This window comes from Scatophagus argus, chromosome 3 (assembly GCF_020382885.2).
Source record: "Scatophagus argus isolate fScaArg1 chromosome 3, fScaArg1.pri, whole genome shotgun sequence".
NCBI lineage: Eukaryota > Metazoa > Chordata > Actinopteri > Scatophagidae > Scatophagus > Scatophagus argus.
The window spans coordinates 17,283,399-17,523,126 of record NC_058495.1 but is presented as its reverse complement, the minus strand read 5'-3'; the positions used below and the strand labels follow the sequence as shown (position 1 = coordinate 17,523,126).

At 40.8% G+C, this 239,728-nt stretch overlaps 9 protein-coding genes, 1 long non-coding RNA gene and 1 other non-coding gene across 27 annotated transcripts; 6 read left to right on the top strand and 5 right to left on the bottom strand.

Annotated features, from left to right (window-relative positions):
• The first annotated feature begins 31,231 nt into the window (after nt 1-31,231).
• On the top strand, nt 31,232-58,889 carry LOC124056657. Of its 4 annotated transcripts, none has more exons than XM_046384318.1 (24): nt 31,232-31,570; nt 41,835-42,032; nt 42,722-44,285; nt 45,290-45,472; nt 45,809-45,932; nt 46,845-46,938; nt 47,632-47,718; nt 47,830-47,946; nt 49,094-49,192; nt 49,276-49,424; nt 50,889-51,027; nt 51,171-51,293; nt 51,495-51,692; nt 51,834-52,789; nt 53,021-53,270; nt 53,699-53,788; nt 54,945-55,169; nt 55,735-55,905; nt 56,296-56,473; nt 56,672-56,788; nt 56,918-57,169; nt 57,500-57,528; nt 58,010-58,061; nt 58,152-58,889. In XM_046384318.1, exons 1-23 carry the CDS (start codon nt 31,568-31,570, stop codon nt 58,046-58,048), a joined length of 5,385 nt encoding a protein of 1,794 aa, XP_046240274.1. In that variant the 5' UTR covers nt 31,232-31,567; the 3' UTR covers nt 58,049-58,061; nt 58,152-58,889. The 4 variants fall into 4 exon arrangements, with proteins under 4 accessions (XP_046240274.1, XP_046240272.1, XP_046240271.1 ...); XM_046384316.1 differs by having other exon boundaries at nt 58,010-58,068; XM_046384315.1 differs by having other exon boundaries at nt 31,233-31,570; nt 57,500-57,747.
• Nucleotides 58,890-62,551: 3,662 nt separating this feature from the next.
• Nucleotides 62,552-73,329, top strand: tgm2b (transglutaminase 2b). Its single transcript, XM_046384313.1, has 13 exons — nt 62,552-62,709; nt 65,724-65,903; nt 67,087-67,305; nt 67,911-68,029; nt 68,428-68,556; nt 68,689-68,866; nt 69,037-69,169; nt 69,377-69,480; nt 69,831-70,070; nt 70,366-70,641; nt 70,722-70,882; nt 71,473-71,609; nt 72,913-73,329. Exons 1-13 carry the CDS (start codon nt 62,700-62,702, stop codon nt 73,061-73,063), a joined length of 2,037 nt encoding a protein of 678 aa, XP_046240269.1. The 5' UTR covers nt 62,552-62,699; the 3' UTR covers nt 73,064-73,329.
• A 1,263-nt stretch (nt 73,330-74,592) lies between these two features.
• Nucleotides 74,593-92,900, bottom strand: vstm2l (V-set and transmembrane domain containing 2 like). Of its 2 annotated transcripts, none has more exons than XM_046384311.1 (4): nt 92,060-92,900; nt 77,410-77,579; nt 75,880-75,924; nt 74,593-75,663 (listed from the first exon to the last, which is right to left on the bottom strand). In XM_046384311.1, exons 1-4 carry the CDS (start codon nt 92,172-92,174, stop codon nt 75,355-75,357), a joined length of 639 nt encoding a protein of 212 aa, XP_046240267.1. In that variant the 5' UTR covers nt 92,175-92,900; the 3' UTR covers nt 74,593-75,354. The 2 variants fall into 2 exon arrangements, with proteins under 2 accessions (XP_046240267.1, XP_046240268.1); XM_046384312.1 differs by lacking the exon at nt 92,060-92,900 and adding an exon at nt 79,605-79,696.
• A 19,743-nt stretch (nt 92,901-112,643) lies between these two features.
• On the bottom strand, nt 112,644-117,652 carry LOC124057189. Its single transcript, XR_006843070.1, has 3 exons — nt 117,263-117,652; nt 113,059-113,358; nt 112,644-112,876 (listed from the first exon to the last, which is right to left on the bottom strand). It is a non-coding gene; the product is annotated as an uncharacterized LOC124057189 (long non-coding RNA).
• A 5,275-nt stretch (nt 117,653-122,927) lies between these two features.
• Nucleotides 122,928-126,978, bottom strand: LOC124056654 (keratin, type II cytoskeletal 8-like). Its single transcript, XM_046384310.1, has 9 exons — nt 126,538-126,978; nt 125,105-125,313; nt 124,937-124,997; nt 124,733-124,828; nt 124,437-124,601; nt 124,198-124,323; nt 123,876-124,096; nt 123,727-123,782; nt 122,928-123,608 (listed from the first exon to the last, which is right to left on the bottom strand). Exons 1-9 carry the CDS (start codon nt 126,883-126,885, stop codon nt 123,451-123,453), a joined length of 1,440 nt encoding a protein of 479 aa, XP_046240266.1. The 5' UTR covers nt 126,886-126,978; the 3' UTR covers nt 122,928-123,450.
• Nucleotides 126,979-143,543: 16,565 nt separating this feature from the next.
• On the bottom strand, nt 143,544-149,889 carry LOC124056653 (keratin, type II cytoskeletal 8-like). The gene is made up of 9 exons (XM_046384309.1): nt 149,356-149,889; nt 147,572-147,780; nt 146,609-146,669; nt 146,376-146,471; nt 146,086-146,250; nt 145,701-145,826; nt 145,282-145,502; nt 145,149-145,189; nt 143,544-144,420 (listed from the first exon to the last, which is right to left on the bottom strand). Exons 1-9 carry the CDS (start codon nt 149,803-149,805, stop codon nt 144,122-144,124), a joined length of 1,668 nt encoding a protein of 555 aa, XP_046240265.1. The 5' UTR covers nt 149,806-149,889; the 3' UTR covers nt 143,544-144,121.
• A 6,178-nt stretch (nt 149,890-156,067) lies between these two features.
• On the top strand, nt 156,068-159,900 carry LOC124056652 (keratin, type I cytoskeletal 18-like). Of its 2 annotated transcripts, none has more exons than XR_006842991.1 (7): nt 156,068-156,606; nt 158,002-158,084; nt 158,272-158,428; nt 158,545-158,709; nt 158,805-158,930; nt 159,183-159,469; nt 159,611-159,900. XR_006842991.1 is itself a non-coding variant. In XM_046384307.1 (7 exons), exons 1-7 carry the CDS (start codon nt 156,160-156,162, stop codon nt 159,645-159,647), a joined length of 1,236 nt encoding a protein of 411 aa, XP_046240263.1. In that variant the 5' UTR covers nt 156,068-156,159; the 3' UTR covers nt 159,648-159,900. The 2 variants fall into 2 exon arrangements, 1 of the variants encoding a protein (XP_046240263.1); XM_046384307.1 differs by having other exon boundaries at nt 159,183-159,403.
• A 1,080-nt stretch (nt 159,901-160,980) lies between these two features.
• eif4ba (eukaryotic translation initiation factor 4Ba) lies at nt 160,981-171,398 on the top strand. 4 transcript variants are annotated; one of them, XM_046384303.1, is made up of 15 exons: nt 160,981-161,127; nt 163,660-163,800; nt 164,994-165,199; nt 165,930-166,046; nt 166,147-166,201; nt 166,295-166,441; nt 166,776-166,904; nt 167,002-167,166; nt 167,369-167,624; nt 167,756-167,844; nt 168,013-168,274; nt 168,415-168,452; nt 169,458-169,587; nt 170,024-170,096; nt 170,378-171,398. In XM_046384303.1, the coding sequence occupies exons 1-15, from the start codon at nt 161,115-161,117 to the stop codon at nt 170,453-170,455; spliced, it is 1,899 nt and encodes a 632-aa protein (XP_046240259.1). In that variant the 5' UTR covers nt 160,981-161,114; the 3' UTR covers nt 170,456-171,398. The 4 variants fall into 4 exon arrangements, with proteins under 4 accessions (XP_046240259.1, XP_046240260.1, XP_046240261.1 ...); XM_046384304.1 differs by lacking the exon at nt 170,024-170,096; XM_046384305.1 differs by lacking the exon at nt 169,458-169,587 and having other exon boundaries at nt 170,378-170,812.
• Nucleotides 171,399-173,762: 2,364 nt separating this feature from the next.
• LOC124056650 (tensin-2-like) lies at nt 173,763-202,636 on the top strand. 3 transcript variants are annotated; one of them, XM_046384300.1, is made up of 27 exons: nt 173,763-174,906; nt 183,254-183,359; nt 183,525-183,562; nt 192,359-192,388; nt 192,491-192,540; nt 192,684-192,867; nt 192,947-192,997; nt 193,173-193,295; nt 193,400-193,464; nt 193,583-193,666; nt 193,761-193,873; nt 194,044-194,104; nt 194,353-194,428; nt 194,875-195,004; nt 195,634-195,699; nt 195,808-195,924; nt 196,022-197,422; nt 197,537-197,687; nt 197,795-198,657; nt 198,772-198,903; nt 199,416-199,508; nt 199,696-199,773; nt 199,977-200,054; nt 200,263-200,431; nt 200,635-200,703; nt 200,977-201,006; nt 201,191-202,636. In XM_046384300.1, the coding sequence occupies exons 1-27, from the start codon at nt 174,784-174,786 to the stop codon at nt 201,333-201,335; spliced, it is 4,626 nt and encodes a 1,541-aa protein (XP_046240256.1). In that variant the 5' UTR covers nt 173,763-174,783; the 3' UTR covers nt 201,336-202,636. The 3 variants fall into 3 exon arrangements, with proteins under 3 accessions (XP_046240256.1, XP_046240257.1, XP_046240258.1); XM_046384301.1 differs by lacking the exon at nt 200,977-201,006; XM_046384302.1 differs by lacking the exons at nt 173,763-174,906; nt 183,254-183,359; nt 183,525-183,562 and adding an exon at nt 185,701-185,750.
• A 1,952-nt stretch (nt 202,637-204,588) lies between these two features.
• Nucleotides 204,589-204,660, bottom strand: trnaq-uug. Its single transcript has one exon. It is a non-coding gene; the product is annotated as a tRNA-Gln (tRNA).
• A 6,066-nt stretch (nt 204,661-210,726) lies between these two features.
• Nucleotides 210,727-239,514, top strand: LOC124056647 (vitamin D3 receptor B). 7 transcript variants are annotated; one of them, XM_046384293.1, is made up of 11 exons: nt 210,727-211,242; nt 211,530-211,609; nt 214,787-214,873; nt 223,678-223,825; nt 224,887-225,017; nt 226,257-226,453; nt 227,160-227,259; nt 228,011-228,191; nt 230,799-230,950; nt 232,761-232,877; nt 233,538-239,514. In XM_046384293.1, the coding sequence occupies exons 4-11, from the start codon at nt 223,680-223,682 to the stop codon at nt 233,789-233,791; spliced, it is 1,278 nt and encodes a 425-aa protein (XP_046240249.1). In that variant the 5' UTR covers nt 210,727-211,242; nt 211,530-211,609; nt 214,787-214,873; nt 223,678-223,679; the 3' UTR covers nt 233,792-239,514. The 7 variants fall into 7 exon arrangements, with proteins under 7 accessions (XP_046240249.1, XP_046240252.1, XP_046240248.1 ...); XM_046384297.1 differs by having other exon boundaries at nt 210,734-210,837; XM_046384298.1 differs by having other exon boundaries at nt 210,734-210,841.
• Nucleotides 239,515-239,728: the final 214 nt, after the last annotated feature.

Sequence of the window (239,728 nt, the reverse complement as noted above, 5' to 3'; positions counted from 1 at the left end):
GACTCAGGCTTTCTGTTATGATGGGGTTTTCTTTGTGTCTCAAGCTGAAGCTGCAATAACCCCGATGACATCATCAGGGTTATTTTCTTCTTTGAAAGACATTTTGCAGATTTCTCACAATCTGAGTAGTACTCTGTATAATCAGTGGAGTACCCCTTTAATTTTGCTCAGAGTTGCATTTTCATCCATGAATCTGTACAAAAAAAAAATACATACAAGTAACAATAATGCAACTTGTTTCAAAATTTGATTCAGACTTGATTTCCTAGTTATCGCTAAGACTCACTGAGCAGACATGAGAATAAACCAATGACGCCCTGTAACTGCAGGAAGCATGCATTCAAAAATACTGCAACATGAGTTATAGTTAAGCAGGTGAAACAAACATGTGTAAATATTCAGTCTTTTTCTTTCTCTCTTTCTTTAGTTTACTTACAACATCATAAGTACATTGCTTTAGCATATTTCCTGTGAAGCCAGCAAGTCATCTATGGAGAGAAATGAACTGGGAGACAGAATAAGAAAAACTCTGTATGTATTCAGTTTTCTGCAAGATGTGTTGATGTATTGATTGTTGTCTCAAGTTAAAAGGGAAGTAGGCAATCGTAAATGAATGCAAAACAACACCGTGGATCATCCCATCTGTTCTAATCAGGCTGCTATTTCTGCACAGGAAACGTAATTCATTTTGTCACCCTCTGCTTTAGCGCTGTGAGTCTCTATGTCATCCCAATACAGCACAGACTAAGGTGAACTGAAAGCGAGGAAAAGACAGAGAGATATGAAATGGATTCAGGACCACGGACAGCTCACTGTGTAGCCTAACTAGGCCAAATACTTTGCTCTTGTTCTCGCTGCCACCTCTTTTATCACGTCAGTCAATCTAAATTCAGCTTGGAACAGACTAAAGATATGCTGTGATTAGTGTCACTGGACTACAAACATTATTACATCCACAAACAACCAGGATGGAACACACACACACACACAGGAAACGTACACCGCCGTCTGTGGACTCAAACAGACAGGAAGCCACGTGAAATGCGGTGAGATATCAGACGAGATTTAGTCAAGCTCATGCAGCAGGAGGAAAACAGGGTTGTTGTTTTAATATAGGCCTGCTTTCCATTCAGAAGTCTTATTAGCCCCGCAAATCCAAAATTTCTGTAGCTGAAGCATGATCAGTGCTTTGAGTTTTAATTTGTTGGCAACAGTTTTAATTGATCTTAGACTTAATAATCTCAACTTAACTCTGCAGTAAAATAATCATTAGTGGGTTAGATGGCTGCTAGTGCAACAGCACTATGTGGCTCTGTTCCAAAGAATCTCTCTCTCTCTCAATCAATACATTTCTGCAGCCAACAGTAACCACTTTTCTCCAAAGCAGGGCGAGTTTTTGCTCACTGATCAATCTTCCATTAGGCCTCACTACAAGCACTCCGAGGCAATTTTTTATTTTATTTTTTTTAAACTGAACTGGTAATGAAGTGACTCCTCAGCCACTGTTCACTTGACACTTTGTCCAGGAGAGAGATTGAGGACTGACACCCTTAGAGTAAGGTGCAAGAAATGACTAGATTTCTGACTTAGAATTTCACATCCATTTTTCTCTGGCATCACTGCTGTGTTATGTAGTGGATAAGTAGCCCAAAGGCACCAAGGAAGAAAGCCTGATTGTAAAAAAGCTCTCAAGATCAAGACTTGAACCCACAATGCGTGGCAGGCACATCGGCGTGTATTCTGCTCGTGTCTGCTGCGACATGAACCTCGCAGATAAGCTCGACTCGTGTGTGTTTGAAGCGAAGCGGCTGCTCGCTGCTCTCTCCCTCTCTGAGCATGTCTTTCAGCGGCATCTGTGCTCTGTGAGAAGGGAATATGAGGGAGGATTACCAGCTTAATTAGAAAAGGAGGTGAGTTGTGTGTGTGTGTGTGTGTGTGTGAGAGAGGGCATGAGGTGCACAGCACACATAAGAGAGAGAGAGAGAGAGAGTGTAATCACAAGCAATCAGACACCCTAATAGGCATCTATTTAAGCTTTCCCACAGCATTTGCTTTACAACATGGTGATTAATTGTGTCGTCTATTACTGTATATAACCACATATATCAAAAAAACACTCGCTTACATGCGAGATAATTTAACGTAATTGCTACGGGGGTCTAGAATACATTTATATGACGCATTGGTGCTAGAGTTGAATATGTATTTGTTTGCAGCCCATTCATGGATTGAAATGAAGGGCAGAAAATGACTGTGGCAGAGCAGTAAGTCATGTGATGGCCCAGCTGATAAACAGATGGTCTCTCTCTCTCTCTCTCTCTCTCTCTCTCACACACACACACACACACACACACACAAAGCTGTTAAATGCTCCTGCTTCCTCTTAGGAGAAGAAGATAAAGTTTCACACAATTAGGAAAAAAAAAAACAGATTACCGATTAAGACTAAACGACAGAATTAGTGGCAGCATTTTCCAGAAAGGAAGGGACCTTTCACTCGGTTCCATGAACACTGGTGTGACTGTGGTCTTGACTAATTAAGGAAATAGTCCTGTTTGTGCGTAATGTCTGCACCTGCTCATCAACATCCTTGACAACATTGATTAACTGCACGCTGTGTAAGAGTAGGCTTGGCAGCTCATTAACCATAGAAACAAAAGTTGAAGGGCATGTTGTTAGAGCCACACTAAAGAGCTTTGTGTCACTGGATGCTGAGAACAAAAAAAAACACATTTCTTCAGGAGTTTTATTTACACTACACCTTTTCTTAACACGTTAGATTTCTGATCTTGTGTTGGACACCATAAGATAAAGAAAAAAGATGGGGAACAGGAAAGACAGAAAGACAAAATTAATTCCTGGAGTTTCTAGCAAATAAAAAAAAATGTTAAATGTTAATTTTTATGTTGTTGATCATCAATCCTAAAATTACTTTCTTAATATAAATAGATGAAAAACAGGTGACCAACTACATATACATAAGTAGATTCAATACAACACATTTTCTTCAGATTTCTTGCTTTGTCCTTCTGGGCAAATGTCATGCACCTTCAGGCTTATGAGTGACTACTAATTTGAATTCAGTAGCGCAGCTATTGATAAATACATTATTTTCTCTGGAATGCAATCAGTTTAATTCAACAAAGGCTTGCATATCGGGGGGGCTCTCCAAGGAATGCAAACAACATAAACAATGCTCCATTTCTAAATTTACCCTCGCGGCCTGCACTCTGATAATGTTATGGCCAACCGCTTTCGAGCGGCTATCCCTGCCAAACACCTGTCTTCCTGTCAGATCACTCATTTTAATGCAGACGCTGCTTTAGAAAAGTCAACAGAAAGACAGAGCTTCCAATTTACAAGTCAAACACGTGTGCTCGCGCTTGCCTACGCACGCACACACACACACACACACAGACGCACACACACACACACACACAGACGCACACACACGCACACACACGCTCCTGTCCACCTTTGCTAAGTGTCAGCTGCAAGCCTTTTCTGCAATGGGTTAATGGATTTCAAATGTAGAGGTCCCCGAGTGCATGTAATCAACACACTCAGGCCAAGGTATCTGATGGGAATAAAAACACCTTTGACTTGTTTTCGTTCTGAGGGAAGGCGTCGATCCCATAAAAGTAATGGATGGCTATTTATTATAAATGCATGTACGATATACACATAATTTCCTTTCAGTGCAGTGCGTATGTCTTGAACTGTTGCTGTGTGCTTTTTCGTTGATCTACTGTAAAACAACCAGTTCAATTGCGCCATTTTTATTCCATAATGACTCCTCACGGAGTCCTGTCTTTCCTGCAAAGCACACAGAAGACATCTAAAGCACCCTCATGCTAAACTCCAAAAAATTATCACTTTTGCTGAGTATTTCTCAGTGCATATAATAAACATTCACAATTTCACACTGTGATTAAGGCACACATCACACTGTACATGTGTGGACATGTGTGAGTTCAGCAAGTAGGATTTCAGTGCTATATATTGCCCTGTCAACACCTCTACAATGTGATATAAACGAGCTCTAAAAAAAAATTCTCTCTGCTCATTTGATTTATTATCACCTCAGGTGCTGCACTTTGCAAAGATGGTAAATCCATACGTGGTAGTGGGAGACAGAAAATGCCCAGGATTGTGTAATATATATTCCTTGTGTGTGTGTGTGTTTGGTCCATGTCTTGTGCCAACTTAAAACACCACAAAAAGAATTGTAAGTCATATCTGTGATTCGTATTGCATGTTCACATCACTCCACTTGTGGCCTCCATCATAAAGAAGCTGCTGGACATCTTGAGACTGAAAATTGGCTGTAACCACAACAGTATGTTTATTTACACTTTTGTAACTCTTGATTTAGAGCGTTCAGTGACGTAAGATAAAAGCCATTATCATTATAAATGCTATGTTATTTTATGCGACTCCTTGTATTTCTCATTATTATTTCACTTTGCCTATGTTACAAAATGTTTTATTTTCTCCAATTTGTACAGCATTTATACAGCATTAAAGCAACATTCGTTCCACTAGTGTCTCTGTGAGGCTGTACAGTCCTTTGAGCTAAATACTAACATCAGCATGCAAAGATGCCATATGCTGTGGCAGGTAATGTTTATCTTGTTAGTCCCAGTTTATGATATCAGCATGCTAACATTCACTGATTAGCACAAAAAGTACCCATTATAGCCCCATATCACACCTGAATTCAATAAAAAAATAATTGCGTCCCAATACTTTTGTCTACATAGTGTAAATTACAGCTGAGGCTGATGGGAATGTAATGATTTAACCAAATTACTGCACAAATTAAAAATTTCACCCAATGTTGGCGCCAGAGGGAACCCACTGACAGACAGAACAGCCGTCAGCCCGACAACGCCATCCTTAGAGCCACGCTGCTGGCATGACTATAAACATTTTTCTGAAGAGCGCAAGTCTCTTCCTGGCATCCTGAAAAACTGATTTCTGCACAGTTTCCTGCACATAAAAATGTATGCTGTAAGTGTGATTAATGACTAAATAAGAACAAGTGAAACCAGCACAGTGAGCATTCAACAGAAATCTGTTTGCAGTCGTTTAGGTGATGCGTACTTTGCCTTTGAAGCTATTTGACCTTCTGCATCAGCAATCAGAGCTGCTCAAACTGAAATGTTCAAATCCAGTTCATCACACATAGGGCATTTTCAACAGCAAAACGTACAAAATACAATACGCTAGAGACACTCAACGTTGATCATACACATAATTATAGACTTTCTGTTTCTTTTCAAAGTTCAGGGTTTGACAGGAGGTCACAGCAGGACTGTGCAGACCTTGATTCTGGTCTCAGCCAGGCCTCTTTCCATGACTCTGGGCCCTGGAGTGAATGCCGACAAATGAGACTTGAAGCCAGTGACGGGAACACAGCCGAGTTTATGGGCCACTGGGAGAAGCCAACGGCTGATGATAATGTCCGGTGGAGTTTACTGCTTCAGACAAAACTATGCCTCAGCTTTTAGCAATCAGAACTGCATTACAGTGCGGGAATTTTATCTTTGTGCAATCACCTGTGGGAATCATGACAGTACTTTAAAATAAACTCCATAGGATTTGCTATCAGTAAAGGTGGTAATAGAATAGATTGTTAAAATGAATTGTGATTTGTATTCTTTATCCCTTACAGATTAATAATTTAGTGATTTAATCTCTCTGCTGCTATAGAGCAGCTACAGTAAGCCATTTTATTTCTGGAGCAAAACAAACAACAGATCAGTTGATATATATCTTTTTTTAAATAAATTGAATCATGTATTAAACCAAGTCTACTTCAGCCAGCACATACATGAAAATTCAACACTACCTTTAATGTAGCCTATTTTGCTTGTGCTGAGACGTCACTTTTAACTCCATGTTCGATGTTTTACAGCCACACGTTGCACAATTCATCTTCCAGCAATATCTGTACATCTGTAAATTACTTTCCGCACAACGGCAAATCAGCAAATTTCCTATTCCTTTTGAAATGAAACCAAAGACGTGTTGTGATTACAGAGACCATCCAGTTCTGAGCACAAAACTAATATCTCATTTTGAAAACCCTTTTACTTTGACCTGCTGCTCAGATATACCGCCAAGCATGTACTGCACTGCCGAGTGGGTCCTACCTGCACAATCAGCTAACTCACTGACCTTTGCCTCAGTCACACCATAATAAGACGGCGCTGACACAACAGCACAGATAATTGATCTGTGTTGGACTCCAGAGGTCACACCAATTATTTCCTGTGTGAAAGCCGAGCAAAGGAAGACCAACTACATCCAGGTCGACCGTGAGATGAGGAGATGAGCTGCAGCATCGTTCTGTTTTTTGTTTTTTTGTTTCTCTGTTTTCCCTTTTCACTAATTCGACCATGTCACCTGATGGAAGGTCAGGAAACATGCTGCCTTTCACTCTGACCAAAACTGGTTTGTTTCTCCTTCCAAGCTTGTGTCTCTCTATTCTCATCGGCAGCCTCATAATATTGACGTCTGCTCAGTCACATGACCTGTGACTCAAGCACAGGCAGACACCAACATGTGCACTGGTTCGAAACATCACTGAGAATAAAAGTTTAAGAAACTTAATAAAACATGTTCTAAGTACAAAGATGTTAAGGAAACTGATCACTAGTAAAATTTCTGGTAAAAGGGGGATTTAGCGGGCATTTCGCGCAATGCTTAAAGTATAGAGACAAGAACATAATCCAAGAAGTCCAGGTGGAGTTCTTGGATTATCAGATGCAGACTTCAGATGGTTTATAATAATCAGAGACAGGATTTTACCCAAGTTACCGCTGACAAGAACTACTTCATCTTCTGGTGTGTCGATCGAAAGGTGAACAGCAGGAATACCACATTCAGATTATGATACATAATCTGAATGTGTGCCTGCATATGTTTGACTGGTCGGTGCCTTGTTGGTTGTAGTTGTGCCAAGGTAAATCTTGAGCCTGGTTCTGTCTTTTTTATTTTTTGATTGTTTTGTAGGCCCCATCACTGTGTATAACACAGTTACTGTACTATGAAGTGTAGAATTAAAGCATGACAGGGACTGAGTTGTTTTTGCTGATGTGTATTGAAAGGTTGTGGAAGCAATAGGAACGTAGCTAGCGAGGATGATGAGGACAGAGTGAAGACTTGCAAAAGCAGCTGTCCTTTTTTTTGATTGGTTGGTATCCATTAAAAATATTTACCCTCTAATACACTCAAACATTCATACTTATACACACATGCACAAACACTTCCAAAGCCTTACCATATTCCATTTTGGGCTAACTCTTCAACTGCTTCTATTTAAAAACCAGAGCCTCGAGACAGCTGCCAATGAAACACAGCCACAGATGGTTCCTTAATGCTAGCATGGACATTTAGAGATGAGGGGAAAAATAATGAAATCAGCCAAATGGGAGCAGAAGAAGCTTTACGCCTAAAGGTAGAGACCAAGGGATTAGCATGACTGGCTAAAGTGCAAAGCTAACAAAACCGTAATGCTTTTTTTGACACCTATGAAGAAAACTGACCAGAAATTTCTCTTCAGCATTGCAAAATGAGCTGTGTGGTTTTTGACCAGATCATATTACGCAGTATCAAAGTATCCAGTGTCAAACTGGGGGTCTCCCTGTCATGCATTTATGCTTTGTAATACAAATTCCGCCTGATCTGACATAGAACATAAAACAAAACATAGTGAAAATTATTTTCATTTGCAGTTTGCAGCTTGATTTAGAAAAATATCAAATTGTCCCAAGCACAAACTAATAAGAGATCTTCAGGCCTAATTTTTAAATAAATGCACATTATAACACAGAATACCCATATACCACTGGCTTTGGGTGCAAAATGGAGGAAATCCATATGAATATGGGACTGCCAGTCATGATTTTGTTTCAGCACCAGCTGCTAGTTCATTCTCTGAACTGCCTGTTAGATATTATAAATACATAGGCTACTATGCATCTGTTCTGCTTCAATGCAATTATACATTATTCAGGCCTACAAGGTATTTGAAACACTTGATGCATTCCTGCAAAGTGTTTCTGTTCCTTTGTGGAAATAATACATAAAACGCAACTGAAGCAGCAACACACTGAATGTTGCCAGGAAGGGAACAGAACATGAAGGTGAAGATGATTTTTAACTAACTAACTAACTCTGCACTGTAATGGTTTAGCTCGCTTATATAACTTCTATCACACAGTATCTGTTGTTCCTTACCATTATGGCAATTTTGATTCAAGTAATTCTCAGTATGTCAACACTAATAGTACTAACAGTACCAGTATTGGTAGAATAAAATGGCATGATTAACAAACTGAAGGTGAATGTGCTACTTGAGTATCTAATGAATGTTCAGCAACAGAGCTACATGTGCACCTGTGTTTGACACTGATGTCGCACATGACCGTGCGCGTGTTAATGGGCTTGAACATATGCTATGTTCAGTGAGTCTTAATCACCCACACCCCAACTGGTACAACGTGACGGCATTATATTGACTTACTGGCCTCTGCTGGCTGTAGTTCAGGTGGCTGTTAATCGTAGGGTCGGTGTCTCAGGCTACAGCTCCTCCTGTCCACATGTTAAATTAGCCTAAGTTAAATGTAAAATGAAAATATAAGATGTTCTCATAACCGGCATGTACCAGTTAAATCTAATGCTTTTCACATCTCAACCATAACGACCACATCTCTAGCCTTTAACTGTATACAGTATTTAACCTTAATGTGGCAACAGAACTGCATCAGTCATGTACCACACTTGCTGTAAAACATTTGGCTCTGGCTGCGATTAGAATTACCACATATAAAGTTGTTTTTCTTGAGAAAAATCACAAATTTACAATAACATATGGGAGAACTGTGAAGTAGCATAAGGAGTTCCTGGAAGATAAAGGCAACACAAGAACTTAAGCTTTAGACAAATAACAAACATTCAGAAGTTGTCCTGTAATTAGAGATATTAAGCCTGGTGGGATTGTTTTGTTTGAGCCTGTGTGTTCAGCAACTTGAGTTTTAAACACACTTCTTGCAAAACACATCAGGGTTGGATTCGTTTCAGAAATTGGTGCTATTCATGTTTGTGCCAATCTGATGTCCTTTAATGTTGTGTAAAGAGAATCTGAGAGTCTGTGATAAGTGTTTGTTTGTATATACTGAATGTGAGTGTGTACGCATGTGTTTACTGTATATACGTTTATGTGGCTCCCCATTTCTTTATCTTTCCATCTCTCCTCAGGCATCCTTTCCTCTGTTTTTACAGGATGTTAAAAACTGTCTTATCCCTAAGGGATTCCCAACTGTGCATCTAACGAGAGAAAAAGATCAAAAACCAATAGTGGGAGATAACAGCATTAACAGTAAGAATCAAAACTCCAAACACGCAGTTACTTCTGCTGCTTTATGCCCTAACAGCTGTTATATTTAAAATGTTAAAACTTATATAAAATCTGTATGCGTCTCTGGTTGTGCCACAATCTGAAAACAATGAAAACTAAATATTAAGCTTAAATTTTGTTATGATATTTATTTACTTTAGTTAATTTACTTTGTAGTGTGCTGCATAAACAGCTGAAGCCATGACTGCAATATTTCATCTTTCACTTCTTGTTTATGTGTATGTGTGTGTGTGTGTGTGTGGGGGGGGGGGGGGTCCATCAACAAAGGGCATGCTGGCTGGTTACTTTTAAAGCAGTGTTTAATTACTGACAGTTCAGGATGTCATTATACTGTCTCTAATGGTGTGATGGTTATTTTGTGAAATGTTTATATATAGTATGTCATATTTTATTGACATTTCCACTAATTTTGTTGGCTTTCCACACACATAGTCAACAGCAGGCATCAGGCATTTGGACTTTTTAATACCAGGAGAAGCACAGGTGAAAAGCACAACTCTTAAAACCGTGTAAGTCAAGTGCTGGACATACAGAAGATGACTGAATAAGAGTAGGAGCTTATAACATCACTATCAATAATTATATATGTATGCAATATGCAATTCAGCAGAGACGGATATTGTTTTCTGTCATTAATGAACCTGTGTCATTCATTACACAAAACACACACATCTGTCTCCTCTGTGACCTTCACTGCCATGTTAACCCAAGTGGCATTCACAGACAATTTTCTCCTTTAAAGCTGAAAACTTTGTCCCTCACTATGTTGTGCCTAATCAGGCTTTTTAAATCTTAGCATTTGCAAGAGGACAGGTCAATTTTACTTGCATCTAAGAATATCTTGAGCTGATTATCTGCGTTGGATTATTCGTAAATGAGCGTGTGTGCATGGCTGGTGATTCGGAATAAGTACCGCACTGAGACTTAAATAACTAAATAAGTATTGCACTTAGATAATGAAAGGTGAGGTGAAAAAGCTATTTGCACAGTAGGGAAAAATAACTCCTCTTCACAGTGTCTTCAGATGTAGGTAGCTGGTGTCACTGTTGGTGAAGATCATTTCCGACAATTAGCGCTTGATCATCTCTGGTAGTTTCTAATTAAGAGGCCCAGATATTGATGACTTGGTGTCTTTATTTAGCCCCCTGCTACCCAGGGATTCAATTATTCATGTCATTCTGTCTGTTTTTCTTGTCATTAGGTAATCCTCAGTTTCTCATTTTAAAATGACATATGGTGATTATATACTCAAGTGAAAGACACCACATCATCAGTCTCTGTCATCCTGGGATTTGATCAGAGTGAAATGACTTTCATTTTGCAGTGGGTTTAGTCTGACAAAATGATTTCCTCTCCCACTTGTCTGAATATGACCAAGACACAATACCCATCTAACTATATGGATATCCATTAGAAATGTGGCTTTGCTTCAGCAGTAACCACTTAACACTGCTCAACAATGTCACAGTTCATTTGAGAAGCCAAGTGTTCATAAACCTGAAAGTTAATATTCCTCTTTAGAGGATAAGTTTTTCCATTTTATTTTTATTTGAATTAGCATATACTACATGCAGAAGTGCCAACCCAAGCTATGTTTCGGGGTTATGACCTCTTGAAATAAAGCTATATCTACCCAATCACAGTTTGAGTGACAAGAAAGCAAACGGGTTTATGTTTTTCTTTCTAACATTATTTCATTTGAAGGAATTTTACAGGCTGAAACAGGTAGACATATTGAGTATTTTATCAAAAAGCCAAAAATTTGGGAAAAAGTAAAGAAAAAAAAAATGTATCACAATTTTATGTAAAAGAAAATGCAGACCTGGGCTATGTCACAACTCTGTCCCCATTCAAAAGTAAACTGCCCCGTCTCATGTGTGTTTTAGTATTTTTCCTTTTTTTGCTATTGTTGCATTTTCTTGCATTTATAAGTCTTTCATGCACATTACTTGTTGTGCCCTATACATAAAACTGCTTTGCCTTGCCTTTTCCCCATCCTCTCCATTCGTCTCCTGCTCTACCCTCCACCTGTCTGGAGAAAGATTAAATAAAAGATGAAAAAGGGAGCAGACTTTTCATAGAAGTAAAATCTCAGGGCAGCATTCATCCCTCCACACAGCTGCCTGTCTCTGCATGAGATCATTCAACACTGCTCTGTTTCTGTTGCAGAGATGTGATGTCAAACACACATGAGACGTGCTATACTAACACATTCACACATTGGAGGATATTGGCATAATGAAAGTAGTTGCATCTGTTGAGAAGACCTAACAAAAATGTACATCCTGGCTCCCACATATGAATCTTGGCAGTTATGTTGTGGTGTTCTTTGGTGGGCGTCGACAGCAGTGCGTCTCCACAGTGCTGTGCAGCTATGCACTGCCCCAGTTTGCCATCGTGCAACGTCATCCTCTTTTTGATGAGTGTAAATGGAAATCAGATATATTCAGTTTTTATTCAGGCACACAGCAAGACAAGTTGAATACCCCCACATCAAGACACCCCCAACACACACACACACACACACACATTTTTAACAACTTTTTGAGCTCTGCAGGCACACACCCACACTTTTACAGTATTTGCAGACTTCACAATAAAAATGATGTCTGAACACCCCCATACTCTCCCTCTCCCTATCTCTCTCTCTCTCTCTCTCTCTCACACACACACACACACACACACACACAGTCTTCAACAATCTCTGCATGCCAGTGTTTCCACCCAGCGGCCACCCACCCACTCAGACCTTGTGATCCACTAGAGGTTGCTGTTGCTGACATATTACACACCTTTGCAGTGTCCTAGATTTCACTTGCATTTAGTAGCATCCTCTCTGTCATCTACTCAGCACCTGCGTTTTCTTTTAGTCTGTTTAATTTTAATGACCCTCTTTCCTCCTTTGCATTTTCATGAGTATGATATTCCCCTAAAAATATTCAACTTTTAAGCAAAGCATCCTTTTCTCTATACAGCAGGAGCAAAAACCACAATGACTGGCAGGCACATTGCAGTGCCTGAAAATAAGTGCGTGCTTCCATTTAAAATATTATTTTTGGGAAATGGTTATGAAGACAGGCAGGGTCAGCCAGGGTTGCGTGAGAGTGCGTGTGTGGGAAGACAGAGTATTGTGTATGATGTGCGAGAGTGTGAATTCAAGTGTTTGTATTTGTTTGCATTTTAGAGGCTTAGGATCAACTGTTTCAACTTGCACTGAGAGAACTTTACTGCAACTGAGTACTGTAGTTTGCTCAGTTCATATAACAAATGCCAAATCAGCTTATTTAATTTACATATACTCACCCAGCAGTTTCATTGCAGAAGATAGCTGCTTTAGAAAATTAAATAATGTATTGATCCTATATTGATCTGATCCTTAAAATGCATAATTAAGATCTCTAACTTGCAGAGTGATCAAAAATCAGTTTTTACTATTCATATTCTTTCTTTTTATGGTTTTTGGACTCTGTATGATTTTATAGCCTGTTTTAGCAAATCTGTGATTTTGGGTTATATAAGCAAAACTGTCTTGCCATGACAAAGAACAAACTATTCAGTGTCAAGTCATTTTGGAAGAAAATAGCACATAAAACCTTAGTGCTTGCCTCTTAAACAGGCATATTTGTGATGCTGGAAGAAAAGATTTTCAGGGCAGTGGCACTGGAAGATGACTGCTGAAATAAACAAAATAAAAGTAATCGTTGAGAACCTTCTCTCTTCTGGAAGATTCAATTAATGCTTTTAATTGTACAAACAAATGTGTTTCTGATTTGGTCTGTTCCATGTGGGCTTTATCCAATTGTTGAAGACTTGGTAAGTTATCGACAGCGTCAAAGCAAGCTTGTTGTCACTTAGATAATTTGTATTTGTACGTGTTTGGCATCGGGAGATCAGTGAGCCCGCTGTGCTGATTGATTACCCGTGTCTACATATGCTGCACCACATATTGTCCTCAACAGTGGCACAATGCACAGCAGGAGTGTCTCCATTGATTGGCCCTGTGGTGAGGCTTTTAATAACATCTGAGATGGGGGTGAATTTAAACTTCATGTAAACATGTCTCGTGGGATGCTGTTCGAATGTTGAGACTGGCAGAAAGGTTCACATTGAGGACTGTTCTTTTTAACCATGAGCAATTATGTTTTACCATAATGCATGAAAGGGTACCATAATGTAAAATGTTAGCATGGTTTTACTGTACACAATCCTGCAAAGTAGGCCTAGCATTCATTTTTCATTTATGCAAAACATTAAACTATTTCTACCTCAAACAGCACGCCTGATTGAACATATGCCCCTGTGTTAACAAGAGGAAATGAGTCTTTTTTTTTTCCAAAAGTACACATCTTTGAAGCCAGTTAGCCTAAGGATGAGTGGTATTCCTACAGAGGTGTGTAGTCATGGCCCAACCATAAGCACACACCCTCATCAATAAGATCTGAAAGGCAACACAATGAAAGGCAGAATTCATATTTCACTTTGGTTTCAAACCTGCAGCTCCCACAGCAGATCAGAGCCCAAATCATTAAGGTTTCTGTTTGTGTTTTGAATCAGCACGCTTAGTTTCGGCGCTGCGTAGTCGCTGCTTTCATTAGTGGTTTTGCTGGAAATATCTGAATGCCTGGAGCAAGTTCTTCCATATCTGGGAGCAAAAGGTAACAAGAGTAAATTTAGCAGGAAACTCGCGATTGTAAGATTAACTGCGAAAACAACCAACTGCCTGACACTACATTTTACACTGTGAAACCTGCTATCATTAAACTGCGAGCAATGCAGTCATGAAAAACACAGCAACTAATTTATGTGTGTGCAGAGCTCCCAGAAAATACTTTGTTGTAATTCTCAGTCCAATTACAAAAAAAAAGTATCTCATTAGGAGATATTGCTGCTGTTGTGTCTACCTTACACATGGAAATGACAATAAAGAACCTCGAGAAACAATACTGCAGCATGCATACCTTTCACTTTTCGTGTTTTGTCTGTTCGCCTGTCTTATTTTCAGTTATTTCTTGACCTCAGTGTCCAAAGTTTCACAAATATAGAATTTTGTTTCCTCACCATAACAAGCAAGTAACCTCTCATCCATTCTGACTGTCTTTACTGTCTAGTTAGAACTAGAAGATCTTTTTCTATATCACTGTCCAATGGCATCACCAAAGCCTGCAGGGTAAAAGGACATCAGGTCTGGGCTTTGTCTTTGAATCCCCATCAATAATTAAAGATCTCGAGAGTGTGGGTTGATGCTCACACTTAAACTGGCTCACATCTCTGCATGAACAACACAGCAGGGAGCTGAAGATAACATCTTCTCTATAGGAGGAAACACAGACATGCTGAGAAAGTCTTATGAGGTCTTGAAGTACACGGTACACTGAATGCAGTAAACAGTGTAGTATGAAAAAGCACCAAGTGCTTCCATATTTCTCAGTGTCTAAACATACCGTCAATCTCTGAAACCAAAATCGATGAATATTACAGTATATATACGTATATAAGTATTTTTTTTTTTTACCACAAGAAACTCAATTAAAGTCTCATGGTGTCTATGGAGAAAAAAAAACTGAAGATGTCTTATTCAACATGACAAAACAATAAATATGATTCATAACTGTAGTATTAATATTATTTATGGTATTCTAATATAAATCAAATATTCAAACATGTCATGTTTCTGAGATTTTAATTCATGAGAGATATTAAGTCAAAGTCTTAGCATAATCATTTAAAGTTATTACATTTTCATGAGTATCTCAAAATTTTGATGTAATAAATTAAAGAGTTAGGATTATAATCCCTAAATTAAGAGATGTTGAGAGGACTGTGGGCAGCCTGGGACAAGTTTTGCTTTTATGTCATTTTTATTTATTTATTTATTTTTAAACTAACTTTTCATCCATTTTCTTTGTTTTCCAGCTGGCTCTCATAATGAACCCAGATAATAATTTGTGGAATGAATCCTTTCAATGAATCTGTCAGTACAGTTACTGACATCTGTCAGCTAATATAATTTAAACACATCCATGTTTCCTGACAGAGGAAACTTTGTTACGTTACTTACTAAGTGTGGAGAGATGGATTATGTCCCCCAGTGCTTTCTTGCCACAAAGTGGTGCATATACACAAGAACATGAAAAACTGTTAGATTAGATCTGAAGATAGAGAAACATTTCTATCAGAACTGCCTGTCAGACTTTAAGGATGTAACATCCTTAGGTTTTTGTGGGGTAGCAAATTAAGCAGATTTGAGTTACGGTGAAGACAGAATACTGCTAACAGCGAGAGTTGAAATAATTCTCCTTGGGTTTTTGGGAAATCAAAACAATCAACATCACTCTTGGAAGTGTTGTGCAGCAGTTGACAAAAATGAGATTAATGATGCATGTTGAGGCAAAGTGTCAAAGTATCAGACCTCACTTTGGTTGAAAATGACTCAAACTGCACGTCTGATTTGATGTCAGAGGCAGGTTGTGCTCTGCCAGTTGGTGACATTTTTGTTAATGGGGGTTATCAAACCATGTGAGTATAGAGGTATATAGGAAGCCTGCTTTCTGACAAACGTTGCAGAACACATACTATAATCCATGCGGCGGTTCTGCCGCCTTAACAAGACAGACTCGTAACTCCTGGGGCTGTTTGACCCAAATTCAGAGCTCAATTTTGTGTGACGGGTGGAAGGCAGGCACACTGGGCACAGTGAGAACAGGGTCGGGCTGTGCATGAGATAGTACACAGCTATATTTATTCAAAAGAGGTTACCTCCAGCAACCTCTATCACCAGCTGAGCTCTTATGAAGGCCAGGGTGTTCTCTGTGGAGTCTTCAACAAGGGCAGAGTTACTTTGTAAAGCTTGATGTAATGTAATGTAATGTTGTTGTTGTTTTTTTTTTAATTTCATGAATGCAGAGGAGAGTGAATGATAATGCTGGCTAAGCCCATCCTCACTTATGGTATCTGCATCTGCAACATGAATATTCACTGCATTTGTAATTGTTGTATGAACTTTAGAAACTCTTGTGATAGCAAATGTGCAGCAGGTTCACTTTACAGACAGACGTGCAGAAAAACAGACACAATGAATGAAAGAAAAAGCTTGCTGCAGCATGATCACAGGTTCTCACCAAAACAGGCTCATGCATAGTCTCCACCTCAGATAAACTCCTGCCCTCCCTTCTTTCTTTTGCTCCACCCTTCCTCCTAGACTACACCTGTTGAAGGGGGATACGGCATGTTGTTACAGCTTGCTCTCCATTCCTGGGCTTAAAAAACATGAGCCGATTTCACACAGCACAAGAATGATTCTCCTGTAGTGGACGTAAAGAAAGCAAGCGACGTTACAAGGTACGTTAACTTTTATTTTATTTGTTTTTCCTCTGTTTTCATTAGTGTGCGGGTCAGCAAGCTTTTATGAGGTCGCTGCAGTGCTTAGCTGTCAGTTCAGCGAGGAGCTGAGAGTGACGGGCAATTTGTGGTGTCTTCCAAAGTTAAGATCAGCAGGGATAAACTTTGGCCTCCAGGTGTGTGAGGGAATACTGAGGGAGAGTATGAAACATTTCACCTCAGGGCTCATCTGAACCAATGAAGCTCACACTTTCCTGTGCTACAGGTTTAGTGTTATGTTTGATACGTATATCACTAGTTGGGTGTCATTGGGGTCGCGATACATTTGCAGTTTTGCTGTCAGGAAACATATGAACTGTTTCCACAGTTATTTAGCATTTATAAAGTGCCTTTGAAGACATGCTGTCCCATCAGTTAAATTTAGCTCAAGTGACATTACAAACTTATTTCATTCTTGCTGTCTACATGAACTCAAACTACAGCTTCCCAACTGGACAAAATATGAAATACCTTGTTGTACCGAATTTTATTTTATTATTGTACTGCAGTTTTAGTTGGCATTCAGCGAAGGTGAGAGTTGGCTGTTGAAACTAATTGAGATAAACTTTCTAACTGACAAGTGGTTACCAAAGTGCTAAATACAGCTGGTTTTCTGGCTGCAGGTAAAGCTAGCTATGTGAGAGAAATGCCCTTTCCAAGGCTTTGAAACTTGTCTCAGGTCAGCTGTCTGTGCGCAGGTTTCAGATCATTTCACAATCATGTGGAGGAATATTGTAACAAATTATTGAGGGTGTGGGTCTGGATCTTTAAAAGTCTACACAAAGTTTCACATCTCCTCAGAAAAATGGATAACTGAATATGTTATTTAATGCTTCGAAATATTGTGTCCGAAATAATGGGGGAGAAAGGTGATACGAGCTATCATATTAGAGGCCTTGCAGTAACATAGGACACAGAGCCGTTTCTGTTTTTAGACAAAAGGCAGTGGGACAAAGTAGGTTGTCATGTTTTTAAAAGCCATAGGAGGTCACATGTCCTACCTGTAGGCCTGTCAGCCTACACAAAGACAGTCGTTTCAGTGGTTTTACTGCCCAGGAGTCTGTCTTCTGTCAAAAAAATCATACTTGATGGCCACAGACGTTAATGTATGTATTGCTTTAGACTTGTGGGTGTCGAGTCATTGAGACTTAAGGTCATGACCTCTGAACAGTGTCCTGCAGCCTGTCTCAGGTTCAGCTGTCTCCGTCGTGCTTGAAGACACTGAGTCTTTATTTTAGTACTTCTCTAATGAGCCGAAATGTCATTACGCTTTTACACATAACATAACATAACCCATGGCAGGGTGTATTCCGCCTTACTTTCGAGACTATTGATATATTAATGCCTTGTTTTCTGTTATTAGCTGTGGTTGTTGCTTTTATTTCCAGTAGATGCACAGTCACATTTCCCACATAAAAGCTTTTAATGATTCCTAGAGCGGAAAGCCTCACAGTCCTCAGCAAACACTGCAGACAGGTGTGTCAGTAAACCATACAAAAATGAGAAACACACATACACACACACACACACACACTTCAATTAAAACTTACCTGCAGCAATGACAAAAAAAAGAATCTTCTGGAAGCGAGAAATAAAGCATTAGGCCTCTTGACATTTTGAGACTATTGAACTTTTAGTAATTACGTTCAAAATGTGTTATGTTCTTTCTGCTTCAGTCCTCCAGCTCTTCAGCAAGCGGAGGTTGTATCTTGTGTGGCCCTTTAAGAACACAACTTTTTTGTGTGTTTGTTTAAACACGCTCTTAAAGACTAGACTCTTTGCTGCAAGTGGCATTGTCAGGTTGCTGAAACAGCTGCACACTTGAGTAACTACACACACACACACACACACACACGCACACAATGTAACAATGGGCTGACTTTTGTCCACATTTCCACTGACAGATCCTGTGTCTCTGGCCTGGCTGGGGCCGCACGGGGACCCCACAGGCCGGTGGAGGGTTGTTGTTGTTGTTGTCACAATTTTATGCTGTATCATACTTAGCAGTGAAAAGTAAGCATTTGGACAGAAACCGGAAGACTAAACTTCATGAATTCATCTATTAGAAGTCACCTAACCTTGCTTTAACACTTATTTCCATAGAAATGTGAATAAAACAATATTCAGAAATCAGAGGGGCTGAGAGGGTGGAAGAAAGTGACAAATAAAAGAAACACACTAGCCAAAAACATTGCCAATAAATTTTTAGCATATTGGTGAATTTCTAGCCTATAAATAATGCTAATACAAAGCCAAATTGCATTCATTTAGTAAAGCGCAGCATCTGAACAGTGATACAGAATGTGGTCTGTGTAGACTAGAGCCAAATATGTCATCACACACACACACACACAGAGGAACACAACACTATTACAATTTGCAGCTGATTAACAAATGCAATGAAAAACAGATGACAAATAATCACTTTACTCCATACCTACAACACCAGACACCAACAGACACAAGAGGAAATGCACATAGGCCAACATGTGGCTTATATAGCCTGACCCCGTTTAGGAAATTGACTGGGAAAGAGTCAAGCCTGGGGCTGTGTTCACAAACACTACACCATACTATTCACCTACATTAGGGGAGCATTTCCCACCACAAATACATCATTGTACTGGTTCAAGCTGGGTGATGATTGGCCTTTTTCCCTTGTTGGTCATTTCCTGGTGGTGGCCCTGCCTCCCAGCTGACACTGGCCATCACACAACAGGCTAAAAATCTGAACTTTGTCGACTCCATCTACAGTGCTGCCTTGTTTCTTTTTCTTTAGATTGCATTATAAGAATAGCTAATATTATCACTAGAATAAATTCACTTGAAAAAGAAAAGGCACTACAAAACTTATAAAGTCTGTTCAAAAATCCATTCAACTACCATAATTTCTGTTTTATTTCAACTTGGGTCATATTTTGCACCTTTGGCCATCATTTCTGCCTGTTACAGCAACACCACCCTGCACAGCAGAGTAATTGTTGCGATCGCATTCTGGATACACTGCAGTGCATCTAAAAGAAAGGAATAAGTTGACGTAAAACCAACCAAAACTTTAAGCTAGATTTCTTTTAACCACTTTGAATGTGAAACTGGAAGTGAAGAACCTGCAGTGTTGGGAATAATGCTTCATTGCACAGAAAAACCTCTGAGTGTTCACAGCTACAGTAAATAACACATGTTTAAGTTGAAACAAGAGAAGAGTTTGCTGGCAGCAAGGTAATAATTTATACAGGCCAATATCAACGGACGTTAAATCTGTAGAGCAACACCTTGTGTTCAGACTTTTGATTCGGATTTAAGGAAAAAGTGTCCCCCTGAGAAACCTCAGTAACAGAAACAGAGGAAGAATCCCTCTCTGAGGACAGACAGACATGCAACAACAGCTGTGTGTACAAAATAGACCAAAACAGTAAGATCACAATGGGAGTAGAAGTGAGTTTGTTTAACCTGAGTGATTAACTTACTGCCTTTGTTTCTGGTCCTCTTGTAACTTTAAAGCACTGTGGGTCCTGCTTTCAGCAATTATCTTGACTAGCATTATTGGTGCCCAACACAGGCCAACTGTCTCATGGTGCTGACGACAGAGGCAGCCTCACAGGCCTGATATGACAGCTATGATAGTCACTGTGTCCACCATCTTACTTTAGCCTCCTAACATTTACTGATCAGCTCAAAATACAAAGCACAGCTGAGGAGAGAATTCAATTAGTTTTGCGGGTATTTGGTCATAAACTAAAGTATCTGAGGAATTACATTTTTGAACTGATGATGGCATTAGATGAAAAGTCAGCTTTGTCAGTCAGTCAGTCTTGATGTAAACAGTAAGGTACAGAAGGATTTTTGAGTTATAGACTGTAATGCTGTCACTCCCCACAAGCAGACACGTTAGATACAAAGCTGTGAAATCTGTGTGGCCATTTCCTAACAAAGTAGCTGAGTAATATGTATGATGATATGGATTCATTTTAACTAAACAATATACCCAATAAGCAGCAGCAGAAGCAGGCAACTAATTCACATATATTTAAATCACAAAAGCTTAATGTAGTGTTTACCAAGAAATAAATATCAGCGTAACCCATAAAACAGACACTCAGTTTGTTGCAAATGCAGTCACATGAATTGGAATAGAAAATCAAGTCCATAGCTTATGAGTTATGCTTCTCTGAATATGAAGTTTGAGAAAAAAAAATGCTAGACCTTTTGAATGACAGAAGCTGTGAAAACACGCACGCTTACATTTCTAAAATCATCATACAATAAACATTTGCAGCTGGCATAGCTGAAACAACGGCAACAATAAGTGCCAAACCAGCCCAGGCCTCGATTCAAGGCCTCCAAGACTCAAACTCTTATCAACAATATGTATCAGCATTAAAGCATCACAATGTACATGCAAAACATCAAAGGAAAAAGAAGTTCAGCCATTTAAAGAAATGATTGGAACAGCCAATGTCAATGCGAATGTTACAAGAGCAGCATCATGAGAGCATATCGATGCTACAACACAAACTGAACGTAGACATCAGCTCAGGCTTAACATATCAGCAAAAACAAGAAGTAAGTACTTAGCTTGATGAAGTGAAGCAGCGATGTCCAGTCTCTTGGTGACACTTTGCTGAAGAATCTCTGTGTTCCCAAACACATCACCATCAAACCCTTCAAGGTTCAGGCTTGGAGGGTTGGTTTGAGGCCTATGCCTCATCTGACCAGCAGTTAACCAACAGGCTAAATCTATCCAGGGCACAGTATAAATATCTATACTCCATTAAGCCATAACTAAAGCAACAGTACTGGCCTAGAGTGTTGTGTTTCTCAAAACTGCATACAGGTATCAGTAGCAGGAGGTTAAGGTAGCCAGGAAGGAGCTGTATACAGCACCAGCACAGCAGTGGGCAGAGCCTCAGTTTAATTAGGCCGCCTTGAAACAAAAGGTGCGTTTGATATATGCACCAGTCAGTTTTGTACTGTAGCTAACAATTATCTGCCTGAACTAGCTTGCATATTACGCTAACTCGCAGGTTTCCTTCCACTTGTGTTTTGCCTTGTTATGCTTTTGTAACCTTAAATTTATGCACTGTCTACACCCATATTAGAATATTATAGACCAACCATTAACTAAGATTTATGAAAACACACTGTAATCATTTTTTAAGCCATGCTAATAGTGTGGTTCCATAAGGATACTAGTTGTTATCCTCAATACGATAACAACTAGTTGATGGATTGCCAGGAACTTTTCTACGGGTATACTATGTCCCCAGAGAATGAAGCCTAATGACAGTAACCATCTCTTTACTTTCCCCTAGCTTCTGAAATTTTGAGAGATCTCAACAACTAGTCCTAGTGGATGGACTCTAGATATATTCACTTTAGTGCCTCCCTAACTTTTATGCAATGGGCAAACTGATTCCAATACCCTGGCTCATGACTATAAATGCCTGTGAAACTAGTGACACCTTGTGACTCTGGTGTACTGTTTGTTTTGTGCTCATTAGCAAATGTTAGCATGCTAACACACCATAGCTGTGACCATGAACTAAACAGCTAAGCATGTAAACTAAGCAGCAATATTGTCATTGTGGGCATGTTAGCATGCTGATTTTAGTTATCTTTTGATGTACTGACATCATAATATATCATAATTTGTTAAGGAACATCTCTCATCATCCTACTGAAAGCTATGCTAGTCCTTCAATTAACGGCTAATGTGTGTCACGAATGTATTTATTAATAAAGCTCTAAAACAGACAGAAAATTATTAAATAAAAGATACATTTAGAAGCAAAAAATGTAAAGCCCCTTCCTTGTTGTATTCTCATAAATCAGATGTCCTTACAAAAGAAAAATTTCATACATTCCCCCTTTTCTTGCTGCATTCCCTTTCTACTAATTTTTGTACAGTCCCTTAAGATTGGCTTTAATTCCCCGATCTCTGTCACAGAGCCGGTTATGTGGACTGTCTGTCCACCACTGTGTGGCCTGATTCTATACTTAGCTGCTGTACCCACAGCCTCAATCAAAGCAGGGCAAACAGGAATGACTCTGACATCGAGAAACCGAATGCAATTGTTGTAAACAGTTTTATATAATCAGACAAAACAGGAAAAGTATCAAAGAAGAAAAGAGGAAGGAAAAAACGTGCTTGTCTAACTCAGGGAAATGATTGGGAGGTGATTTGGGACCTCTGATTTGGGATTAGTATCCTTCAAACAGCTCTTTTCTGACACAAGCAAACCTCCGTTTCACCTGAAGCAACATTACCTGTGTGCAACAGTCTGACTCAGCGATATGTTTGGGTCTCCCTTTTTCTTCACACTCATATTTTGGTACCTGTTGTAAAGTGAAAACCATGGATATCTAAGTCTTTATGGTGAGAATATGCTCATACACACCATTGTTTGGAGTGAATTTCTGCCTTTTTACTGAGTTGATGAATAATATAACACACTGAGTTCCACCTTTGTCCTGTCTCACTGGAGAAGTTGGAGTAAATCCAGATTTAACTCCAGGCACCATCTCATCAAATCAGGAAAATCTTTCTTTAAAGACAGATGTGGAAACCTTAAAGTACATATTTGTGTGCACAATCTCTGTGTCACAGTTTTGCCAGCCACACGTCTCCTGGTGTTGTGAAAATAACACCTTACAAGGAAGCAGGTGAGGGTTATAATGCTCCTAACGATGAGTCTGCATGCCATGTGGATCAATTTAATATCTGCCTTTCACCCTACAGCAGGGAGGAAGCACTTATCATACAGTCCTTGTTTGGTTCAGGCCTGTTTCAGTGGATCATCTTGTCCTTTTTTGGAGAAGCTGTGCTTGAACTACTTTTTCTCATTTCAGATGCTTTGAAGTCACAGGATGATATGTGCAGGCTAAACAGAGCATATATTACAGCTCACCCTGTCTGTGGTCTTGATGAGAGGCAGAGACCTCTGAGCTTCTCAAATTACAGTCGCAAAGGTGACACCTAGTGGTCTAACACCGACACTGCAAACTCAGAGAGCATAAGAAGGCCAAATAAGGAAAGGAAGCAGGCTGTACAGATATATAGATAAACATTTTCACCACATTCTGTATTTTAAGCGTAGTTTTAATGGCTGTAAGGGAAATTTTAGCATTTTTAAGGATTGTACTAAAATTATTAGGATGGTGAAGGGGACTATATCCCTGACTGTATCACAAAAAATAAGCCGTCCCAGGAGTTATTACAATTTTCTTTGAGCCTTTACCTTAATTTGAAAAAGACAGCAACACACTCTCCACAACATGTCTAAATACATTTAATATAACAGTGTTAGTCCTTTAATTTAACAAGTGACATATGTCTCCCATGTAATAATTAATAAAACTCTAAAACGGAGACAGAAAGTGATTAATGAAATCTGCATCCATCCATTCATTTTGTATACCTCTTATCCGTCAGGGTCGCGGTGGGACTGGAGCCTATCCCAGCTGACTGCAGGCAAGAGTCAGGGTTCACCCTGGACTGGTCGCCAGTCAATCATAGGGCTGAGACACAAAGACAGACAACCATACACTCTCACACTCACATCTAGGGGCAATGTAGAGTAGCCAATTAACCGAATTTGCATGTTTTTGGGATTGTGGGAGGAAGCCGGAGTACCCGGAGAAAACCCACACAGGCACAGGGAGAACATGCAAACTCCACACAGAAGGGCCCAGACGGGATGAAATCTATATTTAGAAGAAAAATGTAAAAGCCCTTCTTTATTGCACTCTGAGACTTTCAGTCAAAAGAAAAATTTCACTCCCCTTTTCTTATCACCTCCCCCCTAACAATTTCTGTACAGTCCCTCAACACTGGCTTTAATTCCCTGATCTCTATCACAGAGCCGGTCCTGTGGACTGTCTGTCCACCACTGTGTGGCCTGGTTCTATGGTTAGCTGCTGCACCCACAGCCTCAATCAAAGCAGGGCAAACAGGAATGACTCTGACACCGAGAAACCGAATGCAACAGCTGTAAACAATTTTACATAAGCAAACATGTCTTGACAAGGCGGGAAAAGTATAAAAGAAGATGAAAGGAAGGAAAAATGTGCTCTGAAAAATAGAAAAATATGTGATATGGAGTGAATGGGGCAGATATAATAAAAAAGAGACTGAAAAGTTTTTCTTGCTCAGTGTCTCAGTAAAGGATTACCAATTTTGCTCAGTTCAAGTTCCAGGTATCTAGTGATAAATCAGACTGATTAGCTCCACTCAAAGGCAGCCACCTCCCAGCAGCTGCTTGTGGAGTGCTTACAGTAAAACAGTGAGTTCAGCTGGGAGAAGAATTTAGCAGAGTGTGAGAAAAAAATGCATGGAGAGTGGAAGGAGGACTTCATGCAAGAAGACAAGAGACATTAGGGTAAATGGAGAAAGAAAAGGAAATAGCTGACACAGAAGAGCATCAGCGTAAGAGGATATAAAGCAGTTCGAGATGGTCAGAGACAAATGATCCCAGGAGACAGTTGATGAGACAGATACTGGGAAAGAAGGGGGAAAAGAAGGGTGGAGATAGTTGACAGATCACTATTACAAAGACTTGTGGAGACTCAGTGGTATTTTAATAAAGCTCACACATTACTGCCTCACTGTCTCAGGCTTTCTAAACAAAATTAGCAGTCCTGTTTACTCACATGACAAACTCTGTGAATCACAATAAATCTGTTGTCAGTATTGAGCACTATGCAATACACTTCATACACTTCTTGCTGTTTTCTGTCTTTGTTTTTTCCCTATTCCCTATCTCTATTCCCTATTTCAGTATATGTCTGTGTGGTGGCACTTGAATGGTCGTGTGTTAGAAGGGAGGATAGCATGAAGACATATCCTCCAAACAGTTCTCACACAAGCACACCTGTTGTCCCCCGTTTCACCTGAAACAACATTGCCTGTGTCTGCGCAACAGCCTATCTCTGACTCAGCAGTGTGTTTGGGTCTCCCTGTTTCCCATGGCCCTGCAGCAGGCCTTGTTTTTATATACCACTCTCCCAAAACACCATTGTGGCGACAGCTTTGCTTACACAAGCGAGCAGAGTTGACAGTTAACCATTAAATACTGTCTTGATGCAGTCCACACAGGTGTCCTAATGACTACTTCAGTCCAGCGACTTCCCAAAAAAAGCTACTCTGTACTGTTAAGAAACACGTGTGAGCTTTCTTGGATTATTGCAGTACATTGAGTGTTGTGGTAATTTTAGTTCACAGTTTCTCAAAATGGGACCAATGGCGCCCCCCCCCCCCCCCCCCCCCCGAAAACATGTAGTGTGGCCTCTAAACATGACATGAAATGCATACGTTAAATTTTTGTTATGTCCATTTCTCCACTTCTGTCCTTTCACTTACAGTAGCCAACGTTTAACACACTCCTCGGCTCAAAGCCCCATTGTGAGACCCATCATGGATCCCACAACAAGTCCTGTAAGGCCCTCAATCAGACAAGACAATTAGTGATCAATACTCTGGGAACCTTCGATTCAATTCAATTCAGTTTATTTATATAGCGCCAATTCACAACAAAAGTTATCACATGACACTTTCCAGTTAGAGCAGGTCTAGACCAAACTCTTTAACTGTGATCTGTTCATTTTTCATCAATCTGATGTAGCAGTTTTGCTTTCTTAGTTGTCTTGTGTGTAATGAGCATAACATCCTCGTGAAGCCACTACTGTGGACCTAATTTTTTTATTCTTAATCTATTTGGAATCACTTGTTAAAAAGGGAAAACTAACTTTTGAGCCAAAGTCTCAAACTTCACACGCTTGTGCCTCAGCCTGCAGGCGTTTTGTTTTATTTTTTTTTTCTCTGGCTTGTCTGCTGTTGTGAATTTAACACCTGCTTGCTACAAGCATCCAGCAGTGGCCTGCTGAGGTTAATGCCCCTCAACGCCGTGGCTCCCAGGAAAACACATCAGGACAGAGTGGGACCAACCAAAACATGCTCAACATAACTGCTCAGTGGGTCTACTGTGCAGCATGAGAGTTTCACATATGATAATAATCAATATTAACACTAAAATCTTTTTTTTCTGTTGACCAAGAGCTTGCACATGCTCCACAGAGATGGAAAAGTCTTTGATTTGACTTTACAAAACTGTGTCTGGAGCAACAATTACCACTGAGAAGCTCAATGTGCAGTCCTCTGTTCCTAAACTGAAGTGAGATCACCAAACCACTAAATGCTTGAAGTACAATTAAAGAGCTGAATGTCAGTGTGTTGCTGTCTTCAGCTCTGGCAAAGATGTTTCCAGTTTGGGAAGTTTTTAATGTATCTCCTGCATTAGCTGAACGGCATTCACTGATAAAGTGTATTGTTTTCCAAAATAGAATGAGGTGGATTTTCTGTAAACAGGATTGTGCGATATAAGAACATGAGGACAGCATCATCTGGTGTGTGTGCAATCCACAACCAAAAGAATATCTGAGCTGCTGCACTACGAGCATCAGCAGAGGGTCATAATGAATTTTGTTATGGGGATCACACATCCCTTTGGCAGGACAGTTTGCTAATTTCTCTTACCATTATTGTCTAAATTACACCAGCTGTAGCTTCTGTTCAAATACCTGTACTGAGTCTCTTTATGTTATCTTTTAACAGTTAAGACTTTAAAGTCTGCTGTCTTTTTGCAAGAAGAAAAATATCTTTGAAAAAACGAGAGCTGGTTATACAGACAAAAGGACGTATTTGTATCCCAGGGAGACGTCGTATTAAAATGCAGTGTCTCATTAGAAAATCTCGGTGGGAGCAAAGCTGTTAAAGTGGGACAGATGGAAAGCAATTTAAAGTGGTGCAGGCATTTCTGTCTGGTCTTTTATTAGCCATAAAAATAGAGCGTGTTATGTAGAACCCAATAGTCTGATGGATTTACAACTACAAGAGGAACGAACATTTGGGAACACTTAATGTCATGGTGGATCACTTGATGGCACCTGAATGAACAATGAAAGATAAGCACACATGCGCTCACATGCACTGAATCTCACTGACCCTCCTGGAATGTCCTTGGATGTACATCTTTTCTTGTCTTCACAAGACCTTTATTTTCTCTATAGTACCACACAGAGTGACAAGCTATTCAAAACAAGCTTTAAATCCTCTCAAAAGACACAGAAATACCTCACACTTAAACCCATCTGCGGTGTAGACAGATATCGACTGACAAGAAGCTTGGTCTTCTGTGCCTTCTGTTTGTTTAAAGAACAACCAAATGTCTAAATCACAAGTCTCGGGCCCCTAATCTCGACAAGCCGGGGTCAGACAGGAAATGATGTCACAGTCGCAGCAACAGATTTCCAGACGTTGATAAGGTCGCCCTCCCTGGGAAAGCGAAACAAGGGAGGGACAGATAACCCCTTTGTCTTCTCTTTCCTCCTTTCATCTCTTCCCATCAAGACAAGAGCAATTACAGAGTAAAGCTATTCAGACGTTTGTCACTGAGGCAGTACACTTCATAATCATGTCACTGAGACAGGCTGAAGGGAGTTGGGTGTCATCCAAGGGCAGGCTAACCTCAATGAATTATCAATGCTGAGAATGTTCTCCTCCACTTGTGTTAAATAAAAACAACATGTGACACATAAAAGTTAATGAATATGGGCTTGGAGAGCAAATGGAGTCAGGTAAGTGATCCAAGAAGTGATGCAGGGGGTAGATTGCCAAGAGGCGAGTTAGCGTTTCCCCATCGTTTAATGACGATATTAGCGTGTACACTCACTTTGAGTCATGCTTTATGAACTGTCAAGGCTGTAGGCTGCCGTGTCTGAGTGAACACCGAGGTTGTGCAGTTGAGTGTTGGCTTGAAGTAAATCACTGAAGGGGTCCTGCTCATTCACCTCAAGGGTCTCCCACTCACCAGAAAGGAATTAGACAAGGAGGGAGGGAGAGCACGTCTTGCTGTGTTTGCACGCAGGTGTGTGTGAATATGTGTGTTTATGTCTATGCATAAAAAAATTGCAGTACATATGCGTGTTTGCATGGTTGGCTTATTGGTTTAATGAACCCGTGAGGGTGTGTGCACCAAACTTCCTGGCTGTAGCAGTATGTGCGGAAACTCTCCCTCTCCATCTGTGTACATTTTTTCGTTGAGTTATGTCTGGGTCTGTCTGTGTGTACCTATGTGTGTTTATGTCTGAAAGCACCATATCAAATCTCCACATTCACTGAGTCACAGAGAACAGATCAACCCCCTCCACCGTCTCTCTGTTGGTTTAGATGGACATCTCATCTGGTTTTCATGAAGGGGGGGATCAAAACTGAGTGTCAGCCCGCTGTGGCCCACTTTCATCATCCACTCTCATATGCCGTCACTTTTCTGCCGGGAAGACAGCCTGGACTGCTCTGGACCTTGACAATGAGCAAAACAAACAAAAGTAGTTTGCCTTTCTCTTGCCTCTCAGTCAGTGCACGCTATACTATATAGACATAAGTATTGGGATGGTGCTGTTTTTCATGGGTTGGCTCGGCCTCTTACTTTCAGTGGAGGGAAATCTTAAGGCTTCAGCATACCAAGACATTTTGGACAATGCTATGCTTCCAACTTTGTGGCAAACAGTTTGGGGAAGGTCTTGACAGTGCATTTGAGAAGTTGTGAAGGGAGGAATAAGCAATCATGGGACTGAAGCACTTATATTACACCAGATTTCACAGCACTAATGGCAGATGTTAACAATGAGGATGAAATGTCTCATAATAATATAAAATACTTAGCCGTGGCCTAGAGGTTGGAGAAGCGGCTTGTGATTGGAGGGTCACCGGTTTGATTCCCCCACCGGATGGGCAGGAAAGATTTGGGTGTAGTGGAGTGATTAATACAAAAAATGCTCCTCCCCCTCCATTAGCTGGCTGATGTGTCCTTGAGCAAGGCACTTAACCCCTCCAATTTGCTCCCCGGGCGCTTGATGCTGCCCACTGCTCCTGTGTGTGTTTCACTGCATGTAATTTGCTGGGTGTTGCATGTGTGTGTTCAACTAAGGATGGGTCAAATGCAGAAGACGAATTCAGGGTGTGTATGTAAAATATATATATACTGTCAATAAAGCTGATTCTTCTTCTTCTTCTGTCTAGATGCAGTCAAACATTGCTTTACATAGAGGAACTATTGACTGTCTTAATACATTTCTGTTTCCTCTTCATGCCATTTTTGTTGTGATATGTTGTTGAGATATTCTTGTGGAATATTAAAGACGTGATTTGGTCCTTTGTTGAGAAACTACGAAAGTAAGAAAGAAAGAATAATTTGCAAAGAGGAGAATGAAACAGAAAGGAGAAACAGGGAATGGTGTACCACACTTTCACAAAGGTTACCTACATAGTTTTGTGGTTTCGGGTGAAAGACAAATTAGCATGGTTTTCTTTCTGTGAAAGAAAAACATGTGAGGAATGCTCAGAGAGACGGCAGTTTCTGCAGAGTGGGAAACCACAGCTACCAAGAGAGTCAGAGAAAAAGAGGCTGAGGCTTATGTTTTGTACTTCCAACCGCGGTTTCACCTGACCAACAAAGAGAAACTTTTGATTAAAAGTGATATATTCTGCCTACTCCCCTCTGGAATGGATGGACATATTCATGGACTCTCATGTAGTTTCTGGAATTTGAACAGGCAAGCAGATCGACGTTGAGGCCAACTGCGAGCTGCTTGTCTAAACCACCTCACTCGCACTCATTCTCTGGCCTTCAGCTGACAGAAATAAATGATCACCTCCCAATCTTTTTCCTCAAAGAGTGTCTCAGTGATGAATCTCGCCTCTTACAGCAGCAGGTCTTAGGTTTCACCCTCTATACTTTTTCTAACAACACATGTAAAATGTAGTCCAGAGGGTGTAACCCTACATTCCTCAGGCCTAATGTGTAGGTACAGCAGTATTCTTCACAGGCCTGCTGTTTGGCCCAGACCTCCGCAGGGAAGCCCCCTCTGCTGTCTCTCCCTTTGATATGAGTCAAAGACTGGGCAGTCTGCCGGAAGACAATTGCTGAAGAAAGGAAATGAGAAAGCCCAGTGCAGACAGTGGAAGTCTACAAGGGATAAGAGAGAGAGAGGAGAAAGACTGACTCTAAAAGCTTCCAGTGATTAAAATAGAAAGAAAGGGGCCACAAACGAGGGGCTGGATATCTGCAGCTCTCTAGTGTGTGTGTGTGTGTGTGTGCACATCTGTGTGCATGTGTGACAAAGTAGGATGTGATAACATACAAATTCTCACATTACATACAGTTACGCACACATTCAGAGCGTGTCTCCGTGCTTTTGTCCATCCATTTGTGGCATATTGTGTCTGTGGGTGTGCTTGGGTGTGTGGTAGAGCCTGTGTGTGTCTGAGAGAGAGCAAAGAAACTCTGAAAAGCCTCGAGGGGGATTTCCTGTGAAAGGGAAAGCTTTCTCTCCTCCCCCTCTCAGACGCTCTCCTTCCCTCTTTCTCTCTCTCTCTCTCTTTCTCACCCCAAACACTCAGAGTTGCCAGAGATGTGAAGGAGAAATGAAAGAGGAGCTCGAGGATCAACAGGCAGCTTGACAATTTGTTGCTTTCTGTGCTGCACTAACAGGCCTGTGGAAAGCCTATGAAGAATGGGAAGGGACTTCGGTTACTTTTCGATCAAGAGAACTCGCTGTCATGTGGATGTACTTCAGTCGACTTCTGTTGTTGATGCACTAAACATGGCAAGTCCCTCAGCAGAGAGCTCGGGGAGGCTGCGTGGAGGGGATTATCAGGACCAAAAATGAGAAACCTTTCTGTCTTTTAGAGGAGAAACTCCTGCAAAGATGGTAACGTTTAAGTTTTACTCCCGTGTCCTATTGTGTGTTATTATGTTCTGGTTTAGGAGTTTAGGAGTTTAGTGCTCCACTGACCCAGTGACTGTGATCGTGAGTTTTTTGGTTTGGACAAGTGACTTAGTTTCTCTCTGTGGCTTTGCCAGTCCTGTGTGACTGCCTGATCTGCTGGAAGCCTAATTTATACATTTTAATGTTTTTTTTTTTTGTTTGTTTGTTTTAGTTTATTTTCTTTCTTTGTTCTCTTTTTATGAAACTTTGTCTTTGTGACACACAAAGGCTCCACAAAGCTGATGTCACTGGACTCTTTAAAGCTTTTTGTTATCCTGAGCACAGTCGGTGGGACTGTTTCACATCAACAGCCCACAGCATCTCAAGCTTTTTGAGAGTGTGCACACCGACAAAGAGAGAGATGCACACTGTCTTTTGTTTTCTATCTTTAAGTCCTTTGACGAGGACTTAAAGAAGACTTAATTGATGCACACATACTTCAGTGAGTGGAGTGTTTTGATGCAGAAAATGTTTGACTACTTTGTTTGCGCACATGAGGGAATTCTCCAGGTTGGCACTTTAAAAAGTTCAAACCGCGGGGGTTTTTACAACTAATCCTGCTCTTAAGAGAAACTAATTAATGACAGTGAGGGAGCCACAAGATGGGAACATGATAGACTCTGACGATGGGTTTGTGGGAGGATGTGGCTTCTTTGAACTTTTGTTTACTGGCTGTTGCTGCAAGGGAAATTGTCAAATAAATCGAGATAAAGGGTACGGTGGCTTAAAGATCATGCTGTAATGATGAATATTTGGGTTGTACTTTGGCCTGAATCATTTTTGGTAAAGTGAAATATATTAAGTTTCCACAGTATTCAGGTTTCTGTTTATTCACCCTTCTTCTTTTTATGAAAAGCAGTTGGAGCAGTAACATCTGTCCAAGAGTGCCAGATAAATTTACGGAGAACAGGAAGTCAGGACATTTAAGGGAGACCAGATATGGCTGCTAATCACGGCAACCACTGTACTTTGTCCTCCCACATCTGCTGCAGCACTGTTTTGACCAACCTTTACAGCCGCAACAGTTTGCTTCACTTACTGCGCTACTGACGTTGTTTTCTGTGACCACCTTCCAACTTACAGTCATGAGTCTGCAGAGTCTAAGTTATCAGATTAGTGCACTGGACATGACCCAGAGTGTCTATCTAGTCTACACACTCAGCAATAATAGAAAAACCCAGAGGCTTGCTGGTGTGCATCGTATTTGCCTCGAGTTACTGTGTGACGAGGATAACCAGGAGTCATTCATTCACCACAAAGGTCAAACCCTTTCTTCTTAAGACCTTACGGCAGCATGTGTTTTGTTCATTCATTGTACAGTAAGTATGGTGGTCTTGGGCAGTGCAGACTTTATTTGTAGTTTTAGTCTGTTGCAGTATTCAGATTCTATTCAAAGTTAATGCAAATCATCGAAGCGTGTGTGAGAGTCTCTCCTGGGTGTTGGATGCGCTCTCGTCTTGTCAAAACATGTTTAGTTTGAGCGTAGCACGTTTTTCTGATTCACCCATAATGGTAAAAAAAAAAAGGTCAATTGCCATTAGCAAAGTTTATTTTTTTGTTAGTTTATTTTTTTAAGTGATTGGTGGCAGATTTAGCTTCAACAAAGCAAAACATGTTTACTAGATTTTGTTTTGATTAATTTATAGCAAGTACACTGATCCTCTTCAGGCATTATTAATGTGTTTTGGGGGGCTACTTTTGGAGCAGTACACAGACACAGCAGCATGGCAGACACATCATCGGCATTCATTTTGTGTCTTGTTTGTGTCCACCTAATGAATGTAAATCTGACAGTCATTCTCCTTTTTTGTTCTGCTTTGCTCTCCACCAAATACTGGTGAAAATATCAAGCTCTTCAGCTGCTAAATGTCCATTAGCTATTTGCCAATTTTCTTTTTTGCTAAAAAACTTCCCCTTAGTTACATCTGGAAATGATGTGATGAGACTGAACAAAAACGGTAAAGTTATGGACTGTAAAACCAAAACAATGAGCTAAAACGCTCGGCGAGAGTTGAGGGGAACTGCACAGTCTTGTGTTAATTCTTCTTGGCTTCGACCATCTTTCCCATAAATGTAGTGATTGTAGTCACAGTCACATAAAAATCTTGATTAGTCTCTTAAAAACTGACAGCAACAGTCACGGACTCTCACAGAAGATCACACACCAGCTCCATTTCATCTGTCAGCCTTTCAGGCCGCTCAGATATGCTCTTAAGTCACAGTGTATTCAGTATGCATGCAAATACCCTAATCTCTCAATCACACACAAACACTGTGTGCGTGTGAGCATCCTGACTTTGATTGGCTGACAGCATTCAGATTGGCCAGGCTTTAAAGGGTCACAGCTATATGCCTGTTACAGGCATGGGAGGGAACCATCACCTGTGCTCCCATAGGCAGACAAATAATACTTCCTGCCCACCGCTTCACTTGCTGTGATTTTGCCAAATTTCTACGGTTTCAAACAGGGAACAGCTAGGCAATAAACTGATGTGATTTGAAGAGAAAATGTAGATAATTGCAGACATCTGTCGTGTGGAGTGAACAAGCTGAATTATTTCTATTTAGCTTCAGTCAGCGAGTCAAGGCCCTCAGAGCTGTCATGGAGCTGCGAGTCATATTTTCAGTGTGTTTATTATCTCGGTATCACAAAACTGGGTCAAACTCAACAGACGCTGTGCAGTGTATTTTCAAAACAAAGCCATTGCCAAGTGTTTGGTGGTGGGGGTACGTCTGTGTAGCTATAGGCTGTCTTTGAGTCAGTTTTCAGCATGCACTGTTTCTAGAAATACAGTTACTGCAGGGTTGTCATTTCCCTCACAGACTGTGTGTTTGACAGTTGTGTTACAATCAATTCAGTGATTGTGATGTCTTAGCATCTTGTCAGAAGGACTCAAATGAATGTTTTCACATGGTTGGATTCAAAACCAATCAAACCTGTCGGGCACAGCATGAGGCAGCATCTCAAAGGATAAAGCCTTGACTTGTTATTTTTCTGAGCTTGGTCTGACAATAGGCTGAAAAACTCACTAGTAACTTTCCATCATTTTTCTATGTCCTGCATTTTTCCAAATGTGGGCGCCATGAAGACGAAGCTCCAGCTCTGGTCATGCTTACAATTTGGACGTAAAGAGAACTTTGCGAAGCTCAGGAATGACCAGCAGCAGATGTCAGTGTTTAGTACACTCATTATAAACACACTCACATCAAATGGATTTCACATGTATTTCGAAAGACTTCCTTAAATTGTGTCATTAATCTTTTCCATTTTCTTGGCCATTCTAACATGGAAGGCATTATGGTACACTGCAGCCTCTGAAAACAAATCAATTTTACTCGTGAAAGTTTGCCAGAATCCATGCTTTGAGGGAGCTGAGATCCAGGAGGTTTCTTATTTGTCATGTTAATGGGAGCGGTTCATTGTGAGTCAGTCATGGAGAAATTCCAGCCGAAAAAAAATGTCAACGTGAGCTTTTTAGATCACTGAATTCTTCACGTCGGTTATTGTCGTTGATATTGAGGCCTTTTATTATTTTTTGAGGAAGCCTTACAGGTTTGTGATATTCTGTGTTTTAAAGACACTTCTGTGCCCAATGCAAACCTCCGCAGACTTCCTTTCCGATTACATCATTAGGCACTGGGCAACTGTCTGATCCTGTGGTATTAGGTAAGAAATATACTGGCCTGGCATGACCGGAAACGAAATAATCAGTTCTTTTGTTGAGTACATCCAAAACAGTAGTATCCTGCTTTGGGATTGTGAATGGAAGCATTGTTTCACGGTGCTGTATTTTGAAATGTCACATTTCATAACATGAAGTGTTCAGCTGTGAGTCAGAGTTTTTGATTTCCAAAGAGATTCATGGCTGGTTTTCACTGTTCATTACTTCAGGGTAGATTAATGGGTCGCTTGTGAAATCAAATCTGTGCTCACCCTCATGCAGTACCACAGAAACTTGGATCTTGTGCAATATGAATGAAAACAAAAGGTCAAACCAGAAGCCTGACACACTCTTTATAAGGCCTCCCCGCTTTACAAACATATCTTTAGTTGTTATAAACTGCAAAATGAATGAATCAGTAAAAGGAACCCTGCCAGATTAAACGTTTGCTTCACACACCATGTTTACCCCTGACAGCAGTGACTCTAAGGAAAGATGTAGGAGTTTTTGTCTCACAGGAGCCTTTTTATTGGTTAAAAGGATTTAAAGATGGCTTAACTGAATGGAGAGGCCCTCTCCTGTGTTAAACAAGAGTGGATCATACACAAAGACAGCACTGTCTCACTGCCAAAGAGGAGATAAAAAATGTTTGAGCTGAAAATAGTGGAGAGAGGAAGGGAATAACTGAGAGATAGTGGAGATGCTTTTGATTATGATGTGTTTGCTTTTAATATGACTAAGACTGTGATGTTGATTATGACTGTGTTCACTCCAAGACTCAACATCTTCCCGTTGTTGTTTTTTGTCTGAAACCAGTAATAGTGTATATGTGCTGTGAATATATTCATTGTGACTTTTTAAAACCACAATGAACGAAAGAGAAAGATGAAATCAGTTTATGGCATTTGTTGTATCAACCTCTGTGTCGACATTGTGATTGGATGTTGTTGGCTGACTTGATGGTGTGTCATCTGAGACTCTTGGACGTATTTGCCTGTCCATACATGCAGACTTCAGACAGTCTTCACAATTTACCGGCAGGTCTTCACCTTAACTGTCACTTCTGCTTATGTTTTGGTTTTAGCCTGGAGGTGGAGGACAGTCCATTATTATTACAAGAATGTCAAGAAGATGTCAACAAATCCTTTCAGCGTGTCTCATCAGGAGCTGTGTCCATTTGCTGCTTGAAGTTAATCTCCTTTACAATCACATTCTGGCCAGCTTACCTGCTCTGATCGTTTGAGCCTTTGTAGCTGGTGACACAGATACACATTGTGCATTACACACCTCGACAGGTAGTTTATACTGTGGCTCAAATCAGGCTCCTGACTTTCTTTGGCCAAAGCCCAAGGCAAAATGTAGAAACCTGTAATTATCTGCTTAATGCTCAACACTGCATAAACTCCCAGGGGGCCTGAATGGTGAACAAGACAAAGAAAGAGTGAGGCTTTACAACAAATGCCTGTTGTTGTCCACACTAGCATGCCAATTCAGGTCAAACAATGACCTCTGTTGGAGACTGGAGCTCTTTCTAAATCACAGGCTGCACTGGCCAGAAGTGGGCAGTGAGGGAATCCCCTTGTGCTGAATGAGTAGAGGAGGCGGCAGAGGAATGTGGTCATCAACTGGACATCCATCAAAAACACACGGCTTCTGCAGGCCCAGATCAGGTTCTCAGCTTGATCGAATCCTCCTCTCTGGCTGACAGTGGGAGCTGAACATCTTGGAAAAATAAAATAAAGTAGCAGCTCTGTGTCAGCAAGACTGCATCTGTCAACATCAGGAAAGGAGAGCGAGATTCTGTACACTGATATACAGAAAAAGATTGTGCTGAAATGATGTACTGAAGTGTCTAGATGCTGAACAAAATGCTGTTAACCTTGAGGTTTTGTAATAGGAGGAGCTGTTAAAAATACAAAAGAAATACAAAAGAAACCTTCAGTCTCTCTGCACCGCAGAGAGACTGAAGATTTGATGGGAAATTTGAAATGTTGCAGTCTCCTGGCATTCACTGACAACTCAGAGGAACATTTAGCCACATGACGCTGGCTCATGTGAACAGATGACATCTAGAAACATGCTTCAACTAAGAAGGTATGACATGGCGCATTACTAAGCGCCTGCTGGCAATTAATTTTAATTCACAGGGGTTATGAAACTGTTTTCACAGACAACTTGAAACTTTCATATTTTCTGAAACTCAACAACTATGATATTAATATTCTGATTATCATAAATATCTTAGGTCTCTTGCACCTGTAACCTGTTTACTATTTCCACCATATCTTGAGCCAGCGTTCACTAAAGAGATGCTAAAACTTTGACTTTAGTTAAAGGAAAAAGACAGTCAAAAATTCACACTCAAACCCTCAGATGTTTTCCTGGCATTTATAGAGTGTTGATAATGCTTTTTCATGTTTGTTGCAACCTTTTCAACTCTACTCAGTATCAAAATCAGCCCTCTGTTACTACTGTGAGCTGGGAGAGGATGAAGTTAGCAAGTTTTCCATTTGTGTTTTTAATGTTCCGGTTGCAGATGCTGATTTTCATATTTGGGCTGTCACATGCAAACTGTGTACTGTGTGAATCCAGCACTTTTTCAGACCCAGCATTATTTGCTGACTGAATTGTACAAGTGTTAACCAACATAACAAGTTAATCTATAGCCATAAACCAAAAGAACTGTTGCCACTGTTTTAGACTTATGATAGTGACCACGATTGTGATTAAAATGACTGTTTTTGAACACAAAAGCAATCTACAGTGGATATATCAGGACACTTTCTCTCAGAAGAATTCATTCAAAGCCTCTCACAGTTCAGGCCTGTTTGGCATGTTGTCTGGCACTTTGTCAGGTGTAATGAAACACAGAGCTCAAAACACCAGCAGCCACCCTCCCTATCCTCAGTTCATTTGGCTGACTGGCCTGTCTGAACCAGGTCCAACTGAGCTATGCTTAGTAAAGTCTCAAGTGGGTCTGAATATCACAAGCCAAACCACCCACAGAGAGGAGTTCCAGTCAGGGGGAAATGTCTCATGCTTTTAACCTTCTTTTTTTTTTAAGAAGTTTATCCGGGCATAAGCTTTTGTCATCTTAGACAGAATATTAACAAAGAGAGATTTTAATCTCAAAAGATTTTGAAATAATAGCACGATTAAATGTAATCTCTGTTTGAATTGCAGTGAAGGATTTATTTAAAGTCAGGCTTCAGAAAGAGTGGGATGATCAATGAAGCCTGAAAGTCTTAATCAAACTACAATCTTTTGAACAAAACTTACATATAGGTAAATTGAATGTCTCAGCCCTGTAGAGTAACTTCACACAGCTGTGTTGTATTATATGTGACCTCAGGTTTATCTTTGAGAAATACAGTAGAACCCAGAGGTGAATGGCTGCAGTCAGTCTAAAACAGCTGTGATGCATTACCACTCAAGAGTCAACCCTTGAAGGTATTCTGGTCTCAATTTCCTGATCTATTGTGACAGATGTGCACAATCAGAAGAAGGAGGCATTCTTTTCCAATGAGGACATCCAATGTCTACAAGAGATACAAAGACTCAGCATAAGTGCTCAAATATTGATACTGATTTACATCCAACATCCCACACTGAGTTGATTAACTTGAAGGCTTATTTAAGATATTTCAGACTTGTATCATGGCACACAGTACCAGAGTTTTAGCTGACTGTAAAAGACTCAGCTGAGATGAACAAATTTGAATGATTTACTGAAGTATTCAGTGAATGATGAAACAACTTTATGAACTTTATTCCCAAAGTTTCATGTTTGTCCAAGGTGCTCACATAAGCATCCATTAACCAAATGGTCAGCACAGTCCTATGCTGAGCAGTATGAGGTCTTTGAAGCTGCTGCACTTATGTTTACCCTGGACCTGGTCTCTGGTCAGAGTAAATGAGGAGGGGGCTAAAAACAGACTCTTTTGTGTGAGGCTGGGAGTTTAACACAGCAGGGTACAGTGAACTGATTGCATGAATACAACACCTGCTGTGGGTGGCGGTGAAGACCTCTCCAGATCCAAAATGAGTACTTGTTTTTAAACTGTCAGCTCAACATGAATATTATTCCTTTTCTTGTCATTGTGAATGACAGAACAAAACTGTACATTTTTCAAAGTCAAAGTCAAAGTCAAAGTGTCTATTGTCATATGCACAGTAACACGTTTCCCTGTACAATAAAATTCTTCCTTTGCGGCCCAACACTGATAAATAGAAATAAAAATAATATAGTAAAAAGCAAAAAAGATGTAAATAAGTAAGTAGTAAAGTATAAAAATATAAAAACCTCTAACTAGCTGCCAGTAAACTATGTACATAGATAGACTGTGCAGCGGTAACATCGGCTGTATGTGCAGTATAAAGCAATGAGCATAATCAATAACTGTACCTTACACCCCCATTATACTCAGATGCTTTTTTAAATTGTGCACAAACATTCATACATAATGTCGTGATTATTTAATTTATATGATTTCCCAAACAAACAAACAAAAAGCAAACACCAAGCATCATTTTACTGTAACTCTTATATTGCAGTCAGATCAAAAGTACAGGATTTTCAGTGCATTAAAATGTTTGGCTGATTTTTTAATCTACGTTGACAGTCCTCACATCTCAAAACATCACCACCTCAACTTCATGAAGTTCACCAAAAATGCCTTGAGGACGGTCTTTTTTCATCTGAAACGTTCCCTTGTGTTTAACTGGACCTGACACATGGCACAGCTTGTGCTAGTAGCTTCAGTGTTGACATCTGCACATGTAGTGAACATTAACATCAGGTGTGCCTCCTCACACAGAAAGGTGTCATTTTACATGGCTGCGTGTGTACGTTTGATGGGATTGTTCATTTCTTTGTCTGCTTTGCTTCATCTTGTCACTTTGAATAAGATCAGATGCCTGCCAGCTACAAATCCACCAGTTTAAACGGAGCACATCCTGGCCAGACATGAAACAAGTTGCACATACTCACGCAGGATAGACTTAATCATCTCCAGATAAAGTTAGAAGTTTTCATTAGGCTCCCCCACAATCCCCCTCTTGATCCCCTAAACATGACAGTTTTTAATTTACCTCAAAGCCCAACGCTAAGATTGCTTGCTATGTTTAGGGTTTGGTGAATTTGATCTTTTGCTTGCAGGTTTTATTTGTTAGAAATGATATTATCTTTCATGGTGCAGGTAGATCTAGTAATAATTGACTTTTTCTTTTTGTTCCAGACTCTAAAAAATGATCTTTGAGGCACTTCAAACAAGCACAGTGGGGGGTAAAAGGCAGGCTGTTATTATGCATTTGGGGAGCTTTGTTCTCAACTTATCTTACCCATGTGGACTTTCTTTAAATAAATTAGTGTTACAATACATATGACCCAAACCTGCACAGTTCAGGTCAATGTAAAAGCCAGGGTTGACTATTGTTGAAACACGAGCACATTGTCTGTTATCCAAAACTGGCATTAGCCTGAAAGGTGCTCAGATTGATTGATCATCGATTGTTATTGGGCTGTATTTGTTCTAAATAGATTAACTGGTGGTCTCTATGAAGGCCTATCAGAGGAGCCAATCAGTTCACAGTATGCCACAGCAAGGCTTGAATGATGTCCCATCGTCCTGCAGTCAGGTACAACAGAAAATGCATTAGCGTTTGCGTTTGTATGCTGCTTGCTATCACCAGAAGCCCTGATGGTGGCAGCCTTAATTAATTTTTTCCCCCATTCCTTCTACTATAGCTCAGTCTTTCCATTCACAGTAATGCTGACAGTTTGGTTAACCTTTTCATAATAACATTCATATTTCCTGTCAAATCAAAATGAATGTTGCTAGAAATTACAGAGGCCAGTCAAGGCCATTCAATAAATATTCAAAGATTCAACACAATTAAATAACTGCATTACCAGAAATTTCAGTTCAAAGACAGCTGCTTAATTATATGAGACCGGTGAAAGATTTATTCTGACTAAAGTAATCACTTGAATGTTCATATGCCTTGGATCAAAGGTCAATACAGTTCTTATTTCCAAAGAATGTGCAAATCACAGCAGTCCTCGCCTGGGTCCAGACATTCACATCCACCCACTCCACAGTTTACTGAGTTTGTGTAACAAGTTGACAATTCTGTCTAACTTCAGGCAACACAACTCCTTTCTTATGTACTGTCACTGATGTTCAGTTAAGCCTTCTGACATGATTGCTGCTGCAACCATTTGCTGTGTTTTTTAAATTGATCTCTGCCATACAGGTTTTAGGGTTTAGTTGAGTTCCTGTGATTTAAACAAAGGAGCATTTGATAAAATAACGTCTCAAAGAATGCTACTTGACACAAGAATCACAAACAAGGCTTAAAAACAAAATTGATTTCTTTCTTAGACAGGGGCAGCTTGCAGTTAGGTAAACCATCATCTGTAGTTCATCATCTTTTTTGATATTTTGTTGTTGTTAGTATTTTTGAGATGTCTTACAGAATACACTCAGGGTAACGCTATTACACAAGCCTTACACCACTGACCTCTGTCTCTTCTTGTCTTCCAGAACCCAGAATCCCTGGACTCGTCCATACAGAGCGCCCTCTCAGCCCTCTTCCCGCCTTTCGAGGCTACAGCACCCATCGTCCTCAGCCAGCTGTTTCGCACCATTGAGGAACGTTATCACGGTGATGCATTGCAGTGCCTGCTGGACTTCCTCATTCCCTCCAAACACCTACTGGAGAGTGTCCAACAGGCAGCATGTGTGAGTATCAATACATTGCATATACTTCACACACTTTCTCCTTCGCTCTCTGATAATATGTCGCATGTGCACACAGCTTTTCACTTCAACATAAGTTGTGGTAGTGCAAACAGCAGTTCAGTTAACTTTACTGTATGTCGAGATTTATTGTATTGTGTTACTGACTTAGGCTTTACTCTTTGATGGAGCTCTCAAAGGCTCTAAGCAGCAGTGACATCCAGCTTTGAGAATCACTTAACACAATAAACTCATTATTTATGGCACAGAATTTAAAGATGGCGTTAATTCGATATGCACAGACAGACCTTTACTTACATTTTCATTCAATCAAGCTCAAGCTGAATGCCACAGAGAAGCACAGTGACTCAATGGGAACGTTACACTTCCTTTTTGCAATGTAAATCCACAAATTATGGGGCCGTGGTTATCCCTCAAATAGAAGACAAATAATAATAGTACAAGTGACAAAATATATTAATATCATTTTTTTCATATCATTTTTGATGTATTTGTAACATTGTTGAGACTTGGAATGTCCCATTGACATTGTTCTCACATTTTCGGGAAACTGACTCTGTCCTTCGTCCTTTTATTTAGAGTTTGGTGAGCAGTTGTCATTGTGTGCCATAGATAATGTGAGGTAAAATTTAGACAGAATTAAACTGAAACAAAGCTACTTTCTTTTCTAGGCTGGATACTCTGATGTGGTTTTCCGCTGTGAGGGCTGGCCTCTTTGTCTCCATGACAAAACCGTCATCCAGTTAGCACCTGTGAACCCTTTGCTGCTGCGTCCCGGAGACTTCTATCTACAGGTGGAACCTTTTGGAGACCAAGCAGCCCGCATTGTCCTGAAAAGTCTTCTGGAGGAGGGCTGTCGAGAAGTGGAGGAGACCCCAGTCCCTGAGACTTCCTATCCCTGCATCTTCACTGAAGAATGGCTGCAGGACATCAATGAGGGACGCCATGGAACTGCTCTGTCACATTGCTTGCTTTGCACAGATCAAGGAGTAATCAAGTTGCCCTGGTCTCAAATTGCCATCCCAGAGTTTTTAGACAAGCCCAAAATCATGCCTACCTATCGGGAAGCTCCTCCTGAACCAAAACAGATTTCAGTACCCTCCCTTTATAACTCCTCCACGCTCCCTGTGGAAGCCATTTTCCTTCCTGCAAAAGACAGGCTATCGGCATCTTTGAGACCTGCAGACTGTTCTTCCAGACTTGTCAAAATGGAACATGAAACACGAACTCCCAAATCATGTCCAAAGCCTTTAGTCAAACCTGTGGGATGGGTTTCTCCTAATACCTGGGACAGTCGAGAGGCATCTCGAGAGATTGAGGGTGATTATGTTGACCTGGTAGATATTGCCAAAGGGAAGGAGTTTGTGGATAAACAGAAAGGCAGCCATCCAGAACCACCCGGTTCAGTTTTGTTCAAACCTGTCAGACCACCTCCACCTGTGCCGCTTGGGAATAATTTTCCATGTGGACGCACTCCTCAATATGCAGAGGACCCTTTTATGTTGGGGCATGAGCCCACTGATCAAGACTTGAAGTGTAGGTACAGAGACTCATACGTGGCAGCACTGAGAAACCCAGTCACTTTTGAGAGGGGGAGTGTAGACCTCTTGGCTGCCTTGGAGGAGGTTGGCCTTTGTGAGGAGGGAGAGTTAAGATCCAAGGGTACATTTGAAGCTCAAGGAGATGAACTTGGAAACTTTTGTAACCACTGTAATAAACCCTTGATAGGTAATGAGCTCTGCCAATACAGACAGTGCTGTCAACTAACAACAGAAATCTTTGCATCTCACCTCAAAAACAATCCTGCAGGTTTTGAATCAGAGAACCTTATGAAAGACCCACCCATGGTCTTGAAATCAACCCCTGGTTTGAGCCATAGTCACAGAGTTCAGATGAAACTTTTTTCCCACCAATCAGGACCTAATGCTTGTGTATCTCCAGGATCAAAATTGCTGTTGGATAACTTTGATGGTGACATTAAACTACATCAGAAAATGGAGGCTGTGAAGCCTCCAGAAAAACACAAAATTAAGGTTAGGTCTCTGTCCACCGTGTCAGAGGCTCCTAAAGGGAGTCCACTTCTTTATAAACTTAACAACAGGAGCCACAGTGATATCTGCCCTGAAACAGTCACCAATGTTATTCAGTGTAAGAAAAGTGAGGTGTTGGATCAGAGTCCGGCCAGGGTGGGTCAAGTGACGCAGAAGCTGGAAAGACGAAAGTCCCCTAAAAAAGGTAAGCATATCAAGCAAGTTAAGGTTTAGTATTTAAACTGCTTGTTTTGACACAGTCTTTCTTTCACTTCTCCTTTACACCCACCCACACACAAGGTTTGTACATTGTTATTTCTGCACACAAGGCCATTTATTATGATCTGTTGTTCAATGCTCAAAAGGACACTGAACATTCACGCAAAGCAGACTGATTGAAACTCGACTTTGACCTTGCATGCTGAGGGAATGCGCTCCACTGAGGGTCACAGATCATTAGTGCTCTTAGAAAGAAGGCTCAGTGGTCAAAGATCAGGCTTGAGTATGATCTTCCCACTGCTGTCTGGGTTTTTCGGCAGCACGGCTATATTGATGTTATTCCCATTACACTGGGAGTGAGCGGAAATAGCATGCTGCACCCCGGTCAAAGGGAGGGCTTGAACCCCCTGGATAAAAACAAAGAGCACAGAATTTCTCTAATGTAGAGAGACAGCATAACACGCAAGAAGGAGGTTTCTGTGTTCCCTGCAGCCGCTGCCGTGTGCTCCCTCATGTCGTCAGAGGGGCACGGTGAAATCTTGAGTAGAGACATGCTTGTCATGGACTATTAAAGTAGCAAAGAGAGAGAGCACAGGCAAGGCTTTGTTGGATCTAAGGAAAGGCCAATTAAGATGTCTGAAATCAAAGCCAGGCTTAGTAAGCCAGGCCACCGCAGTGTTTTGTTACAGAGACCATGTCCAGTGTTTAAAGGCTGACTGGACACAGCTGTGCAGCTGCATCCATGTTGATAGAAGACTATTGAGAGTTCTGGATGAAGAACTGAATAATGCAAGTATAAAAGGGCAAAGGTTGCTTGACAGAGGATAAATCTGGTGAAAGCTGGTGGTTTACAGTAAATGTCAGCGCTGTCTTAGAAGAATCCCACACACACACACTAACTTTTTCTTGCAATGATCCAGTCATCTTTTGATTTATTTGGTTTACTCTCCTTTTTTCAAAACATCTATGTTTATATTTGCTGCCATGCAGACCCACAGTCGAGTAGGAGTGAAACTCCCCACGCCACAGATGGACCGGTCTCCAAACTCCATAACTCAAAGACGGAAAAGCTTTCTTCTGCAAATCCTGACACTCAGCAGTGTCCACAAACTGAAAAATCAAGTTTCAGAAGCATCAGTGACCTGCTTGAACTGGGCATTATTTGTTTGCCAGGTACTTGATATATAAAATGTAAATTTCTCAAAATCCTGTTATATTGTACTGTTGTGGCAGTTTTCATTTTACTCATATGTGACCTCAGCAGCACTCATGTCATATCAAAGTGTGAAAGACCAGATGTTAAAATCTAATTGAGCAAATTACGTGTCTTGGATGAAAGTCAAAAGCTCCTCATGATCAGATGACTGGCAATCCTCACAATACTGTAAACAAAGCTATGCCAAACTGCTAAACTTCCAGTGTTATTGTCCAGGTGTCAGAGTGGCGTGATTAACTTTGCACCTTTGACAAAAACAATTATACATCACTAACTTTGTCTCTCTCACTCAGGCAGCAGGGACAGGACAGGCAGGGCTGTGGTGGAGGTCCATGTTGACAGAAAAGAGTGGGCATCCCCTCTCGTGTCAGCCCAGAGTCTCTGTGATCTGCTGCTCTACTTACACTCCATACCAAGGTACTGGAAACAATACCTACAAGGTATCTCAGCATCAAAAAAGAGAGGCCTTCAGTAGTCTGAGTCATATGTGGAGGAAAGTTTGACCTCTCTTTAGTTGGCCAGCAGATGGAAGCTGTTGTTCCTTTTAGCTTATTGTGCACCTCCTCTGTGTGTAGGTATGTAATAAGATGTCTGACCACAAGAGGGAGGCAGATGTCTGTTTGAAATGTTTCCTGTGTCCAGGCCAGGCACGATGATGTTTGATGTATGCTTTTACATCCAGGCGAAATGATCCCATACAGATTGTCCCTTTCTCTGGTTCACAACTAGTAAATTAAAATAAAAATTTATACTATGCCCAATCACAACATTTCGATCTGAATAATTCCATCTAATAGGTAGTATTTTAAGATCAAAAGGCAGTAACACTGACCTGTTCTGACCCTCAGCCCAATGTGTCTATACACACCCCTTGGAGATCTGCTAGCAAACACTTTAACAGTGTTATTTGTTTACACTGAGTTTAATGACTCCATTAAACCCCCTTGAAGTTCAAAAAACCGATTCTACCAGATTGCTTGGCCTTCCTCCGTCCCCAGTAAAGAGCCATACCACAACAGTCTCTAGCCAGGCTGACTGCCAACTGTCTGGTATGCAGAGGCTTGCTAGAATTAGCAGCCATGTCTGATGTAGGCTCACACAACAGTAACCCAAGAAGAGACCATTAAGAGGAGTGTGTGAAGCAAAGTGTGGAACAGGATGTGTGAGTGTGTGGATGACAGAAAGAGACGTAACGATAGATGTGGATTTGAGAAGCGGAATAAATAAATAAGCCTAAAAGCCTTTGAAAGATTCATTTATCAGATAAAGACCACTGTGAGAGTGAACACGCTCGGATGGGCCCTAACACAATTCAACGCTTTTTGACAGGAAAGAAATTCGAGAGCTGGGAATGACTTTGGTCATCAATGCCAGGAAGAAGCCTCCTTTGTTTCACCTCTACAAAGCTCTGCTGATGGCCCAGGTTAAACCAACAAACCAGCATTCACACGCCAGAATCAACAATACTAAACACACACACATCCTTGATTCACGATGCCAAAAGTAGTCATGGTGTGTCTAAAAATGTTATGAGACAAGTCCACTTCAAGTTTCTGCAATTTTCTGATTTGTCAGTAGTAATGAAATGCAGAGACCTGACACACTCCAGTACACACTGTAGGCGTATTGTGCTTAAGGTGGTAATACTTGAGATCGGTCTCGATAGTGATCTCAGGGCCACTTTTTAAAGGTCTTAGTCTCAGCTCTGAATCTACTATATTTTTACTTTGCCTTGTCTCAGACAAATAGGACTCTGGTTTTTATTTCAAGACTGGTCAAGACCATAACTGAGGGAATATCATGAAATTTCCTCTGCAATCTTAGCTATACATATTTGCAATGTATATACTGTAAGTTATGTTTCAGCACATTACTTACAGTTGCATGCCAGCTATTCGTCAGCTGTAGGTGCACAAGCTGACATACAGTGTATACAGTGTATGTAGGGAACGCAGTGTTAATTTTATGAGACACTTAAGGTGTCTTGCCAATTGAGAGGAAAGGGTAGTCATAGAGTACACTTCATCATTTATCTCAGAGCAAGAGGGCAACTTCTGTTGAACTGAAATACAAGGCAGTCTGGCTTGATTTATTGTCTCTAACTTACTGACTGCAGGAGCAAGCTCTCCACGCTGTCCACAGTATTGTGATGCTGGTGGATAAAGACACTTGTCCTAAGCCTGAAAAACAGCCAGGACTACAGGTCAGAAATGAAAACAACTTCTTCCTTTGATCACTTTCCTTTCAGACGGATTCGACAGGAGAGATAAGCTTTTACTCCATGCCTGACCTTGTCTTTGTCTTTGTCTATAAGATGGACGTGGTGACTTCCATGAAAGCCCTAAACAAGACAGTCGAGGCTTCCCAGCTGACCTCTGATCTGGGAGGGACCTTCATTTACAGCCACAGCGACTGGCTGCAGTTCCATCAGGTTGTGATTATTCAGTCTGTGTTTACAGAACCGCTTCAGCTGTGCTATCACATCATATTACAAAATTACTGCGGGGTTTCCCATGAATTCAGAGGAGATGGTTGTTAAACCAAAGTCCACCCACTGTTGATAAATCTTTTTTCACATCAAACACTCATCAAGTCTATAATTATTTGCAGCAACATTTGGTTTGGTGGGTCAAATGGAAAGTCCTGTCTGAAAGATGAACTAGATTACTCATTATAGGGTGTATTGGAGATATTTTGCACTGGTCTTGCAACACTGATCAGCACAACCCTCACTGTCTGAGGTCCACTATCAGACGCTGAGTGAGTGTCTTTAAGGCATAAAAATCTATAAAAATATATTACAGCATAATTTAATGGGGAAATGATGACATGCATTTTAAGACTGCAATTAACACCTGCATTAAAGTCAATGTCCACTCTAATTTTTCCATAATAGACTGGGCATTCTTTATCTAGAGAATTTACCAGTTAAATTCAGTATAATTCTAAAAACAAAACAATACAAAACAATTTTCACACTACAATATAAGATAAAGCTATCATACATAAATGACATGTTTTCTGACTTTTTTCCAATCATCTTTGTGTTTTGTTGGTGAATTTTCATCAATTACATTTTATTTCCCTGAAATCAAAACAAACTCAGAAGTAAAGTTTCTTATTTAGTTAACTGATCCACCATTCAAATATACAACCTGGAATGAAAATAACTAGTACATGAACGTTCATTTTAAGGGGAGAAAATCCAGCAAAAAGGGTGTGAGGAGGAAACTGATGTAGAACCTGGGAAGTCCTGAGGAAGGGCTTCATGCAGTAGTTATGAGGCTTGTTCTAATAATGTGAAGTGTCTTAGCAGCAGTCAGGTCCAAGACCCCATCATGCAGTATCTCTGCGGTCTTTCCCTTCAATAGCTAGCAGTACACTGAGGACAGGCTCCATGTTTGTGAGGCCCAGCTAATAAGCACACCTGAGGTTATCTACAGGATGCTGCTGCCTGTTTTGCTCTATGTAGGCAGCTATATGGAGCACCTGTTCAAATCAAATCAGCACTCTTGGATTCATTATGATGCATCATATTGTGTTCACTTCCACTGAATCTTAAATTTACTTCATTTCAGAGACTGGCTTCTTTCATGACTGACCTGCAAGGGGCAGACAGCTTGTTGCAGAAGGCAATCAAGAAAGTGGATGATAACAAAAAGATAGACACTGCCCAGGTAGAACATGCATGTTCATAGTGCTTTGTCACAGGTCACACACTTTGCTTATTTTTAATTACTATTATGTTTGGCTGCTGCAGGAAGTGCAGCAATGTATTGAGGAACAGAGAGCCTCTATGAAAGATGTGCTAGAAGATGCTCGACTGGTTACTCTGCAAAGAGAAGGTGGGGCCGTACTGGCCAGAATGAAGAGAGAGGACTTTAGATTTCCACAGTCTGAGGACTACAGGTATCACATATTTAAGCGTGTTCACCTTCTTGTCCTAAACCACACAATTTGCCATGAGACATACACCACGGCAACATCATTCAGTGTTTCAATCTCATGTGTTGCATCTACACTTTGCGCTGCACAAGCCTGCACTGTCCTGAACAGATCTAATTAGGAATCATACAACACCTGCACCACAGGACTATGGGTGTACACAGGGCTTTAAGATTCTACATACAAAATATATGATCACTTTATAAAAATGTGGACGCCTCATAAACAAGCAAAAACAAAGCTCCACCTCAAACAGCTACAACAATAAAATGCTGCTCACTCTTGACTGCTTCAGCGTTAAAAAATAATAATAATATACAATAATATAATATTGTCACTGCCACGTTTTCTAAAAGTACTTTGTGCAATGCCAGACCATCATTTGTGTTTTTACACTGTGGTATTGCTCCTTTCACTTGAGTAGACAATACTCAACTCTTTCATTTCTATATGGTTGAGGTTGGTAAACCACAGTGAACAGGACTCAAATGTGTGAGTCAGAGAGCAGGACTAGAGGAAAGCTTCACTGTTTTTAATGCTACAAAAAAGATTTGGTACACAGGTGGCAAGCAAATCCAAAAGGCACAAACAGAAATCCAAAAATCCAGGAAAGCAATCAACACAAGAAACATGGCTGAAACGCTAGACCCAAGGGTACTAAGACAAACTGTTACGGAGAAGAAACAAAGCACGCATTAAATACACTAGAGGCACAGGTGGAACCAATTAGGGTGGAGCAGACAATCAGAACTGGTGGGAAAGGCACACAAAGGCAGGAAGCGAGAGGGTCTGGAATGAAGATGAGGTGAGCAACAAAATAAAACAGGAAACGCAGAACATGTCGTGAACATGGAAACATAACTAGAGTTGACAGGGTGTGTCATGAATAAAACAGATGGATCTGTTTCACAGCCGTGTTTTACCATAAGTCATAGTTAAAGCAGTTACAGGTTCAACAGATGCACAGCTGCTAGATAATTTTAATCTTAAATTAATATTTCAATCCAAAGTCAACAGCAACTGATACATTCAGTGACCATATGGTTTTGTTAAGAAAAAAATAATATTGAATGAGTTATATATGTATGTATGTATGCATGTCTAAATATTTACAGACATTTACATATGATTATAATATACACACATTTCTAAGATATTTTACTGTAATTAAGTGCAGTAGGGAAGCAGTATTTTATCAAAACAACAAGCATTTGAAGGGTATGTGTAGACTTATGATGCACTCCATGTCACAGCCATAATTAACGTATTGCTTACAAAAACTTAAATGATAAATTAATTTAATTTTCTGAGATTATTCTAATAATAATAGTCAAACAACAGGGCATTTATACTTGTTGACAAATACCTTACAAAACTGGGTAAGATTTGTCTTAGAGTTTGTTCATGTTTGTTTCACCATCCTTGCAGAGATGCTCTGGAGTCAGTAACAGGTCTGTATAACCAGGTGGAGGAGAAGCTCCACACTCTGGTGATGAGATCAAATGAGTCACTGCAGCACCTGGAGTTCCTCTTCAGGCTCAGAGAGATGGAGGCCAAAATAAGCACGGTACTAGCAGCTTTTTCAATCAGTTCACATCTGCATCGTGTGCTGATATATTCATAAAAATGGTGTTGTAGACAAGGAGATGAAAGATGGACTTGGTTGATTTCCATTAATGTGACTGTATAATTCTATGTTGCGTCTTGCAGGCTCAGAAGTGGTTCAATGGAGAAGGAGAGCAGAGGCTGAAGGACTCTTACACAACAGATGATACCCTGGAGTGCACTGAAAAGGCCTCGCAGTACTTTGATCTGTTTCTCACTGAGTCTAAGGTATTGCAGCAACATAACAAAATGGGGTTGAGAATGAGAAAATTTACCCAAATTTGGCTGTCTGTGTTTCGCTTCACATACCAACCTTTATTTTCTCAAAGCTGAAAATATTTAAATGATTGCACTGTTAACGGTAAATAGTAGATAAGGGACGTGCTTACAGGACGGGAAGTCCACTTGACAGCTTATCATTTATCTCAGGAGAAACAGCAGTACGCCCTGACCCTTGTGGCGGAGGCAGAGGGAATTGTTGGCACGTGTGATTCCAGTCCTGCAACAGATATTTTTCGGGCTCTGGTCAGCACTTTCAAATCCAATGTGGATGATTTTATGTTGCGGGCAGAACAGAGGTTCAAAGAACTGGACACGCTGGTGCATGTGCACCGCTTCTGTGAGCAGGTTTGTGTTTTGTTATTTCTTGAAGTTTTTCTTCACCCATCTGACATTTTTCTTTAGATATTTCTCATTGATGTGTGTTAACCTTTAAATCTAAACTGTTTTGTTTTTTTTTTAAATTCACTTTTCTTTCTGTTCCTCCAGGCATCTGCCCTGGCCAAAGAATGCAGTCAGTTTTTGGTGAAGGTAGAGCAGGGGTGTTACTCAGCTTCGACCCTGAGCACACTCCAAATGTATGAAGAAAGACTAGGTGGCGAATTCTCCACCCTAAACTTCCAGGCTCTGAAAACTAAGGCCTGTGCTGTCGGATCAGGGGCCTCAGGGGTGATGAGAGTTTGGAATGCAACTTTGGTCCAGTGCCAAAAAGTCAAGCAGCTTCTTGTGGAGATGCAGAAGAAGAAAAAAGGAGTAGATAAGAACCAGATCCAACAGGCCACAGCTGCAAATCCTCAAGGGGAAGATGGAGGAATGGTGAAGAAGGAGAAAAGGGGTGAAGAGGGGGAAGGTGAATGCTCCATGACCCAGCAGCTAAGTGAAAATACCACTGCCCTGTTCTTCACCCACCATTTAGATCCTGACCTGAAAGGGGACAAGAAAGGAGAATCTCAAACACAGACATTACCTGAAGCACCAGTTAAAAATGAGAAAATAACTTCAGCTTTGCCACAAAATGGCGACTGTCATCCAGAAAGCAAATGGAGGCCAAGAGAGCACCACAGTGAGGCAGATCTGAGGGGCGCAAACTCAGATGAAAGGGTCAATGATGATTTTCCATTGCACAAACCTTTGGGTCGCTCCTTAAGCGAGGGCTCATGTGTGAGTTCCCATTTGACGAGCATCTCACCCTTTTTACCTTTGAATATACGAAACAAACACTGTCAGAGCAGGACACAGCCACTGGAACAAAATCTGCATCACGTCCAAAATCTGCCCATTTCCCATAACGAGAGTGTACGGTCAGGAAACCTGAGCTGTGAGTCAAGAAGTGACGGTAATGAAGAAGAGGGAGAAGGATGCACAGCCTCCACCCAGAGTCCTCGAGATCCAGTGAGCCCAGAGACATTACTCACACCAACAGAAAACAACGGCAGCAATGTTTTGTAAGTAACACCCCTCAGCAGTAATATAAAGTTAAGTGAGATGCTGCCCAGGACACTGCAAAGGACATATATTCATGAATGGCACAGTTGTTCACCAGTTAAACAATACTGTCATACTCATAAATAATGACTGAGTGTGACACCCCACCCCCCCAACCGCGCCCCCAGCTCACCTTGATTTAGTTATGAGCTTTAATAATGTCAGTTTCTCATTTCCTATTTGTGGAACAGGAAACTGCAAAGGATCATGGAGGAGCTACTGTCCACAGAGAGGGAATACGTGAAGGCTCTGGGTTACGTTCGCGAGCACTACTTCCCCGAGCTCGAGAGGGCCGATGTCCCTCAAGACCTCAGAGGCCAGAGGGGGAGCATCTTCGGTAACTTGGAAAAACTCCACGACTTCCACCAACATCATTTCCTGAATGAGTTGGAGAGCTGCATGAATGAACCCTTCAGAGTGGGACGCTGTTTCCTAAGACATGTAGGTGCCAAGTGTATTACTGGTAGTAAACAAAAGTTGTGAATATAAATCAGTTTGCTCTGCAAATGTGATGCACTTTATTAAACCTGAGTGTTTGTTGTTTCCATGACACAACCACCTTTTGGCAGATATGAGTCTGTGTGACGTCAGGCAGTGGTCCATGGTTTCTTGTTTATATCCAAAACCGCAATAATTCAGTCTAATCGACTGCAAAAAAGGGCCTTTCCAGATGTGCATTGTCACTGTAGTGCACTGTCAGTTTCCAAGGAATGGCCGTCTTATTTTAGATTTAGTCAGAAATAGGAAGCTCAAACAGCTGGGACCTGTCATGGCACACTGCAATGTGCAGTGTAGTCTGACTCATGCATTTTTTAATTGTGGTGATAATGGTTTTGACATGTGGTCTTCATTTATTTCTTTTATTTTAGAGAGAGAGCTTTGCTTTGTATGCCCTTTACAGCAAGAACAAACCACAGTCTGATACTCTTCTCATCAATCATGGACAGGCTTTCTTCAAGGTGAGAACCACTGCTGGCTTCCATTTGCTCTTCATTCTCTCTCTTCCCAATACCACACCATGAATTGTGTTAAACAAGAAAAGGAAGATGGTGTATTTTAACAGGATCGGAGTATAAAGCTACCACTAGTATAGTCATGGCAAATTCGGGTTCTGACTTGAGTCCCTCTGGATCGCTCAACATTCTGATCCGAGTTACCTGAGTCATGCGAGTCACTTGAATCAGTATCACCAAGAACTTACAGGTAAAACCCAACTACAAAGTCTTCTTGGGTCATGCAAGTCCGAGTCCACGCAATTAAGGGTGAGGGCAACATCCTCATCCCTATAAAACACAACAAAGGGTGCTTCACTTCCAACTAAAGATTGGAGAGCATAATATTATGTGACGCCAAAAAATATTAGCTACATTACAGCTATGTGGTGTCATGTCTTTGGGATAAATAAAGTTAATAACTAAATAATAAATAAACGTTATGTCAACCCATATAAATTCAAACTTTAAATTGTCCTTAGAACCTACCGTACTCCGTTCGTTCTAAGTAGTTGTTAGCAAGAAACTGCAATATGGGCTTTATTTAGGAAGAGTGATGTTTTGAACCTCGACATGCTAACATGCTCACAGTGACAATGATGATGATGTTCTACAAGTAATGTTTACCATGGTTCCTATCTTAGTTTCATGTGTTAATATGTTAACATTTGCTAATTAGTGCTTAAGAGAAAGAACAGCTAAAGCTAAAAGTTGTTAGTTTGGCAGATATTTCATCATGAACAAAAGTATTGGACAAATTAAAATTTTGACCTGATGATGTAGAGGTCGGCAATCATTATTGCAATTTGTCCTGCGGGAAACATGCACCAAATTTAATGGAAATAAAGGTTGACAACATGGCAATTAAAAAAAAAAATGGTCCAAAGTGTTGTGTGACTAATTGACAGACATACATTGCTGTCCCTAAAGTCTCGCTGTCAGTGTGGCTAATAATAAGGTTTAGTCAATCCACTATCAAATTATATTTCATTCTAAATAAATGTTGGACATCTCGAAACACCATTGTAGTCCTAGCTTTAACTTCATCCTGGTAGCTTTAGAACTACATTTCCAGCGCTGCCGTACCTCGCTGACTGCTCTGTTTCATTTCCTTGCACTCCAGCAAAAGCAGCTGAAGCTGGGAGATAAGATGGACCTGTGGTCGTATCTGCTGAAGCCTGTGCAACGCATCAGTAAGTACAGCCTACTGCTGCAGGACATGTTGAGGGAATGTGGTCCGGGACAAGCCAGAGAGATGGTTGAGGTCAAGACTGCCTTGGAGGTCATCCATTTCCAGCTCCGCCACGGCAACAACCTGCTGGCCATGGACGCCATCCACCACTGTGACGTGAGACATCAGCACAATTTTCTTTTAACACACTTGTCATTTTATAAACTGCAAGATTATTAGCAAGGAGGATTTCATGTTTTTTCAATTTATTTAGTACATAAACCACTATTTATAGTAAGTGCCTCTCATCTAGCACTGCGCAATACGACTGGAATGTCACCTGCAGCTGGGGTAACAGAGTAGGGAAACAGGCACAGGCAAGACTTTGGCATCCTTTCTTAGTGTAGCAAGGGTGAAAAGGAGGTTGGTTAATCATGATTAATCTTGGATGGGGTGGGTTGAGGGTGAAAAGAGTACAGAGAATGAATAAGAGTCTTATCCTTTTTTCCATGGAACGTAAAGGGGGGACGTTGTGTGTGGGATGATGATCAGTACTATTATCAATCAAGCAGCGAAGGAGGAAATTCAAAGGAATTTTCTGAACTGTTTTTCCAAGAAAAATCTGTGTACTCAATCATGTTTTTGTTTTTTGCTTTTTTTTAGTGTCTTTGGTGTATTATTGGTGACTACTGTGCACTTCTATGACTTACCAGCCAGTGACTTCTCCTTTCATGTACTGCAGGTTAATCTGAAGGAGCAGGGCCAGCTGATACGCCAGGATGAGTTCTTAGTAACATTCAGGAAGAAAAAGTGTTTCCGTCACATTTTCCTCTTTCAAGAACTCATACTCTTTAGCAAGACCAGGAAGACAGATGTAGGTAACGACACCTACATCTACAAACAGTCATTCAAGGTATTGCGCATGCTTCAACACTTTTGCCTTTCAATACATTTACTCATCAAAAACTTTTCCATTATTTGCCACAACTTAAACTTGCCTAATCACTTAGAGGAGGACTACTTTTGACAATAATTTTTTACAATATTAATGTCTAATCTTTGACACACACATTAGGTATTAATACAGTAACAATACTTACTTTGAGGAAAACAAAAATATTATAGTATCTGAACATAAAACCCATCAACAACATGGATAAATTTTGAATTGCAAGCTTACCATTACTACAGCTAGCACAGTTATGATTGGAGTCTTATTACTTCATTTGTTATTTCATTAATTTGTTAAGCTGCTTGTAATATTTCAAACTGCCATCTTCTGTTTGTCTTTGTTTAAATTTAGACGTCAGACATTGGCCTGACCCAAAACAGCGGTGACAGTGGCTTGTGTTTTGAGATCTGGTTCAGGAAGAGGAAAACTCAGGACACGTACACACTTCAGGCAGTTAGTCGCGAGGTGAAGGATGGCTGGACCAAGGACCTGGAGCGGATCCTGTGGGAGCAGGCAGTACACAACAGAGGTACCAACGAATACACACATAAACATACAAAGCTTTGATTACAGACTGTTTACATGTTGTATCCTCAAACAACAGTATGGCTGATTTTAAGCAGATGTGATCACAGAGTAGAGAGCGAAACTTTTTCACACATGTTCTTCAATGTCATTTCTTAAATTCGATATATTTTTAAGCCAATGATTTCACATGTGTTTTTAGAGGTCCGTATGCAGGAGAGAGTGTTCATGGGTATTGGAAACAAACCTTTCATGGACATCCAGCCCAGTGATGCAGCTATCAGTGACAGAGCCGTCAACTGTGTACTGATAGGAAGAGGTAAGGTTTATTCACTGGTGCTTTCATTTTAGCATGTTCAAAATTTTAATATTGATATGATAATGTTCACTTAATCTTTGGATTATCACATGCTTTCTCATCGAATTTACTCTCACCTGGTCTCTGCAGAAAACAAGATGCTCTCAATGATGGGATCACGTGGTTTGCAGGATGGCCTTAATGGGGGGCGGCCAAAATCTGTCAGTTCAAGGAGCAGTTCATCTTCCTCTTCTTCCTCTGGAAGGGGGTCCCTGTCCCCTGTGGGATACCTGTGTGGGTCAAAGAGGACGGTGGTTTCGGGAGGCCTTGGATACGTGTCAGCTCCTGGAGCTCTGGAGGAGGACGACCTGGACCATGAGAGTGGGAGTCATAACCTGTTGTGTGAGTTTATGACCAGAATGTTGATTTCAATGTATTGCACATAGTCAGTGTTTGATTTACGACCTCTGAAACTCTTCCCTGACTCTGCTGAATTACACATTTATGATTTTGTAAAAGACTAAAGATCATAATTTAGAAATCAGAGCTCTGGATTAATTATTTTTTAAAGGAGTCCATGTACATGTATGTGGAGATGTTGGTTGCTAATATACTGTTTGAACATTTAAGAAATTTCTTCTACCACTTAGTCACAGGGTTTGTTTGATTGATCAGTTGGATCATCCATCCATCATCCATTGTGCATATGATCAAGTCTTCTCTTTGTTCCAGTGGACAGCTCTGAGTCGTCAGGAGAGAGCGTAAGTGGCTTCAGCAGCTCCAGTCACAGCTTCCACTCTGCTATTGGAGGAGAGACGGAGGACACATCTTCAATCTGTGCCTCCACAATCACCGTTAAGGAGGCAGCGGCTGCTCATGGAGCTGCATTCTCTACGGTCTTCCACAAACCAAATGCTCTGGCAGGATCCCCAGTAAAAACCCAACCACCAGTTGCACCCAAGCCCAAACCACAATTCCAGGTCAAAGATCTGTCCTGTGGCAAAATGCTGCACAAAGCTCATAACCAGTATTATTATTAACCCAAGTTATTGTTCATGTGGTTAAAACATTAGAAATGCATTAGAAAAGTAACGAATGCAACCTAAAAGTAAATTTCTTGCAGATTCATTCATCACTCACACAACAAACAGTCTCTTCCCTCCATATATTGAACTGTTTGGTTGTTTGTTGTGCATGTCTCCATTGTGATAAATATTAAATCATGTTTTATGTACCTCTCAGGTTCAGAACACCAGTGTTGGAAAATCCACTGAGGTTTGACCTGTGACACACGGTCCACGGTGAGTATAATTTTGAAACAGAATTTAAAAAATTGTGTCACTGAGGAAAGAAAAAGTTTAAAGATTTGATTTTCCCTCTACAGATGTGAAGACAACCCAAGAAAAGACGAGAGTCGTCTGTTGGTGTCAGCGTTGAAGATGAAACCTTTAGACATCCTTTTATGATAGCTGTAGCTGTAATCTATTGCCACTCTGCAAATAGGACTTTTTAATCTCACCGTTAAAACAACAGGACAGAAAATGTCTGCAAATGTACTGCATTTTGAAGTTAAACAGTGATATATTTTGATACCCACACCTGACATGACTTTGCATAGTGTGCTAGTTTCGTAGCTCAGAGGAGCAAGGACTCGTGATGCTCTTTGAATCTGTGCTGACCTGTTACTAAACATTAAGGAATGTGGCTGAATAATTAGGGTGAAAATAAATGTGCAGACTTTTATAAGCACACCTTGTACTGATCCCAGGGAATTTAATAAAAACCTTATGAAGCTCTGTGAAGATTCGTAAAAGCAAGATTAACACCACAGTGCCATTTTGTGTCCTAAATACGTTGCCTTTTGTACTGCTTTATCAAACGTAATTATGAAACATATGTGTCTTACTCATTTCCTCTGAAAATAAAACTCTCCCTTTTTTTAACCAACAGTTTTTGTATAAACTAATATACTTGTGGTATGAAGATATTGATCTATGTAACACTTGTATGGCTTTCCATTTGAAATATTTGCTTGATGATAAATGTGTTATGTCGACTTTATTTGTGATTTTTTTTATTGCCAGCACAACAGTTTTTGAAATAAACTTAACTGACATGCTTACGGTCAGGTTGAAACTCATGTTCTCAAATTGATGGCAGTTCCATTACCAGCACAAATCTCAGATGGGGCCTTAATATAGCTGAAACACTGCTGTATGGGACAGCTGTATTATAGATGTAATATATGCAGATGATGTAGGTGTATTTCCCTGATTTAATGAAAGCAAAGAGCCATCAGTACATCACCCATTTGAAAAAATATATACATACAGACAGTCACTTTATTCAATATGATGACATTCTAAAAAGTGCAGTGAAGAAATCAAACTTCGTACCCACCAAGCTGCATTAAACTGCGTCACAGACAGTTTATGTAACTGCTAACAACAGTACTTCCACTGAAAGAAAATTAGAAAATCTTATGCTGATCTGCTCTTAACAGGTGCCTTCTACGTCAAAGACCAGGGTTTTTGCAATATGAGAAAAGTCTCACTTCCCTTTATCCATTCTATACAATTGTATTTGTGCTTGAACCCAGCTGTGTTTTGAAATCAATGACCAATTTGATCCAGTGAAAGTTGAGGTCAGCTTTATGTTAAAACCAGAAAATGGATTTTTTTTTTTGTTGCTGTTTTTTTTTTTTTACACAAAGCCATTAGTTCAAGATATTTCTTTCGTATGTTAAGTCCCTGCTTTGTGTGACATCAGCTGCTTTTGCCAGACACAAAAGCAAAAACTTCCCAATACACTGCCTATTTGTTATAATTCATCAGTCATCTGCTGCCACTTTATCTTTAGAAAGAGGATTTTACAATAAATATTCCTGTGGTTCTCTGTTTTTTCTGTCATTTCAATTCTGAAACAATCTGACTTCCCGTTTTTCACACACACACACACACACACCAACACACACACACCAACACACACACAGAGTCAAGTTCCCATCACTTTTGTGAACATTGCATAGACTTAAGGCATCAATTTCCTGGAGGATTAACCATCGCCTAACCATAACAATAATCATTACTTGCCTAATACTAACCCTAACCTCAACCTAACGTTAAAGCAAGTCTTCACCCTAATACTTAAAGATTTATATTGCGGGGACTTGCATTTTCAAGGCAAGTCCTCACAATGTGACTGTGTAAACAAATTTTTGTCCTCACAACTACAGGAATAAGCGTATATATACACACACACACACACACATTTGGTGTTATTTAATCTGGAAGTGAGTGCAGGTGATGGATGCCATAGTCTGCCCTAAAGCAGCCAAGCCCGCGTTGGCAAAGGTTCTCAGTCATTTCCACTGTGCTGGTTTGGACAGATCTCTGTTAATCACTGAATTCACTCTCCTGATGTAATGCCCGAACTCTGGAGCCAAGACTTGTGTCTGCAGTTAACACTAGTCTGCCCAGAGTGCTTCAAACCATATGACTGGCTTCACCTTTTACATATAGTTATCAAAGTAATTATTGCCTATTATTTCGTAATTACTACTTGTTGCCAGATTTTATCCTGGAGATAGGCAAGTGTATACTTACACTGAGTGCTGTAGCAGCCATTTCACTTCAGCGGTGACTTAAAGAGTTATTTATACAATTTGTCTTTCTGTAAGATGGGCGCATACCTCCCTTTTTACTTCATCCACTACACATTTTCTTTGGGATGCCTCTGCTCTGATGTAGCCTAAAATGGTGCTTGCAGTTTACGCAAGGAATGAACAAATTGCAGTAACTTGTCGTGATGTTCCATGGCAGCTGATATGATTTATTAAGACTGGTATTAGTGTAGAATTTTTCATTTTCAAATGCCATGAAAAGACCAAAACCAACAATGTAATCACACTCTTGCTTTTCCACTTTTCCAACAAGCAGGAAGTCAGAGGGTGGTATTCTCTTAGTCACAACGCAATCCTGAGAGAAGGAGTGGTTGTGGGTTTCCACACTTCACTGGGAGGGTCTTTCTGTCTGTGTTTACCTCTTGGTAAATCCACACAGAAGGCCCTGTGAAACAAAATGATCTTACCATAAATGACTGCGAGTGGCCTGAACTCCAAGTTTGTTTTTTATCCCAAAGTCCACAGAATTAGTTTTGATGACCTAATAGTAAATCTTTACACATTTTTTTTGCTGAAATCACAGAGAAGACATAAAATGATACTGAATGCCAGTCTGTTGAAAATATAAAAAACCACATTCATTGCTGCAAAATGGAAAAATCTAGACTCTAGTTAACCAGTTCTTGGATTAATTCACCACAAGTCTGCCGTGAAAAAGTTATTTGTTGTTGTACCTTGTAAATTCAATTAAATATCCTGTATCAGCTATAGTTTTCTGAGTTCCACTTCATTGAGACTGTGCGGCATTTGCAGTGCTCCATAAACATATACATTATCCACCAATTAAATTTGAAAAATAACAAAGAATCGAAAACAGACCCTGTTGTTCTACACGTTTAAATAAGTATACTGAAATACTCTTTAAATGTTACATAGGACTACACACATCAAGAATTCTGTAACCAACATACTGACGAGTAATAATCTTTTCTAAGGGTACACTCACATTAGAATTTTTCATTTTCAAATGCCATGAAAAGACCAAAACCAACGATGTAATCACACTCAGCGCCAAGCACATTCATCCTCAGTGAGGGTGTGAAGCTTTAAAAACGGGTCGGAAATATAGATTTTTGCTGTTCATGTGAGACTCATGGTTGTTCAAAACATTGCAAATCTGTGGTGCTGAGGAAAAAGCTGCAGATTTTGAATATACAGAAAATATTTATTAGGATATTCACTTTTGGTTTTTGATTGTCTTTGAATTTATCTGCAAGAGAGAGCGAATAAAGAATATTAACACCCTTATCATTTGTGTTGAATAACCTTCCTGAACCCCAGATATGGTCTAATATAACAGTATAACAGTTGCCAATAAATTGTATGTATGTCTGCGAGGTGTCTAAGTGACAAACACTTAGCTATCTGCTGTGGAAATAAAATGGGACTGGACTGAAATGAATGATAAATGACTGACTGACATAATGATTTTATTCCAGACATTCTGTGGCATTCGCTCATGGAGACATGAGATGAGAATATAATCAGATTCTTGGCTTTGGGTGATACAGAAAAGTATATTACATTTCCAATGACCTGAACTTGTCAAATCTACTTTTAAATTTTATTATACTTGACACAATACGGTGTTTGTAAAAATTGCAACTTAGCTTCTGCTGTCTCTAACATGTAATTAACATATAAATAACATATTAACGCACATCATTGACAACTCAGGTGACAGTGTGCAGTTTTTTTCATTAAACTTTCAAATTTGATATAATTTACAAATTAAAAATCGATTTGTGTTGAGTTGAATGACCATTTTCATTCATTCTCCATTCACGTACATGCTGACCAGTAACCTGCTTATAGTTTCCATCATCTCTGAAACCACATTAGCTCCAGTGGTGTTGTTTAATCTTGTCTTATTATTAATAGTTTTGCAGAAATTATTCCTCACTCTGAAGCCTAATGGTCTGCTGCCACCGCACCAAAGGCCAAAAAGTTCAGAGGGTTAATTTTATTCACAAGAAGTACTCTGACGTAAAGCTCGTCATGAATCACTGGTGAACACACGCAACGCGGTAACGTGTGTGCGCTCGCGTGCGCGTGTGAGGACACGCGGAAAGGGCTGCGTTCCTCCAGGGGAGGGTCGCGTCACGCCCACCATCAGTCCGGCAAGACCAGCACGAGGAGGACTACAAATAAAACCGAGATAACCGAGGACTGACACATTACTCTCCTCTGACCTGCAGATTCACTGAGCACACCGTTCATTCAAAGAACACAGCAGCAGCAGCAACAGTCATGGCTCAAGGTAAGTTATGAGCTGCCTACTTTTATTTTTAAAAAGCCATAAACTGCCTGTGATATTGAAATATATGTGTCTTACGTTAAATAGGATAGTTGGGAGATGGGCAATATGCTTAAAAATGCAGAAATGTTTACTCATATTAACACAGTCTGTATTTATTTGTCCACCAAGCACTTTTACTCTGATGTTTTCCTCCCACTGTTTCCTGTGTTTGTGTCAATGGAACTTTAAATCTAACTGAGTGAGGAGTTCATGATCAGGAAGGGCAAATATCTTACTAAGTTGAGGACATTGCGGTCACTATGCATATTGTAGACATGATGTCTGAGAGTAATAAAGGTGACAAAAGCTGAGTTAGACACCACAGTCTGCGCTTAATAGCAGGTTTCACTGCTGCAGGATAAACTCTGTCAAATTCATCAGAGATATGAAGACCTATGCATCAAAAAAACCCTTGTGTTTGAGTAGATGATTGTTGTCCTGGTACATAACACATAATCGCAGCTGAGAGCAGCTGGAGCCTCCCCCAGTTAACTTATGTTATCTTAATGGGCACACACACCACCCAACAAACAGTTTGCTTAAAGCCCTTGGACAGACATTCAAAACTTCCCAAACAGTCAAACCTCTGGGCTTGCTCTGAATCACCTGAAGGTTGAAATTGTGATAGACCTGTGTGGCAAAATGTGTAGCATACCAACAATATCTTTAGGAGGGCTGTTGGACATTTTATGGTAGAGAAGGCTTGCGGTTATTTAACTGAGAGAAACAGAAAACCTGCAAACTGGACCAGACTATTGTGAAGTCATAACATAAATGTATTTCACATTGATGTATTTATTCTTCACAGTTAGTAAGCTATATGGGGGCAGCTATATCCTACAAACAAATACAGATATAAGATAAGATAAGATGAGAACTTTATTGATCCTGCAGGAAATTGTTGTGCCAGGGTTGCAATACAAAGAAGCATGCAAAACTAGCAAGCAAACTAGCAAATATGGACAAAAACTTAAACTACTGCTAAACTTGCATGTAGAATAAACAGCATGGGGATGGCATTCACAAAGCATTTACTTGTAATTGAAATTGTGGGAAGTCAGGATGGGTGTTACCTGCAACACTGAAAACTCCTTTCACTTCTAACAGGAGTTTGCTTATTTATTTTTCCAGGATTAAACCGGTGTTTATTGTACCAAGGTACAGTATGACCAAGGTGACGGCAGCTCGATTTTGTTTTAATTTCCTAATAAAGCTCGTGCTGGCCCCAGTGCTGCTTACTGAGACGGTCTCTCTGTGGAGTGGATCATGACTGGTAAAGTGGGAGTAGAGGGTGTGCATTTACAGTATGTGAAGATTAGTGAGGAAGGCAGTCTCAACACTGTGGAATCTCTGCCCATGTTTTGCGTATTAAGAGCACTGTGTTGCTGCAAGTTACGTAACTCTAAAAATTATTGTGCCAGATACAGTAAATTGCCTTACCTGAAATGACACATGCTGTTGCTCTGCAGTTTGGGAGCAAATCAAAATGAATTTCCTTTTATATCCATTACATAGCCACAAAAAGGACCCCAGATTGCTGCAGGATGACGTCGGTCTCCCATTGCACCATTCACATGCTGTTTCTGAAGGTTTTGGCTCACATAAGCTCAGGGTCTGTTTAATCCTACTCTCTTGCCTTGAAGTGCGACTACAGTAAAATTTGTCTCTCTTCAAAAGGAAAAAGTGATAAAAAAAAAAAACCCATACATTTCTAGGACCCAAGCGAGATATTTCATCCCCCAGATGGTTCCTCAATAAACTGCGTAAAGGCATTTGAGCTCTAATGCAGTGATGAGATTCATCTGATATTTGCACGGATCAAATGTGGGAGAATGCACAAAGCAAAGGCTTCATAGTTTTCTGTGTAAGCTCTCCAGCAATGCAGAAAAGGTATTGTTGCCATCTTTAAGTCATTTCCTCAATTAGCTACACTAACATGTTTTCAGTTAAGAACCAAACTGAGGTCAAGATCAGTAAAACATCAGAGAAATGCAGAGGAATGATCCCCCACGGACTTCATGTAAAACAGCAGGAAGTCTTTGCAGCTTAGTCTTTGTTTGCTCAAGTCTAGGCCAGCCTTGACACCACTTCCACACATACGGAGAGAGGTCAACCTCCTGACATGTCATGGAGCAGCACAGCCAGCAGTGAGGCAGCAGGAGGACTGTGGAGGCATTATTTAAGGAGACCCAAACTTTTCCAACAAGCAGGAAGTCAGAGGGTGGTATTCTTTTAGTCACAACGCAATCCTGAGAGAAGGGGTGGTTGTGGGTTTCCACACTTCACTGGGAGGCTCTTTCGGTCTGTGTTTACCTCTTGGTAAATCCACACAGAAGGCCCTGTGAAACAAAATGATCTTACCTTAAATGACTGCGAGTGGCCTGAACTCCCAAATCCCAAAGTCCACAGAATTAGTTTTGATGACCTAATAGTAAATCTTTACACATTTTTTTTGCTGAAATCACACAGAAGACATAAAATGAAAATATAAAAACTCATTGCTGCAAAATGGAAAAATCCAGACTCTAGTTAACCAGTTCTTGGATTAATTCACCACAAGTCTGCAGTGAAAAAGTTAATTGTTGTTGTACCTTGTAAATTCAATTAAATATCCTGTATCAGCTATAGTTTTCTGAGTTCCACTTCATTGAGACTGTGCGGCATTTGCAGTGCTCCATAAACATATACATTATCCACCTATTAAATTTGAAAAATAATAAAGAACCGAAAACAGACCCTGTTGTTCTACACGTTTAGATGAGTATACTGAAATACTCTTTAAATGTTACATAGGACTGCACGCATCAAGAATTCGGTAACCAAGATACTGACGAGTAATAATCTTTTCTAAGGGTACGGTCACATTAAAAGGAGAGCAGTTTAAATACTCGGTCCTTATAAGATGATGCTTTTTCTGCATCTCTGATGTGCTTTTAAAGTTTCTCTGTTTCTTAAATGCCCTGGCTTCTTTTAAGCTCTGGACATCGATCGCTGGAACCTGGAGTGTGAATTCAACAACACCGACCATCGAACTGATCTCAACGGTGTGGATCGTCTGATCGTGAGGAGGGGCCAAACCTTCACCATCAGCCTGTACCTTCCCTCTGGAAGCTACCAACCAGGAGTCAGCTCTCTTGACTGCATTGCAGAAACAGGTGCTACTCATTATTTACCTTGTTATTATTATTTTTTTTACATTATTCTCTCAGAACAAACTGATTTGTTTAACTAGTGCTAAATAACTCTGCGATTTTTCCATGAGTGTTCTTTTGTGTAGATTTAGCTTGTATAAAGTCATTCACACTGCATCAAAACATTCTAAAATGTAAATGAGGAAAACTTTCACAAGATGAAAAAAAAAGTGTCATAATGAACAGAGCATGAATGAAAAACACTGTGGTTGCGTCCTCTCATTCAGGAAATTAGGGCTATGCTGAATCCCACTGTGTGTTTCTGCTGACATTTTTCTGGGTTTTACCTATTGTGATTTCACAGATGAGAGGGGCAAGTAGCGGTCACACTGGTGGAAAGGAAAAGGAAGTCATTTTCCTCTGTTAGTCAGTGATGGCTTTTACCAGGAGCTCACTTACAGTAGCTGTAAGATGTTCTGTTAGTTAATATTATTGTTGTTAACTCCAGCTCCTCCTTTTTTGGCTCTGTCGCTGTTAAGGGCAGCAGCTGTTATTTTTGGGAGCTCTGCATACTGTACTGTCATACATTTGCCTTCTGAATACACAAGAAAAACAATGAAAACTCTGTCTCCTCTTCTCAGTTCATTTTTAGATAAACTTCTCATGATATTACAGCTGTTTCTTGCCGTCCTTTTTGAACAGGAAGTGTTTCTTGCCAACAGGAAAGCATCTGTATAACCCTTGATAACACTGACAACTGTTGACATTTATGCATAGTTGGATATATAATAGGGAGTTGGACCCTTAATTCCACCCAATGAGAAGGAAGTGATACAAAAAAAAACTGCACTTGGATTTGTTGGCTGTAGTGGGTGGAAGATGTGACAGAATTTACTCTTTGGCCCAAAGTGAAGACAAATGATTTTTATGTAACATACCAGAATCCAAGCTTGGGTCCCTCAGGGAAACTTGGTTCCCAATCAGGTTTGGTCATAATAGGGTGCTATTACACAGTTATGTTCTCCATGCATGAGATGGGATTCCAGAGATGTTTGAACTAAATTTAGGCAGGGTTGGGAAAGCAATGAAAATGTACCCTGTGAGTTTTAAGGCCCTGGACATAAGATCACTAAGATCACTAAGATCTCCTGGCTGTTTCCCACATGTTGTCAGTCTCCAGGCTCTAAACATATGCTGTTACATGCAGGTCCTCAACCCTCTGAGCAGTATGGCACCAGGGCCTACTTCGGTCTGTCAGCCAACATCGACACCTCTTGCTGGAGCGCAGCTGTCACCAGCCCCCCGGGGGACATGGTGTCCTTGTCCATCTGCTCCGCCCCTGACGCACCTATAGGCCGCTACACGCTAACCCTGGGGCAATCAGGGCGGATTGAGTTTATCCTGCTCTTTAACCCATGGTGCCCAGGTGGGTAAACACACCACACATCATGCTGTCATGTAGTGTATTTTTAGTAGCCATCCTAGACTACAAAGTGCCTCGATAACCATGTGTCATTCTACAGTGGGTTTCAGACACGAGCTATTCAGAATCAAAGGCAGTTCTATTTAAGTTATTATTGTGAGCTATTTTCAGCAGCTGAGAGTTGAGAAGATTAATAGTACTCTCATATCTGTGTGATAGATATAAGACTACAGCAAGCAGCTAGTTTAGCTTAGCATATAAAACAGCTAGCGTGTTACATTTGGACAGAGCCAGCTGACTATCTGCGTCCAGTCTTTAGCTTAATATTGAACAGAGAGACATGAGAGTGGTATTAATCTTCTTAGTTAATTCTTTGTGAATAAGCCCATAAGCACATTTCCTAAAATCATAAACTGGTTGAGTTCAGTGGAGGGTTCAAATTCTATTGGACAAACTCCATCACCTGCAAAGTGATGTGTGATTTTTTTATTTTATTTTATTTTATTTTTTTTTCAGTTTCCATGCAATCACAACAGTACTAGTCAGGGCCCACTTAAGATATATATTATTACACTCATTGTATTCTTTGTGATGTATCTTGGCAACAGGAGATGCAGTATACATGGACAATGAGCAGAGTTTGGTGGAGTACGTCTTGTCTCAGGATGGCATCATCTTTCGAGGCAGCTACAAATATCCCATACCAACTGCCTGGAACTTTGGCCAGGTACCAACACTAACACTGACACTGTTAGTCTCATCTAATAACATAAACACATCCAACAAACTGAGTATTGTGCCAGAGAGGAGATCGTCAGACTTCTGATCACAGGATGATGTCTACTTATCAAGTTATTCATGGTGTGTTACATCTGCAAACATGCAGCAATTTCTGAAATGAATGCTGAAATTATTTATATTTGACAGTGGACAGTCGGGGTCTGATAAAGGGAGAAAACTGATTTTGTTTCCAGCCTTTTCTTTGAAATCTGATACAGTTTGAGTTAGCCTGGCATTAGCAGTTCATTACTCATGAAGCATGGCCGACTTGCACATCTAAATTACTTTGTGTTTGGTCGTGTTCTTGTTGAACTAATGAGCGGTAATACTATTTTTTCTGGACAGTTTGAAAGTGGAATCCTGGATGTCTGTCTGAAGATTTTGGACATGAATCCTAAATGTCTGAAAAATCCTGGCAAAGACTGCTCAGGGAGACGAAATCCCATCTATGTCTCCAGAGTGCTTAGTGCCATGGTAAGCCATATTCTTTTCCATCCCCTTTTTGGTCAAAAAAGAAATACTTTTATTTGCATACATATGTTTAAGTGTTTGAGATATAAAGAGAAGCTTGAACTTATAAAAAGACTTAAACCTCTTTCCTGTTAGGTGAATTGTAATGATGACAAAGGGGTGTTGCTGGGAAAATGGACAGATGGCTTTGAGGGAGGCGTAAGCCCCATGTTCTGGAGGGGCAGCGTGGAGATTCTTCGCAACTGGGATACACAAGCCTGTCAGCCTGTTCGCTATGGACAGTGCTGGGTGTTTGCTGCTGTGGCCTGTTCAGGTAAGATAGGACAAAGTGGAGCTTGCCTGCCTATCACTGAAAAACACACTTTATTTGTCTTAAGCAGGCACAACATAGCACCATATATGTAAACACACGGTTTTGATATACATTTTGCTCCTCCTCCTAGTATCACAGTACTCATGCAAGTTGTTTTTATACGCTGTTAGTTTCCAGAGCCCTTGGCATCCCCTGCCGAGTCGTCACCAACTACCTGTCAGCCCACGACAGCAACGCCAACCTGGTGATTGAACGCTACATCAACGAAAATGGAGACCCCATTCAATCCAGAGAAATGATCTGGTAATGCTTTTTGCATGTAACAGGGTTGTGTGGTATCAACATAGTCAAAATGCTGTATCATTATACAGAGCATTCTGAAGAAAAACAGACATGTTAACTTACAATACAAGGAAAGATAATGTCAGAACTAATGCAGATTTTTGGAATCTGAAAGCAAGAAACTCTGACTGAAACACTCAGTGTTGAATGTGTGTATTGTATCTGAAGGAATTACCACTGCTGGGTGGAGAGTTGGATGACCAGGCCTGACCTTAAATCTGGTTTTAATGGCTGGCAGGCCAGTGACCCTACACCTCAGGAGAAGAGTGAAGGTAAACACGCTTTATCAAAAAAACCCACAAGGCCACTTTTGATCCAGGCAAATCCTCACTTCTCACATCATCAAAAAGAACGATCAAAAGAAAAAAAAAGATTGATCATTTAAGCCATCTTTCAAGCACAACTGGCATGCATCTACAGTTTGCATTGCAAGAATCTGCTGTCATTTTGTCCTTTATGGCAAAATTAGTCTTATGGCATTTTCTGGACATTTCATAGACTAAATAATTAATTGTAAAAATAATCTGCAGAGTAATCAATAATAATAATAAAAAAATACTTGGCCTTGGCCTCACTAAGGTGGCTCTGTCATATTTGTTGTGCCATTGTCCTCTTTCCGTAGGGGTGTACTGCTGTGGCCCAGTCCCCGTTAGGGCCATCAAGGAGGGAGAGCTCACGTTCAAGTATGACGCCCCGTTTGTCTTTGCTGAGGTCAACGCTGATGTCGACACCTACATCAAGAAAAAAGATGGCAGCACATCTAAAGTCACTTCTGCTGCGGTGGTGGGTCAGAAGATCAGCACAAAGAGTGTTGGCAGTGACACCAGAGAGGACATCACTCATCTCTACAAGTACCCTGAAGGTAGAGTGCACTGCTGGATGTACAGTGCAGACAAACATAGCTTAACATCCCTGGAGTTGGTCCTTGAATAGGGTGTGTTATTACAATACACCATTAAACACAACCTTAACCAGTGAATTCACACATCAAGGCCACTTGCTGTTTAAGACCTTATGTTCTTCATCAGCTGACCCCAAGTCAACTCCTAAGTTCCTTTGTCATGTTAAACATGTAGAGCTACTCTGGAAGGAAAAACCTGAAGTTGTCTGATACTTCTGTTATTCATGGTGTGATTTTCTTGCTTCCACATTGCCAGGCTCAGTAGAAGAGCGAGAGACTTTCAACAAGGCGAACCATCAAAACAAACTGCTCCAGCAGCAGCAGAATGAAGGCCTGCATCTCTCTATCAAGGTCACGTCAGACATGAGGAAGGGCTGCGACTTCGACGTGTTTGCGGTGGTTACTAACAACACGCAAAGCGAGAAGAAGTGCCGCCTGGTGTTTGGATCCTGTGCCGTGTCCTACAATGGCTTTCTGGGAGGAAACTGTGGTTTTAAAGATCTACTCAATGTTGAGCTCTCTCCAGGAGCAGGTGAGGCATGTGGAGTTTACATGTGAATGCTTTATACACTTACCCTGTGAGTATTTTATATATTCTACATGTTCTTCTAGAGAGGAGAGTCCCACTGAGGCTGAACTACTCTAAGTACGGTGGCCTGCTCACTGATGACAACTTAATCCGCCTGGCAGCCCTTTTGTGGGACTACGCCACCAGAGAGCCAATGCTAGTAGTGAGAAACATTGTGCTGGAGAATCCTGAAATCAAAGTCAGAGTGAGTAGAATCACCTGTGACAAGAGATATAAACTAATAGACAGCAGTGTGTAAAAGGGCTACTGTCAGCACCATGGAAGACAAAAAATGACATGTGCAATGTCCAATTAAATGCAAATTCAAAGTCAAAACAACAATGACAATGATTTAGAAATGCCAACATAAAAATTACACCAGGTGAACACAAAATCCACGTAAAGTGATGAGCTGGCGTTATTCGATTCTAATTGATCTTGTCCACGATCTACTTTTCAGACAAATTATTGACATTGCAATATTTAATGGCCTCTTTCTTATGCAGATGAGCAGTTTGCGCAAAGAAGTTGTTATCTTTCACGCAGTGTTATGTTTTAACGGTACAATTTCAAATCTGGTTCTAGTCCACTAGGCATTCCAAAACTGAAATTAAAAAAACAAAAATCACAATTGGATAGTGAGTCTTGATTAAAAAACATGATATTGTTTTCTATCCAGGTCACCCATCCCTAGTTAAAGGACTACAGATTATATAAGAAAAAAGCTTGGCCCAAACAAAACTCTATTGCAAACACTGAGTGTGACTAACCCTAAATGGCATCTGTGCTTTGCAGATCCTGGGTGAACCAAAGGAGAATCGGAAGATGGCTGCAGAGATTACCCTGCAAAACCCCCTGCCACGGCAGCTGGACAATTGCTGCTTCACCATCGAGGGGGCCAACCTGACTGGGGGACGCTTCATCTCTGAGAGGTCGTATGAGTGCCTACAAATTATCATTCTTTAGTCACATGTAGAGCTCCAGCTCTACAGAAACTCACAACTTACGCGTTCTTTGATCTCTGTGATGGCAAACGTGCGTGCAGACTTAGTCTAAGTCAGTGGTTCCCAAACGTTTTCTGCATGGTTGTCTCCAAGTGGCGTTTCAAACTGTCAGAAGCTCGTACTTTCAGATACACAGCACACTGTGGTCTGCTGGGGGCAATATATGCCTCGTCATATTTTCTTGTCTTTGCCTTGGAAACTGTGCTTTGACTCGGTGAAGACACAAACTTGTCCATGTTATGCTATCAGTGCTCAAGCATGCCTCATTCGTTTGCCTTGCTGTGTCCCCCCTCAATAGCTCCATGGCCCCCCATCCTAATAGACACGCCCCCCCAGTTTGGGAACCACTGGTCTAAATTAACTGAAGATGGTACCTACTAAACAGTGATCACATCCAAGACCTCCAAAGCGCTTTCAAGCATTCCCAGCTGGACTCCCTGAGGACATAATAGAAAACAGTTCACTGTAACACCCCTGATGACTTAATAAACAATGGTGGAGCACAGTGACTTTGAAAGAGCAATGGGGGAATGCCAACGTTCACCTCGTTGCACTAGTTGTGTAACTTCAACACTCAGCTATTCAGTTTGTCGTGCATCATCTCAGTTGATGGCCTGCCTCTGTGCTCCAACCAAGGGTCATAGATTTTGTGTAATGGAAATGTCTCTTCTCCAATCGCCTTCCAAACTCTGAGATATGTGTTATATTGTTTTATGATTTGCAGTGTCTTGGTCCTGCGTCCAGATGTGTGGCTGGATGTGCTTAGTGTTTAGTCAGGACAGGAGCCTGCTGGTTAAGAAAAATTACAGCACTGGGATTTAGAGGAGCAGACACAAGATTTAGACAGAAAGAAAGGCCAGTGAGATGGCTTGTTATTGCTCAAAGTAGGATTTATTTGTAGACTTTGTACTCTTTCAGCGAGTGAACTAAAGAGTATCCACTCAGTTACGGTATATAATTGCAGCTTTGGATATCTGACAGCTCAAATTTTGCATGATGCTATTTCATGGTCAGTGCTTTTCTTTGGCCTTGAAACCAGAGCGCTTTGGAGGCTCCAGATGAAAGCATACTTCTTCTTCTAACTTTTAGTCTTTTACTTTCAACTTTTTTTGCAGCTCCTTCTGTATCGTCTCCATAAATAGTCAGAAACGTAGTGAATGCTGTGTCAGTAGTAATTGATAATCCAAGTATTTATGCTTTCAGATATAACATGTAAATATTTATCCCACAGGCTGGGCTCCTCGGTGGGTCCTGGGGAAGATGCCAAGGTGAAAATCTACTTCACTCCCACCCGTTCTGGGCTGAGAAAGCTGGTGGTCGACTTCGACAGTGACAAGTTGTGTCACGTCAAAGGATACAAAAACGTCATCATTGGAAAATAAAATCTTTCAACCTGTGCAGTCCAATCAACAGCAGTATTGTTACCCTTTTTTTAAGAGCTACCCTGCCATGTAAAGATTGGCAGATGCAACTTCTTTTGCACACTTTTTAATACATACGCTTTTCTCTTCAGATACTTTATAGGCTGACTGTACATTCCTGATCTTTTCTGCAGAGATACTTAACTGTGACCCGACAAGGCCATGTACTCATCATGGTTAATAAGATCTGTGCATGCAAAACTTAAATAAACTGATCATGAACTATTTCTTGTTTCAATCTGAGTGATGATTAGTGTTTTAAGTACTACGTACTGTTTTTATGCTTTTTCACTGAACTGCAATTAAAAAAAGTTTTTAGACACGTCTTATTATTTTGTGATGATGTTTTAACGAGTCAGACAGCCTTTGATCTTGTTGATCAAAATGTGTTCGACGGAGAGCATGAATGCAATGTCTCATTCGCAGTTGACAAGAAAAACTTTCTTTCGCACATTCCGACTATCTGGCCTGATGTGATGCAAGCTGCAGTGCTACTCTGTGCAGTATTATTGACAAAATAGCCTGAAGCTAATCACTTTTTATTTAAATATATTTCTACCAACAACACAGGCTCGCATGTGGGCATAACAACTGTGCATGAGCATGATTTGTTGTCCCGCAGTTAGAGGAAGTGCTGCTCTCTCCTGGCTGCAAACTGTAAAGCAAGGCTGGAGAGCTTCTGTGTAAGGCGTCATTTGTGCTGCACAGAATCAGGCAGCAACTGTCACAACTGTCTAATGTTGGGTATGTATAGAGACTGACAAAGCCGAAACACTCAGCCTATCTACAAAATGTGTCAGTTTAAACACCATAAATTTGTGGATTTTGACACACAGTTAAAATTAAGTAGTAGATAATTCAAGTATTCATCACTTAAGTAAAAATGTCACACTTTAAAAATACTGTTAAAAGTAATGCATGTATTCAAGAATAATCAGGAAAATTAATGTATTAAAAATTGATGCTGTGAGTGTTAAACTATTATACATCATACATACATATTATTACTGATGCATTAATATAAAAGCATGATTTCCCTGTTGTAGTTTGAATCGCCCAGTGTTCAATAATGTTTAGTTTAGTCAGTAGTCAAAACTGCATAATTATACAAATGAAAATTATAATTATAAAAATGAAATAAAAAAATTAAAAATAATAAATGCAGCAAAAAAGTGTATCTCGCATCAAAAATGTCTTAAACGATTTTCAAAACAGTTGGCTATTTATATGTCATTCACTTAATTGCTTCAGTTATACTTGCTTGGCCTTTACATGTATGTAAATTCACTGCAACGTTGACTTAATAAAGTTGAGGGTTCACGGGAAGAGTGACTGAGAAACAAAAGACCAAAGACATTTCAAATGAATGTATTTAATATAACGTACCAAACAGCAGCACTGAGAACAAACACAGCTGAGAGGAAAACGTGACTGAAATGACAAACTCCTTAAAGGTTATATTGTGGCTGAGAAAATGACGACAAAAGTTTGGAGTGATAAGTATACCGTAGTTGTGTATTGAGTCATTTGATTAAGTAGCACAGATTAAACTTAAATGATAGCAGTAAAAGTCTAGTGTGAATATACACAAGAATTTCTATATTATCTTTATGTGATAAATTCATACATTTTTTATTCTGACAAATGCTGCTGTGGTGGAGAAAGCTACAATACAGATAGCATTTAAACAAAGATTTCATGAAGGAAACAACGCAATTTGAAAAGTCTTCAGATGAATGAAAAAGGCTTTTTTTTACTCATTAGAAAGCATTTACATCGAAATACTGCAGTTTTTGGTATATCTTATGGTAAAAGACAGTAGAGTTGGCACATTGCAGAGGAAATGTTCTGTTCTGTGTCTGTATCAGTGAATTATTATTTATGATATCCATCCTGACACTCCACTGCCGTGTACGGTTACTCTGTGAGAAAAAGTTCTGGGTGCTCGGCTACTGTAAGAGTCCTGCTCAGATAAAATAACAAAAAAACAGCCTTAATGTCACATTAACGCAAACGTACACAAACAAAGCAACAAAGAGAACACAACTGTATGTAGTGTCAATAAAATCGTGCCCTTTCTTTGCATTCAATAGCATCCAAACAGCAATAACAATGATAGACAAACAAACCGGGAAACACAGGGGGTCCGGTTATGTCTGACGCCTCTACTCTGTGGTGACGTGCGTGTGGATGACGTCCATCTTTCGAGAAAAGTCGTGAACATGCAGACAGACAGACAGACTCTGCCCACTCTACAGTACACAGCTCTCATTACAGTCAGTGCTGCTGCCAGCTGACCTCCTCTTCAGATCCCGTCCCTCTGCTTGGTGATGGGGGTGCGGATGGTCGCCCTGTGACAGATACCCCGGGTCCTGCAGCTTCACGTCATCCGACCGCTGACTCCTCTCAGGCTCTACCTGGAGGTAGGCGCGAACACGGTGGTGCTGCGCCACGGTGCCGCTGAAGTCAATGACACGACACTCGTACGTGCCCTCGTCTGACGGCTTGACGCTGGAGAGGCGGAGCTTGTGGGAGATGTTGCTGCCGGCCACTTTTACAACCTGATGGCAACAAAAGGTGATGCAGTCTAATTTAAAGCCATATGTTAAACATGACATAGATGAAAACATATTTTATATTATTCAAAACTAGGAATGGAACGAAAGCTTGCAAAAGCCTCAACGTCTCTCATGTTCATCCTAACAAAAATCATCTTGTGTTCTTTGATACCGTCTTTGCTTTGTGCCAGTTGACAGGTGATGCAAGATCAAACTCACACTAATTTTGGTGGCATCTTTGGATGTTTCCTCCAGGGGTACAACCTGCACAGAAATATGGATGATGCATTAGTGACAGATGGCTGATTGAGGTTTCTAAAAACATCTCATGCTAAAAATATAATTGATGCACAACAGCAAAGCATTACAGTTTGATGTTTTCTGCAGTGCTCTTTTACAAACACGCAGCCTCCCAAGATTGCTGATAGGCTGTATGTATTTTCTCTAGTAGTTGAGCTTTATGTATGTTTGTGTGCATGTAGGAACACACAACAGAACTGAGCATGCAAGCCTCTGAGCCAGAGAGAGTGTGTGTGTGTGTGTGTGCATATGTGTGTGTGTGTGTGTGTGTGCAGAGGAGTAGAGGTATTCTTTTGGGCATTGGTATGAATTATGCATGGAGCAGGCAGAGATTTTGAAAATCTATTTCTTTCTCAGTGCCAATTATAGTGTCTAGAGGCACAACAGGGGAGCCTGAGTTCCCCCACGATGGGAGACAGTCAACCTGTTCCCCCAGTGCAGGCAAATGCTAATCAGCAATTATCCTTTCGTTTCCATGCCAGAGGGTTTCTGCCATGGCTAATATTGCATTTCTGATATACAGTAAGCTTTAGGTTCAGTCCGAACAGCTCTGCCCAAATAAACTGAACTGCAAAAATGGAAAAAGGGAAACTGAAAATGGACTTCACGATTCTACTTCACAGATTAATAAAACACAAAAAGCAAGCTTTAACCTTGAAGAAACAACATGAGTTTCTGAGTAAAATAAAAGGCCTCACAGATATTCAGGCTGCCTTCTTTCAAAGGAAAGGAAGGAAAGTGACATATCTTGTCATTGGAGGGAACTCACTCCAACGAAATTTGTTCTCTGCATTTAACCCACCCAAGTGACGTGCACACACACAGCAAACCCGGGGCAGTGGGCGACCGCGTGCAGCGCCCGGGGAGCAGTGGGGGTTAGGTACCTTGCTCAAGGGTACCTCAGCCATGGACACCGGGACGGGGAATCGAACCAGCGATCCACCGGTTACGGGTCCGACACCCTAACCGCTGATTCTTGCACTAAACATAAGCATTTCAATGATGCAGGGAATTAATTCCATATCAATATGTACCGTCCTTTTTACTGGAAACCACACAATACCTTCTCTGGTGAAAACAAATGTGGGCAATGAATGAGTTGGTTATTCACATAGAAAACATCTGAAACACGCACTCAGTGAAAATCAATTAAAAATGTCGTATATAAAAATACTTGAAACTGTGTAAATCTGATGTACAGATGCTGTCTATTACCGATGTTTTTTCCCTCATGTTTGGTCTATATGTTAATGGAAATCTTGCTATATTTGTGATGTATGATATGACAAATCCCAGAGGGATGAGCCAAACGACAATCATGCTTTCCAACAAAAATCAGCTCACTATCATCTCATTATGCACTCAGTCATCATACAGTGGCTTAAAGTAACTGTTTGTTGTATGACGTGTCCTCACAACCCCATTAGATCCCTTTCTCCTGTGGCTTACACTATTAGTGATCTGCCCAGGTTTCTCTTGCCAGTCTCTGTGGTCCTTGATGTACCACCACTGGATCTCCAGGGAGTAGGAGGGAGAGCCCGCCCCACGGAAGGAACAAGCCATCTCCACGTCCTCACCGCTCCGTGTCGTGATGTCGTGTGGCACCTCTGTAAAGAGAGCTAGAGAGAAATAAAAAGACAAATAACAGAAAAAGTTTATCTCCAAAATGACAGAAACACAAATCTTTAAGATGTCTGTTTCTCAGTGACATTTCACTTCAGCCAAGAGAAAAAACTGCGTGACAAAAGGATGCAAGATGTTGGTAGCCGTGTGAATATAGCACTGAAGACTAATGTTATTTAATTGACTTGGGATAGTAAGTGATCATTATTGGGTATTGTTCTTTCTTTACATGCTGTAGCAGCATAGCACTTTCACAATTTCACCTACATTTTTTCTCTGTATGAAGACAAGGTTAAAGGAAGCCGAATATAAACAGAACCAAAAGAGTGTCATGAATGTATGTATGTATGTATGTATGTTTTATAATCCTTCTATGGATGATAGAGCAGCCCGAGCTGGACATCGTACTGATATACTAATCTGGACGTGTTACATAAGATCAACCGCCTACGCACAGAACATAATTTTCTCTGGATTGGCTTCCAGTAACGGTCAGTAATTCAACAGAACAGCACATTCTCCACATATCATCTGACTCAGCATGCAGTATGTGTGTGTGAGGGGGACAAAACGAAGACATCAACTGGCCCAAATGCATCTTTATACACACATTCAGCTTTCTTATTTAACCCACTCGCACTGACAGATACAATACAGAAACAAAGATGGTGACTGTGAAGCATATGTATCTGGTTGTTAATGGATAAGACAATGATTAACTTCAGGGAAAACTTGCAGGTTTATTTTTTAGAAACCTTTAATTCCCTTCTACTGACTACTACAGCAAAGTAATTTAGTTGTTCCTTTCAAAACAATATGAGTGACTTCGTTTTAAATTATTAAATCTGAAGGGATCTTTTCTGCCTCCCAAGCACTTAACTGCATTCTTACAGCCAATAGAAATGACCATAACACTCTATAAAGGGCTGTTAACAGCCTAAATCCAGACAACAATTACAAATTGCCACAAGTTCAGCAGAACACTGAGATGCAGATGCAGGAGAAGGCAGACACAACAAAGAGCTAAAATAGTTGAGAATCAACAAAAATAAAACCACAGTAGAAGATAGAGCAAATGACTAAACAAAGAACTGAACTCAAACGGGACTGAAATACAATCTAAGCTAACGAGGGAATGTGGTGCAGGTGGAGAGAAGGGTGGAGACACACAGGTGAGGGGAATGAGGTGAGAAAAACAAGAAGACCACACCCACAAAAAAGAGAGTGAAGGAAGAGAGAAATCATGAGAGCACACATGGCTAATCAGTTCCTAAATGATCCGCTATTTGCACCATTCTTATATACCATTATACATTCACAATGAAGTAAGACAAAACTAATCAACAGGAACAAATATAAGAGAACAGTGAAAAGTTCCATGTAGAGCACATCACCTTATGATAAGTGTGTGTGATAAGAGAATAAGCTGTCCGTTGTGCCTTTAAGTAATATTCTACCTCACAGAAATCCTGCGAAAGACAGTCTGAGCATCTTTAGGTCAGGTGAGAAGGGGGAAGTCATTTGCTGGATGTGTAATTGACATTCACGCAGCCTTGTGCTAAGCTGATGCAGTGATGAACAGGAAGATGTCAGAAAAAAAGGCTGATAATAGAGGAACGGCGGAGAGGGCTTCGGTGTCGTTCCACTGACTGGACCCCCAGGAGTCGTGCCCTTGATGCACCGCTGCCTGCGGCCAGGCAGTGGCCTCATTTGTCAAGAGGAGACGCATTGTAGGGATGGAGCCGGACAGGGGCCAAGAAAGGTCGGGGGAAGAGCACAGAGCGGAAAAGAGAGAGAAAAGAGGCAAATGGGCAGAAGGTGAACTGAGGTGAGTGTGTTGAGAAGAAAGAGATGAGAAAGATAGATGAAGAAGTGAGAGGAAACCACACACACATCCACACACACAGCACTAAGAAGGAAATTTGGCACCTTTAGAAGGGATTGCTAGTAAAGCGATGACATATAGAGCAGAGTGTAGACAGAGCAGCTTGCACAAGCGCACAGAGCATTTTTCTGAGTACCTGCAGACAGTAAAACAGGAGTCCACACCCCACAGCCTGTATGTTTAGAGCCAGTGAATCTGTCCCGCCTGCTGCATAACAATACCTTTCTGCTGCAATGAAACAACAATTTTTCATATACAAACAACACATCAACAGCACGTTCATACTTTTTAGCCTTTATTTTCAATTAACCTACCTTGAAAGATTTCATATCAATATTTGTCAGTGAAAAAGAGAGAAAAAGCTTTGCGTACATCATTTACTTCAGTTGCTGCAGCTCTGTTCACACGCCAAAGTTACTCAGGACAAAGACAGACTACAAATAAACACATTTTCACATTTAAAAAAGCTACTGACTCATCTACTGAGCGCCACACCGGCATTCACATCCTTGTGCATGTGTTTAGTTCTTCAGCCGAGGGAGAAACAAGCCGGCTTTCAAACCGAAAACAGAATCTCTCAGTATGTTGGAACTAAATCCTCAGAGTGTGTCCGTCGTTATGTAAGGTGTTAAATTGTTGAGCATGTGTTTTGTCATGGCAACATGAAGGTCCGTTATGTATGAGCAGCCAGCACTACAAAACAACACACTCTCACCAATTCACAATAGCTCTAAATCCTTGTGAGACAGAAAAATAACAGACGAGATGAGGTTACGTCACAGACAAACCCACCCTACCTTTCCGCTTCACCTGTTCCCTCTCCATCTTCCAGTACGGATCTTAATTATGATGCTGGCAGACAGAGGCAGAGAACAGACTTTCTTACTGGTTTCTGAGCAGCTCTCACTCAGGACAGAATGTACAAAAATCTCAGACCTGCAAGCTACAGGTGGTTCATCAGAGATGAGCTGTCCAACACATGGCTTGATATGAGATATAATATATAAACACACACAACCTAATGCAGTGGTATGTATACAACAAAAATACAAAAACACGCTGCTGTGAGATCAAAGTCTGAAGGGGATCATTAGAAAAGTCACTTACAGGTATGCTAACAAATTGCACGTAAGGCAGCAACAGAGTATTAGAAAAAACTATCAGAAAATGGCAAGTTTTTAGCGTTGTAGTTCATCCTTCAGAAGTCCAACAGCAGTGGGGATGCATGAGAATACATCAGTTTGACTGTCATTGACACAAAATCAACTTTCAGTTTCTGCCTTTTAAAGACATTTGGAGAGGAAAATTAAATGCATTTCAGCTGAAAGACCACCGTGCATAGAGAAAGCTCCTCATATCCATGTTTCCTTCTTTTGCTGATAAAATATATAGTGCTGAAAATGACTTACTGTATATTATTATTTCACTGAACAGAGTTTAGTTATGTGGATGCTCAAAACAGCAGAGGCATTTTTCAAGAACATCTTAGTAAGATTTCTTTGATTCTTTAATTGTCGTGTGAAATAAATTGCCAACGCCTGAAACAAGGAAGTTAGACATTTTACAGATAAAACACATAGTTTTCTTTTTGTTTCTCATTAGACAGATGGGAAAACAGAAAAAACAGGACAGACAGAAAACAATAAATCAGATTTTTCATTTGTGGAAAGCAAAAGGAGATGTGAACTGCTTCTGCACAGACAAACAAGCATTACTTCAATTCCACTGTAGACTGTAATTACAACTGGCATAATGATTCATGTTCGTCTGATGTCTTTCAGGAAAATCTTTCTGGATCACTTAGCAACCCAATCTTAAAAGCAGCCTTTTGTCCAGTGGCTTTATAAATAGCAAAAATATTCTGATGAGTATTCTGATGAGTTATTTAACTCTAATACTCATTAGAATATTATCCAGAAATTAAACCATAAGGTAACCAGACCTGTAAACTTTGATAAACATGCCAGAGCAGCTTTTTTAAAAGTGTACACACTGTATGCTGCCATTCTTAAGCACACAAAGACTAAAAATCGAAAGAAACATCCTGAGCAAGGTTGCGGTAAAACGTGGATTTGATGCATCTGTATCTTGAGATATGTTTCTGAGAAAAGGCATTTTCAGTTTTCACGGTTTCATACCAAGGATTCTTCTTTTTGTACTGATTTTATGCTTGAAAAAGCACTTTGGAAGAGTATTTCAAAAGCAGTTGAATAAGTTTTTTTTTTTTTTTTAAATCACCTCTAATATAGACATTTTCTTATTATTTGCAGTTTTTCTCCTTTCTCATTATTCAACACTGGCACTCTTCTCTTGGAGGCCCGAAGAGGAGCACAGAGTGCATGACAAAACTTGTCACAATGTCTTGAAATAATGTTTTTTGAACATATGGTGCCAGAGATGAAGCCTGGAATAGCAGAAAACTTCACAGTGCATAAAATATATGAGCAAAACAACAGAGGGTGGCATTTCAATCATCATGAGTTTTCTCAGCGTTCGATGCAGGGGCTGACACTTTTTTCATCCCCGAGATACAGTATCAACAGCCAGCGGCAGAGCACAGACAGCAGCAACTGTCACTTCAAACAGCCCGTGTTCCCACAGGCGAAAAGATGATTGTGGGACACACAGTGAAAGACAAAAAGGAGCAAGGAAAGAAAACAAAAAAAAAGGAATGTCACAGGAAAAAATAGACAAATGCTATATTCAGTGAAATTAAAGGAATGCTGAAATTATACTGTATTACTTGATTAGCTGACAATGGAAAATGAATGGATTCTAATTTCATTGCCAGTTGATCTTTTGATAAACATCTGTCTTAAATATCTATCGTCCAATCAGAGTTAGCAATCAGAACTAGCCGTGGTGGGCCTGTCAAGCTCTGAGGGAGCGACTCTGATACCCTCCACTTAAAGAGCCTTGATGGAAACCAGATATACAGGACTATGAGGAATGAATCAATCAGTCGTTTAAATAAATCGCCTATTTTTAATTATCATATACTGTAATTATATAATCATTTTTAAACTAACTAGCTTGATATGGATCCCTTAATTTACATTGGTAAAGAATAATTACAACAGCTGTAAAATAAATTTGTCAACGGTGACGCTGTGTCTAAATTAGGCCTGCTTTAAACCTGGTTTTATGATTGTGTATCTTAGTTTGTTACTGGTAGACACGGTGCATATTCAAAACCCCTTTTACAATATTTTAGTTTTGAAATGAGCCAGCTGTGTGCAGTGTTTTAACTGTCTAATGAATTTAACTTAGCTTGCTAACTACAGCAGGTAGACTTTGTTAGTGACGGCTTTGATTTAGTCGATGCTAGAAATGGGAAGCTAGCTTTTGTTTACTTCTGCCCGAATGATGCCTGTTAATTACATCACCATTTGTTTTGATTTCATAAACTAATGAAGGCAAAAGCTGACTGATTTCACTGCATTAAAGCTGTTGTTTGTACTGGAACTGAATATCAACCCTTGATTTTTTTTTTTTTTTAATATATAATAAATATAACAAGTAATCAAGAATTAATGACGCTGAGCTGAAACCACAGTGTGTGAAGTCAGAGTCAAGTCAAGGAGAGAGCTGCACAGGGAGTCCTCAAATACAATCATGATTCCAGAGCTACAGTCGGACCGGCTTATAGCTGCAAGGTAATTCCTGCACTTTTCCATTTCCTCTGCCAGCTCCATTCTGCAAACGCAGGATTTTTCTCAATTTTCCACCTCATTCTGTCTCTTGTTTAAATCCTTTCTTGGCCCCTTCTCTCTCTCTCTCTCTCTCTCTGTCTCTGTAACATCTCCCGCAAATCTCCTTCCTCTTGTTGTTGAAAACAGAACATTTTTACCCTTCTGTCTCACTTTGCCTTTTCATTCTTACTTTCTACCTATTAGCTGTACCTTCTACCTCTTTTTTTTCATTCAGGCCTTCCCTCTACTCTCACCTTCCACGATGCCTTCAATTCAGTTCCCCTCCATACTTTTTTTCCCCTCTCTGTGCCTCTCTCGCTGAGTGGGCAGTCTGTGTCCATTGGCTCTCTGGTGCCTGTCATAAAGGGATGCTTCCAATTCTCTCACTACATCTCCTGGAGCCTTGCCCTACTGGCTCTGGCAGGTGTTCAGCATCCTGGGAGACTTATCCTGTGTGTGTGCCTCACTGTGGTGACCTGTGGCTTGTTGTCAGCATACAGTGTCTGTGTGCAAAAGCTGTGGAGATTTGAAATGCACGCTAAAAGGTACAACATGCAACACTTCCCTGACAAAAACAGCACTGCTGTGCGTGTCCATGTGCCAGCCAACAGGCACAGGTTGTCCCCATACAAGAAACTAATTGGCGCCGTGGAGGTGGCGAATGCATTACGTGCCAGTAACCATTTAACATCCAGCTCTGGCACACAGATTCAGCAATTCAAGAAAGATCAAAGGGACAAAGACGAGCTCCTTTAACCAGCTGGAGGAGGAGGACAAAGAAATGAAAAATGACAAAAAAGCTCTGACATCTACTTTCTTTCAACACACAAATTACATGTAATTGTTGTTACGCTCACGTTTACATAGAAGACAGACAACATGATATGTTCAAGTGCTATTTTGATAAATAAACAGACCGGATGCTTTCTGCTGAGATGCTTGAAGCGCTGACATCGTGCTATGGCGGTAAATAGTAAATGGACTGTACTTTTCTAGTCTGACTGACCATCCAAAGTGCTTTACAACAAGAGTCAGCATTTGCCCATTCACACACACACGCACACACACACATTCATGTGGTGGTGGCAGAGGATAAGATGGAAGGTGCCACCTGCTCATCAAGATAACCATTCACACTAACACTCACACACTTGGGAGCAATTTCCAGTTCAATGTCTTGGGAAGCCAGGGAAGCATGGAGACCTGCTCCACCTTCTGAGACCCCCACAGGTGGTAGGATAGTCTTATTTTACAAAAGATACACACACACCTTGGACACTTTCTGACATTTTATCTGCACTGTCTCTCCTCTTCACTCCTGACTGTCTTCTCTCTATGTGTCTCATTGTGTGTCCACAGGAAAAGCAGTGAGAAATACAGTTCGCAGATAAAGTGTAGTTATATAAAGCTATAGCATGTGACCATATGACCTGACGGTGCCTGTGCTTGTGAATGGAGTGTGGAGTAGGCTTTTCTTTACTTGTCTGTTTAAAAGATCCATTAAATGCTTTTTTATAGAACTTTCACTGAAACTCAGTCATGGTTTGTGTCTCCAATGTGCATCATCGCTCTTACAGATTTTTTAAACTTTAATATATATCCTTAAAATAATAAAGATAGCTGGATGCACACTGAACAGGTCATGAGCTAATCAGAGGGCTGACATATTCATTCGATACACTGCGAGAGGCTCTATCATTACATCCCAAATCATTAGCACCATCAAATCATGCCGTGCCCAAATAAACGTCACACCTTCCTGCCTCACTCTCCTCCTCCTCTTCCTCCCCTCAACTTTAGTGATCTGACAGTTGTCAAATTGCCTTTTGGTTTTGCTATGCAGCCGCTCTCTTCAACCTCCCTGCGAAATACGACTTGTTGACAAACAGACTGTCTACCAGTGAGTACTGTGCCGACGTCAGGCCCTGACAAGCCTGCTCAGCAGACATCCAGCTGTTTCTGACTTTAATCACAGTATGGTCACCAGAAATCAATCCCAAACCCTGGGCAGAATGCTAAATCAACACAAAAAGCCGATCCCACTGGCAAATTTTCACGGGCCTGAACTGGCAGAGAAAAGAGGGATAATAAGAATTACTTGATGTGAATACTGACTTCTAGGGAAATCTCAGCACAATAGGTTGTCTCATTTATAATGCTATATAGCTGGCATAAAAGAGTCTGCTTGACTTGGCCTTTTCTAAGTATAGATTTTCACAAAGCCAGCACTGTTAGAACTGTCTTCCGGTGGAGGCAGGAGACCCTTGTTTGAAGATGCAAGTGCAGTACGTGCTTTTAGAAAACGGTCCTTCTTGGTATTTTAAACTATATTGCTCAGAGAGAGGTGATAGAAATGAGGCCATGAGAACACAGAATCGACTGCCTGCTATCCACCAAAGACTCATTAAAAATGAAAAGGGGAGAAAATAATGAAAGAAAGCAATGCGGTGGAAGACATAAATATGTAAACCAACTTATACTACTCAAGCCCAAAGGAGACCACTCTAGATATTTTCTTCAGGTCCCATGCAAAAAGAGAGGGAGAAATCCAGCCTGGGTGCCAGTGTGAGGCCAGTCCATTGATCCTCTCTCTCTCTGTCTCTCATTGAGCTCAGCTGTTTGAGGATAACTAAATTACAGAGGGCTTATTAGCATGGATGAGAAGCAAGTTTGACAGCCGTATCTTGGCATGTCCACATGTGCTTGTTTGTGTGAGAGCTAAAGAGGAGCTTGCAGAGAAAGCTTGTGTCTGACCCTGCAAGCCTCTGTTTTTCTTTGTTGAAGCGTTAAATGATAAGGCTTGCGCTATTCTGTATTTTTCTGAAAAGACCAAACCCAACAGTCTTTTGTAGTCTGTCACTAAGGGATGGGTGGATCAATTGTGCAAGATCAACTCTTCAATACTCACAAGCTACTCATTTGGTATAGATTCCTTAAAAAAAAATAGAAATAATAAAATGACATATAAAACATCAATCCCAATGGTTTTCATATTGCTGATTGTGCCAAAAATATACCTGACATGTTTGGGTGGTGTGAGACAAGAGGGCTACAGCACAATTGCACATTTCCACATCAAACTTGTGTGGTAAGAAAATGGAGAAGAACAGAAGGAAAATAGCTGCATAGTGATTTTCAGGGGTTGAGCTGGGCCCCTTTCTTCCAGTGAAGGGAAATCTTCAGCATACAAAGACATTTTGGAGAAGGCCCTTTTCTATTCCAGCATGACTGTGCCCCAGTGCACAAAGCAAAGCGATTGGATGAGTTTGGTGTGGAGGAACTTGACTGGTCCACACAGAGCCCTGACCTCAACCCCATCAAACACCTCTGGGATGAACTGGAACAGAGATTGAGAGCCAGGCCTTTTGGTCCAACATCACAAACTCTCTACTGCACGAATGTGCAAAAATTCCCACAAAAACGCTCCAAAATCTGGAAAGTCTTCCCAGAAGAGTGGAAGCTGTTGCAGCTACAAAGCTGTATTCAGAACACAATGTTATTAAATTCCCTGTTGGTGTAATTATCATACGCTATATAGACAAAAGTATTAGTGTCCCAATACCTTTGTCTATATAGTGTATACAAAGACACACACACACACACTTAAAATATAGTTTCATTAAGTCAATGCTTCCATTCGAACCACCTCCATAGGGCACTGAAGAAGAAGAAGGAATCAATGAAATGACTGAGAAGAAAAAATCAGACACAGTAAATACCAAGCCATAAAAAACAGCTTAATGTCGTAACTTCCACCAAGGTGAATGTAAATAGCCCGTGAACAGAATCCCTGTGGGAAGAGGTATTTCACTAACTTGATGAATGGCTTTAATAATCAGGGACGCCCCAAGGGAACGGTGGATGAAACAACAAGAAGCTCCTGTAATAAAGACACTGGCTGCAGATATTTATCTTGATATTAAAAAGCCTTAATACTGCATGCAGATAACCAACTACAGGAAAAAAGATATATTTGGTTTGTGAATATGGGAAAACCTCAAGGGGTTAAAGCATATTGTACTGCTTTATAGGCTATAGCTTTAACCCAATACCACTAAAAAGATATTATTTAGCAGCCACATTAAGTCAGCTTTATTAAGTTGTTATATTTTGATTCATACCACAATGTATGTCATCTACACCAGGTACAGAGCAAGATGAGCCAAAAAGTTATACATGTGAGTAACAGTATCACCCTGAATTACTGTGCCAAGAGAGTTCCATACAGCACACTCATTGTAAGCGACACCCTATGAAAGGATGTGGATAAGAAACATAGTATGAGTGATAAACAAAAATAAGCAGTCTGGGAATTTGCCAGAAAGTCAATAATGCTGTATTTGGTTCAGAATCAGCAGCAGGGCAAACAGACAGGAGAATCCTTGGGGAAATAACTGCTTGCTGCAAGACCTTCAGCCTCCATTCAAGGTGGAAGGTAAAATAATGAAATAAGAATGGAGTCGGTAATCAAGCAAGCAGCTGTCTGCCTGTTGCAGCCGACACAGTGGGTATGCAGAGTGAATTTTTCATAGCCCTTGGGACACAAGACTCACAGGCTATTTCTGTGTTTCCTCCCTGTTTGTGGCAAAATGAAGTAGTACGTGTTGTTGACAACACATACTGGGGATCGGAGACACTTTCAAGAATGTTCAGTTCACTCCATCTGGACTCCCAGAGGATGAAAGACAAAATTATGTTCTGTTGCGGGTATGCTGCCCTTGAGAACCTTTAAATGATGGTGTGCATGTTTTCTTGAGATGGAACAGTTGAAGGAATAAGCTGCTTAGAGCCCTTGGACATGATCTGCCCCATCTGCTGCAATCCAGAAAACTAAACTGGAACTTGAATTGAAGCTGAACCACATCCACGTTGGTTGCAGTAGTATTGTAAGTCAAAGTTGGATTGTAAGGCAATGAAATGTAATCTCACCATATTTAAGTTGAAGGGAGTCTAAGTGGGTTTATAAAACAAGGATGTCATCAACAATGTTGCATGTACTGTGCAGTATATAGTCTCTGGATTAAAAGTAGTTTACTCTCATTGCACACTAAACTGAGCAGAGCTGACCATCTCAGCCTGAGGTGATAAGGGCCCACTTAACAGCCTCGCTGCTAAGCATCAAAGTTGGGGAACACTTTCTTCCCTGCCTTTTCACTGCCTTCACTCACGCATTTCAGTTTTTAAAAAAGAAAAAAAAAACTTTCTCAAATTTCAGTTTCAAAACAAAACAAATTTAAAGGGTTGAGTCTGTTGTTATTATGAGTCAAAACAAAAATTTGGTAATCAATTAAAATTAAAAAATGAAAGCCAAAAAGTCACAGATTCCAGGTTATAAAAATGTTATTATTTGCTGTTTTTGAATACAAAAACAAACTTAAAAAGTGACATCATGGTCTCTGAGAAAAGTTATTGACAATTAACCAATTACTGAAAAAATCAATCGACAGATCAATAATGAAATCGAAAATGCAATCGCAATGGTTGTTGATGCTGACAGGAAGACAGGAATAAGCAGGTGGCTCTTTTAAATGACTGTTATGTCTTCTTAATTGGTTAAGCCCTACACAAAAGCTGAAATTTAATGGTAATTAAACAAGATTTAATGCTCAATCTTTCATTATACAACACGAGACGACTTTCTGTCTTTTGAAAAAGTAATTCTCTTGTTGATTACACAGACAAATCAGTGGAACATGCTAATATTTTGAGCACAACTACTACACACCGAACACAACTACTACACACCGGAGGTAAACGCGTCACCAGAGGAAGCAGCTGTCCCTTCAAGTTGAGACATGTTAAAATTTACTCCTGTCTCCAGTATCGTCTCGAGGTCAGCCTTGTTTCAGCCATCCTCCACCAGCACCTCCTCTGTGACAGCATGACTGTACAATCTGTTGTCCCCCACTTGCACAGTCAGAGCTCCATTAAATTGAAAGCCAATGCAAACTGTCTGGGCTGGCTGTCCTCATTAAGAGGACACCAAGCAGAGGACTGGCAGAGGATACCAGACACTTTGGAGGCCTAATGAATTGGTACACGCCCCCACACTGTGAAAGAGGCAACAGGATGAGCGCTGCCAATGAGCACTAACAACGTCACGTCTTACACTGGAAATGAAGGCGTTCAGAATTGATGATGAAACCATGTGTGGCAATATCATCGCTTTGGACGTAGTACGCACAAGAGCAGCTTCCTCCTCTGTCTTCTCGAGCCCCAGGAGCGTTCGGCAGGTGAGAGTCACTCTGACACATGTGACCCACAATGAGTTGCAGGAACTGATCCCTGTAACCTGGTCATTTGTCTTCACACAGAACACACAATTCTGCGTCACATGCAATTTAATCTACACTTGGGCTGAAGTGGAAACTGGGGTGCAGGGGCTGGCCGGGCCCCAGCCTGATGCACTTATCTGAAACAAATGAGTCGGAGCTGAATCTAACAAGCACTCTCCAGAACAGTGCATCCAGCCTCTCTGCTCTACATGACGGCTCAGCTCCCCTCAGCTTGGGCAATTTATCAAAGAGCCTGATTGAAAAAGAAAAAAAAAATCCTGAGGATTACTTAACCACAAAGGATACCACAACTCTCTTTTTTGACACTGTTCTTCAAAAGGGAAAATAAAAGGCTGTTATGTTGTGTGCCGCATCAGGAATTTTTGTTCTTGTTAAGGGTCCACACCCTGAGGTATTTCTTCTTTTTGGCCGGTCTGAGGCAGAGAACACAACAATAACAGCCAATTTTAATTAACTTCCATTGGGAGAAATGCTACTAATTGATTTTCTAACCTGTCCAAGACAGTCAATCCGTTTGGAGCTGCTGCACAGCAAATTAATTTATGGTGATCGAGCTAAAGTTAACTTGCTAAGCAGAGAGGGCTCAAGGGACAACTGGTGAGACCCTGTGATGAAGTGGTTATCACGCAATTCGATTAGAGAACAGTAAATCTATGTCTGGAGCTCCTGGAGAAAGGTAAACTTGCTAATAGGTAAAAATACCAATTATGTTCAATCGTGACAATGATTAAAACAACAGAACTCCTTTGTAAGTGAAGGTATTCTACAGGTGAAAAAGATGAAAATTAAAATACTTAAGGAGCAGTAATGAGGCTGTTTGATCAGATGTCTTAATGCTATACTTTACCAGACAGAAACATATTAGATGATGCCCTCCCCTACAGCATAAAACGGTAAGATAAAAATATATACTCAGATATCTAGATTGACATATATGTGGTTTAGGAAAGACTAAGAAACATAATTAGGCATTAATTACAAATGTAAAGTATTCTTCATTGTTGTTTAACCGGGTCTGAAATCTCATTCAAACATAGTCCTGCTCCCTATCATTATTTATTCTTTTTGATTCAAAGAAAATATTATCTTACTGCAGGTTTCACAGACTATTTTTAGTTCTATCAGCAGTGAATGACACTGCCTGGTCAAAATACTAAAATCTGACATGATAAATGCGCCACCAATATATCTGAGTAATTACAGCAAACAAGCCTGAGCCACCAGAAGTCAAGAGTACAAGTAGTACATGGTGAATTATGAACCCCAGAGGAGTGCTGAACAATCATAAACTTCTCCTCTGGTTTTTGTTCCTACATGAAGCTGTCAATATATGTGAAATATGGTGAAGGTGCTACAGCACAGAAACAGGGCATCCAACGTCTTCACCCGCTTCCATATTAAGCACATAGTGCAGCACAGATCTCCTCTCTCCTTTGGGTGCCTGCAGGAGCTGTAATCTATCTCAAGAACATTAAGGGTACGTGCCCTTGGCTGTTTTTGTTTTGTTTTTCATGGTTCACATTCACTTATATCATCTTAGAAGTTTCCATTTCATGTCCACCAAACTAAACCTTCAACCAAACCTCGCCTGTTTGCATCTCACCATCAATTAATCCGGTAACTCTGTGTTAATTTGAGAAGTTGACATACAGCATTGTTGGTCTTGTGTGAGGTTATAGTGCATGTTTAGACTCAAACAACTGACTTTAATTGGTTTCTGTTTCAGTGTCAACACACTATTTTACTTGCATAACGTACCTATGTATAACTAATGATATATACGTGCACCCACCCAGTGCCTGGCAGTAACAGTCTATAATTCTCTACAAAGTGTCTCCAAAACACAAAAAGGGTTTTGCACTGGAAATAGTATTTCCAGATGCCTGTAGTTTAGCAGTCTCAGGAACATATCATGTAGTCACAGTATTCACGACTTGCTTTTGAGGAAGGCTTATGTTGCGTGTCATCTCCTTTGATCCTCTGGTTTCCTGCCAACTGCTCTCCACTCTCTGTCATAACTGTGAACCATGAGCAAACAGCATTCAGGTCTCCTGTTGTGACGGTTTTAGGATTGTGGGAGCTTCAGGTCAAAAATGTTTGTGCCAGGAAGGTTGAGTTAAATAAATGAAGCTGTTCAGTGGTACAGTATGCTATTTTTAATTTGCATCCTGATCCTGTCATGATCCACAGGGGGCAACTTTGTGCTGCATCCTGTTTTATCAAATCAAATAGGTTGTGTTGAAACTAATTTTAAATCAGTTTGAATGTGGACTATGCATGAAGCTCTGAATAAGCGATTAAAAATAATCTGTCAGATGCTATTAAAACCACTTCGGGCACATTAAAGGATGATAAGTGCAATATTCATAACTTTTCTATAGCCAAATCCCCCTTCCGACGTGTAAAAAGTAATCAGAGTCTCCATATCCTTCTTCATAACGGGAATAAACTTTTAAAAAATGACAAGAAAATCATCGCCATTTCAATAACAATCACTTTTCACTGAACCCCACCCAGTCACTCCTCCTCAAGAGTGAATATCATCCCGTTAGGAGGTTCTTCGTCCAGCAAGCAACCATCAACAGAGACATAAAACAACTTACCATTTCCAGAGATGTGATTATCCACCTCTCCGTGTCCGGCGTTGAGAGCCGCGTTAAGTTGAATATAAACTCCCGCATACTGTAAAATCCCTATTATCACTCCAAAGGCTCCCATTGCTTCAGCAGGTATTTCAAGCAGTTGTATAAAATTGTCACATTAGGTAGAGAGCATCGATGAAATATCCCCGCCGGGTTTGAGAAGCCGTCACACACATAAAGCAGAGGCTGGAGGGGAGAAACACTGCTGCTCCACTCGGCTCTGCGGGAGGAGATGATGCGGCCAGCGGCGGCGGAGGGACAAGCAGCGTGGAGACAGGTGCAGCGGCTCACACTGAGAGTCAATTAGGCGGAGGGATCTCACGGAGACGTTGCTGTTGATTCAACTTTAATTTGTGCTCTACGTTTGAATCAATTCCTCAAAGTGTCTCCACAATTATATTGGAAGTTAAATCTCTCAGGAGTCACATTTATCTGATTCCGATATGCCAATGTAGACAGTGGAAACGATCCACCCCGTCACCGGCTTTGTGATTATGCAGGTCAATTTAATAAAATATTACTTATATGCTAGCTATTAGCCTATCGTTGACATACCATATTACAACATACAGTGGGGTTTAAATAAATTAGTGGACAGTTATGGTGATGTTTTAACCAATGATAATGAAAACAATAAAGTTAAAGTTGAACAGAATAAGCCTCGTTGCATGTTAGTAATATGAACACTGAATATCATGTTAAATATAAAGGTAGAACCACTAGCTGGTTAGGCTGTACCCTTAAGGGTAGGTCTTACATTTTATCCGCCCCTGAGCCTGACATGAAATGCAATGTTATATTTTAATAATTGACTGTCAATTTCAATTCTTACCTACTGTCACCAGGCTACGTTTGACGCTGCTCGGCCACGGTGTGAAACAGCGCCTCCCCAAAAAGCGTCTGTCAGGTTAGGAGTGACAACCTTTACAAAGTTAGCGGTTGCGTAGCAACTAATTGCACCTCCCAGGTGCTGGGAGAATGACATCCTGTCATTAAATGCTGTTAGCTAAAGTTAAGCCAGAGATTTCAGTTGACAACTCAGCAGTTTAATGTGGAGGAGAGATGTGAAAATCATGAGAAGAAATGAAGTTTAGCGAGAACGTGGACTGCCTCTTTGTTTGACCTCGATGGACAGATTAAGCGATATGCCTTATCTGCAAACACAACAATTCTGTGCTCGAGGAATTTCATGTAAAAGGCCATGATGAGACAAATTGCAAATCCTATGATGGTGAAACAACAAGTTTTTTGCAGCATGACAGCAGGAAAATTCACATTCTAGCCGAAAGACAATATCCTCTGCTGTTCCCTCTCTGGTATTCTGTAAAGAATGTAAAATATGTTAAAAAACTTAGCATATGATACTATATCCATATCTCTGGGTTTTATTTTTACTCTGCTAGAGTGCCTGCAAGCATTTGTTTGTTATTATCAAAGAAGAGAGGCATTTATCCTGCTGTTCTTGTTCCATCTGTGTAAGACCTTGACATGTGAAGCTCACAGCATGCATTTTAAATTTTAAGAGAATAGAAGAGAAAAATATGTATTTTCAGAAAATAAACTTTGAGCACATTTAAACACTTATTCTTCATCTTGGTTTATATGAGTTGTATTAGAGTCATGTGGGGCCATAGAATAAGTTTGTTCCCATCGATTTTAATGAGGTATGTAAGTACAAGGCACTTGCTATCTTCTGTTTCTTGTTAGCAACAGTGGGAAATGATTTGTTTAGGGTTTAGAGACATCCACAGCTAAAAGCCTTCTCCCTTCACACATGAGCATGACCACACAGCGCTATTTGAAGAGCTCAGAAATCAATTCGCGACAACAAAAGAAAACCGGTTAACCTGAGAGGTCTTTGAGAAACCCTACAATTTTCACTGTGCACCCGGTCCAAAAGAGGCTGTTTATTTTTTTCTCCTGGCTCGAGCTGCTGTCTGCTCCCTTTATAGTGAGTGTCAACCAGGCTCTGAAGCCCAGACAACTGAGGATGAAATTGAAGCTGATGTATGCAGACGTGAGCCCCTAAGACGGACACAACACCTGCCTGGTAGCTCTGAGCTCAGCACCTCCCCCCCCGCGCTAACTGCCTCAAACAGCCCCAGCCATGGATGAGCTATATACTTGTGTGTGTGTGTGTGCTTGTGTGTGTGTGTTGGAGATGACAGTTATACAGTGCAGGGCCTGTTAAAATATAAAATGAAGGGAGCGAACTGGGAGTGTGACTCAACCGGGGAGTGGATTTCAAAGCCAGCAGCTTTCACAGAAGCTTCATGACATCCATTATTTATTGAGTTCTCTTTGACACATTCAGCCGCTTCTTTTACCTGCTGCTTTTAGATAGCCGAACAGAGGAATACGCTCCTCTTTTGTGAGCAAATTGTTCCAATCAGCGGAGAAAGTAATGCGCAATAGCTGCTTTCAACATGCAAAAAAATGTAAATGTTATTGTACTATTTATTAGATTTGAATTCAGGCTTTTTTGTTGGAAAATGAAAAATTATCTTGTGTTTATCTTATAGGGATCCAGTCTGGATTTGTGGATTATCTCCAGGTAACATCCCATGAGGCCCCACTGACTGATTTCCATTCCATTGTCATTACATTCCCTAGAGCTGTATAAATTAAATAGTACAACGGGCGAGTAATACAAATTTTACCAGCGCTTTTCATATGAATTCCTAAAATAAATCATTCACACATTCATCTTTTTTTCATTTTCTCCCTGGACATCCTGGACTGTCATCGTGCAAGTGAATTAGTTAGAAAAAAAGGCGGGTGTCCCCCCAACGGTCTTCATTTACTTAAGCTTTATTATCGTGGCTAAAGTCCATATTCTGTGGCTTGTGGTTATGGTCGGGGTCAGTTTAAGCTTGCTGGAGATTATAGACACCTTTTCAGGTTAAATACAATCAAACTAGTACGTCAATTTGAATAATTGCTACTTGTTACCAAACTAATTCATAATTCACTGTGTTCAGTTGCTAACTTGTAAGGTGCTATGGACTGCGGCTACATGTGAAACATTTTTGTTCAAACATTTGTTTGGCAATTTAGCCATTGTGTCCACTGATAGTTATTTAAGCTAGATAGCTACCTTTTCATTCATGAAACGTAATGACAAAAAAAAAAAAATGCAGATAAAAACAAATAAAAATGCAATAATCACTTATGACTGGTCATTGCAAATATAAATAAATAAATACTTCCCATCAAGAATTTTTGATTTTCAGGCAGAAAAAAAATAGCACCTGCTAACTTTATCATCGCTGTCTTATTTTCATTCGTGTCACTGCTCTTCTTTGTCTTAATTTTCCACTACTAGAAGAGCCTTGGGGGTCCCTTTAATTCTGCCTCACTCGTTTGTGAAATTCAGCTTTCCCCATTAACACCTTCCTGATGCATCTGTTGCTATTTGAAAAGGTTGAGGAAAATGCAGTATGTATGTGGCAAAAGGCCTTGCCGCCCCCTTTTCCAGTACTCTGTTTACCACATCAAATAACAATCTATCTTTTGGCCTTTGAGTGAGCAGCAGTCTTGCAATGTTCAGGATTTCATGAATATTGAAATGAGCTCCAAGCTTTGGAAACCATATAACCACAGCTTTAATGCACAGAGTGATGGCTTAAAATGTGTGCACAATCGCTCGCATGCTTTTTTTTTGTCTTTTTATTTATTTTTAAGCCTGTTTTGGATCCTTTACACAGCCCTGAGGGATTTAACTCCAAAAACATGTAAATCCTAAGGCTTCCCCTCTTCTTCCCTCGCTCGCTTTGCAGTGGCCAAGCTTTTTAGCATGTAGATGGCGCAGATACTCCCTCCAAATGCAAAGCTATTTTGTGAGTCAAATGTTGGAAAATGTTGCCATACCTTGTTGAAGACGTGCATGGCTTACTTTCTGAGTAAAGTGTCCCTCTTGGGGGTCAAGTGGAGGAGAAAGCTGACTTGAGACTAAACGTTCCTCACAAGGCCGAGCAGTAACCGCTCTGCACTGAGAGTACGTCACAAGCATCACACGGAAGAAAGATGTGCTTTCATTTTGATGCCATTTAAATAAAACATTTTTGTTCTAGTCGCTTTCCTGATGCAGTGCTATACCGGTATGCAATAACAAATACTTTGGCTTTAAAACTGCAGGATGTGCAACAGTGAAAACATCTTCAATGATTTAAAAAATTAAATGCAACCAAAAGTTGGTGTGTGGTTGAAAAATGAACCGTCATTTAGAGCTGCTGAACCGCCCGACTGGAAACCATAAAACTCATCTTTTGTAGCACCAACTGATGCCATGTCATTTGCCTACACGACCTTTCGTGAACATTACACCATAACACTTGTTCTCAGCAGGAGGGAAGGATTTTCACACTCCACAGAATTCATCACTATCCAGTCAGGCAGATCGCTGGCCAGCGTCTCCCCTCTGTCTCTACCTGTCATCTCGCTGACCGTTCAGGAAAAAATATATGATGGCAAAAACCTTGCTACCATTTCCTGGTTCACTGGATACGGCTTTGCGCTCCAGTAAATCTTTGCCTGTTCATTTCTGCTACAATTTTAACTGGCTGCCGCTGAGAGGCGAAGATGTCAACTAGCATCCAGGCAGTAGCAGGTGCGGCACATTAACCATCTTTCCGTTTACTGCTTCCCTCCTGAGGCTAATGTGGCTTGACAGGGACATGCAATGAATGTTGATAAAGCAGGATGTGTGATGAGTGCGTTGTGCATCACATGTAGATCAAAAAGTGCTGAATATTCAGTGTAAATTAAAAGGTCTTACTGTGTAAACTGTAAATTTGTTGATAATGCTGTTGAATTATAGAAAGAGCATATGAAAATTGAACATGATTTAAAGTAGATGCAGATAAAGCAGATGACTCAGCAGTCTAAAGCTTTGTGATCACCCACAATAAATGTCACCTCTGTGGACTCATTTTGCCTGTTCGTCTATGGGGAGTTGGACAAGCAAGAGCCATTCTGGCTATTAAACAGTCCAATTTTAATGGGGTCTCACTAGAGCAAGTGTTTTGCACAGGAGGTGGTGCAATTTTCTGTGCTCTCACTCTTAGCAGCCCTTGGCATTTCAGCACAGTGGGAGCAGATAGCAGTCAACTACTTTTTAATCTTCTACTAATTTTCATCAGTACTAGGCTTGGGGTTTGAGTCCATTTCACCTTCCTAACAGCCAGCAAAGTGACCAACCTTTTCATCAACCAAGTGAAAGCGACACTGACTGGGCAAGTTGGTCTATAGACCAAAGTAAGTAACATTTGAAGTAACGTGAAGTAACATTTTCCTCAAAAAACAATCTCAAAACATGAGATGACAAAATGTTGTAATGTTGTGGTCATTCAATTATTAGCCCACAGAAAAGCAGGACAGTATTTGCTTGTATTTTTATGCGTTTTCTTCTTACATAACATAGACTGGAGATTTGAATAAGCAAGCTGAGTCCCTTGGGAGGCAGCAACTTCCTGTAACCATGGATTAAGGAAAGGTAATAGCTGACAAGAATTTTTTTTTGAAGAGAAATCAAATGAAGAATGTTGCTTGAAAGACAGTCATTTCTTTTTGAGAAATTATTTGTTTTAGCTACAGTGGCCTGCTTGTTATGGCGTTGTCTGTCTTTGTGTATATTTGATGGACTGAGTCCCAGTTTGAAACAAGCTTTGGGAGCTCTGTTTTCACTTGTGCTTATTATGTCCCTTCATATTTCAAGAAAAATGAAACGATGGATTTCTAAAACAAAGCTTGTGCTTGAAAAATTTCCCCAGGGGATGGTGTTTCGTGTCCCACTCAGCCCCAGTAGCAACTGTAAAGTGTGCCCTTCTTCAGCAGCACAGTGAAATGTGAAAGTGTTGATAACATTTTACCACACTGACATGCAGGACTGCCTGCCTATCTCCATGCATTTGCTTTGTATAGAATTCATTACGACCCACTCCACATCTCACAGTCATAAGGTGGATTTATTCACCTGCAGATCATACTCATTCAGTCTCATTTCTTTACATTGATCTCCAGCAGGCCTCACTGTCAGAATACTGAGCGACATCAGTGCAGGTACTGCGGCGACACCTTTTGTTGCCGTGACACGTTACTAAGATGGTTAAATCAATCAAATCTCCAATTTCATGACACCTGCCTGCTCCAGAAAAGAAACATAAAGGCGTGGTGTGTAATAAGAAGTATCTGAAGAAAGATAGATTTCCATTTGCCCATGGCCAGCTTAAAATAAAAAAGCATTACTTCAGTTGTGAAATGATGGCATTCCCAGAGTGTGTAGGATCCTGCAGCATGTTTGTTCTCTGATGAGATTTGCCCCGTGTTCATCAGCATATGCAGAGAGAGTGCCCCATTAAAGGAGCCTTATGCAGAGTCAATCACTTTTGCATTTGCTGGAGTGTGCAGCTACTTAATTCCATCACTATACCCCGTTGTCATGACAACGCTATTATACATTGCCATCACCTTCAAAGGGAAATGTGAGGTTCAACGCAGAGTATTCACAGTTGCCAGAATGCATTAGGAAGCCTGATTGACATGACTGTGTGAGGACAATGTGAATCACGTCAGTGTGTTCAATAGCATGCATTTACTGTCTTACATGAAATCCCCATGAAACACATGCTCTTGCATTTTAGCAGCAGTATTGGTGTAACACATATGTAATGTATCTGCACAAACTAAAACAGGTGCTTCTGATCTTAGAAAAACATCAAAAATACAATTAGAGCCTGAAAGAAGACTGTTTGTTGGCCAATTCCTCAAGCACACAACACACACACAAGCCCCTTTACACAAAAACACACTCTGCAGAGAACAAGCTTCAGTTCCAGTGGACTGGCTTAGCGTCAGGCTTCTAACAGATGGGTTTTTATTACAGTTTGATGTGCAGCTGTGCCAAGCTCACCAAATAAACTGGCATGTGCCCCAAACTGCCCCTCTGGCAAAACTGTGTGTCTTAGGAACAACAAGGGCTCTGGTGTTGTGTGCCAAGCTGTATAAAAAAATCAGCTTAACAGCAGGCCAGAGAAACGATCGTTGTGGTTCCAACTTTACACGCAATAAGAAATGCACAACAGGGTTGTTGACATCCAAGAAGGTTTCGTCTCAGAAACTTTAGTTCCTGGTTAAAGATTGTGCACCCAATATAAAGAGAAGTCTTTTAAGGAATAGGACATACATACATACATACATACATAACATACATCGAGTAAGTGTCTCAAGCTGCTTTTTTTTGTGGTCGTCCATTATGTGAATGTTGTCTGTTGCATAAGCGTTGATGCTTTTGAACAAATAAAGCTCCTGACTGATAAGTTAATTTATCTGAATTGATTCTGAATTGACATTCACTGATTTGGAGAAGGATTTAGTGAACAATTGTTTCTTAGCTCACACTGTGCATGTAATAGCTGGGCAGCGGCAGACATGCAAAGAGGAGATTTCAGCTGGACTGTACCAATTTTAAGACACTTTAGGTGCTATTCTTCTTGAATTCGTTGTACAGTCTGCTGTCAGGCTGGCAGAAAATAAGCCCACATGGGGTAGTTCGTCCACATCTGGCCATCTTCCCTGAGAGGAGCATGGCAGTCAGCATTTCTATGGTCCTGTAATTCCTCTTTCAGAGATACTGCTGGATTCAGCTCTGCTCTTCAGGATGAAAACAGCAGACTGTTGAGTGCATTTATGGACAAGCTTAAGCTTCATTCATACTGAGCAAGAAATCATACACATGCAGGATTACATATACGCCTTGGGAAATATGAATTATTTATTGTGAGATGCAAGATGTTGGACATTCAGCTCGTGTCATGCATGCGCTGATCGAAAAAGACCAAATGTATAATTTTTGAAATGATAACTATCAGAACAGCAATCCTTCAATCATGTTTGTTGTTTACCTCTGCTGTGGAAAAATGCACCTTTAAACTAATAAAACTGTCTGTAATTACAGCTTTGACACTCACTCCCCTGTTATTCCAAGGATTTTGTTTATTCCGTAATTTTAATATGAAATAAATTGTAATGTTCTGAAAATGTTCAAAATGTAATAAATGGAAAATGAAATAAAATAACCAAAGTTTTGTGAACCGCAGAGCGCTCGAACAAAGAGTGCAATGAGATGATGAGATGCTGGTTTTAGGCCGTATAGACACAGTGTCAGTGTATAATGAAAATAAATGGTGCAGCATGTGCTAAGTGGAGCCACTGGGACTCGACAGAAGGAGAACGGTGAACTGGCAGTAAAAATTCATCATGATGCATACAGAAAAATGTTTTGTTGAGTTTTCAGTGGGATTCTCATGACTTAATAACAGAGGGAGGAAAAACATAATGCTTTGTGGTGTAAAATCTCTGCTATGCCTACCCACAGACTAAACCCAAATTATAAAAAACGTTTTGAGACAAGTGTTAAATCCAGTAAGAGAACTTTTTAAAGCCTCTCCATCTTAGTTGTCTTAGTTAAAAGGTTAATCTTTCCCCATGAAACTCAAGGATAACTCACTATTTCTGATCTTCTCATCCTCCTTAGTCAACTGATTCCGAAAAAAAATTTAATTGCTTCCCTGTCAAACTATTTTCACTGCTGTATGAAGCTGTCAAGAGAAGTATAAACAGCTAAAGTCAGGTTGTGGTGAAAATTATGCACATTTAAATACAGAGCAAGTGCTAATATTTTCAAATCCATATGGGTGTTTCATACCTTAATCTGATTTGTTTGTATATTTGTTAATTATGGTGTTAAATAAACATTTGTTCATATTTTAGCACACAGTGTTTTAAGGTCGAATTTTACCTTTATTCTCAGGAACCAAAATCTAATAATAAGCAGTATATACACATCTTCATATTTATTTTATAGCTGCATCAACCCACATGTTAATAATACTCTAAACACTTTTGTAGTTTTTTAGTTTTTCAGTAAGATTGTGCTGCCTGTTTGTTAGTTAGTTTTTTTTTTGGCCATGACCCCCTGAGCATATGAAAAGCCATTTAAACAAAAGTCTGAACAACATGCACTAATTAGAGCACAAAGCTTGTTGGCACAAAGTAGCCCAGCAACAGATTTTTTTTTGCAGAGTTGCAAAAACTCTAATAATACAAAAGCCTGTAATCAATGTATGAGATCAAAATGAGTTAGAAAAATTGGGCATATTGCTGTGAAAAGATGGCCCCATTGCTGTAACCGGTCTGTGTCTTCATCTTCAAAGACAAATTAAACAATCCCCCCCAAAAGTCAATAAAGAGCAGTATTATGTTAATAAATCTGGATGCAAATAACTATAGTCCACATATTTATTCCACTTGATTCCAACAGAGGACACTGCTGACATTTAGACTGGACTAAAGGCCTCAAATGCTTCAAAAAGAGAAAAGTTGACCCTTTTAACAAAGACCAAACATCTATATATTTTGTCGGAGGATGTGTTTCATATGCTAAGAGAGTTTCATGGGGTTGCAGGAATACGTCAAGACGACCAAGCATGCCATAAATTTGTCATTGCAAGAAAGAAAAGAAAAACAGCTGAAACTGTGTTCCAACTTAATTGCCATTGCAGAAATGTCCAAGTTTGTTACAATAAACAGGCCAATTTATGGCCCTTCACTTACTTTATCTATGTCAGTCTGGCTTTCCGGAAAGAAATTGTTGCCTACGGTTGGCTTTACAGGACGCCAAGAAACGTTAAATCTACATTATAATCACATCATAACACTGCGTGGAGATATACCTATCATTTCTCCTGCTGGATTGGAATCCCTTTTCAGATCAGAATCAGAATCAGAATTCCTTTATTAATCCCTGGAGGGAAATTCTTGAAAGAAAGTAAAAGTGCTTTAGAGCTCCTGCTTTCTCGTGTGCTAAATTTATGTCCTTTTTATGCAGAATGAATCTTACAACCCCTGAATTATGGACACCTACGTGCAATGTTTGCATTGGAAATGTGCTATAGGTGGCCATAAAAATGCCAGCCCTGTGACAATACCATTAGTAGCCTACAGATGAGCATTGAAATGTAAAACAGGGGTGATCGTTTCAGACGTATGTAACGACCTGCCTGTGCTACCAATCCATTGTACAGCAGAGGCAGAGTACACCTTCCCCTGCCTCCTCTTCTTCCTCATTCCTGACCGTCAGAAGACCTCTTTTCACATTAAGCATAAGATCATGGCCCTTTCAGGTTCTACAGGAATATGGAGGCTGTAATGGGTAAAAAAATGGTAGGCCATATATATTTACATGAAAATACCGGGGTACAAACCTTTTTTAAAGGCTGAAACTAATCACTGTATATCTGATGATTATGTAATTTGGATGTTACAGCTTTTGCAAATATGCAAGTCATCAACCTTTGACCAGGCAGTGAAATATGCTATTTTGTAGTTTATGTTTTTTGGGTTGAATTTAGTATTCTTTAATGCTGTTTCAACAATTCCTTGTTTTATAAGTTCAATATCTCCTGAAAAAGATTCTAATAAATTTGTCAAAGTAATTTGCTAGTAATTAAGTGGAAACACTTATGTGAAAGAGCCGCTTGAGTTACACATGTGAAAATTATTTATTGTTCAAACTAAAGGCAGAACATTTACTGAACGATTACCCAGACAAGTTAACTGAAATTTATTAATATGAAGTGTACCAGTCAAACATTTTCTCATCATTACCAAACGATTTAGCTGAATTTCATGATCCTTCTCAAGAAATTTGACCCTTAAAATACAGCGTTATATTAAGACACTTTCCCATGTTGGTCTTTTCTGAGTTATTATGCACTGTAAATGCTGAATTATCTAGATTATTGTTTCCTAACCCGGGGGCTGAAGACAGTATGATGAATTTCAGGTGTCATTAGAGGATAATTGGGATAGGAAGTGAGGAAAAATTGGGCTACACAGATTTCTTTGTGTTGATTTCTAGGATTTTTCTCTAATCATATTCATTTTCATACATAAATACAGTACTGTGAAACAGTCAAGGAGTAATAGTTACAAACTAAAAGACTTTGCTTCTCCAGATCTCCAGTTTCTTTTTACATAATATATGCAATAATACTAAATACTGAATACAAAAAAAATTTTTTTACAGTGCCACTGTAAAATGGGCAAATGTTGTTCAGAAACAGGGTGAAAAGCAGCTGTGGTGAAAAGCCAGTCTGTTGAAAGTTGTAATAAAACATCAGTTTAAGTGGTTTCCTCGTGGGAACACTAGAGCACTGAGGTGAAAGTGAAGAAAGAAGCCAGAGAAAGACAGAGAAAGCACTGTAGCTGATTTAGAGATAGTGCTGCAGAATGGAGATTGATGAGGCGCTGGAGAGGAAGGCAGAGAGAGGAAAGCAGATGGAGAGCCAATGGTAACAAATGGTTCAGGGTTTCAAACATTGACAAACGCCCAAAATAGAGAGGAAACTGATCAAACTGTGGGCGTCATTGAAGGATGTATCAAAAATAAAGAAAGTAAAGTGATCTCATTCACCATATTTTTTAACAGTGTACATATGACAATAAATAAACTTGATAGGATAGTCATGACATGGGTGAAACAATTTGCACCAGGCAGTGGCTCTGCAGTGCACTGGACCATTGTAATGTAAATCAGGGGCAGTTACCTTTAAAAAATTATTATTATAACTTATTATCTTTAATATTTAGATTTTTAATCAGGAGAAATAAATCTCATAGACTAATGCTACTTAGAATAGCACAAACAAAGATTTAACAATATAAGAGATTATCCATGACTACATCACTGATTCCTCTTTAAAACTTGTCTCAAATTGACTATAACATGACTGCATTCATGATCCATTCTGAGCTTTATAGATTGGAGTTCCTGATTCTCCTCTAAGAGTTTTTATTAAAGAGTTTTATTAGAGTTTTTATTAAAATTAGTCAAAAAATCAAAGAAAATCCTTCGACTAAACATTTTCACCCTAATGTCCTCACTGTGCCTCAAAATGACTCATTATGCTGCAAGCATTTATTGGACATATGTACATACATGTCTAACAGTCATTGTTTCAAATTGTAATATTCACATCACATTGCATGAAAATGAACACAAAATGGTCAAATTCTGAATTCAAACTGAGCGTGCTGACTCTGTGATGATTCACACGGTTCCCTTGAATAACCCTGAAAGCTTCCTGTGTTCACTTTATCGTTGTGTGACCACAAAGAACCATAACACAATATGCAGTTTATGAGACAAAGTCCAGATCCACCCAGTTCCTCTGAACAGAGTATAAAGTTTCATAAACCCCAGGGGGAGCAACACCACAGCAAGGTCATGCAGGGCTGAGCTTTCCTGCTTTCATCTGCTGTGAAACTTCACAGGTTTGCTCATAAAAGTGTGCTGTGGCTCTACATTTCCCCTTGAATAACAAGACTGATGCGCCTTTCCTGCCTGACCCTCACGCAATTATATTTCAAAATAAATCTTTATGGATTATGTCTATAGCCGTAAAAGTAGTCATCATAAGTTCCTATTTTTATCTCTCGCACGAACTGAGTTAATGAGTCAACCCCTTTTCTACGACCATCTGCAAACACTTTTTTATAGAAATGAATGACTTTAAGCGCCCTCCACATGGTTGTGTATGGCTGTGTTATCATTTGAAAGTATATCATTTACTACATCATAGTATATCGTATTTTATCATTTCATTTATCCCTCAAATGTTTTCATTTATAATGTGTTGTTGCTGAGCTCAAATGTAAAATCCTGCTGTCTCTTACTGGGAACAGATTTTATTTTCCAGGCTTTTCACACAAAAGACAGAAGACTTACAGAGATACACCGTTTCCAAAGAGGACGCGAAGCATCTGTTTGTGATCCCTTTGCAAAATGGATTTACACAATTCTGCCTTGCTGCCATCAAAGGAACAAAAGCCTGAAAAGGAACTCAGCAGGAAAGAAATGGGCAGATAAGCAATGAATGCAATGGACACATAGTCACAACTGTGGTACGAGTGTCAAAGTAGCGATAACATGCCAGAATTTGACAAGTGAAGAGAAAAGGAATGAGTCCGTGTGTAATCAAAATGTCCGTGACACAGAATACAATTCTGAGATGTTTTTAAAAAAAACCATAATCACTTGGTTGCCATGAGGAGCACATTCCTGTGCAGTCGTGACCATGAACAACACGGATTAGGGCTGTGGATCACAGTGTGATGCTTCAATTGGAATACAGTGTGTCTGTCTGCATACCAAACAGCTAAATCTCTGGCCTGGGCTCTGGTGCATTCACTCACATGAAGACTTCAATCACAGGTTGACCTGTAGTGATTGTAGCAGCTGCTAATGACTGTGACGGTTGACAAGAGCAACCAACAGTAAATTAAGATGCCTTTGAATCCTGAAATTTAAGCAATATAAGTTATAATCAGCCTCCCAATGCTGAGACAAGGCCATTTATTTGTTATGTGAAAATGTATTTTATGAAAAACAATATTATATTGTTTATGATAACTCTCATCAGAAAAATGTTTTCACTGTTTCTGTTTTTCAGTTATCTACATCTGCTATCTGGATTGCAATCAGCGTCAGTAAACTGGATTTATTTTGGTCTTGGCATTTCATAATTCATCCTCTGAATTCCTCTGCTGCTACTGCTGTTGCTGCAGATAGCACTTCACCAAAACATTGATCAATGTCATGTGAACTCATGAATTAACAATGGAAAACTCTGTATGCAATTAAGGGCGACATGAAGAGAAATACGAGTTCAGACTGTGTCAGATATAATCAGCATAAGTGATGGGTGTGATGATTTGTTTTCCACAAAAATCTTGAAGAAGTTGTGATGATCTACTACAGATGTGTTGATAAGTAGCAATTAGTATATCATTATTTTGTTTTTGGCAAAGAAGATGCAATTCAAGATCGATGTTGTCTGACTACCCTCATGTGGCTCAGTCTCTACTTGTGGTATAAAGATCACTGTTTTGATCATCATCCACAAATTAAATTCTGAATGCAACATTATAATATTCCAGTTTGCCTACTGTTTTTGAAATATTCACTCAGTGGATGTACAAATTCCTATCAAAACCCAGGCCTGTTTGCATGTGGATAGCATGAGTTACCTGGCTTACACCCAGCAGAGCTGAAAATCTCTCACATGCAGTCATAAATCCATCAGCAGTCCTCTGATCTGCTCATTTGAGATAAAAGAAGTCAGGCCAGCTCTCCAGGGCATTAAGAAGCCCAACATCTTCCACCTCTCAACTCCCCACCATGTAATTCCTGTAATTCCTTCTCATACTGCAGGAAAGGGCCAAATGTATTAAAGCAAACCCAAATGAGAGTAACTTCTGCGACCCTTTTTGAATAATAAAAACCCTCTATATAAAACTATTAGCAAATCATAGAGGACTATGAAAAAGGATCCATAATCAATATTTCCTTCACTACAAACACTTGCAGATTGCATAAAATTGTTCAAAATATGTTATAAAACACACAATATTTTTATTGAGATGAGAAAGTCATCAGCCTTTGATATGAAATTTTAACATTGTATTATTAATTATTAATAAATCAATCACCTGTTTTCCTGAAATGTCTGATTATGTGAACAAACTGTTCACATTTATAAGTAACCCTGACTAAATCATGGGACTTGATTAGGATGTAAAATTAATATAATGATCAGTCACACAATCTAAACTTTCTCTTTGATATAAATCAGGTGTTCTTCAGAACAAATAATGAAGAGTAACTTAATGGGATAAGTGGGTTAGAAAATGGATGTTGTGGTGCATTGGAATTCAATTTTAATAACAGAGCAAACAAACAAAACTGGAATTCACAGCCTTCTAAAGCCTCTCTGGTTGTTTTCCTGATACTGAGGACTAGTGTCACAGACAGTCTGTGACCTCGACCTGCCCTGTCTTATGGGAACTTGACCATGTGGTGACTGTCTGCTTCTTATTTGGCAACAAGTGCTGTCAGACAGGCAAATCATATGTTTTATCAAGCATGTGTAATGTTTATGTGTCCGGTACCTGCTGTGGTTGTCACTCACCACCAGTCCTGCAACAGTTGATGCACTTAACCTTGAAAGGAAACAAAGACACATCAAGGTAAAAAAAGTAAGTAGAATCTGAGAAGAGCTTAGAAGTGAGAGACTGAATGACTTTAGAAATTCATCTGATGTGAAACTGCAAGATACCTCATCAATCACTGCACATATTACAGGTGCCAGTATAGGTTAAGATCAGCCTCTTAATGATATCAAATGTTGAGCTTTGCAATATGTGACATGCTTTACATAAACTGGTGAGGAAAGTGCATCATAACCCAGCTGACACCTATCAATACACAACACTGATGTTGAATTCACTCCAGTAACTCAGTCACTTACAATGCTGCAAGGACTGGCAGATTTGTGAAGGACTGTGAAATGAATTTAAGTATCAATTATCGTCTAACCTTTTCTTAGATCAATGTTGCCAAGACTGTCAGCTAGTTTCCTCTCACTCTGTGCTAATCATCATCACTCATCTGAGTCACGGCCTCATGTTCGTGTGTTTTATCCCGTTATCCATTTCTTTTCCTATCCAAATAAAACACTCAATCCATTTCAAGCACTGTTTGAGAATTTCTTTGCCCACTGACATCTCGATTGCCCTTGAAGCTTAGCCCTGTGCTTCAGTGTAAGTTTTTCTCCTCTTGTTCGTTATGCTATTCCTTTCAATTTAACTTGCAAAGCGCTGAAATCTAGGCTGTTGATTCTTACACAGCACATCATGATGTTACATTGGATTTACTGTCGCAACACACTTAAGTAGTTTTCAAGGTCCAGCGGCTGACCTACAGCGTATCACATTCAGAACTTTGGTCGGGTTTCTTTACCTCAAGCCACTCTCCAAACTTCTCTCCAAAAATCACAATGAGCACATTGATCAATACCCAGCAATTATCACTCATGACTGGTCTATATACTGTACAATCAAACTTCATATGAAAGAATGTATTATTCTTTGAGTGATTTTCTGGTATTATGGCTTATTAGATACTTTAATGTTCCATCCATCCACAAACACAAATTGGGGCCACAACCTGATGACTGTAGTCACATGAGCAAGTGGTTATGGTTAGTTCTTGACTGTAAATGTAATTTGACTTATAATTTTGATTATGTAATTACAACTAGCCATCAAGCCAACATCAAGGAACTCTTTGAACTGTTTTCAGATGTACTTGCTTCCCTCTTAAGCTGGAAGCACACGTCATTCAAATTACACCTAATTGGCAGGCCAATCAACTTCTTGGTGAAAATCCAATAGCAAATCTCATTCAGCTGTGACCTCGTTCATCTCTGTTTAGATCAGCAAATGAAGCAGCCCCAACAAGATGTGATAAAAGTTATACACTTCAAGAAGTGCACTCAGACTGCCTCTCTCCTCAGCTGGCCTGTTCTCAGAACATCGCCTGTCCAGCCCCATCAAGCGGTGAACAGCCAGGCAACGCGGGGTTAATAAGTGTCACTAATGGAGGCTGGGCTGCCTGGAGACATGGCCATTACCAGTGGAAGAGGGGTTCATGCGGTTCATGGATTCTACAGTCAAGAGGAATTTAAATTGAGTACCATTTATGCTCTAAGGAAGTGAGAACATTAAGAGAATGAAATGAACAACTTCCACTGTAGAGGTTGATCTGAGAGAGACGATTACACGTTTAGCTTGTATTGATTTAATAGCGCTGTTGCCTGTGGCACAGCAAGAGGGTTCCAGGTTCGAATCCCAGTCTGGGCTCTTCTGTGCCCAGTTTGCATGTTCTCCCTGCACCTGCATGGGTTTTCTCTGGGTACTCCGGCTTCCTCCCACAGTCCCAAAAACATCAATTTTAGGAGCACTCCAATTCTTACATTTTTGACATTTTGATATTTGATAAATATTCTAAGTGTAGTTGAAGTAATTATGGCTAAATTCGGATCCTCATAGCGCCATTTGTTGAATATTGAGTGATCTCTGCCTGTTACTGAGATGGGCAGGGAGCGGAACCAGTGAAGCAATGATCCACTGCATGCAGCTGTGGTGCAGAAAGTAAAGCATTATCAGTAAATCAAAAGCAGTCAGGGCCTCACTGACTTTACCCTTGCATGCTGATAATTAGGTCAGACAGGGTAATCTGACACAAAGATTTTACCCACACTTTGCCCATAGATATAAAAATATACATTAGATAGTCCCTATTAACACACGTCCTTACAGAGTAATATGATATGATTGATATTCCTAATTGTGTATATTTCATATTGAGCCAGCTCAAGGCCAATCTGAACTTTGTATGTTGTCAGACTTGACTTCAGCTTGGCCTGAGAGGATGTGAGAATTCAATTACTCCAAACTGTCAGATACCGGCTTCTCCCGCCTGCGAGATTTGCATGAGCGCTGATTAAAATGAACTGACCCATGAAATAGACATGTCTTCATCTGTCGGGGAAGAAAGAGCGTGTGGACGCGGAGATGAGGAGCTTGATCTATTGACAAGGTTACATACTGGCAATCAATTTGTTAATTTGTCAATACCTGCCAGCACGGTGTTGTAACTGATAAATAGACTACAGACTGTGCAATGTCATGACTGCACATATAGGGGTAACGTTTAATCTGTCAAATTTGGTATAGAGACAAAATATGACTTTATCATACTACTGATCTAAAAGAAATGTATCTATGTACTCAAAGCTTGATTAAGGCAGACTAAATCCGGTAAATGTTTACTTAAAAACATCTCTGTGCCTGCATTTCTAATCTCTAGAGAGAAACCTTTACGTGTTTTAGTACCTTTTAACAGCAGCATTTTAGAGAATAAAAACTATAGTGCGATGAATTCATTGGTTGTATGCTTCATGCGAGTTGTTGATATTAAAAGACAGAATAGTGCTCAAGAACAGAGCAACATCACAAGGGAGATTTAATGAAAACAAATGTGAAGTTACATAGCTGCAAGGTGCTTTCTCACTGGCAGCACTGCACTGTGCAGGCCACACTACACTGTAGCTGCTACCTTTCAGCCGAGGTTTATATTGTCGCTGAACATCAATTTCTGTTTTCGATTTTTCCAACACAATTCACCGCTAAAGTCAAGTGTAGTCACACACGCAGTCACAGAACAAGTGGGGGGAGAGAGTACAATTATTTTTTACACCTTTCACAAAGTAGAGACCTCAGTGAAAGCTGGCCAAAGGCTGGCGAACTCCTGGTGGACTGAGACTGTCTGTATGACTGATGTTCTGTGGTTGGAGGAGAACAAATGAATTTTCTATATTTGTAGCTGATCACGAAGCTGCATTCAGTCCCCTAAGACACAACACTTCACTGCAGCTCAGCGAATCTGAGCAGACTGTACAGAAGAGAGGAACAGTGTGTTGACAGAGAGGCTTTTCATCTAAATGACCTTTAAACGAGCCACATTTTATTGTGCATGCAGTTAGCAATGAAGTGCTTACGTTACTGCTTGCATTACAGACTCGTTTCAGAGAAAGAGTCAGTATCACAAGCATCAGTGGTAAGATAAGATAAGATGGGCCTGTGAGCACGTCCTTGTGCCTTAGATTGAAGGAACTAAGATGTGATGAACAGGTGTCAGTAAAGGAAGCAGGGAGACATAAAGGGAAAGAGGAAGTAACCTGCTGTGACCCAACTGAATAACTCTGAGCAGACTTTGAATATGTATTGAGTTTACACTGGATGAGCAGAAAATTAAATATACAGATAAAATAGAGAAGCTGAAGATATCTATTAAATCTTTACAGATATATTATTGCTCTGTTTGTGAAGTTTAATTTGGCAGTTGTATCATAACAACGTTGTTTGCAAATTTGGTATGTACTGAACACTGTTTTTATGCAGTACAGAATTAATCTCCAGGTCTGATTTTACCACACCTGTCCACTAGGTGTCCTCAGAGATTTTATTGACTCTGTAGATCACCTGACTGCCTTGTGATCCTCGTGCCTGCATTATTTGTATTATGACTGTATGAACATCACTTCCTCCCCTTTCATTTTTCTTTGTGCTTCATGTTGAGTATTTAAAGCTTTTTCTGTCCCCTTGAGTGCAAATTTATGAAGCCTTTCTGTGATGTTCCTGCTGATTTTGCCTCTTCATGACTGTCACCCTGACCAATGACCACTAAACAACCGTTTTAGCCAAGGTGATTTGCCTGCTTTCCGGTCAGAGTGCTCTTCACGGCTCTGACATACTCACTGTACGTTACTGGATTTAGTTTTACACTTTAAAACTGTGCTTATATTTTATCTCAAAAAGTGGATCAGCATGATGATGTGTGTTTGTGTTGATCTCTCCTTCCTGTCCTCTCTTCTGTTTTCCCTTAATCGAGGTAATCATTTCTCCCTGGTACGTGCCAGCCCGTGAGCCTGTCATTGCCTCTTTACGGTCCCTGCCATCGCTGGCACCTCCCTGCCTGTGACACCACTATCATTTTCCCCTCCAGCAGCTTTCAATTTAGATTGGTAAAACCAGCATGCTCTTTACAGACAGCAGGGGAGTAAATCTTAAAAGCTGCTGTGAGCACACAGAGACAGTGTTTCCTGTAAAGTGTTTCGGTTCGACCCAGGGTCATGAGCCAAGCTGATCTGATAGAAGCTGACATCCCAACAGTCATGCATAACCTCACTAACACCAGTGTGATTTGGTTTTCTCTTGCTGCCACTAGCTTCAGACAGTGCAAAGATTTGGTAGATTTTCGTAGATGTGATTTCAAGTATCATACATGCATGTAAATACCAGACACTGAAAACAAAATGACTGATGAAGTATCAACTTTCCTTGACCATAGCCTTACAATGGGTGGTCTTTCAATGTCAAGAACTGGGATTGAAATGCTTAAATGAGAGAAATATGAGCTTTGCGAGGAAACGTTAGTAATGTTCAGCTGACTCAGTCAGGTTTTTGACCCAGAAAATTTCTGCAGTTTTCAACAGGAATAAACTCTGATGTAACATGTGCAACATAACTGAATCATTACATACACTATTAATCAGTGCCGCCAGGGACTGAACCCTACAGTGTTGGTGGGAAGCTGTTGAAGGATCATGTTTCCTTCGCAGTAATTTGTTCAGAAGAAAATGTGAAATAGAAAAGGTTGCAATAATTTTAAAGATTATATCTTATTCCCCAGATTACATGTAACTTTCAGGGTACAAATGGTACTATTGACTTTAACTAACAAAATATGAAGTTCATCCATGGTCTCCAGGATGACACATAGAAACACTTCATTTGTCTTTGGTTGGGCGTAGGAAAAATACTCGGTTAGATTTGGGGAAAGGTTCAGGTTTAAAATGAGAACTTAATTTAAGAATAAATAAGCTTTGTCATTGTGGTTCCATTGATAAATGCATGGTTAAGATTATGGAGCGATTGTGGTCCTGCTTAAAACAACATAAACTCATATTAACTATTATCTACCTCCTTATAAGTCCAACCATTTGATGACAGCTTGAACCTCCTCCCTACTTGGACAACCTAGTGCTCTATAATAACCACCTGATGTCTTCATTTGCTCTCATCATATTTACTATGGTCACTTCAGGGTGTTGTCACTTGAACATAAGCCTACAATATTTTAGGGCAGGTGCTGAAACAACTGATGCTGTCATTCTTCTTGGGAGGGCAGCCTTGTTTTTCATGCAGTACGACTGCCTGTCCGAACAGGGCCTTAGGCTTTTCGTTTGCTCCAAAACATACAGCAGACCTGCGTCCACACTACGAATGGTGATGCCACACACACAAACCTGCCTCCTTCAAATAAGAGAGAAGTCAGGTGAAACCCCCTACTTGTTTATCAGTGGTGTGGGCATGTATGAAGTGATGGCCGAGGGAGATTTTTACCCCTCTGCTGCCATAAAAAAGCTCTACAGGAGAGGGGGCAAAATGAAAACCCAGAGCAATTACCCATTCTTCCACTATGGGATATCTATTACCTGATAAGGTCAGTGTCCATTCGTCTCCTTGAACACTCCGTCGGCTGTTGGCGAGTGGGGAGGTTGTGCTGTGGTGATCAGACGCAGGAAGAAGCTGGGCAGAGCGCGATCGCCGGTGTGCCTTAATGAACAGTGGGACTGTTCTCCTCAGCACACGCCAGGAGAAATCCTCCATCACCACGACAGACTGGACTCACCTGGGACTTGATTGTGAAATGGTTACTTGCAATGCAGCTCAGCAAGCACACTGAGCAGATTCCTCAAGTTTTGTTGTTCAGTCTCATTCTTGGTTCATCATACCTGGAAGAAATATTCACTATTTGAATTTAGGTCAATGCTGTGAAATTCATCCCTTCTGGCAGATCAGTGTGTCACTTAAGGGAAAGACAATGCAACACCACATAGTGTCTGGATTACTTGTTTCCTAATCTGGACAGGCAATATTGGATTTTTAAAAAAAACAAAAAAAAACTGGTGCATCTTTAGAAATTGTTGAATTAGAATCTTGGTTTACTCTTATTTTTATTCTCAAGCTATCCATTGCTCCACATAAGGGATTTTTGTTCTTAACTTAGTTTCAAAAGAAACTTCATCACTGACTGCGAAGCTTCAGTCTGATGTGGAGACACATTTTGTTGCTGGTTGTCTTTGTACTGTTTTCGAATGAGTATATGTCAAGCAAGGTAGGCAAACTAATATTCTGTTTAATTTATGTTTCACACGGTGTCCCATCTTTTTCTGGAATCATGTTTGACCTGTCCGCGTCTCTGAATTCTTTAAGTCTCACAAAATTAAGGGCTCATTAAAAGTTAACAATGCAGAATTTACAATATTGCTGTTATCTACCCACTCAGCTTCTTATACACAGTCTGTTTACTGCTGTTACTCTTGGTGTCAATAAAGACTGTCATGTAATAGATCGCAAAGTCAAAGACACCGATCAACATCAGCAGCCACCATTGATTCGTCCGATAATGAGTGCAGATAGCTTCTTTCCATGGGGTCCCAAGGCGTAACACATCAATATACACTGCTTTTAAAAACTTTTTGTTACACAAACTTGTACTAGGGAATTCTTGACGCTGGTAAAATCTAATGCTTAAAACGATGTACAGTATTTACAGGCTCAAACTTCATCAGTTCTTAAATTGGTGTACTTACCAATGATAGCAGTAGTAGTTATGATTTAAAAGGCTTTATTATGTGCTTGTTCACAAATTAAGATTAAAATAGGTTAATAAATGAATAAATCATTTTTGCTTCTTTGATGTTGATGCTAAAAAGCCAATAATTGTAAGCTAAAAAGCAGCTGATGAACAACACTAGTGGTGCTTTTAAACGGTACATGCTGAGAGATAATGAACCTGCCCACGACCAGTCACACTGGTACATCTAAAAATATAACTACTTAAACTCAATACTAATGGTGCAGCCTAAAGAATCAAGCTGAGTAACATTATAATTATTAAAACAAAAGGGGAATTAATAACAGCTAATTGTATCACACCAGAAAAAGGTACTTGAGACGCTTCATTAGTAAAAAGATAAGGTACAAGTGTGCAAGCTACACAGAAATACTGCATCAGCTCTATAAAATGTATTTGGCTGATGCACTACAGCGGTGGCAGCAGTGAAGCAGTTTTATCCTTCTCAAACATCTTTGCTAACGTGTGATCCAATTAAATGACTCGGTCTTGTTTTTAGGTCTCTGAGCACACAAAACATTTGCAGTGCAGTGTGCAGAGGTATCACACTGTAGGGTCTCTGAATGATGCAGGGTAAATTCTGCACTGTAGCACAACCAAGAATAGCATTATGGGTAGCATTATGGTCAAGACTCATTGCACTGCTAAACAGTTTGATGTTAAAATTCAACCATATTATCAGTTTGTTTAAACAGCTGAAGAAGAGTTGATCCCCTTTGATGAAAGCATTTGGATTATAATCATTTGATAACATTTGCTGACATTGCAGCCCAATGATTATGTTAGCAGGTATACTTTTTACTATATTCAGTATCCAACTTTATCATGTTATGCATGTAAAGCGAGAACAAGTGAGACTGATTGGATCATTATCTTTGCAGGTATATTTATCCATTGACCAAAGTACTGGACTTGATGGTGTGGCCTGACAAGAATTAAGAGATCTCATTGCAAGCTGTCAAGACATTTCAATAAATGACCACAAATGCCAACCTCATTGTTGAAAGTCAGAAGAGTCAAAACCATGAGGATACATCATCTGAGAATGAATGTGTCCAAAAAAAAAAAAGAAAAGTGCCAATCAATGTGTCACAGCTAAGGTATATCACTGGATAAGACAAAACTTGTTGGGTGTGTTAAATTAGTCTGGGCAGCAGCAGTCTACCACAATTCATGGCAATCCATCCTGTAATTGTTGAGATGTCTCAGTCCGGACCAAAGTGGACTAACTGACAATCCCTTGAGCCAAGATTGGTTGAAAAAGTATCAAAAACCTCAACTGGACATGCTTACCGGATTTCTGTCTGCCTATTTTCTTTCTTTGGGGGCCTTTGATATGAAGCATCACAGCAAGATTGCGAAACAATTTAGTGAAGCTGCCGATTTCTGCTTGTGAAGCTGTTTAGTGCAGCTCTCAGCTTCTATTGCTGAACATCTGCCCAACCTCACTGACACCTGTGTCATCACCCAACATGCACCTACCCCCAACAACTCTTCACTCAGGTTAATCAATCATTAACAACCCATCATTATTAAGTTGAAAGGGCATGGAAGGCATGGAGACACAGGTGAGTGCAGGTCTTATCTAGACCCTCCAGCTGTGCCCTAGTTACCCATCAGTGCCGCCGGTAACAGGAATGTAGTTCATAGAGTTTAAAATTAGCCCGGGCATCTATCACTTCCCACTGGCTGAATAGGTTGGTGTCGGAGCCCTGGCACAGGTAATCTATCTCCTCACGTCTGTCTGTCCCGCCTCAAAGCACCATCACTCACACACGGCGGCTTGTCACCGAGGACAGAGCCAGCGCCTACGGAGGAGAGAAATACTGCTGTCGGACACATGAGCAAACACTCATTCAACGCACACTCTGTGGTGAGCGTCAATGGCTAAAGAAGCATCAATCTGCGTGCAACAAGACTGAGTAGAAAAGGTGAGGAGGGTGCTTTTGTTGCCACTTTTTAAAATGTTGACACGAAGAAATCAAAAAGTATCAAAATCTAATAAGAATTATTTTACCAATTTTACAATGCATACGTGAAAATACAATTTATAATTCCACTAAACACTGCAGTCAATGAGTGAGGATTGAAGTCCTTATTTTCTTTCCACTGAAGCCAGAGCTGTAAGAGCACGGCCAATACTGCAATAAATTTTCCCTGTTTAAGAGCTGGAGCGTCTGAACACCGGACAAGAGCTCCACCACATCAGCTGGAGGGCATGGACCAGCAGCGCTAACACAAGGCAGCCGATCACTCAGCTGCCATCAACTGTGTGGGTTAATATGCTGTGACATTACACACGTACCTCATTTTGCAGTACCAACAGACAATAGAATAACACACCTGAGGTCTACAATTTGTAAATGCATCCCAAAAGCAATTCCCTTTGAAATCACATCTTTGTCAAAGTGACTTTTGTTATATGAAAGCTTTACCCAATTTGCATATTTGAAACTACTAGCATAGTCTATTCGCTTGGCAGCTACGAAACTGTTTAATTTCTTTTTGATTCCTTTTGTGTCTTTGATTAACTCGGACATTTTGTAATTTATTTTTTTCAGGATATATAATGGTAAACCTTTTCCCTTTTTACTGGCTGTGCACTCACACAGATTAAGATCTTTTTTCTGTGTAATTCTGTTAAGACTAATAACTGACCTTTACAGCATGAATAACACAGCATAATGCCCAAAGTTCATTGATTACATAATTTAGTACTGATCAGATGTGGTGACTGGACATGACCCTGACCAGTACAAAGAAGAAAACTGAGATTTACATTCCCATCATTATTTGCATAGGGATTGTCAATCTGGGCACTTGTGATGCAAGACTACTTCATAATAATCCTAATACCGCAGATATACTAGTGTACATGCCACGTGGAGACACAAACATCCACCCTAACATAAACAATGACAAACACATAACTTTTTAATATCACACGTCCGGCAAGGACACCAAAGGCATGAATAAATAAACATGCTATTATTTCTCACCTGCAAACTTGGAAAGGATCAGAGGATGAAATTATATCTGCGAGCCATCCTGTAAAGGCCCAGCACGCACACCTGCACAGGTGTTTTCACTTGTTATGATTGATTAGAGCTTTGCTCAGGTTGAAGGAGGGGTGAAACTGTGACGGGAATTAACTGCTTTTTATCAAACTTGGTGAGAATGATACGAATATGAGAGCTCGCTCACACCAGAGTGGCACGATTTGAATTACACGACTTGCAAGTTGAATTTCTTTGTGTCAGTTTGCGGTGTGACTGAGCACTAAGTTGTTTCACCCAAACAGCTGCCACAAAACTAACAGGAGGGTGAGAAGGATGATAATGAAGCTCAGTCTGTACAAACCTGCAGAGTGAAGAGGTCTAATCAGTCGCAGTAAGTGAAAACAGCTGCGTGGGTTTAGCAGGAGCTTGTAGGAACAAAAACACTCACTCTGTTGTTCAGGCTCTGAGAACTCACAGAATGTCATTTTGGATGACAAATAAAATGTATGTTGTGGTATTTTTATTTAATTTATTTCAAACTATGCACGTTTGAAGCAGATATAATTGATATTTTTGTAATATAACATAAAAAGTGTCAAAGGATAATGTGAAAACAATATGAAAGGGGTCTCTTGCAGTGTTGAACTACCAAACAAATCTACAGCTCTGCTTGGCTTTAAGGAGCTTTACTGTGAGTTTCAGCTCTTTGTTTAGATGTCTGGGCTGTAGCTTTATCATTTTTATTCAAAGCTTTTAAATGGGAAAAAAACACTGAACACTGTCTGCTCAGCACCAAACAGCTTAACCGACAAAATTATACCTTTTATGGTGTCTATTGTGGCACACAAAGTCAGATGTTTTCCTCAGGAGACCCAGTGTGAATATTGCACTTACGTTCCCTACAAACACGACTCCAAATGAACCCCAAAATTGCTGTGTGTCAGCTGGATGAGAAGTTGGGCTTAAATCAGCAACTGTTTGGTATCAAGTTTACAACTTAACATGTTAATGTTTTCCACAACTTGTTTCTGCTGCACGCAAGTGGACATCAGATATTGCAGGCTTAAATTCACAGTGTATACATACATCTATATATCTATATACACTATAAAGACAAAAGCTTGGGACACCTGACCATTACACCAACAGGGACTTTAATGACATATAGCTTTGCAGCTATAACAGCTTCCACTCTTCTGGGAAGGCTTTCCACAAGATTTTTGAATGTTTAAGTGGGAACTTTTGCCCATTCATGCAGTAGTGCATTTGTGAGGTCAGACACTGATGTTGGACCAAAAGGTCTGGCTCACAATCTCCGTTCCAGTTCATTCCAGATGTGCTTGATGGGGTTGAGGTCAGGACTCTGTGTGGGTCAGTCAAGTTCTTCCACACCAAACTCATCCAGCCATGTCTTTATGGACTTTGCTTTGTGCACTGGGGCACAGTCATGCTGGAATAGAAAAGGGCCTTCACCAAACTGTTGTTACAAAGTTGGAAGCATAGCATTGTCCAGAATGTCTTGGTGTGCTGAAGCATTAAGATTTCACTTAACTGGAAGTGAGAGGCCGAGTTCAACTCCTGAAAAACAACCCCATAAAGAGGTGTGTCTGGATACTTTAGTCTAGTGTATTTCCTACATAGGGCACTGGCTCACTGTGAAAACTAAGACATCTGTGTATATGTATTATATAAGCTCTTACTCCACACTTCTACACTAAATTGTTGTAAATCATGGCAGATGCTGTACGTTGATCATCCTCAGGTTACAGTAATAGCTGCAAATGTGTCTGGGGGAAAGCACAACAGCAAACATTTGTTCTATGTGCCAGAAGTTTGCTCATGCTGGAATTATCACATGAAAATCGTCATGTTTACTGACTTGAAAGCATGTAAACACAGATCCATCTTGTGAACACCTGCGTGGGAATTCAATTTAATTTTTTGCAGCAAGGGATTAAAAAAAAACATTTATTTGTCATCACATTAGATTGACTGGTTATAAATTTATGTGGGGTTGTGAAGAAATTGTCATGTAAAGCTCAGTAATTATGTCTTTTTCCTGGACTTTATTGTGACACACACATACACACACACGCATGCACACACATCTCATTACAAGCTGACAATGACACTAAGTGATTTGACCCTCACCCACTCCACATGCAGCACACTGCTTGCCAGTCGTAGCTGCTGATATTCACCGGTATTGATCGAGGTGTCGGGGTTTGTGGAAGGTGTAATGTTTATTGATCATGGTGCTGGGCTCGGGTTAAGGGTGAGGTCAATCATTTCAATTGCTCCTGAGGATTTCTTCCAGCCTTGTGCAAGATCCCACCTCAATCAATAGCTCATTATTGTGTTCCCTCACGCAGTCGTATGGGCAAAGAAAACAAAGGTAATTTTGTATGGAAGGATCAGCCTCCTAATTAACTTTTCTCTGTTGTGTGGTGGCTGATATGCTGCTGTAACACCTGACTCATAAAAAAAAATAAAAGCTGACAAATACACTTAATTAGCATAAGCAAACTGTCATCTTCAGCTTAGACGACTTTGTATGTGCAGCCAAATGGATAGATCATTTTTAGACAAACAAATAAATAATTTTAGCCTGCAGTAATATTTTATCTTTTTTATACTTTTTCATTTAGCTTGTTGCTTGTACTGTTTTACGAGCTGATGGTATATAGTGTTGTTTTTTGAAGTGAAAATCATCATCTTGTCAAGCTTGTTATGATATGATAATGAGTTCAAGTTCTTATCTCACTCTTCATTGAAGGCATAGCTGTCTTTTGTCCTGCAGGCAAAATAACTTTAATGTGAATAATTGAGTATAGATGAGTAGTCTATGATTATATGTAATCGGGCAAATTATTATTATGCTCTAAACACTGCGATGAAAACTATCAACATTGGTGCTGGAAAGTGATTATGAAAATGTGGAAACACAAGGAATTATTTTTGTGTGCGAGTCTCAATCTTCATTTAAGTTTTGCCTCCGGGAATTTTCCAAACCATGAATTAAAATCAACTTGTGTGAGACAGGACCTGTTCAGCTGCCTCACTGCTTTTCTGAATGTCTAGTTAGCAAACAAGTGCAATCATTGTTACCACCAGAGACAGCAGGTGGTGCTGCTTAGAAAAACCTGTTGATCCTGTTGTTATTTTTTTTTTTTTTCGAGAATGTTTAATCAAAAATCACACAAAGCAATGCAAAATTAACAAATAATAACATTTATAGGACCAGATGACTTGCAATAAAAATGATGTGAAAGAACAAGAACAAGTGTTAGCACAGTAAGAAAATCAATTATGTTTTACAAGTATGCAAATGATTAAATTAACGTAAAACAACATTAATGACCAGTAATTGCAGTGTTAGACACACTGACAAACTAATTAATTTTAAAAACAATTACAAATGATTTATCGTTTTTGAAGACAAGCACAACAGTGCTTTCTTTAATGGTTTCTTTATTGCATGCTCGACACTTTGCACGTATCAAAACATTGTTTATGAGTGGTCATATGATTTAATATGCATTTTTGCTCCTCCTGTTGTATTGTTGGTACTTTGACCACTTCCTTTCCTGTGTCTTTCAGATTATCCTGTAGATCAAAGAGTGCAACTTTATGATGGAGGATCATCTTTAAGGGACTAAGAACTAAAGGTGCGTTGCGTTACGTAACTTTTTTTGTGTGTATTCTTCAAACAGGTAGGAAGTCAAAGATGAAGCACATTAATCCAAACTGACTGACTATCCAAGCTTTATGTGCATGTCCTAATACTCTTCTATAGGGTTGTTACTCTGTCCATGGAGGCAACATTACTTGTTTACTGAGATATATTGTTTACTAACGCAAAGAATAGTTAAACATAGGACAATAAGACAAGTCGCCCTCTTTAAAGACAAATTTCCTTCATACGGTACTTTCAGCATCTCTGTAGTTTAGCTGGTGCTTATTGCAGGTTATACTGGTGCACAGAAGAGAACAGCAGCTGGTCCACATGCCTTGCACAAGTGAAGGTTCAAGTATGAGCTGAGGTTGCAGGCTTGTCAGTCAGGATTAATGCAGGTTTATAAAAACAGGAAGAGAAGTTTCCTTGTCTCGTCTTTCTTAAGAAGAGAAGATGCATCAACATGTTCCAACATAAGACATAACCGGCTTTGTGGGAACATTAGTAGTTACAACTAAAGAGTTCGGCATGTTTCCTCAGTATATGTCAACTTTAATTCCCCTGGCATCAAATTCAGTAGTTACATGCAGGATCGCTGCCAATACTCTCCGCCTCGGGTCATGATGATGAAACGTCTCTTCTTGTTAACCTGCCAATACAGATTTTCATTGCACAAGGCACATTTAAAAATATACCACTGGGTGTGTAGAAAATAATGTTACCCACAGGCGCACGTGATAGATGTTTAAGCCCACAAGCATGCACTTCATAAGTTTGCCATTGGTTGTTCTCTGCACTGTGAGAGGTAGGGGGTGTAGTGCTTACTCTGTGTGTCCTGGCTGTGTTTGTCCACCTCTGTGTGGGCAGTGTCCCGGCTGCTTACAGTACACACAACACTTGGCTCAGCCTTGGGTATGATGACAGACTTTGGAATTCTGAAGCCTGCCAGCAACTTAGAAAGTTGCTTGTCTTGGCAGATATCATGTATGCAAATCATGTTTTTCATACTTTAGTCGTTCTTGTGTCCAGTTGATTGTTCATCAGTTGATTTTTTTTTTTTTTTTTTTTTTGACCTCTGATCTACAGTTGATGTTTGTTTTGTTCTTTAATGTCTTTGTCTTCGGTCTTTGACCTCTAACCATATCTTACTTCATTAAAACTATTTAACTTTTAGCCAACAAAAGTTGGGACATGTCTGTGCAAGACTATGGACCCACAATTTCCTGCTATCATCCTAAAGTCTGTGCCGTGTCCCTCTTTCAGGTTGCTCTTTGTGTGTGCCATGTGATTACAGGTCTGTTTGTTAAATTCCCATCCCATCTTGACTCTCTCATTTCACCATGCTTGTAAAAGGGCCACTCTTTTACTTTTCTCTTCTGATAAAGGACATAACAGTAGACAAGCAAGTGGCGCAGTGAAACAGCTGTAATGCCCTTCTGGGAATTCAAAGAGCTGACTATCAGGAGTTAGTGAACACAGGCCAGCTTGGGTTTTAACAGAAAATCATTCATACAGACTGAACCACAACCTCTTCCATCATTCAACCTCCTCAGTAATGTGCTATCAACATCAACAAGCCGCTTTGTAATGACACAGCTGTTGTGCAACACACTACAACCACTATGTCTTTGCAACAGCTAATGTTTGAATCACAATAGATATTGTTATTGGATTAAGTTGGAAGTCTTATTTATTGATAATAAATAAGACTTTGGATGGCTCTAAAACCTTCATGAATCACAATTTTGATATTTTCCAGCAATGATTATTCAGAGTTGACATATTGTAGATGCACAGCAGGCGGACTGCAAAACCAAGCAGGAAGTGAACCGTAGAAAAGTAACAAAACACTGCCCCCGTGTGACTTCTCAGTGTGGAAATTTCATCTTGCTGTTAAAAGTAAAACCCTCCTCAGCTTGAAGCAACCAGGCTGCATTCACCATTTCCTTCCATTCATCACAACAATAGAGAGGGTGAGAGGCAAGACAATTTTAGGTCTCAGACTTATTTTATTTTATTTGATGTCATATCCTGCAACAGTCATGTCGCTAAGAAACAAAATAAATCTGGTTTCAACATAGTTTTTTCTTGAGGGAAAGGGCAAAACTAAGCAAGGAAATATTTTGCAGAGCTGGTAGAAAGAGCAAGTCAGTAGTCAATCTGTTCAAAAGTTAACTGTAAACATGTTAGGGCAAACAAATTTGTATTTCTCCATTGAGTACATATCTTCAAATTCTTTCCTAGCTTAGTTTTAACACTTCATGCAAATGTTTGGGTTTTTTTTTCTTTGTTTCTATATCTTTGGAAGTCAGTGCAGAAAGAAAATGAAAACTTTAGCCTTGCACATTGACCTGGTTTACCTTCAGAAACGCTTATATTTTAGTAATCTGATTTTTGAGATGTTCAGATCTCTTACAGAACACATTTAACAGTATTGCATAGCACCACAAATGGGTCGAGATTTAGAAAAAAATCAGGAGTTTCTGAAGGGGAAGATGGATGGCTCTCCTTTTTAAATGATTCTTCTGGAACTGACTGTTGAGACTGTGGACTTGGTGACAGTACCACCATAGCCGCTGCTTCCACCATAGCCGCTGCTTCCACCATAGCCGCTGCTTCCACTGAAGGATGTGCTTCCACCATAGCCATAACCACCACTACTGGACAGTCCTGGAACACAAAGAAACAGGTAAATATTAACATTTATCCATTCATCTGTCAGTTAGTCTTTTAGTTCAGGTATCACTTTTGATGATGACAATGTATAAAATACAAATAAGAAACATACCTGAGCTGCTGGTCTGCTGCACATGGATGACTGCATTGCCTCCTCCGACAGCCAGTCTGATGGTGGAAAAATAAAGATTTAGTTTTTAACTCAGCTGAAACCAATACTGCAACTACAAAAACTACATAGAATATTCAAGTGTATCCCACCTGTCCTCCTCTCCTTCCAGCAGTTTTCTGTAGGTGGCGATTTCAATGTCCAGGGCCAGCTTGACGTTCATCAGCTCCTGGTATTCACGCACTTGGCGGGCCATGTCCTGCTTGGCTCTCTGGAGAGCTTCCTCCAGGTCCTTGATGCGAAGCTTGGCATCCTTCACTGCAAGCTCACCACGTTCCTCAGCCTCTGCGATCTGAGCCTCAAGGCTAGCCCTCTGTTGAAAATGATGTCACAGGTTGCTCAATAACTGAAGACTCTCTTACACAGTGAAGTGTGTTAATAATGAGGCATCCATGCAAAGTTCTTCAAAAATACCTGTGCCTTGACTGCCTCGATCTCATTCTGAAGACGAGCGATCATGCGGTTCAGCTCAGCGATCTCAGCCTTGGTTGCACGCAGGTCGTCACCGTACTGGCCAGCAGAGCTCTGCATCTCCTCATACTATTATGAAAAATATTAAAAGGTATCAAGAAGATGATCCAGTGTGTTTGAGAGAAGTGTTGCAAGTGCATATTAAAAACACAAAATGAATGTCTGCTTTGCTTTTCACTCACCTTCTGTTTGTACCAGGTCTCTGCTTCAGCCTTGCTGCGGGCGGCAATGTCTTCGTACTGAGCACGCACTTCAGCCACAATGGCATCCATGTCCAGGTTACGGCTGTTGTCCATCTCCACGATGACAGAGGTATCTTTGATCTGGCTCTGCAGCTCACGAAGCTCCTGTAGAACAAATAATTGTTGCACTACAGTTAAAGCTGTTCTTCTTAGCTGATTTACACAATGAGTGGATGATCAGCAGTTTTAATCCAGATGGTTATTATCATGTGATGTTAAAAATTATAGATACGTACAGCCTCATAGACGGCTCTGAGGAAGTTGATCTCGTCCTGAAGAGCATCAGCTTTGGCCTCCAGCTCTACCTTGTTCATGTAGGCAGCATCAACATCCTAGAAAGAAAAGTATTCCATATGTCATAACTGGTCTCACTGGAGGATTAGGATTAAAATCTATCAATCTATCTATCTATCTATTGATCTCTCTTGATGCATTCTTACCTTCTTCAGGAGCACAAACTCATTCTCTGCAGCTGCACGTTTGTTGATTTCATCTTCATACCTGTTGGAGTGCAAAGCAACACTTCAGTACATCTGATCCATTTTGAAAATCTGCTCCCTTCATCACAAAAATGTTCGGACTAGTGACCATGTCATGCAAACACTCACTTCTTCTTGAAGTCCTCAACCAGGTTCTGCATGTTCCTCAGCTCTCCCTCCAGCTTGACCTTCTCACCGCCCAGTCCATCGAGCTGTCTGCGCAGGTTGGCGATGTAGGCCTCGAACATGCCATCGATGTTGGAGCGGGTGGTGGTCTGTTCCTGCAGGAGTTTCCATTTGGTCTCCAGCATCTTGTTCTGCTGCTCCAGGAAACGGACCTGTGGCAACACAAAAATCAGGGAAGATTGTTGGATGCTTCATAAATCACTTTTAAAATAAATAATAAATTTTTAAAAAGAAGGATTAGTGCATTTGTGGAGCGGGTCATTGTGGTATCAGGTTTTAAAATGCCTCACTTTTACCTGCTTGACTGATCAGACAGCCGCATATCTGAATTGCCACACCCTAGTCTTAACAACTCATGACAGAGTATCTTTGTGTGCTTGCTGTTCAAGAAAAAGGAAGCTTCTGAGCCCTTTCAACCAAGTCTTCCTTTTCTTAAAACAATAATTTAATAGGTTCTGTTCTGATCCTTCGCCAACTTGTGTATATGGCTTTAAGCTTCACCTGTTCTATCTCTTCTTTAGCTGACTCATCCTGCAGGCTCTGTTGAGCTATGAGGGCCACACAGTCAGTCCAGTCATAAAAAAACTAGGTGTGGCAGATAAACCGCAGAAGACAAAGCTAACAGGGGATGAGAGCTTTTTCGTGAGTTTTTGTCCAAGTGTTTATAATGGTTAGAGAGCCTCACTCCAGACAGAGGAAATCGCCATAAAGCTTGCATGCAACTATGAGTACGAATGTGTCGTTGTAGCATAAAAAAGAGATGAAATTTGATTTGCTGCTCTTTACATGGCATTCACGTTGTCCGTAATGGCCAGGTGATAAGTGCAGTGTGCAAATGGCAGACTTTGGACTCTATGGGGATAGTGTAGATACACCCCTATTTTCTCTACCAGTCTCCCAGGTAAGGAGTGGGTGAGACTCTGGAATATAATCCCCACCCATGTTTAGATAGTGGGCAGAGAGGCCTAAATAGACTCTGACAGGGCTAAAGGCCAACTGTTGCTTTTGGTAGATTTTGGATGGAGGTGTAAAATATGGTTATGACAACAGACTTTGAGATTTTTAAAGTCTTCCCTATGGTTGTAACTCATTTATCAAACATCACAAAGATAAGATTCACAAGTCACTTGCTTTGTCAGCTTAGTCAGTAAAACATGCTTGAATCAAGTGAGCAGTGCTCAGCATTTTCATTGAACAAATAAAAGTAGACTGCTGTTACTATTCTATATACTTAAGGTTTAAGGTCTAACCATTTCTTTTCAATTACAGGTCAAAGGAGAAAATAAGAGAATCTACTTTTGACAGGCAGGGTCATGAGACCTACAGTAAGTTGTACACAAGACATAAAAAGACACACTGAGCTCACAGGAACCAACCTTGTCGATGAAGGAGGCAAAGCGGTTGTTGAGGGTCTTGATCTGCTCCTTTTCCTGGGTACGGACAGCCTGGATGGTGGGGTCAATATCCAGATTCAGAGGGGCCAGCAGGCTCTTGTTGACTTGGACAGCTGTGATGGGTGCACTGATGAAAGCGCCTGATGTCTGGCCAGAAGAAAAGCCAAGACCACCAGAACCACTGTATGAAGACATACCATAATTACCACCAGCGGTGGAGCCAAGACCACCATAGCTGGTTCTTGTTACGGAGTACACGGAGCCTGGTCCTGCATGGGACCTCCTGGTGCCGCTACTGTAGCTTGTAACTGACTGTGCCTTCCTGTACATGTTTGCAGTGGTTAAGGTTGTCAACTCTGAGCAGAGGAGAACTGAAGATATGCAGGCTTCAAAAGGAGAGCCAAATCCCTCTGAGTGTCTGACTGCAAACTCTGCCTGCTTTTATGGCTGTGCTGAGCAAAGGGGGCGGATCTCCCGCAGTCACTTCAACCTGTACTCTCACTTTTACTGTCCAACCTCGCCTCCACCTCAGCCAACACGCCTCTGGCTCTGAATGACAGGAGTAGCCAATCCTGTAAAACAGGTAGGGAGGGATTGTTGAAAGATAAGCTGTGACACACCCTGCACTGGGACAGGCTGAAGGGGGAAAAGAGTGGAGTGAAAATATGACTAGGTAAAGAAAAGAGCTGCTTAGTGTGTTAAACCTGTAGGCTTCTTAATGGTCACAGCCTAGTGAAATGAATATTAGTCTCTAAAACAGTAGCTGGAGCCAGAATGTGGGTTCACTGTGGTCAAAATGTAATGAAAACCCCTTTTGGAGAGAGAAAAATGTATGCACAGTATTTCCATGTTTAAGACATAATGAATTCCTCATATGAAATGTGTTAAACCTAGACCACTGCAACTTAGTTAACATTTTTCAAAGTCTGTAATTACTTTTAAAAGAAGGGTTCCTGTGTCCCTGCGTGTTCAGTTCTGCTTTGGTGTGTACACGTTTCTCCAGTAGCTGGTCTAATTTAGTACAGAACCAAACAGCAAGGCAGCAGCCCACAGATTTTAACATCTTTCTGCAATACTGCAAAAGTACTCACTTTTCCCTCAGTTTTCCCCAGTTTACTTCCTCTAACGGATCAAGATCAGTTTTTTTCATCAAGTTTTTTGTAAGTTTTGTTTCATAACAACAAAAATATAACCCTGATTTCAAAAATGGTGACTGTTTGTCAGTCACATAAAACACAATGCAATTATTTGCAAATCCTTTTTCAGCCTATATTCAATTGAATACAGTACAAAGATGTTTAATACTCAGATTTTATTGTTTGTTTGTTTTTTTTATAAATATACTAAAAAGACAAAAATATTGGGACACCTGACCATTACACCTACAGTGACTTTAATGACATTGCATTCTAAATACACAGACAGGTTTGCAGCTGTAACAGCTTCCACTCTTCTGTGAAGGCTTTTCACAAGATTATCGAGTGTTTCTGAGGGGGTTTTTGCCCATTCATGCAGTAGAGCGTTTGTGAGGTCAAACACTGATGTTGGACCAAAAGGCCTGACCCACAGTCTCTGTTCCAGTTCATCCCAAAGGTGTTGGATGGGGTGGAGGTCAGGGCTCTGTGTGGGCCAGTCGAGTTCTTCCACATCAAATTCATACAGTCACTGTGTTTTTCAATACAGAGCCAATTGAGGGATCGAAGGTCACAAGCATTCAGTATTTACTTTCAGTCTTGTCCCTTTAATTGCAGAGATTTCCTCATTCTCTAAATCTTTTGAAGGTATTTAAATAAAGAACCTCGCCCCATCTTTGCCTTTCTGAGCCCTTTAGGGATGTTCCATTCATATCCAGTCGTGATACTATCACCTGTTACTTCACCTGTGGAATTCGAACAGGTGTTTCTTGAGCATTCCACAACTTTTGTTGTCCCAGCTCATCTGAAAAGTTCTGCAGGCAAACATTAAATTCAGAATAAACACCCAAACATCCATTGTGGTAAAAGATAAATTTGGATGGACTTGAAAAGTAAATTAATATTAGGAATTCACATAGGATACATTATCAGAGGCTGACAAACGTGACCAGCAGTGAGCTGGTGAGCAGTTACCAACGCAAAAGAATCTTGAGATCCGTAATAGATGTTTAGGTGCCTCTAATCAAAAATACTTAATACTTGCAGGACTAAAAGTGTTGATTTATCACTGCTATCACTATTTACAGTTTCTACATTTTCACTCACCTCCTCTCTATGACTTCATTGCGGTATAAGGACATCACTTTGCTGAATGTGAATGTGTGTTGCACGGTGTAACAGTGACAGTGTAACTTTTGAAAAAAGAAAGGACACATTTCTTCTCCGGGAAACTTAGGTTCATAATCAACAAATCAATTCTGTCCACTCAGAGGTTTTGCTGTTACTTGGTTTGGTATTTTCAGTTTGTTGTGACTAATGGTAGCTAACGTTAGAAAACCCCTTCCCTCCTTGTGCTCCCATTATCATAGCTTAGCACTTTAGCTAAATTCTAAACAGAAGTTTTATCACTGACCCATATTTCTCATGCATAGCTGCAGCAGAAGTTCTGCAGAATTTTCTGTATCACTTTACGGTTTTTAAAATATGCATGGGTATCTCTGCTTTCCAAGACTGAATTGCTTTCTGGCAAAACGAGTTCGTCTTGTCAAAGAGTAAAAGCAAGAAAGTATTCCACAATCATTTTGCCATCTGCATGTCTATAGACTTTCATTTGGTTCATGCATGCACTCAAGCTGTCTGGGATGTTTGTGTACCAAGTCTCCAAGCTACAACCAGCACACTTCCCAGTCGTATAGCTCACGACAAAAACAAAACTACTAATCAAGAACGAATTTGCACCGACTTGACATATTTATGCATTTAGAAGAAGAAAAAGAAGAAGAAGAAGAAGAATCAGCTTTATTGGCAGTATATATATTTTTAGTTTAACCCATCCTTAGTTGAACACACATGCAACACCCAGCAAATTACATGTCGTGAAACACACAGGAGCAGAGGGCTGCAACTATCAAGCTCCCAGGGAGCAAATTGGGGGTTAAGTGCCTTGCTCAAGGGCACAACAGTCGACTAATGGAGTGGGGAAGCATTTTTCGCATTAATCACTCGACCACACCCAAATTTTTTTCCTGCCCGTCCAGTGGGGGAATCGAATTGGCGACCTTCCGAACACAAGCTGCTTCTCCAACTTCTAGGCCACGGCTGCCCCCGCAATTCACTGTATCAGTCCAACTGTAAGTGAATTAAAAACATTTTTTTTCCTTAAAGTTAAATGTACACCTTACATGTAGACTGTAACTTCTGCTGTTTTCCATCTTGAACTGAATTCTGGACATCCATCAGTCATATTCTAGTCAACGTTCTAGACAGCCAAACAAGGATCAACAAAAACAAAAGGCTAGAAAAACATAAACTATTATTAAAGGTTATTCAAGCGAATGCCCCAGGCACAGTTTTGTTTCCTCAAAGTCTTGTTGTGACAGAGACCAAAAGAAACGTCTTTAATGCTGCCACAAGAAATTACATCCTTCAGGCTCACGGTTTTAGTGCATTTTGTCTTGTATTGTCCTTATTCTGGTGAAAACAATCTTGCACATGAATCAGTGACTACGTAACAGATTCAGTGGTTATTTTCTCACTTGATATATTTCGCCACACCCAGTTGTTCCATTCTCAGACAGCACTGCGCTTGTTTCGTCCCTCTGCACCTTTGGTGTAGGTGAGGCCTGCATTCTTTTTCATTCTTCCCCAACTTTTCACATACACATGCCTTTAATTTCTACCGTGGTGTGGAACTTTACCCTAAAGCTCAAGTCTAAAGCTGTCCAGCAGCTATTTAGGGAGAATTTATGTGCTAGTTTTGCTACATACTAACTCTGAAGGACTTTCTGAGAATCTGAGAACTGTGTAACCTTATATCTGTTAATAACCACCCACACACATACAAACACCTGTATCTCTCTAACTGCTTCCTCATGCTGAGCCACATTATAACACCAATACCCCATGCATATATTTGAGTGCCCCATGATGCCAATAAATCAGAATTACGCTACAGCAATGGCCAAGCAATACGTTGTGACAGATGACATGATGTGACCCAGCATTTCTATTACTGAGAGTTGTGATTAGATTAGATTCTCAACCCTTTGTGTCAACAAAGTGTCGATCACAGTCGTTATGGTCTGTATGGTATATTGTCTGTGCTTGTCTGACTGTCACGACTCAAACATGCAAACACCTCAATCACTAAGTTAAAACTTATGTTACCAGATCTTATTTTAGTTTGTGAATCTTAAGTAATAATTGAAAATGTGGGCATGTGTGTCCTCATGCAAGGCAGGGATGGTGAGGCTTCGTGGTTCATGCAGTGTGTAACAAAGCTGCATCCATCTGCTAATGCAATCTGATGGGATTGTGAATTGTCTGAAAGCAGTATTGTAATTTTGCATAGAGGATGCTCGCTCTCTCTCTTTCTCACACACACACACACACCATATAAAAGGAAAAACGCATCTTTCTTTGAATCCAATCAAAGAAAGCTAAGTGATAACCTGAAAATCTTGTTATAAAGTGCAGAAAAGCTGCAGATCCAGATCAGTACGGTGCGAAACAACATAGTCAACATAATTAAAATCTACATTTAAGTAGCTGATGAGTTCTGACAACCTTGTTAGTTTACTCTTCTTGTTGATGTATTAATACTAATGTAAAGCAAATAGTCTTTATGTACAGAGTGAATATGTTTCTCAGGAGAACAAGGATGCCTTCAGAATGAAAGTCAGTGAAAGTGTTTCCTCCTCCACCTCTGGATCTCACATTCTCTCTACAGTCTTTGCTCTCATGCCTGATTTATGTACCATGTGAAGAAACACAGTCACATCAGCAAGAGGCTACATGCTACAGTTTCATGTGTGACTTATGTGCTGAAACTTTGCTCCAACATGCGTCAAAGAATTGTGTTCATTAAAATGCTTCACTTGAATGGACAAAAGTGCAACTTACTTAGACACAGACTTTTATTTTGTACCTCAGTTTTTTGGAATGTCTGCACCAGGAATATCTGCACCGCCGGTCTGTCAGGCGTATTTTTGGGGGTTAAAGTCCAAAAACAAACTGAAACATTAAATTCAGTGCTGAGGAGTTCATTTTAAAAGGGATAACAAGTCGAGAGACATACTATGTCATATACATGTGTCCTAAGCTGATACTAATTTCACTAAGTTCATAACAAAACACTTTTTATGATATGAAGATGATGCAACTGATCCTCTGTGCAACAACCTGACGCACATACAACACACACACACACACAAATTTTTCACCATGTCGCTCTGGGCATCCTTCTACACCTGGGTCTAGTATGTAATTGTTGCAGCTGTTGACATCCACTTCCACTGACTGCACATCGCTAAAAATGCAGTTCATTGCATGCTGTTCAATGCTATTCCATAAGCAGAGTGTCTGTACTGCAGAACAAGCCTCCAAACATACTGGGTAGCTTTTAGGAATGCAGTGCACTTGATGGATTTTGTACCAGCACTAAAATGAACCCGCCCAAAAACACATGAGTATAGTTTGAAAGGTGAAGAACCAACTGAATGAAGGCGTTGGCCCACTCATGGAGATTTCTCTTGAGTAAAAGCAAAAGGGAATTTCACTCATGAGATGTTAAAGGGGTTCCTGTCTCTGGCTTAGGTGTTTCAACAGCTTTGCATTTGGACGCTGAAACCTGTTGAACAGCTCTAATGTCTCGGGGGAATCTTTTTTTGTTTCTTGTTTTTTAAAATGCTATCGCTTAGTTAATATACTTAACATAACATCCACTTTACATGTTAATGCAGCAGTTTGTTAACACAGGAGGGGCCACCAATTGGTGGCCCATTGGTGGCATTTCATTTTTTTTATATGTAATGGAACGTAGTGCATATCTGTCCATCATTGAAAAGATAGCTTTTGCTCATTTTCTTAAAGTGTTGATCAAACCGCCTTCATATCTGCTGTACATCGTCTTTGGGTGGAGCACATTCTTGTCAACAAAATAAAAACAAGCGGAAAAAAAAAAACACTGGTTATAAAAGTCTGAAAGTCATGAATCCTTACAAACGTCATTAGACAGTGACTCTCATTTTTTAAAGAAAAGTTGAGGAAGTAATAAAACCGGTACAGGATTTGACCCGACAAATGTCTCAGAGTGTCTTTCACGTCACGCTGATTGACAAGAAACCCAAGCTCAGCAAGCAATTTAATTTCTGTTGCGCTTTAATGCTCTTTGTATCTTTGTATTTCCAGAATTATTGAGCCTTACAGTAGCATATTCTACACTTAGGCATGTAGCTCTTGAACCACTGGGTGCATAACCTAATTCCACTTATATGAATGTGAATTCAGTTGTTATTAAAGCTACTTGCTGTAATTATAAGAAAACTTTATCTATGAGAAGATGATCCTTTGGTTACAAAAGGAATGTTCAGAGTTCAGGCAAACAGGAGCACAGCATGACTGGATAAACTGGTATCCGGGGTGCTTTGACAGTAAGGAGAGCCTTTTGCTGCATGACTCTAGTGAGCCACCAACTCAAAGTGTTGGTATCTGACAACCTGGGAAAGAGACTCAACAATCATCTATCTTTGTCTGGAATCACTGACGCCCAGAAACACCTCAAACACAGCATGATACTAAGAAAACAAGAAAATACATGCAGAGGGCAGGATATCCGTAGATACAAACACCATCACATACTTTTATTAGGTCATATGTGATGACTGAGAGGGATTTGGGATTATTTTTCCATTACTGCATGGTATACCTTTAAGCACACTTTTATCCAGTGCTACACTCATCTCTATTTTCACTGTAACATCACAGAGGGGGGCTACAGTGTTGTTTCAGTGGAGCCTCATTGCTGGAAAGTTCATGAAATTCAGCAGGCTACTTGAACTGTCAGGTCTGAATGTATAATCAGACCATTCATTGAACATATGAAGAATAATGAGCCAACACAAAAGACAAAATCTGAAGCCTTTGGACACACAAACACACCCCTTTGTGCTTACTTTGGCATCCTCATTGAGTTGTGGGTGTGTTCATCATTAAGGGAGTGCTGCTGGATTGAATTTTAGTCTGGGTTTTACGGTTTCACCACCTGAAAAAGGTACACACCCTTGCACACAACACAGCAGCCGCAAGTCAGGCATGAAACTATCTTGCAGTGGCCAAGTGAAGAGAATGTGGTTAAGTTGCAATGACTGCGTGGAGCACAACAATGGGGATGTCATGAAGCCTCTCAGAGAATGTCTCACCAACAAGCTCATCGACATTGCAGCATTTATTGATTTTACAAAACGCTGCAAAGTCAACTACTTGTTGGCACACTGAAACGTTTTGAATCCCATAGACACAGTTTGTTTAAAAGTCATTGGGAGATATTGCTTTACGATTCTGGACTTTAACACCTTGCATATAACCTACACACACACACACATACACACCGCCTTACTATAAGTGTGTGAAGAAGTCATGGGAACTCTGGCACAAACTGCAGTCAGACTGGATGAGTCACTCGTTGTCAGACGGGGGAGCTCATGTAAATTGTCTAGCCAAATAAAAGCCTAGCAACAGAATCGAACGTTGGCTTGCGTGAGCAGGCGTTTTACAACATCTGCTTTTGCATGAGGTCACGTAGTATCTGTGTATCTGTGTGTATCTGTGTTTTTTCTGGTATTGTGTGTTTATTCATTAAACATTTGTGCCGCGTTAATCATCGTCGTGCCTATGGCGAGGACGGATTAAAAATAATTACAGTAGGTTTCACAGATTAGCTAAAGAATGCTAGAAAGCAGCTGTGTGGCTTTATGGTTGGTGATGTTTGTCTGTCGGGCTACCACATTTATCCAAGCAGAAATAGCTCATAAACTATAAGATGGACTGTCATGATCTTTGCGTGAATATTTAAGATCCCTTGAAGTTACTTTTAAATGACTCTGGCAAGCCCCTGATTTTTCATTTAGCATAATTATTAGGTCAAAGTCACACTTTGCCCAGCACTTTTGTTTATGACCAACTGGACTTTCTGGGACATCTGCCCACCAACAGACACCACTGCATTGTTTTCTCCAAATACTTTGATTATTGTAAATCATTCCAGTTTCCTTTAATTCCCGACTTAAACCAGGCTGTATATTAGTTATCAGCTTCTTATGTCAAGCAGTTCATGGTCCGAAGTGCTCATCAGTCCCTGCAACATACAGACGACTTGTCTAAGCAGGTCTGCTCTGCCTATCACCTATCCAATCAGAGGTTCAGTACTGGCCTTCGCCTCACAGTGACTCAATGCAGCTCACTGCAGAAGTCATGCACACATGAATCAGCCTACACATATTCATCACTGATTTCAGTAGTTAAAAAGAGTTCAGTCTCCTGCCATATGCTCTTTCCATACTCTGAAACTTATGGCTGACAGCAAAGGTTGGAGTCATGAAAGGTGTGGTTACACAGAAGCTGCTCAGTCAACACGGTCATGGCTTAAAAGCCCATACAGGGTGAAACCTGTTCAGTGTTCCCACCGGACCTCCCAGTCATGAGAGCTCCCTGAGTAACCAACATGACAAAACAGTTTGTGGGTCATGTTTTCACGTTTATTTGTGAGTATTTACACTTTACTGAGTCCCAGCTTTCAGTGCGCTAACTAGCGCTATCTAATGCACTTAGGGTGTTGTCTTGCTGTTTGGAGTCAGAGCTTGGAGTAAAGCTGAAGATGAAAAGGAGAAGTGTTTGACAATCCTGAAACAATGGCTTATTCAGAGAAGACAACTCATCACTCTTTCCTGTTCATGACGACATTCCCTTCCCACAGTTCACTATGGCAGATGTGTAGTCACTGTATGTTATTGTTGCTGCGGTGCCTAGCAACCACTGTCTTATTATTACATACTCATCAGCTGTGTGCAAATGAGGCTTGGGCACTCAGATATAACTGCCACACTGCGAGAAGTTACACAATAAAGATTTTATTTGTTTTTACAATTATGGTGTCAGCATTACAATAAAAGCAAAAAACAAAAGAGAATTGCAGCCTCTAGCAGCAGACTGCATGGCAACACAAATCTGAAGAGGTGAAAGTAAAGTGATCATGTGTCATCAAACCACCCCACCCTTTACAGGTTTACACTTTCAGAATGACACTTTTGATAGTAGGAAATTATTAACTTTTGCTCTTAATTCACAGTTCACAGCCGACAGGATGCCACAGTTTTGCTGCTGGCACACTCATCGGTCACCATAACACCTGATTCACACAGTGTTCACGGAGTTGAAGAAACAGGGGCACAGGAGAAACATATTTTTTTGTTGTTCCAAAAAGAGTTAGTATTCAGACATTTCCAAAGCATTAAATTATCCACTATATGGCCAAAGGTATGTAGACATGAATATCCAAATACCTGTGATATGTAGTGCTACAGGCCTCCTCTAGGATAATCTTTTTGCTGAACTTGTGTTTGAAAGCTTATTAGTCTGTTGTTGGGATCTGTTGTTAACATTAGCTGGCTAGATAGTCAGGCATCTCACTAAAGTGAAACTAACTAGCTGGCATCCTGATAGATGGCCTCTGTTATATGAAGCGTGACCACACAGGAACTTTCTGTCAGATGATGTCTACGGATGAATGACATTGAACTACAAGCAATCCACGAGTAATATCGTCTCATTAGCCATTTCACTCTTCTTCCATCTTCGCATGGATTCAGCTTCCTGTTCAGCTTCCTCAAGTTGTTGACATAGTCAAAGGACCCCTGTGTTGAACAAAGTTTTTGTCATAAAGACAGATCACCGACTTCACCACACTCCCACACTCTCACAACCACAGTCAGTAATCTTGGTGCCATATAGTGTATATATACGTATACATATATATATATATATATATATATAGCAGAAAATACAGAGGTCACTTCAGTGACCTCAGCAGCTCCTCGTCATATCAGCCCTAATTACAAGAATAAACAAGAATAAATCTTTGAGTAAGGCCCAGAAAGAGTCACTTTGCTTACGACTTCAAAACAATTAGCCATTCAGAGGTTATGTGGGACCAGGAGAATTTAGTTTGACACACCTCTGCATTCTTTACAGCAAAAGTTATGTGTGAGAGATGCAGATTAAGAGAGAGTGTGTGCACACCCATAAACATTTCTATCAGAGTTTGGCATCAGTGATCAAGTTTGCAGGACAGCCCCACACCTCAGTTATCTTACCATAAGTGTTTCACAGACAGATGATAAAATGAAACAAACCCTGAGTGATTCTGCACATAGCCTTTATGGCATGTTTAGCCTACAATACTCACTGACCTCCAGTTACCCAAAGATGATGATTGATTCATTTCGCAATACATCTTACTAATGTCACCTTTTGTCATTTTGACACATTGCTTGTGTTGAAAGACCGATTTCTGTCGACATAAAGTTCAACTGAAAACTCTGAGAAACACATCTGACACTGGAAACACATCCTGTTAGATAAGTCTAAATTTTGAACAATTAAGGTTTAAAGATACAGAATAACCAATAAGATGCATTTGCACAGCAGTACAACAAAAGTATCTCATGGGAATAAGTGCAGAGTCAAGACAGAAAAGAGAACTAGGAAATCAAACAGAGCTAGTTAGTGCAGCATTGCCACTGTCTTATCACATTTGTGATTTGCATACTGCTGAATAATGATCATAAATAACATTCAAAACATTTGTTGAATACCATCTACCATTTAATGCAACACACCCAGATGCTATACTCTGGGTAGGGCTCCTTAATTCTGTCAGATCATAGCTTAGATACATAGCTGAAACCTAACTGGTCCAGGTGACAGGTCGGTCTGGCTGCCATGCCAAGTTATGTAGCAATTTACCTGAGTCTTTCCACTCCCCTCCATCAAGAGATGCCCTGCAGGTGCTGAGCAACTTGTCAATCCGTTTCAGTAGTGATAGTGATAGATGATCCTTAAGCCAGCCTGTTTCTCTCACAGGTTATAAAAGACAAAACACAATGCTGCGAGGGCTGCAACCATAAAGGCGTTGATAACACACTCTGGAGGTTTGACTTTTAAAACTTCACTTGTTCAAATAACTTTCACTAACAACTTTGTACTTTCTATGGTCAAAATATGTTAGGATGTTAAAGAATGCACTGAAGGGCCCTTGTTAAACCCCCACATCCCCACCCCCACCACCACCTCTTTTCGCCTTTCACGCCTTTCAAACATTGCGTAATCATCTTGTCGATTGTAAGCTTTCAAATACAAAGCACAAGGCAGCATCATCATCAACCAGTGCTCCTGTGATGGAATACGTGGCTCCAGGTTTTGTGAATTCCTTTGTGGTAATTTGGTTGAACACAAATCATGTGGAGCATGCGAACAAGCCTGGACAGGCAGTTCAAGTCGCACTCACACATGATATGCCCTCATCCAATGCACCTTCACAACGTGGCGGTCTCTCCAAGCTTTTAAAAAGGCCCAGCTCTGCCTCTGCCAGCACTGCTGCTTCATCGTGCTGAACGCATTTTCACAGCCACTGCTGTTGCTGCTGCTTACCTTTAACTGACTCCACCATCATCCACGTGTATGCTCTTACTCTGTTCTTTAGAGAAAGACTCTCAAACATTCATTGCACTGCTTTGCTGTTTTCACAGGCTAATACTCTTTGCTGCATGAGCTAACTGACAGTATGCACCACATGAAGCCCCTCTGATACTTTGTATTGTGCTAGTGTTGCAAATACTTACTTTGAAACTGATGTGAACATTATTGAAATCTTTTTTGTTCTGGCAAGTTTTTGATGTGTATTGACTTTTTATTGGCGGTGTTATCAGCTACATCTCTTACGACTTGCTGTAGAATAGAATATGCTGAAAAAAGTTTATGGATAATGAAGATGGGAGGGTGAAAGACAGAATTAGTTTGCTTATAATGAACAATGGAGAGTTTTTTACCCACTGATGGGGGTATTTTTTTTTAAAAAAAATATTGTTAAAAGATTAATGTGTTATTGATATGTTGATCTTTAAAGAAAGTTTCGTTGATCCTCTCAGAAAGGTGGTGGGTCCACTTTATGTTTATTATTGAGGTCATGGTGTGTAGGGCTGCTGTGCTAGATGCATTATACTGAAAGTTTCTGCACCACTGGTGTATGGAAATGGGTGGACAAAGATGTGGAAATAAATTTGGTTATCATGTTTGCAAATTTGCATGATGCATAATGTATTTGTAAATAAATTGCATTAATACATTTGTCTCTCTTGCTTTTCAAAGACATGTTTTAAAAGTACCATATTATTGACGTCTTCGGAAAGCAAGAGCATCTGTTGTCGCATGGCTTGGTTTTTAAGAGAAGAAAAGGGACACACCTCAACCAGGCATCCAGAAGGTTAAACACTCTTCCTTTCTACAGATTTTGATCTTCCGTCTGTCAGTAGTCTCCACCCAAAGCTTGCAGAAGAAATCAGACCTGTTATTCAAGCTGAGAGCAGAATTTGTATTTCTTTTTTTCTAATGGTTTAAAAACACTTGTCAGTCTTGCACACTTTATATTAAGTCCTGTACAGGCAAATCCTGGTTGAGACAAATTGACAGAATGATTAATTTTATCGCCGCTGGTGCAGTTTTAGCATTTTGGTGTTCTGAGACAGTTAAATCCGACAGTTTACATTGTTAAATTATCCAATCCTGGAGAGACATCAAACACTAACAGTTTTATTATAGTAGGTAATTCATCCTGTTTTTCATTTTTATTGGCCTCTACTGTGAGTGAATTAATCCCCACCTCAGAGTAGATTTCACTTCTGTCAATTGTGATTGTGCGCGACAGGCAAAATAAGTTACATAACTGCCTGACCACTGCACAGTTTGACATTTGATGCATCTCACTGAGACAAAACTTTGTGTTTGACAAGGTAGTGGACTAAGTCATTGTTAACGCATGTGCTCCACTATATGTTTGGGTGTTATGCTGGCTGACTTTGTGCAGCTCTGCAGATATAACATTTGCTGTCATGCAAACCTGCACTGACATGATGCATGAAAAATCAAATCAATGATCCTAGAAGAAATACATTAAACTAATATTATGTTTAAAAACTTCTCTTGGTATTAATATACAGTTGACCTGAAGAAGGTGTTTTGATAAAGGTAACCCATGCAAAGGACTTCACAAGCATTTGTATTTCAAGTGCCGTGTTGCACCATTTGCCTGCAGGCCGTTGGATGAAGTAGAAAGAAAAACATTCCTTGTATTTTTTTTTCTCACTGATGTATGAACATATTTGCTCTAGATTCTAACATACTGTAGTAGACAGAGACAGGTATTGTATAAATTACATAACATTAAAGCAGAGCTCGTACCTGTGGCTACATGCCAAGCTGTTAACCCCAGGTTAGGCTGAGGAATGGGAGAAGATGTAGGCTGCACTTCAATCAATCACAGTAATGCAGTTTCTTTCAGTTTTCTCGCTTCACTGTTGTTACTGTAGCCTCACCCCATACCTTGCAGTTACATTGTGAAAATCTATTGTATTTTTCTTTCACTGTTTATTTGTAGGGGCTTAGTTTTGTTTCTGTACTTGGAACTATGACAAAGGTTTTATTCACAGGTGTAGTTTTGGAAAGAATCAGTCTTATACCTGCTGCAACAAAAAGAGTACACATTAGTTCAGCCAGACTGCAGAGACTGGTTCAGTGTGTCATCTGAGGAGAAGTTGTGTTGTAGTAGAGTAGCAGAGTGGTATCATGCCTATGAGAGGCAGGCTGGACAGCTGTTATTGAATATATATAAATGAAAAATGTATTTTTAAAAAAAAAAAAAGTTTTCATGAAAGCATGCCTTAACTCATTTTAATGGATGAAATGAGATTTGGCAGGTGGTTTGCACCTACTGTAGCAGTGAGAGTAGAACTACCAGCAGCTGCAGCAGTATATATATGTGTGTGTGTGTGTTACAGTACAGCATATCTGTGTAGTAGAGGCTGTCAGAGCAGATTCCTCTGTAGGACAAACAATCAGGTCCACTCCCAAAAGAAATTCAAAGGGTTCATGCCTCAGTCAGTAAAATATTTCTTAATGAGTCTTAATTGCGCTGGCAATTGCATTCAATGTGCCTAAGAATCTTAAGATACTGTACTTGACTTGATTATGTGGTGAGGGAGTATAAGGAGTTGTGTTGACAGGTCTAATTAGTATGAATGAAAGTTGAATAAAACTCATATCAAAAATATGGAACATTACAAGGGTTGAATGGAGTTTCTAATTTAAAGAATGAATTAGTTCTTAAAAGGAGAAAAGGCTATAAACAGTTAAAGAAGTGCTAAAGGGGTGAAGGATGAAAAGTATGGTGTAAGATGGGGGCCAGTATGCATTGTTTCACTAATGTCTAAATTACACTGTTGGCTTTAAACCTTATCAAAAAGCAGCTGAAGAAGCATGAAGAGCTGGAAAAAAAGGTGAAAAGTCTTATCAGTATAAATGGCATTTAAAAGTTGAACAAAATGTGTAAAAGATTTGTGTTGTTTGAATAATACCAATAATATGTAAATGATTGAATATTTTATAGATTTGTTGAAAAGCTGAGATTGAAGGATGCAAAATCTACTGTAAACTAGAAGCTAAACTGCATAGCACCACAGTTAAGAGGAAAAAGGTGTATTTTTGACTTTGGGGTGAACTGTCCCTTTAAAGTTTAGCATTTTTGGTCTACCATCACCTCCAAAGTTCACTAAACAGATTATATTCCATTTGTTTTTGTCTCTATAAAGACTGAGGTGTTGCAAAAAAAATGAGAAATCAATGTTTTATACCCTGGACTTTAAAGTGAATGAATTTGAGAGCAGTAACTTCCTGGAGTCTCCTTGGTTTTCCGGACAAATGCTCTGAGTGCTAAGCTAAGGTAGCTCGCCTCATGTTTAACAGAAAAATTTCCTGTAGGCATATTCATTCACAAAACTACGTTAACTGTTGGCTCTAGCTTTACAGTGGCCAAAAGAGGTTGACACACTGCGACATCAAACTATATAAATAAACTGAATTGAATTGAATTTAGCATGGGTGGGTATGATGGTGCAGTGGTTAGCACTGTCGCCTCATAGCAGGAGGGTTCCAGGTTTGAATCCTGGTCTGGGCCCTTCTATGTGGCGTTTGCATGTTCTCCCTCTCCATGTGCCTGTGTGGGTTTTCTCTTGGTGCTCCGGCTTCCTCCCACAATACATGCATGTTAGGTTAACTGGCTACTCTACGTTGCCCCTAAGTGTGTCTGTCTTTGTGTGTTGGCCCTGCGATTGACTGGCGACCAGTCCAGGGTGTACCCCACCTTTCGCCTGTAGTCAGCTGGGATTGGCTCCAGCTCCCTTGCAACCCTGATGGATAAGCGGTATAGAAAATGGATGAACACGTGTAGAGAATTTTAGAAAAATTACATGTTGCAAAGTGACAAAAGTCACCCTTCAGTGTAGTTGAAAAATTAATAAACAAATTTTATTGAAAATATTTGCTGGTTCTTTCTGATTAATAGCCCATCAGTTCAAATAATGGTACAGTATACCTGAAGAGGGTAGTGTTACCTCACTTCCACCGAGAGAATTAAACTGCTTTCCATTGTGTTCAGTGTGACTCACAGCACTTCTGCTCGTGTTTACCGTATTAGCATTTTTCTGTGTCTGGTTGTTGTGCACCTTCTATTTTCGCATGTTATCAGGCAGATGAAAATCAGCCGTATCAGACAGATAAAAGAGTGGTATCAGCCTCCTCATCAAATGCTTTTCATTGTCACGGTCATTTTTTTCTTGCAGTTAACTGATCGAGCTTTTAAACCTGAACGTCTCAGCGTATGTCAGCAGTAAGAGTTCTGCTAAGAACGGTGAAGGATTTTTGGGGGTGCGATTTGTGCAGTTTCCTCTCTATGACTTCATGAGAGGTTGTACAACCTTGGGCGTAGCACCACCACCCATAATTCATGTTCAAACCTGTTCACCAAGAGCTCAAAAAGCCTCTTAAGTAACCATTTACTGAAAGAGAAAAAAAAACACCCTCTTTTCAGATAAATCACATATGTTGCTTCGGTACACTGAGCTCCTGTGTTGGATTCCTCAATACAATTCTTAACGTGAAACATTACGTTGGATTAGTTTGTTTTTTTATGTGTCTTGTATCCTCTTTAATTACATATTCTTTTTCAGAAGGTGACCAAGCGTGTCGAGAATGTGACATTTAATGAGGAATGCATGACCTTCGATACATGTTAGAGATAAAGTCCTTAATTAGTATGTAGACAGACCGTGGCAGGATGGGACATGTTCCAGAGTGTTCCAGAGCAATGTATGAAATGCAATGTTTTTTCTTTCAACCATTTCTGTCATTTCAGTTGACCCTTTGACTCTGTGAGTGGGACAAATGGTGTGTGTGTGTGTTTTACCTCCCTTGTGGGGACAAAAATATGTTTACACAGTTACACGTGGAGACTTACCTTCCTTATTGTGACAAAATGTGAGTCCCCATAATCTAAGTGATTACATTTTAGGGTGAAAACTTGCTTTACAATTATAATTAGGTTAAGGTTGGGGTGAATGTTAGGGTCAGGCAAGTAATGATTATGGTTGTGGTTAGATTAAGTTTGTCTCCAGGAAATGAATGTAATTCTATGTAATGTCCCCATAGGACTTGGAAACAAGACTGTGTGTGTGTGTGTGTGTGTGTGTGTGTGTGTGTGTGTGTGTGTGTGTGTGCGAGTGTGCATGTGTTGACACAGGCTAACTAGATGGCAAACTCCTTCAGGCTCATTACAGCCTGAACATTTTCCCAGCACTCTCTCTTTCATATCCTCTCTTTCATATGTTTCTTTTAGTATGTCATGTCCAAAGATAAGATGCTGGTGTTAATATTCCTATTAAATGTTAAAACACAACTGCCCACTATGCAAAACATTTTTTAAAGAAGATTTATTGTCGAGCAAACACATTTCATGACTTCTGCTCAGATAAACTTTGTATGAGGAGCTACTGTTGGTAACACCCAAAGGTTTTCTTGACTGTTGAAGTACAGCAGGTTTAGTATCAGGAGCTCGGTGTCAGACACTGACGGATGTTTCCTGAAATACTCCTATCAGTAGTGTACTATTACACTAAGAAAATGATGTGACAGCAGTACTGCAAGGTGCTCAAATTACAAGATGGAGCAGCAGAGGACAACACATACAACAACGCCACCTGCTGGTTAGACAAGTTTGGTGTAGTGATCACTGAACCATGGGATGGGACTACAGTAAACACCAAAGAGCTTATTAACGTGCAAACCTGAACAAAAACCCATGCGTTAACCCCTCCTCATTAAGGATATCTAAAGGAAAGTTGTGTATGCACCTCTGACAGTGGGGAGACACCCATTTTTAGGTGAGGGAACCTTAGTGAATGAATCATTAAAGAACTGGATAATAAATCCAAGTAGGTGTGCTTTTTCTTAACCTCCAAAACCAAAATGATAAATCAAAACAGGGGAAAGGTTCAGTCCTCAGCCGCAACTTCAGCCTCCACCTGTTCCTGCTCCTTCTTCTCCTCAGTGTCCGGCTGCTCAGTTGCTGTCTGCTCCTCCTCCTTCTCCTCCTTCTCCTCCTCCTTGTTCTTCTCCTCGGTCTTGATCACCACGGTTTCCGTCTTGGTAACCGTGGTGCTCTTCACTGCTTCTCCCTCGAGGGCAGAGCTGCTGCTGCTGCTACTGCTGCTGGCCTTGACTCCACCAAAGGAGCTGCTGACGTAGGATGGAGTGCGAGAGCTCTCCAGGCCGTAGGCACTGTAGTTCACAGCTGCACAGTCAGAAATAAAATGCACTCATTGATACAGACATAGAACAGTGGGGAAAAGGGCGGGAAGTGAATTGATATTTGGCCATTTTGTATCTGCAAAGGCTTTGGGAGGGGGTTGTCTTCTCAGACAGTGTCAAAAATGGGAGCTGAAGTGAGACAGAAAAGCCAGCTGAGATGTTATATGTGACTTAACCAATCAGTTTAAATGGCAGTACAGCTGTGGTCGATGGCAGCAAATGCAGTGTTGCAGTGCACTTTTTACAGTTTCTTACATCAGATTTCTCGACAGGAGTTCACTTTTTCTAAGCTCTTCTCACAGTCAGCACAACAGCCAGTCAGTATGAGCAAAGCTGTGGATCACTCTTCATTGCTTTTACACAAATTGAGTTCAAAGTCCACTCAACCACCACCAGAGCTTTGTGTATTTAGGCAAAAGACCTAAGCCACAAGATAACTGCGATCTGCTACATTCTGCTACATCTGCGTTGAAGAAGAAACTTATTTCAAGTTCATACAGTAATGGACAGCTACTTCCAATCCTTGCTGACCTCAGTAAAGGACTTGTGACTGAACAGAAACTATCCTGTTAGACTTATTGTGTATAACATATGTGATAATTTTTGGTTTCCTGATTTTTGTATTTTTTTTTTTTCATGGGTTTACACAGTAATATGACAAAAACCGTGAAACACTGTAAGTGTTTGCACCAAGGTCGAACATGAACTTACAAGTCTGCTTGGATACAGTGGTCTTGATTCCAGTCGCCAACCTGAAGAGAAAAACAGGAGCAAGGAGATTTAGAGCATAATATTCCTGCAGACAACATGTTTCATCACTGCCATCGGCTGGTTAACGTCTCACCTGTCCTCCTCTCCTTCCAGCAGTTTCCTGTATGTGGCGATCTCAATGTCAAGGCCCAGTTTCACATTCATCAGTTCCTGGTACTGGCGGACTTGCAGGGCCATATCCTGCTTGGCTCTCTGGAGAGCTTCCTCCAGCTCTCTGATGCGGAGTTTGGCATCCTTCACTGCCAGCTCACCACGCTCCTCAGCCTCTGCGATTTGAGCTTCCAAATTGTTTCGCTGAAAAGAAGAAGAGCAGAGTGTAGTGCAAAAATTCAACAGTTTACAAGACCAAGTGTTACTAATACAGTTTCTTAAATTACTGCTTAATTTTAAGAAGTAAAGAAGTTCTAAAATCAAATCAAAGGAGCAAAAGGACAAACTCTTATTGCAGTAAATTCCATCTAAATATGTGAAACTGAAATCTGTAATTCTCACCTGTGATTTAACCATGTCAATTTCAGACTGAAGCCTCAATATCCTGCGGTTCATGTCAGCGATCTCTGCCTTGGTTGACTTCAAGTCATCACCATATCTGTTTGCTGACTGCTGCATCTCTGCATACTGATAGAGACAGAGACAGCAGTGTTTTAGTGATCTTGAAGGTCAGGCGTCCTACCAGCTGTTTTTGGTTTGTTTTTGTGGCATATTTTAATTTCACATGAGCAGAAGTAGACGTGTTCTGATTGATTCTGATTGCAACATGCGGTAATGTGTAGTGTGTGTAGCAACATCTGTGCAAATGAGGGTGAGTTATGACAAGAAAAGTTAAGAAATCACATCCTAAATCCTCCACTTTCACCTCCAGTCAAAATGGTCTCACCTTTGTCTGGTACCACGACTCGGCCTCGGCTCTGCTACGGTTGGCGATGTCTTCATACTGGGCACGCACTTCAGCGACGATGGCGTCCATGTCAAGGTTACGGCTGTTGTCCATCTCCACCACAACAGATGTGTCCTTGATCTGACCCTGTAGTTCTTGGATTTCCTACGATGTGTGAACATAAACAGAGAAGAAATGGAAAAATATTAATTTTAAAATCCCCCCTTTCTTTAAAAAAAGATGATTAGTATACATTTGTGTGTCGCTGAACAGTAAAAGAAGGTTTTTACCACATCATAGATCTGCCTCAGGAACTCAATCTCATCAGTCAGTGCATCCACTTTGGCTTCCAGCTCCACTTTGCTCATGTAGGCTGCATCAGTGTCCTGCATAGGAAAAGGCAACACTGAGAATGTTCAATGCTGCATGCAGTCCTGAACCTCAGATACAAATGGCCATTGTGAGGGCTCATTTTGGCTAATGATTAGTCTCAAGGTCAAGAATGTTAAAAAACTAAACAGACCTTCTTTGTGAGGACAAAAGTGTTCTCACACTCATTGCGCTTGTTGATCTCATCTTCATACCTGTAAAATAAGAAAATTTGAAGATGTATATATGCTCTCTAAGTCAAAGTTGTGCTTTACAAAAAGTATTTAGGGGTTTATTAAAGGTTTATTAAAAGTTATATCAACTAAATAACATTTGCAATAACATTTTTCATCACTTGGGGGCAGCAGAAATAAGATGTAAAACCAATACAGATATACAGTATGTATAGTAAGTTAATATGCTCAGCGTGTCAGTTAACAAACATCTGTCAATTCATCCAGCTGATGTGGAGCAACATTGAAATTCATCTGGACTTGTGTTTCCTTTAAATTCTGTTCAGGTCTATAAGAACTGATGAGAGAAATATCCAGTAACTAACCGTTTGTTATTTGATGCTTAACAGGTTGCATATAGCGAATCTTTGCAGCTGAAAACAACGCTGATAAGAGCGGTGAGAGTAAATTAAAACAGGGAAGTTACGGGGCTGAATGCTATGCTTTGTAGAGCTCAGGGGAAGTGCAGAGTCTGGGTGTGTTTGATATTATGAGGGACGCCTGTCACATGACATGTATTTGCTTTTCCATTGTTAGTGCAAACAATTGGATCAGTGAGGTTAAAAAAAGAAAAAAAAACTGAATAAAATAAATGTGATTTGTTCAGCAGAGATAAAATAAAATAAATCTGAATCTAAAGGAACAGATTTCTGGCAGTAGAAAGAAAACTGAGATTTGAATGAATATACAGACTGGTTTCTAAACAGTATTGGCTGTTTGTTGAAAACATCTGTCTGGTGCGACTGAAAACCAAGTTGATGTGAGCCGTGAGAGGGAACCAAAACTGAGATGGTCTGTAGAGCTGAGGGGGATCTGCCTGGAGATAATTCTCTGTGGGTTCATTTGCACTAACACTGAAGGTTATATATATGTATATCACTCACTTGTTTTTGAAGTCCTCAACCAGGCCTGTCATGTGATGCAGGTCAGACTCTAGCTTGACTTTTTCATGGCCCAAGTTGTCTAGCTGCTTACGCAAGTTGGCAATGTAGGCCTCGAACATGACATCGATGTTGGAGCGAGTCGTCGTCTGTTCCTGCAGAAGTTTCCACTTGGTCTCAAGCATTTTGTTTTGCTGCTCTAGGAAGCGTACCTGCAGAGAGAAAATGAAGCAAACAATCGATAAAAAAGGGAAATTAAAACTTCTGTACCTGGGGATCATATAGTAATGGCTGAGTGGGTTTATATTGGCAGCTGAGTTTCAGATATAAGGATATGTGGTTGATATCATATAAAATACACTCTATAACTCTATAGTGTATGGAGGGGGTGGTCAGTGAGACCCAAGAAAAAATGCATGACAGGAGAAGGTGGGAGTGACTCAGAAAACATGAATGGATTCACTTTGTTTGCTGATGGACAATGAAACGCATGAAGATCGACTGAAAGAAAAATGACTGATCGAACTTCTCCCACCTCAAACTGACTCTAAAGGTCACATCAATTATTCCCCATTCAATTCTCAGCCATAGTGCAGCGTTTCGACACAGAGAGGCACTGTTTCCCAACTGTGACACAGCTTGCCTCTTTACAACTTTTCTATTCAACGTCCCTGACCTTGGGTGGGGTCCCGCCACTACTCTGCAAACATGCTGAGAGACACACAGCTCAGTATGTGTGTGTCATATCACCATGGTATGTAGGGGAGGGGATGAGAGCTTTGTTTTATGGTCTGAGGAACTGATCTCAGTGTGATTGATTTACAGTTGAGCTTCTGTCCTGCATTGCTCTGGGGTGGCTCCTTAAAAAGTTGGGCAATGACTATATATAATGATAAACAATGGGCCATAACTAAAGAATCTGATCAATCCACAGGTGGTGATGAGTGCAAGCTTCTATCTGACAGAGCAAATATTTAAGTAAGCTCTGATAGTGGATGCATAACCATGATTTATAACACTGTCAAGAAAATGACTTTCTCAAATAAAACACAGCCTCATAAACTATTGTTCAGACTCATTTTAGTGATCTGCTCCACTCAGTATTTAACAAGCTTGTCTTATGCAAACCTTTCCTCAGCCACTCCCACTGTTTACCTTTGTAAGCGTTTGTACAGCCTGTTAATACTCAGGCAATAAAATTTGACATAACACGTAACGTTTTGCAAAACAAGATGCACAAAAATGCTGGTATTTGTCTGCTTTCACAACCACTAAAGGCTCTTTTTCCAGGATATTGCTCACATTGGGGTCCAGCCCTTCTAGCAAAATACTTCTGTACTCATCTGTATGCATCCAGGTTGATCCTTGGATCTGAGCTCTATGATCTCATCTGAGAGTGGAAACATGTAAGGAAGCTAAGCCGTTACTCAAAACAGCCTGTTTCCTTCATGGGATCACAGGACATGGCTTTAAGCAGGCTGCATAGTGGTATACATACTGTTCTCTCAGGGACTGTTGCAGTGATCCCCATTGTGAATCAGACCTCTTTCACCTTGAGCTGTTTTGGCTTGCAATATATTAATTTCCTCTCGGGTTCCTGAGTTATTTTTCAGCTCTATGGGGAATTTTATCCCAACAATTTTAGCAGCCAACACAACATCACCTCAACAAAAACCAACGACACAATATACTTTATGTACTGTTTGTTACAACTGCTGCAATTTCCTCCCCTGCAGTTTTTATGTCATAAAACACAATATGTTCTGCTCGGCCATAAGCTGACTGACCTTGTCAATGAAGGAAGCGAAACGGTTGTTCAGGGTCTTGATCTGCTCCTTCTCCTGGGTGCGGATCGCCTGGATGGTGGGGTCGATCTCCAGGTTCAGGGGGGCCAACAGGCTCTTGTTCACGGTCACTGCAGTGATGGGGGCTACCACTTCATTGGCCATGCCACCTACACCTCCACCGAAGCCCACGTAGCCAAACTCTACCCCACCTCCTCTTTGAGCAGAACCCCCAGCAACATACCCTCCGACCACTTTGAACCCCCCAGCGCCCACAGAGGCACCACTGCTGCCCACTCCCCCATAGGAGCTGCGGACAGCGTAACTCTGCCGGCCACTACCCACACTCCGGCCACCGTAGCCGGAGAAGGAGCGGCTGCTGAAGCCCTGGGATGGGCCCCTGGAGGATGACACAGTGGAGAAGGCAGTGGTCTTCACAGCTCTGACAGACATGGTCACACAGGGAGTCCGGAGCACTGAGGTGATGTGAGAGGAGAGACTTTGCAGAGGGAAGGAGAGTCAGGCAGATAGACCATCCCTGGTCACTGGTGCTATTTATCAGAGCAGGGGAGGGACCCTGCTGAGGTGCGATTGGCTGATGTCCTTAACAAGGGGGTGAAGGATGAGATGAGGGAATGTTAGGGAAGAAAACAGCATCGTGTTACACATTTACAGCACACAAAGTGTGTTGGAGAGAGCACAAGAATTGCATAATAGTCAGTGTGCCAGTTTCTATAAAAACTGTTGCAGAAACACTGGAAGATTCTTTGAGTCTTGTGTACCTTTAAAAGGTTCATGAAATGGCATTTTCCATACTTGAAAAACTGCTTCACAAACACTCACAGCCTGTTTGAAACTATTTAATAGTCTTTAATAGGACAGTATTTAGACATATGTTTATTAAAACAGAGTCTGTAGCTCTGTAGGCACCCTGGACACACACACACACACACACACACACACACAACAGAACATGAAGTCAAACCTTGGATATAATGAACAGACACATCATTTTATGAGCTCTTTTTCTACTTTACAGCAGTTCTCATATATGTGACATACTGTGAAGTAAATTGTGGTTGCCCAGTGCGACGTGCTTTATGTGTTTCTGGGCAGTGACTGTATGTCTCATAAATGTGGGAGAAACTGATTTACCCATTGAATATGTTCCACTGTCTTGGTGAGGGTCTGTGGGTAATTGAAGTGTTTTTGAGCAGATACAATGCAGCAGATCCTTGCATGCATAATAAATTGACTTTTACAAGTAGCTACCATCCAAAATCTCAAAGGAAAAGCCTTTGTTTAGAGTCTGCAATTTGCATAATTAAAAGGTACAAAATGAGAGATCGGTCTATTATCAGCTGTGATCAATGGACCAAACCCAGCAAAGCACACACACCACACACACACACACACACACACACACACACACACACACAAGGACTATTGATAAACATTCCTACCATATCAGTTAGATGAGGAGCAAACAGGGTTTGTCTTTTTCCTTTACTCCGAACTCCACCTGAGACTTAAGCAGTTTCTTCACCTGTAAAAATACTGATAAAAGGACTATAAAAACTAGCCTATTATAGACAGACAGACAGACAAGGCAGACACATAGATAGATAGTGCATATGTATTTCTGTTTCCATGATTGCACATTAAAAATCATATCATTGTTTAGTAAGACCTTATCACTTCGAGACAGTTTTTATTTGAAACATGAACCCCAACCCTTATCTCAATCTGTGGAAATCATGATTCATTTGTCACTGGGCAGATTTATGACTCATGATCTTTTTTGAGTGGTTCAATAACCGCTGCCTAATTTGTACCAGAATGAACCCCTCGCTCCCTCAACGAACATATTCACCACACCCCCTCTCTTTTGTTTTCAAGGTTTTACATGGTTATATAAAAACAGCCTTCACCTATTTACCAGCTAACGAAAAGATCCAAATCCCAAGGTACTGTGTGGTGTGGAAACAAAATGTGAATTGGCAATGGGGGCACATGTTGAAGAAAGTACATATTAACAACCTGAGAGTTTCAGGCTTAGCACCAATAAAATGGAAAAAAAATCCACGTTTTGCTTGGCTTGTCTCAGACAATGACGTGAGTCTTCACAATGGAGCTGCTGTGCTAAACTTGGAGGCCACCATATATGTGCAAATCAACCAGCTTTTGTTGTTCTATTAAGTCAAACCTCTCCAGCTGATGAACAGAGCTTGTTATTTCACAATCACTTGCTTTTTATCTTTTACCAAATTAGATAATTCGTCATTCTTTTTGCATGACAAAAGAAAGAAGGCGATTTAAAAAGTTAACCCTCTGACCTCGAGTGTTTTAAGAGGCCAGTGATGTTTTGGTTTGTGTGAAACTGCTATATGACACATTAAGTCAGGAATGTGCTGAGAGAGACACCTACATGCTACAAGACAGAGAGGAGGGGTGGAGAGACGATGAGCAACAGGCAGATAGGAGAAGACAATTAGCAAAGATGAGAAACTTCACAAAAGAAATTTCACAGCTGTGCACAGATTGGGATGGTCAGCGAGAATGGGATGCGATCCATGATGGTGTACAGTAGATTAATCTGAAGCAGACTGAAGGCTATAGCAAAGGTGATGATATGCAGTATGGTTGCAATGAACCTGATGCATGGAGTGCTTCATGAACATTGTAAACAATACAAACTAAGTTTGAGCTTGAGAATTAAGGGACATTTATTAAAAGTAAAGGATGAGGGAAATACAAAAACAAATCTTAAAGGAAAGTTAAGTTAAGTTAAGCTACAAATTTGACAAAAAAAAAATAGCTGATGATATGATATCTTTGGTGATGACAGCTGTGGTTTCAGCTGTGGTCTTCACAGTGGACTTTGTCCTGTTCTGCAAGACCCTGCCATGCCTTCAAGACTGTAAGTAAAACCAGTTATAAAACTCACTTCCTGCTTCGCCCTGTGATGCCTGTGCAAACAGCCTCCAGCACAGACATAAATGAAACAGCGAGGCACATTCAAGGGATAAACAATAGGAGTGCAACAAGTCAGGGACAAGACAGGCACAAACCCTGCAGTTATGACTCTCACTGAGGCAGGTTTGTTTGCTTTGAGACTAACGCCCCCTAGTGGCTCAAAGTTGGAAGAGTGTGTTATCAGCCCAGGAAACTGCACAGGAGGAGTGGCATCAAGAGGTATCGTCACTGGTCCTCGTTGGCTGTGACCAAACCCATAGAACTTGATCCATACCAGAGAATGCTGCTGCACTTACTGCAGATATTCCCAAGAATAAATTCTGATCAATATGCCGATTCCTTAACTTTTTATCTAGAAAATTAAAATGAACCATAATGAAGTGAATTTACTGTAAGTACTGTACTTAAGTACGGAGTTGAGGTACTTCAATTGAGCATTTCCATTTCGTTCATACTTATAGTTCTGAAAACGGGGCCTTGTGAAACTTTTTAGAGACACGTGGTTCTCACAGGACGGTGAAACTGCAAACATATGATGATTATATGATGAAGACAATGATACTTTGCTGTTGATTAAACTACCAAACAGTCAACAGTAACATTTGCTGAACCTTAAACATCTACAGCAGTTAAATACACATTAACGCTGCAGTGATATCATTCCAAAACCATCTGACACTGACAGGGAACATTTTACTGCACTATGGGTGCTTTTCCTTTGAGTACATTTAGTGGCATTTAAGTACCACTTGCTAATAATACTTGCATGCTTTTATTCAAGTAAGATTTTGAATGCAGGATTTTTCCTTGTGGTAAAGTATTTCCACAGTATGTTATTAGTGCTTCTACTTAAGTAAAGGATCTGAATACTCCTTCCACCACTGGCCTCAGCTGTACTTTGTATTTAGTGCTGATTAGCAAATGTTAGTGTACTAACAGACAAAATGATGAGTAACAAAACGTATCAACATGTTATCATGTTGATGTTAGCATTTAGGACAAAGCTAAAAGTCTTGAATTGTTATTTGTTATGTGCTCAGCTCTTGAGTGAATCATTTCTTTTTTTTCAGTGTAACAATTTTGTCAAAACATACAGGATGAAACCTTCCAACTCTAACAAGATAAATATGACACTGACTCCATGCAGCTTCTTGAAAGATAGTCTATCATGTAGTGAAGTTAACCTTGTAAGGAACAGTTGTACTTCCTTTAATGAAACTAGTCATCTGAGTCCACACGAGACATGGGAGTATAGGTGACTCTCCACTAACAGCTCTGACTCAGCGCTCCTTTTATGTCTTCCTGTGAAATGTCTTTGTGCTAGAAATGGACATGACATCTCGCAGACAAAATGTCTCTTAGTTGACAGATTTCACTAACCTCTGATGTGTGACCCCCTACATTCTCCTGACGATGGTGGCCATAACATTATTATATAGAAATCCATTTAAAAGATTTTCAAAAAACATGTCCTTTGGTAATGAGATTGTGAACAAGAGGGATGCAAGAGAGCAATTGTGTAAGAGTGTGTGGGACTCACAAGTGAGATGCATTCTTTCATGAGTCTGTCAATTTGCACACAATCCTATGCATATGCATGTATGCTAATGCATTTTCTGGACAGTGTATATAAGCATGTGGGAGTGCTCATTTTGCAGGAGAGAAAGGAGAGGAAGTGAAGTTCATTCAAGGCCTTTCTGGACTCAGAGTGCCGACTGTTGTCCAAGATTTGTGAAGCACATTAACTTCTGTTGTAGCTTCCACATTCCTGCAGTGCGTTTTGTTATGACTCACAGACTGCAGCCTCTGCTCTTTTCCTCTTCTTTTTTCCTATCTTATCTGGAGAAGAGGCATGGAGTTCAGATCCATTTTGCTATAAGCAGGGAAATAAAATCTAGGAAATTATCATTCACCAAAAGTCATCATATGGACACACGATGGGAGCAGAAATCAACTGCATGTTATATAAAACTTTTGCCTAAGGAGCTTCACTGTTTCTGTTTGTGAATTTCTTGGTTTACTGGGTGTAGGGGGGGATGAGGCAAAATGTTGCCAACTCACATACAAACAAATAACACAGTGGAGACGCTGTCATGAGGTATGAGTCATGCTGATTGAATTCATCGTTCCTCTTTATATGTGCTGTCCTCATCACATGCCGGATTAATCATATCTCCTTTGCTCTTTCTTTGCCTTTTGCTGCTCTAGATGTGCTGTCTTTTTTTCCCACTTCTTATTTAGTATCATTATCATTAAGAGATTACTAAATAAATGCACAGTGAGGGGCTGGTGTAAAGTGTGAGAAACACTGAAACTCGATCAGCCGTGAAGGTGAGGTAAGATGAGGAAAGAAAAGAACCGAGCTGTATAAAGCTCAGGAGGGTGTTTGAGCCTTTGCCAGTTTGCCCTGGGGGTGGTTCATTTCATTTTGTTATCCAGTTCTCTGGGGCCCAGTGTCAAAATCCCCTCTGACCACAGCTTTAACCTCTGTTAAACCTATTTGAGCCTTTCTACAGTCATGCCAGAACACAGAACAACTTGGTTTTTAGTCAAATTCCACAATTTTGCCCCATTCCCCCCCCCCCTTGTCAGTTGTATCCTTGTTCTTGTAGGAGCAGGAGGCACAGAAAAAAGACTACTCTGAGATCAGTAACTTGATTCTGTGTTTTTTGTTTTTTTGTGGTTCACAAATATGAAAAGAATAGCAATCAAAGGTAGTTCATCTGACAGGAACCACACCTGATGAGGCTTCAAACATAATTGTTCAAAAACCTCCACAGAACTGATTAGCACTGATAATCACCTGCAGCATGATTGGTGAACAAGGGCAGCTTTTCTTTCCTTTTGACTGTGTCCTGAACAATGTGCTATTGGCTTACTTTCTTTATACACCCCATCGCTTCTCGGGTCTTTGGGGAATATTCGAAGAGTCCTTTTAGAGTATGGCGGATATCATTGTTAACACTGTTCACCTCATTCTCTTGCGTTGAAATGTTCAAACTGCGTTTATCAGTAAATCGGTTTTTAAAGTGGCTTTCTGAGTGTGGTTACTCTGAAATAAAAACATTTAGCATCACGCTGAGGATATTTCCACTTAATTAATTTTGAAGTGGAAAGTTATGAGTATAAACCAGTAAAAATATTTCACCCTCTCTGGTTTATCTACAACTAAAACAGTCCTAATCTCACGTTAGAGTTTAGAGTAGATACAAAGGTTGGCGAAATCTGTTTATTTTGGGGCCTGGTTGACCACAAACTTAGAAACTATGCAGCAAATGGTAGACATTTATGCCTTTTATGGGCAGACCAAAAGAATTTGGAGGCATGCTTACCAAGTAAACCTCACTTTGAAAGGAATATTCTACCCTTTAACTTTTAGTTTTAATTCTATTCCAGCTTTCTCTGTTGAATCCTGTACTTTATCATGGACAACATTTCCGTCACTGCTTTCTTTCCTTTGTAGTCAACTGTGGTTTATGTGATCTCTGAGGTGCATTTAAATAAACTCATTTGCTCTGGTTCATCAACCCTGAGCGTTTTTCTCACAACATAAAAATGCCTCGCACATTTCCATGGAGACAGAAAATACCCTGTTAAAAAAATGTGGGTGAATGAGAGCAAGGAGGGGGAGCAGGAAATGAGGAGTGGGGCGATGCAAAAGTGGGCAGGGTCTGCGAGACCAGCTGTGATTCAGAGAGAGAGAGAGAGAGAGGGAACAGGAGTATAAGTTCTCCACTTCCCCCTGCCAGCGTCACTTTCTGAGCCGCCCAGCAGTGAGTCTCCGCATCTCATCTTCCACCTCATTCTCTGCCGTGTCTAAACGTCTCAAAAATGAACGTCAGAAGATCCAACGTGCAGATTCGCTCCACACCTCAGCACTATTCTGCCAGCATTTATGGTGGTGCTGGTGGACAGAATACCCGCATTTCCTCTATCTCCACATCTTCCCTAAGGTCTGGTCCACCAATGACCTCTTCTTCCTCTGTCTTCAAACTGAGCAGTGGGATTGGTGGTGTAGGTTCTGGTCTTAGTGGTGCGGGTGCATCAGCGGCGACAGGTGGTGCCGGTGCCGGTGCCAGTGCTAGGATCATGGGCAACGAGAGAGGAGAAATGCAGAACCTGAACAACCGCCTGGCCAACTACCTGGAGACGGTGAGGAACCTGGAACAGGCCAACGACGAGCTGGAGATGAAGATCAGGGAGGCTCTGGAGAAAGGAGGGCCTGACATGAAAGACTACAGCAAGTATGAGCCCATCATAGATGACCTTCGCAAACAGGTAAGCGATCATTAAAATGAACAGGTGGAAGTTGGGCATGAAAAACAACCTAAAACTGCAAAGCTGTGGTTGTTGGTTGATACAGCTGCATAAGACAGACATGTGAGGCATCAGAGTGTTTAAATGCTTTAAAAATACTTGATTGGGGCTTTAATATGATAATCAGTGATGTGAGGGCATGTGATGACACTCATCATCACAGATAATGTTTCAAATGGTTTTAAATGTAGGCTATTTATGACAGCAAGTTTCATCAGTGTATTCATGAAAACTAATGAAAATACATACTGAGAATGCTTTTGCTGAAACTGGTAGCATTTCCTTTGTAGGTTATCAGATTTCTTGCAAGAGAGTGAAGGGTGTGGTTGCTTAGTCCTAACCCTCCCCCATAAAACTCGTTCGTGGCACAAAGTGGCCAGAACTTCCTCTGATGAATCACCAACACGCGGGGAGCATCATGAGAGAGGGATTGAAAGGCACTGGAACCTCCACCAGACAAAAGCATTTCCAAATGATCCCGCTTGTAAATGGTGGTTCTACAGGCATTCTCTGGTGTAAAAGGGCCTCAATGTGAAACAGATGTGTGGCAAAGACACACACACACACAAAGGGTCTTGAACTGCCAGCATGAGTGTATGTGTGCACACAGCTGCGTGTGAGTGTACTGCTTGTATAACAATCAGCCCCAGTGAGCAGAGTCAAATGTCACATTCTTCTGCAGACTCCATATCTTCACTGTCCCATAATGGCAGATTGATGGTGGCACTGCGTTTTTCTCAAAGCGCAAACCGACAAGTATTTCCCTGTTCCTCTGTGACAGGATATCACAGACACTTTAAAAAGTATAAACTCAGCACACAAAGAATTTTGCAACCCCTGCATGAGTAAACACACACAGAGAAACATACAAAGTGAGTAACAGACAGAGACAGTGTGGCTAAGTGAAAACTGAAAAGGAGAAAAATCTCCCTGTATGACTTATTCAGACAGGAAACTCATTTTTCCAACAATGCTAAAACAAACCAGATTCGGATTTGGCACGGGAACATCCCCTCTTCCTGTCCTTCAGTCTGTGGTTCCTCTTTTCACTGAATGTTACTATGGATTCATCTGTGTTGTGGCCCAAGTGTGTAATCTGATCTCTGTGGTTTCTATTGTTACATAAGGAAAATTGTGATTTAAATCATATGTTTAACTCTGTAGCTATGCGAAACACTGCCGTCTCATTGTACATAACCACTTGAGCGGACTTTCATGCATTGAATGAATAGGGTTCTTGTTAAACAAGCGTGTTCATTCTAACCAACAAAATTATGAGAAAACAAGACATCTTTTGACTCCCACTGATTGAAAAATGTCAAAATGAAATTTTCTCAAATTCTTGTCTCTGTCCAGATCTTTGATAAGATTGCAGAAAACGCTCGTTTTGTGCTGCAAATCGACAACGCTCGTCTGGCTGCGGATGACTTCAAAGTAAAGTATGTTGGTTTAACTCAGTTTTGTTGTTTCATATGTTAAGAGAACAGCATTTCATCAGCAGCAAATCTGAATCTGAAACACTTCTTGGAAACTTCAGTCATGCCCTTTCGTAACTTACTATGGAGCACAACATGCATAACAGCAGATTGTGTCTGTAACAGCGTTTCTATCTGTGCACTCTTACAGGTTCGACAATGAAATGGCAATCCGGCAGTCTGTGGAGGCCGACATTGCTGGGCTGAAGAGAGTCATAGATGACACCAATATGACCAGAATGAACATCGAGAGCGAGATTGAAGCTGTGAGGGAGGAGCTTGCCTTCCTAAAGAAAAACCACGAGAACGTGAGTTAACAGTATATCCAGATTAATTATCACACTGTGCTATCTTGCAGCATTTGCTCACAAGTCACGCAGCCTCAGTGTTTTTGTTCATCTCTCTCTTTCCATCTGTCATTTAGGAGGTGATGGAGCTGAGGAACCAGATCTCCCAGTCAGGCGTGCAAGTAGATGTTGATGCTCCCAAAGGTCAGGACCTGTCCCAGATCATGGAAGAAATGAGGGCCAACTATGAGAAAATTGCTGTGAAGAATGCAGAAGACCTCAAACGATGGCATGAAAATCAGGTGATGCATGAGAAAAAAGGGTTTTCATTTATGAATATGCTTACAGGAAGTATCTTTGTTGGTTGGCTGACCCTCTTTCCACATCTGCCTGTCAGATTGCGGAAGTGCAGGTGCAGGTATCACAGAACACAGAAGCTCTCCAAGGAGCCCAGATGGAGATAGGTGACTTGTCCAGACAGATCCAGACCCTGGAAATTGAACTTGCGTCCCAGCAGAGCTTAGTAAGCACACGTTTTACATGCTTTATATTCTGCTTTCATTCAATTTTATTCTATTCACAATCATAAAATAATCAGTTCCCTTAATACCCTAACCCCACTCACTTGTTGTCATAGCTTTTTGTAATGTGGCAAATGGCAAATATTTCCCAAATAATCTCTTTCAAAAAGGTTGGAACGCTCCCATGTTCTCCCAAATTAGACTAAAAAAATCTTTGACATACTTTTGATTCCTCCTTTTCAATCCTTCATTAGAAAGCCTCCTTAGAGGACACATTACGTAACACAGAGCTACGAAACAACATGGAAATGGAGAAGTACAACGCCATCATTATCCGCCTGGAGGAGGAGCTGACCAAATTGCGCGCAAACATCCAGCAACAGACCCAAGAGTATGAGGCGCTGCTCAACATGAAGATGAAACTAGAGGCCGAGATTGGCACCTACAAGGGTCTGCTGGATGGTGGAGACTTCAAGTAAGGCTTATAAAGAGGTGGAGGACAAAAAAAACAGATCGAGGAAAGGTGATGATGGTGGTGGAGGTGAATACTAAAATCACTTGTTATCATGGTTTTTGCATGGTCAAGTACAACCACATCATGAAGTGAGGTAGTAATTTGAGTCAGTTCACATGATACATGAATATTTGGAAAGTTAAGAATGTTTCATTTGTGTTTTTACAGGCTCCAGGATGCACTGGATGAGCTGGTGGCAATCTAATTTGGAACAAAGAATCTGGGCCCACCCCAACAGTGAGAGCAGAACAACCAGCAACTATTCATTATGGAAAAAATTCCATGCTGAGCCAATCAACTAAAGCCAGTTTTGAATCATGACCACATGCTGTTTAAATGAATAAAGTAATTCTTAATAAAGGCATTCGACTGCAACAAAGTGAAACAGGGCTGTTTCAGAAACAACCACTGCCTGATCTGACAGCAAAAGAAAGATGAATAAAACTTATCAACCCTCAGTCACGGATCTTGCATTTGTTTTTGTTACATAATATGAGAGTGTGCTTGTTATGTTTGTGGCATTATTTCACTATTGCCTTATCATAGCCATAGTTGATAACAAAAATAAATAAATAACTAAGTTTAAAGGAAGGAATTATGTGATTTTGATGATTAGAGCTGTTGACAAAAGAAACACAACCCAAAAAGGGACTAGTTGATAAATTACATAATTTCACAGAACGTGTAAAGCTGCTTTAACTAAAGCTTGGCCACTAGAGGGCAACATAACTGAAACAAACCAGGAGATGTTCTCATGTGTTACCGTGTTGATGCTCTAGCACACACATGAAGGAAACAGGGGGTGATATTAGGTTATATGCAGACCATATATCCATTAGAGTCAAACAATATTATACAATATTTAAAGTGTTATTGACATGGATTTGCTGTATATATTCAGATATTATATGCATAATTAACTGACCTTTTAGCTCAAGTGTTTTTCTCAATCAGCTCCTCTTGTTCACAGGTTAATTTATAATGTGAAATGTAATTCCAAATAAAAAGCAAACCCAGGTTTGTTCCTTTTTAATAAGCGAAATTCACCATTCTAAGATCGCCTTTCCAAGCTCATCATTTTAAAAATGTATTTCTTTTAATCCTGTTTCTACCCAGTTACTTTAAATACATGCTCCAATTTCAGGTGTTTGTACTTTAGTGTTGCCTAATGCCATTTTATACTATACTAGAGGAAAAGATTAATATTTCTTACTGCGTTCATTTCACTGCTGTAGTTATTAGTATAAACATTTTACATTAAAAAACACGATTGACTTGTCAACTAAGCTATGCAACAATTAAGCTGATGTTTTAATATAATAAAATCCCATTTGATAGATTGATTTGATTTGTCTTTGCCATGAACACAGAGAAAGACGTTTTTATCTCCTTAACGTTTAGCAGTCAAGCTCCAAAATTTAAAGTTGCATACAGATTTGTTCAGGTCCAAGGATTCGATGGCTGATGTAAAATAAATAAATAACCTTACGTGTAACAGCTAGCGTTCGTTCAAACAGAAAGTTGGTGAAAAGAACATAATCTGCCATCACTTGCACAGCAGATGAGAGTACGCAAACATGGGAGTAGACAGCTCCGTGAACGGCGATGCGCGTTCCCGACAATAAACCTCTGACGCCTTCATCCGGGAACTACTACGAACTCGCTCTCCAACATGGCGGCGTCAGGTGAGGTTTATGAGGGTGAACGATCTGGGTCGGTTTGGGGAATTTCAGTGGGTTTTGTCTCGATATAAGTAATCACATGAAGTGTTGCGATTGTTAATACATCGTGTTATCGCCTCGCGTCGTTGTCCGGCGTGTGTAAAAGGATTCGTCGGTTGTTTTGGCCCGGTAAAGACGTAACTGCTGGGGGAAGGCGAATGAACGAAGCAACGACTTGCTCAATCTGAAAATTTTAACCTGTCGTTACAAAATACATGTGGTATTTTCCTGTGGGAATTGTTATTGCGATGTTTTGGCTGTCTGCTTGTGGGTTTAACATGTCGTGGAGATTGTGTGACATGTTGTGAAAGGTTTCTAACTGCTGTGCAGAGCTCGCACATTGTATGCCCACAGCGGGGCTCGCCGCGGCGCTCAGAGCAGATAAGCATCGGGCGCAAGCGCGTTTCGTGGAGGAGGGGTTGGGCCGAGAAGTCCGGGCACCCCGAGGAGTCTTCCCACGTGTGCAGCCTGGCTCCCTGGTGTCGGTGTTTGACGAAACGGAGCAGGTGGGCCCGATGGGTCCAAAACACTTCCCTGGCAGTTTCACAACTTTAAGCCTTTTCCCATCCGGCCGGCCACGTCTTGCTCCGGCGATGGCGCACTTGGATGCTGGCTCTGCTACGTGCGCTAGGCCCTAAAACCTAGCCAGCTAAGCAGAGACACTTCCCCCGTCAGCAATCCTTTGCTGACTAAGCCCTCATCGACATAAAGACAAAGGCGTCCTGCGTAGATGGAAAGCAAAGAACCTGTGTGTTCAGACTAACAGTTAATAAAGTGTTGGCTATCGCAGCTGTTACGCTATTGTAGCTTTAGCAGAAGTCAGTACGGCCGAAAGTTAGCGTTACGCAGCTCCCATGTTGCTGGAGTCACATTACTGCGGAGCACAAGTAAAGTTACTTAACAGTCAGGACGTGATTTGCCGTTGTTTTGGAGGGAACAAACAGGCAAGGCCAGTTAGTTCGGCTTGTTAATAGTAAACAATGACTGCGCAGTGTGTACTGGGAAAGAGCTGTTGGTCTCTTTATGTGTGTACGTTTTGTAACGATGTGTGTAAAGAATGTCCTGACAGCTGGGATTTTCACAATAAAGCTCACAGCCAGCTTTGTCGCTGCCCTTTTTAATGCCCCAGACCAAAACAAACCGAGCCAGGACTGTAGTACAAAGCTAGGTAACGGGCTTATCCAGGTAACTTTGATGAGTAACGTTGAGACGGCGGCTACAACTTCCCCAACAGCCTGCTTTACGAAGGGTGGATAATTTTTACATTAAGTGTTATCCAATCTACTACCATATTTCAGCCAAGTAGTCCCTCACACTCGATGTGCTTTTAGGGAACAGATCATAATTACTTCTGAGACATAGCCCCTGTGTATAATTGCATTATCCTCATTGCAGGGCCATTGTAAGGTTAAAAAAGATTGGTAAAAACAGGGACGGGGTAAAGAAAAAGCTCTCTTTATCTGTATTTTTGCCTACAATTGTCCTAACATGTCATTGTACCGTAAACCTCAGTCATATCACAGATAAGCGTCCTCACAACAAGCTAGAGTTCAATGTGACAGTGTACTCCGTCCCAGCTTTCAGTTTCACCATTAACATTTCTTTCAAATTCTCATATTCATAGAGTACGAGCCATTATGAAAAAAAAACTTGTAAGGCCAAACAAAAAGCCCCTTCTATGCAAATGTACACAACCAGTAATTGAGGTGACTCCAAATCAACTAACCAGCATGTTATTCGCTGTCATTGTACTGTTTAACACCAGTTTAGGTAACCAGAGTTTGTCGGCCCTGACTGTTTTTGATGAGTTAAATCTGAGTATGTCAAACTCCCTTTGTAGTACAGCCCTCTGCTCTTTGAGATGAGCTGTGTGAACCAACTGTTTGCCATGCAAACAGACAGTAGGAACAGTATTCTGCAGTGGATACGTGTCTTACTGACTCCAAGGTGCATTTCTTGAAAATGGCAGTGAATGGGCAGCCCAGTGGTCTAAACAGTCCACGGTTATTGCACCCGGTTCTTGGAGATGAACAAATAGATGCAAGCCTTTTCTGACTTGTTGCACAGTGACAGTTGGACAAATAGACAACACCCCATGTTTACTTTCAACATAAAAAAGTGTTTTTGTTATCATTGACACATTGCAGTCCCTTATCTGGTTTGGCTGGACAACATCTCGCAGTATGAGTAGTGTTTGTTTATGCAGAGATGCAGCTGCCCACATGGGTGGAGAGATGAACACACACACACACACGAGACTGTTGTGTTGGTGTCTCAAACATGAATATTTAAATGGTGCGTTATTAAAAGAAATTTAATGACTGTGTTTTAACATTTCACTGGAGGTTTTTTCTGTGTTTTTTCAAACAAATAGCTTAAACGTATCAAATTAAGATCATTTTCATCATTATTACATTCATATAATGGTTCTTTCATTTGCATTTTTCTTTCTTCTTCATGGTTGACTGTGTGCTCTTGTGTTTTTCTCTCTTTTAGGTAAGAAGAAGAATAAGAAGGGGAAGACCCTCACTCTGACTGACTTCCTGGCAGAGGACAGTGGAGGCAGCAACGTGGCCCCCAGCTACCCGACCAAATCCACTAGCTGGGCAGATGAGACTGACGACCTGGACGGCGATGGTGAGCACACACACAGTGTTGCACACTTTGCATCTGTCTTGCATCTTTCCACAGACGAGTGAACTCGATATCATCTGTCCATTGCTCTGGTTGTCTCTTAGTTGAGTGGGGAGAAATGAAAATCTCTTTTTTGTTTTGCATGTAAATGTGTTGTGGCTGAGCAGTACTGGTCTTTTAGCTTTCCCAGATTTTGCTGAGGTATACAGCAGTAAAAGATTGGATAGATTAATGAACAAAAATAGAGACAGTTATTGACTATTAGCAGCTGTCTATAATCATGACATTAAAGTAATGAATTTTTGTTTTGCAACTTTGTTTTGCAAAACTGGCTACGGCTCAATGTTAGCCTGCATCACAGCTTTTCCAGTGTAAAACTTGTTTTTCTGGTGTAGCTCTAGTAAAACTAATTTGTGGTTCACAGTCCTTCGAGCTTCTTAGGTCTACTATGAACTTAACATTGCACTGTTTTTAAAGGAATCCCCTTTGTCCACTTTGCACAGAGTTGAGAACAGTGTTTCAAATATTGAATGTTGGTTGGATAGTGAGGATCAAATCCTTTGATGTCAAATGAAATCATCCAAACTCCATAATCTCCATATCAACCATGCAGCAGGGTTAGACAATTAAATAACACATTTTTATGTCATCATCTGTGAACTGTTGTTTTCTGTATGCAGTTTTCCCGTCTGTACGTCATCGTCATATTCTGCTGCGCAACGCGATTGCACATGTATGGTGTTGACCTTCACAATTCTGATTCATGGTCATGTTGCACATTTTGTACTGTGTGGCTTCACCCTTGCTAGAGCAACACATCTTGTGATCACGTTGTGACATGATGTGTGGCCAGGTGTCGGAACATCATACAGAATGTTGCCATACAAGTACCCACATGACATTTTTGGGTAGTTTCATTTCTGATACTTACTCTTTTTTTTGTATCATATTATATTACAATATTTGAACAAGGGTTTTTTTTGTGTAATATCAGACCGAATGCTGATTATAGCACTGTCGATATCTGCCTCATAGAAGAGGAGGCACATTATAATAAGCAAACATAAAGTTTGACATTTGCTTTTGACATGACATGAATAGCTATGTGCCAAAGAGATAATAATAGACTGTTCAGTCACTGAAAGGAATTTTAGGTTAATATTTGTTTTAAAATTCCCCTCTTCTTATCTCACCAGTCTCAACTTCGTGGCACACGGAGGAAGATAGCTACCGGGCACCACCCATCGACCGCTCTATCCTGCCCACAGCACCACGCTCGGCTCGGGAACCCAATATCGACCGGTCTCGACTGCCCCGCAGCCCACCTTACACCGCCTTCCTGGGCAACCTGCCTTATGATGTCACTGAGGATTCGATCAAAGACTTCTTCCGCGGCTTGGCAGTAGGTGTAACCAGCTAACACGCGTAGTGTAGGGCCCATAACATGTAGCGCTTGTTGGTTACAGCTACTGGAACACCTTGTTTTGCACAACACAAACAGTCTTTATATCTCTGTTATCTCGATACAAGAACTGTGAACTTTACAGAACTTTAACTCCACTGAACATGTTGTCAGAGGGGGTTAGAAAGGGGGCTAGGAGGTTATTGGTAATTGACAACAACACACATTTTGAAATTGTTTCTCCCTCCCCCCCCCGTATCTGTAGACAGATGTTTAAGTAGAGTCCTAATGTTGCTGAACCTGTTTGTCATGTCAAGTGAGTGTCAAAGGAACAGTTCAAATTATAGTTTTTGTTAGTTTCCTCATGTAGCTAGGATTGTTTTATAGTTGACACAGCTTCTAAAAGCCAGACAGGGCAGAGTGCTCTTTCAGTACAGAAACACTTTGACGGTCTTAAAACTGAGATAAAACTCCTGGTACTAGCAGCACTCAATTAGCAACTTCGTACATCTGAAGCACACGCATACCTTTGAGTGAAATATTGCAAAACATGTCTTCCTCTGACTTCATCCTCACCTCAGTTACATGCCACAGTCCTGACATGCACAGTCAATGGATTTCTTCCATATTTTTCAGTTGCATATGTTTGTTTCTCGTCTCTTGTTTGGGTCAGCTGTAGCAGTACTGCATTCTGTTTCATCTGTTATCCTGTCACTGTCTTCATCTCCAGATCAGTGCAGTGCGTCTGCCTCGAGAGCCCAGTAACCCAGAGAGGCTGAAGGGCTTTGGCTATGCTGAATTTGATGATGTGGAATCCCTCTTGAGGGCCCTCAGTCTCAATGAGGAGGTGAGAGGATGCAACAGGAACTCAACTATCTTCTTTCTCATAAAAATGTTTACAGAAAACTCTAAAACTGTTCACCCCCTTTATCTGTTCATGCCTGCAGAACCTGGGAAATCGAAGGATTCGTGTGGATATTGCAGATCAATCTAATGACAAAGGTACAATGCTAACTTTTTTGTAGTCATTTAGCCAATGGGAGTATACCCCTCAATCTTCATATTCTATTATCAAAATTACATCTCATCTCTCAGAGAGAGACAGTGGATCTATGGGAGGCCGAGACAGGGGAGGACGGATGTCAGACATGGGTCCTGACAAGACAGACACTGACTGGAGGGCTCGGCCCAGTGCAGACTTCGACGATGGGCCTCAAAGGAGGGATGATGCCTTTGGGGAGAGTGAGTCTTTGTTTGCACTTCAACATCCGTACTTATTTCACACTTTATGCTCGGATAATTTTGTTAGCAGTTCTTGATCGAAGGGACGATTTGATAAGGCAAACAAATTACTTAAAAGACCTTAAATTCAGAACTTGACCCCTTTGCAAAATATAAAGTTTCCCCAGTTTAGTTTAAGGAAAGTGATAATGATAATGCCTTTCCCCCAAACTGTTGAATTGACTGTAATAAGTAATGCAGCTCTTCCTTCTAAACTTTATTTGATGTACACCCAGACCAACAGTGAGAATTCCTTATATGAAGCAACATTGTTTTTCTATTGGAATTGCTGCAGGGTCACGGGACCGTTATGAGTCAGACCGTTACAGAGACGGACCACGGCGGGACAATGACCGCTATGACGGAGGAAGAGACCGCTACCGTGATCGTTATGACGACAGGGACCGCAGAGAATACGATAGAGGTAGAGATGGCTGTTGACGCTTTCAGCTCTGTTGATACTTAGTCATACACATCTATTTGCATGTGTTAAGAGTTTTCACTCCTCCCATCCTCTTTAGGTTATGACTCTCGCGGTGGTGGAGGAGGTCGTCGAGCCTTTGGCAGTGGCTTCCGCCGTGATTATGATGACAGTCGGAGTAGCAACGATCGTTATGGGGATCGAGACCGTTATGGCGATCGAGAAGAGCGGTACGAGAGACGGGATGACAGGCGTGAGGAAAGAGGTGAGAACTGGATATATAAATACTGCATTTGGTTAGCATAGCATTATTAGTTAACTGGCCATCTCAAATAAGGTTGTTTGAATGTGTATGATGGAGTTACATTTGCTGGTAAATTTGTGGGGTTTTTTTTCTATCAAAAAGTGAAAAACAAATTAGCCACATCACTCCATGTTAATATTATCCTTTCCTGTTGTTGCACCAGGTCCTCCTCAGAGGCCCAAGTTGAACCTTAAGCCCCGCAGTGTGCCCAAGGAGGAGGAAGGTAGTGGTGGTAATTCCTCAACTCCAACTCCGAGCTCTGGCAGCAGGGCCTCATCCATTTTTGGTGCGGCCAAGCCGGTTGACACGGCATCCAAGGAGAGGGAGGTGGAGGAGAGGCTGAAGAAGCAGGAAGAGAGGCTGCAGAGGCAGCTGGAGGAGGACAAAGGCCGGGGACCTGACAGAAAGATGCGAGACAGGTCAGGGGTTGATATGGACGGTCACTTTCAGATTTTTCATAACAGTCCTGTTAATTTTGATTTGAAGAGTTTCTTTTTCATCCCACTGGAGTTTGCATGCCTGTGTAAGCCTATTTGTCTACTCTGTTCAGGGACCCAAGCTGGCGCAATGAGGAATCTCATCCCCAGCGATCTCGCACAGGAAGTGAGTCTTCGCAGCAAGGGAGCACTTCTGGAAGAGGTTAGATACTTTTAACATAAAGCCTTCAATTGTAACACAAGTGTTGTTTGTCACTCATTTTTTCTCCTCGTGAAAATGTTTCCTCCTCCTGCACTGGGCGTAAGAAAGAGTAGTTCCACAGTGATGTAAAACAGTAAGAAACAATGTGTTCTGCTTTTCATCCACTAGGGTCCCGGTGTCGAGATAGCGAGCGCTCTGGGGAGAATGAGGTTTTCAGTGGGAGAGAAGGTGACCCCTCCTCCCCTGGGGCGTCCCCGCATCCCCCCTCTACCAGCTCCTCCAAGGAGCCGCTGAAGGTGATGCCTGCACCTCCTCCCAAGGAGAACGCCTGGGCCAAGAGAAGTGCAGCCAGCACAGGCTCCTGTGATGGTGAAGGGCGACCTCCAGTCTCTCCTGTCTCCCCAAGTGGTTCAGCTCCTCCCAAGCTCAGGTGAGAACACAGCCACACACTGCTCAGAAATACTCTGAATAATTGAATCACACCTAGAAATAGCTTGTAGAAAAGTTTCATGTGTTTTGTGTACTTGACTACTTGACTGTACCTCCTGACTCTTCTTACTTTCTCTTTAGCTCCCTAAGTTGTGCAGATGAAAGAGGATCTGGAAAAGGTAAGGCCTACTGATGAGTGCACAGACCCAATCTCAGTGTTTGGAGTATGAATGACACTGAACAAACCAAATATGAAAGGACTTGGCATGAAGAAAGAAAACTTGAAGCAGGAAGACATTCAGCTTTCATCAGCCTGTCTCTGCTCAACTGCATTTTGAATTGTGGTCCACAATCTACACTTTGTGCTCGTGGCTTTTCCTTGTTCATTGTAGACTTGATTGGCAGCTTCAGTTAAGTTTGGCTGTACCTGCAGAAAGTTGCTCTCTGAGGCCATGTGCACACTTTTTCTTTTTGCTGTCCTTCTTGCCGAAATGCTGGCACGAAATTTGTTTGTCTGGCAAAGAAAAGGCAGCAGAGATCTGCATGAAAACAGGTCAAGCAAAAACAAAGTCAACAAAGTCAAACTTCATGATACAAACAGGAATTCATTTCCTTATTGTACATGGGGAGTGTTATGCAAATTGTAGGATTCCCATGTTGTCAACACTGGATCACATGAGGAGGTTAAAGAGCGGCTCTTATCCTTACTTTTCACCCTACTTTAGACTGCAGCAGAATGGATATTTTCAGCGAAGCGAGAGCGTGTCTGATAGGAGCAGGTCGTGAGCTCATCTTCCTGTGGAGAGTGCATTCATTGCAAGGGGAGCACAGAGAAATGTCTCGCTATTGTTATACAAATAGTCACAGTAATAAAGAAGGTTCAGACTCGAGCAGTCTGGCCAAATGCAAAAAAAAAGCCAACTGGAATACCTACATTGTTTGTAGTGCTTTTGGCCCTACTTTCAAGCCAATTAAAATTTTAAAGGAAATGGATTCCACTGTACAAGTGCATTCAAGCAGTTGTGCGCCTCTCATTTGCCCCCCCCTCCCTCCCCCCCTTCAGTGACTAACATGTTTTAAAATCCAACCCAGTGGCTTTTCATGCTGCAGTGTGTTGTGAGTGTAGTCTACTGTGTAAAGTCCACCAACCTCCCTTCACTCGGGTGTCTGGCTTCTCCTTTAAGATGAGAACAAGGCTGACTGTGTGCGTCGGGACCGGGGGCCTCCACGGGCACGAGGGGGGCCTGCAGGGCCTGGAGCGGGGCGGGGCCGAGGAGAGGGGCCCAACAGAGACCGAAGAAAGGAGGCAGACAGGTCAGCCATCCAAAGCTAGCAAACTCCAAACTGCCAAACAGGGAGGACATTTACTGGGCATCGTGTTGTGGATACCAGGATTTCTGGTGTGCATATTTAATGCTTTGCCTTTTCTACACCAAATGGGTTCAGTCCCCGTGATGTAGCACAGGAAATGAACAGATCCAGTTCACAAACATCAACAGCATAACATGAACCACAACTGAATCATTTCTGCATTTTATTCAGTTCTTTTCTCTTGAAATGAGGACTGTGTGAACTGGGTGCCAAGCAGTTTGTGGATGGTAATTTTCAGACAGTGAAAACGAGCATAATGTGCTCCCTTTAGGTTTGTCTTTTTTGCTGCGTGTTTAGGGATTCTTAGATGAAAAGGGTTAACTTTCCAGCACTGAGCTCTGCTGATGAATTTTAACCTCTTTGTTAATTCTAACTGTAGAAAGGATAACAGAAGAGACCGAGACTCCAGACCACCTCCAGAGCCAAAGAAATTTGAAGAAACCCCGACCCCTGTAAGTCCTTCAGGACTTTGGTCAGACTTTGTTGACACCAAATTTGCTGTTCCTTAAAGGGTTTTACCAGAGACCCCATCCGTGCATTGTAGTTCTTAAAAACATCCCTTTAAAAAAAAAAAAACAAAACATCCCACCATCAGTTGTAAATTAACTGCCCCTAATGTTGTTTTCATGCTCCTTGAAAAAAATTGACCTTGTTTTTCATGTATAGATATTTGTTTTTAAGCCTGTAAAGCCGCTGTGCTGATCCAGGGTCTGTTATGTTTTGGTTTTTTCAGAAGTTCAGCTCAGCCAGTAAGTACGCCGCTTTGCTAATGGATGGAGACCAAGGAGATGACGCAGAGGATGTAGACTAGAGAGAAAATAACAAGACGAGGCCTGAAAGTGCAAGACGGGGAGAAGATGACGAACACAGGAAAACAAAAATAATCTCACATAGCTTACGAAAAGAAAAAAAAAACTCCGTACATGGAAAAGGCTCCTGGGAGGACATCGCTCACTCCCTTCTTTCCTCCTACAAACTTGTCCTTTACTTTCAGAACCACCCACCCATCCTCCCTCCCCTGCCCCACCTTCAAGACTATTCAGGTTTGAAAGAATAGTCGCATACTGGACTTGTTTTAAATGGAGAAAAAGGAGTAGCTGACATGGCAAAGTTATGGATAACATTGAATTAATTGTGATAAATAAATGGAAAAAAGTGGGGAAAAAAATGAATTTGTATATTTGTGGATCACAGGTCTGGCGAGTTTGGATTATATGGCAAATTATGTAGTTTAGTAAGCAGAAGCTGTTTTTTTTTATATATATAAATTTTGATTGATTTGCATAATTCCTACATTAAATGCATAGCTGTTAATTATAACTCCTTTCTATTCATTAGTGAATCATTTGGTATTTATAGAATTATTCAAAAGCTGTCTCTTAAATCAAATTCATTCAAAAAAATTGGTCAAGAAAATCCTGTCTTCCGGCGCTAACAGTCGTGAATGCTGAGACTGGTTGCTAATTTAAAAACAGTTGTCCATCATGTGCGCACCTTTCAACAAATCAGTGATTGCATTCTTTTCAAACTGCCTGACACAGTATTACGTGAGAGGACTGTACACGCGTTACATTGCATAACCGCAGGAGTGACTTGTATGTCGAGACGGAAAGAAAAACAGTCGCTGCACGATTCTCTCTGCGAATTGCTGTTACCATCACCCCGATCATTGTACAGAGGTCTCTTTCTACACCTCCTGATGAAATAATCAGTTCAATTAAAGGCTCATAATGGTCGTCTCCAGTCGTCCTAAAGATTGTCCTCAGCTGTCTGAATCATTTGCTCTTCCTGAAGTGAGGAATACAAATATTTGGGGAGGTAGGGTGTGAGGGTTTCCATAAGAGTACATGAACCTGTCTTCCAGTTTTCAATAAATTGGGGTAATTATGTACATGGTAATAGTATGTGGTCATTGTACGTGTATGTATTACTGGAGGGTTTTAAAAAGAGCTATTCAAGAGTTTCAGTGACACACTCAGATGAGATTCGTTTCAGTCTCCAACAGTTTACAGATGAGCCCCACAGTCAAGCAGCTGGTATTTGATGCTTGTTTTAACATTACGAGGCGGCACTACACGCTGTCGTGACCACATGGAATTCCAAAAAGTGAATCGGTTCACTCAGTTGCAGGATGGCGACTTGTGTCATCAAACACATCACTTCTGTGTGTGCTTCGACAACAACAAAGCATTTTTCCTCCGCTTGCTGTTCCGGTGTGGTCTGTGAGGCAGACGACGTCCGCAGTATTTTTTCAGCGTCAAACCCCCCGCTGAGGGCTGGACTCCCGGCGGCAGCTGGGTGGGATCCTCCTGAGCTTCACATCCCACACACACTCACTCTGCTGTGAGACAGAAATCCTCCAGACCCCACTCTTCAGTGGACATCAGCACACTAGAGACGGTGGAAACAGTGAGCGGCAGTGAACAGAATTACCTGCCACTACAGATTTAGAAATGTTAAATGTGTCAACTTATTTTGAAGGCGTTTGTTGAATCTTCCTTATCTCCTTACAAATGAGTTGGTTGTGTTTGTTCATTTTGGAAGTATGAGACGGGCAGATGCAGTCAGGAAGCGTAGTGGAGTAAACATGAGATCTTATGTTTACATATCACATCAATTCCTTAACAATTACAGCTATTGTGTGCACATTCAGTGTAGTTCTGTAAAGGTCTTGCAAAGTGTGTGTCTGCTAGTGGAATAACAAATCACACGAGTTTTGAAGTTATTATAGTTGAAAATTCCCCTTTTATGCCATCTTATACTTCATGACAGTTTTGTACTTCTTACTCCATTTATTAAACAGCTTTGGCTGCTTTACAGATACATTTTTATAAATTAAACTACACAACAGTGTCTCATCAAATCAAATAATGTAGGACAACACTGAGAGGAGCCTTTGTGCTGCTGATTACTTTTCATAGCACTAAACCAGATTATCAATGCAGGACTTTTACTCGTATTGGAGTATTGCTACTTTAACGTAAGTAAAGATGCGACTAGTTCTTCTACCACTGCGTGTGTCAGTGAAAAGAGGGCTGCGTCTTAGAGTTTGAATGTGTGTGTGTGTGCGCAGGACTCCTACCCCCCTTTGCTGCCATGTGAATCAGCAGCTGGTCCACACAGGAGGGTCCTTCCTTCCTCCACTCCAAGCCACAACATCACTTGATTCACTCAGGTCTCTAGGTGATGTATCAAATGAAATTTCCTCTGCCTCCATGTCTTGCTGTGGGTGGAGACGTTATGTTTTCAAGTTGTCCATAAGTCCCATTCTTGTGAATTTGATATCTCAGAAACAGCTTGAGGGGATTTCCTCAAATTTAGTTCAAACATCCACTGGGATTCAAGAACGAACTGATTAGAATTTGGTGACCAAAGGTCACCATGACTTCACAAAACACAATTTTGGGCATAATCCAATAATTAATGAGCTAATTATGACAACATTTCACGCAGCAGAGTGAAATAATCACGTAACCACATTTGGTCATGTCCTGGATTGGTGATGCTAATCTTGGATGTCTACCTTGAAACTTTGCAGGTTGTTTGGATCTTGTGTGCTGCTGAGTTTAAGATGTGAGCCAAACCTTCAGGTTTTAGACTTTATAGCTTTTTTACAGCATTTGTAGAACTGTAGTCTATCACAGGCTTATTGGTTTTGATGATATTGCACGTTGCACTTGTGACAAAGCTGTCCATCAGTCACTACATAAATCATATGAGTCTGGACAGACACGGATGTAAACTGCAGCTTGTGTGGTACACAGAAGCATACAACCACCAGGCAGTAGTTCTAGTTTCCTATGTAATCTGTTAGGGTCAGCTATGTGTGTCTGCTGATACAGAGGCATCTCTGAAGTTGCTGAAAATTTTTACTAATGCGATTACTAATTCGCAGTGATCGTTTGTTGCTTAATTTAGCCTCGCAGCCACGGATTTGTCTCACTTTAAACCAAAGATCGCTTTGTATGGTCTAAGTGGGGGTCAAAAGCATGGTTTTAGAAAGAGCTTATTGTTGGAGATTTTCCCCTCACAACCCTAAAACCTCCAGCTTAAAGCAGTATTTTGTCTGGACAACCCAGTTTGAGGAAGTACAGTTATGTGTGTGTGTGTGTGTGTGTGTATTAGAGAGAGAGCTGCAGTCTGAAGGAATTTAACGATCGAAGATTTAAGCACAGAGCCTATTATTGTTTTCATTTGAGCGGAGAGAGCGACTGAGGGGATCAACACAGGACATTAATGTTGGGTGTCATGTGTCCTATCTAGCAGGGCGGTGAAGTTCACATCCAAAGGAGAATAATCGGCCTAGTTGTTAACCTAAAGCCCAAGCAAGCAGATAGTTAACAGTCCTCACTTCTTCACAATAAGCTGTGAGGGAGGAGGGAGAAACGGGATCAAGCTTACAGTATGTTCTCATGTGCAAAGTTACAGAGTCTAGAGGGATGACGTGTGTGAAAGAAGCTCTATCTAATCACTCCCCCGTGAGGAAGAAGAGAGCAAAGAGGGGCTGAAGTGAAGCCAAAGGAAAGGGGAAGGGCCTGACATCAACAAGCCAAAACAGCTGCCCCCTTCTCCCCCATGGAGAGAGAGCAAGAGGAGCCTGATGGAGCGAGAGAGAGGGGAAGACTGGAGGGTCTGTGAGTGCGAGAGAGCAGCGTGCGAGACATTTGAGGGCCTGTAAAGGCGAAGTAAAGGAGGTATTGGCAAGTGGAAAGGGGGGAGGCAAGAGAGAGAGGTGGTGAGTGTGTGCTTGCATGCTTTCAGGGTGAGGATTGCCAGGGAGCAAGGGACAGGGAAGAGTGGAAGGAGAGAGAGTGGAGGCTCTGTGCTTGGTGACACTTCTAGGAGGGGAGAAAGAGGGGTTGTAAGAGGAGAGGGGAAAAGAGGGGGGATAAAAGTCATCTGGGGTGGATTTCAAGGCAGGACAAGCTGTCAGAGAGAAGGGCAGAGGTGTGAGGAGTCACTGGGGAAGAGGGAGCATGTTGGAGAGGAAGACGTGAGCTGTCGCAGAAGTATAAGGAGGCCCTTCAAAACATGAAGCACTGAGAGGAGGAAAACAAGAAGGCACCATCTGGAGTAAAGCGCTTGTCCGGAAGGAGCGGATATTAAACACACGAGGCAAAACAAGTGTCGGCTCCAAGTATGGGGTGCATTCACAGTACGAGCACTGGCAGGATGGAGAAACACGGACCCGATGCGGACACAGGAGGGATCCCCATAAAGGCAAACCCTGAGCTACATTCGGAAATCCTTCAACTTGCTGAGGTAAGTCAACAACTTGTCATTAGCGAGCTGTCAAACTTCAGGTTGGACAGGGCAGAAACGCCTCGCTCATGATCATCCAGGATGTTGAGTTCTTAAGTAGCTAAAGAGAGGGATGAACAGAGCAAAAGATCAGTTGTTTCAAGCACTGCTCAGTGTTGGTTCACCACACACTACTTGCAGACGTCAACCAAAGGAATTCAGACTTACCGCTACATTTCCAAATTAGATGAACCCTTGGACTCAAACCGAGTGTATGCTCTCTCTGCCTCACTCTCTTAAGAAATATTCTTCCTCTGTAATTTTGTCAGCATTAAGTAGAACAGAGGCAAACATGCCAGACATGCCTGCATGCTGGAGGACCAACGTGTTTTGCAGGTCCCATTTAGACCTGCATTGCAAGCATGAATTGCATGTATTGATGTGCATAGACTTAAAAGTATTTGATATTGATAAATTTGCAGCTCCTACTGCGTACAAGGGAATCCGTGGCAATACATGATGTGAGGAAGTCAGACACGGACCGCGGTGGACGATCCACTTGTTAATCCCATCCCTCGGGGGTGAGGGTTCAAGAGGAAGTGGTGTGAGTTACCGTCCGGTTCCGACCCGTCGTCTGCCTGTCTGCCGGCTCTATTTAGGAACACGTATGGATTTAGGAGCAAGCCACACTACTCCACACGTGAAGCCTCTGGAGGGCTTTTATTAGAGACTAAAATAAAAAGCGTCTGTTGGTTTAAGCACCAAGGCCACACACCCGAATGTGTGCATTCTCACGCGTCAGCATAAATCATACACTGACATGCTGTAGGTCAAAGAGAAAGAAAGTTTATTTCAAATAATGCCACTCTGTATATATGTGTGTGCTTTCCAGGAATCTCTTTTCTTTTCACTCACAAAAAAATGTTGTGATATTTGTGCGATGTGTGTATAGTTTGGCACAGAGCTGCGAGGTGTTGCACAGTGAATTGCTGGAACAAAAACATTACTCAGATCACATGTGGCTTCAAATCCCCTAAAGCCCTGATTGTGTGTTATGCGCGTCTGTCTGAATTTCTTTGTGTGTGTGTATGCGTGTGCATGTGTGTGACAATTGCCAGATTATGATAACATAGTCCCAACTGAATGGGTGGACTCTGCAGTGGAGCGGAATGAAATATGTCATACGAGCAAAGAGTCCAGGAGTTCTTTATATTGTTTGTAGTTTTCTTTACCAGTCTCTCTCTCTCTCTCATACACACACACACACACACACACACACACACACACTCTCATTCATTCCCGCACCTATTTCCAGCATTTTCATGGCTGTTTGGAGGTGACACCCCCTACTCACGCAGGCTATAAATAACCAGTCACAACCAGAGCATACCCCTGGCTTGCCACCTGCTCCCGTCCCTTCCTGATTGGATTGCATGTGTGTGTGTGTGTGTGTGTGTATGTGTGTGTGTGTTAGAGGTTGTGGCTCCTGCTCTCCAGTGTGTCATCACCAGTGAGGTGTCACTGAAAAAACACTCTCGCAGGCTAAGGCATTTAGTTAGTGGCAAGGGGGCGCGTCACTGTACTCTGTATTCATTTACAGTGTGTGTGTGTGTGTGTGGGTGTGTGTGTGTGAGTGTCCATTTGAATACATATCATAAAACCCATGTCTTTATGCACTCAGACTCATGATAAATGTTGTCACCATTGCAATGTCACTGACATTAGAGGCTCATGTAACTCTCGCACTCTTCCAGCTGCATAAAACGATGATTTAATGGGAGACTCAACTTAAAGTAACTTTTCTACAACTCCTTCGTCAACATATATATATATATATATGCATATATATTTAAATGGTTTTGCAATAACACCTTTGAAATTCTGCTGCTGCCGTCCTCACACAGAAATAAAAAGCTCATGCAGCCACACTCATAAAGAAATCCATTATGCTGTAGTTGGTGCCTGACTCTGTTCTCAGCTCCATGTTAGAAGTGGAAGTGCTCCGGGCTCTCTGCAGCGGTCAGAAATGCTTGTAGAATGACATAGATGTTGGCTGCAAAAATCCAAATGGGGTGGGGTTCTTTAATACTGCAACGCAATACTGCAGTGCTGCTGATAGTCATGGGAGCCTCTGGAGATTCAGTGTCCACTTAACACCTGTACAGTGTAGTCCATATTCAATGCAAATGCATAATATAACAATATAATACAACATTCAACAAATACTCTCATCATTATAGTTTCACAGTGATAATATCTGTTCTGAGCTATTTAATTTGACTATATAATTGCAGCGCGATCATATATATAAAAAAAGAAAACCCAAAACAAAACCACATTGATATTTATGAGTCACTTCATCTATGTCAGGCTTAAATTTAATGACAGTTCTATAACCACAAGTTTTGCTTCAGCTTGAAATGTTAAAATTAAAGTTAAAGTTAAAATTATTAACTCACTAACCTCCTGCTAACTCCTGCCAGCAGCACACAGCGATAAAACTTGAGCTGTTTTTTACTGTTTTGTTCATTTGCTGGACAGCAAAGGCCGACTGACGTGTCATCACACTTTATGTTAGCACTAAGAAACAGAATCTCTCACATGTGCACCTGAAAACTTAAGGTAAAACATGCATGAGCATCGTTAACATGACCAACACCAACAACTCAGTGCAGCACACTCAGAGGTTTAACAGCTTGATTTGAGGTGTACAATCTAAGCAGCCGGTCAACTCAGCTTCCAAAGTAAGATATATGAAATGAAGGGATTTAAGCATCTTTCTGTTATTTTTATATCTTGTGGTTTTTATGACAATATTTTCAACACAGATACTAACACGAGGTCTGCATTCATAAAGTCATCAAAAAGAAAGCTGCTTCAAAAATACTTTTGTTGTTGTTATAGGTCCAAGAACCTGAAAATAAACAGAGAAGAAAGTATTTTAGAGTGCCAACTGCCTTACTGCTACTATTTGTCCACTAGGTGGTGTTCTTGACTCGTCCTGTGTGTTTTGTATGAGCTTCAAACTGACACACTGGCATCACTTGATGAGTGGTGAGGTTTCAGCATTTAAATGATGAAATGGTGTCCACCTAAAATGTAAAGAAAGCATTAGCAGTCCTTTAAGAAGGAGAAAACACTCCAAGTGACTCAGTGACCTGGCCAGTATCAGCTTTGTTGAACCTCATTCCACTGACTCTGCAACACACCAGTGCACTTCATCGGTTTGGTGAGGTTGTGTCTCTGTAAAACCCACATGTAGTTTGCCACAGATGTACAGCTGCAAAATCCAAATTCATGTATATACAAGGAAACACATTTGTGATTTAGTTTAATGTTGATATATCAAAGTGTATTACATACTGACTGTATAGCTTATAAAAAATCTTGTAGTATTATTAGCCTTTTTTTCTGGCAGAAGATCTCAGCTTTTTATTTTAAAATTAATAAAAAGAAAACAAATGTTTTTCTCTATGTGGAAAGGAAGTAATTCTGATAAAAGTCATAACTTTCCTTTACTGAGTCCAATCTCCTCAGTACTATGACTTGATTATCTCTCCAGCAGACGGTCTCAGGTCAGGTTTATGAAGGGACATGTTCACAGCACTGGGATATTATATAAGTCCAATCGATTCAAGCTCCAAAATGCACGAGTTATGTAATAACATTTGAAATGTAAATGGCTGGAGAGGATGATGATCCTCTTGTCCCCTCATATGCCCTCTTTTTGTCAGGTTCATCTTCCCATTGTCTCTCTTCCTAAATCCCCCATACACACACACACAGTAGTACACACAGTAGTACACATGCAGAGACCCAGATTCTGCACATTCAGTGGATTCCGCAGTTCATAACAGCTTCCATTCATCATAACGGCAGAGGACACACTGTATGCCAGCAGGCCAATGTTACTCTGCTGCTTTCATTATAAGATCAATACATGCAGCATAATGGTAATGTGCCCCATCTGTGCCTGTGAGCATCAGTCCGAGTAAGGGACCTGAGAGGCTTTTTGTTGTTAGATATGACAATCCAACACCCTGATTTTTTCCAAATGAATCTACTGGTGAATTTATTATACAGACGCCTTGCATTTGGTGGAGCACACCCTACCAACAACGACCCCCTGGACCCGACTTGGGGACATCAGACCCACACGAAAATAAAAACTGGCGTTAGTAGGCGTAGTAGTCACCACAGCATACACCATACCTGGAAGAACTGTTTGAAGTCATTGCATGGTCTTACTGTTTGCTTTATGATATAATAATAGAGGAAATCCTTGCTTGGAGTCTTCGCTTATATTTTGTTACCTTAGCCAAGGAGGTTATGTTTTTGTTTTTGGTTTAATCAAACAGTTCGAACTGTTAAGTGTTAACATAATTTCCCACTGCAACACAACAATGAAAAACACTTACAGTCTAAATAAGCATGAAACTGTCTAACAAACCTAGTGACTAAATTTGGTAGCTATTGATATATATTGAGCATATTGAATAATAAAATATAATGGGAAGGCTACTCCACTCCAGTGTTCCAGTTTAATTTTTTTTATATCCCTAGTCCTCATATATTCATGCTACTTAAGCAGCTAAGCTTGGGAATGCTTTTTACATTGAAAGAAAGTGTGTTTAAAAACATGGCTACAATATTTAGGCATACAGCTGATTATCATATCGTCCAATGTAACATTTGTTGAAGGTGCTCAATACGCAGTTGCTATAGTGCTGTGACTTCCACCTAATTTTGCTCTTATATGTTTTTCTTTTGTTTGTTTGTTTTGTTTTTTACTTTGTGCTTTTATACTTTAAAGTATTTTTCAAAGTATAAAAGTCTTGTATCTATACTTCCACTTGAGTAATAAATGTGTGTACTTTTGACACCAGTGCCATTCTTGTGTCTGCAACAGTATTAATGAAGCTACTGGCAGCATTTGGTGTTAAGCTTAGCTTAAAGACTGGACAGGAGGAAACAGTAAGCCAGGATGTGTCCAAAGGTGACAAAACCGCTCTGTCAGGATCTCACTAATGCTTAAAATGGCTATAATTGACATATTTAGCACCAAATGGCAGACACATACAGTTAGCAGCTAGCTAATGGACACAGTGCATTTAGCAGCCCAAAGAAACCATAAAACAGAGCTTAAAGAGAGTGAATGGTGGATTTACATTCACCAGCTTTACACAAACACAACACCAAGTGGACATTGCTCCATAACTGCTGGATGTGTACATAACCAACGGTTTTCTGACAGTTTGTTAACGAAAGTTTGGTTAGCATGCAACCAATGAGGTGTTTTAATTGATGTTTGAAATGTTGCTTTGTGATTGACCCTCCAGAGTCACCTGCAAGTGGATTCTGAAGATTAAATGTTCACAGAAATAAAGCATTAGTCATTAAGAAAGCACTTCACAAGCTCTGTGGATTTGTTTTGTTGGCTATAAAGTGTTGTCGTGAATCATCTGCATTTATGTGTGTAACCACACAAAGTTCAAGGTAGGGCAACATAAAACATTAATTATACATCTCTAGTCATAAATGATTTAGACTGCGCACACTCCACTTCAGAGACTGTTTTATAATACACTGCAGATAGTGAAATGAGTAGGCTTCCTCTCACAATTCAAGATGGTGAAAGTAGTTAACAAATAAAGTTTGTTTGTGAAAATGTGAGCCCAACCCGGCACCCTCACCTTGCACAGTTATATTCAGTGTCCCTCCTGTTTGGAAAAGGTCAGAAATCAGAAAAAATGCCAGAGGTGAGAAATGTTTTTTCAGGCCCAAAGAAATGCATCGAGCCATTTAACAAGAAAGGAAACAGCAGTACATACGCTTTATAGCCCTCCAAATCGCCCCAATCCCTCACACCATACACTGTATACACACACACTCCAGGCCACTCCTATTTCTCTGCTCAAGGAAAGATTTAATGGTTTAATGTGCTTCACATGCTGTCAGGAGGCGTTGCTTGGGGGGAACATTACCATGACTTTATATAAACATTGTCCTGTCTCTTTTCACCAAGAAGTTGAGTATTTACTTATAAAAAGAAAAATCTGTGGATTATGACTCACTTTCCTTGAGGGCACCTTATTGGGACTGTGTGTGTTTGTATGTGCAAAAAGATGCTCACTTCTTAGTGTTAGTTAAACCTTTCAGCTAAGAATTTTGTATCAGTGAAGATTCAGCTCAATTTTTTGATGCTGATATTTAGCAGTTAAACTCTCGCAGTATCAGATTTACCTTCATCTCTTTCTTTGCTTTGCCCACTGAAGCTCATGTGTGGTTGTTTGCACAGCTGCCTTGCTGATTCAGTGTGGTGCCACCTTGTTGTGTTGAAAGGAAACTTCTAGTGGGCTAAGCCTGTCATCCAAGAGACCCAGGCTACTTCATTCAGACTTAGACAGAGGCTAAATTTTAAGTATTTGCGTAATAGTTTTGGTTTCAAACCTAGTTTAGGCTTGCTTGAATGCTCATTTTCTCTGTGGGTACATGGAAAAAGATTAGTCTTTTAGGTAAACTATGTATTACTGCTTATGAGGTGAGATTATTGAGGATAACCTGCTAATCAACCAGCCCTGGGCCATCCTGACTGTAGTGCAGTAGACCTCCATAGTTTCAGCATAGTTACAAACAGTTAATTTCACAAACTCGCATTTAGGCTATTAAATGCACAAAACAAGCTCACAATGTTAAGAAAGAAAATATTCCTACATCCGTTCCTATATCTAACTTAAGAGAAAAATACAACCAATTCAAACAACACATACATTATATAGAGAAAAGTATTCAGGCAGGGGCTGTTTTTCAGGAGTAGACTTGGCCTCTTACTTCCAGTGAAGGGAAATCTTAATGCTTCAGCATACCAAGACATTTTGGACAATGTTATGCTTCCAACTTTGTAACAACAGTTTGCCGAAGGCCCTTTTCTATTCCAGCATGACTGTGCCCCAGTGCATTAAACAAAATCCATAAAGACATGGCTGGATGAGTTTGGTGTGGAAGAACTTGACTGGTCCACACAGAGTCCTGACCTCAACCCCATCCAACACCTTTGGGATGAACTGGAACAGAGATTGTGAACCAGGCCTTTTGGTCCAACATCAGTGTCTGATCTCACAAACGCTCTACTGCATGAATGGGCTATAAGTCCCACAGAAACACTCAAAAATCTTGTGGAAAGCCTTCTCTGCTTCACATCTGTCTTTTTCCTATCCTGAATCACCTCCATACACCCCTGTCTTCAAACAGGTCTTCGTCAGTGTTCGGTCCCAATCTGGTGTCCAGCCATGAACACTGGTTGAGCTGAGCCATGCTGCCCATGGTGATTCCCCACGATCCAATGTTATGGTCCAGTCACAATCCAGTGTAGCTATAGCTACAGCCAAATATAACTACAGGGAACAGTATAGTGACTAGAAGCTGGTTGCTACTCTGGGGATATGCTGCTCCCAATATTTTTGGAGCTACATTCAGATTCCAGCCATATTTTACAAATTGCCCCTTTAAACACATAATGCAGCTATTGCTAAGGATTGAAGCGAACAAATTAAAATTTTGACCTGATATTGAAGCCAGGGTGTCATTAAAGTCAGTCTTGCTCATTTTCTTGGGAACATGAATGTCTGTGCCAAATTTCATGGCAAATCATCTGGCAGTTTTTGAGACAGGGTTGGACCAGTCAGCTAAAGTCATTTATGAGATTAGCCTGACTGAGGCAAATACCAGTTTTGAATGAATTTATAAAACAACAGGGGAAGGCTATAAACTGGACAGACACGTCACAGGACCGAAGAAACCCGACAGCCTCATAAAGGTTACCTATCTATTCAATTACATTTAGCTTACCTGTGACCCTGGGGGTGGGGTGGGTGGGTGGTGGGTGGTGGAGTGGGGGTGGCAGCACAGAAAGCTTCTTATTTTTCGTCATCTTAGCTGCCTGACAGACTGAGACAGAATGAGGACAAGTTCAAAGACAAGACAACAGGACGCCTTAACAGGTATTTTTAGTGGAGGAAACTGAATGTACAGCAGGTAGGGCATCCATGCTCATGATTGTGTCACCAAACCAGTGCACATCTGTACTGACAGCAGCCAGCCACACTGGAGACACTGACCATCCAGTGCCTCAGCAGGAACAAAGCTGACATAAAATACCTTAAGACATCTGGCAAAATCACTCAAACTGAACATGTCACAACTGCATAGTCAGTTTAAAGTGCCTATTATCAAGAGGGCATTCGCATGGTTTCAGTCTTTTCAAAAGCACACAGTTGTTTTGTGAGTGACTTACTTTCACATCTGTTGTTTGCCTAATTACATTTGCTGTGAGACTGATCAGAATTGACTCCCTCGTGTGTGTCTGCAGCTCGCCAAATCAGGGAGCCACGCCTTCACAGAGAAGAGCTTCAAGAGGAAACGTGTATGTGATGTGTGCAAGCAGAACATCGACAGCGCCGGGACTTTCTGCAAGGGTGAGTTCAAGACTCAGTCGCGTCAGGCGACCGAACCAGAGACACAAATGAACATCATGAAAACACACCTAGACCTGACAGAGATCCTGACTGTCCTCTCCCTGTCTCTCCCAAGGCTTAGCATCACAGTAAATCATGTGCCTTTCCTCTGCTCTCTCCTCACAGAGTGCAAGGTTGCAGTTCACGCCACATGTGAGGCCAAGGTAAGCATGTCCTGAGTGAATTCACCTTCCTGTGATTCTGAGCAAATTGTGCTCCAGTGTCACAGTTGCTGATGTTAATATGGGGTGAGTCTTAAGTGGAGTAAGCCATGTGCACTGACCTAGATGTCTGGCTAAAGAGCCCCCCTCCCCGAACTACAAACAGCCAGGTTGCCATGAGTAATTCAGTCATGTGGCAATGCAGCATAGCAGGAGCTCCTGGGAGTCCTCAAGCACCTGGGAAGTCTCAGAGGTGACTCAAACTGATTCTCTAATTAATATGAAGCATTTGTGCTTCCTAAAAATCATATTTTACATCATATCCTGTTACTCATTGTTTGTGAGAAGTGCTGATTGGCTCATCATTGGCAGGCAAGCATCTGAACGGAATATTTTTGCTTATTTTAGGATTTGTCACTCAAAACATCCCACGTTTTTTCTCTAAGCAGATATTATCTCACTTCTTCAATTTAAGCATTAGTTCATTGCCTAAAATGGAAATGGGTATGGGGGAAAAAATGGATTTAATTAACGATATCAAAGAGAGGAAAAAAAAATGTTAAAATAGTTTGCTGCTACAGAGGAGCTCAATTGCAGGTCATTTTCAGGCTTTGCATCAGTGGTAAATGTGAGTTGCTGCTCAGAGTCAAACAGAAAAAGCTACTTGTCACCATTTGTCCATCGACTGTCAGGGTCAGATTCATGTTTCAGGCACAGAGGAGAGAGAAGCACACTCTGTCCGCAGCTTATGTCAAAACCATTGGCAGTGGCGGCCTCTGCTCTTGTGTGACGCCACTCTTAGCAGCTCAGTGTCACACGCCACTAAGTGAGCTCGTGACCTCGCTGTAACTGCGTACTGCCTCACTGTCCAACCGCACAAACAAACAGAAACACAGTCACACAGTGGGGCCCATCGCCTTTATTTCTCAGCTCTTCAGGTCAACTCCAGTCCTGCGGGATTTATTATGGTGGGGGTTGCCTTCCTGCCCCCTGCCCCCCCTCCCCACCTCCTCTTCCTCCTCCTCCTCTGTAGTGGTGTACAACTGGGCACTACCAGCTGTTGTGCCTTAGCAGCATGTTTTAAAAGAGGATTATTATTTTTGTCATACTCGTCCCCCCCTGGTCACCACGGCAATAGCCAAAAACTCTCGGTGGCTGCAGGAGAAGCAGGCGCCGTAGACAGGAGTGGACATCGTCACACAGGATGATGATCAGTGTGGATAGGAGAAGTCCGGGTGGGTAAATATAGAAAATAACAAGAGTGCCGTAGATGCCTGTCAGTGAGTGATCTGCATCAGGGACACAAATAAGTGAGAGGCAGCTGGGGAGGCAGACTGAGTGTGTGTGAGCGTAATCAGTCCCATTTGGGGGTATTCATAAATAAAGGGGAACATTGGGTCAAGGCTGCAAATTGCTGTCTGCTATGTACGCCATGCTCTTCAAGTGTGTTCATATACGCTTCTCGTTTATTCTTACTTTTTTCATCTCTTGCATCTCACTGTCATCATCTCTTTTACCTTTAATCTCTGTTAGAGTCCTTCGTTTCCTGATGTTTTATAGTCACAGTTAGAGCTTCTCCCAGCTTCTTTGTTGCACTTTTGTTATTTTCAAGTCCTAAATGCTTTCATCAGTGTGGCATGCCATCTTAGTACTGTCTCCATATAACAGTAAAAGCTTTTCTTGCTTCCTTTTTGCATCTTCTCTCTGTCTCATCATCTGTCTAATTCTGCCTCTTTGTCCTGCTGCCACTTTATTCTGCCTCTTGTCATCTCCCTTTGCTCAGCCTCAGGCTACTGGAGAGGTCACTGGACATCAGCACTGTGTGACTTTGCAGGGTCGCCCAGTGTCTGTGTGTGGCGGACTGATGTGTGTGTGTGTGTCTGTGTGTGTGAGAGAGACAGAGAGAGAGAGAGAGAGAGTGCATGTGCAGAGTAGAGTATTTGCTGTGCTGTGACTGTGCACATGACACCGGCAGAGCGAGAGGGAAAGGCTGCATGTGCTGCTGGCACAGAGGGAGTGTTTGTGTGCGTTATTGTGAGGGAGGGAGGGAGGTAAAGGGAGGTAAAGGGAGTTGTAGAGAGAGGAGAGAGAGAGAGCACAGAGCTTGTATGAGAGAGGGAGGTGGAGTGTTTCACTCTACAGACAGGACTGCTCGGAGGCAGAGGGAAACACTGAAGCTGCTTGTTGAGAGGTAAAAACACGCTCTGTGTCGTATTTACTGAGTAAAGCTTTGTTTACCCACACGTACTCAGCACATCAGTTTTAACTTTTCATGTACTTTTGTGTATTTTTCTTTTCTGTCAAGAAGCAATTTAACATCCTTAAAGCCTCTTCACAGTGTTTGCTCTGATAATGTAGCATGTGATTTTATATATTATTCTATTAAGGCTGCTGCCACAGAGCTCTTGCTCTGCCCAGAAAGAGGATTTCATTTACTGTGATTAAAGCAAGTGCAGGGGGAAAAAAGCACAGACTCCTGCTGTGACCTACAAAAAAATACACAGATTTTAATTTTTAATAGTAGAGAGCAAATTCCCAAGATTTACTTTTTAATGACACAGTTGTCACTGTACAAAGCTCCTCTACATGCCTGTCTGTAACTGTAAAATTCTGTGAAGCTTGCAGTCAAGCTGTGCCACACTGTTTATGGGAGAGAATAGATGGACGTGTTAGTTTGTAACTGTCTTCATACACAAGCATGCATCTATCTGTATGCACAACATTTCTTACTTTTGATTCAAGAAAGATTTATGCGATCTGTTTGTGCTGCTGCAGCAATGCAACGTAACACAGTATCTTCCAACTGTATCTATCCACTTCAGCACTGTGCACTCATGTCTGTGTTGTATAATGTGCACAGAAGACACTGATGGGACACCTGACAGAGACAAATGGCTGTGCCTCAGGCCCAGTCAGCTGTCCTAATGTCATCTGATGGATCCTAATGTTGCACAGTGAAATACAGATGGTTACAGTCTGTGCTCGTACGTGCCAGCTGTTCTGCTAATGTTTCATGCTGATTTATGAATTGATATAGCAATAACGATCCTATATGGACATCATATGTGTATGCTTGTGTAGGCCTACTAAAGCATTGTCCATTAGTCCTCATGAGTGCCAGTACGGCTGGAATAGGTCAACAAAATTTCCTGTGAAGTTGTAATTTTTTTTCCTGACATAATCACATTATGTAAACAAACCATCTTCATACAAATCCTGAACATATAAAGGTGACACCATTTCCAAAACAGAACAAACTTTAGCATTTATGTATTGCAATTTCTTATTACTTTTTGGCAAACATACACACATGGATAACAATTTATCTGCAATATTCTAACACTGTCTGATTTATAGGTCTACTTCTACAGATGATGGGAGTTGTTGTTAGGTTTTTGTGGTTTCTCCATGTCTTGCGCAACATAGCAACAAGTGTCACGTCTTTCAACCTTTCCTGCAGTTTGTGTCTCACTACTGGAGACCAGGAGGGACAAGCTGTCCTGCACTAGCTCGATGTGTCATTGCACATCAATGGGAAGGTAGAAAGGTGGTGAGTCGATAGAGGTAGAGAACTCAGCAGGAAGGTGGCTCGGGTGGATGTCGGGGAGAAGGAAAGTCAGATAAACATCTAATGGATTTAGGAGGGGACATATTGATGTCATATTGTTGCAGCTATTTATAACCATCACCAGTATGACACACTGTGTACAAATAATTATCATGGTTAATTTAATTTTACTGGTTTACTTGTCTTATCAATAAGAAAGCATGACGGGGAAAAAGCACACATGCACACGCCAGCGCACACACACACACACACACACACACACACATACACACAAGGGATGCATGCCCAGTGTTTATATTTACCCATCGCTTTTCATTTCCTGAGAGCCTAAGCGAAGTGATAGGTGTGCACCAAGCCTTGTTTAATATTCCATGAATTATACTGTTCCTATCTTGCATGATCATAAGAAAGTCTTAAAAACTATTTGAGCATGAGAGGACCTCATTTATCATACATGTTGAACAGGTAAGGACAGTAGCTCATGACAAATGTATGTGTTAATTTTCAATTACTGGATGCTGGCAAGACACAAACGATGTCATGATACAGTCACACGAGACAGTACAGATCTACAGCCAGGTCTCCGGAAAATGTCACCGCTGCTGCCAGAAAGCAAAGCGGATTTGTGAGATGACTGATGAACAAATAGACAAAACGAGCCTTTAAGTATTCTGAGGGAGGTACGGTCTAAAATAAGGCGCCATATCAAAATAGCGCTGTGAAATCTCTCTGCTCCGTGTCAGTGGTCAGCATGTTCAGCTGTTGATGTCTCTTTCTGTTTGCCTCTCCTCTTTCATCCTTCCCATCTTCCTGATGCCTTTCCACCCCCTCTGAGCTCTGTCTAAATCTCCACTCCCTGGACAGTTTGTCTTTGCTTTAAGCTCTCATTCGTGCTTCCTCTTGTTCCCTTCTTCTGAAGGGCAGTTACAAAGTGGCTTGACCAGGCTGTGGGTGATTCTTATCAAGGTGTCCTTTGTCATCTAGTGTTGTTTACTCGAGGGGGGGCACATATTTGTATCTCACGGCAGAGATGATTGTGATTATCCTGTCCGCAGGCCCTGAAAGTAGAGAGAGGCAGTGTGAGGTCGCAGAAGGGAGTTGGGTAGGAAAAAGAGTGAAGGAACAAAGACGGGAGAAAACAGAAGAAAAGGCCGAGCAATAATAACAGAGGAAAAAGAGGGGATGCTAAACTTTCATGTGAAGTCTCCTAAATCACAGCCGCTCCTAAATTTGCCCTCTGGTGCCCTGAGTAAAACGTAAAAAAAAAGAAAGAGTTTTAGAATTTTATTTAGCTTTGAGTTGACTTTGGGCTTAAGAGTTGTTTTGTGTGACTATGGAACTTGGAACTGTGGTTATTTTGCTTTTCCAGTTTCAAATGGGAGAGCTTACTCACTTCTCCCTCTCCAGAGTGTGATGTCAGCTCTGAGTTGACTGTCAGAATGAAAATCGCTCCTCCTGGATGACAAACCAAGTCTCAGACACTCACATTTATCTCCTGCTTCCCTGTAACTGACTCGGCTGCTCCGGCAGAGCTCCGTATTGGACTTCCTCTCCCTGGAACAGGAATGATGGTTCAGTGATTCAGTTCATGAGACAGCCGATGCTGCTCTCGTACTGAGAGAACTCAATATGATGCTAGAGCCTGGCAACTGGGAGAATCTACCAGCCAGGCTCTGTCCAAAGGCAGCACAATAAGCCTTCACCTGTAAAAGCTATAACTTGTTCAGTGGGCTTTAGAGGTGCTTAAAGGTAGACTCCTTAAACTTCTGATTCTTCGAGTCCAGTATTTGTGTTAAGCTGAGCTATGTGGTTACTGACAGTAACTTCGTCTCTGTCCCACCTCAGAAACTGCCTTACTATTGACTGAATGCCTGGTCTGTTTAGTTGTTCAGTTTGCCATTTTTCAGTTTCATCTTCTTAAATGTAAGTACTCATTGATACCACTTTCATAACCGTCTGAACGAGCAGCTGGCTATCATGGCTCTGTCCGCAGGTAATCCACATGCCAACGCATTTAAAAGCAAAGAAATTGATTTTCTGGGCCACTTAGGAGCAGCAGGGATTTTTATCGCATCACTTTTTAAGCTGATATGATGAACCTGTTGCTTAATTTGCACATCCAGTAATTATGGAGTAACATTATTATATATTCAGTTTGAGTTTGATGAGTATAAATCCAATATTTACTTTCTTTTAACTATATTAACTATACTATTTTCTTCTCTACCAGCACCTGATCGAAGAATCTGGCTCTTCACCAGGTAGCTGCCTGTCTGTTATTTGGTGCTGAGCAGGTCGTGTACATTGGATTGTGAGCCAGAACTGTAAGATCCAGACCAGATAGCAAGTTGCTCAGCTGAAATTCAATGTAAAACTCCATAAAGCAGAGGAAAAGATGAGACAGTGTGTTACCTAAAAAGACAAAGACTGAAAACAGCACATTCTCACATTTGAGAAGCTGAAGCTCAGACGTGTTTGTCATTTTTTCCCTTGATTTATGACTGTAAAATATTTCTCGATGAGCGAGGCGAACTGAACCACTAAACACACCAGTCCACTAACAGTCAGTCAGTCCCTCAGGGTGGGGTTGAGTGCTGTCACTGGCACCTCAGTAAATGCTAGCTGATGAACAGGACAAACTGAACCAGATGGCTCTGTTCCCAGTGCACAGTCCACATGCATTAATGAAGACCCTGGGGCTGGCAGAGTTTCCAAAGACATGTGTATACACTCTGCATGTGTGTGTGTGCATGTACATGTATGAACCTAGGTCTTCCAGCAGTGACATCCTGTTGCAAATTGCTTCCTGTTGACGCTGGGGTCTTCCTCCTCTGCCTTCCTGCTGTATGTCAGAGCTTTCTGCCTCTAGGTTCAACCCTTGTCTTCTTCTTGTATGCATGCGGGTGTTTACTCATGGACACACGTGCGTATGTTGTGTCTGTCTCCTGCTGCTCCTTCCTGGAGCTGACCACTTTATCCACTTAACCACCATTATTAAACCTATTAAGAGAGGAGTTCTCCCCTATGGCTGAATCTCCCTGTTCTTTCATTTCCCACTCAAAGTTTTATAACAGTAGGTGTCTGTGATCCGTCTTCGTACATTTAAACACTGGGAAGAACCGGCTCATGTTGTGATGGGCTGTGGAGGGAACCGACTGACTCAGCCTGAGAAGTCAATGTGTGGATATTACAGTTGTGGATTTTCACAAATAGTAACTAAATCACAAATACAGAGCGGTTTTCATTCTGTATGAGACATCTAGTCAAGTTCAGCTGTAGTTTAGTTTGCCGTGCAGTAACCAATGACAGCATACGCCCACTTCACTCCTCCCTTTACTTGTTCCTCCCTGGAAATAATATGTCTGTTAATGTTTCCCACTTTTTCCCCATCACACTCTCCTACACTCTCCATTTTGTGTGTCTGCTCCCATTTTGGACATGTACAACAGTAAAATAAAGCCAAATGATCTGTAGATAAATGATAAACTGTGTTCATTTTCTAGAATAATCAGCTGCCAATTTTTGTCGTGTGTCAATTAAGTCATCAATATCACGTCTCTGCTGTATATTATTAATGTCTCTTTCTGAGAGGGATCACGAGGCAGCAGCTGCAGCCCCCTTGCACTGGATAGAACCAATTTATCAGCCTCAGTTTCTGTCATTTCGACAACGTCGTATTGCTGTTGCCGATATGATGACATGATGTGCCTGCGAGAGGCACAGCTATTCTGCATCTAATGAACAAAGACAAAAACAAAGATAAAAAACAAATCAGCACTGACTGTCAGGGACCGCTAGTGGAAATCAAACTCCCTTACAGTGAAATTTCCCCCAGAGCTGGGACCAAGACTTGTCTGCCAATCAGTTGTACTGAGCATTTATTTTTTCAAGTTTAGAGCAGGGAAAGTTTAGAAATGAGTCCTTAAAACCAATATTTACAATAAACTTGACATCAAGCTAAAGGAATAGAAATGAAAACTACAGTAATGAAAATATTATGCAGCATCAATTGCACCTTGGCTTGTTCTGTCATTATTTAACTTCTTGTCAATATATCTTGCTGTTGTTTTTTCCTGAGGTTGTTTCAGTCATAGATCATTGTGATTGTCAGGCATTTGACTTGTTAACCTGTTGCGTGACGCCTGTCAGCGCTGTCCAGCACTCGGCCTCAGAGGGCAGCTCAGGTGTTAATCAATGTCATGAGACAGTTCACAGGTCAAAAGTTGACAAGGTGTCACCTGTCAAGGCTTACAGATGGAGCCTATAGTTGCACTGAAATGTCTGATTCCCTTTCTTAGCCCAGTTTCTTCATGTTCTCTTTGTTAGGCAGTGTTGCATTTCTTGATTATATTTCACCTTGTTTTTTACCTTGTTTCTTATATTATGATGTGATTTGCATGACAGTGAGAGTAACAATGAAGTCAGAAATGCCCTGATATTCCAGATTCTAGTAGCTTGTCACTTCAGGGTCAACTAAATAAACAATCTATAACAGAACAATATACAGAAACCTGTTCAGGTCTATTTGTATGGCAGTGGCTGTAGCCTGTTTGAATGACCTCAGCTTCCCTCTTTGCCTCCCTCTGTGTGTACGTGGGTTCGTGGTTTTGGCAAGTTGCTGTTGGCTCACCAGCAGAATACTGAGAGGACTGCACGCCACATGTCAAATCTTCCTCTAGTTAACTTTATACATCTCTCTCCTCTCCTCCTTCTCTACAAGGCAAAAAAATCAATCATTTTTATTGAGTATCCCTTATTATACAGAGCGACTTATTCAGCTGCCTGGTCAGCACAATAAACACCAGTCGGTGATACGGTGTGCGAAAGAAGAAGGTTCTCAATTGTTTATTTATGTAGACGTGCTGGTAGATGCTTTGTGTGTGTGTGTGTGTGTGTGTGTGTGTGTGTGTGTGTGTGTGTGTGTGTGTGTGTCACTAACCCCTCATGTAGAACTCCGAAATCTGTGCTGACAGCCTCTTCTTCAAACCAGCTGCTGCAGATGACAGTGGGGATGAATTTTCCTATCCTCTCCATCAGCTCTTCATCCCTCCCTCTTCACCCCCTCATCCCTCCACCCCTTCATCTGCACTGCTGGAGTAGGTCCAAGAGCATTAAAGCAAACACGTGTTTGCATGTGCTGGTTCATAACCAGTGTGAGTGTGTGTGTGTGTGTGTATGCATATGGTTATGTGGCTGCTGCAAAAACCAACCATGCGTTCATTTTCCTTCAGGTGACTCCCTGTACCTCAGCAACAGCCCTGGTAAGTGCATGCAGGTACTTGTAGTTTTATTAGATTTACTGTTTTTTTATTACAATGTGTAAATCAATCACTGCAGTAGAGTTACTCTTTTCTGTTCCTCAGCACAGCTCCACTAAACCTACACCGCAGAAGAAGAGAGGCTCCATACCAAGGTACCAATAAGCCTGATTCACACATCAATCAGCAGACAATTATATTTGATATGTGAAATCCATACACAGAAATAAAATAAACATTTATGGAATTTATGGGCTGTTTTGGCTGCACTAAAACAACGAATTCTCATTATGACCAGGAGCAAAAGTGTGGAACAAGTGATGGAGCATGTGATGGAGCGCCACTATGACTTTGACCTCACTTACATCACAGAGAGGATCATCTCTGTCTTCTTCATGCCAGACCTGGAGGAGCAGCGGTACCGCAGAAACCTGCAGGAAGTGGCCTCCATGCTTAAATCCAAGCACCAGGACAAGTTCTTGGTTAGTCACAAAAAACATAAGTTGTATAAGCTTAATGTTGTAGATTTGTAACAAATTCTTATGTGTCTGTTTTTTCCAGCTTCTAAATTTATCGGAGAAGAGACACGATATCACCAGACTTAACCCAAAGGTACAAATATTTACATCTTAAAAGAGAGCAGATCACACTCTGCTTTGGTTCCAGAGTCACAACTGAAATACATCTAAGCTACGAGCGTCATCTCTTTGTATTTTCAAGCTTAATGGAAAAGTTTGACTTATCCTAAAACCAGAATTTGAAATGTTTTTCCTACTGTGTGGCTCAGGTGCAGGACTATGGCTGGCCTGATCTTCACGCCCCACCCCTGGACAGGATTTGCACTGTTTGTAAAGCTATGGAGACCTGGCTGACCTCTGACCCTCACAATGTGGTGGTTCTCCACTGCAAGGTCAGTGCAACCCAAATCCACTTCTGCTGGCTTTACTGTGAACAATGCAGAACATTGTGAAAAGGTATAGTATTGCATAGTCACTCTGATTGGTGTTCTGACAGGGAAACAAAGGGAAGACGGGGGTCATCGTGGCAGCCTACATGCACTACAGCAAGATATCAGCTGGGTAATCTGCGTCATTATTAATCAAACAAGGCACTCAGCATAATAATAGCAAATAATAATAATGTTCAGATTCATTTTTGGATTGTTCCTTTAGTTTATATGTCTGGTTGCATCCACAGAGCGGACCAGGCGCTCACCACACTAGCAATGAGAAAGTTTTGTGAAGACAAAGTCTCCTCTTCCCTCCAACCCTCACAGAACAGGTGTGACACACTCATTCATCTTTGTATGTTTTCCTCTGCCATCAATCACTTCTTGCGCTGCTTCTCTCATCATATCATTTCCTCTCTTTTACAGGTACATCTTCTACTTTGGTGGTTTGCTGTCTGGCACCATCAAAATGAACAGCAGTCCTCTGTTCCTCCACCAGGTCCTCATTCCATCACTGCCAAACTTCCAAGCGGGAGGCGGTCAGTTTGACATCAACTAATCTTGTATAATAGCATGCAGTGTTGTCATGGTAATTTTTAGCTTTAAATAGTCAAAAGAGAGAATGTAACAATGTTAAAAAAAAAAACAACTACAAAGCCTTTGTTCCCTTTTTATTGTTTTTATCATCAATGTCTTTTTGTATCTACAGGTTTCTACCCTTTTCTGAAAATCTACCAGTCTCTGCAGCTGGTTTACACTTCAGGTGTCTAGTAAGTACACAGCCAGTTGTCCAGTTGAACCACCGAGTGTGCAGGCAGGCCTTTTCTTCCCCTGTCCAACAGACAGATGTTGTCTATACAGGCCACTGTCTGTGTTTATGTGTAGGCTGGTTGTTGCTTATGTTAAAGTTAATGTTATTTACCACTGTTTTACCCAACTGAGACATGTTTTGACTGGTCTTATTTATGTTTTAAGCTGGTGGGGTTGTTCTTCTCTTTTGGTGTGTGTGCGTGTCCAGTGATCCCCAGAGCTCCAGGGCGAGGAAGCTGTGTGTGACTATGGAGCCAGCACTTTTATTAAAGGGGGATATTATGGTGAGAAATAGCTTATCTTGGACTGCATGTCATTAATGAGTCATTTCCATATACAGAACATCACTGCAATAATTTTAATACCTCAGTTGTTTTTTTATACCTTAATCCTACAGTCAAAGTCTTCCTTTCCCACTTACTGAACTGCTGTTTTTTCTCTCCTGACTGCATGGTTATTTTTAAACCACTTAAGCTACAAATCCTCTGTAGACTATATGACCATGCATGCTTAATTATTTTCTTGCATGTCTCTGAAAGGATAAAACCATTCAAAGCCCTTAGCGACAAAAAGGACATGTAGATACTTCTTTTTTCTCAGTGGGTAATCAGTTACTACTGCAGCAACACACACACTGAAAACACACAATCAAAAGAAACAAGAGCAGTGAAAAAGTCAGTTTACCACTGTGATCACTGAAAGGATCGTGCTACTGAATCATTCTCTGCAGGTGAAGTGCTACCACCGACGAAGTCGAACTGCAGAGAGGGAGGTGGTGTTCAGGGTCCAGTTTCACACCTGCACTGTTCATGGAGCCCAGCTGTGGTTTGGAAAGACTGAACTGGACTTGGCCGGCACAGGTATAAAAACAAAGGCTCAGTGGCTTCTTTGGAAATTTATGGAACTGTAAGCGGGAGCATGAAGGAAAACCATCGTATCACCGCTGGGAGGTTGTTCAGACTATAGGCTATGAATACATTACTACACTAAAATTTGAACTCATTGTAAACATATGAATAAACAAATGGAAACTTCCTGCTGTACATTTCTATTGCTTCAATGAAACGGTTTGTATGACTGTATAATTCAAGACCCGTTGATTTTCCAGACCATTGTGGCATTTGTGTGTGTTTTGAGACAAACATCAAATGACAGTGTCAGTTCAGATGAAGAAGAAATGTTTGTACATGGTTCAATAAGCAGCAGCCTCATGACAGTTACTGTAAGTGCTACATGCTGACGCATGCACACAGTGTGTGAACATTACACACACTCATGCATGAAAGTAAAAAGAAAACTCATTTCAGATACATTTCAAGTGTTCTGCTCTGATTCCATTATGAGGAGTGAAAGCAAGCATCTTTATGGATTAACTTTGGTGTTTTCACTTCACAGATCACGCTTTCTTGTGACTGGTTTTATCAGTCTCTGTTGTTAGGGAGACAGTCGGGATATTTTAGTCATTGCCTTCATGCTTGTATTTCTGTAGATGACAGGTTCCCTCCAGATGCTACAGTTGAGTTTATCTTCTCCAACGGGCCTGAAAAAATGAAAGGTGAGTATTATTGACTGTCTGTCGCTTTATCCTTTGATGAGCTTTGTGTGCGTAGTTTTTCTTTTTACATTTTCATATACTTCATTATCAAAATGTCTGCTGTCCTAGGTCGAGAATACCGCAAGAATGACGCCTCCGTCAAAGTGGACTTCAACACGGCAGACCCTGTGGTCAGGTGGGATTCTTATGAGAATTTCAACCTGCATCACCAAGACAGCATGGAAAGTAAGAAATACACCCACACCTTCACATGCACGTAAAAAGTAAGCTTTATGTTAAGGGCATGAAATCAAACATCACACTTCCTTATTGTTTCTACCAGATATCTCTCATACAAGAGGCCCTCTGGACGGCAGTCTGTACGCCCAGGTGAGGAAGCGTCGTGGGCCAGGCTCCACTGCCTCAGCAGCATCGCCCAACGGATGCCTCACTAGCAGCCCAACAGTCAAGTCTCAAACTCCCAGCCAGTCCCAGCCTCTCACCTACACCTCTGACTCAGTCCCCTCTGATCCCCTGGAAGACGCCTCTAGATCTTTAAACTGCCCAGAAAGAGAAAAGGTTGACTGCTCATCGAAGAGAGGAGATGGAGAAGATGGAACAAAGGAGAAAACAAGAGGGAAGGAAAGGGATAGAGAGACTGCAATATTAGATGATGGGGACCCATCAAGTCCTGGGGGTTTGAGGCGAGAGCGCTCGTGTTGTGGTCGAGAAGGTACAAAGTGCAGCGATGTGGGATGGGAGAGGGAACGAGAGCCCAGCCTTTCTAACACTCATTGTCTTGGCCGTTGTGGCAGCATTAAAAACCACCCAAAAAGCCAAACTCTGCCAGCTTTACCAACAAAATCTGTGTCCCCCCCTCCTCATTCAAATCACATAGAACTCTGCCATCGACACAGCAGTCACCCTTTACCAGAGTTACCGTGGGAACGTCCACCTCCACCCCCACCCATGCCCTGTCTCCTCAGGCCTTGTTACCCATATTCAAGTCCTGAACGCACCCACGCACACAGCCTCACTCTCCCAGCCTCAAACAGACTTTGCACAGGGGAAGAGTGTCACCTCTTCCCTTGTTCCAGCCATGGTCCAGCCTCTCATCTCTCCCATCAGTCACTGCCCTCTAGCCCTTACAGAGAAATGTTCTTCAGCTCCCCAACACCTTCCTCCAGCTGCCCCTGTCGGGACTGCTCCAGTAGGAGAGAGCACCAATCAGCCTCAGTTAGAACATTCCACCCAGTGTACCCAGACCAATCAGAAAACACACACTGGTCCCAAGGAGCAGGGCTACAAAGAGCAAGGGAGGCACCTCCACTATGGGAAAGTGAAAATCAATGGCAGGTGGCAAGAGAGGCAGAAATCTGGCACTGTAAATCAGCCATGCCGGGATTTCATGTCTGCCACTCTACACTGAATCAAGGTCCAAACCCAGAGCATCCTAGATATGCCATCGGAGCTCACCAGGGCTACCCCAGCCCCCAGTCTCTGATGGATTTGAGAGATGGAGCCAGCAGTGGTTACCACACTCCTCCACAGCCACGCCACTCCTGTCCCTGTGCTCCTTATCAGTCATCCCCAGCTGAGAGCCATGAGAGCCGAGGTTATGCCTCAGGGTACCACTCTGGATCTGCCTCGCCTCTGCCCAATAGTACCCCCTCCCCTGGGAGAGGCAAGCTGCCTGAGAGCCCCTCTGGAGCTAGAGACCAGCAGCACACTGAGCATCACAAAGGTGAATGATGGATACGGTGGAGATTGCATTTGTTTGTTACTCCTTTTTCATTTTTCATTTTTTAATTCCTTTCATACAACTTTGTCTCATCTTGTTTTCCCTCTCTTCTCAAAGTGGCAAAGACCATGGCTGATCGGGAAGATGACATGTCCCAGGGTTCAGACGGTAAATCGGATTCTAATGGCCAGTCAAGTACCCCTGGACTGGACTCTGATCACGACTACACAATCATTGGTAGCAGCAGTCCAACACACACAGAAGACAGGTGGGTGAAACTTTCCATTTGATACCCTCTAATACTGAAAAATGAATTAAATCTCTCAGGATTTGTTGATAATTATCTTGTAATTTTCTATTTTTTATTTTTATTAGTATAACTACTGACCTCCATCCTCAAAGCCAAGAAACCTTTACACATCTGGAGTCCAACTCAAATAATGGCCACACTATCACACCAGTACCAAAGGAAACTCAAACCCAAAGTTCCAACATATCCACAAACTCCTCACAGCCATCAAGTGAGAGTTTCAGCTCTGATGGTAAGCTTGCGGCAGCTAAGATCACAGGAAGTGGAGAGGGATCTAACCAATTACAGAAATCAAGCTATGCCACTGTCTTCATCACACCAGTCCAAGTGCAACTGAATGGCTCTGCCCTTCCTAGCAATACCCCATCTGACAGCAGCAGAGGTGCATCCGTGAACCCTTCTGCCAGCCTCAGTTCTAGCCCTTCCACCACTTCCCCAAATTCTCCTATTGGCTCCCCCGACCTCCAGCCTTCTCCCCAGCAAACCACATCGGTTACTGATACAGCAGGGCAAAGGTTGACTCCAGACAGAGACAGCTCAGCAGACACCAAACCGCCATCCCCTGTGCCAGACGGATATCACACACCAACCTTCCCTTTAGCATCCTATTATTACCCATTACTAAATGTCCCTCATGTACCATACAGTGGGTACACTGCAGTCACCATCCCCGCCATCCAGCCACCGCTGCCCGAGAAGAAACGACTTTCAAGCACACCAGGATCCCTGAACGGACACAACTCTTTACTCCGGGCCTCCTCAGCTCCTTCCCCTACACATCATGTTACTTTCTCCCCTTCTGTGGGAGAGCAGCGGCGGGGGTCAGCGCAGCACAGCTGTAGGGAGGAGGCAGACATCAAGGTCAATGCTAAGTTTGTCCAGGACAGCTCCAAGTACTGGTACAAACCTGGTATCTCCAGAGATCAAGGTGAGGCTGATGAACAATGAACAATCCAGTCTTCTTTGACCACCGATGATACAGCATAGGGAAATTTAATACATACTATATTCATAACACATTAATGTGTTTTTTCTCTTGTAGCCATAGCTGTTCTGAAGGACAAGGAACCCGGAACTTTCCTCATCAGAGACAGTAACTCCTTCCAAGGAGCCTATGGTTTGGCCCTCAAGGTGGCTACCCCACCTCCTAATGCCAACATAATTGGCAGCAAAGGTATAAATCTGACAATAATATCAAAGGGCCTTTTTATCCATGTCCGTGTCATGTCATGCTAAAATCACAGGTGTATATAATAAAATTAATAACGACTGAATTTCATTTAGCTGCTCCAGTGTTTGGGCTTGATTAAACAATGGTTAAATACTGGTAAGGAACAGGTTCCAAAAAGAAAATAACAGTTTTAAAAATAATTATTAATTATTATTACTTATAAGTTCCTGTGTATGTATCTTTGTTTTTGCTGCAACAAATGTTCATGACAGACCATGGGTTTTTATGTATTTCTGATGCATTCTATCAGTGCATGAAAAGAAAAATACAAATGAGGCACAGACAAGATCAAAAATTATGGTTCTGATAAGTCTGTAATAATCAGAATCTTATACTTTTGGTATTTTTGTTTATGCGTCTTTACAGAATATACTCTGCAACAAGACAGTGTGATTTATTTTTGATTCTCCCCCCTCCCTTCCCCCCCTCTTCTCCTCTCCTCCCCTCTCTCCCAGGGGATCCTCTGGAACAGCTGGTGAGACACTTCCTGATCGAGACAGGGCCACGGGGAGTGAAGATCAAGGGCTGTCAGAACGAGTCCTACTTCGGTCAGTTATGCTAGTGACACAATTGCCACAACGTGTTTGACACATTGAGTGATGCACAAATTACTGAAACTGATTTAACCTGTAAATTCAGACAGAGTTTTTTATTTACTCTGTCCCAGTCCACTATTTTCTTTCTTTCAATGCCATCATCATAATCTGCCTTCCCAATTTTCCCTTTCTGTCTCAGGAAGTTTATCTGCCCTGGTGTACCAGCATTCAATTACTCCCATCTCTCTGCCATGTGCCCTTCGCATCCCAGAAAAAGGTTGATCAGTCTCATAACATTTAGATGCCATGACTTTTATTCCCAAAATTAGATATTATAATTATTATATCCAAAAATGATGCACTTTTAGTAAAATTATATACATTATAAGAGTACAACTAAACACCATAAAGCTTACAGATGACTGGATTCTCAATAATTTAGACAGTACTGTTATGTAACCAAAGACTATGATGTTACAGACCTGGTTGGGGAGCTGCAGGAGATGCAGAGCGCAACAAACACCAGCACAGCAGCAGACCTTCTCAGACAAGGAGCAGGTAGAACATGAGTTTGTTTTTCTTGTTCTCTTGTCATATGAACTACCATAGAAGGACCTCTCACATGATAAATAGATATGATATGGTAGAGTTAGTAGTTTTGACCAGGAGAGGCTGCTCAAGCCTCATATTTCCCAAAGCACCGATCCAGAAGAACATACAGCATGTTTATGTTAATCCATATTATCTCATCTCCGTCACAAACAAGCTTGCAACGTGCTCTACCTGAATTCTGTGGAAACCGAATCTTTGACGGGGCCTGAGGCTGTTTCCAAGGCAACCAAATGTACTTTGGCTCTGAGTCCACGTCCAGCAGCGACGGTGGTCCACTTCAAAGTGTCTGCTCAGGGCATCACTCTAACCGACAGCAAAAGAAGGTACGTTGTAGTCACAACAGTCTTACATAGGATCAGCATATTCTATTCAGTAGACGCAGCTGCTAATCTCATAAAAAGGAGAATTTGCTTGTGTTGAATTTCTTATAAGTGACACAGCATTTGCAGCAGTGTGATAAAAAAAAGTGTCCAGACAGTATTCTTAAAACTAAGACTGAGTTGTAATGTTGTTTGTGTTTACAAAGGTTATTTTTCAGGAGACACTACCCAATCAGCAGTGTGACTTTCAGCAGTCTGGACCCCCAAGACCAGAGGTGGGTCACAACTGTATGATGAGAACTTTATGTGCTTGTACGTGTTACTGCTGATTATCTAGAGTGAAGGCAGTAATATATGTTTGCTTGCTGCTGCTGCTCAAATACTTTCTGTGCTGACTTATATTTTATAAATATAAGTTCTCCGTCACTTGCGTGTCTATTTTTTGTTTTTTAATTCTCTGAAGTGAAGGTAGACCAATCTCATGTCTTTGTCATTCATGTTTTCCTACGTTTTGTCTCTTTGTCCCTATCTGTGTACCCGTGCTTCAGGTGGACTAATTCTGATAGCACGTCAAGCAAGTAAGTGCTTGAGCCACTGTGTGCTTTTCTTTGCAAGTCATATATCGACTGGTGAAATGTGCTACTTTGCATGGCAGCTAATCACAATCAGATTTATTACTCTGGCTTGTTGAGGTTTCTTTCAGCCTCACGTTTTTATTTACTCTGTTGTCCTTTGACCTCTCATTTGTCCTTCTTGCCACAGGATGTTTGGCTTTGTGGCGAGGCGGACGGGGAGCGCGACAGAGAACGTGTGTCATCTGTTTGCAGAGATGGATCCCGAGCAGCCAGCTGTGGCCATTGTCAACTTTATCAACAAAGTGATGCTCGGACCTCAGCTGCACAGATAGGAGAGCAGGAAAATTAGACGACTCTGGACTGCTGGGGATGATGTTAATATGATTCTGACATATTTTTTTAATGACATGTATGTGTAACTTGCATTGCATTTGTATAGGTGACAACACTGTGCTTGGCTTTGTTTTCATAAAATGCTCCAGTTTTGTTAGATCAGCACTCTGTAGGGAAAAGGGTTTTGCAGAACAAACAGAGAGGAATAGTTCAATAAGCCAAAGACTGACCTAACTTTGGTAATCTTTGCCAAACGAGATTGAAATAAGAGTTTGGGGTTTTGGTTTGTTTGGTTTTTTTTCTTTGCTGTTGATAGTTATTTTTAATTGTCATCCAGTTTCAAATAATTAATGTAATAGCCTTTTAACAAACTTCACAAGCTGCATGAAAGACAGTCCATTTACCACAATGTTATTTGTGACAAAGTTTCTCTACATCAACGATTAAAGTGAAAGGAAAAATGGTTAAGGTCTTTAAGGTCTGTAGTAGAGTGTAAGAGTCATGTTTTAAAGTGGTGCACAACTGCAGTTTCGGTTTATGTGAATTGTGAGAAAGTTAATGAAAGTAGTAATGATGGAGTAATGAGAGAAAGAGGTCGTATTTTGATAACATAGAGGAACACTTTAACTCAGTGTATAGTATACTGTATATAAATTGTATTTTTGTTGTTGACAGACAAGTTAACAAAATGAATCTACAAACTGTAGATACTAATTATATAAGCAAGTAAAAGGGAAGTCAGCCTTAAAACAGAATTAACAAATTTAAGATAACTGGCAGAATATGAACAATTACAGCTTTTCCACAGCTACAAATAATAAAAAGCCTTGCTTTGTGAAGTTAAAATGTTATGGGCTCAAAGGACAATCTCATATGAGAAGATGCACAATGCTTGCAATGTTGTTCATGTCATCATTAAAATGAGTCAGTGCAGAAAAATATCTCCATATCACAGACTAGTGTTAGCCCTCTTTATTTCTCTTTTTAACTAACCAATATATCCAAGACAACACATAATGAGTGAACTGTGTTGTAGAGGGGAGTTTCACTTTAAACCAAAGACTTTACTTTGTATAAAGATATTCTGAATGCTTGTTATTTTTATCAACGCATTTGTTTTGTTTGGGTTTTTTTTTTTCTATAGACAAATACAGTATTTAGATGACTTAAGCACAATCACTATTTTTCATAATGGATTTTTATGTAAAAGAAGTAATATATTTTAGTCCTCTGAGGTGGTGAGAAGAATGACGTGTCATATTAGACACAGAATTTAAGTAATAAAATCAAGTCAAATTCAGTTGTATGCCTCATCATTTAAAAGCCTCAAGGAAAATATATTTTCTCACATTTTATCACTTATTTACAGTTTAAATCACATATTTTTTGTTACCTTTTTGTAGGTAAAGGTGGCAAGTATGACTGAAAGCAACACTTGGATTTTTGTATGATTTTTCGTCATTTTCTCAGCTTTTGCACTTATCCATCACCTTGAAACAACAAGATTCATGAGTAGCAGTTGGTATCCTTGATGTCATATTACTGAGGTGGAAAGAAACTAAGTACACCTACTCATGTATTTACTCTTGAGGTACATGTACTTTACCTGAGCATTTCCATTTTCTGCTATTGTACTATTACTTTACCACAGTTCAGATGCAAACATGGCACTTTTTATGCCACTATATTTATTTAACAACTGAAGTTACTAGTTCGTTGCAGATTTGGTTTAATAATACAAAATATAACAAACAAGTAAATTATGATGTATTATTATATAATAAGAAATAACTTTGTTGATCTGCAATGGAAAATTCACAAGTTATGCCGTATGATGAACTATATAAAGTAGTTGAAACAGTTTCGACATTAAAGTGATGACAACATTAATGCATCAATAATCATAATCCAATAATATAATGTACATTATTCTGAAATATGCCATTCTGCATAAAGAGTATTTACTTTTGGTTCTTAATGTATATTTTAATGCTAATACCGCTGAACATTTCTGTAAGTAAGAATGTAAATGCATGACTTTCACTTGCGACAAGGTCTTTCTACACTGCGGTATTGCTACTTTTACGAAAGTACAAAGTCTGGGCACTTCCTCTACCACTGAGTATCTCTCATAAAACAAAGCAGCCTTTTTCTGCCCTCCACAGGATGCACTCCCCTGCATATCCCAGAGCTGTCTCTTCATCACGTCATGTGCTTTTTCAGCATCAAAAACACTTCAGCCACTGTCTCTTTTATTTACCTGAGCTTCTTCTTATCTCATCCTCCAGACACAACACTGTCCCTCCCTCTCCTAAATCTGGATTGCTACCGTGTCGCGTGTAGCCTTTAAATAAAGCAACATATTTCTTTCAGGATCACTGATTTTTATTCCTTCTTCTCATACTACACGTATCTACTGATTCAATCCCCCCATACTTTTCAGTTTGATGCAGCTTACTTCTTTTCTTTCTTTCTTTGATGTGGTCCTCCAAGTTTAAGTGCAAACCTTCTCAAAATACCCCATACTAAACTAGAAAATTTGCTTATCCTAAAGGGTTTTTTCCCTCAGTGTCTGCATGTTTCGCTTCCCTCATCAAGCAAATGTTTTTCACCGTGTACAATCACAAAGTATTTATAAGGCGTTTTCAGGCATATTCCTTAACCCTCCTGTTGTGTTCATTTGTCAGGAACAGACCCAGTACATATTTTATTATCCAAAAAGAAGTCTGAAAATAAAATTTAAAAAAATCCAAATAAGCATTGTTAATATTTAATTACAAACTCCATTACTAACTATTTTGTCAATATTTAGTGTAATGGTGTTCCTTACCTCTCACAGATAATGGTTCAATTAGGATAATTCAGTCGTTTTTCATAAAAAAAAAAATACATGTTCAATGTTTTTTTAATGTTTCACCACTTTCAGCTTCACTTTTCTGACACCCTTTTACCCCCAGTTTGACTGCTGGGGCAAATTGACCCTAACAATATCTATGTGATATAAACATGCGGGGGGTAGTTGCGAATATGTGAGATGAACCATTTTCATGTTATATGTTGATTGATTATTAAGGCAAGCAGAAGAAGTTTCATACTGAAAAAGTACTTTTAACTATTTTTTCTTGATCTTCAAATTTTAACACGGGTCCATTTGACCCGTAACGTAACAGGATGGTTTATGGTTACTCCAATTTGATTTCCACTACCGAGCAAAGCGATCGTATATTGAAGCAGTGACAAGTTAAAAGGACGAGGTCCCACCGAGATTTGAACTCGGATCGCTGGATTCAAAGTCCAGAGTGCTAACCATTACACCATGGGACCAACTCCACGAAAGCCGGCCCCAGATCCATACTTATAAAATAAAATAGCTAAGCTATTACATGACTTTCAAAATATGAGTCATCAGCGATTATAATTGGTAGCTCTCCGGTTATGTCTTACCAAGCGGTATGTATCTGGAAAGATTAAGCCCTTAATCAGAATGACAACCGTGTGTCTCTCCGACCGTTGCCAGTTAGTTACCACAAGCTAACCTAGCTAACTGTGATGAGCTAACGAAACTCGCTGTGTGGTGAGAGCAACATCGGAGTGCAAACAGACAGGCAGCTAGCTTGTTATTAAACGCATCCATCTACAGGTGCACACAGTCGACTGCGTTGGCGTGCCGATATATGTTTTCAGATTCATTACTACAGGTTTTACAGTCACGTCAATTACTATGGATAAGGTGGTCCGCTGCTAGCTAGCTAGCCCTCCATTATCCGATTTTGGTTTCTCAAAATAAAAGCTTTATTTTCAAAATAAAAGTTTATATTACGTGATCGCTAAAAGGTAACTATTTGCAATCTTATTCTCAAGCAGGTTTATAGCAGTTTAAACAGTTTAACAGTTTAAAGCAGCATCGAACCGAAAGCGTGCTGATGCTGAAAGCTGGACCATAACCATTTAACATGTTCAATGTAATCACGAGGAGAGACAATTTTAAAATGACTAGAAATTAAGAGTAAATGGCAACTGATCAGGAAAATGAAATATGAACTTCAACACCCAGCAGCCTCAGTCGAGCTGCTGAGGGGCCAAGTGTGAAAACCTGGTCCTCAAAAGAATCTAATAGATAGATAGATAGATGACTTTATCCATCCCCGAGGGGATATTAGGTTGTCATAAGTAACCAGTTACTGAATTGTGCAGGTTCTCAGATGATCAGATAACCTCAACAACTGATCCACTTGCCACTTGGTTGTGGCATTTAATATTCTGCAATATTTCGAGATCTTCACGCTTATTCATTTTCTTCAGTTCTTTGTTTCTTTTTTGTTTGTTTGTTTGTTTTACTACTGTTGTTGGAACAACAGAGACTCAACTTTGGTGTGATTTCTTCTAGCTGTCTCAGTCAGTTTAATAGAAGTACCTTTCAATCCTGTGTGCTATTTTGAAAAGTGCAGCACTGTAAGATTTTGCATTGTTGACCCAAGTGTGATGGTTCAGTTGTGGCCACGTTGTCCCTCATGCTCCCAGCAGGGGGAGCTAAAGGGACTTAAATAAACGATGGTTGTCTCCTGTAGTCAGATCTCCATATTGCAGCTCCTGGCGAGACTCTGGATGAAAACAGCAGGACCACGTTATGAGGTTTCAGATTTTTCTGTCTCAGAATGAAAGATCGCCGTCAGTCTCACTCTATCATTAAATCTGAGAAGTAGCTCATGTAGCAAATGTAATATCTGTTTTCAATAAATCCTGTCATTTTTTGTGCTTTATGAAGTCTAAGAACTCCAGGTCTCCATGAACAGCTACCACCCCCTCTTGTCTATCTTCTGAGGAATTATGAAAAGGAAAATAACCTTTGGTCTCTTAAGTAAATATTTGAAGAAGACAAAGGAATTCCAACAGTTTAAGATTCGCTGCTAAACAAAACTTAAAAGTTGTAACTTGTAAATGCAATAAGATTTCTCATAGACTGCTTTTAAAAAATTAAAAATAACCCATTTGCACAACTCTACTGTTTTATCGATTATGTGTTACTAATTCCTACAGCAGGGATGAAAATGAAGTACATTTACTCGGGTACATTTACAGTGTGTACAGTTTTGAGGTACTTTACTTTTACTTTTGTGAAGTTTAATAATTTTACTCCCCTGTATAAAAGATGACAATAAACTTCACCACCTTTAAATTCTGCAGAAAAGTGATAATTTGGCTGGCTCTGTTACAGCATTAATAATTTAAAACAGAAAACAGAAACAGCATCGGACAATGGAAGACAACAAAAGTTCAACACAAATTACCAAAAGTGTTAAACTGTACATACAGAAAAATTAAAAAGAGAGAGAGAGAGAGAGAGAGAGCGAAATATTGGCTCAATGGAGGCAGTAAAGACAAAACATGAATATAATAAAAGTGTGATATTTAGCAATAAATATTTTGCGATCTGATGACACCGAGGACAACAGTGTTCTGAACATGCTGGCTCTGGAAACCATGCTGTGGTTTCAGGATTTCTAGGGGCTATAAGACTGCATAGTTTGTGGCTTGTGATGAGTGTGGTCTGGGAAGATTGTGAGGGCCTCCTTCAATTGTCTCCTGTGGTAAATGTCCTGTAGGGCTGATCATTTATTGCCCGTGAGAAACTGCTGCTTACATCACCTGCTGTACAGCTTTACAGTTTTGGGTGGCGCAGCTTGGACACCACACAGCGATGCAGCTGCTACGGACACTCTCGATGCAGCACATGTAGGTGGTGATGATCTACGGAGCCATGCTGAATGCGCATGTCAACATCGCTATGTAAAGCCAGAGGAACCTGAAAGTGCTGACTTTCTGAATGGTGTCTCCTCCTCATCCACAAGTACTGTGTTTATGTTCACACACAAAAGCATGGCGACTGGCGACTCTTAAACCTCTGTTTACAAGTAGCAGGCTAGAAGCACATTTTAGGACTGACATGTTTTAAGTGCACTGAGAATTTAAACAAGAGACCTGTTATTCCTTGTCATCTGTGTCTGATTTCAAATCAGCCTATTGCTTAAGACAGAAATAATTAGGTTTCCTCTTCCCGAATACTTGGCAAGTGAGTAGGCTGATGGCTGTGCTGTCATTTTCAAATGGATGGAAGAGGGGTTGTGCTGTTCCACATATCTACGTGAGCTCAAGGTGTATTGGCGTGAGCTTTTGAGTGCTGAGAATGAGTTGATGGAGGGCCAGTATTCAGCACCATGACCTAGCTGAAAGTCTAATAAATAGTATTCTCACATGTATGTGGGGAAAATATGGCGTTAAGATGATGCTTTCTTTCATTTATTCATTCATTCATTTGATGTATTTGCTCTGTGCAATCTGCACACTGTCTTTATTGCCTGGGAAAAGTGAGTCTGCGTGGGTTTTGACTGGCAGCCAGAGGCCTCCCATGATGACATGTGTAAGTAGAACAGGGCTGTAGTCCTTCAGGGAGGACATCCTGGGTGTTATAGGCACAACATGAATGGATGAATTATACTCAAACTTTACAAACTGGATTGAATGTTATACACTAAGACTCTTGCCAGCTGATCAGCATGTGCTCTCATTGCTTGGCCAGAGATGCTTCAGGTGGGTTGGTGCACCTGATGGCCCTGCTCTGGACACAGTGAGTGCTTGTGGACATAACGTGTCATTCTTGCTGTAATTCTCAAAACAAGGTTGTGCTCAGCTTGTTTGGGAGGGAGTCAGACACATGTGATGCACATCTGGGCTTCCTTTTGTGGCTCTGTGATTGTCCTCAGGCCAGCAAGTGATGGAGGTTTGATGTAATTAACGTAGACTTTTAGACACATAGTCATGTTTTCAAGGCAAAAGTAGTTTACTGTTATATTTCTTATCTTATCTGATGTTCCTGTACCTCTTTGTGTGTGAATGACCCAGAACAAGCCTTGTAAAGTCTGATAAGAATTTGTGCAACATCAAAGTTTTGTTTCTTGACAAACATTTTCATTTACATGTCAGCAGGTTTTTTGTCCATTAACCTACTGCTGTTTATGAGTATTTAGTTTTACACAGTGCTCACTCAAGCAAATTATTATCTTTGTTTTCAATGTTTTAGGTCATCGCAGAAAAAAACAAAATCATAATGCAGCATAGTGGATCAGTTTTCCCCCAAAAATGCATCTCTTCTAAATCTGCCACGTTACTGCTTGGATGTGCACATGAATATGTGTGTTCAGGCGATCTTTACATATACAGTACATCCTGTTCTGAACTACAGCCTAAAGTCAACTATGTCAGCACTTAAGGCATGTACATACTCTGTTACTGTGCAAGTTATTCATGTCTCTGCACCAGAGCCATGAATACTAATTTCCATAGTTTTAGCAGGTCAAGTGTTTCTTATTTATGACTTCCACTCTCCTGGTTTCCAGACAGCGAGCCAACTCACTGTGAGGGGCCGGAGCATTTGAGGGCATGAAATGGCTGGTCCAGGATACATGTCTAACATGCATGTTATGGGGCCAAATAAATCCCTGCAAACAGAACGGCTTGATCCAGTGCTGGTGCCAGACTTGGAGAGCGCCCAAACCACAGGACGAGGATCAACTCTCCATGGGCATGAACCTAACACCCACACACTTTACTACTAGTTACTACACATGAATCAACAGTTAACAAGCTTTTGACACATGCCTAATGTGCTGAGGGTGCCCAGGATATGCTGATTTTGAGGTTAATAAAAAATAGTGTAGATAGTTAAATCTGCAGCTGACTTTGAACTTTGCTCATACGTGCTTGAGTTTTATGGTATGGTCCTAATTGTTGAGTGGTTTGTACTCTTTAACCACACAAGCGGGTACAAAATGTAACTGTCTAATGTGGAGTGGACTGGAAAATTTAAGGAATGTTTTTCATGAAAATTCTTGTCATGAAGGCAAGGCAGCACTGGAAGGGGATTCAGAGAGTCGACAAGCAGCGTGCAACATACTGCAGTTCAAACTCTGTGCTGTTAGGTCAGTGTAGGTGTTACATGGAAGCCTTAGGAGAGCACAAAATACCTGACACACAAACTGATAAACAGAAAGGCTTGTTCATACGTTTTGTAAATTGTGATGGGGTGGACACAGTAAGCAACAGTGTCAGCTTACATCTTTTGCCTATTGCTATGATCTGTTTTCTTTTTTTGTCTTGTTATCTCTTTCAACATTTGGGTGCATTACTGTTTCTACTTTTATTTTTTAATGTCTAGATTTCAGAAACAGTTTTGAAGGGAGATGGGATACATAAAGTAGAGTAAAATGTATTCGTGAAAGGTATTATTTTAGATTTTAAAAAATGTACTGTTGAAAGGCAGCTTCTGTTCTATAAGAAATGCACAATATTTTGCACAGCTGAGATTACAATCTCCGGCTATAGGAGTAAAGAACGATTCAGCCGAGCTGGAAGAGGATATATGGGACCGGATGGGGCCCTCTCCTCTCTTTCCCTCTCCCCCTTCGTATCTGTCGCTTTTACCGTGTTTACATTATAGACACACCCCTGACCTTCACCCAGGCCCCGTCCGCTGCCCCCCCCAACACACACACACACACACACACCATTTTACACTACACACCAAAGCTCCTATGTGCGCACAACTGTGGATTAACAAATGCCATCTAAACAAATAAATGCGTCAAAAACATTTTGTTTTTTTAAATTGGCGACGAGCAGAAAAATGTCAGCGTACGTAATTAACCCAGTGTGCTCGTGGTCGTGGAAATGTGGAGTTGTTTAGTCGTCCATTGTCAGATCGACCATCCTTCATGCATTGCAAATGCAGGCTACGGCAAGATCGCCATGCAGCGGAATTGCTTCCCAGCCTACCACCGTACTGCAGAGTAGACACACCCCTCCCATACGCACGCCTCACTGCACACATTTGCAATGTGTCAGAGACATAGGCTAATGAAGCCTAATAGATAAAATGAAACATTTAGTACATAACAATGCTCGTATTATTATTTCAACTGCGTGATATCAACGGTGGCGGTGTTATGGCTTAAGTCGAATTTCAAACATCGAGCTCAAAGCTTGTAGGAGCAAAACAAAGACACTGCGGTGCAAAACAGAAACACGACCTCAACGGGACCGCGTTCACCAACTGAGACATCGCATCGTATGCAGCGTTAACGCGGCAATCACCACGCGCTGATTCAGAGATCAGAAGGAAAAAAAACCGATGTCGCTTTAAACCTCACGCGGTCAAAGTTGTTTACCTCTTCGTTACCTATGACGTCACGACACACCCCTGTTTAAGGGGGCGGTTATTCATCCTTATGGGCACCGGAACCGGCCAAACAGAGCCGGAGTAGCCCGAAATGTCACCAACCACAACACGGGAGCCAGGCCGAGCCCACCTGTGATTGGTTGCCTGGGGGGCTGGGGGGAAATCCCTCTTTCCCGTAGAGTTCCTGAAGTGGGGGCGGTGCATAACAAAAAAGTAATGGCCATCTATTTGGGTCCTGAAGAAGGAGGGGTATTTCTCGTCGGACTACCGTAGGTGTGATTGAGTTTTCTTCATGTTAGTGCGTACGTTTGTCCGTCCGTGATACTCAGTGGCGCCTCGGTCGTTTTTTTTTCCACGCTCGCAAAAACGGTTAACGTGAAGACGGTGGCTGAACTTGGTGTCGCGTTTTAGGGTTAAAGCGGCCAGCTAGCCACGCTAACGTTAGCTACTACCAGCGCCGCCGTGTGAGCAGACGTCGGGTGTTCGAGTTTGACGTTTTTCCTTAAGTCTCCTCACATTTCTGAGTTTAGTACAACGCGGTCCTCTCTCCATAAAGCTACCCTACCTAGTCAACATGGAGGGCAAACACTTTGCGCGAGAATGAAGACGACGAGAGACGGCGACTAAAGAGGATTAAAAGCAACTCGGTCTTGATGGGGAAAAGTTGAGCTGAGGTATGAAACTCGCATGCACAGGAGGAATGTTAAAGTCGAGACTCGAGTTGCTCTGATTTCTGTTGCCCAAGACCACATACAGGTTTATTACAGTTTAGGTGTGTGTTTATTAACCAGCGTGTTCCCCTGCGCTACTCGCATTACTGCTAGGTGGTGATTACCCTTCAGGGTATCTGTTTCTGTTGAAAATAATTGAGTGTTAATGTTACGTGAACGTAGCAATTGCAGGTCAGGTACAGGCCCTCTCAGTGACTTGCGACATGCCATTTTTCTTTTGTATTGAACAGGATTACTGGTAACAAGTTGGGATAAACTGAGGAAAGGTTTCAAGTCGTTCCTGTTTTACAAGGGCATGCTAAAACCTCAGGTGAGCGATTTTTCATTTGTTTTTTAAGTCCTACCTGGCGATGTGCACTCATGTTCAGTATACTGTTTGTATGTTGCTTTAGTAAGGATATACTGTGAAATTTGTCTAATCACAAGTGATTATGTCTTTACTGTGAAGTTACGCATTTTGCATATTTTCTGGGATTGTTCCAGTTTCATGATTTCGCAACAATTATGTTGTTATTAAAAATACAGCGACTCACATCACGCTTGTGAGAATAAGGTGGTAATTTTTGAGCCGTTATCAGTATTGCAATTGACAAGGCTATAACAACATTATATTGAAGTGATAACATTTGCAGTTTCTCAATTGGAAATATCAGCACTAACAACTTTGCTTAAAGTATTGTGACCAGTCTGAATGTGACCTAAATCAGTGACAACTTAGGGACTGTGTAAAGAAATCTGATGGACTGAAAGGTGATTTGTCAATACAGGCCTTTAGGTATTTGGTGTTTTTTCTGTCCAGAAGACAACATTATGTCAAAGAGCTGCAGAGGAAAATTTCCCCTCATAAATTACAAATGTTACGTACTCACTCTTAAGTCACCTTCAATAACACAGTGTAATACAAACTCACAATTTGATTGTGTTAGTAAACACATGAAAAACTACCGATAAGCTGCCATGATCTCACCTGCTCTGCAAAGTTCAGCTCTCTTGTCATGCAACATTAAGTTACAATTTGCTCGTATGAGATCATGCACAACAATTTATGCAAGCGTGGAAGGAGTCCTCCGTCACCTTCTAAAACACAAAGAGTTGCTTGGTAGAATTATTTATATTTCTGCAAGCATGTTTTCTCACCTTAACCGTCTAATTTAATAGTCAGGGAGACGCTGGCTCATAATTACCTCACTAATTCCTGTCAGTGTCTTGTCTGGCTTAGGTTTGAAATTTAAACAGCTTCCAGCTCATCTCTCTCTCTGCTGTTCATCACTTTAAAAGGACCAAATGAAGGTAACAGCAAGGGGTACATAGTCCTACCTAATTCCCCATTGAGCTGAGTGCTATGATTCTCATACTTATCCATTTCTGTTTATGAAACAGTTTGACTCTTGAAAAATATCTGGTAGGGTGTTGTTTTTATATCAGCCTGTCACAGGGAAAAAAAAAAGAATTCAGTTTCCCTTTCTCAAAACTTAGCGGACTCAAGATCAACAGCCACATATGTTCTCAATTTATATGATGTGGAAATTTATGAGATGACCTACATTATATTGGACAGTACGGGATACTTAACCTAAATAAGAACCGAATATGTTGCAGTTTTTGAATCAAGAGTTGCTTAATTTGTCAATGGGACTGAGTGCAGACCTGCGACAAGATACTGCAATATGGGCTCGATTTGTGTTTTATTGACTGTAACTCTTGCATGTTATTCATGGGGCTGTGTGTTGTGGTAATGGTACGGTCCATTAGGTCTCCTGTACAGTGAATACCCCACCCCTCCCCCCGTTCGTGACTACAGTAATTGGTCGCTTCCTCTCACATGTAACCCTATAGAAAGAATGAGGCTGCTGTACTTAACTGTATAGACCCACTTACATGTTCTCTGGGTGTTGTTTGCTTCATATGTTCACTTTCCTTTGAGACTAATGAAGTGTTAACATCCCCCTAATGTCTCTGGGTACTCAGTTACCTCCTGTGGTTGACGGTTTCTAGGACAAACAAATCACGCAGGTAATATTAGTCGTATGTGGAGCGCAAGTCATGCAGAAAAACTTTTTCTTGGAAAGCAAAACATATGTCACAGTTTCATGTCTAGGACAGTTGATGTACAGTATATCCAGATTTCTTTTTTAATTGATTTCAAGTGCATCTTCAGAAAGAGTCCAGGGCGCTTGAAAGTTCAAAACAAAGTGTAATGAAGGCATTCTTTGGTGGGGAATACAAAAATAATAAAAAGATAAATCCAAGGCACTCTCCTGTGAAAAATATAAAAGGCTGTATTAATATGGCTATTACGTGGTGAAATGGTTAGAAACAGGAGCGACTCAGACACCCTGAGGAAAGCTGTGCCCGTGGGCTGTTACTCAGCTTGTTTTTTTAATATGTTTTGTCTATGTTTTTAACAATTTCACCACGAAATATCCATATAAATATAGGCTTTTATAATTTAACTTTATAATTGGGTGAAGGATGAAATTTCAATACAGTTGTGTTTTTTTTCTTACTTTGAAAAGTTGAATATTTTATATTAGAAATACAAAAGCCAGTCATTTTATATATTTTAAATTTATTGAAGAGAAGTATTTCCTGAAAGAGAGACAGAATTTTTATGGAGGTTATATAACTTTGACTTGTGGGCTAAGTGCATTTGCACCCACCTCACCCACATGTCTGTTGTCTGTCCAGTTCTGTCCAGTTGGCTTTCGGCTTGCACGTCTCTGTGCGCTTGAGAATGTGTATTCTCTGTCAAATTCAGCATAGACATAAACAGGACTTTCGGTGTGTGTTTGAGTGGGCCTCTCCCTGCCTCGTCTCTTTCCCCTCTCCAGAGTCCAGCAAGGGGCCCAGCATAAGGGGGCAGGCTGCCGTCACTGCCTCTCTCTCTCCCCTTGCAGGCCAGCGCTGGGGCCTGGGCAGGGGGGGTAGTGGTACAGAGACCATAGGGTTGGACACGGGACATGGGACCCCCACCCCCCACCCCCAGTTTAGCCCATCCTGTGTGGGGCACAGGTCACCTTGTCATGTGCTATTACTGCTGCTGTAACATGCTCCCTGTGATCGTTGGAAAACAGCATGAGATAGACCCATGGAGGCTATGGGAGGGAGAATGAGAGGGAAGCGAAGAGACAGGACCGGACTAGTCTGTTCAGCTAGTTGTTTAGCTGCATTACAGACTCAGTTCGTCTACTTTGTTGTTGTAAGGTCCACATTGTGTCGTTTTGTCCATTGTGCTCTTTCCCCTATCTGTTCTCTCTATGCATTGTTTTTTTTTTCCCGAGGAAATTTCTAAACACCAACCAGATTGGAATTTAGCTTCCTTTGTCACAAATCCCTGATTATGTTTTCTTCTAATGATAATTGTTTCTTTCGCTCCCACTTTTCTCTTTCTTTTTAAATTACCACTTTTCACCCTCTTTTCTGCCATTATTCTGGCCCAAGTTGTACACCTATGTGTGAATCACAAGCTCGTGTCTTTCCATTGTAGACCCAGCTCTCTGTGCAGCCCGGGTGCAGCCATTCCAGATCTGATTTGTTTTATGTCTCTTCTGTACTCAAAGTGACCCAGCCCGAGGTATGCAGTAAAACACATCGGCTCAAGTTTTCTCCCTTCTCCCTGCAACTCTCTCCACAACTCCCTCTCTCTCTCTTTTTCTCTCACCCGCTCTCTCTCTCTGTCTTTCCTACTTTAAATCTTTCTCCCACTCTCCTTCTTTCCCTTCAAGAGAAACCTTTGGCAGCATGGAACAATTTCGGAACCATTTGTGGGATTGCGTCATGTGATGTATACGAAGGATGCTCATTGGGCTGGACAGAGGGCCTCCTTCTCCCACTCAGCCGTTCCGCAGTGATCCCTGTCTTTCTTCCAGTGCTGTTATAGGTCTGGATGTGATTCCGACTCTGACTCTTATGTGTTGGGATGTGGTCTGTAAGCTCATTGCTGACATTCTTGGGACGTGATGCCAAAGGGTTTTTATTTCCCGCTTTTCCCTGTCTCTCCTGCACGCCTGTGTGCAGTTAAAACGATCCCTCCTCGAAATGCTGTTTGCATCCTCCTCTTTACCCTCTTCGTTATATCTTGCCCTGTCCTCAGTCATATTTCATTTCAACACACAGGCACTAAGAGCACCGCTTAATTAAGTTTGTTAGTCAGTGGGCATTGGTGGTGGGTGGGTTTTTATAATCACTTGATATTGACTTTGATGAAAGTTAATCTAACATCTGGGCTGCAGTCCAAATCTTTTTCACAGCTGAGGTCTCAATTATGTCTTTTCTCTTAAGTAACAGGGCACCTGACAAGGAAAACCAATGGCCACTTTCCTTCTTTTGTAATCACATACTTAGACAATGGAGCAGCTGCAAATGAAATGGCCAGTAGAACGGAGGGATAGGAGTTACCTTATGAGTGTTATTGGACTCCTGCCATGCTCCAACTTGGCACGTATCCCTGTATGAATATCTCACAGTACTCAAACTCACTGTAGATACAATAACTGCAGCAGTGATACGTATATTCATCACCTACTATGTTTTAAAGACTACGCTCTCCATGCAACATCATCCATATGAAGTGTTACAGTTTCTCATATTAGCACTTAGCAAGTTTGCGCTAACTGTTCCTCTGGTTCACACCATCTGTAGTAGAGACTTAATTTCGCACTGATTGACATCTAGTGTCATCTAATTAGTAGGTGCAAGTTTGGAGTATCATTTGGGACAGTGGGGTGCAGATGGTGCAGAAGAATTAATAAATGCAATGCAGGTTGTGTCCTTTTCTGGGGATATTATGCATAAATTTGTTGGATATTCCTTCAACTCCAACAGAGTAAAAAAATGCCAGATGTTCATTAATAAATATTTAATCAGTGGACTTTATGTGTAGTGCAGGATAAACCAAAATTTTCAAAGATATACTGTTATATGACAAGATGAGTGGTTTTTCTGACATGTTGATCTTACTTCAGTCCAGACCATTTATCTTTAGAATTCATGACCTATCAACTGTGGAGCATTAAGGCTGCTGTAGACGATGTCACATCTTTAAAGCTGACCTGGGACTAGTTTGAATGTCAGACCTCGGATTATGAGACACATGCGTGTCATTTCGGCCATGATGTGAATAAATCAAAAGAGGAAAAGATGAGTCACCCCTCCACTGCATGCTAAGTAGCACTTGTTCTCCCTCAGTTAGTTTGCTGGGTAAAAAGAAGAGGAAACTCCCTCGCCTATCCTCCCGTTACACCACCAAAATTGAGGTAATGTCTTCATTTTGTAGCTTTCAGCACGCAGTTAAAATGACAAGCTAGAGTCAGTTTGCGGTACTGCACATAATTACAGCAGGCCTCATCTCTTGCTCATTGGCCACTGCAGATGTGTCACTCAGTCTTGCAAATTTAAGGCTTCCAGTACACATTGATTTTCCTTCTTTTTGTCACTTGATTTCTAAGGGTCAACGAGAGTCATCATCAGTTAATTCTTATGTGTTGGTTTAGTTGTCGAACGAAAATGTAATGCAGAAGTGCTTGTTGTACACTATATGATCTGTTCTTCTCTAAACTTTTGTCTGTAAAGAATTGCACGTTGATACTTGCTGAGGCTGAAATGATTAGTTGAGCAAGAAATCCACTGTACAAAAAACAAAAAACCAAAACGAAGCCCTGTTTATTATATTTTTGGATTTTGTCCAACTTCGCTCGCCACCCTCAAAAAAACTGAATAATTGTTCGGGTCTTCAGCGTTCTCACTCATTGGGTGTGCAGGGGGCTGTGGTGGTTGTCAAATGTGGTTTTATCTGCTCCTTCCTGTGCCTTGAAAACTAAGGCTAAAAGGGACTTTCATTAAGATGAAATGTATCAACACCAGTCTTTCTCAGACATGCAAAGCACACACGCAAACAACACATAACTCCAAAAACATCTCCTTGATTTTAAAAATGAGACTGAAGTACAAGAAATAAATAGAAATAAATCATGCTATAAACGTTATTCCAACATGAATAGCAACTTGCTTTTTCCTCTTATGCTTCTCAAGATGAGAAGCTGTCAGAGATGAGACATTTATTTATATTTAGCCCGTAATTGAAGTGGCTTATGACTGTGTATTTTTAGCCATCTTTTTAAATCACAAAAACTCTAAATCACAGGCCTGCTTCTCTTGTGCATCCCTCTCTCCCTCCAGTCTGTCTACTGTCACTCTGAATCGTAGGCTGGTACTTCCTTTCTCTGACTCCAAACAACAAATGGCCATTCAGACGGCAAAAGACGACAAACCATCTGAACTCTAATCCGTTTAGTGAGGTGTAACGGAGACATAAACAGAGTAAAATGTGCCTCCCATGTGATATACATGCTGCTGCAGAACAGTTTCTATAAACTTGAGAGACATTCAGTGTAACCAGTGTTAAGCAATACTAAACCTGCAGTTTTGTGCTTCATATTATGTGTGTGGTTAGTAGAAAGCTATGAATTCACGCACTGTTACCTCTGCTTTGACGGAGAGAGAGAGAGCACATTTAATAAACAGGTGATGTATGAGTTATGAGACATAAGTCTTTTACATATGCCAGTGTAGCACCCTCACTGCTCAAATTCAAGTAGTTTGTGTTTTCGATATCTGTCTACTTTAGCTGGTATAAGCTTATTCCTGCTCATACTAGTCATGTGGCTGACATGAGCTGCCTTAATGACTCTCAGTAGTTCTCAACTGCGCATAGAATGCATTCAACTTTCATGGTCACCTTGTTTGTACAGATATATCAAAATCAGTAGAAACTCCTAAGGTGCTTGTCCCTGTTTGACGAATGAACTCCATCTCTGCAATGTTTTTAAAAGGATTTAAAACATTGTTGATTCTCTATTTAAAAAAGATCCAGGACATATTTTATATATATATATATATATATATATATATATATATATATATATATATATATATATATATATATATATACACACACCATATAAATATATGTGTGTGTGTACATATATATATATATATATACACACACACATATGCACAATTTTATCTCACAGGGAACAAGTTATTGTGTATAATAAAAAACAAATGAAGGTAAAACCCAATTTAATTATTATTTATTTAATAGTTGTTAAAGCAGCTATCTAAATTTTAGTTTAAAGGTGTGATTTAAAAGTTGATGCATTTTTGGTCAGTGATGCAATGAATCACAAAACTGGATCGTATCACAGTTCATAGGTCGCACAATATGCAAATTGTAAAACTACATTTCACCCTGCAGTGGATAAATTTTAGGATTAATCCATGGTTCAGATGTGTGCAGAACCATGAGTTTGGGGTTCTGTATCCGTATGAATCGCAGACCAACTTCCATTTCACCACTATTTTTAGTTTTAGGATACTCATAAACATTGACCGACTAAGGTGTGGCTTTCGGGTCATATTGTACCAAAAATAACTTTTGCCTTGTTCCCTTAGATTTATTGGGTTCATTCTTTTCCAGTGTAACATCCCAACCCAACATACGTTTGCTGTTACCATATTTTAGAGTATGTAATTCAAAACAATGATTTGATTGCTATAATTGCTGTTATTACAAGTTTTGTTTTGCAACTTCACAAAGGGGGTGGAAAGTTTCTTTAATTCCTTGGTTTATAGGCTCACTTGGCTGGAATGCAGAAGACGCATCCTAATACACACTTAACGTGTTAGCAGTTGGTTGAAAAGTTTGATTAGGAAGAGAAAGTGCGGAAAAATAGATCTGATGAGTTGAAATAGTAAAACATCTATAGAAAGGTCTCAATACCCTTCTGCTGCATAGTTCATTTCTTGCCATCTCTCTGTATGCTTGGTGTGTTCTTAACATCATATTTGTGGCAAAAAAAATCACTGTTCTTGTTTTTAGGGAGCAACAAATCTGTTTACCACTTGAGAAAGTTTTTGTTCCAACAAGCTGGACTTCAACTGTTGTTAGCTCCAAAAGTTTCTGGACTCCAAAATGTTAAACTAATACAGTTAGTGGCAAAGCATAATGTGTCTCCTGCTGCAGTGCATTATTCAAAACACATGGCAATGATTCTGTAATTGGTAAACTGGTTACAGTCAACAAGCACGCTAGTTTTTGATGCTTCTCATCAAATGTTGTAATTATAAATATTGGCTTCTATTAGCAAACCATTAGGAGAAATAAATCCATATCCGATTCATATGGTTGCAGGACTTCACCCTGTAAGCTAATCAGAAATCGCAGTGTTTTTATTATTGTGCTTTGTGCCAATGTAACACGTGAGAAATGAGTAATATTTTGCATTATTACTGCAGTGATTGATGTTGTACAATGTCACACTCTCAGTATGTATATCACTCAGGAGTGAGACATTCAGTAGAAGCCAAAGGCAGAAAACCTGCTCTCTGACTTTGCGTGCCTGAGGCTGGAATGAGTACAGATCTGCTCTAATAACCTGCTGAATTATTTAGTGGTTTCTCAATACTACTGTGCATTTAGTGTAATGGGCTGTCAAGGCTGAATGCAATCACAGAGGACTGACTTTACTGATCAGTTGATGATCTAGTAAGGCAAATGGATGTTTTTCCAGTTAGGGATGAGTGTCAGTACCTGCTGAAATTAGTTTGGTCCACGTAGTAGCAGGGTTTCCTCCAGGAGGTTGTTAGGCCTGGTAGTAGGTAGTCTACAGTGGTGCTTTGTCTAATTTGTAAGTACTGTCATGTCAATAATGGTGAATGTTCATGCATGAGGATGCGCTCAATTAGTTACACATTAACCTTTTTTTTATGTTGATTGACACATGCTTTGACTGTATGAGAGGTTGAACATACAAAAGGCAATCCATATAGCTTAACAGCCAACAGCTGTCCCACAATTGACATGATATTGCAGGCAGAACTCCAGACTAACCTTGTCCTAGCGCTGCCGGTCGATACTGAAAATTTTAGGAGCACCAACACAAATTTAAAGACAGCACTTAACGGACACAAACATAAGTTGATTGGTTGATTAATCAATAAGTTGCACTGGTGCTCCTATTTATAAATAAAAGTTGCAGTGTCTCCAAAAACTATTGCAATATGCAACTAAATGGTTGAAGCTCAGTGGTCTGCTCTCAACTATCCAGTCACCTTTCAACTAGCCATTTGGGGTTTCACCCAATGACTTGATGTTTAGTCCCGCTTGAAATAAGTTTCGTGTTAGCAATACTCGACTGTTCTTAATTGAACGTGGTTGCCAAGAAAGGGGTGGCCAGGATGAGAAAAGTTTCCCAAAGTCTTGACTCAAGCTCAAGAGAAGATATTTATTTAGGACACCCAATTTCTGTAAAGTGTTTGCTTCTATCTTTAATGCTAGTTTTGAGTTGGCAGGGCTAACATGCTGTACAAGTGACCACAACAACTGCAGCTGACATTCAATAAAGAGATAAAAAAATGGAACTAATGCTAAGCACGCTTGCACGCAAGGCTAGCTTGACCATTTTACTGGTTTATGCAAGAAGTTTGATAAACTCAATTTACATATTTGCACCCCACCTGGCTGGATGCATTTAAAATGCTACAATTTATCAGAAAAAAATGATTAACTGTGCCTCCATATATTGTTGAGGTATGGTTTAATATCTGATCCTAGCCTCATGAAACATATCAGACACACATTCATTCATGCACAGTATGGGAGTGTGAAAGGAAGATGCACAGTGTTGATTCAAATCTTTTTGTTCAAAATAAAATTCAATGGGCTTTATTTTGCATGGCAGACATAGTCTTTCCTGTTCAGCTTCCAGACCATAGTCAGAAAGCACAGGGGAGAAGTTTGTTTTCCTCCAGGACTGAAGTCGATTCTTACATCTGGTATAACCACTTTCACTTTTCCAGCAGTTGAGGAAACCACAAGCGAGACTTTTTGAGGTGTTGAGAAGCTGCAGCCTTTAGTAACTGACTCACTATAACCTATAATGTACATTTAATGCCAGATTTACGATTTACTGAACTTTTTCCTCTGCTCCCTTCACGTTCACTGTCACTTATGTGCTGCTCGCTCTCACTCACTGGCTTACTCACTCAACCTCACACACATTACGCACTCACTGCCCTGTTCAGAAGCTACTGGTATGACAAGCTATCATACCAATACATTTCTCAGCACCGTTCATCTTTCTCTCACTTGTCACTGGTTGCACCATCACTGAAAACTCTATTGTGGAAAATGGGTCTCGTAGTTTTTGAATGATTAGCAGAGGTAAGCATTAGGATGTAATGATTACAAGTTTTGTGCTCATAAATTCATTTTCTACCTCACACATCTGTTTTTGAAATGCAAGTGAAATATTCTTTTCAATATGTTTGCGTTTTTTTAGTGTGTCACAAAAGAATATGGTCAAAGTCCATATAGGCTGCACATAGTGAAGTGTGTCGGTATTTTCCTACAGTCGTAGCTTTCAGACAAACTCTATATACCCTCAGAGTCTTGGCCAGCAGAGTTTCTCACATGATATAGGTTACATGGACTGTGGGCGTGCGTGTGACCTGTTTCCATTCATATTACATCACCTGGATGGCGGGAGCTGTCGTATAGTAAATAGCACAGAGGCCTTATCTTGATGTGTCCATGGATAAGAGACTTGGACGTTAGTTTAATATGATTGATGATTGGTGCAAAGTTCATAGCCTGGTATGTCATTCTGAAGGACCTTTGACTCAACATGGATGCGTCACTCCTGAGCAAGGGGACATATGAGATAGTTGGTGGGAGAAAGAAACGCAAGTTTGTGGACTGTCAGAGCTGGAGAATCAGTGCCCATTCTGTCACTGGTTATTGTAACAAAACAAAGTGATGCTCCTAGAAATGTTTAGACTGTCACCATGCAGAGTGATAGTAACTATAAATTAAAAGTTATATTTGTTAGAATATGTTGATTTAACCCAGTCCTTTTCCCCCTTTTGCATAATGTGTGAGAAATTACTACCCTGCTTTGAGTTTTATTTCCATCAACTGTTTCAAGAATTCAGTGACGAAGCCAGAAAGTTTTCCTCTGTAGTCTGTTATATATATCAGAATTCAGTACAACCTGTCTGCTGACAAACCTCCACAAATATTTGCTGTCATTTGCAGCCAGTTACAGTCATGTGCATATTTACCGTTTCGCTCTGCTACAGTAAGAGTCATCAGACTTTCCTGGTCTGAACATGTGGTGCTGTGATACAAGACATCAACATACAGTAGAAGCTTGAGTTGCTGTTGTACACATGCCTGTAGCAGCAAGGCAATGACTAGATCCTCTGTTTCCTTTCCTCTTTTGATCCCTTGTTTTAAGGACTACATGTCCTGCAAACAGAAGTGGTAAGGAACAGAACTTGGCTTGAAGGCGTGCTGAACTAAAACAACAGAAAACAACAGAAATAAGAATACCGTTGTTGCACTTACAGGCATGTATGAGAAGCTTAGTGGTTTAGTGAACCTGTGTTTTCTTTTTTCTTCCTTTTTTTTTAGTTAGACGTGAGTGATGGAGTGATCTGTCAAAACTTTTTAAATTATTCAGCTGGGCCTTTACCTCATTGGTTTTTGATTTGTGAGTTTGTTGAAGTTTGTATTGGTTTAGTTACCCTCCCATCCTGCAGCTCTCAATCTCCTTCCATCATTTTGTCTCACTTTGATTCAGCAATGGCAGCAAAGAAAAAATATGAAGGGAGCTTTGTGAGGACAGTGATTATTTGTTTATGAAGATGCTAGCCTTGCTGTGACTTGCCTTTTTCCCCCCTCCCTCTCCTGAGGTCATTAAATGAAATAGATACTCTGAACACTGTGTAATCAACTGTAACCCAGATCCAGCGCTTTGGAGTGGAACAAGAGTTTTTCCTCTTGATTCATATGGCTTCTGCTCCTCCCTCCAGGACAAAAACATTGGCACTGAGTTCACCTCCACAGGGTAGACCTGGAACTTTGTCCTGGAGGAAGGGATACTGTTTGGTTAGTACGAAGACAGGTGGAAAAAATGTATCTTACATGGTGTATAGTTTTTACAGCAACTTGACAGCTGAAACATTATCACTTTTCTTTTCAGTTACTGTGTGAACAGTAACAGATCTTAGCTGACTTCAGATTAGTTCGGGGCCTGTTCAGACTGTTTGCTTGGACTCTAGTATTGCTCCCTGCAGCCTTTTCAAAAACCGCTCAATGTATTAGAACAGCTGAACTGTTCTTGACATGTTTAGAGGATGTACAGACGGACCGATTCCTTGCTTTGTTGTTAGCTGTTAGAAATTAGTATCCCGATTCATGTTTTTCTCATGGTAAATTCATTGAGCAAGTTAACTGTTTTTTATAACCAGCAGCTGGTTTTATGTGTCATTTTTTTCTCTTTTTCTCTTATTTTTTTCCCTTCTCCCCTTGTTTAGTGATGGAGTCCACGGTTGTGAGTACGTCCACTCTGGCCCCTGATGAGTTCGACAGGAATGTGCCACGGATCTGCGGTGTGTGCGGCGACAAAGCTACTGGCTTCCACTTCAATGCTATGACCTGTGAGGGCTGCAAGGGTTTTTTCAGGTACACGAATGCGCATGTGAGGTCACAGAAACGGCATAAAGCAAAGACAAACAGACACATCTAATGTACACACATGCACACACTCTCTAAGTAGGCCTTGTGTTGTAGCTCAGTAACTCGTACCACCTTGGCAAAAACCAAAAGATGCACATTCACCAAGTTATTGGCACACGGACACACTAGCATAAAATGGGTCTTTAATAGTCCTGCTGTGGTGAAATTATCAACATTCACATGTTTGATCTTGCATATATAAAGGACACCAATAACCCCCCCCCACACACACAGAGAGAGAGAGAGAAAGTGTAATTACCACCTACAGTTACATAAGAACCCTCACAAAACAACTGACGACATTCGAGGTCACACTAATGCCCTGCAACAAGGAGAGAATACAAATGAGCTCCGCCCCATAGTTAATGGTTCGGATGCAGCCTGATGATTGACACACACGAGTTTCCAGTTTAACCTAAGACAAAACTAGAGCTTTTTGCGTATGTGTGTGTGTGTTTGATGTATCCGCCTGTTTGCGCCTGTTCCTCCCAGCAGTGTTGATATTTAAGTGGAGAGGATGAAAAAGACGGATGTTTTTATAACGTCCTTCCTCGTCTCTCAGCTGGCCCTTGTTTGAACTCTCACCAAGCATGCTTCTCTTGTGTATTTTTGCTCACATCTGTGTATAGTTGTTCATATGTACATGTCCATCACCAACTAAATCATTATGCTTTGCGTCACAGTTTGGCAAGACTCCTTTTTTTACCCCTGGATTCCTTGGCATCCGTCCATTTTTATGCTTTTTCGCTCATTGTCAGGATTCAAGGGCAAAAATATTTGTCCAGTTCTTTCATTATTATTTGTGCCAAATGCTTTCTAAAGGTGCCACAGTGTTATGTATGTTAAATTTGTTTTTGTTGTAGGGATGCACTATGTCATACATAGTGTAGTTACATACACAGACACGCACAGGGTCTAAAGTAAATTCTTAGAAATGTCAATGGATTCTTTTAAAATGTAATGTTTATAAACTGATAATTAGTGTAGACTATATGCACTTTCTTTAGGCGCAGCATGAAGCGTAAGGCCGCCTTCACGTGTCCCTTTAACGGCAGTTGCACCATCACCAAGGACAACAGGCGCCATTGCCAGGCATGCCGGCTCAAACGCTGTGTGGACATTGGCATGATGAAAGAGTGTAAGTATGACAGGTGACCCATTTGTCTTCAGGGCTTTACTTTAATCTTACAGCATGTGATTTGGTGCATGTATTTAAATAGTGCAGGTATTTAGGTTTTGCAGATTCATCCTGGTTTACTACAAACGATTATGTTTATCAGAATAAATTGCAAGGGTAGGACAACTGAGCAAAAACTTTTTATGGTTGAATATGGACCAAAACTTTGCCCTCGAGTCAGCCAATACCACCATCCAATGTGAACAATTAAGAATAAATAACACAGCAGGTTATATAAGTAAGACAAGTTCCTATATATATATATTAGAGAGAGAGATGTGTGTGTGCAGATTTAGAGGCATACTGTCCCTCTTGTATATTTATGTAATATTTGGACTGGGGTCAAGTATCTCTGGGTCTTTGCTCCCATTACAGTGTTTACATGTTCTATTTGAACTAGCGGTGCCTCCCCACATTGTATACAGTGAATATACTCCATCTGAAGTTTAAACACCTGCTGTTGTGTACAATCTAGCAAGGCCTCTTCTTTCCACACAGTCTTGTTTGTTTTTAAGGTCTGTAAATAGCCGTTACATTTTTTTCTTGGTTTCTCCTGATATCCGGATATTGTCCGCAGGCCTCTTTTAAGCGAAGGCCTCTCACTTCCAGCTGAATGTTCTCTCTCCCCCTCGGTGTTTCTGGGAATCCCACAAGAGTAGTGGCACCAGTGTCGAGATTTACTGTACGTGAAGAGGAGCCAATGGCATTGCAGTTGCAAAAACAGCAGCATGTTGTTGGGAGCCAGCTCTTTCTCTGTCTCTCTCACCCTCTTTCTCTGTGTGTGTCTCTGTGAGCTAATTCAGTGGCTAGAACAACAAGGAGCTAAACAGCACACAGACAATGCATTCAGTTGTTCAGGACAGCAGGGGTCTACCTATGGACCCGTCCCCTCCCATTCTCTTCCTCTAGAGAATAACAACCCCCTCACCCCTGACCTACCCACCCAAAACTACACTGACATAACTTTCATCGCAATGTAAAACACATGTACATGCTGAAAGGCTTTAAAAGCTTTTGATGGTATATCTGTTATCTCAAACTCATTGTTCCCCACTTGTTGCCCTGCTGTCACTCCAACTGTTTTCTGCTTGTGTAAAAACAGTTTCTTTTTATTTTTATAATAAAGTTTATTTTTCCAGTGTGTGTGTGTGTATAATTCTAACGCTTTCACTCTTTGTCTCTTCATCCTTGCACCCTCAGTCATTCTGACAGATGAGGAAGTGCAGAGGAAGAAGGACCTGATTCAACGGAGGAAGGATGAGGAGGCACAGCGCGAGGCGGAGAGGGAGGCGCGACGACCCCGGCTTACCGAAGAGCAGAGTCAAGTCATCGCCACTCTGGTGGAGGCGCACCACAAAACATATGACGACTCCTACTCTGACTTCTGCCGCTTCAGGGTTTGTGTCAGGATAATTGGGGGGAGGGGGGGGGGTATATTTCAGTTTGCTTTTTTAGATAAAAACACAAACTTCACAAGCTAAATGGCTGCCTGAAGATAGCTGGAACTGTTTGACCAGTTTCATCTCTATTAGACCAATAATTATGTAATTATGCTGCTTTAGACTTTGTCACTTGCGTAGTCCTATGAAATAACAGTACTGATAATACTTTCAAGCGTATGCAAGGATCTTTACATCATCGTTGTAGTGCATTAATGAACATACTTGCAACCTTTCGGTGTTCCTCACATCGGAATTTGCTTCTGCTTCAACTACATTACCTGTAAACAGTCATGTTTTATCTTCATCTTCAAACCTCACACCCGGGGGTTCGTTTCTTTTTGGAAACTCTGTTGAATTTGCCATCAAGCACTTCTGTCCTTTGAAACCTCAAACTTCGAACACGTACACCCAGTAGCAGACATTCAACAACACTGAAATTTAGCATTTTTAAAGAGAATCAGAATTTTGAACACCAATTTGTCAGCTGCTTGTTAATCAAGATTATGAATATTTTACTGCATAAATGTGAAATATTACAACGTTATCCTCAGTTTCAGCTATATCCATCAAATGGCTTATTATTTCTCTTTTTATTTTTGGTGACTGGCCTTATTTGAAGAATCTCCTGGGGTCTTAACGTGTGCCCTTTTCGCCTGTCTAGCCTCCTGTGCGCGAAGGCCCAGTGACGCGTAGCGCCAGCAGAGCTGCCTCCCTCCACTCTTTGTCTGATGCCTCCTCTGACTCCTTCAGTCACTCTCCAGGTAAGAGTCACACAATATGGATGCTCCACTTAAAGTGAAAACAGTGACTGTCTATGGTTACATTTAAACCAGTCTGTCCTGTGCAGTCACATATTTGTTTGACTCATGCAGAAAACAGTAAGAAAATGCAAGAAGAAAAAAGAGTGTCGCCCTCTTAGAATTGTAATCAATGTAATAAAAGTAAAACAAAAGTGAACCTGTGCCATGCAATTGGCAGTCATGTTGTCAGAAAAATGTCAGAAGGGTTAATACTTGACTTAAGACAGGTATTTTTTTCCAGTTCAGCTGTTTGCATGGTGGGTTATACAATCTTTTAAGCTACTTTACTGAGAATAACTTGCCCCCCCCCACCCCCACCCCACCCGAACACCTGACTCCCACTAGTAAACATTAGTTCCCTAATGCATCCATCACTACTGGGGTGAGCACAGCGAGGGACACGATCAACACTCAGCAGGGACGGATGACTCGGGCCCAACCCACCCAGTTCTGCATGCTTCACACGTTATTGTAGCTGTCATCTGAGCTTTCATCTTACACATACTGACCTGACACTCGTATTCTTAGACAGTCCCTCCCAGCCACCTTTGTTCCATGATTTGTCTCGGTTCTCTCGGCACAGAGTGTGTCTATTCATGGAGGAGTAGTGTGACATGCTTTGGTGTATGACCGCTTTTCTTCCTTTATTTGCTTTCTTCTGTCTTTTTCATGTCCCCTCTGTGCTCTGCTGTCTGCGTCTTGCTCGCTGCAGAGTCAGTAGACACCAAAATGAACTTCAACAACCTGCTGATGATGTACCACGAGCAGGGCAGCAGCCCTGACTCCAGGGAGGAGGAGGCCTCCAGCTTCTCCATGCTGCCCCACCTGGCTGACCTGGTTTCCTATAGTATCCAGAAGGTCATTGGCTTTGCCAAGATGATCCCCGGGTTCAGGTAGGTGTGTGTGTGTGTGTGTGTGTGTGGAGCAACTTTTTATCTGTCTGTCATAGTTCTGACAGCTATAACTAGTGTCATTGTGACAGCAGCAGATCTTGATTATTTTTTTATTTTTTGATTGCTCATGAACCTAACAACTAATTTATCAGTGTTTCTTTTTTTTATTATTGATGCCCGAACAATTTGCCCTGAATAAATATCAGAAACTTGTCATTAAGATCTCAGTGTTTTCTTCAAACTTCTTGTCATCATCTAAATTTTACATCAATACAAATTCAAAATGATTGCTGTATCACAAAGTTTATTTCTATCTCTAGTTATAGCCACCCTTTACTTGACCTGGAGAATCAAGTCTGTTTGCTGAAGTACTTGAGTTAAAACTTAAAATAGTTATCACATGGGTTGTTATTGTCATAAAATTGTTATTACATATTTATTTCAGAGTATTATCAGCGTATCAATGGCAAATGAATTTTTGCGTCAGTATGAGGAAGGAAAACAATGGAAATGATTTACAGACTGCAACATTAGGTTAGCTCATATTTTCACTCACACATGTCCATTTAAATAAACAGATGTTAAATGGTAATTGTAACAGTAAAGGTACAGAAATCCCTTTTGATGTGTGGTGGCTAAGAAGAAGCATAAAAATCCTTTTTAATTGACTACTACGAACACAAACATGTTTTACGAGTTGATTGTGTAGCAGTTGTGCTACTGTGATTAATCATTTACAGTTTAATTAGTAGCACAACGTATGATGTTTTCCGTTGTATACAACTACGGTAGTCTTCGTCTCCCACCGTAAAAGGCCAGGAAAGCTGTGCTGTTTAAAGTAGAAATGCTGTGTTAAAATGCGGTCATTTTAGTTTTAAGTTTTCCAAACTGCTTCTAACTTCCCTGCACGTCCTTGGATTCTCAGCAGTACACCCACCAAGTGATAAGTTGATTGGGTGAACAGTTCTTGAGATATACGAAGGACAGACAAGCAAAGATTAATTAAATCACAGTCAGATAACTGATCTTAGCCAGAAAACAAACATGCCTTATCTGGAGAATTTCACTCCCAGGCTGACAAAAAAGATTGTCTTGCCAAATTCACAATGACCAATATAAAATGTCAAGAAAATTTGTTCATTAGCAGAAATGTTTACTTTATAATAATGACATGTTGCCAATTTGGTCTTGGCCTGTGCTGCTTTGCACACCATTGTGACAAAGAGATGGAGGAGAAGGTACATATTTTATGAGCTTCAGAGTCAAAGGCCTTTCCGTATATCTGATTTGTTGATTTTCTGTTTGGATATAGAATAGACCTGGCAAAATAAAATCTTTGTTTGCGCAATCTCCAGAACTTGTCCTCATGTATTTTTTATTTACATGTCAGTGAGTGACTTTTTACCTGAATGCGTGTTGAAGACTTTGTACATGTACTTGTTTTCCTGCCCGATTAGTCGATATTGTGCCACAGTGATGACTGTGGTCTAAAGGCCGTAGATTACTGATAGAATGTATGTTACAGATAGCTGGCACGCTTTGGAAAACCTTTTGTGTTGTGTTGCTCGTTATATATTTGCCACGGTCATGTTGTTAGTGTGAAGTTCGGCTCTTTAAGCGCATTAGTGGGCGGTTGCCTAATCGTAGAGGAGGACACTTCTGTCTGTCTCTCATGTACGCCCTCATGTTTTCTATCAGATGATCGCACATTTTTTAAATGATGAGCCCAGTACAGAGAAGCTGTCTTTTGGTTGGAAGTTGTAAATAGTACAAAGTTGATTCTTGAGAGATACGAAGGGCAACACAAAATCTTTGCCTTGAAAAAAACAGATTTATGTGTTGAAGTGAAGGAGACACAAGCGAGCACACTGTTTGCAGTTGGAACGGGAAGGTCTTTTCATTGTTTCTTTGTCACCTTCCACACATGGCAACTGTTGCCCTTCAGCATGTTTGTCTCTCAGTGTGTTAACAGAGACGAACGCTCAGCATCTCGGGGGTCACCCCAAAGTCAAGGCTAAAACGAGTCGGGGCCTGTATTTCCTGAAATTTGCTGTTCCCCGTGGCAGCGAGTGATGGACGTGGTCGGATTACCTTTGGAATGTTTGTCCACTTATGATCTGTTGCCTAAGCCCCGAATAACACCGCAGACCTCCCCTAAAGATCTGCTCACGTCGCCTTCTCATTCAGTAGCTTCATTTTATAAACATTTAAAGACATTTCATAACACCACTAGATGCAGGATTTGCCTCTGATTTGGCTTGTGTTTATCAAATGCGTTTTCCATTCACAGAGACCATCACAGCAGGCGGAAGCAAAACAATGTTGTTATTTTTTTCTTCCTGCGCAGCATAAATCTGATAAACTTTGGAGACTTTGACTGACCTTGAGCCCATAGTCACTAAACCATTGATAAGCAGAGTCCTTTGAAATTAATTATGCAATAACACACACATAAAAACACAGAGTGGACATGTGCTTGGTTTCAATCTTTGCCTTACCTGCATCAGCCTCCTATAAAATTACACACAGCCAACACTCCATGATTAAGGTTTTTAGTTTAGTCGTTGCCAATAAGTTTCACTCACTTTGCAATATCTTTCCTTGCAGGGAGCTGACCGCGGAGGATCAGATTGCTCTGCTCAAGTCAAGCGCCATTGAGGTGATCATGCTGCGCTCAAACCAGAGCTTCAACCTGGAAGACATGTCCTGGAGCTGTGGCGGGCCTGACTTCAAATACCAGATCAGTGATGTCACCAAAGGTCAGTCTAAACGCTGCCACGTGTACATTTTGACTACGGCTGTGTTGGACAAGCTGGTGTTTATGACTATGTACATAAATGCTCAACAAAGAAAAGACACTCATGTTACACATTAACACTTTAAAGGAGCCTTGAAGGAAGCAGCCCAGCATTAAGGAGGTGGCCGGATAAAGTTACTAAAGTTACAGTGAAGCAGAGAGGCATTTTAAACAGGGGTTTTAAGCGAATAGTATATCAGAATGGGGACCTTGCAAAAATTAGTATTTCTGCCATGTGAATAAATGGATATTCATCAGTCTTGCCAGGCTTTAGATCATGTGACGCACACACACACACACACACCCCCCCAAGTATCTCAGTGTTGGCTTTCTTGGGTAATTTAATCCTCAACAGTTTGTAAAAGTATGTGTGGCAAGTGCCTTGAGCCGTATTGTGTTTATTCTACCTACTGTCAACAAAATGGGCGCAACCCGTTTGGAGAAAAGGACGTTAAAGCACATTTTTCTGCAAAACCAGTCTTACATGTCTACAGACGCCCCTGTGGGCATGGCTTTAACTTGCCTTTCAAACAAGACCCCTCTCTCTGGGATCAACCAAAGAATGTCACTCCTGACCTGCTCGCCACACAAAACAACCACTGTCTGGACCAGGAGAAGCAGCCCTGTTGTGCTTTTCTTCTTAAAATAAAATCACTGACTGGTTGGCATAAACATGACTGGAATACAGATGTGTTTTCTCAAGCAGTGATCAATAGTACACAAGTTTCAGTTCTAGAAGATTTTTTTTTCCCCCTCATTGGATTTCAAATTAATTCTTCCCTTGTTTCACAGTGCTTTGTTTAGTAAACACATTTTCCCAGAAAAAAAATCATTTATAACCATTTGAAAAAATAGGAATAAAACATTTTTGTATTACACCTTGTCCTAACTGAAACATCTGGTTACATCAGCTGTACACACCAAACCTGTTAAATATATAGTTCAGTCACATAACCAAAAATGTTGATGTCAGCTGTTCGCTGCAGAATGGAGGAATAAGCGTTCAAGTAAAAGATGGGTAACCTTGTTTTGTCTATCTCCCTACATTTGTAGTTTTCTAACAGAAAACACATGTTTTATATTGTAAAATATAGATGTTCCTTTACTGGCGGTGACATACTGCAGAACCGACAGCAAGATGGTTGTTATTAACGATGGTGTGTTTTAAGTGATGTGCTGATCCGAAAGCGCTCCAGGCACTGTGGATTTTCATTGCGTTCCGCGTCTTTTTCTCTTCCAATGACCTGCAAGAACAACACCCTCTCTGTGTTTTCTCGACCGTCTGGTTTACAAATGAAGCACTGCTCATACATCCCCAAAACAGACAATAAAGAAATCACCCATAAATCTTTTACTAGAATCATGGCAGGTGGATTAAAAAAATAATTGATTATACAGTTATGACACTCCAGTAAGAAACAATGTAATCAAGCTGGTTTTGCCGCTGAAGCTCTCATGCAGTCAGGACACAGTGTTGCTGCTCATTCACACATCTACACAAAAGCGAACTCCCCTGAAAAATGGCATATACACTGATCGAAATTTTAAATAGCCAATTAAAAGACATTCTCAGCCTATAGCTCTTAGTGAATTAGCCTGCATTAGCATGCAAGAAAAACAACCCTCCCTGGAGATGACTCCAACAAGCACAATGAAATAGTGATATGTAAGAGGGATAGTAACATTCCCCAGAGGACCTTTCTTTTGTGATGTAATATGGAGCTCACTCTATATGCTGCACACACGGTAATGATGTGTTGCATCCTCTACAGCGGGCCACACTCTGGAGCTGTTGGAGCCGCTGGTGAAGTTCCAGGTGGGTTTGAAGAAGCTCAACCTGCGAGAGGAGGAACATGTGCTGCTGATGGCCATCTGCTTGCTTTCTCCAGGTACTGTAGGTCCGACCGTGCGAAGGAGGGAACATATAGAGGGTCATCATGAATTGTTCATGAGCGATCTCGATTGCTTCTTTTCATTAGATGTGTTCACTTTGGGCCTTTATTGTGGCAAAATATCAGCTATCAGACATTTTGATTAGAGATCGTTTGAAGCGTTGCTGTCATCTTTCACCCAGCGTGAATTACATTGTACTGCAGATCTAAGCTTTTTGAAGGGTTTCGTGTCTCTGATGAGCATTAGCCTTTTTCTGAACATGTATTCATGTGTATGGTATGCATTTGCGGAGGATACTGTGCATATATAATACATGTATAGTTATGCAGTCATGTGTAACTAAGTGGATATTTGCATTTTTTGTGTATGTGAGGCACCTCATTAACAATGTATAGATGTGCTCTCCCTGGTCTAAAATTAGCAAGCCAGCCGACCAGAAGACTATGAATATAAACAAAACAAACATCATCGGATTTCATATTCATTTACAAGTAGACTTGAATATATATTCTTGTTTAACAAACAAGAAACAAAAACCTTGTATTCCTCACCTTCTCAACAATGTCTCAATTATGACTGTTGGCTTCTGTTTTTTGGTTGTTTTTTTTTGGCTTGTGCAACATCCATAAATATCTTAAGACTCTCCTCTCCCACAGACCGCCCAGGTGTGCAGGATCATGCACGAATCGAGGCCCTCCAAGACCGACTGTCAGAGACTCTGCAGGCCTACATCCAGCTTCACCGCCCAGGAGGACGGCTTCTTTACGCCAAGATGATTCAGAAGCTGGCTGACTTGCGCAGCCTCAACGAGGAGCACTCCAAACAGTACCGCTCGCTCTCCTTCCAGCCGGAGCACAGCATGCAGCTCACCCCGCTCGTGCTGGAGGTATTCGGCAGTGAAGTCTCCTAGAGGCTGCCTCTGAACCTCGGTGGTGGAGAGGAAGCTAGAGACAAAAAAGATGGAGGGAGAGAGACGAGGATGTGCTATGTGGACTAAATGGAGGTGTGGAGCATGAAGCTAACAGAGAAAATGGTGGGGTGTGTGTGTGTGTGTGTGTCTGTATATGTGTTTGTGTGAGTGCATGTGTTGGGCGTACGGTTTCATGTGTGTCTTGTCTAAAGAAGTCTATCTCGACATAAAGGCCAAGGTTGTATGGAGAGCAAGCAGATGCTAAGAGAGATAAAAAACAAGGAAATTTAACAAACAAATCAAACTATACATACAACTTCTGCCTATATTCAGTGTTTTGTCTGTATTTAAATCAACCAACAGCTGCTTTAAATGTCTGGACATCTTGTGTGTGTACATGAGGCACACACACCAACACAACAAGCATACTCAGTTATTCATTTAGCCATTCAGTTAAGCTACCTCTTGGTTTTACTGGGGTTGTGTTATTTTTACATCACCTTTGTGAAACAGTCACTTTTACACAGCACAATTCAGATACAGTGGGAACGACATTTCAGTTCGTCGGTGCAAAAGCAGTGCCTGCACATCACTTTGAACTTTTTGATTTTTTTTTTTTTTTTTTTTTTCCAGAAAACTTTTTGTTTTGTTTTCCATCTGCTTCTCTCCAAGGCAGCATATGTTTCTGACTGTGTGTACAAATCAAACACATGCCTTTCACCTTTCACCAAAGGTATGGTCAACTATTTTGTCAAAAAGCTTCCAGTACCTAAAAATAACCTTGCTGCTCCATGACTCGCTTTCACACGTGCTAGTAGGTTGTCCGACTGGCCTCACAGCCTATGAAGGAAAATGTCATTGTTTAGGTTTACTGCGTAGTACAGAACATAGCCTGTCATTTTAGTGAGGTTTTGATTGGACTTTTGGGTGCCTGCTTTTGAGGTGAGAATTAGCCACTAAATGTGTTGGTTACTTTTATACTGCTAACTGTCAATCAACTCAAGCCTGCATTATGGCTTGTTACTCTCTTTTGAAATTGTTTCTCTTTATTCTTCTCTTTTGTTTAATTGTTTATGTCCCTGTAAATAGTCAATTACTACCACATGTATCCTAAGCACTGTTATACCACCTTTTACTCAAGCCTATGTATTGATATACAGCATCTATATTATTACAGATTTCAAAGGGCTAAGATGCCAAATCTAACTGGAATAGTAATTGGAGGCCAAAGCAAGGGGCCTGTCTGGTTAATATATAGCTGCATACCATACTTGTGGATGTAATTTCAATGGACGATTTTTCTTTTATACGTCCGTTCACCTTTAAAAACAATTCCATGAATTGTTTCTCCTCAGTATACCGTGAGCTCAGTGGGCGGAGAGCTTGAGAAGCTGCTTCAGACCTCCACAGATTTCACACCCCTTTCATTTCTGACAGGGAAGTGGATTTTCTAGAATGTCTGACGGGCCTGGTTTTGGTGGTGGTGCGCACCTCCACAGCCAGGCCCTCCTGTTTGATGATGTATGCTGCGCAGCCCTCTAGTGGCTGCATTCTGTAAATACCAGGTATATATATATATATATATATATATATACACACACACACCCAGTATATATAATATGTCCGCCGCTGTATATAGGGCTACATAGATATTTCTCAAGCCTAAGTTTTTCAGAAATATATATGCAAATACAATATTTACCACCCCCCCTTTTTGTTCATTATCACTCTGTTCTGAGACACTATGCTCTTTGTTTTGGCTTTGAGCATGTTTTGTTTTGTTTAAGGATGAATTAGGATTGGCTTAAACAGGGATTGCTTGTGTATTTGACTCAGTCATATTATTTTTGTTTAACAGTGGGTTGATGTATTTACCTAATTTTCAAGATTCATTTTCCAGAAAGAGGACATGCTAAACATACCATGCTGCTCTCTAATATAAGCCATATAGAACACCAAGCTAGTTGTACACCTGTATACAGTACATCGAAATGAGGACTCCTGAGCCATGGATACTCTCTTTATATAATCTCCTAAACTCTCATATGCTATCTATCCATGGCTACTGGAAGATAAAGCTTGTATATGATAGGAACTCCTATGCCTTCTCTCTGCTGTCATCTTTGGCTTATGCTTCATCAGACAGCATCTAATGGCTTACAAACCAAACTACCAAGAGAATTCAAACACTTAGGTTTAGAGGCCAGTAATGTATGGCTTGCTGCATGTGGTGGGATTATGGTAAAGGAATCTGAGATGACATGTCTTTTATATCAAGACAATTCCCCAAAGATGTCAAATTCCTGCCAAGTTATGAAGATACCACTCGGGGCAACTTGGCTTAGAGGAAATCATTTACAGACGTGATAGTCTCGAAACGTTTTTGTCTTCTATTTGCTATATGACAGAAGACAGCCATAAAAACAGTTCCTGTGACTGGCCATATGCAGGCAACCTATTTCAGACCAAGAGCCTCCTTCATCTCTGCAAACCAGGGGTTACTATGTGATCTTAGAGGAAGATAGTGAGAGAGAGAGAGCGCATATGTTTGTTTTTGAGCCTGACATGTTCTCACACCTGCTCTGTGAGAAGTTGTGACGGTTGTTGCTTTAATTTTGTTCAGCCCGCGTTTTTTATTTTTTAAACCGACCATAGGATCTCAAGTCCACTCTCTGTCACTGTGGCTTTTTTCCAACTCGTCTTCATTCACTGTGACACGCTGCAAGCTGAGAGTCGGGGATGGACAGATAGGTAAATAGCACAGATAGTTAAATAGCTTTAGGATGTTTCCATATTTACATTATCATAATAAGCTTGGTTTTCTTCATGAAAATCATTGGGATTATTTAGTGTGTATACACACGCACACACATATATATATATATATAAAATAACGTGTCCCGCTAATCTCCCTATCTCCCTGCTGTGACTGAACTTCAAGGAGTTGAGGCTCGAGTGTCTTTAGGCAGTACCACTCATATGTATAGTATGTCAGTTTGATGAGGGGTATGATGTGCTTGGTTACTGAACACTGACTTTTGAAGTTTTGGAAAGTCTCCATGTTGATTTTCTCTGAATACATACTTGTGTATGTAGATCTGGATTTGATTTTGTTCTATTTTTTCTTTTTTCTTTTTTTATTTTTTGAGATAGAGATACAGTGTTGATTTGTGTATGTTTAATACAGTGGTAAGTTTGGTGAACATGTAAGTGCCACGGGGAGAGTTCCCTCCACACAACAACAGGGTAAAAGAGGAGCTGCTCTTGGGGATTGGAAAACTCGAGCAGGAGGAGTAGAAGTCTTGAGGATGTATCACATAACTGCGGATTGAACAAGCAGATTTCTGTCAGCACCTCATAGCGTCAGGGGAATTCTTAGTTTGCATTTTATCATAAAAAGGGAATCCCCTGTTTCCTTTTTTATGACCAAATATATGGTTAAATGTTGTTTCGGGGACCATTTTCCCCGTATTGAATTCCCCACGCAACTCAATGTACGTAACATGCGAGTACAGTTGAACCTGAACATGGTGCATCCCCAGAGTTTCACATTTTTTCTTTTTCTTTTTTTTTTCTCTTTTTCTAACCATGGTAGGCTGCTCAGAATCTGTAAGTTTTTAACTCTTCGTTGTGGTTCTTAAAATACTGGAACTTGAAAACCATATGTCAAAGGAAATCTACCCCAAAACAGATGGATCCTTCTTTTGGTTAAGATTTCCTCAAGGTTGGTAACACAGTAACAACGCCTGCAATATACAACTTATGGTACACTATCACCAGCAAGCTTTACAGGATATCATGTTAGCAGACGTTTTTGAAGTTTTTTTTTTTTTGTGTAACTGTTGCCATTACAAATCCTGTCTGTAAAAACATTTATTCATAGAAATCACTAGGCCGTCTCCCATGCAAAGGCTTTCAAGTCTTCTTTTTTTATTATTTTATATATATATATATATATAATTTTTGTTTTTTTGTGTTTTTTTTAGGACAGGGATTGTAATGGAATCAACTTAATGTAGTTCTTACAAAAAGGAGTGTCCACAATGGATGTACACCATAATCTACCTAAAAATACCTACCTCTTAGCTCAGATTTTGCTTTAGCATTAAGCATTTGCCTCTGTTTTTACTTTTGTAATATTTGTATTCATGTTGGTATTTATTGCTGTCTAATGAGTCATACTTCAATGATTACCTCAGAGATATCTCACAGATTTGGGAGAGTCCAGCTAATGAAGTCATTCATAGTTTTGGGTTTGGTTTTCTTTTTTTGTTTTGTTTTGTTTTTTTGTTTTTTGTAAAGTTTTTTTTTTTTTCCACAGACTTAGCATTGCCTTTTTTAATGCACAAAATACCAGGAGTGTTTTTAATATACTGCCTGCACTCTGACCAGTAGTCTCATACTGGCTAGGGTGAGGCTTCATTTACTCCCAAAAAATGGCCAAACAACAACAACAAAACATATCCTTTTCTGCATTTTTGTCCTTTTGCTCTGTCCTTTTGGGGATGTCCTGGTAATTTTCAGCAACAGATACAGTTAATCTTGTTGCCGTGTTGCTGATATCCTCCTTATCTGTGTAGTTCTAAAGGGCAAACTACAGGGGAGGGCTTTGGGGAGTGAAGCTGTTGTAAAGGAGGAACAACCTCAAAGACTTTGTGACAGTAGGAGAAATGAGAGGTGGGTGTTTTTGCGCTCTGCCTGGTACTGTTCGCATTGGTCTTTGCTCTGTAGTACGCCATCCTTGCCTTGTCCCTCTTATTCGCCATGCCCTCTCTTGTGTCTTCACCTCTCCTTCTGTCCTAAAGTCTGCTCCCGCACTTTCATCATTCCCTGCTGAAGTTTGGTCTAACAAGGGGAATTAGAAGTGAAATCCTCAGTATCCACATAATGCTGCTTTTTATCTCGAGCGTCGCCAGGCCGTGTGCCATTGAAACATAATGCAGGCATCGTCCAAAATGTCAGCCCCAACGCCCTCTACCTGGTGGCGTGACAAGCCTCATTGTAAGACCCTGTCTTTTGAAATGTGCGCGACTTAATGGCGCTTATTATGAGAAAGAAATTCCTTTCAGATGCTAGTATCATATTATTAATGGAGCAACTACTCACTTTGGTGAATTTAATTATTTTTTTCTCTTTTTTTTGTATTCATGTCAAACTGCTTCAGGTAAACACTGAATGAAATAAGAGAGTTTTTATTGATCAGTGAGTACTGAGGAACAATGTCGCCATGGTCACACCTACCCTGAGCTGTGTGCCATAATATGACCCTTTTAATGCAGGGGAGGGTGTTAAAGAAGCTGGCTTCAGATGTTCCCCAGCTTAATCTGAGTGGGAAGGTTGTCTGAGTGTGAGATTGGCCTCGTAGTACTCAGACGGCCTTGTGTAGCGACCTTTTTTATAAGGAGTAATTTCGAATTTGGCATTGAATTTTCACCCTGCATTGTGAACCCAAAATCATGCCACATTTAATTAAAATGCCTGACCCAACAAAAGCACTTAATGTATTGTTTGTAACACATGCATATTGATGAATCTACTTGCCATAAACTGCCTGTGTAGGTCAGCATGATATGGCTCCACTTATCAAAAAGTCACTTAAATTCTAATGTAATGGCAATTTATCTTTTGTCTAATTTTTTTTTTCAAAGATCTTTTTTCTATTATAAATTGGTGTTTATTATTTTTGTCAGATGTTTTGCAAATCAAAAATAAACTGTTGTACATAGAAGCTGGCTTCTGTGTGATTTGTTTTTCACATATTTGCTTTTCATCTTTAATACATATACAGTCAGTAAATCAATTTATTGTTTGTTATGGGAATTGCTCATCACATGTTGCTTATTGTCTGAATAGCTATTTAAAAACTACTTTATATTACAGTGAACCTGTACACAGTTTACATGAGAACAGAACAGTAAAAGTGGAAAAATTATAAGA

Coding starts and splice junctions, on each gene's coding strand:
- LOC124056657 (XM_046384315.1), top strand. Junction 51,028..51,170: donor TGGAGGCCAAAATAAGCACG/GTACTAGCAGCT, acceptor TGCGTCTTGCAG/GCTCAGAAGTGGTTCAATGG. Junction 52,790..53,020: donor AACAACGGCAGCAATGTTTT/GTAAGTAACACC, acceptor TTTGTGGAACAG/GAAACTGCAAAGGATCATGG.
- tgm2b (XM_046384313.1), top strand. Junction 68,867..69,036: donor TGCTGCTGTGGCCTGTTCAG/GTAAGATAGGAC, acceptor ATACGCTGTTAG/TTTCCAGAGCCCTTGGCATC. Junction 70,883..71,472: donor ATCCTGAAATCAAAGTCAGA/GTGAGTAGAATC, acceptor TGTGCTTTGCAG/ATCCTGGGTGAACCAAAGGA.
- vstm2l (XM_046384311.1), bottom strand. CDS start 92,174: ATGGGAGCCTTTGGAGTGATAATAGGGATTTTACAGTATGCGGGAGTT. Junction 77,580..92,059: donor TAATCACATCTCTGGAAATG/GTAAGTTGTTTT, acceptor ATTTCTCTCTAG/CTCTCTTTACAGAGGTGCCA. Junction 75,925..77,409: donor CTGGGCAGATCACTAATAGT/GTAAGCCACAGG, acceptor ATTTCTGTGCAG/GTTGTACCCCTGGAGGAAAC.
- LOC124056654 (XM_046384310.1), bottom strand. CDS start 126,885: ATGTACAGGAAGGCACAGTCAGTTACAAGCTACAGTAGCGGCACCAGG. Junction 124,602..124,732: donor TCAGAGCCGTCTATGAGGCT/GTACGTATCTAT, acceptor TTTGTTCTACAG/GAGCTTCGTGAGCTGCAGAG. Junction 124,097..124,197: donor TCGAGGCAGTCAAGGCACAG/GTATTTTTGAAG, acceptor CATTTTCAACAG/AGGGCTAGCCTTGAGGCTCA.
- LOC124056653 (XM_046384309.1), bottom strand. CDS start 149,805: ATGTCTGTCAGAGCTGTGAAGACCACTGCCTTCTCCACTGTGTCATCC. Junction 145,827..146,085: donor AGTCGTGGTACCAGACAAAG/GTGAGACCATTT, acceptor TGTCTCTATCAG/TATGCAGAGATGCAGCAGTC. Junction 145,190..145,281: donor CTGGAAGGAGAGGAGGACAG/GTGAGACGTTAA, acceptor TTTTCTCTTCAG/GTTGGCGACTGGAATCAAGA.
- LOC124056652 (XM_046384307.1), top strand. CDS start 156,160: ATGAACGTCAGAAGATCCAACGTGCAGATTCGCTCCACACCTCAGCAC. Junction 158,429..158,544: donor TAAAGAAAAACCACGAGAAC/GTGAGTTAACAG, acceptor TCTGTCATTTAG/GAGGTGATGGAGCTGAGGAA. Junction 158,710..158,804: donor AACGATGGCATGAAAATCAG/GTGATGCATGAG, acceptor TCTGCCTGTCAG/ATTGCGGAAGTGCAGGTGCA.
- eif4ba (XM_046384303.1), top strand. Junction 163,801..164,993: donor TGACGACCTGGACGGCGATG/GTGAGCACACAC, acceptor TTATCTCACCAG/TCTCAACTTCGTGGCACACG. Junction 165,200..165,929: donor ACTTCTTCCGCGGCTTGGCA/GTAGGTGTAACC, acceptor CTTCATCTCCAG/ATCAGTGCAGTGCGTCTGCC.
- LOC124056650 (XM_046384300.1), top strand. CDS start 174,784: ATGGGGTGCATTCACAGTACGAGCACTGGCAGGATGGAGAAACACGGA. Junction 194,105..194,352: donor GTTTACACTTCAGGTGTCTA/GTAAGTACACAG, acceptor GTGCGTGTCCAG/TGATCCCCAGAGCTCCAGGG. Junction 198,658..198,771: donor TGGTATCTCCAGAGATCAAG/GTGAGGCTGATG, acceptor TTTCTCTTGTAG/CCATAGCTGTTCTGAAGGAC.
- LOC124056647 (XM_046384296.1), top strand. CDS start 223,680: ATGGAGTCCACGGTTGTGAGTACGTCCACTCTGGCCCCTGATGAGTTC. Junction 223,826..224,886: donor GGCTGCAAGGGTTTTTTCAG/GTACACGAATGC, acceptor CACTTTCTTTAG/GCGCAGCATGAAGCGTAAGG. Junction 228,192..230,798: donor AAGATGATCCCCGGGTTCAG/GTAGGTGTGTGT, acceptor CTTTCCTTGCAG/GGAGCTGACCGCGGAGGATC.